We start from the raw sequence: 243,793 nt of genomic DNA on the forward strand, positions 1-243,793 counted from the left end.
GTATATATCCTGATTTGGGTGGTGGTTTCACAGGTATATACATATGCAAAATTTTCAAACCAAAGATGTACTTTACTGTACATGTTTTACCACTGTTATAAAAAATATCTTCCCAGCTAGTAGTTTAAAACGTGACTGACAGTACTTCAATTTAACAAAATTTATTACCATTTGAGTACTTCATGTGTGGTTGGGAGTTGGCACACACCAAACCAAGTGTTATGGACTGAATAGTGAGTCTTCTGCCCCACCCCCATTCATATGTTGAAGCCCTAACCCCTAACATGACTGTATTTGGAGACAGGGCCTTTAATGAAGTAATTAAGGTTAAGTGAGGTCATAAAGATGGAACCCTAATCCAACATGATTGATGTCCTTTTAAGAAGAGAAAGAGGCATCAAGAACATGGACCCATAAGAAGAGACCATGTGAACGCAGAGCCATTAGGTGGCCATCTGCAAGCCCAGAGAGGCCTCAGGAGAAATCAAACCTGCCAATACCTTGATCTTGGCCTTCCCGCCTCCAGAACTGCGAAAATATAAATTTCTGTTGGATAAGCCACTCAGTCTGGGTGTATTTCGTACGGTCGCCTTAGCAAACTAATACGCCCAATAAAGAAGTCTTCAGCCAACACTCCAGGAGCTTGACACAGGTCCTCAGGAGTTTATTGGACCCGGGTATTGCTATCTTGCTGCGAAAAATATAAAAGCTAGTCAGTGCTAACAGGTCAAAGACAGGGGGGAATGTGCTTGCAGCAAAAGGCACTTCTGCTGCCAATGGAATGGGGAGGGTGTTTCCTGTGGTCATAATGTGGGTCCCACAGAGGCAGCCTGCTTGAGCGGAAGGAGGCGAAGTTTAAAATTAGATGTGCTTAACACCACTATACACTCACCAAAACGGCTTGAGCTGACTGGATGAAGCCGGGTGCTGACAAGGAGGTGGAAGCACCACCATCTTGTAACCTGCTGTAGGGAGTGTACGCTGGTAAAACTACTTGGAAACAATCTTCGGCAGTATTGCTGTCCTAACCATTCACCTGTTCTCTGACTCAGCAATTCCGTTCCTACAGAAATGAGTGCATATGTGCACCAAAATAAACGTACAAGAATGTTCACAGTGAAACAACCTAAATGTCCTTCAACAGAAGGGTGGATAAATAAACTCAGGACAGTCACACAATGGATTCCAAAACAGCAATAAGAAGGAATGAACTACTGATAAATACAATATGGATGAATCTCTGAAATAGTATTGAACAAACAAAATAAACTGACAAACAAAATAGATCCAGAGACATGGAAGCATGCAACAGACTAACGATTCTCAGAGGGAAGGGGGGGGGGACAGGAAGGGAATAACCAAAGAATTTATATGTATATATGCAAAACCCATGGGCACAGATAGTAGTGCATGGAAGGCCTGGATAGGAGGAGGGACTGGGGAGGAGGTGGTCAATGGGGGGGGGGGGAACATCTGAAATACTTTGAACAATAAAGACAAATTTTTAAAAAATAATATTGAACAAAGTCTGACACAAAGGTTAAATACTCTATGATTCCATCTCTATAAAGTTAGAAACCGGGAAAACTGCTGTATGGTGCTAGAGGTCAGAGTAGTGGTTACCCCTCAGGGGGCTTGCTGGTTCATAGTGGCTGGGAAGGGACCTGCGGGAGCATGGGGGTGGAGGTCAGGGAGGGGCAGGAAATGTTCTATACCTGGATCCACATGCTAGCTGTCTGGGTGTTCAGATATGTGAGAATCCAATAACTGTACACTTGAGATTTCTGCTCTTCACTATGCTCAAGTTATATTATAATTTTGAAAAATCAAAAATTAGGTGGGAGTGTGGAATTTTTATTATTACTCTGGACTGTATTAGGTGATTAATAGACTGGCTTGAACATTTCACCACTTAAGAGTACCTAAAACATCTAAGAGACTTGCCCAAGAATTTTTTATTCTAATAGGGAAGGCAAGACTGTTTAGTGTTAGGAAGACTTCGTGTGAGAAGAACTGGGGATGGGTGCTATTTGCTGAGCTATTTCCAGGGCTGAGCCTAGTCCGTCAATAAGCCTGCTACACACAGAGGGCGGTTTCTTTATTTTGAGATCCCTGAATGAGACAGCGTTTTGGAGTTTGCCAAAGTTATTGCTTAGGTTTCTGTTTACTAGTCAATTGTCCAGATTAATTCTTGTGTGATAACATGGGAACTCTTTTGGCTAATATAACACTTTGCTAGATAATGCTTAGATTAGCTAATTCTCAACTATTAGCCTATTTCCATGAAGTTGCAGGAATAATTATATATATATATATATATATATATATATATATATATATATATATGAATTCCTTCCAAGATTCTCCTTTAGCTTTTGTTTTGAGGGGTTAAAGGTGGTAAAATGACCACATGTATGTTTATCCTTTTCCTCTCAAGACCCCACTTAAATGCATAAAAAGGCAAAGCTAGGGTATAAACCCACACAGAGAAAGATCCACCAACTAGAGATTTCAACACATTTCTTTGGAACTGACTGGACTGTGAAACCCCAGGCACGCAGCTCTAACACACCATGGGGTGGAGAAAGCTCTGGAAATAGGAGCTTCATTGTAACCAGAAAATTGGATCCCAGCCCTCTGCTCCATGCAACACACACACATCCCCAGGAGCCAGCAGTCCTCCTAGGGTGGTGTGGGGCGGGGCGAGGGGGGGGGTTGGTGGAAGGAGACTGGCATCTGGGGATTCCCAGTGAAGCTAATGGATGGCTCTCTGCCTGACCGCCCCAGAGAGAAGCCTCTGGTCAGCTGTGGACAATGTCAGGGTCCTGCCCAGAGCCTCACTGGGCCAACAGCAGCACTAGCTTTGCCCTTTCATGTGAAGAGCCGGACACCCACAAATTTATCCGCCTACCCGCCCCCCCCCCCCCCACACACACACACAGTCCCTTTCACCCCCAGGCCCTTAGCCAATAACTGACAGGCAGGGAGCATGAAACACCCACTGACTCAGGTGGGGACAACCCTGAGGCCCACTTACAGCCCAGAGCTCCCACTCAGGACTTTGAGATCACACCAGGTTTGACGGCTTCCCACACGCCCTGGCAGCACCTTCTTACTAAAGCAGAGCCCTACTCTCCAACCCCCTTCCCAGCATCTGCTCAGCGAGCCAACCAGACCTCTAGGAACCGTGCCAACGGATGCAGACCTCCGGGCGGTTGGCCTCAGTGTCACAGCCCTACATGCCAACGGACAGCCAACGGAGACCAGGCGTTTGCTGAAAACCTCCAGCGTGGGAGAGAGCGACCCACCAAGCCACGCGACGGGACAAGCCCACTGTAACCCCCCAGGTGCAAGAAAGCACGGGGGGCGGTAAGAAAGGGGAAAGTTACAACAGAAAGAAGCAAAAATCAGACTCACCGCGCAGATAACATAATGAACGAAGCTTTAATCCTCCTCCTTCATCAGCACAGCCTCTCCACTTCCAGGGGAGCCTCTCGTTCCACATGAGAAACTGCAGACAGATGGCTCATTACCTCCCACCACCTTGCGCTTCTGGGTGAAGCCTGCCCCCCATCCCGCTCTCTCTGCCTCCGTCCACTAAGGGCAATTTTGAAAACAGCCTTTGCATCGCCAGCTAATGTGTTGTGTCTCACCTGCTCAGACAGAATAAGGCATGAAATCCTGAGCCCCTCAGCCTTCACGCCCCCCCAGGAGGGCCTGAAAGACCTCGCAGGACTTAAATGTAATACGCACTTCTAAACGGGCTTAGCACTCCGTCTTCCAGGCTAGACAGCATCTTCCAGAGCGCTAACCATTTATGCCAAGTCCAAAGCACACTTTATAAATTTATTTTACACCAGCTGTGCATCTTTTTTCCACGTTACAGCAAATTAATATACTTTGGCAGACTAAAAAAGTCAAGTGCTCATTCGAAAGCTGACTGAATGGTTCCCTTTCTTAACAATTTTTAAAAGGATTATATGCTGACAATGATTTTGGTTCCAATTTTCTAGCATATTCCTTTCCTCCCACCCCTTAGATACGCACACATGTGCATACACAAATATAATTTCCGCGTGATAGGACACAGAGAAACATATTTGTCACAGAATGTTTGGAAAAATAACACACATACACACACTGCTGTGATTCCACCATCCAACTGTGTCCACCTCGTTTTGAGAAGAACGTTTTAAATTTACATATTTCCTGGTAATTCTATTCCTGGCTTATATTTATTAAGAAGTAAAACAGGAGCTGTGATCAAGGCTTTGCTTTTCAGAGATGTGAGTGATTCCTTGATACATGTTGGCGAAATACATGCATCACAGGTAATGAGATGTGCAGCCCTGGCTGCTTTGCTCAGTGGGTAGAGCGTCAGCCCTCTGATTGAAGGGTCCTGGGTTTGATTCTGGTCGAAGGCACATACCTCAGTTGCAGGCTCCATCCCCGGCCCTGGTCAGGGCATATGCAGGAGGCAACCAATCAATGTGTCTCTCTCACATCAATGTTTTTTTTCTCTCTCTCTCTCTTGCCCTCCCTCCCTTCCACTTTCTCTAAAAATCAGTGGAAAAATATCCTCCGGTGAGGATTAAAAACAACATAAAAAGAGGTGGTGCAAAGATAAAATACAGTATTCCAGGTCCTCTGTATTTTATAGCCAAATGCACAGAGTTCTGCCCCCAAGTTCAATTTTGGGGAAAGCACAGCAAATAGCAGGGCTGCTGGCAGCTGAGACAGAAAAGCACTCAGCCTTCTCAGCTCCTACAGCTGCGGAAAGCCCCAGGGGCCAAGGCTAAATGTTTGGCCACTTCAGTTATTCTCTCATAACCTTTTTTTATGCTGAGATGTTGGTTTTGTTTCCCCCTTCTTTCTTACATGCAATTCTTTTCCTTTCATGGTGAATGGGTGGGTGGGGTTGAGGTTGGGTTGATGGGAGTGGGGGGTGGGGCGGGGGGGGGGTGGGGGGACTTTAAAGCATAAATCTTAAAGCCCTTAAATTTAATTACAAAATGTTAGCTCAATTATCCCCAAAGGTTTACTGAAGAATAGGCAGAATTTCTGTTAAAGATTGAGAAATAAGATACATAGAAAGCAACAGATTTCATTATCTCCATTAATTGAATAAATATGTATTCACATATACTATATATACATACATGTGCATGTGCATACTAGGTCCATGCTATTATCCTTCCTGGTGCTAAAGGAGATTTTTAAAAAATATGTAGGTGGGGTGTAGAGAGATATGGAATAAAGTGGGCAGCATTGCTGTAGTCCAAAGTGAACTGTGGTTGCTTGCTAACAAGTGGTGCAGACTGCTGTGAGCATTTACCCCAGGAGTCCGCAAACTCAGGTCTGTGAGACAAATCTGCCCACCACCTGGTTTTATGCTGCCTGGTAGTTTGGAGAGGCTTTTACTTTTATAGATAGACTAGAGGCCTGATGCACAGAATTTGTGCAAGGGGCTTGGCCCTCTCAGTCCTGGCTGCCTCTGCCGGCCCTCAAAGCCTCAGGCAGTCATTCTGCTTTTCAGTCTAATTAGCATATTAGCTCTTTATTATACAGGATGGTTGGGGGGAAAGATCAAGAGAGGAATCAAAATTTGTGACATGAGAAAGTCTTATGAAATTCAAATTTCAGCATCCATAAATAAAGTTTTGTTGAAATGCAGCCACCCTCACTGGTTTACGTAATGTCTATGGCTATTTCTGCACTACAAGGGCAGAGCTCAGAGTTGTGATACGGACCTAGTTTGCTGACCCCTGGTTAGAGGAGGGAGACGTCACCTCTGCCCAAGCTCACGGTAAAGACGTGACACATCTATCTTACTTCTCTATAACCCTTTATAGCTCATTTGACCCTCTCAGCAGCTCTATGTGGGAAGAGAGAAAAAGAGCAGGTTTCATCATTCCCCCTTTTACAGCTGGGGAAACTGAGGCTCTGCCCAATCCAGATGCTTGCTCAAGGCTGGCAGCTAAGCAACGGCAGCCCCCAATTACAACAGTCCTGAGCCTGCACCTCCTGGTGTAGAGACTAGAAAGATGTCAGTGCAACAGAAACACACACAGACAAACGTCCCCCATGGGACAGGGGCACCACCAACAAGCCAGTCCAGCTGGGCAGGTGGGGTGGGGGCTGCTACGGGGCCCAGGACAAAGGAGACTGAGGCCGGGAGCTGTCTGGCCTGTTCCTATTTCTGGGCCTGAGGCAAGTCACACTTATGCTTCCTGTAGTCACTTGAGAGGATGCTGAGAGCCTCAAAGTCCTGTCTGCAATATCTGCTCCTGATAAGATTTTGAAGACTAAATGGGATCATGATGAGAAGCAAATGAGTTAGCTGTGTATGTTTACCTTAGACAACCAGCAAGGCATAAAGGATGCACTCGTACCTGAACATAAGATTAGTTAGACTTTCATACTAATACTATGAAGACATTCCATCTGTGGAACAAATTCTAGCTCCTTTAGCACAAAATTCCCCTGTGTGTTAGGCTCAGGCAAAAAGATTCTTGTACGCTCAAGTTATTTGGGATGAACATTGTTAATTGGGTGTAAAAACTATTTTCACATTTGGGGAGAAATGCATTAGGTTAACATGGAGAATTAAGTAACTGAATTGAACATCTAGAACTCGCAGGGTTTTGGGGGTGGCGTCTTGGGAAAGAGGCAAGAAGGGAAAAGAACAGGAAAGAACTGTGAAGAGAGATTAGCCAGGCTGGTGACTAATCAGCCCAGCCATGAGGTAAGGGCCCTGCAAGCGGGCACAGTTCACACAGCCCCAGCAAAGCTGAAACCGAGGGTCTTTACGACTAATTATATTTAGTTTTAAATTCTAGCTCTCATCTGACTGGTGCAGAAACCAGGCACTAATACATAATGATTTGTCCAGGACTTGTGGGCCATTAACCAAAGAGTGGACGTCATCCACCTGGTGGTCCCTAACTCCTACACCTTGCTGACCGCCCTGCCTGGGGAATTCTGTTGCTTTCTATGCTGGATTTAGAAGATGCCTTCTTTCGGGTACCTCTGAGCCCTGAGTCTCAGGAGCTGTTTGCATTTGAATGGGAGGACCCAGACTTGAAAGGTAAGGACAGTACTGCTCAACACTTCTCGGAGCCCCCCTACCCTTCAGCTGCATAATGACAAGCCACCCCAGTCTGTTGATGAGCATCGCCAGTCTTAGCAAAGAACCCTCTGACAAAAATACTTATACTCTCTGGTTGGACAGAGATGACATCTCCCAAAAGAAAGCCTAAATATCCTAGCCCTCTGTGATGATTTTGGATTTGAATTATCTCCAGGACAAAGAAACTTGCTCCCAGACAGGAGGGAAGCCGTAGCTAGGGTGGCAATGCCACCATCTGCCAACAGCTAAGGGGATTCCCAGGAAATGGCTGGCTTTTGTAAGATCTGGGTTCCAAACTTTGGCTTGGTTGCAAAACCATTATGCGAGGGACAGATTGAGAGCCTTTGATTTGGCCTGGGTATGCCAAAAGGCCTTCCAGACTATTAAGGAAAAGTTATTGACGGCCCCTACCCTAGCCCTCCCAGATTTGAGAAAGCTGCTTGACTTGCTTGTACATGAAAGCCAAGCAATAGGACTGGGGGACATGACCCAGAATCTAGAGAACATTTCGAGGCCAGTGACCTACTTCTGAAAACAGCTGGACACTGTGTTTCAGCAATGGCCAGTTTGTCTAAGGGCCGGGCCACGGCAGCTACAGGTGACCTTCCACCTGTCTCATCCTGGGACAGCCCATCACAGTGCCTGCATGTTGCCCTGACTAGAACAAAATACCAGGACACTCTTTTAGGCAATCCTGATGTCATTCTCAGGACTATCTCTACTCTAAATCCAGCCACCCTGCTTCCCTCTGAGCCAGAGGGACCTGAAACATGACTGTATTCAAATAACTGAACACGTCAATCCTAGCTGCCCAGCCCTGACCGGCTGATCCCGAAAGAATCCTGATCTCGAGATGTTTGAGGAGGGAAGCAGCTTCATGGACATGGGAAACCAGAAAGAGGGGGCAGTGGGTCTCCTGAAGGCAGTTTTGGAACCTAATGAGGTTGCCATCAGACACGGCCAGGTCGCCAGGAGGCCGACGGCTCAATCTCCCAGGGAAATAATAAAGGAGATCAAGCTGCGGCCAAACTGATGGCTCAAACTAAACTCCCCGTGCCCGTGGCAGCAGCCCTTTCCTGACATGGACTTAAACCTAGACCAGCCTGAATGTTCCTCAGAGAACTCAGGACAAGCAAAAGAATAGGGCTTTTCTACTCACCAGAATGGTGGATGGATTAGCAATGAACAGGAAATCATCCTGATCCCAAACACCTGATGGAGGAAACAGCTCCAGAGCACCCATGACAGACAGGATGCCACACGCCAATGGATTCAGAAATATGTTACTGGGCCAGATATGCAGAGAACTGCTCAAGAGATAATTCAAAAATTCATTAAGTGTGCCAGAAGTAACCTTAAGACAGGACCTCGCCCAGGGGCCAGGGGATTCCAGAGCTCAGGATTAGGCTCTGGGGAAAGACAGCAGGCAAACGGACTTTACTCTGATGCCCTAAACAACTGTAATTATCAGTATCTGCTAGTCTTCGCAGACGCTTTCACAGGATGGGTGGGAGCATTCCCCTGCAGGTCAGAGAAGACCTCGGCAGCAATAAGATTCTTATTAAAAGAAATCATTCCTAGGTTTGGACTGTCCTCTATTCAAAGTGACAATGGAAGTGCCTGTATGGTCACCGTGACCCAGAAAGTTTCTCAACGTTCAGGGATACAAAAGAAATTTCACGCTTCCTGGAGGCCACAATGTACTGGAAAATCAGAGAACATGCACCACACTTTAAACCTTTGCTAAACTTTGCCAAGAGACCGACCTAAAATGGTGTTGGCTATTGCCCTGCTTAGGATTGGAGTAGCCCCCAAGAGCAGGATTCAACTGAGTCCTTATGAAATATTATATGGAATGCCCTTCCTGTCTTAGAGAAAATCTTAGAAATGTCCATGACCCAACGACTAAAGAATTAGACACTCTACGGTAATCCTTGGGCTTAACTTTAACTACTGTTCATAAATTTTCTTCTGACAGGATGAAGTACCCCACAGATGTCCCATTACAACATTTCAACCCCAGAGATTGAGTATCTAAAATCCTGGAAAAATAAACGTCCTAATGACCAACTTGAACCTATGTGGGTGAGCCCTTATCAGATTTTACTAACCACTCATTCTTCTGGGAAACTGGGAGTCAAGCCCTGGCTTCACCACTCTCAAGGTAAGCAGGCTCCAGACTTAGACCTACCACCCAAGCGACCGTATCATCAGAAACTGCCCTCAACCACCTGAGGATTCCTGCGAGCCCATTGCAGACTGTAGGAAACTCTTCAGAAGGAAAACATCTGAAAACCCAAGCTAGACTTCACCAAAATGAAGAAAATCCTCTGGTTGAGATCCAAGATAATTGTTTGTTTTTTTAATCTCTAACTTTCTTGTTTCAGTTTCCACCTGTTACAGGTGATGCCACTCTGCCATGGGCTGCCACCTACGCAGAAATACTAGTATATAACCAGTCTAACGCTGGGTCTGTGGACTATTGCCTGGGTCTAGTGTGGAAGGGATGCCTTGGATCAGACACACATTCAACATCTCAGGCTGGCAACAATGGATGCAGCAAGTCACCAAAGATAAGTTGGGGTTCTTCTCCCCAACTCCACATTCAGGAGACCATATGCCCCTAATCCAACAAGAATATTGTACATATATCCCTGCTTATGAGGCCAATATTATTGATCTGTTAATCCATATGACTGCAACCATAGACCAGGTTGGTAACATTTCCTATGTGGATGCATTCACTCACTGGCTCGCTTCTCTTCCTTCCCAGCCACTGGGGAATGTCCATATTAGTTTTGCTTCTTTGTGGCTTCTTTGGGATACTAACTGGGTGTTGCTATGTTTACAAGTGCTGCCTGAGGGCAGCTAAAACTAGCAACCTGATGATCATTCAAACCTCAGACCCTTGGCCTGGACCCAGTAAATTTTCAATTACATGTAAAATAGTTTCATTCATCTAGCCCCCAAACTGTGTCCCTTCTCAGCAGGAAGCAGCTAGAGCAGGCATCACCACTTCTCTCTCAAGATTGAGGAATGAGCAAAAGAAAGGAAGGAATTAAAACTAAAACTGAGGGACCTTATGATTTTGGTTAGATTTAGTTTTAAATGTTAGCTCTAGAAACCATCTCTCTCTCTCTCTCTCTCCCTCCCCCCCCCCCCCCCCCCCGTCCCTCAGAGACCTAGCCTTGCCCCAGATAATCAGCCACCCCCAAGGCAGCAGAAGACAGTAACCCCGACCTGACTAATGGTCACACAGTTTAGACCTCTGGCAGGTAAAAGGTCACATCTCGACCTAAGTTATGTTTTAGCTCCCGAGCCCTAAGGTGAAAGGACCCTCTGACTACTTTCCCATGAGACCAACAGAGGGACACTGGGAAAAACCCTCGGAGCTGTCCTCAAGACCTGAAGAAATGATTTATTACCCTTCCCTCACCTCTGACCAGTGAGCTCCCAGCTCACCCCCAAACCCCTAACCCGTGGTATTTTGTGACTTTGCCCTATATCATCTCTAAGCTACACACCATCAGGAAGTCGGTTTGTTTAGAGTACAAGCTCCAGGTCTCCATATTGGCCAATTTAGTACTAAACTAATTTTTTCCCTCTAAACTGCGAACTCCCTCCTGTGCATTTCTTTGGGCCAGTGTGTGCAGGCAGGCAGACCCGAGGGAAAACACTGGGGTTCCGGGAACAAAGCCACCAGATTTAAGAACTGATCCATTCATCTTACCCTACTTTCCATTTTCCACACTGATAATTTCTTCTGTTGGAAAGAAAATATTTACTCAGAAAGAACGTTCCCTTTAGGATTATTGTGACATTGTACACCCACACCACCAAATATCCAAATGTGCTAACATTTTGAAACAAATGGGGGGGGGGGGGGCGTCCCTTCTGACATGAAATTATTTCACACTCTAAGGAAATGAGTGCTCTTCTGGTGGAGGTAATACAATAGAACAGTGTTTTTAAACTGCGTGTCAGGACTCGTTCATTAGTGCTGAAATCAGTTGAGTGGATCGACAACCACATCTATAATAATAAAAGCGTGATATGCTAATTAGACCGGACCACCTTTCAGACAAAGCTGGGCTTCGAGGGAAGCCCGGGTCCCGGGTGCCAGAGGGAAGCCGGTGCCGGCAGGCGGGGAACAGAACACCTACTCTTGCACGAATTTTGTGCATTAGGCCTCGAGTAGAATAGAAAATATCAGAGTGTATTACATATAGAAGGACATGTATTTTTATAACTTTTGTTTCAGTGATTTGTGCATGCATGTATGTGCACGTGTGTTTGTTTGCATACACTTATCCATATTGCTAGGACATGGTGTAAATTGCATTCTCACTAGAGATCATGAAGTCTAACCATGTCCAAAACAGACTAAACCACTTCTTTAAAATAAGGTGTCCCTGTTAATTAATACAGAATTGATCTCCAGTTACAAAATTCACCAAAAGTCAGAAACAGAAATGATTACAGTGTTCAGAATGATGGCTAATCATTTTCTTTATGAAATAAACCATTGCTGTGTTTTTCACATTAACTAGTCCACCTGGAGTAGATGAGGAGGAGGCAGTAGAGGAAACACAGTGGGCAGGGATGGCTTTTACCACCACCACACTTTAACAACCTTCCATGATCGCTTTGCATATATAAAAATAAGATATTTCTATTCCCCCAAAAATTATATTTCATAAAAAAGTTGCCTTATATGTTAATCTATATAAAGTCTCCCATATTATGAGGCATTCTCTCAATTACTTTTGCTGAACGCCAAAAAGCAAAAACCCTATTATCTCCAAGATACATGAAATTAAAATCAAGCAATTCATTGACATTGGATGTGATAGCAACTAATTTTTTTTTTGCAACTAATTTTAAAGAAAGAAACCATGTCAAAACATATTACCTGATAAGACTGAAGATTTCATGAAAAGGGGATGTCTGTTTCAAAGGTTACCTGAGAACTATTTGGAGAAGATAGCCTGAAACAAACTCAATCAGTACTAGACAGGGATGCTTATGGAGGTCACATGATTGAAATAGGATAGAGGGAGGGAGGGAGGGAGGGAGGGAGGGAGGGAGGGAGGGAGGGAGGGAGGGGAAAGGAAGGGGAAAGGGAAAGGGAAAGGGAAAGGGAAAGGGAAAGGGAAAGGGAAAGGGAAAGGAAAGGAAAGGGGGAAGGAAGGAAGGAAGGAAGGAAGGAAGGAAGGAAGGAAGGAAGGAAGGAAGGAAGGAAGGAAGATAGGTCAAGATTTCAATACCAGCTTAAGTAAACATTCTTTGCCAATTGCTTGCATTGTACGTACTTATACAAGTCACACAGAACTACTGGATTGTGGAGATCATGAATAAACACCTATAAGAAGAAAAAAACACACCAAATGTTTTTATGTTATGTGAATGGGCACACAGGGCTTGGAATAAAGTTTGTAGTAGCAGCATCATACAGAAATTCAAGAAGAAAAATATTTCAAACGTTAGACAGAAACAAATATGCCAAAAGTAGCCTAATAATGAAAAGACTCTTAAGTCAAAGAAGTGTGTGAAATATTTGAATAAATGATTTCATAAAATGTGACAGTAGAAGGATGCCATATTTCTAAATTAATTTTATATAATGTGACTTTCAAAATATGCAAGTAAATTAATAAATGTAAGTAGACATTTTGCTCTTTACCTCCTGAAAATGTATATATTCTAGTTGATACAAAACCTTTTAAAACACCTTCTCCTGGGAAAATTGGGGACCACTTTATAATCGAGGGTACTTTATACATATGCATAGGCCCTTGGCTCTTGATATTCTGTCTAGAAGGCCCTCCCCCCCAGTTACCCGCATGGCTCACTCCTTCAGATCTTTCAGCTCTGCCCCAGGCCTTCCCTCATCACCCCATGTAAAGTAGCATCACCTCCTACATTCTCACATTCTATTGCCTTCCCTGCTTTATTCTTCAGAGCACTTACCACAGCTGACATATTATACATATATTGGCTTATTTATTTTTAAATTTCCTCCCACGAAGAGGTTGGCAATAGTAGGGACTTACCCTCCCTCACATGCCCCCTGCACCTTGCTGCATCCCTTGCACCTAAAAGGGTATCTGGCCCAGAGAAGGTGTTGAGTGAACATTTGTTGGAAGAATGAATAAATGATCTCATCATTAGAGCCTCAAAATCATCACTCATCATAGTTGAAGTTCCAAAAACTCGTCTGGAATCATGACACAGCCCCTAACTCAAGGGTCTAAAGTGCACACAATTGTTTTGTTTTGGCAAAACTACAACATATATAAGCGGGTAAAATAAATATGAAAAAATAAAATCATTTAATCCTATCATAGACTTGTGTAGGCCACGGGATGCAATTAATTTACTGTCCACAGTGTAAATAAGAAATCCTGAAATTTTAGATCTTAGACACTATACCTACCTTACTAAAAAAATGAATTTATTTATGTATTTATGTGACAAATATTTATTGACAGATATGTTGTTAGGTGAGGCATTATATTTGATTTTTTTCTTTTGAAAAACAGACTTTATACTTCACTGTAAAGCTATAACCTGCTGTTATAAATAGGGAAAGCTCATCTTTTTGCTTTTTTTCATTATTTTACCATAAGCTTGATTTATTTAGGTCAGCAACTCCTGAGAGAGAATAGTCACAGGGAATGCTCCACAGCTAGAGTCTTTTATTCGGCTAATTTTAAAGGTAAATATTTTTTTTGTGTTAGATTTAAGGGAAGGAGGAGCCACAAATGTACTGAACAATATTTAATGCTCACTATCACAGAAATTACATAAGAAGGAGACAAACTCTAATTACGCAGGGTCCCACTACAAACCCATGCTCTCCAAGTGCAGGAGATCCTCATTGTTGGCTGATAATCTTTTATACACCCTTAACTGACTCACTGCTGCATTTACACAGTCTTTGTGATTCTCCTCATCCACCCACCTTTCTTTTGACATTATACTTAGAATACTATGGCCAAATTCCTTCAGCTCCACCTCAAAATTTCCATGCTTCTGTCTCACGAGTCTTACCTTTGCCTTTATCCACTGTGCTTCTTCCACCTCCTTGAAGATTCCATTTCATCAGTTGAGCTTCTCCCTTACATTTTCAATCTCTCTTCCCTGCAACAGATTCTTCTCCTCTACTTTTAATGTAGACTCAAGTCTTCCTATACTACAAACGTTACTTTCCCTCCATATGCCATTGCTCTGACGCATCAAACTCTCCTTCCCCCATCCCATTGAACTAATTTAAAAAGAAGTCTGTCTTCACTGTTGGCCATGTCCATCACCTCTCATAACCTGGCTGCCACTTCCACCTACCTCAGAGATCATTAGGGAAAGCCAGGCATCAGAGCCAATGGTTTTTCTCTTGTTGCAACCTCACCCCCGCTCTATGAGCAATGAATGATGGTACTGCTACGGATGGGAGTGGGGTTCTTGGTGTACCGCTGGAATAAGAATCTCCAGAGGACCCCACAGAAGGACGAGGTGTTGTAGACGGCTTTATTCCTGTGGAATTATGTCCCTGCATTTCCAAGGTCCCATTTCCCCTAGTTCTGCCAAGAAAGAAGTGTAGCTGGGCCTTCAATGGGGCTGGAATAAAAGCTAGTGTCCAGAGTTTCCGTTCCAGTCTGGAGCAGTGTCCAGTCCAGCATCAGGCTAGCAGAGTTTGTGTTCCCCACTGCAGTCCACCAATCCCTTGCGTGTCGGTCCGCAAGGCCACACGGCTATGGAGGAAACATCGGAAAATGCAAGGAAGCAGGAACAAAAGGGCCCCATGAGCCAAGAGTCAAGTGGAACAAGAGTTCGAACTCCTTTGTTTAGGGGATTACATATTCCCAAATTTTCATGCACTTGCAGTGGCTCCACCTACTCTCGCCGATGAGCTCTGTTCCCAGATGTGACCAACAGGCACCTTGCCTAGCCACCCCAACCTCACTGTGCTTGCATATATCTTCCCTTTGTTGGACCCCTTCCTCTGGTGATCTTTGGGGAACGGGCCAGTGGTTCCCTGAGGAGTGCAAACTTGCAGCTTCCTGGTGAAGCTGCCCAAATGACATGCCCATAATGCCTGGCCTCCCTTTTGCTCCTATCAGTAGCTCCCCTCACCTTTCTTAGCTTCCACGGCAACATACTACTCCCACCATTTTTCCTAACTGCCCCATGTTTAATATTGTTCTCCTCTTCTTCTTCTCTTCCCCTCCAACATATAGACATCCCCCAAGGACCCCAACTTTACCCTTTGCTTCTTCTCCATTTTCTTTTCTGGCCATTCCTGAGACATCAAAATTGCTCTTAAGTGATGACTTACTAACCTCTCTTTGTAACTCTAGCCTCTCTCCAAAGACCAACACCTGTATTCTAGTCCCTTCATTTGGACAAACCTGTCATGCCCAAAATGAAATTTCTTTTTCCCCTCTCTTTCTCACCCTCCTTTGAACCTTCGGACGGTGACCCAATCATGCTCTCAGCTGAGCCTGACAATGACCTCTGACTTCCCTGCTAAGTGCTCAGAGTATTCTTGCACCCCGTCTCTTGAGTCTGTCTGTCTCTTCCTCTTTACTCCCACTGCCTCATTTCCTCTTATCCCTAGTTGACTGGAGTCTATCTGGTCTCGCCACTGTCAGTCTCTTCCCATTTCATTACACCCAACACAATGCTATAAGATCATCACTCTAAAGCACAGATCTGATCCTGTCAACCCCCCGCATCCTCCTCCTCCTCCTCCTCCTCCTCCTCCTCCTCCTCCTCCTCCTCCTCCTCCTCTTCCTCCTCCTCCTCCTCCTCAGAAACCTGCCATGGCTCCCTGGTACTTACTGAATAAAATCTGCATGCAAGTTGTTCCACAATCTTGAAAGAACCTCACTTCCTCACCTCATTACCTCTCTCATTACATCTCTTGATATTTCCTGGGCTCAGCCAAAGCACACCATTCTTTGTTCTCTGTGCAGGCACACACCTTCCACCACTAGGCCTGTGCTACAGGTTCCTCCCCAAGTATGCCCTCCTTCCCTGCCACCCCAAATGCCACTTGCATAAATCCAGCTCAGCTTCTATCTCTTCCATGTAACCTTCCCTGATTCTTCCACTTGAAGTCATTGGCGTATCTTGTGAACTCCCACAGCACTCCAGAAATATGGCTTTCTAAGCATTTTCCAACATTTCCATAGATAGTTATATGCAACATGCCCTGTCTCCCCTTCCAGACCATGAACTTCCTCTGAGCAGGATCTAAGTTTCCTCATTCTTCAAATCTCCAGCTCTCCCAACATTTCCCAAACGCTTTCCAAAGGCATGCAGTGCCTGAGATGTAGTAGGCAATTCACAAACATTGCAAGTTCATGATGGTAACCCAAAGGGTTAACTATGGATTTCTAGGCTTGAAATTATCTCAAGTTTAGCAACAATCATTTTTCCCTTATAGAATACAAGCCCCATCTCCCCCATAGTTTATTCCTTTTGGCCCCACAGGTCAATTTTCTAATGTCTTTTATTTCCAAGTCTTCTGAAGCACAAACTTCTTTAAGAGGTGCAATAATGAAAAAGAAACGCATTAAAGTTGCTTTAGGTGAAGAGAACACATCCATCTCAAACAAATGGCTGGCTGCGGGCTACAGCAAAAGGTACAACTGTGCACTAGACTGAATTACAGGATGCAGGCTGCCGCAATAACCTTACTAGTCCAACCTTTAGGAAAGGCAGGCATTGCATTTTACAATCATCACATTTGCATTAGAAAGGAAACCACTAATTCCTGAGTCATCGGTTATGCTGTTGTATAATTCTTCTTTTTCTATACAGTTTATTTACCTTGGCAAGTTCTAATATTCTTAAGCTTTCTTGTCAGACATTTATATAGCTGGATTTTACATGCAAATATAAACACAAGAACCTAAAAAAAAAAAAAAGCCAACCTCTTAGAATGCCTTTAAATTCCTTAAGTACTTTTCTCAGAAAGAAATTGGCAGAACAAGAAAGTAAAGAACTAAGATTCAACATTCATTTTTATAAATCTACCCTTAAATCCTGGATGAGCTCCAACAACCTCACATTAAAATTTTAGAAGGTTTGACTTGAAGGACACAGGGAAGTTTAATGTTCACAGTTTCAAGAGCACCTGGTCTATCCATCATCATTAATAAAGAGAAGATAACTGGGAAGAAAAAAACACATGTGGATAGACCTCGTTTTATTATCTTCAAGGTAACAATGATATCATGTAACGTTTGCTAAAATGAAACAAATTTTTTTTTAAAAGAAAAAGAAAGAAACCTCTGATACCAAAGTGTTGGGTATTTATCTGTGTGGCTGTGACTGCTACCAAGAGGACCCGGACAGCCAGTCTGGACTCTGACAGCAATGCGGTGGAATTTCAGATGGTATAGTTCAGATGTGTGCTACACAGGTTAATCTAGTCACACTGCATTTCAATAAGGAAGTATCAATCTAGTAAATGAAAGGTGCATTCGTTCCCCAAATACCACAGGAGACACACAGGCGCTGGGAAGTCAAACTGCAGTGGACACACATATGCATATGCTCTCTGCCTTCCTACCGCCCAACCCCACGCAAGCCTATCTTTATTACGCAGAGACAATCAAACAGCGATAGGATCTAGGTTCAATTCTTGGTCCTGGTTCCCACTGGGTGACTTATTGCTGGCCTGCCGTTTGCCAAATTCCCTATTCACAGGCTACACGGATGGGAAAGCAGGGTCACCCACCCGGGACCCCATCACCTTGGGTCTTGGGGGATTTCAGTTCCCCAATGATATGTGGCACCACCTAGCCTTTGTGAAAGTTGGGAGAGTGTATGTCTCAAGCAATAGAAATAAAGTACCCCTTTTCCTGAGGAAACTGCCCTGCCTAGGTGACGATGACCGACGGCGTACCAAACATTGCTCAGTACGATCCTTTCCTTCTTTTTAACACCTCCACCCTGACCGAATCTCTCTACAAACCTCCAGAGTTCATGCTACAAGAACCAACAGAAAGACCACCCATTCTTCAGACATTAGGTTTCCAGCGTTTCAATGTGGAATGGGAAGGTCTAGCTGACATTGAAAGTTGTGAGGATTGAGAGAGGACTGTGGCCATTCAAGACCCTTCTCCTCCAGCTCAGACACAAGATAAACAATAGAAACTGCAGAGTCAGGGCGGCTGAGACCCTTATGGAGAGAAGTGTCACAGGATGGAGGCTCCCTTCAACACCTGCCAGCCCACAAGGGGTAACCATTACCCATTTCCCGGCCAGGCGCCCGACGCCACATGCACACTTTCCACATCCCCGCGCCCAGAGGCCATAGCAAAGGGAAGTGGGAATCCCTACACCCGGCCACCCACACGCAGGAGCGGAACCGAGACCGGGCTCAGAGTTGCAGGGTCAGAATAGCAGACGCTGTCCCACAGCCGGCGGCGGCGACGGCAGCAAGTCAGGGCTCCCGCAGCTCGCTAGGCTCGGAGCGCAGTTTGGGGAGCTTGGATGCAACCACACGAGTACGCACACTCTCACACGGGATTTTACAAACCCGCCCCTGCCCTGCGGGCTGCCTCCGCACTCGCACGCCAAGTGCATCCTGCCCGCTGCATCCTTGCCACCGCACACTCTCGCTCCCGGAGAGTCAGCGGGAGAGGAGGGATCCTAGCAGGGATGCCTGAAACGCCATCCCCCAACACCTTCGGTCCCCCCTCCCCAGCCCCTTTGGCGGTACCTTACACACACACACACACACACACACACACACACACACACACACACACACACTCCGGCCATTGCCCGCTGCCCCCAAAGCCCCGCGACTCCAGGACCCCGGGCGTTCCTACCTCCAACTCCCCCTTCCCCCGCCCGGCTGGCTCGGTGGCTAAAGAAACTGCCCCCTGGATGCCGCCGGCTGTCCCCGCTCGCGGACACTATTGTTCCACGCAGCCCCTCTTGCACCCGTGGGCGCTCTCGGAGAGGACTCCGGCTCCGTCGGGGGCGGCATCACGGCCGGGCACCCTCATTCACCCACCCCTCCCCGGCGGTGGTACCTGGCCTGACAGCTGGGTCCGCGGGCCCGCGGGAGCAGGCGGCGCTACTGACAGCGCGGGTGCCAAGCCTGGGAATAAAGCTCCGCTCCAGGCGCTCCTACCTCCAGCGCCACCATCTTCTCCCGCCGCCACCGCCGCCGCCGCCGCCGCCCGCGCCCAGCTCCGGCTCCGGCTCCGCAGCCGCCGCTCCGGCCCCTCCGGTGCCGCGGCCCCACCCCCTTCTCCCCACCCTCCCGCCCGCGTGACGCGCGCCCGGGCGAGCCGGCCCGCCTGCTCCGGAGGGCGCGCGGGGGGAGCGCGCGCACACGCCCGGCGCTAGTAGCGCCCCTGCCTCCCACGCCCACCCGCGTGCGCGCGGCGCGAGCCCGAGGCCGCGGGGCGGTGTCCTCCCCGGCGCGCCGGCCCGCAGAGCCCCAGCCCCGGTGCGGGTGGGCGTGCGCCCGGGGCGCTGGGGCCTCTCGCCGCCCCTCGCACCCCGCCTGGCGCCTGAGCTCTCCTCCCTCCTCCAGCTCCGGGCCGGGAGCACGCGGCGGGAAAGGCGGCCGCGCCCCCGAGGGGATGGGTGGACGGGGACCTCCACCCTCCTCGGCCGCAGCCTAAGGGGGTCCCCGGTTTCTGAAGCGGCAGCTGTGGCCAACCTCTGAGCGCAGGGACAGACCCCGCTGCGGGACCACGAAGCAGGGCGGCCGCGTCGGCTCCGGCGGTGTGTTCTCAGCCCGTAGTTACTTGGAGCTTTCCCGCTCCCGGGCTCCTTAAATGCTGCCGGCACCTCCCGGCCCGGCGGCCCCGGAGCGCCCTCCGAAAGGGGGTTGGCGTGGTCTCTGGAACGCGCTGCAGTCGGGCGTCTCCGCCGCCAGGGGGCGAGCCTCTTGGGTTTGGGCCGCAGCAGCGCTGGTAGCGTTTTCAGCCTTCGAGGGGAACTGCCCAGTCTTGCAGGCAAAGCAGAGCTCTGCCTCTGGATGCTGATGCCGGGAAAAGCTCGACTTGATTTTTCTGCCCACTTCTCAGTTCAGGTTGATCGGAACTTAACGTGCAAGTGAGCCTGGCTTAGGGCATCAGCCCTCCATGTGGATGAGAGGGAGGGAGGGGACCTTTGCCGCAGGGACCAGGTGGCAGGTGCCGTGCCTTAATGAAAAGCAGTGCGCTGGACAGGCCACGGGGGACCTGGGTTCTGGCGCCAGCCTCACCTGTAATTGGCGGGGTAATAGGAGCCAAATCACTCCCCCCCGCCCCCCTCGTCGGGACACAGGTTTCTCAGTAATAATAAGTTACTAGTATATTTACACAAAGCCTGATACTTTGCAAAGCCCTCTTCATGCACAGATTATTCTTACTTAGTAAAACGAAGATGAGCCTTGATATCCACATCCCTTTGGAAATGGATCTTTACCAGACCATCTTTCCATATATATTTTTAAATATATTTTTATTGATTTCAGAAAGGAAGGGAAAGGAAGAGAGAGAAACATCAATGATGAGAGAGAATCGCTGATTGGCTGCCTCCTCTACGCCCCCTGCTGGGGACCGAGTTGCAACCTGAGCATGTGCCGTTGACTGGAATCGAACCTGAGACCCTTCAATCCACAGGCCAGTGCTCTATCCACTGAGCCAAACCAACCAGGGCGCATCTTTCCATATTACTTTAAGCACAATGACTCCAGAAAAATTGAGGGCGTAGCCTGAAGCATTCTCAAAGTCATGTTTTAGCTTTAAAATTCATATGAATTTTGCATTCTACTCCATAATAAATCTTATTTGTTTTTTGCTCTAATAAGGAGAAAAAAAAAACACACACAGCTTCCCCTTGTCCCAAAAGATCTTTTAGTAAAGTTGAACTATTCTATTTTAGGCAGATGTATCATGCTTGTCCTGTGACATTACATATTCATTTTTTTCAGTAAATATTTACTAGGCATGTACTCCAGAGACAGTCCTTGTTCTCCCAGAGCCCACAGTGCCCTGGAGGAAACAGGTATTAACCTATCAGACTAATAATTAAGTGCAGCTATGATAAATTCTCAATTGCAAAGGGGCTAAGGGTTCCCAGGGAAACCTAATCTGGACTCCAGGGTTAGGTAAGGCTTTCCAAGGAAGTGCCATTTCAGGTTGCCCAGGAGAGGCAGCAGCGAGTTGCGCCCAGGGAGAGAGAAGGAAATGTGCAGAAGCCCACCAGGTGGGGCTGAAGTCAGAGCGAGTGTGCAATGGGCGGAAGAGGTAGGCAGCAGCCGCCAGAACTGCAGGACCTTGTGGGCCATAAATAGGGATTTTTAATTCTTACTAGTATCAGCCTTGGAAGGTTACTGAAGGCCATAGGAGCTGGGAGCTGGTGGGTGGTCCTGATCACATTTCAGTTTCTGAAAGGTCGGTGAGGTAGCTACATAAAAAACTCAGGAAGGGCAGGGTCTAGACTGGAGAGACTGAGCCCAGGACACATCCCTGCCTGTGCTAGTTGGTGAGTGTTTGGCGTTTTCAGTTCCTACATTACCTGCTCCTTTGCCTTTTTTTTCTTTTGTTTTAGTTCTTGCCTCTGCTTCCGTACGTACTAGTTTGGAGGGCTTTCCGAGTGCTTCTCTGTAATAACCCCTATTCTGTGACTTTTAATCTGCTGTGTCTTTTAACCTCGTTAGAATTTCAGGTTCCATAAGGGAATATAGGTTCTGAGAGAGAGGCGCTTTTCTGTGTATGCACTTGGAGTTATTTATCTCAGAGACCTTTCTGCTTATTTTCTACTTTTGCACTGTGTTTCCAGCGAGGCAACATTCCTCGATGCACGAATGAAAGTTACATTATTGCTTTAATAATACCTTCCCCTCAAATCTTGCAGCATAGGATTTTGTGCCAATTAAAGAAAGTATGTGAAATTACTCTGCAAAGTATTAAGTGCCATATAAAGAAAAGTAATAATTGTTATAATAGCAGCTTAGAGACATCCAAAATGAATTCGTTACTAAATATTCATATCTGGGAAATTCCCTCCTTCCTCCTCCCCCCACCCTCCCACAAACCCCCAGATATGCCTATGCCTCATGAACTACATGAATTGTTGTCTTAAAAGCTTATGTTGCTCTTAGTGCCTTGGCTGGCAGGAAACTCAGAGCCAAATTTGCAGATCATTGTAGGGAGTGGGTGGATCCCTATGGCAGTCATTTCTATATCTCAGCTCTTCCTTTGACCTTGTTCTTCTATCTATAATTTTCCTCTACCTGCTTTATTGGTATTTTATTTTATTGCAGGTATTCTTATAGCCACTTCAAATATTTGTATCCACTTGCTTATTTTTAACCAGGGTCAAACTACTTTCTGGTGTTTCAGAAGCAGTCTATAAAATACGGGCAACCTGCCAGCCATTGTAGCAGGCAACAATACTACAGGCACGGTGCCAAGTGACTTGGCTTTAAATTACAGCCTGGTTCAGCACTGCGTGTGCATCAGAGGTCTCTGTGCACTCCAGTGTAGAGCCTCCTATGAACAGGCAGACCCAAGTCTGTCCCCCACGGGCCCAGAGGGAATTTCCTTCAGTGTGATCGCTGGGGTCCCACATCCCTTCAGCCTGCCCTGTCCCTCCAAGTTTATCTCACTGGTACAAGCACTATTTGTCACTTGGTAAGATAGCAGGGGATCCATGAACTTTTATTCATTTAGGTTTATTTTTGCCCGTAAAGAACCGAAGATTCCAGGATTCACTAAATTCATTCAAACGTCACGAGAACGTGACCCTATCTTTCAGCCTTTCACGTGATTCTGGACAGCCCAAACTGGACTTGTCTCTTCTGACAGCAGTAAATACTTTTCCTTGATTTCAAATCCCTCAGAGATGACCTTCTTTCCCTCTTGGTCCTTGCATTTAAACGTATGAGCAGAGGCTGTATGTAGGTCGAAGCCTCAACAACCTTCCAGTAATGAGGTTTTTCTTGAGGATTTCGGTTCTGCCAACATTTGGTGATCCAGCAACCGTTCTAATCTATAGAATAGACATTTTTTAAAAAATATATTCTCATTGATTTTTTACAGAGAGGAAGGGAGAGAGACAGAGAGTTAGAAATATCGATGAGAGAGAAACATCGATTAGCTGCCTCCTGCACATCTCCTACTGGGGATGTGCCCGCAACCCAGGTACATGCCCTTGACCGGAATCGAACCTGGGACCCTTCAGTCCGCAGGCTGACGCTCTATCCACTGAGCCAAACCGGTTTTGGCAGAATAGACATTTTTATCACAGGATTTAAAATGTCTCAACAAAATAAACAATTATGAAATGTTCCTATCCTAAACTTCAATACATTTATTTTTTTATGCTGATTCTTATTTTACCAGCTTTTTCTCTAGACATAAATTCTGTCCTGGCTTCAGATAGGTCTTTTCTTTTCATTTCTATTCTCCAAACAGATCAGGCTCCCTCTCTCTCTTTTTGTTGAGTCACATTCCCTGTGCCCTTTACTGATTCCAACCAGAACGTTGTACTGTGCTATGTTTATCTGTCACACTGGGAGGCATTCTGGTGCCACATATAGTAAATCTACCTCTAAAAGGAAATTTCCGAATGGAGAGTGTCACGGGAAAATATTGTCTTTTTTGAACAGTTATATGCCCATCCCTGAAGCAACCGTGAAGCCCAGTGGTATGGCTCCCACTCCTGGCACTGGGTCAGGCCTCCCCGACCACATAACCAATCGAGGATAGGTCAAGACCTAGGAGCCACAAAGAGTGGTTCCAGCCTGGCTGGTATGGCTCAGTGGTTGAGCATTGACCCATGAACCAGGAGGTCATGGTTTGATTCCCAGTCAGGGTACATCCGATCAATGATCATCTCTCATCATTGATGTTTCTATCTCTCTCTCCTTTTCCCTTCCTCTCTGAAATCAATAAAAATATACTTTTTTAAAAAAAGAGTTGTTTCACTACCCTGTTCATCTCAGGCTCATAATAGTGAAAAATGAGAAACTTGTACCTAAATGTACAGTAATAAAGAAATTGGCATATAGATTGCTGTATCTTTACAGTGGTATATTATGCAGCCATTAAAGATATCACATCCACAGATTTTATTAACGTGAAAAAAAATTAAGTTCTTACCTTAACTGAAAATAACCTGGATACCAAATTATATATAGGCAGTTGATCAAAACTGTTACAAAATGCGCAGAAAAAAAATACATCAAAATGTTAGTAGTATTCCACTCAAGTAGTAGGGTTATTTCCTCTGTCTGTGTCTTAGTAGTTTGTTTATATATTCATTCATTTTTGCAAGGTACATATAGATAACCTTACCAACTTGAAAAAATAAAATTATTTAAAATATGGCTGTACATTTAACATGACCACCATTGCATTTTCAAAGTACTTTTCCCAGATTTGGTTTGTCCTTCCAGGCTATTTCAGGAAAACATTTTCATACCGTGTTGCTCTCATTGATGTACCTATTGTCTGAGCATTTGTTTGTAGCATAGCAGCCTTACAGCCTCTAAGCAACGTCAGGCTATAACTAGACAGAATTGATAAAATTGTTTGTCCATTCTGTTTAACGTGTGCTTATATACTTGGTTGTTTCCCAATTTATTTCAGTAGTAAAAGAACTGAAAATTATGGTCATCTGGTAAGAACACCATAAAAGCTGATATATTTAATTCACCCTACAAACTAGAAGCAGTTTTACCAGAAGAAACAATCACTATATAAAACATAACATTACAACCAGGAGTATATGTCCTTGAAAAGAAGAAGCTATGAAATTAAGTGCTCAGCAACTTCAGAAATTTTTCCCTCCATATGTGTTTCGTACAGATTTAGATATTTTTGCCATCTTATTTAATAGATAAATGGTAGCAAACACCAATGGCTAAGGAAGATGTATAGGATAAAAATCTAAAATAGAGAAAATTCTAATAACCAATTTTTTTCTTTATCAGTTCATAAACCAAGAAATAGACTGCCGTTACTCATTTCTGTCAGGAGGCTCCTCAGCGCTGTTTCTAGAATAGCACTGAACTATGGGAAAATCACTGCTCTACTCCTGTTTACTGAGAGGTGTTTTGTTTCAGGTATGTTAGTATCAGCTCCCCAACTAGTTCATGAGCCCTTTAAGGCTAGTGACCAAATGTTAACTATGTTACCTTTGTGCTCCCTCCTCCAAACACCTCGTATATAGTAGAGTATCCAGGAAGCACGCGTTAAATATTTGTTGGCTGGTTTATATATAAATTAACCATCCTTCCAATTACCCCAGTTAAGTTGTTCTAGAAGATTATCAAAGCGATTTGCCTTTCAAATAACTTTTGGTCTTGTTATTATTTTATTAGCATTAAATAGCCTTTGGGAAAAAGTTATAGATGACTCAAAAATAAGGAGCCCAGGTAAGGCTTTAATGCTATATAATAAAAGCTTAATATGCTAAGTGTCCGGTCATCTGGTCATCCATTCAACCAATCAAAGCGTAATATGCTAATGATATGCTAAGGCCACTCAACCACTCCCTATGATATGCAGTGACCACCAGGGGGCAGAAGTCAACCAGTCATTATGACGTGCACTGACCACCAGGGGACAGATGCTCTGACCAGTAGGTTAGCTTGCTGCTGGGGTCCAGCTGATCAGGACTGAGCGAGACAGGCCGGACACGCTCTGGAGACCTCCCACGTCTCTCCCGGGCCCTGATCGTGCTCCGGTGGGTCCCTCAGCCTGGCCTGCACCCTCTCGCAATCCGGGACCCCTCGGGTGATGTCGGAGAGCCAGTTTTGGCCTGATCCCACAGGCCAGGCCAAGGGACCCCACTGGTGCACGAATTCGTGCACCGGGCCTCTAGTAGTAAATAAAATCAGTGTAAGCAATTTTACCAGACCTTCATCCTCTCTGCCAGTCAAAGTGTCTCTCTTCTCTTTTCCCTTCTCTTCCCTTTTCTCCCCTCCCCTCCCCTTCTTGCCTCCTTTCCCCCTCCCCTCCCCTTCCTTACCCTTCCCTCCCTTCCTCTTACTCTCTCCCTTTCTCTTCTCTTCTCTTCTCTCTCTCTCTCTCTCTCTCTCTCTCTCTCTCTCTCTCTCACACACACACACACACACACACACACACACACACACACAGAGAAGTGAGATTTTGTAAAATTCAATTTTGCCTAAGTTGGGAGATTTCCCCATATATGCTTATTCAGTATTGTTATTCAGGATGACCAATAACTATATAACTAAATCATGGCCAAATTGAAGATTTACAATAGATCGCACTATCAAAAGGCCACTAAATTTTTAGATCTTCATTCCACAATCTACATTAAGCTCCTAATGTATGCTAGACACTGTGGTAGGCATTTGAAAGACTGAGCCAAATATCACAAATTCTCTATCTTCAAGGTCTTTTCTGCTTTAAGAAAGGCAGACAGATCCACAAACAAGTATTTTTAGTGAAGTGCATTAGCTGTAATAAAAGGTGTACAATTGGTGTTTTTGTTGTTACTGTTGTTGTTTGTTTGGCTAAGTACAATGTGTTCAGAGAATTAAGTCAGTTCTCTACTCTAGGAGTCAGGTCTATAGTTAAATGAGCAAATGAGCAGACATTTTCCTTAAGTTTTGTTTCCTGATTATAAAAAAAGAAAAATTATGAACACCTAGATTCAATAATTTTCTTTTAACGAAAAGGCTTGTGAATTTCTCCGAGATGAGAAATATGTGTATTTTTAAGCACTATGGGCAGACAAAGGTGTCTGCTCCCAGAAAAATAATAGAGGTCATCTCTTCAATGAACAAGCCTTCTGAACGCTGAAGAGAGAGGCCTTAGGGTCTTTGGCTTTTTCTGTTAAACAGAAAACTGACTTTTAGGAACATTAGTCGGCATAAACTTAAAAAGAAAAATTGTCTATTTTTATTTTATTCCTCAGAGAAATTTATCCTCCTTCGGCCTTCTGCCTCCGACTCATGTCTTTTTTAAATTAAATCTGACCCTGGAGATGCTGTTAAGTTAGGTCAGTTTTGCTGTGGACTGACTTTTGAAAGCACATTTTAATTTCAGCATCCATGCAGCCGCGCACTACTGAATTGAATAGGCTGTGGTTATGGGAACGACAGGAACTGAGACGGAACCAAGAAATATGTTACTAGAGAAACCTTTTGAGAGCTGACAGATTTTAAGTCACTCTTAATAAGGTCTGATAGGTTCAGGAATAACATGTTCTAGGATCCAGGAAAGCAGCTTTTCGCCCATCCTTACCATTGGGGAATTATCTTCATCCTCACGTGGCTGCAAGCTGAACAAGTAAACCGAATTGAAATGGGTCTCGGTGAGCTGTGCTGCATAAATCTGAATCTTGGGCATCAATAACATTATCTTGCTAAGTGCTTAGGAAGGGCTGTGCTGCTAGCATCTGGGATGCATTTTAATTCCGTTTGCATAAAACAAAGAATAATCCTTTAGGCTCTTCTAAAAAAGAAAAGATGGTTGAGAGATTTCAGCTTAGCTTCTGTTGATCAATGGTGAATCCTAATATAATAGAAAGTTAAGTATTTCCCAAAGGCCTCCATGGACCACTAGTTCTGAGGGAAGACGGTGGCTATTATGTGGGGGGAAATGTTCCAGGATCAAGTGAGCCTGGAGAACCCTGCAGCAAACTGATTGTAAAAAAAGAAAAAGGTTGTTGTTGTTTTGTTTTGTTTTGTTTTTATGTGTTGCAGGGTTTCTACGAATCTTTAATTATGAATTTCCAGGAGGACAATAGAGATGGAAGATCTAAAATGTTGAGTGTTCCCTTCGCAAGACATCTTTTGAGGGACAGGCAAGGCTGTGTTATGACTTTCATGTGCCCTTCCCTTCTTTCATAAGCAAATGTTAAGAATTCTGTTTTATAATTGTATTGGTAGAAAGCTGAATATATTAATATTATATAACAAAACATCTTATCTGACCTAAGAGGGAAGGTGGGGGAGGGTGGGTGGGTGGCAGGTAATCAACCAAAGGCCTTGTATGCATATATGCATAACCCATGGACACAGACAATAGGATGGGGGGGGGCAGGAAGGGGTCAATGGAGGAAATAAGGGGACATATGTAATACTTTCAACAATAAAAAATTATTTTAGAAGAATATTATATAACAAAACATTTTATCTTACCTTAAACATGTTTTTGCTTATAACTTTAACAGAAATTATAATACCTTTGTGAGCCCCTAAAAGCATTGTGGACTCTAGGTATTGTGCCTACTGTGTGTAATAGTTAAGTGACACCTGGGGACAGGTTGTACATAGGAGTGAGCCTCTGCACAAAACATAGACAGGGGGCTCTGGAGACACAATATGGCATCCCATCAGAGGCGCTGAGATGGCGTTGCAAGGTCATTCCGTTCCTTCAAGCTACTGTAACTGAAGAAATGAAAGGGGAGACACACACACACACACACACACACACACACACACACACACACACACTATGGCATGAGAGCCGACTGTGGCAAACCTCCATGTCACTACTTCTATGTGAACTCGATCCATTGAGAAATGTTCCCTTAAACTAAAATACTCTTATCTATTTTTACACGTTCAGTATAAATCTATACAGAGTTAGATAAACTAGCTGGAAAAAATAGATTCTTAGTTACTCACTTCTATTTATGAATCTAGCTACCCATTCACACTCAGGGCATCTTTGAGAGGAAAAGTTCCTTAGTTCAGCTGGATGTCACCAACCTTGATTATATACATGACTTTCAATGTGTGGCTTTATTATTTTGTCATGGTGACCTCAGTGGCCAGAGAGGATGAAAAATGAGCAGCATGAATACTTTCTTGATAACTGAAGTGGGGTAAGGAGCTGTGGGGAAGGCTCACAGTGACTTGGGCATGACACCAAATTTGACTTCACCAAAGACTGGCGATTCATCCAGAAAGATAAATTAGTAAAGGGAATTTTCTCTATAGCCTGGAGATGTTCAGCTGCAGAACCATGTGTTTTGTTTTTCTACTAGAAGTATCTTTACTCAAAAATAAATTGCCACTTTCTGGCTCAGGAGCAAAGGTACACGGATCCTAGAAATACACCGCACTTTAGTACATTATAAAAGCGGCATTTAAAGTTAGTGCAGAAAAGATGGATTATTTAATAAGTGACACCAGGCCACTGACTAGCCATTTGTGACCAAAATAAATTGGATCTCCATCTCACCCCTTACATCCAAGTAAATTCCAGATGCTTCAAAAACAAAAATCTAATAGAATGAAATCTTAGGAATGCTTAAAAGAAACATAAGTGGATATTGTTTATAATCTTGGAGGGAGAAGGCTTTTCTAAGCATGACACAAACTGATTCAGATAACTACATTAAATTTGAAGGATTTCTATACCAAATAATTGAAAACAAAGGGTCAAAAGAAACCCTGAGAAAATCATGCCTATCTATAATAATAAAAGCGTAATATGCTAATTAGACCGGGTGTCCTTACGGACAAAGCTGGGGTTGCAAAGGAAGCCTGGTCCCTGGTGCCAGAGGGAAGCTGGTGCCAGCAGCCGGGGGAAAGAAGACCTACTCTTGCATGATTTCATGCATCAGGCCTCTCGTATATTATACAAATATAAACTAATATATTCTCCTTACAGCAAGTTGGGTAAATATAAAAAAAAGTTGAAAGAACAGAATTACCCATAGCTCCTCCACTCAAAGACACTACTGTTAGCATGTACTTAAAAAATTATTTTTTCTCTACTTTATTTTTTACAAATATGATATCATATTCTAAAATAATTTTGTGTTTGGCTTTCCTCACTTAGCAAATCTTATCACATCATTTAAAAAATTCCTTTGCAAACACTATTTTAATGGCTATAAAATATTTCATAATTTTTCTAATAATTTTCTTTATCGCTCAACATTTAAGTTGTTTCTAAATTTTCATCAGTGAACATCTCTATGCATAAAGCCCTTTCTTTTTTCTTTTTCTTCAGGATCTTCCCATTAGTGTAATTCTTGGAAGTGGATTACTGTATTCCAGGGTGTCAAGGCTCTTTATACAAACAACTAAATTGCTTATTGTTATTTACACTCCCATCAGAATTAAGAAAAAGTTCATGTCTTATTATGCTCCTGCAAACATTTGATATTATTATTAAAAACAAAACCAAAAACCTTTGCTACTTTGATAGGCATAGCTGAAGTCTTTTCATTTGCATTTCTTTGTTGCTAAAACTGAATATTTTTCTGCTATGTCTGTTAACCACCTTTTGTTCTTTCGTAAGTGTGTGTGTGTGTGTCCTTTCTATTATGTCCTTTACCCATCCGTCAACTGCGTCTTAGTCTTTTTCTTACCAAGTTGCAATAATTCTTCATATGTCAAGGGTGTTCATAAATATTTTTAAATTCTAAAATAATCATAAACTTACAGAATATTTGCAAGTTCAGTATAAAGAACAACATCCTTTTTAAAAAAAAAACAAACCTGTGGCATTCCTGCAAATGTTGCCTCCAGTTCATAGTTTAACTTTTCATTAGGATTTAGTTTTAATTTTAGGCTTAAAATTTGAGTGTACTGGGAATTTTTATCTGAATTATTTAATCTTTTCTACGATAGATAGCTTTCCCTGCTTGAGAAATTAAATATTTACTTCTATTTTTGTCAAGATCTTTTTAAATGGTTTGATCTACTTTACTTTTATCCTTTAGTTCACCCAAAATATGAGGTGAATATCTGAATTGATTTTCCCCAAAATACTTAGAGTGTCTTCCAAACAATTTATTAAATAATCTTTCCTTTTGTTATTGGCTTGCAATGTTCTATTGATCACATGTTAAATTCTTGCATAAAGTAGAGTCTGTTTTGTGCATGTGTCTACCTAGTCCTGTCTGTACTATATGTCTTAATTTATTATAGCTTTGGGTAAGTCTATTCCCCTTTAATATAGTCATTTATTTTCCCAAACTTTATAATTATTTTTTAGATAAAAAATTGTGTCTTTATTTGGCATTGAATTATACATATAAAATATGATAGACTAACACATTTGCAAAATGTGGCCTCTCTATCAAAGAACATACCTCTCCTTTTATGTTTTAGCAGTTTGGGGTTTTTTAAATATAGCCCTTTACATTTCCTAGGATGTTAGAATACATTGCAAATAGAATCTTTCCATTGCATTTTATTGTTTTGTAACTGCTGCTGTATTAAGAACAAGCAAGAATGTTGTCCAATAACAGAGAGCCAGTTGCATATCTATTTTATGTCTGTCTATTACCTTACTGAGCTTTAAGTAATTCCAGAAATTTCATTTTATAATCATAGTTTTTCTCATGCAGAATATCATTCATAAGTAATGGTAATTGTTTCCTCTTTTCCAAAATTTAGATCTCATTTCTGTGTACTGTCTGCATTGCCACAATTGTAATTCAATGTTAAATAATAATGGTGGACGTTATATACTGATTTTGTCTCTAATTTTAATGAATTTGTTTCTGTGGAGGATTGTGTGGCTATAGATTATTTATACATATAAATTTTGGCTTACATAGAGCTTTGGGTCTCTTTAATGCAGTGATAAAAGGGTGACCATTGGTCCTAGGTTTTGTTATTTATTTCATGGCTACTATATTTTTAGTCTGAATATTTTAGGTTGTTTTTTTTTTTTAATTGATTTTAGAATAGGGATCAAACCTGCAACCTGGGTTTGTGCCCTGACTGGGAATCGAACCAGCCACCTTTTGGTGTATGTGATAACGCTCCAACCACTGAGCCACCGGGCCAAGGCAGTCTGAATATTTTTAAGGCAGTAAAACCAGGTGCCTGCTTTAGTCATGAAACAAATATACCAAAAAATAAAATAAAAGTTTTTTTGATCCTTTAAAATATACAGAGAGAACACCTAGTTTTAAGCTATGTTAATTTTGGGTGAATTATTCAAGGTCAAACTTGTATAATGAACCTCCAGGTAACTGAATATGTTAACTTATTTAAAATAACAGTATTGTTATTTTAAAGTTGGTATCTGTTGGCTTAGACTTCCATAATTACTAACTTTGTTCCAGAATAATTCATCTATAGTACTTCAATAATTAGGGAGTAGGGTCAGTTGTTTTTATTTACTTATTCATTTATTTAATTTTAATTTTTTGTTGTTGTTGTTAATCCTCATCCAAGGATATTTTCCATTGATTTTTAGAGAGAGTGGAAGGGACGGGGAGAGACACACAGAGAGAAACATCGATGTGAGAGAGGCACATTGATTGCTTGCCTCTGGGGTTGAGCCTGCAACTGAGGTACGTACTCTTGACTGGAATCAAACTTGGGACCCTTCAATCCGCAGGCAGGTTGATGCTCTATCCACTGAGCCAAACTGGGTAGGGTAGGGTCAGTTGCCTTTAAAGTCACTTTTGGTCTGAGCTCGAATCATAGTCATAGTGTTTACACATCAAAGAATGCTCTTTTTTCTTTTATCTATTAAATTCAATTCATCCACAAATGGTAGACATTAAAAACGAGTTAAAAGGCAACCATATTTTATCCTGTTGGAAAAATGTAGTAATCTGTGAAGGGACCATTTCTTTTGAATGTGACTCTTGAAGTAATCAACAGGGTGGATTCTTCAGTGGGCCTGTGATATGTGAGTGCAGCTGGCCTAGAACCAATTCCTATCTATGGAATCATAAGTCAGGGCATGAAAATAAATGGTATAGTCCAGTGGTCGGCAAACTCATTAGTCAACAGAGCCAAATATCAACAGTACAACGATTGAAATTTCTTCTGAGAGCCAATTTTTTAAAACTTAAACTATATAGGTAGGTATGTTGTTATTAACTTCATTAGGGTGCTCCTAAGGCTTAGGAAGAGCCACACTCAAGGGGCCAAAGAGCCACATGTGGCTCTCGAGACGCAGTTTGCCGACCACTGGATAGTCTAATGTTGTCCCTAGAGACTTCTTCACATGGTAGTAAAGAGTGTAACAAAGATTTGGGGTGAAATAGTTATACATAAAGCCATCTGTGTCCTAGGAGATTCATCATATACCACCTGGAAAAGTCAGATTTACAGTTTTTTAAAAATATATTTTTATTGATTTCAGAAAGGGAGGGAGAGGGAGAGAGACCTAGAAACATCAATGATGAGAAACATTGATGGGCTGCCTCCTGCACACCCTGCACTGGGGTTTGAGACCGCAACCCAGGCATATGCCCAGACCGGGAATCGAACCTTGACCTCCTGGTTCATAGGTGGATGCTCAACCACTGAACCATGCTGGCCAGCTATCACCGTGTTTTAAATATGAGGAGCTCAGCATGTGGTTTACATGCAGCCAGCTTTACACATTTACTCTGACTGTATACTCTTGCAGTCATTTGAAATTATGACATTGCTCAAGGTTAGACCAACACACAAGCCAGATATGTGGTTTTGCTATATTAACTTCGATTTTTTTCCTTCTGATCCTTTGTTCTGCTTTGATATATATATTCTATCTACTCTGATATAGACTTAAGCAACTCAACAAATCCCAAAGCATATTTGTTCCTATTTAGTTATATTTTCAATTTCTGATGTGTTTCCTGGGTCTAGCCATCATTCTCCCTGATACCTAATTTGGATACACAATAGCTATCTGAGTATCTTATTTAGAGAAATAACGCTGCGTTTTCAGGTGGCATAACATATGAACCTTTAATTGGCTAATAGCAACCTCTGCTGGACTGTGAGTCTTCCCTCTCTCCCACACCCCAAAATTAGAGTATTCAAAAAATTATTTAAACACCCATTCATTTAAGAACATAAACATCATAAAGAAGGTAAAATAGAAAATTAAAGTCAGAATTCCACCTACTCACCAGCATTTTTTAAATTATAGGTGTACATGTAAATATGAAATTGTATCACAGGGTGGCTTTGATTTACATTTTCTAATGACTAATCATGTTAAGCTTCTTTTCTTGTGCTTATTGGACATTTATAGTCTTTCATGAAGAAACGTTCAAATCCTTTGCCCATTACTTACTAGATCATTTGTTTTTTATTGTTGAGTTGTAAGGGCTTTTTAAAAATATATTCTGGAGACTAATCTCTTATCAGATATATTATTTGTAAATATTCTTTCCTGTTCTGTGGTTTTCCTTTTCACTTTCTTGATAGTATCATTTGAAGTACAAAAGTTTTAAATATTTTTTAAAATATACTTTATTGATTTTTTACAGAGAGGAAAGGAGAGGGAATAGAGCGTTAGAAACATCAATGAGCGAGAAACATCGATCAGCTGCCTCCTGCACACTCCCTACTGGGGATGTGCCCGCAACCAAGGTACATGCCCTTGACCAGAATCGAACCTGGGACTCTTCAGTCCGCAGGCTGACGCTCTATCCACTGAGCCAAACCGGTTAGGGCTAAAGTACAAAAGTTTTTAATTTAGAAGTCCAACCTACCTACTTTTTCATTATTTGTGCTTTTGATGTCACATCTTTAAAAAAAAAGTCCCAATAAAAGGCCACAAAGAATTACACATATGTTTTCTTCTGAAAATTTTGTGGTTTAGGCCTTTAATCTTTTTTAAGTTAATTTTTGTGATTGGTGTGAGGTAGGGATCCAAATTAATTCTTTTGCATGCAATGTCAATGTTCAGCTGTCCCAAAATTATTTGTTGACAAGACTGTTTCCCCACCCCCCACTGAAGGTCGTGGCACCTTTGTCATGTAACAATTGACCATACTTGTACTTTTCCTCCTGGACTTTCAATTCTATTCCATGGATCTCTATATCAATCCTTAGGTCAGCACCACACTGTCTTTATTTGGAGTCAATTTTTAAAATTGGGAACTGTGATTCCTCCTACTTTGATCTTTTTCATAATTGTGTTAACTATTTTTGAGCCCTTACAATTCCATGTAAATTTTATAATCCACTTGTCAACTTCTAAAAAGAAAGTCAGATGGGATTCTGTTAGGGAGTATGCTGAATCTGTAGATCAGTTTGAAGAGTATTGACATCTTAGGTGTTTTGACCCATGAACATAGGACGACTTTCCATTTAGTTAGATTTTCTTTATTTCAACACTGTTTTATAATTTTCAGAGCATATGTTTATACTTATTTAAATTCATTCCTATGTATTTTATTCTTTTCGGTGCTACTGTAAATGGAATTGTTTTCCTAACTTTACTTTTATATTTTTCATTGCAAGTATAAAAATACAATTGATTTGTATCCTGCAATGTTACTGAACTCGGTTTTTTCCTTTCAACAGTTTTGTTTTTTAAAGTGAGTCCTTAGGATTTTCTACACACAAAAGCTTCTCATCTGTGAAGAGTGATAGTTTTTAAAAATATATATATTTTATTGATTTTTTACAGAGAGGAAGGGAAAGGGATAGAGAGCTAGAAACATCGATGAGAGAGAAACATCGATCAGCCGCCTCCTGCACACCCCCTACTGGGGATGTGCCTGCAACCAAGGTACATGCCCTTGACCGGAATCGAACCTGGGACCCTTCAGTCCACAGGCCGACGTTCTATCCACTGAGCCAAATGGGGTAGGGCAAGAGTGATAGTTTTATTCTTCTTTTCGAATTTGGATGTCTTTCCCTTTTCTTGTCTATTTGCCCTGGCTTGAAATTTTAGTACAATGTTGAAAAGAAGTGGCAAGAGGGGACAGCATGTCTTGTTCCTGATCTTAGGGAGAAAGATTTCAATCTTTCATCATTAAGTATGAAGTTAGCTGTACATTTTTCATAGATGCCCTTCATCAGCTTAAGAAAGTTTCCCTCTAGCCCCAGTTTGCTGATTGTTAGTGGTTTTTTTTTTAAAAAAAAAAAAACTGAAAAGGATTTGGGGTCTTGTCAAACAATTTTTCTGCATCTATTGAGATGATTGTGTACTTTCCTCCCATTCATTATATTCACATGATGTATTACATTGATTTTTGTATGTTGAGCCAACCTTTCATTCCTAGGACAAATCCTACTTGGTCATGGTATATAATCCTATTTATGTACTGCTAGATTTGAATTACTTACATTTTATAGGGTATTTTTTGTATCTATATTCATAAGGGACATTGGTCTGATTTTCTTTTCATGAGATGTTGAGTGTTTAGTTTTGGTACTAGTACCATTGGCGTTTTAGAATGAATTAGGAAGTATTCTCTCCTCTTCTATTTTTGGAAATATTTTATGAAAGATTCTTTATTAAACATTTGGTAGAACTCACCAGTACTCTGATGGTTGGCTTTTCTTTGTGGGAAAATTTTTTATTACTCATTCAATCTGCTGTCTTTTGATTATGGTTTGCATGGTTCATAGAACAACGGGACAGAATATCAGCAAGGAAATAGAAAATCCATTTAGATTTTCTATTTCTTGAGTCAGATTCAGGAGTTTGTGTGTGTCCTTTAAAGAATTTGTCCATTTCATCTAGGTTATCTAATTTGTTTTTCATAGTATTTCTTACATCCTTTATATTTCTATAAGGTTGGTAATGGTGTCCCTTCTTTCATTCCTGAGATTCTATTCATTTTTTCATGGCCAGTCAGATTAAAGATTTTTCATTATTTTTTATCTTTCCAAAGTAACAACTTTTCATTCATTTTTGCTATTGTTTTCTTTTCTCTATTTCCACTGTAATTTTATTGTTTCTTCTGCTTGCTTTGGTTTCAATTTATTCTTTTTTCTAGCTTAGTAAGATGGAAAGTTAGGCTGTTGATTTGACATCTTCCTTCTGTGTGTGTGTGTGTGTGTGTGTGTTTTTCAGTAATAGTTTATTGATTTTTAGAGAGAGGAGGAGGAGGAGAGAAAAACAACTCTGTGAGAGCGTAACACCCATCGGCTGCCTCTTGCACACCACCACGAGGGGGTAACCTGTGACCTGGGCATGTGCGCTGACTGAGAATCTAACCAGCAACCTTTCAGTATGCAAGATGATGCCCAACTAACAGCCACACCGGCCAGGGTAACATCTTCCTTCTTTTTAAATAGGCATTTACAGATAAAAATTCCCCTTTGGGTGCTGTTTTTGATGCATCCTGTAAGTTTTAGTAAGGTGTGTGTGTGTGTGTGTTCCATTGTGTCAAAGAGTTTATATTTTCCCTCATAATTTTGTCTTTAACCCACTAGTTATTTATGAGTGTGTCAATTTCCACATATTTGAGTTTCCAAATGTCTTCCTGTACTGATTTCTAAAACATTCCATGAAGGTCAGAGAACATATTTTTCATGATTTTAACTTTTAAAATGTATTAAGATTTGTTTCATGGCATACCATATGACCTGCTCTGGAGAATGTTCCATGTGGTCTTGAGAAGAATGTGTATTTTGATGTTGTTGGGTAAAGTATTCTACAGATGTTTGTTAGGTATGGGTGGTTTGAAGTGTGACTAAATTTTCCTATTTCCTTGCTGATATTCTGTCCCGTTGTTCTATCTATAATGAATGGTGGGGTTTTAAGGTCTCTAACTACTAATGTTAAATTGTGTATTTCCTTTCAGTTCTGTCAGCTTTGCTTCACATATTTTGGTGATATGTTTAAAACTGATATATCATCTTGAGTGATTAAACCTTTTATCCCTAAAAAAATATCGTCGTCTCTAGTGACAAATTCTGTCTTGAGGTGTATTTTGACTGATACTGGCTTAGCCACTGCTGCTGTCTTTTGATTATGGTTTGCATGGTACATCTTCCTCTGTCCTTTTATTTTCAACCTATTTATATCTGTCTTTGGATCTAAAGTGTCTCTTGTAACAGCATATAGTTGGACCCTTTTTTTTTTTTTTTTACAAAAAAGGTATATTTTATAGCTAAATATAATCCAGAAACATGTGTACTTTTAAAAATCACCTTTAAGAAAATGAAGGGTTTTTATGGTTTCACAACTTACATTTAAGTCTTTTACCCATTTTGAGTTTATTCTTGTGTATGGTGTAAGTTGGTGGTCTAGTTTCATTTTTTTTACATGTATCTGCCCAATTTTCCCAGCACCATTTATTGAAGAGACTCTCTTGACTCCATTGTATGCTCTTGCCTCCTTTGTCAAATATGAATTGAGCATCATGGCTTGGGTCTATTTCTGGGTTCTATGTTCTGTTCCCTTGATCTATATGCCTGTTCTTATGACAGTACCAGGCTGTTTTGATTACGGTGGCTTTGTAGTATAACTTGAAATCTGGTATTGTGATTCCTCCAACTTTGTTTTTCTTTCTCAAAATTGCTGCAGCTATTCCAGGCCTTTTTTGATTCCATATAAATTTTTGGAGTATTTGTTCTAGCTCTGTGAAATATGCCATTGGTATTTTAACCTGCAGATTGCCTTGGGTACTATGGACATTTTAATGTTGATTCTACCAATCCATGAACATGGTATAGTCTTCCACTTGTTTTTATCTTCTTCAATCTCTTTTTTCAATGTCCTGTAGTTTTCCGAGTATATGTCTCTTGCCTCTTTGGTTAACTTCATGCCTAAGTATCTTAATTTTTTTTGTTGCAATGGTAAATGGGATTGTTTCTCTTTCTGAGAATTCATTATTGGTGTATAAAAAAACCATCGATTTTTGGGTGTTGATTTTGTATCTTGCTACATTGCCAAATTCATCTATTAAATCTAGTTTTTTGGTGGAGTCTTTAGGGTTTTCTATGTACATTATCATGTCATCTGTGAATAATGAGAGTTTTACTTCCTCCTTTCCAATTTGGATGCCTTAGAATCTATTACCCTTTGAGACAGCATGAAGGGATCTGGATAGTATCATGCGAAGTGAAGTAAGTCAGTCAGAGAAAGACAAGTATCATATGATTGCACTCATATGTGGAATCTAAGAAACAAAATAAACTGATAAACAGAGTGGATGGATCCAGAGACTCGAAGCATGGAACAGAGTGCGGAATCTCAGAGGGAAGGTAGGGGAGGGTGAGTGGGTGGGAGATAATCAACCAAAGACCTTGTATGCATATATGCATAACCTATGGACAGACAATAGGATGCTGAAGGCCTGTGGTGGGGGGGAGGGGAACGCAGGGGCGGGCTGGAGGGGGTCAATGGGGGAAAGGAGAAAAAATAAAAATTAAGGGATTTTCCTGCCCCCACACATGCATATCCTTTCCCATTATCAACATCCCCTAACAGAGTGGTACAGTTGTTACAGTTGTTGAACCTAAACTAACACATCATAATCACCCAAAGTCTATAGTGAGTTCGCTCTTGGTAGTGTTCATTCTGCAGGTTTTGACAAATGTATAGTGATATGTATTCACCATTATATTATCATACAGAATAGCTTCAATGCTCTAAAAATCTTCTGTGCTCTGCCTATTCATCCCTCTATCCTTCCTAACCCCCGATCTTTTTACTGTCTCTTTGCCATTTCTAGAAGGACATATAGTTGAAAGGCTATACTATGTGGCCTTTTCATATTGGCTTCTTTCACTTAGCAATGTACATTTAAGCTTCCTCCATGCGTTTTTATGGCTTGATAGCTCATTTCTAGTACAAATATTCCATTGTCTGCATATACCACAGTTTACTTATCTATTCACCTACTGAAGGAAATTTTGATTGCTTCCAAGTTTTGGCAGTTATGGTACAGAACTGCTATAAAAATCTATGTGCAGGTTTTTGTGTTTACATTAAGTTTTTGAATCCTTTTGGCAAATACCAAGAAGCTTAATTGGTAGGTTGCATGCTTTTTTTTTTTTTTTTTTTTTTTTTAGTACAACTGTACAATTATTCAACACAGCTTTCCAGAATTTCTACTTCATTCCTTTTAAAATATCTCTGGATATCCTCTATTTTGTGATACATAGTTCTCATTTTCATTCAGTTTTTCAAACATGGTCCTTAGCTCTTTGTACATATTTAAAATCACTGTTTTAAAGTCTATTCTATCCCATTTGTCTATCTATTCTTATAACAAACCAACTTGATTACTACACTTTTATTGAAAACCACCTTTCAAGATTGTTTTGGTTATTTTAAATCCTTTTCACTTCCATATAAATTTTATAGTTTATCAATTTCACTGAAATCGTGATTATGTTGACTATATATCAATTTGGGAGAAATAAAACAAGCACCCATGGCTTAGTTCAAGAAGAGAACCCTGACAGCATCCCAGAAGCTCTGTCTTGTGCCCATCCTTAATCATGGTGTCATTTCTCAACTAGATGCAGCCACTGTCCGGATCTTTACAATAATCATGTTCTTGCTTTCTTCATAGATTTTACCATTTTTAAAACTTTACATGAACGACATCATATATAGGTATATATGTGTTTATTTTCCTCAAAGAATTTTTTTCACTGTATTTAGAATTCTATAATGGCAGTTACACAATTCTAGCACACTGAATGTATCATTCTCACTGTCTTCTAATTTTAAATGTTGCTTACAAGAAGTCAGCTATTGGTTTAATGTCCTTTATCTCCAGTTACTTTTAAGACTTTTTCTATTGGTATTATGCAATTTCAGTAGAAACTTTGATTATATCTAGTATTTTTTCCAACATTTTTAGTTGTATTCAGTAGGTGTGTTGGTCATGACATATTGGAAATGGGAATTTAAAAATTTAAAATTAGAATTTTACTTTACATAGTCCTCTATAAATTGCTTTAAAAACTAATTTGCACCCTAGTCAGTTTTGCTCATTGGATAGAGCATCGGCCTGCAGACCAAAAGGTCCCAGGTTCAATTCCGGTCAAGGGCATTGGATTGCAGGCTCCTCCCCAGCATAGGCCCTGGTTGGGGCTCCTGCAGGAGGCAACCAATCAATGTGTTTCTCTCACATTGATGTTTCTCTCTGTCTTTCCCTCTCTCTAAAAACTCAATGGAAAAATATCCACAGGTGAGGATTAAAAAATAAATAAAAATTAATTTGCTTTTTACATGTACTTATATATATTGTTTTTATGACTTCATAGTATATCATTGTAGGAAAATTCCAATTTACCAAATCTCTTATTTTGATTTTTATTCCTATAAATGCTACACAAACTGCTTTAAAGTTTTTCTTTACATGGAATAACGTAAGACACATATGAGGTCAATGCCACAAGTTAGGTGTCCCCACTCACAAACAAAAGAGAACTGGTGATGAACTTTTCTTCAGGGGACCTTCCTAGATGGTAGGATTACAAAATTTCCTTGAAAATAAAACAAATGGGGTGACTGATGCTGCACTAATCCCATTTATTTACCCCCTTCAGATGTTCTCAACAGCGTGTCTAGGGAGATCACTGGCAATTTAAGAAATATGAGACTGTAAAAATATGATGGATGGCCATTTCAGCCCAGTTAGCTCCCCTATACTGAAAGCAGACTGTAATTACTGTGAGAGGTATATAAGAAATTGAATACAAAATTTTTTATATCATCAGAGGATTCTAATCAAAGTGTAAATTCAAAAATATTATTTGTCTGTTGTTCGTATAATTAAGGTAAAAAATTCTTCCTGCCAGCTAGGAATCTATGAAATGATACTACAGACATTATTGCTTCTATTTTCAACTTCTAGTTTGACACAAGACACATATAATGATACTGTACTTTTCATAAAAAGACAGCATACTGTAACTTCAAATGAAGTTGGTGCCCAACCTAGCCATTTTTAGAGTGGGAGAATATAGGTGCCATGCCATTAAAAAGAAAAAAAAAGAAAAAAAAAAAGGCATCAAAAGAAAAACCTGAGCTTCCAACATGAGGAAAGTGGCACTAACTGTAGACAACTGCTAACTGGCCAGTGCATCATCCTGCCTCTGTTATTACTGTTTATCTTTCATTTTAGGAAACATCCCATTTCCTAGAGAAGCTTTGACTAATATTAATTGTAGTCAAGTGTCTTATATAATCTGGTTACTATCAAGACTGTCTTTAGTAAGGTAGTTCCCTTTCCTCGAGTATCAAAGCAAAAACATAGTGGTTTTAAACATTGTTTGTGGTACTCTGAGATGATGCAAAATACATTCTATATCCTGTTTCCTACCAAAAACAGATGCAGATAATAGTAGTGCATTATTTGTAACATAATCGTAAATAATCATGGGACAAAGTTATAAAAGGTCTTTCCCACAAAACATCCTTTTAAAACATTTAAAATCTGAATAAATGTCAACTTTATCAAATACTTTTCAGTCTCTTCATGTAGTCTACCACCTAAGTAACTCTGAATGCTGTGTATATAGGGTGTCCCAATAAAGTATACACAAAGTTTGAACAATTATAAAGGCATTGTTTATTAAACTATATTTCATTTTCAAAATTGAGCTATCAGCTGTAATAAAGTGTGTAGACATTTTTTGGGGAACACCCTGTGTATAGAAGTGAGACTACAGATTAAAAATACATGGGGTAGAACACTAAAATAACTAACTCATTCCCTGCTAGTAACTTCATTTGAAATATTGAAAAAGCATATCTACACTAATAAAAGAGAAACATGGTAATTGGCGTATGACCGCTACCCTTCCTGTTGGCTAATCAGGGCAATATGCAAATTAACTGTCAGCCAAGATGGCAGCCGGCAGCCAGGCAGCTTGAAGCGAACAGTAGGCTTGCTTGCTTCAGTGACGGAGGAAACCAACGTTCCCCGCCGGCTGCTGCAGGCCTCTGAGCCGGCAGTTTGAAACATTGTAACAAATATAGAAGCTAAACAAAACCTCAGCCGGCTGGGATCTCAGAGCTGGAGTAGATACAGAGTTTCGAGAACCGAAACAAACCAGATACCTGCTTTCAGGAGCGGAGGCCTAAGAGCTGGAGCCTCAGAGCTAAAGCTGGCCCAGAATAAAAAATAAAAAAGAGAAAAAGGAGCAGTTGGGAGCTTCAGTCCCAGCCTGAAAATAGCCCTCAGCCCCTCACCCAGACTGGCCAGGCACCCCAGTGGGGAACCCCACCCTGAAGGGTGTGTGACCAGCTGCAAACAGCCATCATCCCCTCATCCAGGCTGGCCAGGCACCCCAGTGGGGACCCCCACCCTGCTCCAGGACACCCTTCAGGGCAAACCAGCCGGCCCCCACCCATGCACCAGGCCTCTACCCTATATAGTAAACGGGTAATATGCCTCCCAGCACCGGAATCAGCGGAGCTGAGAGGCCTCCCAGCACCGGGATCAGCGTGACAGGGGGCAGCGCCCAAACCCCCTGATCGCCCTGCGGCTCTGTGTGTGACAGGGGGCGGGGCCACAACCTCCCTATTGGCCTTGCTCTGTTCGTGACAGGTGAAGGCACCCCAACCCCCTGATCAGCCCTGCTCTGTGGGTGATAGAGGGCAGCACCCCAACACCTCCCCCCAACCCACGGGCCCTGCTCTGTGTGTGATGGGGTAGAGCCATAACCTCCCCATCGGCCCTGCCCTGAGTGTGACAGTGGCAGCGCCCCAACCCCCTGATCTGCCCTGCTCTGTGTGTGACAGGGGGCGGTGTGCCAACTCCCCTATCCACCCTGCTCTGTGAGTGACAGGGGGGAGCTCCCCAACCCCCTGATGGGCCCTGCTCTGTGCATGACAGGGGGCAGCGCCCCAACCCCGATTGGCCCTGCTCTGTGCGTGACAGGGGGTGGCGCCACAACCTCCCCATCGACTCTGCCTTGAGTGTGACAGGGGGCAGTGCCCCAACCCCCCAATCGGCCCTACCCTGAGTGTGACTGAGGGTGGCATCGCAACCTCCCAATCCACCCTGCTCTGTGCATGACAGGGGGCGGCGCCCCAACTCCCCAATCGGCCCTGCTCTGAGCCCAATCAGGGGCTGCACCTAGGGATTGGGCCTGCCCTCTGCCACCCGGGAGCAGGCCTAAGCCAGCAGGTCGTTATCTCCCAAGGGGTCCCAGACTGCGAGAGGGCACAGGCCAGGCTGAGGGACCCCCCCTCCCCCCCGAGCGCACAAATTTTTGTGCACCGGGCCTCTAATTATAACGACTTGCATAAGTCAATTAGTCACTGTTAATGCACTCTAAAAACGGTGACAAATTTTCTAACTTGCCTTTGACATTTCTGTTATATCGTAGACACAAATGACATTTTTTATTCTTTCTGCAAATGTTGGTAATGAACTCGCTGGTCACTTAGACAACAGCTCAGAGCCCTCCCCACTCCACCATCACAGCAGTTCCACAGGACAGGCTGGTGGACGGGAGTGGAGTTTAAACCACCACTGCAAGTAACAATAAAATCACACAACACTCATTTCAGGAGATGAGAAGTTTACTTAGAAACTGCAAACATTTAGCAAAGATAAGACATAAACACTATTTTCCATATTCTACAGAAATACAGTAATGTATAGCTTGGTACATGGTGATCACATGATAAAAACAAATCTAATAGAAAAAAAAGGTTCATTCTACTTTTCTGCCATTTATCACAACTTAATAAGTATACTAGTAAGTACTAGAAGACAGCTGCATAGGAAGATCAGAATCCTAGGGCTGTTTGTTAATACACATTATTGTATTGTAAGAATAATATAAAAATAAAATAGGTACAGATATACAATTAACATGCAATTTAAGCCAATATTTTGAAGAAACAGGACAGAATTTAGTGAACACATTGAAAAATGTGTTATTGATAACGTGTTGTTATAAGTAGCATATCATGGTATTTTACATGGCATGGAATTTCTTCCTCCTTATGTAATGCTTGGCAAACTGAAACAGGGCAAGTCTACTTCTAGAACAAATATAAAATGATGAAGGAAAATGAGTGGATAATTGTATTAGATACTTTTCTAAATATACTAAATAAAGTACCAAAATTTCATGCCTACCTTACCATCTCCCCATTTAAAATAAAGTCATACTTTGTACCCTATGAGTCTGCCCTGTCCAATATAGTAGCCCTTAGCCACATGCGGCTATTGGAGCACTTGAAATGTAGCTAGTCAGAACTGAGATGCACTATGAGTACAAATGCTGAATTCAAAAAAAAAAAAGGTAAAATATCTCAGTAATTTTGTATATTGATTACATACTTACATGATAACGTGCTTAATATATTGGACTAAATAAAAATATTAATTTCACCTTTTAAAAAATTAAAAATTACATATGTGGCTCACGTTTATTTCTATTGGACAGAGCTGATGTAGGCAATATCTAATTATGACATTAGCCTTAGAACTTAGCATACTTTAAACACTGTGGAGTACCGACTCCCAGAACACATAAGCACCCTCTGCACACACATTACTGCAGAATTTATTTTTATCCTTCTGCAAGGTATACAGTTCAAGTGTAAGAATAATTCATAAAACAACCTTAAAAGTGTCAATTATTATATGGTGAGAACTGAAGGAAATTCCATGACTTTTTTAGAGGGTGGAGAAGGGCAGATTTTCTTAAACATAAGTGCAATCAGAATGAAGACAATTAGTATCTTCGGGAAAATTAGCCAAACATTTATTTAATGCCCAGGATCTGACCTTGCACCACAGATCCTATATGTAACTTGTCTATTTAACCATAACCTGTAACAGAATCTTAACACAATATTGACTGCACCTTATACTCCATTTTTGGAAAAAATATTCAAGCAATGTAAAATTAATATGCATGGTGAATGCTAATAGCAGAATATAGTATCTGAGAACTATCCCCTTAAAGTCTCTCAGTGTTTAAGCAACTGCCTAGTGTTCGAGAGACTTGCATTTAAAAAAATTTAGAAGCTAACAAAAAAAAATCATTGACCTTTCATCATTTTCTTCTTTCATTTTTTAGTTTTTATAATTGAATATATAAATATTTGGCATACTTATAATACCTCAACTTTTATTCTGTCCAACTTAAAAACAAGTTAATCTAGTGCACATTCCATTACTCCCCTAGGAACAACACACACCAAAACACAACACTGCCTGTGCTCACCCCAGTCAGAAGCCAGCCTCACAGTCATGCAGCAGGAACCTCTTCGGGAGCCGATACCCAATTACAACTATGCTACACACTCTGCTCCTCACAGCTCAGGCTGGAATGTTTGTTTAAATCTGTTTCTAATTTCCACTGGAATTACAGAGCATTCCAAAAATGCTCTGAAAGCCACAATGAGCAGATTCTGAAGCTACTCTATCATTCATAAAAATGTCTCCCTTATTTTAAAGATGTTCTGAGAAAAGCAGCAAGCAATTATTTAATATCTTACCATTACCACTTTTAAGATATTGGAAAGCAACCAAGATTTAGGGAGAAATAAGCAGAATCTAAACCTGGTAATACTGGATATACCAACATAGACGCTGCCTGCAGAAGACTACAGCAGTTCTCTCTAGAGTTCAGCAGCCCACGAAGACAACTGCATTTATTCTTGTGCTTTGCACAAACAACTACTTAAACTTTTCACATCCCCTAACTTCAGACCAATGTACATGAACAATAGTTTCATTACGTTACTAACGCCAACTTAAATAAGCCTGAAAATTCATGTCCAATGATGTAATTTTTCAGTTTCAAACATATATTACTCTACAAATATACTCAGTGAAAGATGACAACAGTCTCCTTTCTGAAAGCTGTTCTTTTGATAGATCAATAAATGACTATTTATCGAGCACCTATGATGACTGCACTGTTTACTCTCATTCTTTAACCAATAAGAAAAAAAGACCTGCTCCAAATGCCAGATGACATTTGTGAGGGAGGATAATGTATGAGCACTTTTTATAGAATGCTGTATGAGTCAACATCTGGACGTGAAAAATTGTTCATCCCTATGACATTAAGAAACCTCAAATTTATTATTGATTACTTTATAAAGACAAAAACAGCCATCTGAAGTATGGTGCATAGTACTTTGAGGAAAATGACTGCTATACATAAAATTAAGGCTGATTCCCTAATGATATGGAAGAAAAGCCAGAAAATCATGGTTTGTGAGCAACCAAAGACTTAATAGCATGTACACTAATATCTGATTAATTCTGGCAAATGGGTACTTGTGTGAGGGTCCCAACTTTGCTTGAGAGGGTTGGTCTAATAAAAAAAAAGTCTTTAAACAGGAGCACTGTAAGCAAATATGAAAACAAAAATCCTTAGATAAAATTCTTTGTAAAACCACGATATAAATTCAAGTTCCAAATCTCATTTAAATGTACATACATATATATGTATACACACATACACATATGCTTTCAAAGTACCTAAGTTTCATTTGCAATCTTTGCCTTGCATGTTTGAACCTGATTATGTATCTTATGCACTTTATTTCTCCTAAAACTAAAAATATGGACAATGGTGAGAAGACAGAGATAAGCTAGTTTCAATTTTCTGGCCTTTAACAATTCTGACCTGTTGTATTCCTACAAGGTACAGAGTACTATGCAATGTACTGAACATGTACAGGGTCAGCACAAAAACACTCTTTTAGGGAACCTGAAGTTTTAAGAAGCAAAATAGTTGTCAGTTAGTTTGAAAACAGTAATCGTTTCCTTCAATAGGATTTTCAAAAACTGAAAAGGTCCACTGAAACACCCCTACCTCTGTCAAACATGAAAAATAATTGTTTCCAGAGAAGACACGTGAGAACATTCATAATAGAGCCATAGGGACTGAAGCAGCATGATGAACAATGAGGCAGTCACGAAGCATCTATGTGCTACTGCACTGGTAGTGGTTCATAAAAAATACTATGTACACTAAAATTTCAAGAAGTAGTAATATATCTAGTATATTTTTGCCTTTTCTTTTTTGCCACTGAATATAAAATTTTGTCCTAAATTTACTAAATCTTCTACACCCTGAGGAATAATAATAGACTAATTAAAAAAAATGCCAGGGTTAGTTTTGTGGACCATATTATTGCCCCAAAGCACAAACTATATATATATATATATATATATATATATATATATATATATATATATATATATATATATCGAATATTCTTGGAAGCACAAGGTTTCATGAGCAGACGAAGCTGCTGCTTTCTCTCTCTCTCTCTCTCTCTCTTTTTTTTTTCCTAGCAAAGAGTTTGGTTTTACAGTGTTAACATGGCCTGGAAAGTTGGGAGCCAAAGGCTTCCCTGACCACAGATCCCAACAGACACAATGGTTTTCTGTCTCAACTATGAACATGACAGATACTACTGGAATATGTTATTCAACAGTCCTCTGAAAAGCACTTTGGAATCCTTAGCTATCTATTTTTATAAAACTACAATTAAAAATTATTTGCTATTTTGAAATACGGAATTCCCATCCCTCCCCTTTCCATACCCAAAGTACATAAAATGCCACAATTGAAATTTCATCTCAGTATTTGCTTCTTTTCCTCTGATATCTGAAAGGATAAAGTTCCCATTTATTTTCCTTTCAACTATCTTAACATAGGCCTGGATTTGGGGGGTAATTCTTTTTTTTTTTTTTTTAATATATTTTATTGATTTTTTACAGAGAGGAAGGGAAAGAGATAGAGAGTCAGAAACATCGATGAGAGAGAAACATCGATCAGCCGCCTCCTGCACATCTCCCACTGGGGATATGCCCGCAACCCAGGCACACGCCCTTGACCAGAATCGAACCTGGGACCCTTCAGTCTGCAGGCCGACGCTCTATCCACTGAGCCAAACCGGTTTCGGCATGGGGGGTAATTCTTAAAAGTTCTTAAAGTGAGACCAAAGATTCATTTAGGACAATCATACTGCATTTCTTTCAGCGGAGGGAGCCAGTTTCCCTTTGAACACAGGCTGTGTGGGTTCCAGGCTGATGTTTCATTATGCACATACCATACTTTAAATGTGATGCCTTCAACCCCCCCAGAAGAATGATTCTTCTTGGTAGGGTGCTTAAACATGGTAACTAATGAAATGCAAACGAAATCATAACATCTGCTCATATCAGTATCTCATTAGATAAAATACTCCATGGGAACCATGCCTAGCAATTGGAATGAGTCACAATCAACAGTTTGATAAAACTTCTGTTCTCTGTTTTCTACCTAAACATTAGACTTAAATATAATCTTGCTCCCCACAAAAGTAAGAAAGGCACTCAGATTAACACAGTATGTATAGTTATTTTTTAAAAGACACTGTGTGACATTAAGTAGAATTCTCAGGGCTGATTTTTCCTGCTTACTGCCTTCATCACACTGAATTTGCCTAAGATCCCTGGGCCTCAATGCACTTCATTAAACAGGAGCCCGGGACAGAGTTCACCCAAGCACGGGAAGCAGCGGCACGTCTGTAAAGTGACAGCATTTGCAATGGTTCTATTTGAGAAATTTATTCAGAAGACAAAATGGTCAGTTGTTACAATGCTGTTCAAATTTTCTAGCATAATTTAAATACTTAAGTTTTAAAATTCAATTTTCTAGTAACAAAATAACTGTAAGCTTACAAAAGCTTTATAGGAAAAAAAGATTATATGTTATTTCCTTTGTTAACTGAATCTTTAGCATCTTTTGTAATTCAGGGAACTGAAGTTGAGACAGATTATTGTACAAGTGGTAGTTGCATTCCCAAATTGTACTTAGCGCCTGTGTCAGATACCATCTGTGTTATATAAAATTACTAGACTGATAACTTGTTCTCAACAATATTTAAAGTTCTCTTTACACACACACACACACACACACACACACACACACACACACACACACACTCAGTGTGTGTGTCTCAACAAGCATGAGCTGATATGACCTGAATATATCTACTAAATGACACAGGTCTACCCCCATATATGCTTTCTTACAAAATGCCACATACAAATCCAAGAACTTGTGTTTCCACATCTTGTTACATAAGCCCTTATCTGAAAATTTAAGTGGCTTTTAGTGACATTCTGTATACATTTAGTCCTATTAATCATGAAGCCTTTAACTTAAAATTAGAACCGTACCATAAGAATAAGAAATATGACTGAAAGTCTGTGTCCATAGTTTCCAAAAAGGTAATAAAATGCTAAAACCTAGAAAAGAAAAAGGGAATACGAAGTATCAAATCCTTAAATTTAAAAAATGACTTACAGAGGTTTAAGAAATATCTAAAAGGTCCACAGTTCAAGTTTGGGAGGGGGAAAGGAGAAGTACAAAATGACTATCCATTCACTGGTACAGATCAACAAGTCTTTAAAATTAGAGAATTTCTTCAGATGCCCCTCAGTGGCTCTGGCTGTACTGGTAAGATTTTTCTGCAACATCATAACAGAAAATAGTGTTCTTAATGCAAGCAGGCTTCATTAGTCCTATGATTTTTTAATATGTATTAAACTACAATTAATTGGTAATTACAGAACTATACTTCTTGGATGTATAAACAAAGCAGCTGTATAAAATTAACTTATTCAACATGCAATAGCTCCACTGAACAATCATGAAGCTAGAATATATCATCCATTCACAGCCCATTGCTTTAATTCATTAATTTCTCAATCATAACTCACCCTATCACTCATGATCAATCTTTCCCCTCTTCAAACAGTTAATCACTCATTAATTGAATACATATTTATCAAACCTTCACAATGTGCAAGTAGAATTTGAAAACACCATATTATCAAAATAGGTATATTAAAAAAAAGGTGGGTTAGTGGTGGTGATGAAGATCTTGACAATCTTATTGCTTTTTGCATGTCAGTAGTATACATGATCCACAGGATGTACTACGGCCTACTATTCTTCCAGTAAAAGTTTGATGAAGTGTATGTCAACCTAAACCATCTTTTAACAATGACATATTTATACAAAGTGAAGAATAACAAATCCCAAAAAATAGACACATCCTTTCCACTGAATGAGCTCATTCAGTCAAAAAGATATTATGCTACAGCTAGTGAGTTTAGGTGTCGACCATTTAGGAAAAAAAATACAACCATATAGGACAATACCAGGTTTTTCTGTGAATGAACACTTAAAAATAAAATTTTTAGAAACAGCACACAAAAGTCATACAAACAGTACCCTCTGAATGTTTGTATTTTCACTCCTACTTAAAACTTTATTAGGAAGACGAGAGACCAAGATATTAAAGGACTGCATGGCTTCAGAAAGGGGTGGGTTAAGAGACTTAGATGAAGACAGTTAACAAGATGAGCAAGATACTCTGTGAAAGGTATAAAAAATGTGGCCCAGCCAGTGTGGCTCAGTGGTTGAATGTCAACCTTAGAACCAGGAGGTCATGGTTCAGTTGCCGGTCAGGGCACATGCCCAGGTTGCATTGCTAGATTATCAGTAGGGGGTATGCAGGAGGCAGCCAATGATTCTCTCTCATCATTGATGTTTCTATCTCTCTCTTCCTCTCCCTTTCCTCTCTGAAATCAATAAAAATATATATTTTTTAAATGTGGAGCACTATAAAATTTAGCTGATGTTTCACAGGGTTTTTGTCTATATTCACGTCCTGAATACTCTAACATCAAAGCATTAAGAAGCCCTAATAGTTGGGATACTTAAAATGATGCTTAGAAAAAAGATAATACTGAGTGAAGCCAGAATTTGGCAACATGTATCAGTGGAATGGGCTGAATCTCCCATGTCATCTCTGTGTAATTTCCCCCTCAATCCCTGTAGATGCTGAAGATCACAAGTTAATGGTTTTATCCTTGAGGTATTTGATTCAAAATATGCCTTGTACACAAAGGGCCATGGAATTATGTTCATAATGACAATTATTTTTTCACTAAAATACTGTAAAAGCTACAAAAGGATAATTTTGCCCTAAGAGGTAAGAGCACCTTCTGTCTACAGCAACCAGGCTGGACAATTTTTCTAGTGTTCTTAAGTCTCAACATTTTGCCACTCAACAAAATCATGATGCACAAGTACAGGACTTATTCTTTTCCCTTACAGTAATATGTCTCATTGAATTCCAGAGTTTCCATAACAGTGAGATAGGAGGTCTTCCTTTCCCTACATCGTCTCTTTGCACCATGGGTGACCTAGCAAGTAAAAAAGGATAACAGACAAAGCATGGTGGCCACAATTGTTTCTGCCACTATGACTCACATTCTTTACATACACAGGGCAAGACAACCTCCATCACTAGAGGAACTTTTAGAGGAGCAGTTCATATTCATATTTCATGTGTGCATGTGTTTAATGGAGTATGGAATTCATTGGAAATAGGGAAGAATATCTTCAGAATATGTCACTGAAATAACACAGATAAGGAAAAACAGACAAAGGTGAAAGTGACAAAAAATAAGGAACAAATTAGGACAACGAAGAGAAAGGTATGTGGAAATAAGGAACACAGACCACTTATGAATGGGAAATATAATAATATAATAATAAAAAATATAATAATGGAAAATAGACATTACCTGGTACTCCCCAAACTTCCCCCTCGGCCCAACCAACCTGAAAAAAACAGCCCTTGTTATTGAAAAGATAAAATATAGCTATAAGGTGGATACTTTGGTACCTCATCCCTGATAAGTTTAGTATCAAAGTTTTTTAATTATTTTATTTTTTAAAATAAAGATTAAAGAATTAACCTTCAAAATCAGTCTGTCTCCCTGGCTTTTGCCAGTAAACTTTTAATAGTCATTTCATAAAAATTTTGTAGTTTATCCAGTGTATCCTCAATAACTTAAACTTTTAAAAAGGAAGATTTTTATGGATACATTTCTATGCATATTTCTCCCATTTTTTTTATGGTGAATTGGAAGGAAAATAAGCAGTAATAACTAAAAATGGCATTCCAGGTATTTTTTAAAAAATTGATTTTTATAAGCATTGATCTAAATGTTTTTGGTTTATACCAAATTTGAGGTTAAAAACAATCTATCAAAACTAGTAATAAAAATAATTTTCCAGTACTGCAATTACATAAACTCTTAAAATTATTATTATTTTTTAAAATAACCATTTTAAAAATGGATTACATTGGAAGCATGTTTTTCATATAAGTTCCAACACTCTGACTTTGGTTATCTTGGTCTATAACTTGTAGAACATGTTAGAGAAAGAAATGGTTTGTATTTTCACATAACCATCCATCTGGCCATTTGATTCTCAAAACAACAATTAGATTGAGTAATTTTGCATTTGTATTGTTTTTAAGCTTAACTACAACATACATTTTTAATTTAAAAAAAATTAGTCTATCCCGCAATTGCACCGAGGTGGGTGGAGGTGTTGAACCAGCTAGGAGGACCAAATGAGAAGCCTAGAAACAGGCTTCTTTTAGAAATAAACAAGTACAGAAACAGAAAGGATGAGAAGTTTCAAAGAAGAAAATTAAGACTCACTGTTTAGCAGGAAAGAAGTACACAATTATATTGTCCCCAAAGGAATGCCAGTTCTTAACAAAATAAATAAAATGAAAGGTCTTTTTTGGACTTTTAACCTAAAGATGAAGAATATATGGTTAGCTAATAATAGCAGACAGTTCATGCAGCTATGTAAATAAGAAAGGAAAGCAATATTGCACTAAAAGGGGAACCTTGCAGGAATAGTCCACCTTTTTCATTGACTCAACGTACCCAGCCATTTCCTATATGCATTGGCAAACCTGGCCTGCTCTACATTCCGGCAAGTGGACAATACTTGATCGATGAACCTGTGTTCCATTTCCAGGCCTGCGGAATTGGGAGCTGGGGTCCGCTTCAGGCGTTTTGTTTCCTGGGAATAGCCTTGCTTGCTTGAGTCACTCAATCCATCCACTTCCATTGCCTGAGCCGTGCGAGGGCCTGTTGGGATGTGGTGCAAGTCACTTGAAGTCCCTACAGGGCTATCTGCAGTTGACAACTGGGTCACACTGTGAGGAAAACTACCACTTAAGTGATGCTGAAGGTAGAAAACATGCCGCCTGTGAAAAGGGAGGGAGTGGGAGGGAATAGAGAAAAAAAGATCACATCGCAAGGTCAAGCTTTTCAAGGAAAACAAAAAACTAAGTTGATAATTTCAAAACATACAGTACTCAGTTCACTGCTCCATTCATAACCCAGACTTATTTGACAAAAGGAGGAATAATAGTTATGATGAAGTCTCTGGGTATTTTACTAGCCTTACAAATCCAGATTACCGGTTTGTGAGAAAGGTTTTTAAATAGCATTAACTGAGATGATGACAATCACTTCAAGTTCTATTCTTTGTAAACTGTAATACAAAACCAAAATTAGGTCTTAGCCCAATCTCTGCAATAAATTAAAATACAAACCTTGTTGATATTCCAAAAGACAAGTGATTCTGAAACAAAGGGATTAAATAGCTCCTCTAGAGGCAATACTTTCTTTAATAAGAACAATCTATTGCAGTTGGTCTTATGTAGAAACCATGTAAGCTTCCCCTAAATACATCACTCAATCTCATTAAAAATCCACATGCATTAGGGATGTGCTGGGCTCTGAGTGAAGTATGTTATAAGACACAGTTGCTATTCTTCCTCTAGGGAGAGCAGGTCTCCTGCCCTTAGAATCATGTGGATTTATTTGTTGAAAATGAAGATCCATGTGCCTAATCTCCAAAAATCTGACACAGTGGAATGCACATCTACTCTACACAATATGGTAAACTATATAGGTTCCAGGTCGTTGTATCTCATCATCACATCAGCAACTCTAAGCCCTTAAAAAGATAATACTATCCATTTTCCCAGCATATCCTGGAGTAAACAGGGAACACATACCCACCATACAGAGGACACAACTTAAAGGACAGATAAACTTCCTTGGGGCAATGAATCTGTAGTAGAACACTAGCTTGTAGATAGATAGGCCGTCCCAATTATCTCTTCTCCCCACTCCCACCCCAAACTAACTCCAATTAATCTTTACATGAACAAAGACAGTTTCTGCTCCATTAATCTAGCTCTCTCTCAAACACAAATAGATTTTTAAAATTCTCTGAGCCTTGTTATTAATATGCCTAAATATAAAACAGCAACAAAAAAATCTGTGACATCAGTCAAGATCTGTCTTCTCTCTTGAACATGTGAAATAAGAGTGTCTTGTTTTTAAGAGAAAAGAAAATTCTATATTTATGTAAGTGCCAAAGAGGGGAGATTATCTTCCATCTTCTAACTATATTTAGACTGGAATAAGGAGACAAATCTCAATTAACTTTAAAAATATAAAAACATTTAAAATTCCTATCTCCTACCTAGCACAGGCAAGTCTTTTGTCTACAAACAGAATCCTATGACCTGAAGTAGAATTTGCATTTGTAAAGATGAAGATGCCTCCAATTAGATGATCCAAAATAAATCATGGATTCCCATACCTGGACTTCATTCCAACATAAAGTTACTTTACTGTCAAATGTGCTCAGAAGTCAAATTATGAAGTTCCCAATGCTCTCTCAGAACTTTCTAAAATCATGTTACATACCCCAGTATAGTTTACTTAAACACACACGCACCACAAAAGACAGAGTGTCAAAAAGATTATACTTAACTAGAGGCCCGGTGCACTACATTCGTTCACTGGGGTGGGGTCCCTCAGCCCGGCCTGCGCCCTCTGGCAGCCCGGAACCCCTCGCTCCTTACCGCCCGCCTGCTTGCCGCTCCTTACTGCTTGGCTTGCTGCTCCTTAGCACTGCCACGGAGGTGGGAGAGGCTCCAGCCACCGCCACTGTGCTTGCCAGCCGTGACCCCGGCTTTTAGCTGAGCGGCGCTCCCCTGTGGGAGAGCACTGACCACCAGGGGGCAGCCCCTGCATTGAGTGTCTGCTCTCTGGTGGTCAGTGTGCATCATAGTGACCAGTCATTCTGGTCGTTCCACCATAATGGTTGCTTAGGCTTTTATTATACAGATCAGTGATGGTGAACCTTTTGAGCTCAGCGTGTCAGCATTTTGAAAAACCCTAACTTAACTCTGGTGCCGTGTCACATATAGAAATTTTTTGATATTTGCAACCATAGTAAAACAAAGACTTATATTTTTGATATTTATTTTATATATTTAAATGCCATTTAACGAAGAAAAATCAACCAAAAAAATGAGTTCGCATGTCACCTCTGACACGCGTCATAGGTTCGCCATCACTGATATAGATAATGGTCTGAAGCATAAAGTTTAGCTAGTCTCCGTGACTAATGAATGGTCTAACTATATATCCTATTTCCCTGTTAGGATTTTTTCCTTTATATTAAAAAAAAAAAAAAGGCAGTGCTGCATCCCAAATATGCTAAATATCAGTATCTCCAAGGAAGGTGTGCAGAAACTTTTGTTTTTAGTTTGGAAGTAACATTATTCTGTTGTACAGTCAAGGGTGAATACCACCATGCTAAGCTGTAGGCAAACATCTACACAAGGAAAACGATTATTGATGATGATCGTGAGGAGGATATTGTTACACAAACTCCTCCAATCACTGAGGCAAAGCTCCACAAGCAGATCACATGTTCACCCACGCAGGCAGGCATCAGATGCAAGACCTCTGTAGGTCTCATAAGGACACACACAGCTTCATGAAAAAAATGAATTTTCCCTTCTCTTACCTATGACACCAAAGGGTTTCATGTCCTGGGTAGGAATCAATAAGATCAGTGGTGAATTCAACTTCTTCCTCTAGAAGATGGGGAATATTTATCCTTGGTTCCTCTGTGGAAGCTGCTGCTGCTTCGTCTTGTGGAAGAAGTAGGGCTGACTCACTTCTCAAAGGATTTTGCTCCAACACAGAACTGTCTTTCACAGTTTGGCTAGTCAAAGACTTCAGCAAAAACTGGCGGTAGTGAAATCCACTGTGGTCTGAAACGTGCATGGATGCCCAGTGTTTAGTAGAAGATAGTTCATCAAGAAGAATCTTGTAAGAAGAAGAAAGAAAGGTGAGACGAGAAACTTCCCAAGTTTTTATTTCTCCATTAATGCCTTGCTTTGATTGTCCTTTTTGTGTGTGTTTTTGACAATGCCATTTCTACCAATATTTTGTATACAGTGTATACACAGTGCTGTTGCTGAGTGGAAGCTCAGTAAATGCTATTTTCGACATTCCCTTATAAAGTAATTGGAGATTTTACACACACATATATGCTATTGAAAGAAAATATAAATTCAGGGGTTACTTGGATGTAAACTTTCTTTGATATTCAATGAACCTCTACTATATCTAACTTATCACAACAGACTCAATGTAATTATTTGTTCTTCACTATAAATGCCATGAGGGCAAAGACCATGTCTGTTTTGCTCACTACTTAATTCTAAAGGCTTGGTACAAAAACATGACTCATGAGTAACAGTAAATTTCAAGAGTTCATGACTATTACTTACTATTCATCTCAACTCACTTAACATCAGTGATAGTTTTTTAAAGGTAGATGAGATGAAATTCAGCAGTGAATTGTTTAAATCTTTGTGCTATCAATCCTGCAAACTAAACAATTTTAAATGGAATGGAAAAAAAAAGAAAATCAGCATTTATGAAAAATTTAATTATTTGGCAGTAACTTGAACAGCAAATGAGTACATTGATCTATCATGTTCCATCAGAGGATTTTTCAGACCAGCTAAGGAAAAGACATACTTGTCAACAGTGAACAATATAGACAACACAATGTCAAAAAGCTCTTTTACCTGTTTTTTAAAGGTTCCAATCAAATGCCTTCTCCTGTACCAAGATCCCTCTCCACTTCTCACAGTCTCTTTTCTTCCCTAGAAGAAATCTTTTCCTCTTCTGAACCTCCATACTTCTTTTGGGTTTCACCATATACATTATAGAATTTTCTGTGCAACTTTTTTATCCCATCAAACTCTATAAGTTCTTTAAGATCCTTATCTGTCCCTAAATCCACTGGCCTCAGAGTGGACATGTAAGTATTCTATGACTGACTGAATAAACAATTTAATGAATGAAGTGACTAGTACTGAGGGATAAGCTTATTCCCTGCTAGGATGGTTAAGTTATATCAGTGAAATGTTTTAAATCCTAAAAGAGTTTATTCATAGCCACATAAATTTATTATAGAGGCTACCGAGTCATGAAGAAATAAAAAACAAGACTGTTTATTAGATTTAAAAGGTGAGCAAAATAGAACCAGATAAACTTCTAGCTGAAAAAAACAAAACTAATCTTAAGGTTATTACATTATTGAAGAATTAGGCAGCAGGACATGTAGGCTATAGTACAAAAGATTTTAAATACCAAAGTATTTTCCACAGTGGGTACACCATTTCACATTTCTACCAACAAAGTATAAGGGTTTCAATTTCTCTACATCTTCATCAACACTTGTTATTGTCTGTCTTTTAAATTTTATCCATCCTAGTTGGTGTGAAATGGTATCAAACTGTGGTTTTGATTTGCATTTCCTTAATGGCTCAGGATATTGAACATCTTTTCATGTCTTTATTGGACATCTATTTATCATTCTTGGAGTAATGACTGACCTCTGCTCAACTGTCTTCCCTCCCCTCCCACCCTAGAAATGAGACTATTTTAAAATTTACCTAACTATATGTTCACTTAAACACACAAACATCACAGGGAACATGAAATAGAAAATTAAAATGTCTCATAACTCCACTCTATAGCATTGATAAACATTTTTTATTCTCTAACCATTTTTGAATAGAAAGCTAACAAATGCTTATTATAGAAAATACAAGAAAATATATCCATAACAGTACTTTGTGTGTGTGTGTGTGTATGTAATATATATATATATCTGTTGAACACTTACAATATGCCAGGCACTGTTCTAAACACTTTAAAATCACATTCAATGCTAATAATATATTAAGAAATTATATTAGGGTCCTAACTGGTTTGGCTCAGTGGATACAGCGTAGGCTTGCAGACTGAAGGGTCTCAGGTTCGATTCCAGTCAAGGGCATGTACCTTGGTTGTGGGCACATCCACAGTAGGGAGTGTGCAGGAGGCAGCTGATTGATGTTTCTCTCTCATCGATGTTTTTAACTCTCTATCCCTCTCCCTTCCTCTCTGTAAAAAATCAATAAAATATATTTTTAAAAAAAGAAATTATATTACGTCCATCTCATATTTAGTTTTATATCCTTAAACTATAATGAACATTTTTCTTATCTTCCAAAATACAATTTTACTAACAACAAAATATTATAACATGTGATAGATTGGACTGTAACTAAACCCTCATTATTGGTGGGTTTGACTAGTTTTTCACAATAATAAACAGTACTTTCATCTATCAAATATCCATACCTAATATAATCAATGTTTGTTGAGTGCTTAGTACAAGCACTTGCGATAGCCACTTTATGTGGATTCTCCCATTTAATTTATATCACTTGATGTAGTAGGAATTTTCATCTTTCCCATTTTATAGATGAGGAAATGGAAGATTAGAGAGGCTAAGACACTCCCTCAAGGGCACACAGCAAATTGATGGCAGTATTCAAATGAGGTCTGCATGACCACTGAGTGGAACCTTTTGCTGCTACACCATGCTGCATCTCCCATTATTTCTTTAGCATGAATTCCTAGAGGCAGAACTGCAGGATTAGACATAACATACTTTCTTTCAGGGAATAAGAGGGTACAGTCTGGTAAATACTGTCATGTTGACCTTCAGTAAGATTATAGCAATTTCTTCAATACTTGTTCCCATAACCTCATCAACTCGAAGATATCAACACTTTAAGAAATCACTTTGCATTTTCTAGTTAAAATGAAAAAAAGGCCAGTTCATTTTATATGTATTTTTAAGCTGCTCTAGGCTACTGGTACTTTTATGATTACTTTCTCTGACAGAAAAAGGATGATCTCCTTGGTCAATGGCTTATAAGAGCAGAAAGGGGATTTTGCAATGTCAGCACTCTTTACTGAGAGCAAGAGACACCACAACGGCAGTGGTGACAGGAAAAGCAGTCTCCCCACGGGCAAGGGGCTGACAGCATGTGAGCCTAGGATTATGAGCCTAGCGGTGGACTCAAGCAGCTGAGTCAACACACCGTCTTCAACACCAGATTGTCTCAAGTAACCAAGAATTTCACCTTGGCCCCAAGTTCCTGATTTTGTGAGAATGTCACCACAAAAGGATCATATCTAGGCAGGAAAGCTTCCGAAGACTTCACAGCTCACCTGGACTTGGCCTTCCTCTTTTTCCTTGACTGTCCTCAACCCCCACACATTACCAAGCTGAGGAGCGAAAGTGACTGGCTCTAAGCACGCAATAGCCCCCTCGACCCACCAGATAACTTGCAATCATTCCTCCAGACTCCCATGAGCCCAGCCTGGATGAGGAGTAATTTCTGTGCTCCCACTGAACCTGCAGCTTCCCCTGGTTCCTGCAAATGTAACATTGCTTTGTAACTGTTGGTATCTGCTTCCTCAACTAGATGTTCAAGTTGTTGAGAGCAAGCTCTGTCTTTATACCACAGTGTATGGACAGTGTCTGGGAATGACTGGGTTTCAGTACTATTTCATGAGCAATTGCGGTGAGTTGACCTAGCAATCTGGTAGCCAGTTTCACCTACATTTCCTTTCTGTGGGGAACAGAGAAAAGAACTAAATTTTAGTGAGCCTCTACTATTAGGTGCCCAGTACTTTACACACATTATCTTAAGTAATTTTCATAATAATCCACCAAGGCAGAAAGTAAAGCTCCCATTTTAAGATGAAAACATTAAAGCCTTACTTTCCACAGACAGCTAGTAGGGCCAGACTCTAAGCCCAGATCAATGTAATTCTGTCTTAGCTCTTTCCTCTCCATTAGGCATCTCCCCTCCTGAAGCATAGAGCCATATCACCTAGAGAGCAAAGGCTACTTCTCTAAAATCGTTGGCCTAAAATCTGCCAGAAGTGAAAACTCTCTTGTTTCTCTTGGAGGAATCTCTATCTTGGAAACAGAGAGGAGAGGGAACCTACGAAAGATGTATAAAGAAGGCAGCGGTGAGTAAAAATTAGAGAACAGTGTCTCTATTAATCTGAAAGCATTTTGACGTCTTTAAATTGTCTCAAGACTGGGAAGCTTTTAGACAAGTACCCTCAATGCTGATGACACTGATATCATAAAAAGGGAAGAAGAAATTAGCATAACTATAGTATGCAAGGAGCAGAAGGATACCTGGTTCTCCCTCTGATGAATAATAAGTAATGCTGTGGCTAAGTCTAAGCCATTAAAATTCTCTGGTAACTTCCATCTCTTTATTTCTAAACTGAAAGGATTAGGCTGTGACAGTTTCCAACCTGGCTTTCCATCCAAATAACCCCTGAGCTTGTGAAACATACTGATCTCTAAATCCTACCCTCATTCCAATTTAGTAGGCCTGGGGTGGTACCTAGGAATCCTCAAGATTTTTATAGACTCAGCCAAGTTGAGGAATACCTGAGTGAAAGCTTGTTTCCTTCCCAAGAGACACTGAACAGGCAGCCAGCTGACTCAGAAAGTCACATAATCAGAGGCTATCAAGAAAAAAACAATTTCAGTTCTCCAATGCTCCGCAATCCCTTCCGGTTTCAGGGCATAATGAGTTATGCTCAGTCTTCCTTACTGCTTAAACCTGCCTTTGTTCTGCCAATGCACTAGCCTTAACAGTGCCCAAATAAATATGCTGGTGAGGAACACAACTTTGTTTTAATTGCCAGGACCCCCTGGAGGTATCAGCTGCTGTGATCCTCTCTAGGCTGATGGGCTGCCTTTAGATCCTCTTCTTTCCTCCTTTAAAGTCCCTGAGGAGGAACTGCGACCAGGAGATTTAAAGGGCAGGCATGGAGAGTGCTAGGGAGATGGAAGGGCTACTCCTCTAAAATCGTTGGCCTAAAATCTGCCAGAAGTGAAAACTCCCTACCTTGACATCTAGCTTGGCCAGGTGTTGTAAAACCCAGATGCGATGGGACCAGGCATTATAGTTGCTTGGGTATCTCCCTGCCGCTTCACCACAGACCTCCATCTCTTCTCGTATTAGTCGCTGGGTCCTTTCTGCAGGAATTGTTCCCAAGTTTCCTTTGGTCACAAAGGAAGGCAAGGAGGTTTCCTGAAGTAGCTGCTGTAGCACCCATCGTCTGGTAGAGTAGCATGTGGGAAAGAGAATGAAGAAAGAACATAAACCAGAGAGAAAAACAAAATTTTCTTGTTCTTAATTTAATTTCCATTCACAGATAATTAAAATAATACTTGTCTATAATCCCAATGTGTGTGTGTGTGTTTTGGGGGGATGCGGGGGAACTGTTTTTGTTTTAAAGACATAGTTAACTTTAGCAGCATTTAAAAGGAGCAAAGACAAGAGGAAGAAAAATCTTTCTAAAATGTTACAATTTGTCAAAAAGAAAATGCCATCAGTTACAAAATGACAACTCTAAACTCCATTTGAAGATATGTGAAGTCAACTGGTGAGTGAGTGTGTGTGTGTTGTAGTGGTAGTTGGTGGGAGAGCAGATATAATTAATGGCTGGTAAATGCTAGAAGAGGAATCATGGTTCTGTATTTAATTACATACGAATGCCTCACCCTATGTGTATTTGTTTGCAAACTTGAAACTGCATTATGACAGCTTTCATTAAGCAAAATTTCCATATTATAGTATAGAATCTAGAGGAAATAAATACATTATAATTAGTGAGACCATCAAGGTTTTAAAAGGTCTTTATCTATAGATTTCCCCTTGTCTATTTTTAAGATTTTCATTTGCATACATTTAAATGAAGTTCAATAACGTGTCTCAACCACTTAATGTCTTTAGGTTTTAACAAATATTTTCTCATAAAGCATTATTTTAGATTTAAAAATTTCTAACATTAAAGTATAAGAAACTGAGTAGGAAAACTAATTTTTTCATTTTCAAATAACAGTTTTAATACTTAACAAAACCTTGCTTTATAAAATATTAGCCAAGCCAACAGATTAACTGATGCATATTTAATGATTCCATTCCCCTGCCACCATCCCTTTCCAGACCTCTACACACACAATCATATACCTCTGAAGTCTGCTATCACAATTTCCACTAAGAAAGAAAATACAACTGATTAGATGGTTTAGAGGTAGCTCATTGGCAATGCTAGCCAAAGGCAAAATTATAGCTAAGATATTTTCATCTAACTGTAAGATCATAAAAAAAATGCTCAGAATTTTAGCAAAGTTTTAAACAGCTTAATAAACTGAGAACAGACTTCTTCAGAGAATTTTTCCACTGACCCAACCAGCAAGCTCACACCTATCCTTTTAGTCATTACAGTGGTTACATGGAGTTCAAAAGAAAGATGTTTCCAGACAGCCAGGATAGTAAAAAGAGTTCTTATGTGCACTTTGGCTATATGCCTCAGGCCTTTAACCTAAAAATATTCTTTGCATTTATGGTCTTAGCAACCTTTGCTTACCCATATACCATTCATTTCAGCTGCACTTATTTTCCTTATTTGCTTATTTTTAATAACCACAACCATCACCACCACCATTTTTACCAAGAACACAACTGAATTAATTATAAAAACGTAAGCTTTCTATTTGAATATCTAAATGTAATTTCCATGACTCCATAAGAATCTACACAAATAAAAGAGAAAAATGGTAATTGGCGTACGACGATACCCTTTTCATTGGCTAATCAGGGCTATATGCAAATTAACTGCCAACTAAGATTGGCAGTTAACTGCCAACAAGATGGCAGTTAATTTGCATATGTAGGCACAATGCAGGGAGGTGAAAGGGAAAGCAGGAAGAAGCCCCCTGCCACTGACAGTGATCGGAAACCCAGGGGGGAGCTAAGAACTGGGGGAAGGGCAAAGGCCCCCCAGCCATGATAGGAGAATCAGGTGCCTTTTCCGCCCTGGCCAGTGATAGCAGGAAGTAGGGGTGGAGCCAGCGATGGGAGCTGGGCACGGTCGAAGCTGGCAGTCCCGGGAGCTAGGGGTCCCTTGCCTGGGCCTAAAGCGGAGCCCACGATCGCGGGGCCACTGCAGCTGCGGGTCCCCGCTGCCCGGGCCGGATGCCTAGGCCAGAGGCGTTAGGCCTGGGCAGGGGCGGAGCCTGCAACCGCGGGGAGCTGGGGGTCCCCTGCCCAGGCCTGACACCTCTGCCGGAGGCCTCAGGCCTGGTCAAGGGGCCGATCCGGTGACTGGTGATCGGAGGGTGATGAGGGTCAACTCCTCTGGCCGAGGAATCAGGCCTGGGCGGGGGGCGGAGCCGGGGATTGGGGGATATGATGGTCCCCTTGCCCAGGCCTGAAGCCTGGGTCAGAGGCGTCAGGCTTGGGCGGGGGGTGGAGCAAGCGATCAGAGGGAGATGGGGGCCCCATTCCCAGGCATAATTCCTGGGCCAGAGGCCTCAGGCCTGGGCGGGGGCCAGAGCCAGTGATCGGGGGGAGATGGGGGTCCCCTGTCCAAGCCTGACACCTCTGGCGGAGGCATCAGGCCTGGGCAAGGGGCCGATCATGCGATCGGAAGGTGATGAGGGTCTACGCCTCTGGCCGAGGCATCAGGCCTGGGCAAGGGGCAGAGCCAGCAATCGGAGGGGTCTGGGGGTCCCCTGCCCAGGCCTGATGCCTGGGCCAGAGGCATCAGGCCTGGGCTGGGGGCAGAACCAGTGATGGGGGGAAATGAGGGTCCCCTGCCCAGGCCTGACGCCTGTCAGAGGCGTCAGGCCTGGGCAAGGGGCCGATCCTGCGATTGGAGGGTGATGGGGGTCAACACCTGAGGGCTCCCAGTATGTGAGAGGGGGCAGGCTGGGCTGAGGGACACTCCCCCCCCCCCCACCCAGTGCACGAATTTCGTGCACTGGGCCCCTAGTGTTAATAATAATGGTTAAAATTTATTGAGTATTTAATGTGTGCCAGGCACTGTGGTAGTATTTACATGTACTACTCATATAAACTCAGCTATTAACTCTGAGATAGGTGTAATTATTATTCCCATTTTACAAAAGAGAAAACTGAGGCTTGAAGAGGTTAAGTAATTTCTAAAAATCACACAGGTAGCAAGTGCTGGCATCAAGATTTAAACATAACTTGACTTTAAAATTCATCCTCTGAACCAGTATGTGACCTGGTTTCAAACTCTGTTTTCTCCAGCCATTCTGAATCGTACGTAGGAATCCTAAGGTGTAAATTAACCACACCTGTGAATCCATGTTTCTGGACTCTTTGGAAACTTAGTTAAGGCCAGTTTTCCCAGATGTAAATCCTTAATTGGATTTAAAGTGCCAGAGAGGATCAGCTCTTTTCTGTAAAAGAAAAATAAAAAGAACCATTACTTTATCTTTCTATCCAAACATATTGTATGGGTATTAATATAACCTCATTGAGAAGTGAATTCCAAGAATTGTTGAAAAAAGAAAGAAAACAAAACTCATACATGTCACATACAGTAATCAAGAATGTATTCTCATAATCTTAAAATAACAAATAAAAGCTTTAAATCAGTGGTGGACCTTTTAGTTGTCTATTTGGAAAAAGGCCAAGAGGTTTGCAAACCTTACAAGGCCTAACATCAGTATCTGTAGGGCAGCTCCAAAATGAGGCAAGGATTGTCTAGCTTCCTAAGTAGGACTTAATATGGCCTGGTTCATTAACAAAAAAATACACATACAACTAACACAGTATGATTGAGATGTAATCTCAATTACTATTTTTATTTTTGAATTTTCCCTCTACCTTTCCTCATATGCATCTACCTTTTAATCCTATCTAATAATAGACAAACATGGTAATTAACCATACCTCCGCTATGCTTCCCATTGACTAATCAGCAGGATATGCAAATTAACTGCCAACAAAGATGGCAGCCGGCAGCCACGCAGTTGAAGCGAACAGGAGGCTTGCTTGCTCCAGTGATGGAGGAAGCCAAGGTTCCCCACCTGCCGCGGCCCAGCTCTGAGCTCCGGATGCAACAATGTTGCAATTATAGAAGCTAAACAAACCCCAGGTACCTGCTTTCAGCTGGCAGCGGGCTCAGAGCTTAGAGCGCCAGTGATGGCAACAGAGTTCCAATTATAGAAGCTAAACAAACCCAGATACCTGCTTTCAGCCAGCCATGGCCTCAGAGCTGGAGCCGGCTCTCAGCTCTAGTAATAGCTATAGAAGATAAATAAATCCCAGAATAAAAAAAAGAAAAAGAAAAGAGGCTGGGAGCTTCAATCGCCTGCCAGCCTGAAAACAGCCCTCAGCCCCTCACCCAGACTGGCCAGGCACACCAGTGGGGACCCCCACCCTGAAGGGGGTGTGACCAGCTGCAAACAGCCATCATCCCCTCACCCAATTTATAACTAAATTGAAAAATTAAATGTAAGGCATTTGCTTATTATTTCATGCACATATTGGTATTAGCCTAAAACAATCTTTTTTGGACTTTTTAATAAATTGAGGAAATGGAGTACTGCCTTAATTGAGGTGGCTTTATTTTCAGGCATACGGAATAAGCTGTGCTTCTCTATCTATCCTACAAGCATTGGGTGGTAAGCTAACATGGGAAGAAGGAATAAAGTGAGGGTCATCAAATAAATGTGAGGGGAACTAACTAGAAAAGCAAAAGACACCTGTGCTGTTTTGGGAGAAGAGAGCACGGGTGATAAGGAACAGTGCCATGCTACATGGGAAACCGTATTGTGGGATGAAATTATGTTGAGGATTTTTTTTTTTAATATATTTTATTGATTTTCTACAGAAAGGAAGGGAGAGAGACAGAGAGCTAGAAACATCGATGAGAGAGAAACATCGATCAGCTGCCTCCTGCACATCTCCCACTGGGGATATGCCCGCAAACCAGGCACATGCCCCCGACCAGAATTGAACCCGGGACCCCCCAGTCCGCAGGCCGACGCTCCATCCACTGAGCCAAACCGGCCTCAGCAGATTTTTTTTTTTAACAAGGTGGGAGAAGGGAGTAAACTAAGAAATTTTAAGAAACAATACAAGGTAGAATTATAAAAGGAATGAAGTTTTTCACACAGATTTTTCAAGCAATAAAAATTACTCCTTTAAAATTTTTGCTGCATATTTTACTTTCTGATTAAAGAGAATATGGAAAAATCTCATCACTTTCCCTTGAAAACTCTAATTTTTTTGTGATCACTAACTGTTACAAAGACTAGCTAGTACTGAAGCTAAAAATAATACCTATGGAGCATCCAGGGGTTACTAAGGTGAGTGGTGTGCTTTATTCCTCTATATGTTAGTGCATTTTTATACCTCTGCAAAGTTTATCTTAAATTTTTTTATATTTTTCTCTCTATTGCAAACTATTAGTTATTGCTTCTCTCTGCTGTCATTCTAGTCAAAATTTGTAGGAGACCAGGGGACTTGTCTATGACTAAACCTCCACTGGTTTAACACAGTAATTGGCACATGGTAGATACTGAATAAACAAATGCTACCTTTCCCTCAATCTTCAGTTAGTCTGTCTGAAATAACAGTAAATGGTATTAATAAAAGTCATCCCTATAAAAACTACCATTTATTGAACTTCTCCTGAGTCAGGCACTATGTTAAGTGATTTGCATATATTATCAAATTTAATTCTTACAATATCCTGTAAGTATTATGTTGAACCACGTGAAATGCCAATATTCAATTGTTTTTTGAAATAAACCTTTTATTTTAGAATTCTTTTAAAAATTGACAACATTTGTAAGCATAGTAAGGAGAATTCCTGCATGCCATTTACCCAGTGTCCTCTATTATTAACATGTTATGGTACATTTGTAATAACTGATGAACCATTATTAACAGGTAACTATTGGAACCATGCTTTTTTTGGAATTCCTTAGCTTTTACCAAATGCCCTTTCTCAATTCCAGGGTCCTATCCAGGATAGCATATTACATTCGACTATTACGTCTCCTTAGGTTCCTCTTGATCCCTCAAGTATACTCAGGTATACCTCATTTTTAATGGCCTTGACAGAGTACTGATCAGGTATTTTGTATGTTTTCTCATGGTAAGACTAGGATTATGAGTTTTGAAGAGGAAGAGGCCACAGAGGTAAAGTGCCATTTTCATCACATCATATCAGGGGCACATAATCGCACGGCTTGTCATTGTTGATGTTGACCTGGATTACTTGGCTGAGGTAGTGTATACCAGGTTTTCTCCACTGTAATTTTTGGAAGTCACACTTGAGTAGGGCATTATACTCCCCTCCTTGACCCCTCAAATTATTCAGACAAATTATTCAGAAATCTTCTATATAGCGAATTTGTCTATTGTGTCCTATTTATTTATTTATTCAATCATTTATTGGTGTCAGTATAAACTTACAGATATCCATTTTATACTCCGGGGTATAAGCCAATATTATTTTATTATTCAACTTATTCCGGCTTTGGCTCATATTATTTTTGAGCACTTCCTGACTACTTCCTAACTTCCTGGCCCTGTAAAATATTCCAGGCTCATCTTGTTTGTTCCCTGCTCTGGTTTTAAAATCAGCCATTTTCCCAAGAAGCCCAGTTCTTTCTATTAGAGACTGGTATTAGAAACCAGGATCTGAATGCTTGGATTTCATCATCTTTGATCTACAAAAACAACAATTTCATATGGTGCAATCTAATATTAACTCAATTTTACAGATGGGGAAACTGAATTAGGGAGAGATTCAATAACATGATCAAGGTCTCCAAGCTCAAAGTGTCAGAACCAAAAATTAGATCCATAAAGTTACCAATTTAAATCAATAGGCCATGAGTAAAGGACCCGAATCACTGGAGCTTGTTGTCAGCTACTCTAGTTGCTCAAAGATGTTCTGCTTACTCTATTTGCAGACTGTTGGAAAAATAGGACAGTGTTATGAAGTCAACCTCTTTCATCAAGTAATTCACCAATTTCCAAAGCAAATTCAAAGAAAACAAAACAGGAGAAAAAAAGAGAAGCATCTGTCACTTTTTTCTGTAACCAGATGGATTTTTTAACCTACATGCATCACTCACTCTAACCTCAGGATATCGGTTCAAAAACTTACTCTTGCCTGTATTTTTTTTCCTAAGACTGAAACACCTATAAATTTAAGTACCAATGAGCTATACCAGTTTTTAGCAGTTTATAAAATGCAGTAAAAAATCTCTCAATTCTTCCCAGAGTTCCTGCAGAAGAAATACACCAACAATTAAACATAAAATGTTAAGTCTTTGGTTTGCAAAAGATCGTACAGGGTTAGATCAGTTTACTTCCAAAGCTGGTTGTTTTTTCTTCACTATGTATTCATGATTCCACGTCTTCATAAGTCAATCAATCTTACTAATACAAATTAAAATTTACTAGAACAGCCCTAACTGGTTTGGGGATAGAACATCAGCCTTCGAACTGAAGGATCCCGAATTCCATTCTGGTCAAGGGCATGTACCTTGGTTGTGGGCTCGATCCCTAGTCGGGGGCATGCAGAAGGCAGCTGATCGGTGTTTGTCTCTCATTGATGTTTCTAACTCTCTATCCCTCTCCCTTCCTCTCTGTAAAATCAATAAAATATATATATTTTTAAAATTTACTAGAACACATATCTATAATGTTTTTTTAAAAAATCAAAATTTCCTTTCTACTCATCTGGCAAAAATCTTTCCCAATAATCTTTCTAGAATAAGTTCAAGATTAACTGCTATTAACATCATTGAAATTATTTTATAGAACAATTTCATTTCATAAGACCAAACCACATATAATAAAAAAAAGTCCATTTCAAAAGAATCATAAAAATAATCACCTAATTCAAATCTTTTATTCACAGATATGGAAACTAAATCTCTTGAGAAGTTAATAGGTTTTGTCCAAAGTTGTCTGCTAGTTAAATGATGAAATAGGACTTAAGATTCATATATCTTAAGACTAGGTTCTTTCTCCTCCACTGAATTATATATATGTGTGTATGTACATGTATGTACATACATTATGCTAGTAGGAATTTTTTTTGTTTAAGGATTTTCAATTTCTCTCTAATGAGGAATATGAGAACATGAATAAAAATGGTATTCCCACTTCTCTATTGCCTTCTTTTCTTTTTCACTGCATTTACTTATTTTCAGTGCCCTAACTACCTTATTCAGTACCTCCAAAATATTATAATTTCAATACATAATCAATATAAAAATTAGTAATAAGATATTTTACTTTAGGGGCACTAAGTCTTCAGAATCTGCTGTAGTTTACACTTACAGCACCTTTCAACTGAGTCCCATTTCAAGGGCTCAATAGCCACATTTGGCTAGTGGCTACTATATTGGGCTGTGCAACTCTAGAAAACTGTACTGTAGCAGGGACAATTCAGAGATGACGGGGGGCTTTTTCACTTGCTGTTCCGTCCACTTGGAATGCTCCTACCCCAGAATCCACAAAGACCGATCCCTGATTTCATGCAGTCTTTGCTCTAATGTCTCCTATTTTGCACTGCAATACCACTCTTTCTTTTCTCTTTCTGGCCTTCCCTATTCTTTTCCCAGCTTCTCCCCATAGGATTTGCCAACACATGATCTATTATATATTTTACTTGTGAATGTCCTTATTGCTTTTCTTATTATTATTAGAATAAAAATTTCACAAGGACAGGGATTTTTGTTTGTTTTATTCTTGGTTTTATTCCCAGTGCCTAGAACCTAGCACACGGTAATTATCAATCAATATTTGATGAATGAAAAAAAAAGTTGTCAAGAATTGTGTGGATTAAATAAGATAATGTATAAAGTTGTAGTATGGTCCTTAGAATATAGTAGCCACTCATAAATATTAGTCTATTCCCTACTGCTGTGGTGCTTTCCATAAAAGAAAATGAGAATTATAAAATTACATATATTTTGAAGCTATATAACTCACTCTTTATATCTGATCATTAATTATTCAAAAGACACTTTAAAAAAGACATATCGTAAAAGTTACCTAAAATTTAAAAAATCAGTTAAATACAAAATTTAGCAGGTATTAAAAAATACTAACTCAGAATATAACCTTGCTTAAAATTCACAGAAAATTAAATGAAGACGCTGGCCAGTTTGGCTCAGTGGATAGAGCATCGGCCTGCAGACCAAAGGGTCCCAGATTCAATTCTGGTCAAGGGCACATGCCGTGGTTGCAGGCTCCTCTCTAGCCCAGGCCTCATGCAGGAGGCAACCAATCAATGTGTTTTGCTCACATCGACGTTTCTCTCTGTCTTTCCCTCTCTCTTCCACTCTCCCTAAAAATAAAAAATCAATGGAAGAATATCCTCGGGTGAGGATTAACAAAAAAATAAAAATAAATAAAGAAAAGAAAATTAAATGAAGTATTATTTAAGTAACCTTTAAAGATAAAAAGTTATAATCCATGGCTTTTCTCTATAGAAAAATTAAAATGTATTCACAATGTTCATTGAGACATCACTTTTATTTATCTACTAGAGGCCCGATGCACAAAATTCGTGCAAGGGGCTTGGATCCTGCTGCCATGGCAGCTCCCTCAGGCCCCACCCACCATGGCGGCCGCCTCTGCCTCAGCCCTTGCAGCCCCGGCTTCACACAGACGGTCGTCTGGAAGGACGTCTGGTCTAATTAGCATATCATGCTTTTATTATATAGGATAATTTGTATCCTGCCTTCCTCTTAAGAGACTTGTGTTAGTCTAAGGAATCACCAGTTTTTAAAAACCATATATATTGAAAAACATGAACCTGGTCTGAATTGTAATAGTTCGATCAAGTATTTGTGTTTAAAGCTACAATAATAGAATTAAAGAGATCAATAAAATATGACCTCTCTCTAAAACACTGAGTGCCAGAGTCTGCAGGTGACTTGCCCACAGAGGTCCCAATGTTAGTGACTAAACTGAGATTACAAGTTTGTGGCCTTGAATGCTCACCCCACACACTGTAATGCTTCTCAAATATACTAACCAGGGTCTTACTCATCAACCAACTATGCTGATTGCCCCTACCTCTATTAAAAAGAAAGGAAAATAAAAGCAGGTATCAAATGGTATACTGTAATTCAACATGATGATTTTTATTTCAGGAAAGAAGTTTACAGAGAACAGACATAAATATGCAAAAAGGGGCAAAGTGTATGTTAAAATTTTCATGGGCTTATTATAAAGAACGAGTAGAAGATGCCACGGACAAATGGTTTATATTTCATTTTTCAAAAAGCTAACAACTCTGGGGCTTGTATGTCTTCAGAAATTTGGACAACTTCCTTTTATCACTGATAAGAATGACATACCTCACGTTCCATGCCGTGGTGAAGTCTGGGTTTAGAAGCAGCAGGGTGCGTGTGACATCTATCAGTTCTAAAATAAAGAGAAGTCATATTAAAAACAAATAGTCCTATCCTTTAAAGCTCGGCTTCTCTTTAAGGTCTTTATTTTATTTTATATAGAAATATATGCTCACATTATACTGACATATAGATCTCATGTCACAGTAATTTTTTAATGATAGCTATACCTTGTTCTAAGCCAGTGATGGAGAACCTTTTGAGCTCGGCGTGTCAGCATTTTGAAAAACCCTAACTTAACTCTGGTGCCATGTCACATATAGAAATTTTTTGATATTTGCAACCATAGTAAAACAAAGACTTATATTTTTGATATTTATTTTATATATTTAAATGCCATTTAACAAAGAAAAATCAACCAAAAAAATGAGTTCACGTGTCACCTCTGACATGTGTGTCATAGGTTCACCATCACTGTCTAAGCCAGCCGTGGGCAAACTACGGCCCGCGGGGCGGATCTGGCCCGTTCGGCTGTTCTATCCGGCCCACGGAGCCGAAAGAGCGGAGTGTTCTCTTGCTCTCCCCTCCGCTCCTTCACCAGCAGCAGTGTTAACATGGCAACGTCAGGAAACGCGGCCGCAGCTCCTTCTTCTGAGTCCCGTTTAAGAACCCATTGTGGCCCTCGAGTGAAAAAGTTTGCCCACCCCTGGTCTAAGCTGTCAGGGATAAGGAGATTATCCTCAAGATTTTCTTCTACTTATGATAAGTATAACTCTTTCTTAAAAGCTGACATTGAAATAACTTTATAATATGCCTATAAAGAATAATCAAATCAACCTCTTCATTCTTTTAGTAGTTTTTGGTACTAATTTAATATTTACTAAAGAAAAGAAACACTTCTATACCACTATTCATTTAATTCCACAAATATTTCAAGAATTGACTGCAAATTTTCAAAAGAAAAAAATAATCACTCATAATCAACTGATTTAACACAATTCATTCATATTCCCCTTTGAAGACTATCCTTTGTTACACACATTTTTACATAATTATAGCAATGATATACAGTTTTGTTATATATTTTTCATTCAACATTATTACATATGCATTCTCCTACATTGCTACAGTATGCATTTTTAACAGCTGTGAAACAATCCCATAGTTTAATATGCTATCATTTATCTTATTCTTTAGGGTGTTTCCTGTTTGCTTTTATTGTTATAGATAATATTATAAAAATATTTTAATACTCATTTTTTGTCTGGTAGATTATTTTCTGTGGATATTCTTCTAGGAGTAGAACTACTGTCAAACAATACAAATACCAGCAAGGCTCCTACTAAACATTTCCAAATTGTCTTCCAAATGTACTGTATCTATTTATATAACATGAATGTACTTAAGTCCCTGTAACTCCAATCTATATAATTATACTAAAAAAATGAATGTGGTAAATAAAAAATTATACTTTGATTCTGTTTTAATTTATATATTTAATGTCCAATCACTAATATGAACTTTTTTTCATTGTTTACTATTTTCATCTTATGAACAGCCTATTCATATTTACTAGATTTTTGTCTATCATGGTCTTGACATAATTCCTATATTTTCAAATAAGCTCCATAAGCCTATATTTAATAAAATGAAATCAGTAATATTTAGATATACTGTCTTCATTTTACTAAAACTGAAAAGAGAATTTTAGGATTAAGTTGATCAAGCTAGGGCATAATACTAAATTAATGAAACATATACCAAGCTCATATTAAATGCTAAGTAAATAAAATAAGAAAACTGGCCCTAACCAGTTTGCCTCAGGGGATAGAGCGTTGGCCTGCGGACTGAAGGGTCCCAGGTTCGAATACTGTCAAGGGCATGTACCTTGGTTGCGGGCACATCCCCAGTAGGGGGTGTGCAGGAGGCAGCTGATCATGTTTCTCTCTCATCAATATTTCTCTCTATCCCTCTCCCTTCCTCTCTGTGAAAAATCAATAAAATATATTTTTTTTAAAAAAATAAGAAAACTGGTATAATTATTTAGCATTATTGTGTACCAGGCAAAAGTACTTTATTTACATTATTTCAAATTCTCACAATCACGATCCAAGATATTCTTATTTCACTTTACAGACAGGAAAAGTGATATTTAGAGAAGTTAAGCATTTTGCCTATAGTGTCTCAATTAATGTGTGGCAAGATCAGCATATGACAGCTTTAAATAACTCAATTATACTGCAATTGAAATATCTGTCTATAATAAATAATTGGGACATTCTCAGTGTTTAAGAAAAAGAAATTTTTTAAATCTAAAAACAAGCACACATATATGCATCCCTACAGTCATTTTAAAATACTCTAGCAAAAAACAATCATTCCATTCTCAACCACCTCAATAAGAGATTAACATTTATTGTGAGCTTATGATTTCATTACTAATGAATATATTATAACACTTTATAAATGAGAAACAAAAGGTAGGATAAGAACACATTTATTTTCTACCATTATCTTTATTACAAGCATTACATGTATAAACACAATCCTATATCAAAAAAGGCTTATATGCAAATCGACCGAATGGCAGAACAACTGGTCGCTATGATGCACACTGACCACCAGGGGGCAGACGCTCAACACAGGAGCGTCTCATGGCTGGCAAGTGCAGCAGCAGTGGCAGGAGCCTCACCTACCTCTGCTGCAGGCAGGCAGTAAGGAGTGAGGGGTCCTGGACTTCGAGAGGGATGTCTGACTGCTGGCTTAGGCCCGGTCCCCAGGGGAATCCCTGGGGGAATCTCCAGGGATCGGGCCTAAGCTGGCAGGCGGACATCCCCCAAGGGGTCCCGGACTGCAAGAGGGCACAAATGTCCCGGCCCTTTCCCCCCCCTCCCCCCCCCCCAGTGCATAAATGTCGTGCACAGGGCCTTTAGTATAACTATAAAGAATAATTTAACCTCTTCCTTCTTTTACTTTTAGTAGTTTTTGGCATTAACATTTATCAGGGAAAATAAATATAAATTTCTACACCATTATTTATTTAATTCCACAAATATTTTAATTATTGACTATGTACAAAGATTAAACTGGGCCCTTAGAACTGAAAGAATGGATATAATGATAAATATGACCTCATCTTGCTCTCCAGAAGATTACCCTTTAGTTGGAGAGAAATGTAAACAATTATGTAAGGTAAAATGAAATAAATGTGAACTAAAAATATATGCTACATTTTAAGGATCACCAAAACTGCTGCAATTAATTCTTACTGGAGTACCCAGGGAAGGCTATCAATGAATCAGATGAATAAGGCAGTAAATGGCATTTCAGACCATGGGGAAAAAATGTTTGGCTCAGTGGATAGAGCGTCGGCCTGCAGACTGAAGGGTCCTGGGTTCGATTCTGGTCAAGGGCACATGGAAGGTTGAGGGTTCAATCCCCAATGTGGGGTGTGCAGAAGGCAGTCGATCAATGATTCTCTCTCATCAATGATGTTTCTCTCCCTCTCTCTTCCTCTCTGAAATCAATAAAAATATATATATTTTTTAAATGTGAGCGAAGTTTGTAAAGAGGCATGAAACTCCACATATAGTATACTCTCAAATGGTTATGGTACCATAGCATGACTAGAGAGGGCACGGGGTATTGAAGAAATGTACCAAGAATCTAGAACCTGGTCCCAGTCTCCTTGTCAGCCTGGCCTTCCACTGCTTGCTCTTCAAGTGCTACACTCCTCCTGGACCAAACCCCACCATTCACTAAACACCTCCTACCTGCCTACCTTCTCCTCTCTGGATATAACTCAGAGTTACCTGCTTGCTATTCTCTCTGCCAGAAATGCCCTCCTATCTCTGAAAAAAATATATTTTTTTTTCTTTACTGATTTCAGAGAGGAAGGAAGAGGGAGAGAGAGATAGAAACATCAATGATGAGAGAGAATCATTGATTGGCTGCCTCCTGCATGCCCCCGACTGGGGACCGAGCCTGCAACCTGGGCATGTGCCCTTGGCTGGAATCAAACCCAGGACCCTTCAGTCCACAGGCCAACGTTCTATCCACTGAGCCAAACTGGCTAGGGCTGAAAAAAATATTTTTTAAAGCATCTTTCTTCCTCAAGACTTTCCTAACCTACCTGGCTGGAAGCAATCTTTCATCTCTATGTTCTGTGTGCATCTTACTTTGTTATTGATCTTGATAAATATTATCCTCTTAATGAGACTGTAAGTTCTTTGGAGGCAGGTCCTCTCTAATACATCTTCAAATTACTCATTTACTCAACATAAATAAGAAAAATATGGTCTCTGCCTGGGTTAAAATCTCAGTTTTTCCACTTACTGTCTAGATAACACCTTTGAACATCAGTTTCCTTATCTGTGAAATGGTGATAACATCAACCTCAGTGTTGTGAGCAATTAGATTCATTCCCTATCGCCACAGCTGTTTGACAGTAGATACTCGATAAATGTTTGTTCATCTAAATACCATTGCTCCTTATCAAAAAATGAAAAATTTTTGCCCTAGCTGGTTTGGCTCAGCGGATAAAGCATAGGCCTGCAGACCAAAGGGCCCAGGTTTGATTCCAGTCAAGGGCACGTACCTTGGTTGCAAACTCCTTCCCAGCCCAGACCCTGGTCAGGGCTCATGCAGGAGGAAACCAATCAATGTGTTTCTCTCACATTGATGTTTCTCTCTCTGTCTTTCCCTCTCTCTTCCACTCTCCCTAAAAATCAATGGAAAAACATCCTCAGGTGAGGATTAACAAAACAAAAAAAAAAAAGAAAATTTTTAACACGAATTTATCAAAGATGTAATCATGAGGCAGATGTTCCTATAGTGAAACTGTCTAAATTTCTAAACTTGTAAAATAAACAACAAAAAACACACCTGGTTGTTAAGTAACTATATAAAAACATTTGTATATGATGGGAAGGTCTCTAGTATTTCTTTTGAAGTCTATAATTTTTCAATCCATAATACTATCCACATAAACTGTTATTTTGTTTCTTGGACTTTCCTTTCTGTATTAAAAAGAAAAGAAAAAAAGTGTGACTCAGGGTTGTGACTGTTTGTAATTCTTAATGCAACTCTCCTACCCAACCCATAAATGAAGACAAGTTCATCCTCCCTGAGAGACTCTGTACAGCAGTACAAGACAAACACACAGAAAAAGACCTAAGTCCCCACTTTTCATTCTGCGGTGGTGTGAAGAGAGAGGAAGACTAATCAAAGTAACACTTCCTTTACTACAGGGTCTTCCCCTAGCAGGGCAACAGCAGCTGTTGGGTTCAGAGCCCAGCCAGCTCTACTACTTACTGGGAAGTTCTGGACATGTCACTTTATCTTTCTGTGCTACTGTCCTCCTCATGTAAAATAAAGCTAATAATAGTACTATTCACGGGGATATTAAATGATTCAAACCCACAAAGCGTCAGGACAGTACCTGACAGTAAGCACCCAATGGTAATTCCTGTTACAAAGCTTGTATTTCCTAGCCCAGTTCCATAAACCATACTGGGGTGGGGCCCCCAGAGGAGGAAAGGAATCTCCTGAGCTATCTGAGCAGTGACTGCTGAGCAGAGGGGATGCTTCTCAACTTCTAAGAATCTCTGGTTTTAAAGCATATCAACAGCCTCCATCAACCATCAGTGTAATAGTCAGTCCCAGGCCCTCTCCCCTCCTCTTTGACAAATCACTAACTCTTCCTGATTCAGGACTCAAGTTCAGACAGGCCTTCCTTCAGAAAGTATTCAATGTGACCCAAGAGGCGGGGATGAAGTAGAATATCAGAAATGGGAAAGGGCCATTAAAGAAAACATGAACTAGGTGGGAAATACAAAACATTTAAGGAATCATTCCTGAATTAAATGTGCTTTTCTGCTCCTCTTCCCCGCTGGCTCTGGCTACATGAGAGAAAGGAGACTAGTGTCTGCATGCCAGGCACTGTACGGAGTGCTTTACATATACCACGTCCTGTGACCCTGACAACACCCTCTGAGACCCACTAGTGTGAAAATAGGAAGAGGTTAAGTAAAGTGACTTTAGTGTATTGATGAACTGATTCTAAATCCAGGTCTCTTTTCCTGCAAAACAGATGCTATTTCCACCCCAGCACACTGTCTACAATTACTCGGCCCTCTTCGAGTGAGACCTGAACCAAAGATCTAAAGATACACCAAGGATCTCTAGATAAAGATAAATGTATCTTTATTTGTCTGTAATTATTTCACTCTCTCTACATTTCATCAACTATATACTATTCTCCTTTGCAGTTTTACTAAGATGTGAGCTACTGAAATCCCTACCATTTCTTGATATTAAACAGATCTCTCTCCAAATAACAGAATATATACCAGCAAATAACTGTTCGTTACACACACATCAGTATGTAACTAACTCATCTTCCCATCACAAGGAGAAAATGAATCGGGATACATTATATACAGGAAGGTAGCTAAATCCAGCTATAACAAGGAGGGGATGCTGCAGAACAGTCAGAGAAAAATCAATAAGCTTTCTTTGCTGCCCACGGCCAGCAGTTATGTGGCAATGATCACTGGGTTTGATAACTGTCTCTGACAGATAGGTTTTCATGCATTTAGAAATAAATCCAAGGTCAGCTTGGATTGGTTAATTGCTTTTTCCAAAATACATTTAGGTTAATATAAGAGGCTTGAGATAAAGCTATATGGTAAACACCAAAAGGTCACTTATTATAGAACATAATCACTGAACCGATAGCCAGACTAAACTAAAGTCTTTTGCTTATCAAACTCTTGTTATTTTTTTAATAAATGTCTGTTGAACACATAAGGTGATGGATAAAGAAGGACAAGCCATAATCCCTTTTTCTAACAAACTAACAATCAAGCTGGGGAAAATGTTATTTAAATAATCAACTATAAAAAAACTATGGTAAGTGTTACTGTGCAAGCATTCTGAATAAAGGACTTCCACAGGTGTGCAGAGAAGTAAGTACTGTCTCCTGGAGCAGTCAAAAAGGTTTTATGGGTTTGTGGGTGTGGGTGTGTTTATGCTGGTAACCACAACAATAGTGACACCATAAGACATAAAACAAAAGCCTAACATGCTAAGTGCCCAGTCGTCTGTTCAACCAATCAAAGCGTAATATACTACTGATATGCTAAGGCCACTCAACCTATGATGTGCACTGACCACCAAGGGGCAGATGCTCTGACCGGTAGGTTAGCTTGCTGCTGGGGTCTGGCCAATTGGGACTGAGCGAGAGGGGCTGGACACGCCCTGGAGCCCTCCCACAGTCCCTCCCCAGCTGGACAACCTCCCACATCCCTCCCCGGCCCCAATCCTGCACCAGTGGGGTCCCTCGGACCGGCCTGCGCTCTCTCGCAATTTGGGACCCCTCAGGGGATGTCAGAGAGCTGGTTTCAGCCTGATCCCACAGGCCAGGCCGAGGGACCCCACTGGTGTACGAATTCATACATCAGGCCTCTAACAAGACATAAACCTGGCCTCAGAAAAAAACACAGAAATAAGGCAGTAGTACACAGCAAAGTCCAAGAATGGAACAGTGTATGTTGTGGCTGAAATGTATATCAAAGGACTGCAAAACTCAAATGCTTTCAAGGTTCAAATGATTGTCAAAATGTATGAAAGCAAACCTAGTAAGTAGCAACTGACACTCTCCCTCAGTGTCTGAAGAACATGAGGAGGTTGTAGTAAAGCTTGGAACAAGCTTCCCTAGTCAAGAAAAGCAGAGGCTGTGAGCCCCAGCCAATTGGCACCATGGAGAAATTTATGCACTGAAGGCTTCTGATTTTTTAAGTGAAGATAGAAATGCAGATTTCCATGCTAATTTTAAAAGTTCATCCTGATTTTAAGTGTTTACCTAATCCTATCTAATAAAAGAGAAAAATGGTAATTGGCGTACGACGATACCCTTTTCATTGGCTAATCAGGGCTATATGCAAATTAACTGCCAACTATGATTGGCAGTTAACTGCCAACAAGATGGCGGTTAATTTGCATATGTAGGCACAATGCAGGGAGGCGAAAGGGAAAGCAGGAAAAAGCCCCCTGCCACTGACAGTGATCGGAAACCCAGGGGGGAGCTAAGAGCTAGGGGGCAGGGCAAAGGCGGCCCTGGGGCCGCCTTTGCCCTGCCCCCCAGCCATGATCGGAGAATCAGGTGCCTTTTCCGCCCTGGCCAGTGATAGCAGGAAGTAGGGGTGGAGCCAGCAATGGGAGCTGGGCATGGTCGAAGCTGGCAGTCCCAGGAGCTAGGGGTCCCTTGCCTGGGCCTAAAGCGGAGCCCACGATCGCGGGGCCGCTGCAGCCGCGGGTCCCTGCTGCCCGGGCCGGACGCCTAGGCCAGAGGCATCCTGCAGGGGCAGGGGCAGAACCTGCAACCGCGGGGAGCTGGGGGTCCCCTGCCCAGGCCTGACACCTCTGCCGGAGGCCTGAGGCCTGGTCAAGGGGCCGATCCGGTGACTGGTGATCGGAGGGTGATGAGGGTCAACTCCTCTGGCCGAAGCATCAGGCCTGGGCGGGGGGCGGAGCCGGGGATTGGGGGGATATGATGGTCCCCTCGCCCAGGCCTAAAGCCTGGGTCAGAGGCGTCAGGCTTGGGCGGGGGGTGGAGCAAGCGATCAGAGGGAGATGGGGGTCCCCTGCCCAGGCATGATTCCTGGGCCAGAGGCCTCAGGCCTGGGCGGGGGCCAGAGCCAGTGATCAGGGGGAGATGGGGGTCCCCTGTCCAAGCCTGACACCTCTGGCGGAGGCGTCAGGCCTGGGCAAGGGGCCGATCAGGCGACTGGAGGGTGATGGGGGTCAACGCCTGAGGGCTCCCAGTTGTGAGAGGGGGCAGGCTGGGCTGAGGGACACTCCCCTCCCCCCCCACACACACCCAGTGCACGAATTTCGTGCACCGGGCCCCTAGTTAAAAATAATGTTTAAAAGCCCTAGCCAGTTTGGCTCAGTGGATAGAGCATCAGCCTACGGACTGAAGGGTCCCAGGTTCGATTATGGTCGAGGGCACATGCCCAGGTTGCGGGCTTGATCCCCAGTAGGGGATATGCAGGAGGCAGCCAATCAATGATTCTCTCTCATCACTGATGTTTCTATCTCTGTCCCTCTCCCTTCCTCTATGAAATCAATAAAAATATGTATTAAAAATAATTTAAAAGCATTATACAAAACAAAATATATCTGTGGGCTGGCTTTAGTTCAAGGGCTGAGAATCTACAACCTGATACTGAATTTGAAGTAGAAGAAAAGCTATAAGAAACAGTCTGACGTTTGCTCAAAAAATTTAAAAAGAAACTGCCATTTGACCCAGTGATCCCACATGTAGGAATATGCCCTAAGAAGCCAGAAACACCAATCACAAAGAATATATGCACCCCTATGTTCACAGCAGCGTTATTTACAATAGCTAAGATTTGGAAACAGCCCAAGTGCCCATTGATAGATGAACAGATTAAAAAACTATGGTACATTTACACAATGGAATACTATGCAGCTGTGAAAAAAGAAGGATCTCTTACCCTCTGAGACAGCATAGAGAGAAAGACATGTATCACGTAATCTCACTTATATGTGGAATCTAATGAACAAAACAAACTGATGAGCAAAAATAGATCCAGTGACACGGAAGCGTGCAATAGGCTGATGTACTTCGGAGCGGGGGGGGGGGGGGGGGGGATTAACCAATGAACTTATATGCATATATGCACAGCTCATGGACAGACAATAATGCGGGGAAGGCTTGGAGAGGGGACGGGAGCACAGTGGAGGGGGCCAATGGGAGGGAAAAAGGGTGGTATCTGTAATACTTTCAACAATAAAGATATATAGAGAGGGAGAGGGAGAGAGAGATAGAAACATCATTTTTTTAAAAGGAAAGGTTGGTAATGTAGGCTGGGGACAGATTGTGAAGGCCCTTAAATACCAAGCCAACTCTATTGACAATGTAGACAGCATGAACATGAAATGAGATGTGTTGTTTGTGACACTGGCTAATGGTATGGACATGGATTACAAAATAGCAATTGAAAATGGGGTAGACCAGCTATGAGGTAATAACACTTGTCCAGATGAGGAATAAGAATTGAAGAGCTGATGATGGCTTTTAAAAAAATAGCACAATAATGGAACAGAAATGGTGAGAAAGAGGGGAGAGCAAAAGATGATGGAATGGCACACATGGAGATAGTCAAAGTGTGGGGCAGAGCTCTGCTCAGTTAAGACTCCAATGCTGTGGACTTCTCTTTTGCTTGTTTTTGTCATGGATTTCTTAAAAATCAGAATTACAGTATCATTTCCCTCCCAAACCAAATATGGCTATAATTACATCAGATTTTTTAAAAAATATATCAGTCTCCAAGCAATTAAACAGAGATGCTGTGATGGTTATTTTAGCTAAACCATGGTTAAACTTGCCAGGCTATGGGTAAATTAAACGTTATTTCTGAGTATGTCTATGAGGGTGTTTCCAAACAAGATTAGCATTGGTAGATACAGTAGATTGCCCTCCATAATTAGGGTAAGCATCATCCAATCTGTTGAAGGCCCACCTAGGACATGAAAAGAAAGGAGGAATTCATCCCTGTTTTTTGCTTCCTGTCTGTCTGCTTGAGTTAGGACTTCTCATCTTTTCCTGCCTCTGGACTGACTGAAATACTGGCTCGCTGGTTCTCAGGCCTTCAGACTCACACTAAGTCATATCGCTGGCTTTCTTGGGTTCCCATCTTGCAGAAAGTAGATGGTGGGACTTCTTAGCCTCCATAAAAACATGCAAGCCAATTTGTCATAATAAATCTCCTTGTATAAATGTAATTTTCAGCTGGTTGTTTCTCTGGAGAACCCTAATACAGATAGATGCTTTCCAAAGATCTAAGGAATTCAGCACTTTAATGAGAGCATGAATTCGGTTTGATTAAAAAGAAAAAAAAATGTATCCCAAGAATAAAGGTAACCTTCATTTATAGAACACATTTTTAGGGGATGTCTACCTAGGGTTTTGGCATGATCAATCACACAAACACTGACATTTCTGAAATTGTTCAGAAATTGTCCAGTTTCTTCACTTGTTCTTATTTGTATATTTTCTTTAAAAAGTTTTCACAGCATTTTCATGAAATAACTTTTTCCAAACACTTTTTGCTTTTACTTAACAAGATTTACCTCTGTATTCTAATTGCTTCGGTTCATAAGTTTGGTAAAAGACTCGTATGTTAGTCAGGATTTTCACATACCTTTTCCTGCCAAATCAGAAATTCGCTTCCATATTTTTACTGATAATGATACACAACCTGAGTTGTACGTACGACACGAAAACAGTGAAACTGAGGACTGCTTCCATAAGGATGCAGGTTAGATGGAATCAAGCTCTATAAACATGTGAAGCGGCATCAGCACTCAGAGCTTGGATGCCAGCTATTCTTGTGAGTGCATTTAACCACATCATCTTTTGCCCGGCTCCTCCTGGGCCTATCAGACTAAAACTACATGATGAGGAGATTGAGCAAAGCCAGCTGTGCAGTGTCCATAAATGCAAGAAACAGAGACAGGAAAAGACCTGGAAGGGCTACAAAGAGAAGGCAGGTTGGGCTAGCACACATGAACAGGCAAAAATCAATGATCTGAAACAAAAATAGACTTTGACATTTTAAAATGTACATTGTCTTTTCTACAAGAGTATCATTCTACCACCCTACCCCAAGTTAGTTATGTATTGATTCAATTATACATTTCTGTGTGCCAGAAAACACATATAGCTGTTTGGCAAAAAATAACTTAATGGATTCATAGGGTGTTACTTTGTGCCTTAATGATATTAAAACCTACTATAGAGTGATGAAATGAAGAAGGAAAGAGGATCTAACAATTCAAAAATCCTTACCTTTAAGCTTATGCTTAAACTTATACCTTTAAGTTGATGCCACAAACATAAACTATATCATAAACTTAGGCATAGCCTTTTAACTAAGTTTATATATAAACAAAAATATATACTATATAATAAAAGTCTAATATGCTAAGTCCAGTCATCTGTTCAACCAATTAAAGCGTAATATGCTAATGATATGCTAAGGATGCTCAACTGCCTGCTATGATGTGCACTGACCACCAGGGGGCAGATGCTCCGACCAGTAGTTTAGCTTGCTGCTGGGGTTTGGCCGATCCAGAATGAGCAAGAAGGGCCAGACACGCCCTGGAGCCCTACTGCAGTCCCTCCCTGGCCCTGATTGTGCACGGGAGGGGTCCCTCAGCCTGGCCTGCACCCTCTAGAAATTTGGGACCCCTCTGGGGATGTCGGAGAGGACCCCTCTGGGGATGTCGGAGAGCCGGTTTTGGCCCGATCCTGCAGGCCAAATTTGTGCACCAGGCCTCTAATATACATTTATATATATATATATATATATATATATATATACACACACACACATATATATATATCTCAGAGGACTAAATAAGTGAAACACAAAATAGAAACTATTTCACACATTAAATAACCTTCAAATCAAACTCCTTTTCTACTGGTCTAAACAGAGATAAGTGCTATTAATCTCTTATGACTGTACTAGTGGCCTGGTGCATGAAATTCATGCACATTAAAAGGGAATTAATTAGAGGAAATATTTTAATATTGCTACTTGCCCTTTCTCTGTAATAGAAGTGTCAGAGATGAAAGAAAATTAGTAAAATGTATATGAAAATCTTCCTTCTGTCAGAGTCTGGGGCATGCCGCGGGACCCAGAGTCAAGTCCCCACCCACCTGCGTGCACCTTGAAATTACACAAGACCCAAACCTGGCCAGCCCCACACCCGTCAAGCCCTGCCGGGCGGGGGCACAGCCTCGGGTCCCCTGGCCCGGCGCCATGCAGGGGGTGCAGCCTCAGGTCCCCCGTCAAGCCCCACCGGGTGGTGGGGGGGGCACAGCCTCAGGTCCCCCATCAAGCCCCACCAGGTGGGGGGGGGGGTGCAGCCTCAGGTCCTCCAGCCTGGTGCCATGACGGGGGGCGCGGCCTGAGGTACCCCGGTCCAGTGCCAGGGCAGGGTGCATGGCCTGAGGTCCCCCATCAAGCCCCACCAGGAGGGGGGGTGCAGCCTCAGGTCCCCCACCCCGGCCAGGCACCCGCAGCCTCAGGTCCCTGCTGATCACTTGTTATGGCTCATTACGGGAACCCTGCCTCCGCTGTGGGCGCAAACATCTTGTGTTATGGGGACCCTGCTGCTGCTGTGGGTGCAGCCATCCTGTGATGGCGTGACGGAGTGAGGGTGGATTTGCACATTACCTCTTTATTATATAGGATGGTAAGGACAATGCTGAAAGGAATATAAGAAAATTGCTATGTAATATCTTTGATAGCACTCCACAGATTGTTTTTCACTCACTATAAGCTTCTTGAGTAAAGAGAACATATATTATTCATCTTTTTGTCTCCTATACTACTTAGAACAGCTTCTGCTATGAGTAGGCCCTTGGTAATGGCTACCAAGCTGATAATGAAAATTCCCTATGAAACAAAGTTCTTATTCAAACTTAGCCACCAAGCATATTGAGTACTTTTAAAGGTACTGATATAATGTGGGGAGGGGCAGGAGCTTTACAAAAACAATCTTGGTTTAGTACTCTCCAAAAAAGTGAGCCCTTAGGTCTTACTTTTACTGAAAAGTAAACAGAATTTGTGTACATGGAGGCTTAATATCACCTATAGTGGGAAACTAAGAAAATAAACCAGGTGGAATGAGTAGGGATTGTCTGATGCAGCAAAGAGGAGCAGAAGAAGTGAATGCTGGGATGGTTTTCTTTTGATCATATCAGCATAGGAAAAGGACACAGAGGGCTTGAGCTCAACTGGGTTTCACAGTGTAACAAATCACAATACAACTACCACCATGATGACTCCATTATCTCATTTGGATTGCTACTAAAATGAGTTCTATTGTTTATACTAGAGGCCCAGTGCACAAAATTCGTGTACGGAGGGGTTTGTGGGGGGAGTGGTCCCTCAGCACATCCTGCACCCTCTCCAATCCAGGAGCCCTCAGGGGGTGTCCTACTGATGGCTTACGCCCGCAGTCTGGCCTCCCTCTGTGGGAGGCAACTGAGCTGATCAGGGGAAGGCACCGCCCCCATCACCCCGCTGCTGCTGCCACTGCCGGCCGCCAAGGTGTTTTCATCAACACGGACTCCAGTCCCTTCACCACAAAAAAAAATGACAACTTTCTTTAGGCATTTTCAAGATGTCTCTTTCATAGGATATGACATTTCTGTCTTTCTTTTTTTTTTTTTTTTATCCTCACCTGAGGATATTTTTCCACTGATTTTTAGAGAGCATGGAAGAGAGAGGGAAAAACAGAAATATCAATGTGAGAGGGACACTTTGATTGACTGCCTCCTGCATGAGCCCTGACTTTGCCCCTGGCCAGGAAGGAGCCTGCAACCTAGGTACATGCCCTTGACCAGAATCGAACCCGGACCCTGCAGTCCGCAGGCCGAGGCTCTATCCACTGAGCCAAACCAGCTAGGACAGGATATGACATTTCTTAGCCCCTCCAGCAGCGGACCATCATTTTTTCCTCCAGAAGTGAGGTGGAAAAACCCTAGATCACCTTCTTAGATTCTTATTACGCAATTTACCAAGAACACTGCGAGTGGCGTACCGGGAGCTTAGTGAATGAGCGGTCAGAAAAGGTGTTTCCTCTGCAGCTCACACACAGAGGCGGGACTGCCGGTGCACCCAGGCTGGCAGGCCCTTTTCCCTGTGGGCCTCATCGCAGGGCTGCTGGCAAGCCTGTTCTCTGCTTTCTGCAGGCCTGTCTGCTCGCCGCCACCGCCGCCGTGGCCCATAGGCAAGTCCTGCTCCCTGTCCTCTGCGGGCCTGCCTGCTCGCCCGGCTGCCATAGCCCGCAGGCAGGCCCTGCTCCCTGGTCTGCGGGCCTGCACCATCTGTGGCTTGCCTCACCAGGCAGCAGTCCCTTCCCGCCCACCCACGCACACAACCTCCTCCCAAGCCGTTGTGACTGTTATGGAGTCCTGGCTAATTTGCATATTACCTCTTTTTATTTATTTATACACACACACACACACACACACACACACACACACACACACACAGAGAATAGCACTAAAGGATTAGAAACCAGAGAATCTGAGCTGGTAGCAACTGCAGTCCTCTTCTTTTTGGTCACAGAATACCTTCTTCAAATACAATTTAATAAATGACCCCTCTATATTAAAAAAGATAAATCAGAATTGCTCAATTTACTACTCGGTTTTCAGTAGGTGGCTTGGCACCCTGCTTGAGGCACCTCCCATAGAATCACTATGGATGTAAAATATGAAAACTACTGATGAGTTCAAACTCCTCACTTTTCCGAGGTTACACACCTGCCCGGGCAATGAATGAAAGAGGAAGAACTAGAATCCAGCAATGCCAGCACCCAGAAAGGGTTCTTCCCACTATATTCCATGCTGCTTCCAAAAAACAAAGGAAGATGACAGAGTTCATACTTACCATCTTTGTTCAGCCATTGCTTTCTTGTTCTGTACAAAATGAGCTTGTTGTGGACATACGGTAAAAGGAACTTGACACACCAGCTCTCCACACCAAGTTTGTTTTCAACCAGGACTATGGGGCTCCGGTTATACCTAGCTTCAGGACATGGGATCAGGCCAATTTCATCTCTTAATATGTAAGACATAAAAAACAATTAAAAATAAGAATACTACCTTTTCAATCCTGCAGAGCATTTTTAAAAATCCACTAATTCCTATTTCTTAAAAGTATTATTTAGCTCACCTACTGGATTGGTAGAATTTTTTAAAACCACCAGATTTTTAATATTGGCAACAGTACAGGAAAATTAGTATGCTATAATCCCTGTTGATTGGAATACAAATCAGTCTAATCTTTGAATGGAAATCTGAAAATCTTTCAAAATTTTAAATACACATACTCTTTGACCCATGATTCCACTGCTCAGAAATTATACTGTACCAAATTTTTGAACGGGATGTTGACTGCAACAACACTGGAAATAATCTAAATGTGTATGACTATAAGACTAGTAAAATATATATGGTTTATCCATGTAGTAAGAGGTGTAAAAAAATGAGGTAGATATGCATATGTTGGTATGAAAAAGGTGCCAAGATCTATGAAAAAGCAAAATGACAAATATAGTGTATACCATAAAGCCTTCTGTGTAATTTTTTAAAAGAGCTATATATGCATTAAAATTTTTCTTGGAAAGATACCAAGAAACTTTTGGGGTGATAAAGGATTTTATTTTTGTACAGTTTAAATTTTCTAATCACTTGCATATATTATTTCTATCTTTTTAAAAATGTGAACAAATTACTTATGCTTGCCTGCTAATAAATGTATGTGGAATGGAAACAAATTATCAGTAAAACTTATTTTGTCATTGAGATTGTGGACCATATTTTATGTTCTTTATAATCCTTTAAACTTAAAAAAGAAACACACACACTAGTAAATGTTAAAACACAAAATACATCTCAGAATTTGATCATTTTCATCAAAGGCATCAAAGTGGATTCCTCAATCCACTTCAACTCAAGTTGAAAATCTCTGTTACAGGCCAAGATTTAGTAAACAATATGTAAGGCAGTTGATTTACACAGTAAATGAACCAGCAAACATAATGTTTCTGCAAAGCCTGCACACATGCTTTTCAAGTAAGGAAATTACCTTCTTGCCTACATGAAACATTCCTTCTCAAAGAGTATGTCCTTCCCTTAATTAATGAATAGCTAATAAAATTTTTTTAATAAAAGCAGCTAACAAATAATAACATTTTTAGACTATCTAAATAGATTTTTAAGATGTTCTTTAAAAACAAAACTGGTTTTCAGAGCTTGTGTATGACATTATCTATTCTGTCCCTGGGGTTCTCCTGCCAAGAAGACAGCAGTTTCATAGATGAAAGAGGAGGAAACATGTCTAATTATAGGTTATAAGAAAAGCCCTCCTTTTTTGTTAGGCCATCAATACAAATTGGTGGGAGGCCGTGGAACACAAAATCCTTCCTAGAAACTCTAAACAGAATAGTTCAAAGGTGACCTGGTTTCTACTGATCACTTCATTAGTGACACAGGGATATATATTAATAAAAAAGGGTACTCTAAGGGTTGCAAGTCTCTAACCATTCTTTCAAGCTAACTTAACTTGTAAATATATTTTAAGACCTAAGGCTTTTGTCCTGACAACTAGCTTAGTTGATTCAGAGGTGTTCAATACGCCATGTCAATACTATCTAAACATTTTATGAGTACTACTCTAATGTACTGGCTACTGTGCTAGATTCTGAAAATGCAAAAATGAACAAGGTGGTCCCAGATTTCACAGAGCTGATGGTTTTGCTGGGGAGTTGTTTCAGTATCCTATACTAATAAAAGAGAAAAATGGTAATTGGTGTACAACCGATACCTTTTTCATTGGCTAATCAGTGAGATATGCAAATTAACTGTCAGCCAAGATGGCGGCTGGCAGCCAGGCAGCTGAGAATAGGAGGCTTGGTTGCCCCAGCGATGGAGAAAGTCAAGGATCCCCCCAGCTGCGGGGCTCTGAGCTCCTGAAGCAACAACTCCAAAAGATACAATGTTTTAATTATAGAAGCTAAAAGATGGCGGTTAATTTGCATACTCAGGCTCCAAGCAGAGCGAAGCCAAACAGCCCTGAAGCAGCAGGGCAGAGAGGCCTCAGGGCCTGGGAGGCGAGAGGCCTCCCAGCTCCGGTGATCAGCGGAGTCGAGGTGGTCCCGCGATCAGCGGACCGGAGAGGCGTCCCAGCCCCGTGATCAGCAGAGCCTAGAGGCCTCCTGGCCCCGGTGATCAGCGGAGCCGAGAGGCCTCCCAGCCCCGGTGATCAGTGGATCCGAGAGGCCTCCCAGCCCCAGTGATCAGCGGATCCGAGAGGCCTCCCAGCCCAGGTGATCAGCGGAGCCGAGAGGCCTCCCAGCCCCGGTGATCAGTGGATCCGAGAGGCCTCCCGGCCCCAGTGATCAGCGGAGCCGAGAGGCCTCCCAGCCCCGGTGATCAGCGGAGTCGGAGGCCCCGCGATCAGCGGAGCCGAGAGGCCACCCGGCCCCGGTGATCAGCGGATCCGAGAGGCCTCCCGGCCCTAGTGATCAGCGGAGCCGAGAGGCCTCCCAGCCCCGGTGATCAGCGGAGTCCAGAGGCCTCCCGGCCCCGGTGATCAGCTGAGCCGAGAGGCCTCCCGGCCCCAGTGATCAGCGGAGTCGAGAGGCCTCCCGGCCCCGGTGATCAGCGGAGTCAAGAGGCCTCCCGGCCCCGGTGATCAGCGGAGCCGAGAGGCCTCCCGGCCCCAGTGATCAGCAGATCCGAGAGGCCTCCCAGCCCCAGTGATAAGCGGAGTCGGAGGCCCCGCGATCAGCGGAGCCGAGAGGCCTCCCGGCCCCAGTGATAAGCGGAGCCGAGAGGCCTCCCGGCCCCGGTGATCAGCGGAGCCGAGAGGCCTCCCGGCCCCGGTGATCAGCGGAGCCGAGAGGCCTCCCAGCCCCGGTGATCAGCGGAGTCCAGAGGCCTCCCGGCCCCGGTGATCAGCGGAGTCCAGAGGCCTCCTGGCCCGGAGATCAGCCGAGAGGCCTCCGGGCCAGGGATCAGGGGAGCCGAGAGGCGTCCTGGCCCTGGGATCAGCGGAGCAGCGAGGCTTCCCAGCACCAGGATCAGTGTGACAGGGTGCGGAGCCCCAACCCTCTGATCGGCCCTGCTCTGTGTGTGACAGGAGTGGCGCTGCAACCTCCCTATGGACCCTGCCTTGAGTGTGACAGGGGGTGGTGCCCCAACCCCCCAATCGGCCCTACCCTGAGCATGACTGAGGGTGGCATCGCAACCTCCCAATCCGCCCTGCTCTGTGCATGACAGGAGGCGGGGCCCCAACTCCCCAATGGGCCCTGCTCTGAGCCCAACCAGGGGTTACACCTAGGATTAGGCCTGCCCTCTGCCACCCGGGAGCAGGCCTAAGCCAGCAGGTCCTTATCTCCTGATGGGTCCCAGACTGTGAGAGGGCACAGGCCAGGCTGAGGGACCTCCTCTCCCAACCCCGAGTGCACAAATTTTTGTGCACCGGGCCTCTAGTTTACACTAATAAAAGAGAAAGATGCAAATAGACCATACTCTCATGACACCCCACCAGCCAATCCTGAGTATGCAACTTAACCCAACAAAGATGGCGGGTTAATTTGCATATGCAGGCGCCAAGCGGCCGGGTGCGGGGCGGGACTGCCCCAGCCGCTCTGGGCCTCTGGGCAGCGTGGGAAGGCAAAAAGGCAGCTCCAGGCCAGAGCAAAGGCGGTGCCAGCAGCCAGGGGAAGAAAGGCCCATTCTTACAAGAATCTTTGTGCAGCGAGCCTCTAGTATATAATAAAATGTTACCACTTTGTCATTCTAGTAATATAAATAAAATTCTGTAGGAATAATTAACCAATGCTGAGAGATCATCTGAGGGAGGTCAATGTCCAGTACATTGTTTTTGCATTTGTATTTGGTGATAGGACAACTAGCCACATCTAGATCTATACCCGATTAATATATGTTAGAATCTCTGATATTTTCTGGTGTTCAGGTTTTACTATATAAAGTAGATCATTTAATAACTAGAATAATAGTAAAACACAAAAACAACCTCAGTTCAATTATTTCGAAAAGTTTGTTCTGAGGTCTAATAATCATAACACACACTGCCAAGAACTGCAAAAGTCAACAATATGAATGTTGGAGTAACAAAAATAAAAGAATCCTAGCTTCTGGGTACAGCCTGGTGGTTTGTTTTGTTGTTTTGTTTTGGTTTTGGTTTTTTTTGGGGGGTGGGGGGGGAGAGATGGGTTTTTATTACTTAAAATTCACAATATAAAAAAACAAAACCCTGCCTTGCTCACTATTTATACCCCAAATAAAATGCCCAACTACATGTACCTAAATAACAGAACAGAGCCATCTGCACACATACAAAAAAACTGCACATTGTTTTAGTTGGCTACTGCACTTCCAAGCAATAATTAAAAAACTAAGAATACCTTGGATACAGTAGGTGCAGTAACTGCTACTGAAAGGTTGATTATCCTTGCACTTTGGTGATAATATTCAAAATAAATAAAGTTCAAAGAGCATCACTTCTTGATTCTGCAAGAAAACCTAACCACTGATTTCCTTCTAAGGCAGTGGGCTCAACTCCTAGCTCTGTCAATGTGAGATATAGAGCATGTCACTTGGTCTCTGTAGATCTCATTTTCCTAACTTTTAAAATGTGGAATTACATTATATGTCTACGTAAAGGCAATGTCTGCTAGGTCACCTCTTATCCAACTTTCAAATTTTAAGACCTGGCAGCTTTTCTCAAGTAAGAATGAGAACTGTCATATCAGGAAATGTAAAGCACTAGAAAATAAAAAAAAAAATCCAAATTAAAAGAGAGGCAGTAATATATAGCGACAAAAGCACTTGATCTTCTGAGGTCCAGATCTCCGTTCTACCACTGACAGTCAATGTGAACTGGGTAAGTCACTTGGCCATCAGTATCCTCATCTGAAATACAGAAATAATACTTTCCCTGCCTATTATGAAGAGCAAATAATACATTGTAAAGAAATGTGGTTGCCCTAGCTGGTTTGGCTCAGGGGATAGACTGTTGGCCTGCAGACTGAAGGGTTCTGAGTTCAGTTCTGACCAAGGCCACATACCCGGGGTTGTGGTCTTGATTCCCAGTAGGGGGCGTGCAAGAGGCAGTAGATCAATGATTCTCTCTCATCATTGCTGTTTCTATCTCTCTTCCTCTCCCTTCCTCTCTGAAATCAATAAAAATACATATTTTTTAAAATGTGGTAACCTGTAAAGTGTTCAATCCTCACATCTACGTTTCTCGTCTCTCTCCTTCCTTTCCACTCTCTCTAAAAATCAATGGAAAAATATCCTCAGGTGAGGATTAAAAAAAAAAAAAAGAGAGCCTGAGATCAAACTGGAAAGTTCCTTGCTTAACAGATACTGATAAAGTGAGGAAAAGAATGTTAAGCTTTTACCGAGTTATTTGACCCTAAAATACAGTGCTTTGCTGCTTCCTAAAAATATAACAGGTACTTTAGACAGATAGGTAGGTCAGTAAGCTTCCAAATAACAGTGTGCGTGACTTCAGACTTCTATGTCTAGTCCCTTAGGTCATAGTCCACTTTTTTTCCCCCCAGACAATTTGGGATTCCAGAGTCATTTTAAAATTGGAAGGGACCTCATTTGTCTAGTCTCTCATTTTATCAGATGAGGAAACTGAGGTCCAATAAGGTCAAGAGGATTTACCCAAGGTCATTTTGGCCAGTGGCTAAATTAAAAATTGGGACTTCCTTTTCAGAGGGAAGGCAGGAGAGGGAGGGTGGGTGGGTAGGTAGGTGGGAAGAAAACTTGTAATGCATACATAAATAATGCATCAACACACACAATAGGATGGTGAAGGCCTGGGGCAGGGGTGGGGGTCAGGCTAGAAGGGGTCAATGGGGAAAAAAGGAGGACATATATAATACTTTCAACAATAAAGATTAAAAAAAATTAGGACTTCCTAATATTTAGCTCCAAATCCTTGTAGCCACAGGAAAGTGAAAGCAAGCAAGATTTATATTAATTCCTTCTAGATTTCCGGTATTTGAATTCTAATTTTCTACTCAAGAAAAGTTGGAAAACAGGGAAAAAACCAGCTAAAAGTCATCTGCCAGCCCTCTACCACTGTTATATTTGGGCATGTGACCTTTTTTTCTAAATATTTTATAAAGTGGGATTATATTGAACATACTCCTATAATCCTTTTTAAAAATTTAATTCACAGTAATAACTTTCCTACTAATTAATATATATTTAATGGTTGCACTGAATGTGCTATAAATATAAAATACATCTCCAGTTATTTCCTTATGAAATGTCTTAGAAATTTTTGAGTTTTTCACTGCCAGCAAATTTCATTCCTTTATATTTATAGGTTTCTAAAAATTGAGATTCCTGGTATTTAACAAGGATATCTGCATTACCAAGGTAATAGGATTTTTAGAGTTGTTAATATTTAGGATGATAATCAAGTTCTAATCTTTTTAAAGAGATACCACAATGCTCACTTTTTAGGTCCCACCACATTTACTTAAAAAGATTGGTATGTCTCTCTGAGTGCTTCACTTCACAATGGGGATCCAGTGCCTTCCAGATGAAGTTCAATGTTCACATAACACTAATATTGACTTTAAGCCTCATGTTTAGGCAGTGTCTCTTATCTATACTTTTCAGAAATATCATCCATCAACTGGAGTAGGCCCATTTATTTTTCACAAAATATTGACCAGCTTCCCTTCAAGAGGGAAGGATGGTCCCCAAATACTAAAACCAAACCCTGCAATGTGGAGTGATAAACAGAAAACAGCCCAAGGATTCAGGACAAATCTTTTAAATCTAACATTTCATTTTTGTTTCTCTTCAAACTGGAATTTTTTTAAGAATGACCAAAGGGAAAGTTAGCAAATCTTCTAAAGGAACTGACTTGGTGTATCACTGAAATTATATTACTGACATTATGCAGAAAACATCTACAGAAATTACAACTGTTTATTGAATGTGTATTGTATGCAATATTTTATATCAGGTTTTTCATACACTATTTCATTTATTCTGCACAATAATTTTATAAAGTAGGAATTTTAACCCATTTTAAAAATGAGGGAAGAATCTTGTCTAAGTCTACCCAACTATTAAATGATAAGCCAAGATTCAAACCCAGGGCTGCCAGACTCCAAACCCAAACATTTTATAACTAACTATACAATTATTTAAATAAACAGATAAAAATCATGTGTAACGAAGGACTTGTATGCATGCATAATAAGCATAACCAATGGATATAAGACACTGGGGGGTAGGGGAAGCCGGGGGATTGTTATGGGCGGGGAAAAAAAGGAGACATATGTAATACTCTTTGTAATACTTTAAGCAATAAAACAATAAAAAAAAAATCATGTGTAAGAAGACAAGAGACTCTCTGGTTTCTGATTCTTCAGTTCAATTTGCAGACAGACAATCTAAAACTGCCTTCATTACTACTCCCTTCATTGGGCCCTACCCACTACCTAGGAAGGGTGTATTTTCTCTGAGCCAACTTTTATCCATCCCTCATAGCTCAATTTAATTATTTTCTCAGAAAGAGCTATTTTGACCATTTAACCTAAATTAGGCCTCTATCCATGCTTCTTATCCTTTGGGGCTCTTTTCATAATCACTGTGTTGATTTGTTTAAAGTTCCATTCGGGCAGGGACCATGTGCGGTGGTGTGTTCATCAATCTACACCCTGCTCCTAGTCCTGCAGACCCAGGATTAGCATTGCAAATAGAAGTGCTCTTTTGCTGAATGCATGCATGGTATGAAAGAAATTAAACCACAGTCAGGATTTCCTACATAATCTGGTTCTACTTTATCTTTTCAATTACATTTGCTATCTGGGGTTAGTTTACTGTTCCCTGCGGAGGTCTTTGGCTCCCTATCTGAGATAAATCTTACCTAGTTTTCAAAGTTCAGCTCAAAACCCACCTACCCTAAGAGCCTTGGCCAAGACATTCCATACCCAGCCTCCCTTCTAAGACCCACATAACATTAGCTCACCAGACTGCTAGTCCAGCCTTTATCATAAACCACTTTGCAGGGTTAATTTACTGTTCTTGCAGGAAGGTCTTAGGTCACCATCTACACCTGTACTGTGTAATACAGTAGTCACTAGGAATATGTGACCATTATGTATAAATCAATTAAGATTCAATAAAATTTAAAATTCAGTTCCTCATTTGCATTAGCCACATTTTAAGCACTCAAGCTACATGTGGCTCATAGCTATCATATGAGACAGAACAGGTATAGAACATTTCTATCATCAGATATTTCTGTGATTGTCTTGAGTATAACTGTGTTTTATATTCCTTCCTATTCTACACTGTGAAGATGGTACCTACAGCACCTCGTAAACAGTGAGAGTTCAATAAATATTTAAAAGTAATAAAAAATAACCTGCTGGAGACCTCTGACATGACCCCAATTCCATTGTAAACAGTAGCCTTCTGCTTTAGCATAGGCTCTATACATTAATTTACTGTCAGTCCCTGGGTCAAGCCTTCAGTTGTTTTTCCAATAGTAGTCTCTAAGAGTCAACCACAAAAACAACATTCCTATGGTATTTTTCAGTTCATGAAGTGTTCCATATTCACCATTCATATATTTTTTAAGGAGCACAGGGATTCAGGTTAAGCCTAATATTTACCCAGTGGCAACTAAGTGTTACCAGATATTGTGTAAGGTAATTTTCCTGTGTTCTCATCAGCCTCACTAGATCAAGAGGAAACTGAGGCTCGGAGAAGGTAACCTATCCATACCTACCACTAACAAAATCCACATATCAACCACTGTATCTTTCACTGTATCTTTGACTCCTCCTGGCTAGAGATGTCTACAAAGTCAATGGAGTTGATGTTGACTAATAAAATTGCAATCTATCTTGTGTTTGGAGAAAAAGAAAAACAAAAAGTAAAGAATGAAAACCTTTCTTTTTTAATACTGAAAACTGTAATTAGGTACTAACTTTCAAGGTAAACAATGCTCCCCCCCCTCCTTTAACTAGAAATACAGCCTATTGGGGGGGAGGGGCTAGATTGGGGAAAGAAGTATAGACAATTTTGAAAAGTCCAAATTATAAGACATTTTATTAAAGGATGTATAGTAATATCATTGAAGATATTATTATTGCAGGAAATATGTACTAAAATATAGCTGAAGACTATTGAACAATGGGTTAAGCTACTTAATTTTTCAGCCCTATATTATATATCATTATTTCAAATGCCCATCTTATTTCATACTTTTAAATCTTGAATGACCCAAATGCTTAAGTGTAAATTATGCATTCATTGAGTACATTCATGAGATTTCACCATAAGAATATGATTAAAGAAGATATTAAAATCCTTTATAAGTTTCAATAAATGTGATCCAGGAGAATTGGGATGTGTTCCAAACAGCACTGTGTCAACCTGCCAATGAACACTCAATCTGTTTCTTCAAGCATAAAATACCGATGCTTTTCTAATCTACCTCAACGGCAAGAAACTAAGATGATTACTGTACTTATTAGATTAGACTTCTTGCTAACCTGTTATAATCTCTTCAAGAAAAATAACACCAATGAGGAGGAAACAGGCCCTTCGTTTGTCTGTTGTTTTTTTTTTTGATGATGTCTCTCATTTGCCCTAAAGCTCTATTTCTGAAAAGGGGACAGAAAGACTGATATACAAGGCATCAAAGCATTCTTCACAAGGCCCAGTCCCCACTATGGTTACTGCCAAGAAATCATTCCAAACGCTCATTCTCAAAGTGTCGGCAGTCACCAGGGGGAAGGAAGTGGGCACTGCCAGGGGCGGCCGGTGCGTTTGGAGGCCAGCGGTGCTTTGTTTTTAATGAGGCACAGATGCAGGTCTCCAACTGTGTGCCACCAGAGAGCGAGGCATCCGAGGGCTTCTCAACTCTTTTATAAGCATCGCCGGAAGGAAGAGAAGGCTTCACGTGGATGTAGGTTTGGCACCTCTAAGAGAGAGGCTTAAGGGCTTAGACCACTTAAAAAAAGTAACTCGTGTGTTCTAAAGAGTAACATATTACACAGAAGAGATAAAGATAACACAAAACTGGATTCTATGTTTCTTTTGTGGGTGAGGGATGGGAGAACTCCACTCCTGCTTCTCCCTCTTTTGTACAATGTATCTCTCTCTCTCTCTCTCTCTCTCTCTCTCTCTCTCTCTCTCGCTCTCTCTCTCTCTCTCTCTCTCTCTCTCTCTCTCTCTCTCTCTCCACAGCTTCCTTTTCGCTTGCTACATACAAGCACAAGCGTTAGAAAGAAGATCGTTTCTCCTACCTCCCCAGTGAAACGGAGAGGAAGCAGGGAAGACACAGCGTGGCAGTGCTCTGTGTGCTACTTAAACAGGCTGCAGGGTCTGGATTAAAAAATAATAATAATAAACTGGTTCAGGTGCTTGCTCCCTGTTACGATGGTTCAGCTAATGCTAAAAGGTGTCGAGGTTTCATCTACTTTCCGTTCGACTCCTCCTGTGCCGACGGACGCTAAACTCTCGAGTATGCTCGGTTCACCTTCAAAACAGAATGTTTCGTCGGAGTCCCTGTGCAACCTTGGGAAGCAGCCTCCAACTCCCCCTGGTTAGAAAGCTGAGAGGGGTCCGGGCCCGCTGAGGACCAGCTGATCGGTGACCCCTCCGACCAGCGGCCGGGATGAGCCTCAGCGGAGTTGTGTGTACGCAGCACAGAGACTCGCATCGCGTGTGCGCCCGGGTCCCCTTCCCGATCAGACGGGGGAGGCGGACGCCCGGAGGACGTCTTTCCAGGTTCCCGAACTCCTGGGAAAGGACGGGGGCCGGGGGAGCCGCAGAGCGAAACAAACTCGCTCCCCGTGCTTTTCCGAGGTCACTGCGAGGGACGCTCCCGGCAGCGGTCCCGGGGGCGGAGAGCGGGCCCCGCGGCGGCCGGCGGCGATCCGGCCGCGAACTGGCTCCCTCCCCTGCAGCGAGCGGCGCGCCAGGCCCCGCCGCCCGCGAGTCGCCGCCCGAGGTCGGCTCCGGGCTCGGCCCCGCCCCCCTCCGTCCCCGACGACCCCTGGAGACGGCGGCCACGCCGGCGCGCGACTCACATGTGCGGGTTCCTCCGGAAGGCGTTGGTGATGTCCTTCACCACCCGCTGCACCAGCACCGCCACCTCCTCGCTCGTCTCGGCCATGTTGGCGGCCGGGCGGCTCGGGCGCGCCTCCGGGACAGCGCAGCGCGGCCGGCGGGGTTCCGCGGGGAGCGCGCGTGTGCGCCGGTTTGGCGGAGCTCCCGCCTCCGCCCCTGCCGCCGCCGCGGCCGCCGAGAACTTCCGGGTCGTCCGCCGGTGGCCGGGGCGTGGCGCCCGCGGGGACCGGAGCGGCCTGGTGGGTCGGGCCCTGACGTCCTCTCCCGGTCCCTAACAGTTGGTCAGCGTCCCGGAAGATGCTGCAGACTCAGTGGCAGGTCTCGGTCTTACACATTTTATTTTCATTTCTATCCAGTCGGGGCTGCGAGTAAGTGGTCCTCAGGTCATCCCCCGTCCCCGCAACTTCCATTCTGCAGGAGTCGCCAGGTCCCGGGAGTCCCCGAGGGAAGTTTCCTTGCGACTGCAAGTCCTTGTGAGCAGTCAGTACCTTTTGTTTTGTTTTTTGAATATATTTTTTTAAAATATATTTTATTGATTTTTTACAGAGAGGGATAGAGAGTTAGAAACATCGATGAGAGAAACATCGATCGGCTGCCTCCTACACACTCTCTACTGGGTACGTGCCCGCAACCAAGGTACATGCCCTTGACCGAAATCGAACCGCGGACCCTTCAGTCCGCAGGCCAACGCTCCAGCCACTGAGCCAAACCGGTTAGGGCATGTTTTCTAAATATATTTTATTGATTTTTTTACAGAGAGGAAGGGAGAGGGATAGAGAGTTAGAAGCATCGATCAGCTGCCTCCTGCACACTCCCCACTGGGGATGTGCCCGCAACCAAGGTGCATGCCCTTGACCAGCCAGGTTCCCTTGAGTCCGCAGGCCGAGGCTCTGTCCACTGAGCCAAACGGGTCAGGGCACAGTCAGTACCTGTGAGAACTTACTTGCTTTATTTTTCCAGCTGTCGGGAGGAGGCCTTCAGAGGCGCTGCTGGCAGAAGGAGCCCCGATTGGACCTTGTTGGGGGCTTCCTTTCCCTGCGTGCCAATTTCGGCCTCGGAGCAGCCGTCCTCAACCATTAATTTTTAAACAAACGTAACGAATGCATTCAAGGAAGGAATAGGAAAGAAAAGGAAACGTTCTTTGCCAGCTGGATATAGGAAGTAGGAGTTCAGTACTGAAATATTTTTTTTAGGTTTTCTACGGAGTGTGTGGTGGGCCCTACCTACCTGCCACAAATTCAGGCAACTTTGGATAGAGAAGGTGTGGGAAGAAAAAGTTAGGTTGTTGCCGAGGGTACTGGGTAATTAAGCCCAGGATGGTTGGTTCTGTATTGAACATCTTGGTTTTTTTTCTTGTCATTACTCCCTGAATAGTACAATGTAACAACTATTCATATAGGATTTACATTGTATGAGGCAATAGAAGTAACCTAGAGATGACTTCAAGTCTATGGGAGATGTGCAGTAGACTCAAATACGACTCCACTTTTTCATGAGACTTGAGCACCTGTGGATTTTGGTGTCCGTGGGGATCATGGAATCAATCCCGCCCCTACCAAGAGACAACCAGACTTCATTTTCCGGAAGGTTTGGAGTCCTCTGAACACTGCGTCAGTTTCGGAGTGAGAAAGTCAAGGCCCTGATAGAGTTTGCTTTTGTAACTATTTACCTTGCTGCAAATCATTTTTGTGGGGAAAAGAGGATTTCTAGTTAATTTGGATTTTGAAATGCCACAAGTCAAACATTATACATCAGATTTTCCTTCATCCTTCTGTAATAGAAAAAAATCTGCCTTCAGTTCAGTTATTTTTACTTAATCCTTGAAATCTGTATTTTTTTAAACTTTTTTAAAAAGAAAGGCAAGCTTATTGTCTGTTTAATGTAAAGATATGTGGAGCATTTGAAGTAGGGTTGATTATCAAAGAATAATTTTGGGTGCAAAATTGTAACCCGTTGAATGAGAAATGTAAGTTAACTATATCCAATAGTCAACACTCCCTGTAGGTATATTTATAAAGGATAGAACTGCTGTTTAGACATTGGCCATATGTTTTTAATAGAAACGAGCTAGAAGATTCACAAAATTGTAAAAAAGCAAGATGGGACAGGTTTTAGTTTGTAAATCAAACAAATCTTAACCTCTTGACGCTTCTCAGAGGAGGCAGTGCAGTGAGTGAATGTGTGTTTAGATTCCCAAGGCCAAGGACAACTTCAAATATCTTAGTTACTCTAAGAATGTGATACCAGTTCTCAAATGTTTGAGTTAACTGACGTCTTCTTTCTCTTCACTTAATCAAAGCCTTGCATCTTTTCCTAATAAAAGTGAAAAAATAAATCCTGACTTCTGGGGGACAGAGCTCAAAGCAGCACACTCAGAAATATACTTTTTTTTTTCAAAGACTTTATTTTTTATCTTAAAAGTTGATGAATTTTGTATCTCACCCTAATATATTTGACAGGGATAAAACCCAAACTTTGTCCCTAAATCCTGAAGTAAGATTGATATTCCAGAAAGATAACTCCTCCTTACAGTTCTGTGTATCCCTCCCCACATAACACATACAGGAGCACACACCCTCTTTATGCTCATTTGAAAGGCAAAATCCTTAGAATTGTGTCTCACGTCTTCTTCTAAGAGTTAACAAATTGTTTTACTCACTTATTAAGGATCTACTGTATTTATAACTCAAGGTTTTTAGAATTGGAGCGTATTAGAACTGATCCAAACCCATACTTTTGCAGAAAAAGAAAACTGAGGTTGAAAGAAGTTAAGAATTGAAATTCATAATACTTTAGTAATATATAAGATATGATATGATATTTGATAAATTTAGCAAGATTTTCTTGACGGACTTAAACATGTATGTTCAGGAATCTGCAAAGTACATTTACTGATAATAATGAAAAATTACAAATAGCTTGAATGCCCAACAACAGAGATTGATTAAATTATAATAAATCTATTTGATGAGAAATTGTTTAGTCATAAAAGCACATTCTAGCTAGAAGAATATATTACCAAACTCTTAGGGGGAGGTATATTTATAGGATAATTTTACTTTCTAAGTAATTCAAAGAACAAAATATAATTTTTGTAACTTAAGAAAAGTTTAACATATACTTTTAAAAGTCTATGTTAATAAAGATGTGGATATATTTATCTGTTAATTAGCCAATTGTCTCTTATTTTATTTATTTATTTATTTATTTATTTATTTATTTATTTATTTATGTGATTTTAGGGAGAGGAAGGGGGAGAGAGAGAAACATCAATGTGAGAAAGAAACATCCATGTGAAAGAGAAATATCAATCATTTGCTTCCCACATGTGCCCTGATTGGGGATCAAACCCACAACCTGGATATGTGCCCTGATGGGAATCAAACCTACCACCCTTTGGTGTATGGTACAATGCTCTAACCAACTGAGCCATACTGGCCAAAGCACCAATTACTTCATACATATTAATTTTTTTAGAGATGTATTCATTTTAACTTGACCATGCCTCTAATTATTGTTCACATGGCTGTGAATGTGTTTTGACAATCCTTCCACATCTCCCCCTAATCATACTTTTCATATTTTAGAAGACTATTTGATGATAGGGGAAAGGTAGATATGAAATGACAAAAACAAATACCAAAACAGCATATAATATAACCCTCATATATACAAAATGAATTGTACACAATCTATAATAATAAAAGTGTAGCCCTAACCAGTTTGGCTCAGCGGATAGAGCGTTGGCCTGCGGACTCAAGGGTCCCAGGTTTGATTCTGATCAAGGGCATGTACCTTGGTTGTGGGCACATCCCCAGTGAGGAGTGTACAGGAGGCGCTGATCGATGTTTCTCTCTCATTGATGTTTCTAACTATCCCTCTCCCTTACTCTCTGTAAAAAATCAGTAAAATATATATTTTTAAAAAGTGTAATATGCTATTAGACTGGACAGCCGAACGACCTTCCAGACGTCATTTCGGACGTCCTTCTGGACAAAGCCGTGGCAGCGGGGGCCGAGGCAGAGGTGGTTAGGGACGATCAGGCAGGCAGGCTAGCAGTTAGGGGTGATCAGGCAGGCATGCCAGCAGTTAAGGGGGATCAGGCAGACAGGCAGCGTAGTTAGGGGAGATCAGGCAGGCAGGCAAGTGGTTAGGGGTGATCAGGCAGGCAGGCAGAGGGGTTAGGGGAGATCAGGCAGGTAGGCAGAATGGTTAGGGGTGACCAGGCAGGCAGATAGGTAAGCGGTCCCAGATTGCAAGAGGGATGTCTGATTGCCAGTTTAGGCCTGGTCCTGATTAGGCTTAAACTGGCAGTTGGACATCTCCCGAGGGGTCTCAGATTGCGAGAGGGTGCAGGCTGGGCTGAAGGACACCCCCCATGCATGAATTTCGTGCACTGGGCCTCTAGTATAAATATAAACTAAAATGTTAACAATGGTTATCTCTGTATGATGAAATTAAATACTGGAGACAATTAAGACCTATAAATATGCATTCTTTATATTCTTCTGGATGTTCCAGACTTTCTACAATAAAACCTATGTATGGTGGGAAGGAAGACACCAAAGTGGTTTTAATGACAGGCTTCATCCTTTTGTGAAGAGCTGGAGGTGACTTTATAATCTGTTTGCATCTTCACTCTATATTATTCTCCTTATATCACTATATTGTGTTGTTTATTTACTCCAGTTATTTGAATTGAATATCATAGTAATATAGGTGGGACAAAAGTAGGTCTACAGTTGTGAGTATGCGAAACAGTTTATTCTTGTATTATTATTAACTATTGTATTATTTTCTTTTTTAAAAAATACAGTTTTGTTGATTTCAGAGAGGAAAGGAGAGGGAGAGAGACAGAAACATCAGTGATGAGAGAGAATCTTGGATTGGCTGCTTCCTGCCACTCTGGGGATTGACCCGCTACCCGGGCATGTGCCCTGACTGGTTCATAGGTCAAAGTTCAACCACTGAGCCATGCCAGCTGGGCTATTGTATTATTTTCATATGAACAACAGTAAACCTATGTTTGCCCCACCCTGTATTATGTAAGAGAGACTTTAAGTAATGCTAAACATGTGCTTACTGTATACTGACTATTATTGCAAAAACACCAAGCTTATTTCCCCATTAAAAAAACTAAGTGCTCAATTCTCAATGCTTCATTATTATATTCATGTTGTGACTAACTATATACTTATAGTATGCCAAGCCTTAAACTGATAACTTTCCTAAAATTTAAAATCAAAGAACTTACTAACAAAGAAATAGAAGGGAAATATAATACTAGTCAAGAAGCCACAATATCAATGTTTTTTTTTTAATGAAATCTTAAGAAAAGTCAATAGGAGCAATGTCACATTTAAAGTTTTTATTAAAGACCATTTTAGGAAAAGGAATAGAAATTAATATATGATTTTCAAATGATGACATTAAATTCATGAGAGTTTCGGTATGTGTTTGTTTTCCCAAATACAAAACTTTATATATAATCAAGAATTATTTTTTAAAAAGTCACAAAATCACCCTGAAGGCAAATGTTATCTTTATTATTATTCTTAGTTGATGTCTCTAGCACTTTATTATTCTAAATGTTGAGATAAAAATAGGAAAATACATGTGAAGGCATCTTTAAACTATGAAGCACTATTCAATTATTACTGATTTCTGTGAATAAGGAAAGCATGATGAGTACAATATTAAAACAATAGTAACTAAGACTAAATTAAATCCTTTCAATTTGAAACTCTTTTCTAGTATTTCTAAAGAAAATTATTGTACTGCAATTACAATTAATCTCCTAGTTAAAATGAACTTTTTTTTTTTAACCCAACAAAGTTGGTAAATGTTATCAAGATGCTAATCATAAAGATAACATTAAATGACCATTTAATGGTGATATTAGAATCCATGGGAATACTGTAGTGAAAATACTAGGTTTTTTGTTACATAATAGGTATTTTTTTATTGCTGAAAAAATTGTTTTTTATTTTTCTAATTGTTATTAGAAACTAATAACAATTGTTATTAGTTCCAAAATGTCATTCTTTTCCTTTGCCCTCTTCTTCCTTCCTACTGCAGAGGCCAGCCCAGGAGACCCATGGTGTAGTCTTCAGAGAACAGGAGAAAATGCCTGGAAAAACAAAGTGCCAACCCAGGACCTTGCATATGGAAACAGCTAGAGAGATGGGTATGTCTCTGTGATGCAATGAATGTTCCTCATATACTACTGAAGATGTCAAATTGTTGTAGGGATTTTCTTAGTAATATGGCTTTTAATGGATGACTAAATGAAAGAACTATCCAAGTAGTAGTACATTCTTAGTAGTTTTTTTATTCTATGATTTGCATATTCTTCAGTATAAATATGGCAATGATGAAAACCATACACTTCTTTTTAGATTATATAGGTTTCAAGTGTACAATTCTGTAATACATATTCTGTAAATTGCATGGTGTACCACCACCCAAAGTCAAATCATCTTCTGTTACCATATATTTGCCCCCCTTTACCCTTTACCATAGACTTAGGTTAAAAAATCATAACTGAAAAAATTTGAAAGGTATTTAAAGCTTAATTTGACATCTTCAATAACTTCCTAAGAGTAAGGCAGGGCTACATTTCCCCTTATCCATCTCACTTCTTAACTTAATTTTCCGACTCAAAAATTTTATCATAAAAATATACCTATTTCTTCATTTTTTTTCCTGTTTCCATGTTTTAAGCCACCTCTGCCACTCATCAAAATTAACAACAGGCCAAAATCACCCATAGGAAGTGATTAATTTTCTTTGTTAATTGTTAAATTATGCTCAAACCTGCATTACAGTATTTATAGAGCCTGATAGTTTGAATTGTAGGAAGGAATACCAAAGAGTAACTCTCCAAGCAGTGTCTTTCTACTTTAAACACTTTAATTTCTATGGTAAGTCTTTCACATCACCATCAGTGTGCAAAAAAAAAAGTGTAAAAGATGGTGTATTTAGTTTATAGGAGGAGAAGGCTAAATACCTCCTCTGAGTGGGTGAGAGTCCAAGTAATTGTACTTATTTATTCCACATATTTTAATCAGTGTTATTATATATAAGACATGTGTTAACTGCTGAGTATACTATTGAGAGAAAACAGATATTATTCTTGCCTTCTTATGGGACCTACAGGTTGATGGAAGAAAAATACAATATTCAAATAAACATCAATATACTAAAAAAAAAAATTGTAATTCATGACACAAAAGGAAAAAGCAAGATATCAGGACAGATAATAACAGTGTGGGGTAAGGGCATATCGTCAGACAGTGTGCTCAGGGAAGCCTGTGTCTGGTGGTGATATTTAAGCAGAGACCTGAACGGTTAGCAGGAGCCACCTCTGTGAAAAGCAGGGGAGAAGCCTCGCCAGCAGTGGAAACAGCATGTGTGAAGGCCTCAAGGAGAACAGCGCTTGCATAGCATATTTCAGGAATTGAAAGAAGGCCAAACTAATAATTATTTTATACTTTGTACATGTGTACATAAATGAGCACACACCTCTGATTTTGGAATATTTTCATTACCCCTACTGAATCTGGTTCTGATGCTACATTTGTCACCTCAGATCCTGTTTCTCTTCTTCTTTCCTTTTAGCATGTTGCAAATTGCTGAAAATTGGACATGATCTATGGGATAATAGAAACTGAGGTTAACTAGGCCTTTAGTGAAAGGTTTTATGTCAATCTGGTTAGGATTATGTTTGCTATAGCTGAAGGTGTCACAGGATTCAGTTTCCTCAGGTGTATTTTTTCTCTCCTGTTTTCATAAATTGTCCTAAGAATTCCTTCTCAAATAGAACTGTATCTTGTTACTTTCTTAGTTGTAATTCACTATTATTATAAAACTAGAGCCCTGTTGATGTAGTAGTAAGGTGTTGTTGGAGAGGAATTGTTTTATAATTTTATAATGAACTCTGAGTCTTTTGTGGGCATGAGTATTTGGGATGTGACCTTCAGGAATGCTTTTTGGCTTTTCCCCTCTTAGGTGAGATAAGGAGGATAGATTAGGTGGCTGGAGTTGTCTTATTCCCCTTCCCTTGATCATCGAAGATTCTGGTAACATCATTTCATCTGGAACATTGGCCCTTATTACAGAAAATGGATTTAGTGTATATCAAAATGGTTACTTAACCCACCCTATGACTAAAGTGGGAGGGTATATTTTTGGGGTCATCACTGTGAGAACCTGATGGGGTTCCTTGAGGTAAATTCCATAAAAGTGTTTGGGTTTCCCTAAGATTGGGCCTCAAGGACTTTCTCAATCATAAACTAGTCCACACTCAGCCTCGAGGAATTTGTCAAGATGATCACCTCAGTGTTCAAAGCAGTTGAAGGCTCCAGCATTTTTTGCTCCAGATAAGCTGATCTTATCTGTGATTCTCGGTATTTGCCTGTCTCTCAGATTTCTGGGTGAGAGGTTGCTCTGTGCTCTTCATTCTCAGATGAGCCTAAGAAAAGTGTTTTATTTTAGTTTGTTTATCTTTTGTCTTGTAACGATGGGACTGAAGACTTTCAAGCTCTTTCCATGTTGTCACTAAAACCAGAAGTCTTCCAAACTTTTTAATAAAGGGCTAAATAGGACATATTTTAGATTTTGTGGGTTGCATGATCCCTGTTCCAATTACTCAGCTCTACTATTATAGCGTAAAATAAAGCAGATATAGGCAATTCTACCTAATAAAAGAGAAACATGCAAATTAGCTGTCCCTCTGCTACGCTCAAGCCACGCCCAAAAGCCACACCCAAAAGCCAATCCGAGTGACTATGCAAATTATCTGACAAAGATGGTGGTTAATTTGCATACACAGGTGTCAAGCGCCCCAGGAGGCCACAGCGGCCACGCCCACAGGCTCCCGGAGCTTTTGCTGGTTCTGGAGGTGCGCCACCCGCGCCTAGCCACGCCTGCAGACTCCCAGGACCTTGCCAGCAGAGAGCAGGAGGTTTGGAGGACTTGGCAGAGCAGGAGACCACTGGACATAGAGCAGAGCGAGAGAGAGAGAGGGTGGCTTGGAGGGCGGCTCCCTCTGTCACCCCAGCTTCCTCATCACAGCTGCGGAAACTGACAGCAGGGAGGAGGAAGTCCTACCCCCACAGAATCAGCCAGAATCAGCCATTGGTCAGACAGCTCTCAGCAGCCTGATAGCCAGGACCCTCAATCACCTGCATCTCAGACCATGACAGTAGAGAGGTGGGACTATGTCTAAAGAACAACTGTTGATACAACGTAGCTCTGCAGCCAAAAGATGCTGGCATTATCGACAGAAAGTGTCTGCAGAGCAGCGTGTGTTGTTATGCCCAGATTTCAAGACCCCCCAAAGATCCACCAGGGAGCACCAAATCTGATGCAAAAGCATAGAGTCTTTTATTCAAGCCCGGGACTTGGTTCCCCCCCCCCCGCCTCCATTACTGGAGGTAAGAGAGAGCCCCGAGTCCCAAGGGAACAAAGAATTTATAGGGCTTTGGGTCAGGGGTGGGGGCACACTCTGACCACTGATTTGGCCGATTCCGGTTGGTTGAGTGAGGGCCGGGGGCTAGTGACACAAGGGCAGGGTGCAGCTAGGGTCTGGTTACACAAAGACAGGGGGGTGGCTAGCATACTCTTGGCCTTGGGCTAGTTTCCCCCGCTTTCCCATTGGCCGAGATAAGGGCAGGCTGAGTAACTGATATATTCTGCGGCTTTTTCTTGGAAGAGGGGTTAAGGACACAGCTATCAGTCCTGTTCTGTCCTTTCATTCCCCTCTTGTCTTGGAACTTCCGGCTCAATCATGAGACGGACTGAACTATCAACTGAACTACTTTTATACACTTCTTGACAAATTGGACTAGTCTGTTAATAATGCAAGGGCCGAAAGTCAACAGCATCAGGAGGGTTACAAGGGGTCCGCCGAGGTTCGCTGTCTTCTTGAAGGTGATCTGCAGCGGGTGTGTCTAGTCAGAGGTCACCTTCCACTCAGGCTCCCTGCTGTCCTGGGCACAGAAGGAGCTGGGTTTGTGACCTGGCAGAGACGAACTATAACAAATGGTCCAGTGGAAGGGAAAGAAAACATTTCAGTTTTAATAACCTCCATTGAAATAGAGTTTTTCTTCTTAAAAATTCCTCTATTGCTATCAAAAAGCCAAATCAAGATTAATTTATCTACTGTATTCAATTTGGCCTGATGTTTGCATAAACACAACAAGAATGGTAACTGACTACCTTTGCTGGAATCTCATGATTGAATCTTAATGTGCCCCGTAGGGCCAGGAAGCCAAGCCATCCAGCTGCCATCAGGCCTGCCTGCAGTATCCGCTGAGTTAGGTGAATCCCTCACCTGTAGCAACTCCTCCTGAGACCATGCTCTAGGCTTTAAGGCCCATCTCAGTAGCCCTCCTACTCACTGCGGCCCAGAGTGAGTGGGGGTTCCGCAGGGATGCAGAGGCATCCTTATTGCTCCCCTTCTACTCTTACCAACCGCCAGTGATGGCAGGGCTTGGGCCTGATGCTCCAGCGCCAGCCATCTTCAGGGCTCCCAAGCAAGATACCAGGCTTTTCCTATGGCACTTTTATTGGCTTCAAGTCTTCAGAGCTCAGACAGGTTTCTTTAAAACATGATACTCAAGTCAAAGTTTCCAGTCAATAAAACCACTATTGAAAACCGGTCTTATTGATTTCATTCAAAGAAATGTATTGCCATGACTTATTAAGCATTGCCAGATTTAAGAAGAATTATATAAGGAGAAAAACATACTGATCTGCTCTAAGATCTTCTGATTTTTCTTGCCAGTCCCTTTTCATGGACTTTTCAGAGTTATAACAAAACAGTAATTGTTGGATTTCTTTTATCAGTCCCCCCTAAGTACTTTGGCATAGCTATTTACCCTCTGTTTAGGGAGGCAGAATGTAAATTATTTACTCTCTCTGGCTTACTGGCCTGTACTATTTGATTAATTTCTTTTTAACATTTCTCTTATTTTTCTTATTACATACATAATCTCTCTAAATTTTATACTTTCAAAGTAGCTTTTAAACCTTCTTTCTATGTCCTTTAAAAATGCATAACTATGCCTTAGACCTTCTATTCCAAACAGGCCTTTTCTAGTTTTCTTTTACAGTTGAGGTAAGTACCCCCCCTGACATGGGCATGGGCATGCATGCCTGCAAGAGCGTATACAGGCTGCCAACTGTTAACTGTCTCTTAATAGAGACCAAAACCTGATGGGTATTTTTCTTTACCTAGTTGGGCACCTGCCCTCTTGGCAGCTAGATACCCTTTACTTTTGGGGTGCACCCCATATAGCCCCCTTCCAGGACAGTTAACATATGGCCATAACAATGGCCTTCAGTATGGGAAATGGAACACTTGCCAGTTACTCCCAAAGACTATCAAGGACTGTAGACCAATACAGGTCTACAGCAACTGCTGACAGCTACATTCAAACCTGCAAGAGAATCAAATGTTAATATAACATATTAATACAATAAAATATAATATTGGCATCATGGCCGCTTCAGGCAGCCAAATCCTCCGCTACTAAACATGAGATATGGCAGGGCTATACAAACATTTTAGGGAGGTGACTAAAGTCCATTCTTTGACCTTTCTATATAAGGTAAAATTGTCTTTGTCTTTCTGAAGCCATGTCTATGAAGATGCAGGCATCATCTGAGTCTATTATACAATTTTCTGCAGGTATAGTCCTTTTCAAGTTGGGGTGAGTCCTGGGGTCATGAACTTCTTTACCCATACCGAGTCCCCAGGCTGGAAAGGATGTACAGAGTCCGAGGTGGCACTGGTAGGGCATCTCGAACAAGCATATGGGTGGCTTGTAATTTCTGTAAGAGATCACGTCCAAGTAAGGGGTACAGGCATTCTGGCATGACTAGAAACGAATGAGTTACCGTGTTCTTTCTGAGGTCCACAGTCCTCTTTGATGTCCAAGGAAAAAGGCAGTTTGTCTGGTGGCACTTAGAACTGGCGTCTTCGTAGATGTTACTGGTCCCATTGGCTCTGTCAAGACTGAATGGGCTGCTCCAGAATACACCAGGAAACTAACCGGGGTTTTTATTTATCTTACAAATATTTATACCTAAGTAGATATATAAATATCAAATAAACATCCACATTTACACCTTTTCAGTGAACAAGTACTTTTACAGTCTGGGGAATTTTGGCAGATAACAGGAACACTGCCCAAGTCCCCTGATGGGGGCCTGACAAGAACAGATGTGGGGGCCTTTGGTTGGGGGGTATAAAGTCTCTATTCTTCCTCTCTCGGCACTGTTAAGGACAGGATCATTGGAGAGGTCTCTTCACCTAGGCAAGGCTGTGCTGAGCCATCTGGGGCAAAAGTGGTTTAAAGTTCACAGTCTGGCCCCCGATCTTCATTTTGACCATTGGCTCATGGGGGCACAGTTGGAAAAAGCCCAGTCTGTCCTAGTCAGAGTCAGCTGTTGCCAGTCCGAGGAGGTCTGCCTCAGGCGGCTCTGGCCAATAGCGGCCTCAGGCCAGCTTCTTCTTCTGGCCTGCTACTAAACTTTACTCTGTCCCTTCTTATACATGCAGAACTGGACCCAAGGCAGCAAGGTTTGAGCAATTTTTAAATTCCTTAACATATATTTTATCATTCGTGTTGTAGGGAGGGACCGGGTTGGCTCCTCCTGAATAAAAGAACTAATCAAAGTAAGGCTTATTTTCTAACTTCATTTGTCCTTGGGTATGTACAGCAAATGACACTAATCAGATTGACATAAATGATTTAACCTTTGTTTAGGGAGGCAAATGCAAAGCATTTACTCCCAAGTGTCATAGGTTTAGGGAAGATAGGATTTCTGCTCAGTTCCCCTATTTTATTTGTCCCAGCTTACTGGTCTATCATGCATTCTATTTTCTTAAAATGTATTCTGGCACAGGAGAAAGTTGCTTTGCTGTATACAGGTAGCTTAATTCGTATACAACTGGGCTTGGACCTTTGCCTAGCAAACTGCAATCTATGAGTTCAATATGCAGCCTCTAGTCCTCCTAACCCAATGAAGTTCCGGCCAGTCTCTGAGTCAGACTCCTCCACTCTTGGAGAATTTCAAAGTCCTGATGGCTCCCAGGTCCAGGGAGAGTGCCCTTTTGTTAACCCTTAGGGCCCTGCTTTCTTGCCTTTCTACCAGTTTCCTTCGTGGCAGAGCAGCAACCAGGCCTCTTTCAAGGGAGTGCACTAGAAGGGGATATCAGCCCCTCCTGTGAGCCAGCTGCTCAGCCTAGGGTCTCCCAGGGGCTCGGCCAGAGTGTCCCCCAGCAAATCCCGGAAGCCGCTGCCCTTTTGCAGTGGTATGGACTCAAGCAGGGGGTTCACTGGATGTAGCTGGCAGCGAAGCACCCGCTGGCTTCTGCCTGCAGCTGCTCGTGCCCGCAAGCCCTGTCCTGCAGCACTCCCGCAGCACATGCTGCACTGTCAGCTCCAGCACATCGGCATTCTCCAGCTTAGCCTGCACCTGTGCCGGCAGGGGCGCCAGGTGGGGGAGGGAGGTGAGGCCAGGCTATGCCCTGACCCCCGTCTGCTCGCTCAGCATCCCCTGGGCACCGGCCCGCCAGCCTCACCTCGGTGCCTGCCAGCAGCTGCCACAGGTCCTGTAGGCTCTCGTTGATCCGTGCGCCGCTTCTTCTCCACCAGGGGCTTCCGGCCTTGCGGGCAGCTCAAGCATTCAGCCCCCCCCTTCTTTGCCCTGGCTCTCAGGGGCTGAGTCTGTCTAACAAAACAGTTCTAAATCACCAGGGTGGCTGCAGACTCTAGTTTTGTTCCTCCTCCGCTTTTCTAGCGGGAGTGTAGTTTTTTTTTTTTATTCTTAGAAACCTTAATCATTTAATGATTACCAAAAGTGAACATTCAGCAATTTTAGATTAATATTTATGAACATATTTTAGATCTACTTTTACTCTTAAGATATATCTAGACCTTTTGTGATAAAACTAAGAACAGGTATCGGTTTAATTTAGCATTGGAAGGGTTAAAAAGAATAACCCAGGGCAGAGAAAGACTACTGTGTTTACAGTTACTTTTTGTGACCTTGAAGTTTATTGATAAGACCTGTTAGGTCTGCAGCCAATAACTTAACTGCCAACACCCCCGCCCCCCTTGTCTCAGCCCAGGCCCATTGCTTTTCCTCACAGAGTCGGCCTGGAAATATAACGGGTGCATAGGGAGGTTTCTTGCAGACAGAAAGCCTGGAGACCATCTGAAATACAGTTACAGATGCTTTCAGAATCCGGATGAGGGAGGAAGGGAAAGACCAGGTTGTGCCCTTTATGAGGATTCTAATAAACAATTGAAAACAGCAAGTTAAACAAAATACAGTCACAGGCAGTAAATATCTCTGCCCTGCAGAGCTGTGTCCACCAAAGAGATAAAATAACCATGAATAACAAGTTCTTCGAAATTTGCTACTTTGTTAATTTGCTAAGCAAATAGTTAACTTGAAAAGACTTCTTTCTTGCTTTTTTTATAAGCAATCTTAGAACTAAGCAATCTTGGAACCTAGCCAGCCTTTGTTAAACTTCTTTGGGTTGCAACCTTATACCTTTAAATTAATCCTAGATTTTTAAAATTTTAACCTGATGCAGCAAAATTATACCTCAGAGTAAAGCAATTAAAAGTTCTCTACTGTCTTCCCCTTAAAGCAGGGTTTTTCCTTATGTGTACAGTCAGACAGCATAAAGTAGCTTTCGTTTTACACAGACCAGTTCCAGTCCCCCTTCTCTGTAGTAAATTGGCTAGTCCCACACAAACAAACTTTGTTCTGACCCCATGATGATCGGTGACGAGAGACAGACAAGGGAGGGGGTGACCTGTTTTCACAGATCCTTACTCAGATGCCCGCCTGACCAAAGTTGTGGAGCCACACAAAGGAGAGGAGAGGGCAGGCCCCCTCCCTCCACACTCACACACTTTCACCAGACATTCATTCAGTAAAGGCATTTAGCTACCACAACACACAGTTTTTCCCAATTTAATCCGAATCTTAAACTTTTAGCTGACAAGTCAAATATTCAGCATTTCTCAATCAGTAACATTTTTAAGAATAAACTTCAAAAATGCAAGACGTAAGTTTTTTATCATTTGAATTCAGTAAGCTTCAAGGTCCCAAGTTCCCAGTGGTTCTGGAAAACCACACCTGAGGCTGGCAAGCAGGTTTGGCCCAGCCCTTGACTTTAAAATGACCATAATGCTTAAAGGAGTAGTTTGAGTCTGTCCCATAATGTCCGTCCAGTAAGTCCACAGGAAACAGGAAAAAAAACAACACACAAACACAGACAAATACAGTCTTCCAACTCTTTGGAAGCAAAACCAAAACAACCTTCCGACTCCGCGGAAGCAAAACTACAGATTAGATGATGGCCATGCGCCAACTGGCGGTAGCGACCCGCCTCGTCTCAGATTGAGGGGTTTCTCGGCCCCTCCAGATGGAGGATCGGGGCATCCCCCGACTCCTCCCACCCGTGGCCCCCCAGTGCGTCCACCTAAGCTGTTATGGGCACTACAGATTTCAGAAGTGAGCTCACACAGGACAGAACACACAGAACAGAATAGACAACACACACACTTACCGCAGTCAGTCAGACTCTCCAGATCGGGGTCCCTCGTGAGTCTTGGGGGTCCTGCATGAGCCCCCAAATGTTATGCCCAGATTTCAAGACCCCCCAAAGATCCACCAGGGAGCACCAAATCCGATGCAAAAGCATAGAGTCTTTTATTCAAGCCCGGGACTTGGTCTCCCCCCCACCCCGCCTCCATTACTGGATGCAAGAGAGAGCCCCGAGTCCCAAGGGAACAAAGAATTTATAGGGCTTGGGGTCGGGGGGTTGGGGCACACTCTGACCACTGATTTGGCCGATTCCGGTTGGTTGAGTGAGGGCCGGGGGCTAGTGACGCAAGGGCAGGGTGCAGCTAGGGTCTGGTTACACAAAGACAGGGGGGTGGCTAGCATACTCTTGGCCTTGGGCTAGTTTCCCCCGCTTTCCCATTGGCCGAGATAAGGGCAGGCTGAGTAACTGATACATTCTGTGGCTTTTTCTTGGAAGAGGGGTTAAGGACACAGCTATCAGCCCTGTTCTCTCCTTTCAGCGTCTGATCTTGAAAGAAGGGGGGCCTGGGACAGGATGTATCTGAACACCAGCTACTGGAAAAACATCGCTCTGATGCCAAAAAACACTGCTGTTATCGACAGAAAATGTCTAAAGACCAAGGTGCCTTTGAAGTTGAAAGAAGGCGGTGGCGACGACAGAATATGTCAAGAGAACAGTCATCAACAAGTACTACCAATACCGGTAGGAACTGCCTTCTCAGCGAAAATGGAGTACATGAGGATGCAATCCTTGAACATAGTTGTGGTGTAATGACTGCTCAATGTGAATTTTGCCTATCACTAAATTTATCAGATGAAAAACCATCCGATGGGAAATTTACTCGATGTTGTAGCAAAGGGAAAGTCTGTCCAAATGATATACATTTTCCAGATTACCAGGCATATTTAAAAAGATTAATGACAAACGAAGAATCTGACAGTAAAAATTTCATGGAAAATATTCGTTCCATAAATAGTTCTTTTGCTTTTGCTTCCATGGGTGCAAATATTGCATCACCATCAGGATATGGGCCATACTGTTTTAGAATACAGACAAGTTTATCACTGTACTGGAACTTTATATCCTTCGGATGATGTTTCTCGGAAGTTTGCTGAACTCTATATTTTGGATACAGCTGAAGCTACAAGTAAAAGATTAGCAATGCCAGAAAACCAGGGCTGCTCAGAAAGACTCATGATCAACATCAACAACCTCATGCATGAAATAAATGAATTAACAAAATCGTACAAGATGCTACATGAAGTAGTAAAGGAAGCCCAATCTGAAGCAGCAGCAAAAGATATTGCTCCCACAGAGGTAACAATGGCAATTAAATACGATCGCAACAGTGACCCGGGTAGATATAATTCTCACCATGTAACCGAGGTTGCTGCATATTCAGAAACGAAGATGGAGAACCTCCTTTTGAAAGGGACTTGCACATTCATTGTAAACCAGATCCCAATAATCCAAATGCCACTAAAATGAAACAAATCAATATCCTGTTTCCTACATTAGATGCAATGACATATCCTATTCTTTTTCCACATGGTGAACAAGGCTGGGGAACAGATATTGCATTAAGACTCAGAGACAACAGTGTAATTGACAATAATACTAGACAAAATGTAAGGACACGAGTCACACAAATGCAGTATTATGGATTTCATCTCTCTGTGTGGGACACATTCAATCCTATTTTAAATGCAGGAAAATTAACTCAACAGTTTATTGTGGATTCGTATTCAAAAATGGAGGCCAATAGGATAAATTTCATCAAAGCAAACCAATCTAAGTTGAGAGTTGAAAAATATAGTGGTTTGATGGATTATCTCAAATCTAGATCTGAAAATGACAATGTGCTGATTGGTAAAATGATAATACTTTCATCATCTTCTGAGGGTAGTCCCAGAAATACACAGCTGTGATATCAGGATGCTATGGCAATTGTAACGAAGTATGGCAAGCCCGATTTATTCATAACCATGACATACAACCCCAAATGGGCAGATATTACAAACAATTTACAACGCTGGCAAAAAGTTGAAAACAGACCTGACTTGGTAGCCAGAGTTTTTAATGTTAAGCTGAATGCTCTTTTAAATGATATCTGTAAATTCCATTTATTTGGCAAAGTAATAGCTAAAATTCATGTCATTGAATTTCAGAAATGTGGACTGCCTCACGCTCACATATTAATGATATTAGATAATGAGTCCAAATTACGTTCCTCTAATTAATTCCCTTTCAATGTGCATGAATTTCGTGCACTGGGCTACTAGTCTATATATATAAAATGCTAATATGCTAAATGTCCCTCCACCTGTCTGACCAGTTGCTATGATGCGCACTGACCACCAGGGGGCAGATGCTTAACACAGTACAAGCATAGAGAAATCATACTCAAGGTTAAAATCATTCTGAAAAAGATTGTTAGTAGTTATGAGTAGTTAAAGGAAAGGAAAGAAGATTGAAGCTTTCATCAAGAATTAACTCCTTTTTTTAGTTACTGGGTTGTTAAATATGAGTTTATTCATGTAAATTTTGGCTCTGGTTTCTAGGTCTTATTATTTTTCTTTCATAGTTTTCATATAACTTTGAATTATGCCAGAATTTCAGCAATAGGTCATAATTCCAAAATCCATGTCACATCTCAAAGAAACAAGAAGAGGAGTTGAAAACAGAAGAAAGGAGGAACCAAAGAAGGGGAAACAAGAAGAAATGAAGTAGGACATGGAAGAGGAAAGGATAACCGGACACTTCTCATTAATTTTGACATAGCAGGTGGACTCCCAACTTTTTTATATAAAATATTCAAAATTGAATCCTAGGTGTATACATAGTAGATAACAGGAGGACCCTACTCCCAGAGAACTAAAAAGATATATACTATGCAATCTGTGATTAAGACAAAAATACTTAGTTTTAAATTTAAGTAGCCAGGATGGTGTGGTTCAGTGGTTGAGAGTCAACCTATGAACCAGAAGGTCAGGGTTTGATTCCCGGTCAGGGCACATGCCTGGGTTGCGGGCTCAATCCCCAGTAGGGGGCATGCAGGAGGCAACCAAAGATTTTCTCTCACCATTGATTTTCTATTTTTTCTCTCCCTTCCTCTCTGAATTTAATATATTTAAATTTTTTTTATATTTTTATTGATTTTTTACAGAGAGGAAGGGAGAGAGATAGAGAGTTAGAAACATCGATGAGAGAGAAACATCGATCAGCCGCCTCCTGCACACCTCCCACTTGGGATGTGCCCGCAACCAAGGTACATGCCTTTGACCGGAATCGAACCTGGGACCTTTCGGTCTGCAGGCCGATGCTCTATCCACTGAGCCAAACCGGTACGGCAATATATTTAAAATTTTAAATACAACCTTTTAATATATTTAAACTTTATTAAAAAATAATACAAATTAATTTTCTCATGTAATTAAAAATTTTGGCTCTCAGCTTATATGAATGACATTTAGTAGAGTGAAGAAATGGGAGAATATGCTGGTGTTGACTTTGGAAGGTCCTGAGCAGGGGGTTTTATGGGAATTGAGCAGATTGATTGTTAAAACTGGAAGGGAAAAAAGATGAAGAGGATTGCCCCTGTGGTTATTTTAGGTTTGCTGTCCTACTCTGGTCTACTGGGCAACCTCTTTAAGGATCTGATCATGCTAATTCAGAAACATATTAGACTAGGCTCAGGTGATGAGATTCCCACTTCTTGAATTTGCCTGGTTTGCCTGTACTTATCCTACAGAAAAGTCCTGTTTGAGCCACCAGGGTTGTAATTTTCTTACCCCAAGGCTATTATTGTGAAAAGATATTAATATAAATAGAAGGCATTGCTTAAGCCCTACTTGGTTGGTTTGATGAAGTTTGAGGAAAATAGGAATAAGTCAAGTGTGTTGAGGATCAGTCATTTCACATTTATAAAGCATAAAGCTTATTAAAGGTTTTGAAGTGAAAAGATAGTTTATGAATACAAAACCATTGTTATCACTGGTAACATGTACAGATATCTTGCCAGTGTTTTTCTGCTTCAGACTATTAAGCTTCATATTAGAATATGATAAAAAGATAGTCATTAAAAAGACCTTGTGAACAGGCGAAGCTTGAAAAACAGTGACTAAGGAAATTTTACCCCCAAAACACTCACATGTTAGGGCGCTTTTTCCAAATGATAAGAACAAAGTTAGGATGTAATAATAGTGGTAGTAGTTGAAATTTAATTGAGGGCTGAACATTTATTAGGCAATATTCCACCCACTTTCAATGTAGTTATTATCTTATGTAATTGTTACAAAACTCCCCTGCAATAAATACTGTTTTATTCCTATTTTATCAGTAAGGATTAAACAAACCAAAAATTCCACAGAATGTACTGGTGTATACAAAGAGAATGATAAGCAAAGAATTTGAGAATGTAAGATTTAATCTCCTATATCCCAACATGAGGATGTTGAAAGGATTTAGTAGATACACAAGACAATAAAGCTTATCTACATATATAAAATCCAAGCAACTCGACCAATGGAACAACTGGAACAACCAGAACGACCGGTTGCTATGACATGCACTGTGGAGGCCAGCTGGCCCGATCAGGTCCCCAATCGGCCCCCAAACCTCCTGTGGCTCCTTCCCCGGACCGGGCCGGCCCCCGATTGGCCCCCCCCCCCCCCCCCCGCACCCTGATCGGGAGTAGGGTCAGCGGACTGATCTCCTGGTGCCGCCCCCCCCACGCCCCCCCCCCACCGGCCCTAGCCCCAACCACCCACCCCTTCGGGGGGTGGGGTCAGCCAACCTCCCGCATCCCCTCCCCCCACACGGGCCTGGCCCAATGGCCTCCATCAGGGCAGCCGGCCGGACCTCACCCATGCATGAATTTATGCACTGGGCCTCTAGTAAAGTTATAAAGAAGAAAAAAGAATAGTATAACAAAAAAGCGTATTTGTAACCTCAAATAGACTGTCATCTTAGCTTAAGGAACTCTAAAATAACAAGCTACCTTTTGCTTGTTTTGTTAACTTACTGCCAGTGAGTGTGTTGAAATGCTTTGAAATTTCTGCAGCACCTGTGCAGCAGAGAAAGAGGTCTGAGCTTCAGGAAGCTCTGTCTCTCCCTCAGATTGGCGGCATAAACCTGACATCTTGGTTGCATGTTTATTATGTTGCTACCACTTTAAGCATGAGTAAAAGAACCATACAAGCAGATGGTAGCAATGGTGGTCATATTTGGAGCAATGGCTATATGCTTTGATTTGTAAAGCACTGAGCTTAACACAGATCTTATTTACCCTTTAAAATTAACTTCTATTTTCCTCCCATTACTTCGAGAAGAACTCAAATAGCAGTCAGTAATCTACTAGCACTTAGCTGGATTGGTTTCAAATTGCATGGCTTAACTGTGGCTGTCTGTAAAATATGGTCTTAGGTACCACAGGGGTCCACAAGGAGCGATCACAGGCCACAGAAAAGCATTTAATAGCTATGTGTAATCAAATTTATGAAAACTCATCCAGAAAGGCACCTCACTATTTATAGGAGTGCTGTAACAAATCTTTTGCAAACTAGAGAACCTATTTGTAATGTGAAATCTCTTAATTTGTCTCCTTTTAAATTTGAATTTTTGTGTATATGTGGTCTTCATAAAGTAAGACACTTATGAAATTTCTGAAAGCCCAGGTAAATATAACACAATCAAACATAATTTTCACTCACTCATTCAACACTGTGAAATGATGCCATGTACTAAAAGCACTGTTCCAGGTAAGAGGGAGGGCCCTGATTTAGTCCGTTAATGCCCTTAAAGTGTTCAGCTGAGGCTGGGGAAGAGAATTCTGATGTGTTAAATATTTTTTACTTGGAAAGTGAAAAAATGAAATAAGCACTTCCCTTCTATAATACAGCTATTCATTGATTTCTTGAAAGCAATGCCATAGATAATTATTTTGAAATCTCCTTGCATATAACTCACAATACAATAATGTGATGAATTTGGGTTGTCACAAAATATCATGTTTTAAATGATAAGAACTTGGTAAGTCTTAGGAAGCTGAGTGAACCAGAGCCCTAAACTGTACTAAGAATCTGAAGAGACCTCAGATTCTCGCGTTCATGCCGCCCCCTTTTCAGTCCCAAACCTTCCTTAGTGTTTTTGTTTGTTTTGTTTTTTTCCAAAGGAAGAAACTCGTGTTCAGAAAGTATTGAAAGCAGTTGAAATTGGAACCAGCCAGGTCATTTCATCTCAGACTTTTTAGCTGAATGATTCCATTCCTCCTCTTTCTCGGTTAGAAAAATCTATATAGAAATGACATATTTTAGGGTTTGAGGGGTGTTCTCTTGCTCCCTTTTAGTCAAACTTGTAAGCAGAAAGTATGGTGGCAACAGATGATGAATGGTAAAAAGAATTTATGCAAGGATGGCGGGAACAGACCCCTCTCCGGGGTCAGGTCCCATCAGCCCTTGACTGACCTAGGGTCCCCCTAAAACTCCGCCCCGCCACTCGGAGATTAGGCTGCTGGGCAGGCGAAACTACAAGTCCCAAGATGCAGAGCCTTCTTTTTCTATGAAGCCCGGACGCCCCCTCGTTCCATTCTGGGAAATGTAGTTTCCTTTAACTCGGCAGCAACACTGTCTAGGAAACCTGGGTTATTACGTTTGAGGGTGCCCTCCCTCCATTGACCCCGCCCCAGGTTGCTTAGGAGTGGAGAGACGCCGAATCTTGGAGTAGTTGGCTGGGGGCCCAAACCAGCGCAGAGGGTAATCTGAGGTCTGCGCCGCGAGGGCGGTCATGGAGAACTTCGGCAGCTCCCGCCAGGACTTGTGCAGCACTAGGGGGTACCAGTTTGAGATCGGACCCCCCGACGTGCTGGAGCGCAAGGGCTCCCTGACCCTCCGCTCCCGTCACAAAAAATACTCGAATCCGGTGTTGGTGTATTCCTGGTGAGCGAGCTCTCCCAAGCTCCCCTTTCTCTGGGTCTGGGAGAGGGAGAAGCGCGGAAGAGATGGGGAAAGGAAGGAGAGTAATAGAGCGAGGACAAGAGTGGAGAGGATAGAATAAACAGAAGAGGATGAGAACAGAGGAAGGGAACAACAGAGAAAGAAGGGGAGAGAATGAAGAGGTGGGAAAGAAAAGGATGAGACAGAACTGGGAGAGGAGAGAAAGGAAAAGCAAGGGAAACATCTTCAAAGGAGAAATGGGGAGGGTAGGAATGCAAATTGGGAACTGAGGAGAAGATAGGAGAGCAGCGCTCTGGAGGAGTGGCTCCCCAGCACACACCAAGACCTGCTGCAGCCGGTGCCCTGCCACCAGAGGTCATAGATCACCCTGGTGCAGGATGGACCGGAGGGTGTTTGCAGAGGCGTGGAACTCTGGTCTCTGAGACAAGTACTTGATCACAAAAGCAGGGCATTAGGAGGAGGCCAGGGACAGGAGAGAGATGTTTGTTCAGAACATGGCTTCTAGGACTGTCATTTGGCAGTAAGGCACACTGAATAACTTGAAAGACATCCCTAAATATCACCCAGGGCCTAGCCTAGGTGATAGGCTCCTATTAGGCTCCTAGGATTCTTCAGACCAGGGACTGCAAACTGGTATTTCCCACTAAAGGCCAACAGTTTGTTTGGCATGCCCTGTGTTTTCATTTTTAAATAATTGCCCACATTTAAAACCAGGAGGTTATACATAAAAATGCAGGATTATGTCTTTTCTTGGAAAGTTGAAAGAATTTTATTCTTCCTGGCAACAATGGATGTACCACTACCGAAGATAAGAGTTCTCTGTTAATTGCACTCATAAAAGTTCTTGCCTGGTCCTAGAAGGCATTTGCTTTACTTCCTTTGCCTTAGCCCTTGGGCTTTGAATTCACTTAGAGATTATCTGGTTTTATTAATTATTGCAGTAACCAATAACATATAACATATAACATGTAACAAAACCATAACATATAACTGGGAGAAAAATGGGGACTTTTAGGGCAATTAGGATTCTGTATTTGGAATTCTCTGGGGGAGAGCAAAAAGAGAAAGTGAAGTCATCTTCTTTATACTTTTGCCATTTAAAGATGATTTGGACTTAGCCCTAAAGCTAAGTCTTCCTTGATCCCATTCATTCATGCAATGTATGTGAGCCCTGTAGCTTCTGTCTTGCAAATTTTTCACACCTATTCCTTACTTTTCCAAAGCCTTATTTTTTCGTCTCATCTCCAAAATCTGCCTGTTTTGAATTCAGTATGAAAGTTTATATAGATTTGAAATCCAAAGCTACAGTGGGAAACAAAATCCTCTTTTAGCCTCATACAGGGCTTACCTCATGGCCCTCAAGCAAAAACACTTAGCTCTTCCATGATTCTGTTACTCCATAAAGATTTAAGTTATGATATAAATCACTACTAGAAATTATTGTTACAGAGAAAGATCTTTTCAAGTGGATAGTGCTTTGCTCTTTTCTCCATTGCTCTGAGGAGTTGCCTTGTGAACATCATAGACATCAATAGCGAAACTACAGAAGAACAGAAATGAGAAGGAGGTGAGGAATTTGGTGCAGAGAAGGGTAGTATAACACTGAAAGTCATTCTGGCCACTTCTGGAAAGGTAGAGAGATTTCTCATGCTGTTGATTTTAGAAAGACAGTTTGGGAGCAGGAAGAAATAAATTCAGTCCAATTAACAGCTACATATTGGAGATGCAGAGATGAATCAGGAGATTCAATGAGATAATTTGTATAAAGCATTTAGCACCATGCCTGGCACATAGTAAGCAGTCAATAATATGTGGTATCTAGTAATACTATTTATTTAGGATAACAGTGGTTAAAAGTGTGGGTTCTAGGTTGAACACTAACTTAGCAGCTTGTGATATGGCAAGTGATACTCTGGGCCTCTGTTTCTGCAACTGTGAAATGGGCATGATAGGATTCTAGTAAGATTAAACACAGTGTTGTATGTGAAGCTCCTTTTTAACATATAGCCTGCCACATAGTAAGCACAGTAACTGGTATATACATACATAGGATATTTCATTGACCTAAAGGAAGTTCATAGGCCAGTAAAAGAAAATGTCTATCTTATTTGTGCAAAATAGAGATGAGTATAAGAGGCAAAGGGAACAGGAAGGGAAAGTTAGTGTGTGTGTGCTGGCGGGGGGGGGGGGGGGGGGGGGAGGGGGCGGGGGAGGCAAGGGCATGATTTCCTGAGCAGGGTTTAGAAAGAAGAATAGGAGCTTCATAGGTAAATAAAAGAAAACAGGTAAATGCAGTGGATTAGCAAGCAGCAGCATAGGGAAATAGAAGTAGTTCTCTATAGTTGGCAAATACAGTTGATCCTCATTATTTGTAGGTTTTGTATTTGCAAATTTGTCTACTTGCTAAAATTTATTTGTAACCTCAAATCAATGGTCGAGGTGCTTTCATGGTCACTTATGGGCATGTGCAGAGAGGCAAACATTTTGAGTTACTGTCTACACACATTCCCAGTTGAGGTCAGACAAAGTGACATTCTGCCTTCTTCTTTTAGCACTCATATGGGAGCAGGTGTTCTTTTTGCAGTCTATTTAGTGCCACTTTGTTTTTGGGGTTTTTTTTGCATCTTTGTGCTTTTTGAAGGTGATTTCTTGTTAAAACGGTCCTGAAGTATAGTGCTCATGTGCTATCTAGTGTTCCTAAGTTCAAGAAGTGTGTGATGTGGAGAAAATTATGTGTTACATAAGCGTCATTCAGGCATGAGTTATAGTGCTGTCGGCTGTAAGTTCGATGTTAATGAATCAACAATATATATTTAATAAGGTGTCTTTAAATAGAAACACACATCATACCAGGTAATATTTTGATTGGTTTATGAAAATGGCTCACAGGAAACAAACCCCATATTTCTGAGCGGGATATACTGCGGGTGCTCTTTTTTTCTTCCATATCCAACCAGTTACCAAGATCTGTCCTAAAAACAAAACAAAACAAAACAAGAAAAAACTGCATAAAGTTCAAATTGTATAAACTTCCAGACAAATGATGTCATTGACCATTTTGTTTTTTTGCATTCTGGTCATATTTGTTTGGTTTCTACTGACTTATTTTAGTACATATTAAAGTTTTTATTGATTTTTATGCTTTTTTAAAGGTTAGCACTTACTCCTTATAAGACACCATTTGAGTGGCCTTTCAACTGAGTATTTGATTAAATGACTATATCCATGGGTTTGCAAAATACAATTGGTGTTTGGAAGAAATTTTGACTTACCTAGTTTAAACTTTTGGGTGATTCCCATTTTCTGTTTATGTGGCATGTAATACAAGTCTGCTTGACTTCACTACACATATTTAAAATGGTTGTGTATAATGGATGTGATAAAGTGATATACCCGGAATGGTTGTTAGAGGTATTACTGGGATGAGACATTGTCTAGGAGCCATCTCTTCCTTGCAGCTGGAGTGATAGATAGAGAGCCATATCACCTGCATCTCACCTTGATGCTTCTGAGTGAGAGAAGACTTTTCTAGAGATTACTCTTCTCTAGTCATTTCTGTAGTATTTTTGGAGCTATATCATCAGATTATTTTTTCAGAAATTCTGAATTGAGGAAAAATTTTGTCTTGGGATATCTTCCCACTCACAGGAATAATGCAATACGAAGAACCAGAACAACTATACTTGTCTTTAATAAATTCTCTGGCGTGAGGCTAGTTATTTATTTACTTATTTATTTTTACTCTTCCCTTCCTTGGCCAAATCAACATTCAGTAATAAGTGATGATCATTTAAAGCAAAAAAAAAAAAATCATTTGAGTTCCCTTGGAGATAGTTCATGTTCTGGCCTCCATGGTGACAGAGTTTTAAGAGTTCAGGTTAATTTTATGCATTTGTTATTTCAATTACTTTTCTCCCCTGCCTAAAATAAAGAGCCAAACACCACCTTGTAATAGGAAGAAAACAGAAAAAGGAAAAAGAGGAAGAAAAATAAAATTTGGTGATAATTGTGGGATAGGGATAGCATGAATCCATAATAAAACCAGAGTTGATTTTCACAGCCATAATCCTGATGCAGCAAGATAACATCAAAACATTTTTGGGCATCTCCGCATAAGTGAGCTTAAAGAGGTATAATGCATTAGACTTCTGATTAGAATGGTAAAGCATTTAAAATGGGAGCTAAGCTGTGCTTTCCCTCATTTAGTGCATGACTTAGCAGGGACTAACAGGTAATAAGGAGATTTTGAGTTAATATAGGGACAAATTTTAAGATCACTCTATCTGTCCCATGTTTTGGAGCTTCTGGGTCTTTTTGTTGATAGAAACCTAAGAAATTCAAGCCTTTTATTTCTCAACAATGCCCAACTTTCAAGAAAAATATCTCCCTCAGCACTCAAAAATTCCATCTTGTTAGAAGTTAACAGCAACGCTTTTTTTCCCTTCATACTCTTGGCACAACAGTCTTAAATGTTCCCAAGGCAAAAGGTAGATGCCTCTGATTTATTAGAGCAAATGTTATCTTAAAGAGTTAAGCAAAGAAAAGTACAAAGATTAATATTTCAAAAAACAATCAACACTAATCAACACTAATAAAAGAGAAAAATGGTAATTGGCGTACGAGCTACCCTTTTCATTGGCTAATCAGGGCTATATGCAAATTAACTGCCAACTAAAATTGGCAGTTAACTGCCAACAAGATGGCGGTTAATTTGCATATGTAGGCACAATGCAGGGAGGTGAAAGGGAAAGCAGGAAGAAGCCCCCTGCCACTGACAGTGATTGGAAACCCAGGGGGGAGCTAAGAGCTGGGGGGCAGGGCAAAGGCGGCCCTTTGCCCTGCCCCCCAGCCATGATCGGAGAATCAGGTGCCTTTTCCGCCCTGGCCAGTGAGAGCAGGAAGTAGGGGTGGAGCCAGCGATGGGAGCTGGGCACGGTCGAAGCTGGCAGTCCCAGGAGCTAGGGGTCCCTTGCCTGGGCCTAAAGCGGAGCCCATGATCGCGGGGCCGCTACCACTGCGGGTCCCCGCTGCCCGGGCCGGACGCCTCAGCCAGAGGCGTCAGGCCTGGGCAAGGGGCCGATCCTGCGATTGGAGGGTGATGGGGGTCAACGCCTGAGGGCTCCCAGTATGTGAGAGGGGGCAGGCTGGGCTGAGGGACACTCCCCCCCCACACACACCCAGTGCACGAATTTTGTGCACCGGGCCCCTAGTCTTACTATAAGTGAGCAAAAAAAGGCAGTACATATTGGATTCTTTTGTTAAAAGATGTGTCTATATGGCATTGAAAAGAGACTGAAAGGATATTCACCATGTAACAAAATATTTACAGCTGAATGGTGGATTTATGGATTATTTATCCTTTTTTTTTCTCTTTGCCACTCTACATTTTCCATAAGGAACTTGTATTATTTTCATAAAAACAAATTAAAATTACTTCAAATTTTTTTATATCATTGTTTATGTATCTTCCCCTGGAGCAACATTTCCTAAATGATCAGAATTTAAACACAATACTTCATCTCTTTCAGAGTCTGAGTCATTTTTCATAGTTTATTATGAGTCTTTTTAAAATACCTTTTTAATTGCTAGTTTAAGTTGGATGAAAAGGATGATGCTATTCACATTCATTTGGTTCAACCGCCCTTTCATTCTGTGCTCTATAATGGTAGATCCTATGCTACGGTTATTTTTAATCTAGTCCTACGTTCTTATTCCTCAACATACGCACATACCCACAAAGGCTTTTGAATGCAGTCGTTTTTGTGTGTGTGTGTGTGTCACCTTATTTTCTATATTTCCAAGATAAAGTCCAGGAGACTGCATCCTTTTGTCCTGACTACATTTTCTTTTCTTTTTTTAAATTTTTATTGATTTTCTACAGAGAGGAAGGGAGAGGGATAGTTAGAAACATCGATGAGAGAGAAACATCGATCAGCCGCCTCCTGCATGCCCCCCACTGGGGATGCGCCTGCAACCAAGGTACACGCCCTTGACTGGAATCGAACCCGGGACCCTTGAGTCCGCAGGCCGACGCTCTATCCACTGAGCCAAACCGGTTTTGGCGTCCTGACTTCATGTTCAATGCTACTCTCGTTTATGAAGTGCCAATCAAATTCTTTTCCTAAACACTTGTGGTTATAGAATTGCTGTGCCTTGACCTTTGTGTGAGGTTTTGCTCAACTTACCTGTCAATGGCCAAAATAAAACAGGTTTACTTGCAAGGCAAAGTATTACAGGACAGGTATTTTCCTACATGGTACATGGATTAAGAAATATCATTGCTGTATATGAGTACCTCTGCCTGAGCCAACCACCTACTCTTGGGACCATTTCCTACTAGGGCCCTAGGAGCCACCAGAACCCCTCATTATTCTGCTGTATTCTTTCTTTCATAGACAGTCACAAGTACTTTTTCGCCAAGTCTTTTTTTCTCTCTCTTACCTCACTGATGATCCCTTCTAGTTCAGGGTGTGGGGAGTGAGGGAGAGGGTAGGAAGAATGTGGGGCTCAGTGATAAGGAGAGGTTCAGTCTATGAACACCGGGACTAAGCTCAGGATTTTTAATAGCAGTGGAACTGGTATTAGGTAAATTTCTCTGAGTTGGCTTGGGAAGCCACCTCACTGGCACCATTTTCTGTGTGCACTCGTCAGTCTTCTGGTTGCAAGTGACAAATACTAAACTTGTACTAGCCTTAAAAAGCAAGAGAATGAATTAGCTCATGGTTTTCATAGAATGGTTGATTACCAGATGAGAAGGGCAGGGGTGCAGTTCAATCTTAGGAACAAGTGGAATAAGGGATGCAAATGCAGCCAGGTCTCACTTCATGTTTTCTCTCTCCTCCTCTGTGTGTTTGCTTCATCTTATTCATTGAAAATTATGGGAAACATGATTGTTCCAGTTCTGGAATTTATACCTACAAGGAAAGATTGATGTTAAGGTATTTTCAGATTAGAATCTACAAATCCCAGGTCAGATATCCATTCCTGGGCCAAGTATCTGTTTGGGCTCACCTGACTGGGCAAAATTTGGTGGAAATATGATAGCTCTGTATTGGGGTGAGGTAGACCAACCCGGAAGAAAAGAAGGCTGGGCTAGCAATCCTATAGATGTCTACTATATCCCATCTTATTCTATAGATATCTACTGTATCTCATCCTATACTTGTAGATGTCTACTATATCCCATCCTGTCCTATAGATATCTACTGTATCCCATCCTATCCTATAGAGATCTACTAAATAACTAAATAGTTACTACAGTGGAGAATGAATTCCAGATTCCAAAGACCCAATTTTATAGCAACAGTTTAGGATACAATCAATTAATATATTGGGGACTTTCTGCATTTGCTGTTATTTTGACTTTAAACTATGTTCTGCCCACCCCCTGCCAAACCAGTACCAACTCAATGCAGTTTAAAAAATTTGGCCTTAGACTTAATGAGCAAAAAACCGAATCTTGTATAGAGATTAGATGAACAGATCTTTATGGTGTTTTGAAAAAGTTCTGAATAAATTTGAATATTGTGTTACTGTTGTTTTTTTTTTTATTCTTTATTGTTGAAAGTATTATATAGGTCCTCGTTTTTCCCCTATTAACCTCTTCCAGCCACTCCAGTCCTCTCCCCCAGGCCCTCATCACCCATTGTCTGTATCCACAGGTTAGGCATATATGCATACAAGTTCATTGGCTGATCTTTTCCCCCCCACTCCCTCCCCTGCCTTCCCTCTGAGGTTCAACAGTCTGTTCATACTTCTATGTCTCTGGGTCTATTTTTGATCATCAGATAATTTGGTTCATTAGATTGCACATATGAATGAAGTCATGTGATAGTTATCTTTCTCTGACTGGCTTATTTCGCTCAGCATAATACTCTCCAGGTCAATCCGTGCTGTTGCAAATGGGAAGAATTCTTTCTTTTTTATTGCCACATAACATTCCATCGTGTAACTGTACCACAGTTATTTTTATTCACTCATCTGCTGATGGGCACTTAGGTTGTTTCCAAATCTTAGCTATTGTAAATTGTGCTGCTATGAACATAGGAGTGCATATATTCTGTCTGATGATTGTTTTGGGTTTCTTAGGATATATTCCTAGAAGTGGGATCACTAGGTCAAATGAGACTTCTATTTTTAATTTTTGAGGAAACTCCATACTGTTTTCCACAGTGGCTGCATCATTCTGCATTCCCACCAGCAGTGTACTAGGGTTCCCTTTTCTCCACAACCTCACCAACACTTGTCATTTGTTTATTTGTTGATGATAACCATTCTGACAGGTGTGAGGTGATATCTCATTGTCGTTTTGATTTGCATCTCTCTGATGACTAGTGACTTTGAGCATTTTTTCATATGTCTCTTGGCTTTCTGTATGTCCACTTTGGAGAAGTGTCAACTTAGGTCCTTTTGCCCATTTTTTAATTGGATTGTTTGTCTTCCTTTTGTTGAGTTGTATGAATTCCCTATATATTTTGGAGATTAACTTCTTATCAGATGTATCATTGGCAAATATGTTCTCCCATGTAGTGGACTCTCTTGTTATTTTGTTGATGGTTTTTTGTGTTTTTTTTTGCAGTGCAGAAGCTTTTTATTTTAATGTAGTCTCATTTTTGTGTTACTGTTTTTGATAGACACCAATCTCTCATAACTGTTTTCTTTATTTTATTTGAAATACAAATTCACTTTCATTGTTATTAGTCACATCATGTGTTTTTATTTTGTCTGAGTTTTCAAGTATTAACAAAAATAATAAATTGGTAGAAAAATTATGTTTCTTTGTTAAGATGCTATATCCCCAATCCGATTATTATAATGTCATTTTATTTATTGCAAAGAATTTAGTCTCCTTTTATAGAAAGTGGTAGAAAGAGCATTTTGAAATTAAAATATATGTATGACTTGTCACAAGTTTTTAAACACTTGAAAAAAAAACCGCTGAGATGCTAAGCTAGGAGCCAGAAACATTACGTGAATTTTTGCCAAAAAAAATTATTTTAAAAAAATGTTCTCTAAGGAGCTCTTTTTTTAATTTAAAATATTTTAATTAAATTTATTGAGGTGACATTGGTTAATAAAATTATACGGGTTTCAAGTGTACAGTTCTATAATATATCATCTGTATATTGCATTGTGTGCCTGTAGTCAAATCTTCCTTCACCATATATTTGGCCCTTTTTACCTTTTACTACCCTCACCTTCCCCTCTGGTAACAACCATATTGTTGTCTCTGTCTATGAGTTCTTGTTTGTTTTTCTTGTTTGTTCATTTGTTTGAAGAGCTCTTTTTTTTAATTTATTTTTTATGTTAATCCTCACCCAAGGATATTATATTTTCCCACTGATTTTTAGGGAGAGTGGATGAGAGAGGAAAAGACAGAGAGAAACATTGATGTGAGAGAAACACATTGGTTGGTTGCCTCCTGCACAAGCGTCGACCAGGGCCCCTGCTGGGGGGGAGCCTGCAACCAAGGTAGTGCCCTTCACTGGAATCGAACCCGGGACCCTTTGGTCTGCAGGCCAATGTTCTATCCACCAAGCCAAACTGGCTAGGGCAAGAGCTCTTTGCTCTTTTTTAAAAAACAAACACACTTTTATTGCTATTATGTAAGAGGGAGAGAAAGGAAGGGAGAGAGAGAGAAGAAGGGGGGGAGAGAGAGAGAGAGAGAGAGAGAGAGAGAGAGAGAGAGAGAGGAGAGAAACATTGATTGGTTGCCTCTTGTATGCATTCTGACTGGGGATCAAATATGCTGGACATATGATATGTTATGGATTGTGTATATGAAACATGAATAATTTTGTTAATCATTGTCACCCTAATAAATTCAACAGGAATAAAATAAAAATAAAAACCCTGAATCTCTTTAGCCTTACTTTTTTACCATCCAGAGTATCTTTGGCCAGTCAGTATAAGAAGTATTCTAGGATTTGAAGATAATTGAGATCCAGTTGTCTGAAGATAGGGTGAGAATGTCCTGATCCTGATCGGAGCAGGACAGTCCTGGTTTTCATCACTACCAGTGTACTTAGTACCTCATTTCCCTCTTCAAGTGTCCCAGGTGGGATAATCAATTATTGTGTCACCTTACTTAATACATGTCCCTTCAGCTGTTTTCACAGTCATGTGTTTGGCAGTTAATCAGACTGACAACGTTTATTTAATGTTTACACTATTAAGATCGGCAAAGGCTCCAATGGCAATATTCCTTTTGTTCCCTCCCAATATTCTCCATGGGGCCTCCTATTCTTGAAGATTTTTTGTGAAGACAATTCATAATAATAATGGGTCATATTTACATGCCACTCAATGTATGTTGAGTGACGAAAATTACTCCATCAAGTGGTTTTTAATTTGAGTGCAGTTTAGGCTTCAAATTCTGTGGTTTCATGGTTATAGATGTACAAATCGCATACAGCACAAGACACATTGAAAAACAAAGTCTCTCTTCATAACTTGGAAATGTCACAGTATCTCCCAAGGACTTAAAATTTCACTTATGACTCTGCAAGGGAATCTAAAAGACTTCATTTGTCAGTTGGTACATTCATACACCAAATAGCACTACCTTAGCATGTAAATCATTTGTCCATGAACTCTTTAAAGAGGATTGTCAAACATTTCTTTGCAGTCTTTGATTTTATTGGTTTTGTGCTTCTGATGTGCCAGAAAATATAGCTGACTCTTGAGGGCAATTTTCTTTTAAAGTTTTAGGTAGCAGATGATTATAAAACCTAATTTGGGTTAGATTTACATCAGAAAGTACAGTGGCTGAAAGAGTACTTGTGAACTACATTAATAATTCTAAAATTTAAAATTAATGTATTCTGCCATCTGGAGTCTTAACTAAACATTTTTAACATCTTTGAAATCTGCAAAGAAAATATGTCTCTTGTCAAGTAACCAGAAGCTGGTATTCAGATCAAATTTTCATTGTCCTCATGTCAGATATTGCTCAGCTTCAAACCTCCTTTGCAATCAATGTTATGCATATGTATGTTGACAGTTTTCCCATCAGCAAGTAGATTTATAATTCCTCCTGAGACACGTTTTTGCTGCAAAGAACTAGCATCTCTATATGCATAATCACTCCCTCTTTATGTGTGCTTTTACAGAGTGAGCTGGGATACTCTTTATTTTTATGGACACATTTGAAAGCCACTGCGCTCAGCATTTGTATTAAGATTACAGTAACAAAATGTAAGAACATTCAATCAATCATTTAAGATTTAATAATCATTTACAATGTGTTAGACTATGTTAGGCACTGAGATCACAAAGATGAATATAAAATAAACCCTGTGTCTAAGAAGCTCTTAATGTAATGAGAAGGAAGATTCATTAATGAATAATTATAAAGCAATGTGAAAGGCATAGCAGTGATAAAGATATTAATTTCTTTGAAAACCCTCCCCACATCACCCCCACCACATAGACAGGGGAGCATGGAAACCCTAGAGTGTAATTTGGTTCCCTCTCCTTAGAGGAGTATCCTGTGACCTAATCCCACCCTGTCTGCCCTCCACTGACTGTTGGGGCAGCCTTAGGGAAGCTGCAGGCCCTCTCTGAGTATTCTCTGGACTTGAATTTGTTCAGCCCTGAAACTTACTCGAGGATTTGAATGTGTTTATTCAAAGGGGGCTTATAGATCCAATTTGATGTGACATCATCCAGCTCTTATGGTAGGAAACTCAAGCTCCCAAAGGACCCCAGAAACACAACTAGAAGGTTCTCTTGACAAGGCATGACTTGGGACTATGTTAGACCCTAGTGGTCGGCAAACTGTGGCTCGTGAGCCACATGCAGCTCTTTGGCCCCTTGAGTGTGGCTCTTCCACAAAATACCACATGCAGGCGGGCATGTACAGTGCGATTGAAACTTCATGGCCCATGCGCAGAAGTCGGTATTTTGTGGAAGAGCCACACTCAAGGGGCCAAAGAGCCGCATGTGGCTCCCGAGCCACAGTTTGCCAACCATTAAGAGATAGGAAGAACAGGATCTTGAGGGTGCAGGTGATTGTAAAGCGGGTGGTGGAAAGTTGTATATCAACTGAATCAGTTGGGTATTTGTTCAGAATGGGACCTGCTCAAGCTGTCTTTGCCCTTCTAGATTCTATTGAATTTGACTCTCTTCACATCAGTCTAAAGTGGCATTTTTGACAACAGGGTCATGGTTCCAAGCTCTTTTTTATACAGTTGGCAGCTCTGATTCTGTCCTGTCAGCCTTTTCCCCATTCCTAATTCTACTCATATTCATACTCTCTCTCCCACAGTAGACTAGAGAAAGTAAGTTTCATCTCTTGTAATTAAGGATGCCTTTCATAAAGATTTCTCATATAAAGATGTAGTCAAAGCATTGAGCTCCTGGCTTGATAGAACAAGGTCCTCAGCAGAAGCAAGGCTGCTTGTTAAGGAAAATTCTGGCTCTTCGGGCAGGAAGCCATTCTCCTTTCAGCAAAAATATCAGCCTGTACCTGAACGCCCGGTCAAAGACACGGTTCTTCATTCAGTCAGCAGCATGGAATATCTGTATTCAGGGTGCTTTGGCCTTGAACTGACTGCGGACCAGCTGCTGTCAAATATACATCAGGGCAAATTAATATCTGCAGAAGCCAGGCTATAGACTAGAACAGTGCTGGTCAACAATGACCTTTTTACTAATCCACGGTGATGTATAGGCTGTAAAGTTATATAACAAGGTTTTTGTATAAAATGCATTCCATTTAAAGGACTCATAATTTTTATCTATCTTTGGTGATAAAGGTCTTTTTATTAAGGGTGATAGATGGTTATTTTATTTTTAATGTTCTTGTCAAGACAAAAGGTGGGCAATTTTATGTTGGTTCTACAAATTTTGAGGGAAAGTTTTGCTGCTCCATGAGACACTCAGGTTTGGAAACCACTGACCTGAGCCTGGTATACAACTATTTGCTAGAGCTTTCTTAACTTCAGCACTTTTGACATTTATGCCAGCTACTTCTTTGGGCAGGGGTTGTACTGTGCATTGTAGGATGTTTAGCAGCACTACTAGATGCCATTAACAACCCTCCCCACCCAGGTGCAACAATAAAAAATGTCTCCAAGTATTGGCAAATGTCTCAGGGTAGGTTGGAGTAGGGTAGGCAGGGGCTGTGGTCAAAAACTTTTAAAGTTACTGTTCCAGAGACATTGTACATTTTATTATATTCATTTTTTCCTCATAAATTTTTTATTGCATTAAATGACAAGTCTTGGAAAATTGCATGGTGGCCATAAATAAATGCAGGTAGCAAGGAGAACAAAGGCTATATAAAGGTTATATTTATTATACCTTGATTATTTTTTGTCTCACAAAGATGCTGTAAGGCTTAATTAGTATTGACAAAGTATTTAAAAATGCCCAACTAAAACTTTTGTAAATAGATACAATATTATTACACATAATAATATTTTGCCTTTATATGTCATTATTGTTCACTTGAGATTCTCAATGCATTGATTCATTTGTTTCCTCAGTATATGATTTTCAGTTCATCTTAGGGAAATTGATAACACAAGTTAGTGTTCACCTGACATAATATAAAGTCAGGGAATTAATTTAATCTCACATTTCCTTTATAATACCCTGATCATTATTACTGTATCCTTATATAGAATACATATATATTTAGTATATAGTACATATATTGTATTTAAAATATAAAAATTAAAAATATAGTATATTTAATAAAACTTTTGATATTTTCTATTCTATATTACTATATGTTATATATTTTATAATTTTTAAACACATATATTTCTCTTTGCTAGTCTGTCAGCCTCGTAGAAATAGGAGGAGGTCTAAGCCTTCAGTTGTGTGTCTCTTGGAGGCTACAGGCTGTGGGCACATTATTCACGGGCAGCCTACAGGCATTAGGGAATGCTAGTTGCATTAGCTTAGTCCTCTAAGGAAACACTTTCATTATAGATTTATCTTTTCATTGCTGGGCTTTTGGCTGTTACTGAGATTGCAATAAGAAAAGAAACATATCTGCATTTTTGTAATAATCCAGTTATAATACAACTTAAAACATATGGTGGGATAATCAGAACTGCATTCTGACTTTCATGAACACTGTCTTTGCCTTCATGGGTCCCTTCCTTTATAAAAAAATGTTAAAAATTATAGTTTATGACTGCTTTGGTATAAAGATGGATATAATTCCAGCTGGGTTACCTTCTTCTTTTTCTTATTTAAAAAGAATTGAAACACTCTGGGGGCCCCTGAAAAGCATGACATGCTCTGGCACTGTGCCTAAGGTACCCAATAAAAAGATGGGCCCTGGGAGTAACACACTGAAGTGTTAGTTGGTGCTTTCCCCCTTAATTCCTATGCTCTTAAGGAGGTATTCTAGTTTTATTGCTTCAGGTAAGAATGACCCAGCAGGCAACACAGCAAAATTCTTGAATTTGGGGTTCAAAAGCTTAGACCTTAGGATGACAATCTAGATTTGGAAGAATAGATGAAAAGGTGGGCTATCTGTCCCAGAGTAGATGAAGAATTTATGGACTGAAGACAGAGGAGGCAGAGATGTTGAGAACGTGTGAATTTGTTCAGGATCCCAAATTTGAATTAAGACTTTGGAAGTCCTAGAGCAGGTGGACTTATCACTGCCTCGGCCTCTATCTCCAGGGTAATGTCTGCACAGCTGTCTGAAGGACAGGGCTCCTATGTGTCCGCCATGGTCAGGATGGGTAGGTACATGAAGCATTTACCTGCTTAGTGGGAGAGTATCTGAGTTTCTAGAAACCCTGGATGGTGGGGGACACTAGAAAGTTATTGGTAGGCTAGTGAGTGGCACCCTTGTGTCTCAGTGCCAGACTATACAAACATCTGTGTGGCAGGACCAGGAAGGCATAGCAGAGATCTGCATGGATCCATAACAGAAAACCACAGGGGAATGTTTCCACAAATGCTACCAAGAAGAGACAATGACAACAAAGATGGATTCTTGGCATGGGGGAACCACATGGACCATTTAGAGCTGAAAGGACTCCTGAACTGACCAAGACTAATGTTTTCCAACTGGAAAGTGAGAGCTTTGTTAAATTATGGAAATTAAGTTTAATTATGGAAAAATTACATTGTGATTCTTATATACCAGAATCTTTCAAGCCTGATTCATATTCACTGTACATAGATATTTATAGAGCGTTACAGTATTTGAAGGACCTTCTGTATTTTTTCATTTTAATTCTAATAAAAATCTAAAAAGGTACTGGTATTTGTTTCTGTTCTCATTTTACATATGAAGCAAGAGGGTTAAATAACTTGCCTAAGGTCACACAGCTAGGACCTGGATTAGCAAAGACTCAAACGCATGGCCTTATTACCTCTACCACCCCTGGTTCTTGATGTTGTTCAATATACCCACTAAGGACTTTCATGAGAGCTTTCTGTCAGTCTCAAAAAATGCTGGTATTGTACCAATATGCTTTTAGTGTTTTTAAATTAATGCTCAGTTGTGAGGTAGGCAAGAGAGCTGGAACTCTGCCACTTCAATCTGGGCTTCCTTGCTGTAATCTTCTCTGCACAACTCTGCTCCTAGTTCTCAGAGGTGGAGAGGTAAGGTGTAATTTGAATGCAGTACAAAGGCCAAGATGAGGGCTGGTTCCTAAAGGACCTCCTAACTTGGACACTGAGTGCCCCATCGAGGTGAGTGGATGCTGTTCTGTTTCCACAGTCCTGTGACCACACTCAGCATGTTGTAGACTTTTCCTAATTGTATGTTGTTCTTGCCACATTATGAGCAAGTGAAGGCAGGGACTACATCAGGCTTGGTTTCCATTGCATCCCCTGTACCTAGCAAATGCCTGGCATGTAGTAGGTACTTAAAAATACATGCTTAATGAAGGGACAATTGAAGGGACAGATAGGTAGAGAAATTTTTGGATACCTCAGTGTCCATTACACAATTCTAGCCCTGTATCCCTTAATTGCAAGTTCACTTCTGAGGGGTGCTTGGGTTCAGCTTCCTTTGTCTTACCCAAGAAAGCTTTATAAAAATAGCTACTTCTCTTGCAGGCTACTTCACCTCTTCTTTCTTCTCTATCCCCAAATTTCTTCCTTATTATTATTTCTAACCAGTCTTTTAGACAAGATGTTTGGAATATTTTTTCTTGTTCCATTTACATGTTTTAAGAACTGTTTTTTTCTATCTTATGTTTGTCAGTTTCTTTTAAACCCTCTTTAGAAACAGGAGCACATGTTATAAATTCATATGAGCAAATACTTTCTGTTCTCTCTCATTTTGAAAAAAAATTATAATTAAAATTCATGGTGGGAAAAATTTCTACAGTGGCAAGTTGCCTTTCTAAGATATTACCATGTCTTATTTTAGAATTTACTTTTGGTAACTAATCTACATTATTAAATAAGATTCACTTCATTGGAGTCACTGAATAATTGCTGCTTGCTAAGTATTGTTTTGTGATATTAGTTTTACCACATATGCCAAGTTGTTTTTAAGAAGTAGCCTCAGTATTAGTCAAAAAGAGATGGAAAATATATGTCATAAATCTAGTAAATTTGTAATTAAAATAATTTCACAAATATAGTCCATTTTTATTGGGTAACTTTTTTAAAGGTTAAATGCAGTACATGATAAATAAGCTTTATCTCTTAACAGATTCTTACTTTTTTCTTAAGGCACCTCAACAGAGAAGCTTACCCCAAAGATTATGATATCGAGGGTCCTGAGAAAATTAAAAAACTGTGTGATTCAACATATCGGAGGCTTGGAACTGATGAACCCCAAGTGAGTAGTTGCTGCTAATTTCTTTAAGCCTGGAATCTTCCCCCTTGTGAAGAATGAAAAATAAAGGGAGGAGCCCTTTGCTGGTGCCATCCTCTTAGCTACATTAGTTACTTAGGCACGTGATTTAATCACTGTGTGCTTCAGTGACCTTACCTTAAACACGTGTATACTTTAAAAGGTTATTGGAAAAATAAAATGAGATAAAACAAGTAAAATGCTTACCTCAGCCTGGCACAGACCAAGTGCTCCAGGAATGATTACTGTTGTTATACTTTTGCTGCACCTGCGGCATCTTGCTACGTGTCTGCTTTGACCTTCACAATAACCATGTGAAGTAGGTATTATCTTGATTGTAGATGGGTAGGATCTCCTAGAGCAGTGATGGCGAACCTATGACACGCGTGTCAGAGGTGACACGCGAACTCATTTTTTTTTGGTTGATTTTTCTTTGTTAAATGGCATTTAAATATATAAAATAAATATCAAAAATATAAGTCTTTGTTTTACTATGGTTGTAAATATCAAAAAATGTCTATATGTGACATGGCACCAGAGTTAAGTTAGGGTTTTTCAAAATGCTGACACGCCGAGCTCAAAAGGTTCGCCATCACTGCCCTAGAGGTAAAGCAACTTTCTCAAAGTCACACAGTTAGGGAGTGGAAGACTTAGATTTCAGTTCTATTTGTACTTATGGTGGCGGAGTTGTGAGTAATTAAAACATGCTACTATCCTTATAATATTTGTACACCTGTTACAAAAAGAATATTCATTTCATTGCATCAGTAATTTGTGTTTGAACTGCTTTTGTGGGTTATTGCTTGGCTATTTAGATGTCTACCCAATCAGTATGAGGCAGGAACTCAACTTCACAAAGACCTCTAAATTGTGTCCTACAATGCTAAGAGCTTTGGGCAAGTTGAAGAATTAATTCAGCCTTAACAGGATGGTCTTGGAGCCTGAAGAGCTGATAATTTGGCATGGGCAGATGTGAATGTGTTGAAAAAACTAGGTTTATATCACATTCTGCCCTCAAAGGCTGGCCTAGTTTGAAATAGGGCAGGTCCAGGAAGGAAGATCCACACTTATACATTAGAAATGGTTCTAGAAGATTCTCAGTTCTCCAGGATGATGGAAATAAATGAGCTTTGCAGGGCCCAGACTGTTACCTCCCTTCCTTGTATAGTTCAATTGATGGAGTAATAAGGATAGTCTGGAAAATAGGACTTATTATAAAGATACAATTGCTGGATATGGAACCAAGAAATTTAAAAGAACCAAGACAGCAAGACAGTCTCTTTCATTCTCTCTCTCATTCTCTCTCTCTCTCTCTCTCTCTCTCTCTCTCACACACACACACACACACACACACACACACACACACACACACACACAAGCACACAGAGTCTCTCTTGGCATCTCTGTTTCTCTCTGCTCAGTTGTGCTCTTTCCTCACAGCTCAGTTCTCAGGGGAATTCTGATGTTTTCATCAGTTTCCACCTCACCCTCTTGCCTTTGCACCAGGCTGTCTCTTTGGTCATTAGCTCACACATGGATAGAGCTCTTTAGTCTAGTACCTAACTCTATCAGTAGTCACTCTCTCCCACTCTCCCAAATCCAGTTTAACCTTGCTTTCTTGAGCACAGGGCTATAGTCAGGACAAGAGTGAGTGGAAAAGGCAGGCATTACCTGGCATGCACTTAGACGGTTTTTTGTTTTGTTTTGTTTTGTTTTTACCTTGAAAAACATTTATTTTTTATTTCTAAGTGAAAATGTTTTTGGTCTCTGGATTGTTGGAGGAAGCAAGATGAAGTGAAGTATGAGGTATAAGAACCACAACATTCATTCCTTATATTCCATGCATTATAGTAGTTAACCCTCAGGTTTAATATATGATACATAAATAAGATATTAACCTTCTCTCTGACGTTTGTTCATGGTCATTGAAAACTTGTCCTTCTTTTACCAGATTTGCTGTATGTATTAGATAGGAAGAAAAATAGACCAAGGAGTCACTATTTCTGATGAAACTGCATTCTCATGTCTTAATAGTAGGTTACATTTTTCTCTATAGATTATTTTTAAATATTTAAAGCACTTGCTCATTCATCTTGTTCCTTGCTATTCTCAAAGTTATAAAGTTGACAAGAAAGATATTATTTCAGTTCTCAACCTAGATTCACTTATTTCAAATGGCTCACCCAAGGTCCCAGGTGTATAAAAAGAAGAAGGGGATACAGTCTCCATACCTTCATGTGTCAGGTGGGAAGCTAGATGTGGCAGGAGGATGGGTGAGTTTCTCTTCCTCTTGTCACAGATTTTGATGGAGGTCTAAATACTAGAACACTCTAGATATTTGGCAAGAGCCATATGTCCTAAAGCAAGATGTTGGACTACCTAAGCAGGAGCTGTAAAAGATTATAAGCTAGGTGAGGCCAGTATGAACGGTTATGTCTTTGAAGACTAGAGCCCAAGAGTTGAAAGAGGATTTATTTAGTTGTGGGTTGTATGTCTCTCCTTCCACAGTTGAGAGGTATTTCAAGGGAACCACTCAGAGAGATTAATAGGTGTGTCCTGTAATTTAGAGGACATAGAGTCCAGGTATATGACATATGCCTGAGAATCTAAAGCTGAGAGGCCATGCTTGGTCTGGCAGAGCAGAGGATGGGAGTGTTTGGGGAGAAGCAGTCCTTGAAGTGGGATGTTGGTCAAGGATATATGAGTGTGTGAATTTACCTGTGGACTCATTGGAGAGAATTGGCCAGAGCACACTTGAAAAGGCTGCTTAGAGTAGGAGCAGGGGGTGAAGAGACCGAGCACAATAGACCCATCAGATACTCAAGGCTTGGAAAGGGGAGTTACAATCAACCGGGAGGAGCTTTGCCTGCTTCCAGCAAGCTACAGTTGGAGGCCCTTGTAAGACAGCCCCTGGAAACAATTACAGTTGTGCCGCCTGAGAGGAGTCAATTTTGAATGTCCTATAAGCCCAGGACCACCAGCACAGGTCAAGAAAGTAAGGGCCATTTAACACTGTGCCTCATCTCTTCCCATCGGCCAGACCTAGGAGGGGCCTGGGAGTTGGGGGAAATAGAAGAGAGAAGCCTGGAAAGGAAACAGCAGTGGAACAAGGCCCCACCCACTGCAGGCTTCCAGGCCTAAAGCAGCCCTGAGCTGGGAAGGTGGGAACCTTAAATCTAATCAGTTAGAAGTGATTACTTCACTGGACTGGAAAATTTCATAGCTACAATGAGATCCTTCTTGAGATTGAGGGGCCCAAAAAAGCTATGGGACTTGCTTAAAATTTCCAACAAGCCAAAGGAAAGAGCTAGCTATCCATGTGGGATTTAAGGGGCAGCTTGATTAAAATCAAATTGCTTAATGATCACATTCTATTGATGGAATAGAATCAATTCAATAAGATGGTTACATGAACAGTGCCTCATTTCATCTTTGGAAAAACTCCCCAGGCAGGTACCACACGTGGCCCACATTGTGTAGATGGGGACACTGAGGCCACGTGAAGCTTTATCACTTATTCAAAGTCTAACAGCTGGCAAGTATATTAAAAATTAAAATCCATTTATTTCCCTACTGGTTCCAAAGTCTAAGATCGTAAATACTTTCCAAAATTCCCTTTTAAAATGCCATGTTGCTCCACTCTTAGTCCTTTTAAACATCTGACAGTACGTACTCCTTGCAGAAAATGAGCCTGGTTACTTTTTTGCTCTCGCTTGGGTATTGTATACACCTTACTGCATATGTTAGGGCTTTGATTTCTTACATCTTAACTACCACCTCTGTCCTGTTTCCCAAATTATGTCTACATATGTGCTGGCCAGCCCTATTCCCATCTGCTTTTCCTCCTGAATGCCTTCGTAGCATTTTTTTTTTTTTTTGGTCAGCATTGTTGCTGAGTGGTTGCTTCTTATGTGTACCAACATTTCTGTTTAGCTGACTGAAGGTTTCCTTGCCCTTAACTGCTACTACTGGGCCGAATGTGCACGTTGGCTTTTTGTAAAGATATTTAAGATGAGACTTTCTTTGTCTATATTATGGCCGAGACTCCAAAAGGTCAAGAACAAAACCACAGTCTCATGTACCCAAGTGAAATATTAGGCCACTGAGGTGAAACCCTCAAAGAAGATGGTGTTCTTAGGCCACCACACATATGCAGAGTATAAGAGGATTGAAATTCAGGAAACCAAAAGAGGAGCTGTGAGTAGAGAACAGGTTTGGGAAAAGGTGTACTGTAAGTCTTATCTGGAAACATACCCCTCTGGTTTCAGTTGTGCGTAATGGATTTCCTACCCCAAGACCCTCAGGCTTCAGGAGGCTGTGTGGGACCCTGGGAGATGCAGATTCACAGGGGAGCAGTAATTCAAGCCACGGAGTTTCTCTGGTTGTCTTATTATTCTAAGTGACTATAGTATAGTCACTATACGAAATAGCATTTTAAACTACTGTAATTTTTTTTTTTTGTATTTTATTTGGATTTTGTTCAGGTGCTACGGGGCTATAACAGAGTGAGCCCCATGCAAACTAAACTAAACAGGGGTACTTTTATCATTGTTTGTTCATTTGTAAAGTCTCACCCAAGGATCCTCACAACACTACCAAAGGCCCTGTCATAATCACAGTCAGACTGCTTCTGAGGAAGTGGTGCATGTCCTGTAAACTCAGAAGGATTTATTTAAGATATATTTTTATTGATTTCAGAAAGGAAGGCAGAGGGAGAGAGAGATGGAAATATCAATGATGAGAGAAAATCATTCATCAGCTGTCTCCTGCATGCCCCCTACTGGGGATGGAGCCCACAACTCGGGCATGTGCACTGGGAATGGATCCATGATCTCTTGGTTCGTGGGTCGAAGCTCAGCTATTGAGCCACACTGGCCGGGCTCAGAAGGATTTTAAGTACAAGCACATCTGATGCTGTCAAAGAAAAGCAAATAATTGTATTAAACAAATTTTCTTATACAGTTAATGAATTAATGCCAAGGCTTTTTTGGAACTGACAGGACCACATTGATGAGCACATTAGGTTAATATTAGTAAAGGGTGTCCCAAAATTCACACAAGAAGTAATTTTGATAGAAAACACAGGTTTATAATTAAAAATAGTACTTTTTTTTATTGATTCATAAAGTGTACAGTATAGGGTTATGTATGGAATAGCATACAGGCTAAATGGCCTTCACGGCTTTGCTGGCGCATACGCACTCTTTTGTTGAAATTTTCCATGACCGTTTTGCATGACCCTCAGCAACACTCTCACGAACTGCTTCGATGTTTTGTGTTGAACAACTTGTTGAAGGACGGCCAGAGTGTTTAAAATCACTAATTGATCCAGAATCCCTAAATTTTTTAATTAATCTCTTCACAGTTGATGAAGTTAAATCACTATTCTGACCATATTTTGCACGAAAATTTCGAACTGTAGCTGCCAAACCTTCATTATTTTTAAAATATTGCTCAACAATGAAAACACGTTGTTCTTTCATGTAGCGTTCCATTTTTAATAACCCTGAACTGTCAGCTGTCATGCTATCTTTTTTTTCCATTGGCAACACTTTATGGCACAAATGACATAAAATTCAAATCTTGCATGAATTTTGGGACACCCTTTATTAGCAGTATTGCAGTCATTTTAGACTTCAAAATAGCAAATAAAGAATAGTACAGAAGTATGCTAATATTCATTTTATGAATAAAGAATAGCCAAGTGGGCCTCAAATTTGGCATTTAAAAATTAATTACCCTAAAAAGAATATAAGGAGATATAATTACACTGGATCTGAGAAATTCAATTATCTTTTATTTAATAGGCTCAGGTGTGTTTTTCTTTGTTTGACACAGTAGAATGGTGTTTTGACCACATAGTCTTAGAGATGCTTGTATTCAGATCTAAGTACCTGAAAGAGGCATATAGATGAAATTCTTGTAAATGGAATAATTTTAAATGTCACTGTGAAAGAACAACTTAAATCAGGAGAAAGGAAGTTGTTTGGGGGTAGTGGATTGTTGAGTCCTGTCATGCTTCCTGTCTCCATTATCTCTGAGCTTGGAGTTGATGCCATTGGTTCCAGCCTTTTTAACCTGGAAGTACTTTGGATTGTCTTCTCCAGTATTTATTGGCACAATTAAATCTATCTTTCCTGTTTCAGGAATTCTGTATCAATTTTGGCCCGCTGAGTGTACCTTCCTTGTTGTCTGCTGCAGCTATGGGTTTATTCTAGCAAATATCTTCTCTGCCATTCCTAGGGGTTTGGGACAGGAATGAAAGTAGGTGTCCACCATTTTATCCCATCACTCCCCTTCATAACTCTTCTTCTGTATCAAAAATCAGGCCCAAATTTAACTTTAGAGAAACTTGGATTTAATTTTTCATGTACATTAATTTGCTTAAGCAAGAACAAATGGAGCTAAAAATGTGCAAACACACACACACACACACACACACACACACACACCCCTACTGTTTATCTGTCTATTTATCCTACTTTATGGAGTTAGTTTTTTCTCAATCCCTGGATAAAATCTGTGCAGTTTCTATCATTTTTATGGTCAATTTTTATGTCTATTGGCCACATTTCAATAACTAAAATATATAATCAAAATTATGAATTTCATTTAAATTTACATCTTTTCCCTGCCATCATTTAGAGTCTGCGGCAGGCCAGAGGTCTGCAGAGGGAAATATGTGGGCAGGGCAGGGTTAACTGTTTTTTTGTTTCTTCATTTCTCTGCTACTCCTTCCTTCTCTCAGACAACTAGACAGCTAAAAAGCCCTCATGGGGTAACTTTACTAATATTAATCACTTAACTGAGACCACTGTTGTGACAAGACTGTTTTGTTATCTGAGAGTGATCAGAATAAAATATGGCACTTGTCCAAGATTTATTTCTTCTCAGAACAGAGAATGAACCATCCCAAACAGGCTAGCATAAACAGGCAGTGGGAAAAAAAAACCAATGAAATTTTTTTTTCTGATTGTACCCCATGAGTCCCAGTTATTCAAAATAGTAATGGGGTGGGGTCCTCTCTCCTCCTCTGGGATCCTTTAAGAAGTAGTCTGTGTACGGCACTACTGAATTCACCTAAATATGAAAACAGCCAGCATTTCTAAGGGCAAACCTGCTGCTGAGAAATAAGAACAGCCTTTTGGATGCTTTTTAAAGATAAAAACTTGACAAAGTCTCATTGGTTACTTGTTGATGACAATGACATTTTTGGTAGTGGTGCAGAAAAGGTACAGTTGGTAGGGGAGTGCTGTTTAACAGGGTAAAATAAGACTTCCTCATTTGTGATTAAAGATCTAAGATAATGAATGCCAACTCCTTCATTACAAAGTGAGGTGCTGAATCATTCATGTAGAATAGGCAAAGCATTTGGGCTGCAACTGATTTTTAGCCCCCTGGCCTCTCATCCACCTTGAAGATTAAAAAAAAAAAAGATTGAAAAAAGGCCGAGAGTGTTTGGAATTTGGAGGAGTCATTTGAAGATAGTGTGCATGCTGAGTCTCACACCTGTTGTCCCCAAGGGGTAGGGGTAGTAAGTGTGTCCCATTCATTTCAAAGCTTTTGAGTAAGGCTTCAAGGATACTAGACAGGGGACTTGATCAGTGTTTCCTGACGTTGGAAGACTGGGTGGACTGAAATCTGATTCATTCTCGATGCAGCCTGTGGCATCAGAGGGGAAAACTGATTTGGGAAGTACCTGCACTTCCTTCTGTATGGGTCAGAGGGGTATGCTTTCTGGGGATCCTGTAAGAAGCCTAAATGTCAATCATCTGAAACAATTGTTGCAAGAGAGATGCTGCCAGGGAGTAAGTCATCCTCAGCAGGAAGAAGCTGGTTACTCTCGAATGTGGAATTGGAGTGTAAGTCCTAAGTGACCTGCGTGTTTCCCACATCAGCCTCTCCGGTTATATGTCTACTGGGTTTTCTTAAATGCAGCACATATGGGAAGAGTTTATCTTGGAAGACTACAAGTGAGGACTAAAAATAAATTGTTACTCAGGAAAATAACAAATAAGCATGATATTATGAAGTGAACTTCCTGCACACACATTAGACATTTTTTATATTACCATTTGACTCAAGTGAGACTTTACTATGCAAATTAAATGGAAATGTTAGTGATTATCCTGTGGGTTTGTGCTGTGTTAATTTAGCTGTTTCACATACCAAATTGCCAATCTCCAGTTTGTGACATATATATATATATATAGATATATATCTCCCAAAAGACTTTTAAACATATGGAAGTGCTTTTATAAATTACCCACCCTTATGTCAGGTTATGAACATTTCTAGACCAAAGTGATCTTTCACATTAAGATGGTATAGGATTAGGTTTGCCTACATGCAACACAAACCACAAACCAACAGTGGCTGTTCACATACAGTTTTATTTTTTCATGTAAAAAGTCTGGAGGATAGCAGGCCAGGACCGGTATGGAATTTTGACAGATTAGCAGAGACCCACTTCTTCCAGCTTTCTGCTCTTCCAGCATTTGGGTAGGGCCCAAGACAGCTGCTAGAAACCTGTCATTGTGTCTGCTTTCCATGTAGCAGAAAGGGAAAACAAAACAAAACAAAACAAAACAAAACAAAACAAAAAACAGAAGAGGAACCTTTCCCGGAGGTTGTATAAATTACTTTCACTTATTCATAAGGGAGACTAGAAAAACATAGTCTGAAACACCAAGGTCCCAGCTATAATTTTGGGTTCTATTACTGATGAAGATGGGAAGCCTAATACTGGAGGATAACATTTGCCTATGATATAGGACAGAGGGTGAGCGTGGGCTCTAGAGTCAGATGGCTTCTCTTTGCTTCTTGGCTCCACTGCTTGTTAGGTTGTAACTTTGATCAAGAGTCTAAAACTTCCCATGTCTTTATTTCCTCAGATGTAATGTGAGAGTAGGAGAGTTTTCATGAGCACGAAATGTGAAGACATTTTGAGTGGTGTCTGGCCATGTGCTATGGTTATTACCATTATCCTCATGGTTTACTCTAACTCACTAAGCTATAGTCAGTATAGCCTCTGGAGTTCACTACTGTAGCTCCAGAACTTAGTAGGATGCCTGGCACATCATAGACATGGATGGATGAATGAATGATCCAGACTGCATGAGTTTTGAATTGTGAAATTTCTACTTTTTCAGTGGTTTACATGGGCATTACTTAATCCCTTTCAACCTTAGTTTTCCCTTAAGATGAAGATAAACTATACCAAGTGTTCTTCCTTTCTCCCTCCAGATTCATTCTCTACCCTTCTAACCCTGCTCTGTGCCAAGGAGGCTGACCTTTATGGATTGCATCAATGAGCTCCCTTGCCCTCTGGCTTCCTGTTGGGATTCACCTGTAGAAGGCACTGACAGGTGTTCAGAGGTGGGAGGAGAGTTAGTTTGCTCATTTATTCCTATGGCTTCCTCCCTGCGGAGCCATGGTTTGTCGGTGGCTGTGTGCTATAGACAGAATTTTTGGGTCCCCCAAAAGTAAATGTTGAAACCCTAGCCCCAGTGTGATGGTATTAGGAGGTGGGTCATTGTGAGCCCTCGTAAATGGGATTGGTGCCATGTGAGGACAGGGTGAAAAGATGGCCTTCACTAGGCACTGGATCTGTCAGCGCCTTGACCTTGGACTTCAAAGCTTCCATAACTGTGAGGAATAAATTTCTGTTGTTTATAAGCCATCCAATCTATGGTATTTATAACAGCAGCCTAAGGTGGACTAAGACACTGTGTGTCTGTTCTGAAAGCCACAGCTATCAAGTGGCCCTTTCTTTACAACTAGGTCTTTCTGGGTTCCAGTGATTGCCCCACCCTATGGCTCCCCACTATTGTGTCCTCATGGCACTTCAACATTGTTTGGGGGTTTTCTGAATGCTGGTCACACTTTTAAAAATACTTATTTTATTAAACTCTCCTCAGTTCCCCATTTTATTCTACTTTTTGTTCATTTTGTTCTGTGACCATGATTGATACACGATATTAGTAGGGTGGCTTTGAGCATTTAATGAAATAATAATGCATACAAAGTGCTTAATGTGGTGTCTGACACAGAATAAGCACTCAATAAACTTAAGCTCCACTAATGTGACTATCTTCTGCTTTCTTTTACTTCTCATTATTTCAATATACTTGTTTCATAAAATTTTCAAAGATGTTGATTGCTTTGTTGACATGATCATTGCCAAGAATGATCAGAGCGTAACTAAGGCAAATTTTTGGGTCAAATTTAAACCTTACAACAAAATGATGGCTAGTCATCCTCCCCTGCCGCCAAAGATATGTCTTCTTTTTTGTTAAAGCATAAGCTATAAAGCATAAACTATACTGTGTCCTATACCATTGACTTGTTAACTTGGGGATCTAAGAAAAGGAGTAGTTGAGCTGAGGGTATAGGAATGAGAACTTGGAAAGTGGGCTAGGAGGCTGTGGTCTTAGAGAACAGGGTGAGAGAAGCTAAGGATCTGTAGAGCCATGGAATAGACTAGGGAAGTAGGACCAGAGACTGTAGTTAAAATTGCTTTGAGTTGTGGTGATTCCTAGTTGTTGCAAAGCCTTATTATATTAACCCACAGTGGACCAAAGGCATATGACTAGAGCTATGATAGCAGTTGAAGTCTTCAAATTTCTAATCAGTGGTTTCTCTTTTTTTATAAACAAAATCTAATGGGATTAATGTGATCTGGGGCTTCATTGAATGTGTTGGGGAACCTAGTTTTTAGGATCAGGAACAATAATGGGTTCTGGTGGTGGTGGTGAGTTCTGGTTCTCTGCTGTGAACTTCTACATTTGTGATATTCTAGAGTTTTGTATGAAACTATTCAATCCTCACTGTCTGTTTTTGTTCCCAAGATCCCCTAGATGTTACCCATGTTGCATCTGCAATTGGTTTGTGTACATCTTACAGTCTGCAGATTTTTCTCATAGTAATAATTGCTTTCTAATTCATTGAATTATCATCTGTGATAGAAAATGGATGATGATGATGATGATGATGATGGTGGTGGTGGTGGCAATGATGATGGTGATGATGAGGATTATATCTGAAGTCCTATTCAATTTATAAAGTGATTGCTATAAATAATTCCTTCTTAGGGAAATAAAATATATTAAACTTGAGAAGGAAATGGAAAGCAAATATAATTAATATTTAGTTGAATGCAGAACTTTTCATTTCATAGAAAAAACTAATTTGATTTTTATTTTCCAACGATGTAAAGTAAGAAATTGCCATTTTTAAATGTTTATGATGAAATAGCTGCTATGAGATATCACTTATTTTTTAATGTCAACTGAGTCAACAATTAAAATCAGAGTCTACTTCAACAAAAATATATTTTTGGTAACTGATTATTTTTACAATTAATTCATTTTTCTTACATTTGGCTTCTATTTTTTTTTTCCAGATTTGGATCTCAGAAACACATGAACAAACGGCACGAGTTTTTTTAAACACAGAATTGGCTCAAATAAAAAGCCGTGCTTTATTGAATGAGGAGACATGGTGCTCTGGGGTTGTTGAAAGGTATTCTTACTATTTTTCTCTGCTTACGGAATAGGGGATGCAGGAAAGGAGCTATGTAAGTGCCAAAGCGGTCTGGTGGCACTGGCTGCACACTACAGGAACACCTGACGCACAAGCGCACACCTCATGCCTCCATGCTGCCTGCCGGTGCCGTTCCTGCTGTTTGGAATTCCCTTTCCTCAGTTTGCCAGTCAGCTCTACTCATTCTGGGTCCAGCTAACATGTAATTTTTACATGTTTTTTTCTGGTCAAGGATCTGAGTGGGTTTGAACCCCAGCTCCACAACCCTCAGTTTGTTCACTATAAAATGGGAATCATAAAAGTATCTACTTCATAGAGTTTTTCTGAAGTTTAGATGAAATAAAGTATGAAATGTGCATAGAAATATTGCCTGAGTTGCATTAAGAATTAGCTAAACTGTTATTAAACAGAATTAATTGCTTTTATCTCCTTGCCCTTTGAGCATTTTGTTTGTGTTTTGTAAACCAGTTGGACTTACATTCTAATTATTTAGATGTAGGTATGTGTCCCTGAGATAGACAGTCTTTTGAGGGTAGGAACTGTCTTTTAGTCATATCTGTAGTCCTGCAACCTGGCACAGTACCTTTCCATGGAAGTGTGTGATATAGACTTTCTCTTATATTGTAATTATTGGACAATGCAGTCGAAGTAATGACGGAATACTGACATTTTCATTTACACATTGGGACATTTTATTTTGCAAAGTGCATAAAGTTATAAACATGAGTATCCTTAAAAATAATTATCATAAAAATTTAGCCCCAAGTTAGTTTTCTATGGCTTTGATAGTTCATAAATGCCAGTCTGACATGCTTCTAAAATTGTTATCTTGTTTCCAGGGACACTGGATTGCCTGTGACAGGCTTCGGAGCTCTCTTTACTAGACACCCACCAGATCGGCGCAAGATGTAAGTAGTCCTTAAACTGCTGCAGATTGCACAAAATGTTTCTTAGCGATTCAGGAGGTTTGTTTGCAGGGGTGAAGGTGTGAGGGGTGAACCAAAGTCAACAAAAGGCCCTTTATGTGGCAGCTTTCAGACTTCTTTCCTTTAACAAAAGGTTATTTTTCATCAATGTGCGTAATGTTAATAAGTAATAGTCAACCCATCTTATTTATGGTTTCCATATTTGCAAATTCTCTTACTAAAACATTATTTATAACTCCCAAATCAATAATTAGGGTGTTGTTGCAGTCATTCATGAACATATAGAGTGTGGTGAAAATTTTGAGCCACCTTATGCATACATTCCCAGTTTAAGTTGAGCAAGGTGAGGCTCTGCCTCTTGTTTCAGCTCTAGTACTGTATGCAAGTGTCCTTTTCAAGGTCTACTTAGTGAGTGTTTTGTTTTGTTTTTTAATTGATGAATTTGCTGTTTGAAATGGCTCCCAAGTACTGTATGGTGCTAAAGTGCTATCTGATATATCTAAGCACAAGAGGCTGTGATGTGGAAAAAATAAGTGTGCTAAATTAAGCTTCCTTCAGGCATGAGTTATAATGCTGTTGCCTGTGAGTCCAATGTTAATGAATCAACAATATATATTAAATAAGGTATCTTTAAACAGAAACACACATAAAACCAGTTATATATTGGTTAGTTGATGAAAATATTATAACCAGAGACTCCTAAGACTCTAACTCCTTATTTCTCCAAGGAGCAATGGTTCAGCATTTGCTAATACAGTGTTTGTAGTGACTTTATAGAACATTACTGTGAATAATGAGAATTTACTATAGAGCAAGAGACTAGCAACTTTGCCAATAAAATAAATAAAATTTGTCTTGGGGGCGGCATGACTTGTTACTACAGAAAAGAGATTCCTTTTCCACTCATCTGTTTAAAGAATACAAACTTTTATAATTTCTGTAATGATATAGATATAAATGATGTGGAAATACAGATACTTCCAAGCATGACAAAATTCTAAGTATTGAATTGTGCGTTATGAAGATATGAGTGTGTGTCATCGTCACCAGCGATTTAAATGTGCTTGCTTCCTTTGAAAACTGTCTGGTATTAGAACTAAGATAATTTACTGAGTCTGCCTGAGGTGGGGAGAGTTGGGGAGTCTCACCTCCTTTCACAGTCACCTATAGAAATTCTGGGCAGGTATTCTAACGCTGTGGGCTCTAACTCCAATTGCTCTGGCACAGCTGGCCTGGCCTGCATCCCTCACAGCCTGTAGCGCCTCTACGTGGGCTGGAAGGTCCACAAGGAGTATCTACAGTTTGATCCATGCGGAGAATGGGCTTTGGGCTTCCATCAAGGCAATGGGCTAAAAGCATCCTGCTGGCTCCCTTCTCTACATTGAAGTCTGGAATTTCCAGCAAAGACATGGGAAGGTATAATGAATCCAGAGGCAGACTTTGACAACTGGATCAAAACTCTGAGAAACTCACAAGAAAATAAAGGGCTAGAGCAGGAGAAGGCTAGGGGATGGGAGGAGCAGAGAAGGAGAAGACAAAAGATGAAGTCTCTAACTGGAGTCTTGGTCCAGTACAGGGTGGGAGCTGTGATCTCATTGGGCCAGGCTTAGACAGGATCTGAAAGAGTCTTATCTGTTGTGTTTGCAAACTTGGGTAATATGCTCAAAGTTGGGTTTTTGCATGGACTTTGATTGCTGTTTTTAGTCCATGGCAGAAAATGAGACAGCCAAGGTTCTACATAATAAAGAATTTGATGTCAACATCCTCCTTCCCTAAAGCTCTGATATCAGCATTGAGATCTATATTGCCAGCCACAGATAGCCAGTGGGACCCTGGGTTGTCTTCCCCAACTCAAGTTAGAGAAAGCAGTCTCAGATACAGAAGAAGAACTGGGATGTGCATCTTAAGGAGAAAGAAATGGCAGGGAAAATAAGTGTAGTTAAGCCAGCAAACTGCAGTAGAGGCACTCAACCCATATTTCCCCAACTCACAGTGAAGACACCAATTTAGCCTCTCTTTTCTTGTTTTTAAATATATTATTATTGATTTCAGAGAGGAAGGGAAAGGGAGAGAGAGAGAAATATCAATGATGAGAGAGAATCATTGAATGGCTGCCTCTTGCATGCCCTACATCAGAGATCAAGCCTGCAACCCAGACATGTACCCCGACCGGTAATTGAACCATGACCTCCTGGTTCATAGGTCAATGTTCAAACACTGAGCAACACCGGCTGGGCTAGCCTCCGTTATCAATGGACTACTTACTTAGTTATCAAAAGTGGAGGCAACTGATAGTTTTAGGAGTAACACAGATGAAGTCTCAATTGAAAAGCTCATAACACATCTAAAGAACAAAATCATCATGAAGAATGAGCTATAGGCAACCAACATGAGAGGAAACAGATCTGATGGAGCAAATGGAACAGGAATTTAAAACCAATGGAACAAAAAGCTAAAGCTTTATTATTTAGGGAAATGAAACAGCAGGAAATGTAGACAAAATAATAAAAATCAAGTTGACATTAATATCCCAACAGCAATGCTGGATATAAGAGCGTAACATTTAAGTATTGAAGGAAAAGAATTTTGATCCCACAATTATTTCAGTGTGAGGGTCAAATAAAAATGCGGGTATAAAAGGGCTGGTTTCAGACTTGCTATCCTGCCATGAACCACTGCAGAACTGGACAAATACATCAAGTGTCGGACAGCAACCTGTGAGGCTCTGTGCTCCTTGAGATGGGAGGTGAGCATCACATTCTCCTCTGACTCACCGAGAAAAACTTTTCTGGCTGTGGTATAGGCAGGTGAACCCAAGTGTAGAGCAGTGTTCTTGTTGAGCCTGGAGATGGGAATAGGAATTTAGAGCTTCTGATAGGACTGGAATTTGTAGGACAGGATATTGGAGAGAAGGAAACCTGCATGGGGTTCACCTCAGATGATTGGTCAGAGCCTGGACTCTGGGTGCACTCTCAAATTAGTAGCCCTAGCGTTAAAAAATCAGCTAGAGCTGTCTTTGGTATACTCTGAAATTTCACAATGATGCTGTCTCCTGTGTATTGTGTAGTAGGCTCTGGGCATACATTACCTGCCTTCAAATCCTGGGCCTTCCACTTAAAGATCTTGGGCACATTTTGTATATCAGTTTCTTTATCTGTAAAATGGGAGTAATAATTATAAAGGCACCCATTTTATAGGGTTATTGTGATGATTAAATAAGTTAATGTATGTAAAACAATTAGAAGGGTAACTGATGCATGCATGATAAGTGCTGTGCAAGTCAGCTGGGCCAGATACTTGATGAACACTTTCAGTCTAGAAACTCCTACCTATCAATTCAGGGCAATGTCCTTGATTTATTTCATTGATGATTTATACCTTCCATTTTCTCTGTTCTCTCTTTTTGGAAAGTCTTTATTTAGATATTGGATTGCTTGCCCTGTTCCTTTAATTGTCTTATCTTTTCTATTTTATTTTTGTCTTTACTATCTACTTTGTTCTCTGTTTCTTCAACCCTACTATTGAATTCAATTTTTGTTTTCTGAATACTTCTGTTTTTATAGGATCAACTATTTGATTTTATGACCACAATATCTTCTTTTACCTATCTGGAGGTGTTATACTGATAGTTTATTTTTCTTTATTTTTTCCTCCACGCATATAGTCTCTTATTTTGTCCAAGAATGCTCTCTTGTTTCTGTTTGTATTATTTGTTTGTAGTTATATATCTTCCATGCTAGGGGTTTCCATAAAGTGTTCGGAAATTAATCCTTAGTTTTCTCTTCAGGAGATGAGGCTTTTTGGGCCTGTGAGTAAGGCTTATTGACTTGGAATTTCACTGGAGGGATCTAGGTGGGTCTTTTTCTTCTTCTTCTTCTTCTTTTTTTTTTTTTTATAGAAGCCCTTGTGTCAGTATTTTAGTCTTTCTGTGGGGGCTGGTCAGATTCCCCAGAGGAAGCTCTCACCCATCTGAAAGGTGAAAGGCTGGGGCCTGTGTTCCTGCAGTCAGTAGGGCAATTGGCTGGGACATCAATATTCATACTTCATTGTGTATGGTCACTGAACCGTGTTGTTGATCAAGGACTTTCTCTTTTATTTTTTCCAGTGAATAAATTTCTAGTGTTCTGCTGGCAATAACCCAGCAGTGTGGAGTGCAGTTGGGGCCTGGAGTTCTAACTGCTTCTCAGACAGCTCTCCCCCAGGCCTCCCTTGCTGCTTCAGGACTCAGCTTTCTGCTAAGTCAGAACCACTTGTCCATTTTCTCTTGAGCTTCCAAAATTTGTTACTTTTTTTTTTAAATTAAATCTTTATTGTTCAGTTTATTACATTTGTTCCTCTTTTTCCCTCCCATAACTCCCCTCCTCCCAGTTCCCGCCCCACCCTCCGCCCTCACTCCCCACCCACTGTCCTCATCCATAGGTGCACGATTTTTGTCCAGTCTCTTCCCGCATCCCCCACACCCCTTCCCCCCCCCCAAGAATAGTCAGTCCATTCCCTTTCTATGTCCCTGATTCTATTATAATCACCAGTTCATTCTGTTCATCAGATTATTTATTCACTTGATTCTTAGATTCACTTGTTGATAGATGCATATTTGTTGTTCATAATTTGTATCTTTACCTTTTTCTTCCTCTTCCTCTTCTTAAAGGATACCTTTCAGCATTTCATATAATACTGGTTTGGTGGTGATGAACTCCTTTAGCTTTTCCTTATCTGTGAAGCTCTTTATCTGACCTTCAGTTCTGAATGATAGCTTTGCTGGATAAAGTAATCTTGGTTGTAGGTTCTTGGTATTCATCACTTTGAATATTTCTTGCCACTCCCTTCTGGCCTGCAAAGTTTCTGTTGAGAAATCAGCTGACAGTCGTATGGGTATTTCCTTGTAGGTAACTGAGTTTCTTTCTCTTTCTGCTTTTAAGATTCTCTCTTTGTCTTTTGCTCTTGGCATTTTAATTATGATGTGTCTTGGTGTGGTCCTCTTTGGATACCTTTTGTTTGGGGTTCTCTGCGCTTCCTGGACTTGTAAGTCTATTTCTTTCACCAGGTAGGGGAAGTTTTCTGTTTATTTCTTCAAATAGGTTTTCAATATCTTGGCCTCTCTCATCTTCTGGCACCCCTATAATTCTGATGTTGGTACGCTTGAAGCTGTCCCAGAGGCTCCTTACACTATCTTCGTATTTTTGGATTCTTTTTCATTTTGCTTTTCCGGTTGGGTATTTTTTGCTTCTTCGCATTTCAAATCTTTGACTTGATTCTTGTGCTCCTCTGGTCTGCTGTTGGGAGTCTGTATAATATTCTTTATTTCAGTCAGTGTATGCTTAATTTCTAGTTGGTTCTTTATCACAACATCGAGGGTCTCATTAGATTTCTTGAGGATCTCACTATATTTATCGGCGGTCTCACCAGTCTTTTTGAGGGCCTTACTAAATTTATCGGCGGCTTCTAGACAGTTCTTGAGAGACCTTAAAAATGTGGTTTTGAACTCTATATCCAGCATTTTGCTTTCCTCCATCTCTGTCATTTGTGTCCTGTTTCCTTGTCTCCGCATTTTTTTATGCTTTCTTGGTGCACCCTCTAGTGGTCTTTGTGCACAGTCTTGTTGTAGTTAAGCCTTGATTGTTGTAGGTAACACTGGGGAGGATTTGACCTCCAGGCCAACTGGCTGTGAGAATCAGCTGTGTCTGCAGTGGGAGAACTTCTGTCCTCTAGGGAGGTGCTAATCTAGCCTTTGCCTGAGGCTATCCAGCAAATGCCTCTGTGCAAGGCTTGGGCGGGGGCGGGGCGGGGGGTCCCAGGGAATCAACAGGGCGGGCAGAGCGAGCAGTTATGGCTGATCTCAGTCCCATTCCCAGAGGCTCTGCCTCTCAGTGTCCCAGCAACCTCTTCAAGTACCTCGGAGAGAAAGCTGCCCTCGAGTTCCGACTGATGCCAGATAGTCCTGCTTCTCCCATTTGAGTCTGGGTCCCCAGAGACTTGCCCGAAACTGGAGCCCAGAGCCTGAGACTCCCTCCCTGAGACAACCTCGCCCTCAGCCACCAGCCCGCTCCGCACGCACCTCCGCACCTTTGTATTTTACTTCCGCACCACACCTCCTCTGAGTCTCGGTATGCTTTTCTCTTTCCTTCTAGTTGTAGAATTTCCCCTCAGCCAGCCTTCCTGTGGTTCTGGGTGATGTCTGTTTCATCTTTTAGTTGTATTTTTGAAGTGGTTGTGCGAGGCAGCAATCTCCGGTGTTTACCTATGCCGCCACCTTGGTTTTTCCTAAGATCCAATATCCAAAATTTGTTACTTTTGTCTCTTTTTTTGTTTTCCCTGTTCTTGTGGATTTATTATATTTAAAAGTCTCTTTAATGTGGTTTTAGTAGATCTTTTTGAGGAAGCAAGATGCAAGGTATACATTCATTGTTTTTTCTTATTTTTTAATTTTTTTTTCTTTATTGATAAGGTATCACATATGTGTCCTTATCCCTTCATAAAGTCCCCCCCCTGCACCTCCCGCTCATGCCCTCATCCCCCTTGGTGTCTGTGCCCATTTGTTATGCTCATATGCATGTATACAAGTCCTTTGGTTGATCTCTCCCCCTTACCCCCACCCTCCCCTACCTTCCCTCTGAGGTTTGACGGTCTGATTGATGCTTCTCTGTCTCTGGATCTGTTTTTGTTCATCAGTTTATGTTGTTCATTATATTCCATATATGAGTGAGATCATGTGATATTTATCTTTCTCTGCCTGACTTATTTCGCTTAGCATAATGCTCTCCAGTTTCATCTGTGCTGTGGCAAATGGTAGGAGTTCCTTCCTTTTTACAGCAGTGTAGTATTCCATTGTGTAGATGTACCACAGTTTTCTAATCCACTCATCTGCTTATGGGCACTTAGGCTGTTTCCAAATATTAGCTATTGTAAATTGTGCTGCTATGAACATAGGGGTGCATATATCCTTTCTGATTGGTGTTTCTAGTTTCTTGGGATATACTCCGAGAAGTGGGATCACTGGGTCAAATGGGAGTTCCCTTTTAGTTTTTTGGGAAACGCCATACTGTTCTCCACAGTGGCTTCACAGGTCTGCATTCCCACCAGCTGTGCATGAGGGTTCCTTTTTCTTTGCATCCTCACCAGCACTTGTCCTTTGTTGATTTGTTGATGATAGCCATTCTGACAGGTGTGAGATGGTACCTCACTGTCGTTTTGGTTTGCATCCCTCGGATGATTAGTGACTTTGAGCATGTTTTCATATGTACATTCATTCTTAACCCTGAAGTCATCAAGTCTCATCTGAAATGTCACCGCCTCCAGAGGAGCTTCCCTTCCTACCGCTACCCTCAGCCCCCATGCTAGGTCCTTTGTGGGTATGTACAGCCCTGTGTGCTTCTTTTATCAGAACGCTATCCACCTTGGTTGCAATTGATTACATTCTTGTTTGTCCTTCTTGCTCTAAAGTCAGTGCTCTGAAGGGCAAGACTATCTCAGCTCTATCCCTAGTGTCTAACAGAGAGCCTGACCTACAACACAAGCACAGTAATTATTTCTTGGCTGAATAAATGATTTCTGATGATGAACATTAAATTATAATGGGAAAGGGTGTGGTTAATTCCTATCTTACTTGATTTAGGGCATCAAGGCCTGTAGAACCAAAAGTTGATCTCAATTCTATGCTAGTAAATACATTAGAAGACAAGGTCTCTTTGAAAATCATCTTTTATTGGTTTGAATTGCTAGAATTACTTGTTTTATTTGATTAATGAGAACTAACAAAGAAATACAATATATGAGCACCTTTAACTGCTCTCTGCTAATTTCATACGCAATTATTTCTTTCAGTTAATGTACATTAATTTTAGGGCATTCCATACAATAGAATGCTGTGGTATTTTAGAATATGCTCTCTTGAATATTAAATATTCTTTTGCTTCTTGCCAACTGTACAGCTGTGGAAGTTAAATGTCAACTTTAAAAGGCAATGAATAAGAATGAGTTTGCTCAATGGACCAAAATAATGTGCTTCAACTTATAAAAGAAAAGCTGTAATCATAATGTAAATTTAAACCTCAGGTTACCTCTTAACAACAACAAAAAATCAGAAAACAAGTATAAGGAGACATCAGTCAGATGCCTTTATATTAATTTTTAATATAACATCTATTATGCTGTGATGGCATTTGACAGTTTGTTTCTTTTCTCACAACTTAACCACGAGCCTACCTACTTAATTTAAAACCAATGTGAAGATTACACAACACCTTTCCTCCTTAAACTGGAAGCAAACATCTCAGTGAAGCATACTGAAAATCAGAATAACTAGAATGTTGGACACCACTGGACTTGTCACTTTTGACCTTAAATAGAGAAAAGGGCTCTGTGAATAAATTCCTTTCACATAAGTCACAGACAGAGAAAAAAATTAAATTATAGTATAGGAGTAGTTGAGACTAAAAGTGGTATCAATGACTTAAACTTTAAAAATGAGATTTATATAGTTTGAGGCTAATTGAGCTCATCTAGAACCAGAACTATTGTTCCTCTTGAGAGTTGGTTGCATTTCCATCAATGAGTTTCCAAGGAATTGGCATTGGCCAGTGATGGAAGGGGTGACAGGCAAGGAGGCTCAATAGCCTCTTAGATATCAATAGTGCTCTCTCTCTCTCTCTCTCTCTCTCTCTCCTCACACAGGGGATTGAACCCACAAACCGGGCATGAGCCCGGACCAGGAATTGAACCTCAACCTCCTGATTCACAGGTCAAAGCTCAACTACTGAGCCACGCTGGCCGGGCCAACAGTGCTCGTATAGTCTCAAACTGGTACAGTTACATGTTAGGGGATCTCCAACGTACCTTGCTTTTACTACATGTATAGAGACATGAAAGGTGTAGAAAAGTAACGAGAGGCACATTTTCTTTAAGACACATAGGAAAAGGGGATAGGAACATGAATATAAGTAGGAAGCTAACTTACAAGTCATTTTTGCCCTCCTATCTAGCTCTCAGAAATCCTCAAGGAACTTTCACTTCATTTGGAAGTACTCTTTGTGAGACATGGAAAAATAACTCACTAATTATCAGAAGGCCCCTGGATATATGATTATCTAATATAAAATCATTTTACAATTTGTCCATAGGACAAGACTATTGTAGCCAATTCCTTCTAAGTAAGGTTTTCTGTGTATAATAACTGGACTGCAGCTGTGACCATTAACAAACAGCCAGGAACCAAAACAATGGGACAAAAACAATGACAACAAAAACCACATCAAGTAGGTCCAAGTATAAATATAATTTTAAGCTCTTATTTCTCAGAAGCTCTTATTTAAATATGCATGTATAACTGTGTGTGGTCCTGAGATAATGGTTTACAGGAGAAGTTAGTTGTTTTACAGGGAAAATCCAGTTGTGGCGTAGAGTATTTTCTAAGTGAGAAGCAGGTCCATGGGAGCCTGGGTCAGTTTGAGGGCAGCCCAGGAGTACTGACCACCTACTGGAGGATGGAAGGATATAAAAGGTAGACCTCTTATAAGGTCAGCCCAAACCAATGCGTCTTGTTATTTTTATTCAATTTCATTGCCTCCTGATGGTAGTGACATTTTAGGATAAATGTGTCATTTATCCTAAAATGTGTCATTTCCAGAATTCATCCAAACACTTATTGCGATCCGCATGCCTGGAGAAGAAAGAGATTCACAGTGTTTTGGATCACTGTTTAGTGTTTTTGGACACGGTGTGGTTTTCCAGAAAGGGCATGGTATGGGAAAACAGGAGACACAACTTCTACTTCTGGACCTGCACTCAACTTGCTGTGTGACCTTGTGCTGGCTAATAACCCTCTCTGGCTTCCGTGGTTTCCATCTGGAAAATGAGGGGATTGAACCAAATGATCTGTAAAATCCTTTCCTGCTCTAAACTTTTATGATTCTAAGGAGAAAGGCATCTGAAGTCACATAAGTGGACAAGTTAAATGAGGTCAAAAAGTAGTTCAGGCAGTTAAGTTTTCATTGTTGGCATAGAGCACTTATCCATATGTGTGTGGAATGATTAGTTCACACTAGTAGTAGCAAGCTTAGGCCACAGTTTTAAACCTTCAATTTATTTCTCTCACGGGTGCATTTAGCATCTGTAAAACCTTTGGCACTCTCTTCAGAGGAACAGGACTGCATGTGAATAATAAGAGGGTTTTTTTTCTTCTTCTTTTCTCAAAGTACAGTGCAAGGCATTTAGTTTTTTTCTGTTCAGTCATTTGTGTGGTGGGTAATCTCTTGGTAAAATACCACCCAGGTGTTGAACATTTTTCCAGAAGAAAAGAAAAGTTAAAAAAAATTGCCCTGTCATGACAGTGATGAGGGTAACAACAAAGGAAATGTGAAGAGGAGAGTGGTGTGGTGAAAAGACAGTAGAATGGGAGCTAGACAGACTGGAATTCAGTTCTTGATTCCCCATCTTACTCATTGTAGGACCTTTTGTTTTTGTGTGTCCAGCTTTCTCTTTTTGGACAGCATCCTCTTCCCGAATCAGTTAGGTCATATAATGGATGGGCTGGTTTTTCTCCCCCACAACCCGAAGTGTTGGCCACATGACCCAGGCTGGGCCAATCAGAAAACACTCTAGGATAATAAGTGGAGTTTAGGGCAAGATGCTCTCTCATGCTTCAGGTGGCAGATTTCAGAGGGCATCTTGCTGCTGTGGGAAGCATCCACCTATGAATGAAGCTAAGCAGAGGTGTGGAAAAAGAATTCTGATGACATTTTTTTTGTATGTGCTGATATATTCCTTTTTTGTGTGTGTGTGTGTGTTTTCTTAATTAAGTTTAAGTTGGGTTTCTGTAACTTAAAACTTTAAGACTAATACTAATATTAGCAAATGCCTACATGGTGCTTATTATGTGCCAGACATTATTCTAAGGGTTTTACATATGCTAACTCATTTACTCTGACAAAAACTCTGTGACTTGGTTCCATCATTATCTACTGTCTATGGAGGGAGAATCAAAGGCACAGAGAAATCAAACAACATGTGCAAACTCACATAGCTAGTAAGTGATAACAAGCCAGGATTTGAACTGAGCATCTAATGCCAAATTTCAAGGTCTTAGCCATTTTTTCTATGCTGCTCTCTGAATGATAGACCAACCAGGAGAACTTTGAACATCACTTTCCTCTGTAAACATGGAGATGATAATTGCTACATTTAGGCAGGCCAGGCCTTGAGTGCCAAGCTCATAAAGGAAGCACTGGGAAAAGGTTCTTTATCTCTTTTGAAATTTTTGGAATCAATTTTTCCATTTTTTCAAACAAACCGGGTTAATGGTTTCTAATATATACCTTGGTTTTGGCTTGACACTTTCCCTGAGGAATCTTGCCTGAGGTCATATCACCAACTGGGGCTCCCAGGAATAGGTGGCTTAGCTAGTGCTGAGTAACTGATTGCTTTTCTAGTTGGCCAAATGTGCTGAAATGACTTCGGAGTCAGCCTACCTGCTATTTCTCTTTGCATTACTCCTTCCTTAGCTGGTGTACATTGAAGCCGAATGACTAAGTGGAACACTTATCCATTCATTAATATTTGGGGCTGTGACTTAGATTCTGACTTGAGTTGTGCGCCTTGGCACAGGAGTGTTTTAATGGTGGGTAACAATAACCTATTCCATTTCTGTCCTTGTAGGGTAATTCAAGTAATTTGATAAGAAAATTTTTGTGAAAGCACATGATATAGTACCTGTTAGATCTAAAGTTAGGGCATCATAATATGCTAATTCAGAACATTCTTACAAGCCTTTATTGTATCTAACTTCCTTAGAATAGCTATTCAAGTTGCACCCACAAAGTTGAAGGTCAGGTTTCTTTGTGTATTCAGGTGTGCTCACTAAGGTCCTCCAGATAAAATATGAAGATAGGCATATTTGACTTACTTATTGTGGTTGCTAATCTCCTGAGGTGGCCTCCAACAATTTCTCCCACTCTGTACAAACATGCCACAGCTCCTATCAAGGGGCAAAGGTTATCTGCCTGCCTTCTGAATCTGGGTTGGTCTTGTGACTGGCTTTGATCAATAAAATGTGGCAGAAGTGATGTTCTGGGACATCTGAATGTAGACACACTTAAGGAGACTGGTAGATACTACTTTCTGATTCTTGGACTGTAGTTGACATGCTGTGAGAAGCCAAAGACACATGAAGAGGGCATATGGAGGAGAACCAAGGCACTGTATTTGCCAGCTCCAACTGAGCTCCCAGACAACAGGCAAAACTGGTTGCCAACCATGGCCTTGAGCTATCTTAGATATTCCAGTCTAGTCAAATACCTGCATGCCTATAGCTGTGATGTCCCATGGAGCAGAAAAACCACCCAGCTGAACCCAGTCATCCCACAGAATAATCAAAGATAATAAAATGATTGTTATTTTAAGCCACTAACTTTTAAAGCACAGAAATAATTGAAACAACCTTCATGCCTCTAACTACCATGATTATAAGGCTACTTCTACCATTATTTGACCTATAAATAGGCTAGCATATATAATAAAAGGCCAATATGCAAATTGACCGAATGGTGGAACGACCAGTCGCTATGACGTGCACTGACCACTAGCAGACACTCAACGCAGGAGCTGCCCCCTGGTGATCAGTGTGCTCCCCATAGGAGCGCTGCTCATCCAGAAGCCCTGAGCCAGGCTCATGACTGGTGAGCACAGCAGTGGTGGTGGGAGCCTCTCCCACCTCCGCGACAGCGCTAAGGATATCCAACTGTTGGCTTAGGCTCGCTCCGGTCCCCATGGGGAGTAGGCCTATGCTGTCAGTTGGACATCCCCTGAGGGCTCCCAGACTGTGAGAGGACACAGGCCTGGCTGAGGACCCCCCCACCCCAGTGCACAAATTTTGTGCACCGGGCCTCCAGTTTATAATATTTATAATGACCTATTTGTCATTGCTAATCTATCAGGGATGCAAGCAGTTCAAACTTTTGGGACTAATGAGATAACAAAACAAGTGAGTGGTAAATATTTTCAAAATGTCATGGCTGTGGAATTTATATTTAATTTCCACATTCCTTTTATCCCATGTGTGTTAATGATAAGTCAATATTGCTGGCATTTCTCTTTATGTGAAAATTTATGTGGTTGTCATAAAATACCATTATTTATAATTACTTTGGTGGTGGTGTGGAGGGAGAGAAGGGTTCAGATTTTAGACATATTGAAAGGGATAGAAATTTACTTGATGACTGATTAATTATGAGGGTAAAGAAGACTCAAGGTTGATTCCCAAGCTTCTTGCTCAGGTAACTGGGGGTCACTGGGGCTATTTGTTGAGGAAGTTAAGATGGGAGGAAGAGCATGTCAAAAAATGGGTTGATATTTGAGACTGGAACAGGAGAGAGGTCACTGACTCAGACCAATTGCTAATTTAAGTATTCTAGCTAGTTCCTCTGCCTCCCCTGCAATCCATTCTCCACTATGCAGCTTGAATAACCCAATTAAAATGCAAAGAGAACCATGTCCTTCCACTATTTGATTATTATCCTTACAGTAATGTTTTTCCTTCTAGTGTTGATGACCACATACTATGTGTCTGAGTTAAGGCCTTTATGTGCCTTATTTAATTTAGTTCTCATTCTTTGAGAATGGATGCTGCAACTACAGTGGAGCCTTGACTTATGAGTATCCCGACTAACGAGTTTTTCGAGATACGAGCCGTCTCTCAGCCAATTTTTTTGCTTTGAGTTTGAGCTAAAATTCGGGTTATGAGCCAGCTTCAGATACCCCACCGCTAGTTGGCGCAGCGAACATCACAGTGAACGCCACAACATCAGCCCAGCATCACATGTCTCACTCGTTCACTTTTGATTTGACATATGAGGAATTTGAGTTACGAGCTCCAACACGGAACGAATTAAACTTGTAAGTCAAGGCCCCACTGTACCTCCATTGAAAAGGGCTCAGAGAGGTAAAGTCACTTTCTAAAAGCTCCAGAGCTGGGTTTCAAACTCCTGTCTTGTCTGTCTGACTGCAGTGTCTGTGTCCTTAACCACTATAGAACATTGCCCTTCATGCTTAAATGTATATAATGCTCCATATCCTTCAAAATACTTCCACATGCATTATCCATTATTCCTTTCCTCCATTTGGTAGGTATTTTCTCAATTGTATAGAGGAGGAAATCAAAGCAGAGAGAATTAAGGAATCCAAATTCCTCATTAATTAATTAATCCACCCATTTGTTCTATAAATATGTATGGAGCAGATACTAATAGGGAATTAAGATGCAGAAGGTTTAAGTGACTTGCTCAAGGCCGCATGACTGCTTAGTGGTAAACAAAGACTAGAATCTTTGGGTTCACAGTTCTGTGTTCTTGATGGGAGGGGAGAACTGCTTCCAAACTGCTAAGGTACTTAGCAAGGGCTTAGCTTGGATCAGGAGTAAAAGCAGCTTCAGTTTGTCCTCCATTATATCTTCCTTCTCTATCTCCTGGACACTAGCTCCTTAGATTTCTAAAACACAGGTGTGGCATTCAGCATCTGTGGCACACTGATCAGATTTGGTGTATGTGGCTTCATTCAGTAGGTAGAAGGAGGAGGAAATAGCAGGGATATTCATTTCAGCACAATATATTTTATTTTTAAATGATGAATGCTGTTAAGAATGAGACAGGCCCTAACCAGTTTGGCTCAGTGGATAGAGCATCGGCCTGTGGACTGCAAGGTCCCAGGTTTGATTCCGGTCAAGGGCATGTACCTTGGTTGCAGGCACATCCCCAGTAGGGGGTGTGCAGGAAGCAGCTGATCGATGTTTCTCTCATTGATGTTTCTGACTCTCTATCCCTCTCCCTTCCTCTCTGTAAAAAAATCAATAAAATATATTACAAAAAAAAAAAAAAAGAATGAGACAGAATTTCCCAGAGTGGATGTAAGCTCCCCCTTTCCTCCTACCACACACAGTCAGGTAGACCCCTTGGACCCCTGTGGCTAAATAAGTAATCTGGCTAAACAATGGCCCTCATCTTAAATAATAAATGCAGGGTCTGCTGTTGCCAGTGATGGGATTAATTCCAAATTAATTCTCTGCTTCTTTGAGTCACGTACTCAGATTCAGACTCTGAAGTGGGACCTTCTTGTTTGCAGAGTAGAGGTCATATTTCCTTGTTTTGGCTGCTGGGAAGCTGGGAGAGGAATTACCTTCTTCTCCTCCAGACAAAACAGAAAGGAAGCAATTGATCTTCAAAGTTCTTCCAGGTTTGAGAACTGTGATTCTGTGGGTTTTAGTGCATTGTCTTGTCATAGATTTACACAAGTTACCACTGGTGTTAGTGCGCGTGTAGGTATTTTAACAAGTACCATGGCTTTAATGATAACTTGAGTATCAGACTCCTCTTCCTTTCTCATCTTACAAAACATCTCTAGTTATTCTCTGCCTTACATCCATTAAAGATTAATGGGGGTGCATGTGGCAAATTGTGGGTAGTGCCGAGTGAAAGTAGTTGTCCAACTTCCAAGTGTCCTCACAGCATGGATTATCCTGGTGAGTTTATCAGAATCTTGTCTTCAGTTTTATATTTCCTTCCCTTTTATTCATGCTTCAGAATTTGACTGACTCATGAAGATTGATGTGCTCCTGAAACTCACAAAGAAATCCAGAATTCTAATAGTTAATTTATAATGAGAAAGAAAATGTTCAAGCACACCAGTCATGTCAGCCTAATAAAAGCATTCTCCTGTGGTTTAAATAAAAACATATAGGAAGCTAAACTATAATCAGAATGTTGTTCAGAGTGTTTGGCATCAGGGCAAGGGGAGTTAATTATATGATTATGATAATCAATGATCCCAGACTCTGGTTGCCTGGTTATAATAGCCAGGATACTTTCAGTTGTAGGTGACAGACATACAATTAAAATTATCTTGGGCCAAAAGAAGAGTTTGTTTAAAAATTACCGAATACCGTTCTGGGAAATTCCATGGACGAGTTGGTTTTCAAAGACTACCTGAATCAGGACTAGAAATCCTCCAGGGTTCTCTCCCTGTTGTCTTCATTCCCTCCTTCTGCAGGTAAGGATGTTACATCCCATGGTTCTCATCCCAGGAGAGTGACTGGCCCTTTTCCATTGGTATCTCTGAAGAAGTCCCACTTGAGAGCCCGGCTGCCTGTGGGCTGGAGGCTGATGTTTGGACCTATACGCTATAGGTAGGGATGGAGTAGTAAGCAGCACCATGAGGCACAGGCTTGCTCCTGGTGGCTCCAGGCAATGAATGGAAGTCATTGTTGGCTGCCATTTGCTGGTTGGAACACTGATGTTGATGTAATCCATCTCTGCTCCCAGAACCAGAGCAGTCTGTTTATGAGCCAGGACATCTCTTCCCCAGGAAGATGCCTCCCTCACTTTTCTGACCTTGGGCTTTCCTGAGTTTCTCTGAAGGCCATTTCTCTTCTGATGGACTTGTTATTTTCTTATATTCTCTATTCAGCTATAGCTTTAAGCTGATATCTAAGAGGAAAATTTATGTTGATTTTTAAAATATTTTTATTCTCAAAAGACCATCTTATTTCAAACTTGATGAAACATATCACTTAAAGATTGTTGCTCTGTTCTGCAGATTTGAAAGGGGGGGGAGGGTGCTAATCATAAAGAGTTTATAAGTAACTGACTGAAAGTCATTCAGTATTTAAATTGTTGGAGCATCGTCCTGTACCAAAAGGTTGTGGGTTCAATTCCCAGTCAGGCCAGTCAGGGCACATACTTAGGCTTGGGGCCCAATCCCCAGGTGGGGCATGAATGAAAGGCAACCAATCAATGTTTCTCTCTCTCATCTATGTTGCGCTCTCTCTCTCTCCCCCCCTATACCTCTTTCTCTAAAATCAATAAAAGATATCCTTGGATGAGGATTAAAAAATAAATAACTGAATATTTTAATTTCCACTATTTACTTTGTTCTCATTGTAAATCTATATCTCTTTATATCTAATTTTATTGCTTATTATTCATTCAATGTTTTTCAATGCCTACCTTGTATCAGGCTCTGTGCTGGGAGATGATAATAAGATAGGGAGAAGGGCCTGAGCATGGATGGAATGGGTTTCTGCCTACTTTAAGTGAGCAGAGAGATGCCCAATGCTGCCTTGCAAGTTGGCCTGCCCAAAGCAAACTGTGATATTTAACTGATAATCATATCATTGGAGTCATAACTTTGGAAAAGAAAAGATAGGCAAATAAGTTCATTGTCATCTATTAATACTTAAACATCTTAAGATTATGGAATATTTTCTTTATATTTCCATGTTAAGATTATTAAATATTTATATATAAATACTATTCAAACTCCCATTTATCTACTCATTACCTGATTATAAATGTAAGTTAACATCTTTACAAAATTTGCTTTATATTTTTTAGAGAAAAATTTATAATAACTTACATAGCCATCAATATATTCACTCTATTGTTGGACATTACCTTCCAGATTTTCACCATTACACATGAGGTTGCATTGACTCTCCTTATACATTTCTCCTCGAGTATATATGCAAGGATTTCTCTATACTCAGAAACAGAATTTCTGGGTATTAAGATATATGCACCTTCAATTTAGCAAGGCACTGCCACCAGTAGTGTATAAATATACACATTATTTCATATCCTTAAAAATATTCTTAATTTTTACCAATCTTATGGGTATGAAATGGTACCTCATTGTTGTTTTACTTTGCATTTCACTAATCACTGAATTGATCTTAAAATATTTACTAGCCTTCTGGTTTCTTTTAATGTGAATTGACTGTTTATAGGCTTTGTCCATTTTTCTATGGGATTTTGTCTTTCATGATTTCATTAATAATGTTTATTCTGGGTATTAATCTTGTTTTGATTAATTTTATGATTTTTCTACTCTATGGCTTCTCTTCTAACTGTTTAAGCTGTCTTTTGATCAATAGAAGTTTTAAATTATAGTTTAATCAAAACATATATAATGTCAGACTGTAAATATTTTAGAAATTACATATATGTGTATATATACATATGTAACATACTAGAGGCCCAGTGCATGAAATTCGTGCATGGGGGTGGGGGGGGTCCCTCAGCCCAGCCTGCACCGTCTCTAATCTGGGACCCCTCAGGGGATGTCCGACTGCAATCCGGGACGGCTGACTCTTAACCACTCGCCTGCCTACCTGCCTGATTGCCCCTAACCACCTCTGCCTGCCGGCCTGATCACCCCTAGCTGCTTCCCTGCCAGCCTGGTTGCCCCCTAACTGCCCCCGCCCCCTCCGGCCTGGTCGCCCCTAACTGCCTCTGCCTGCCGGCCTGATCATCCCCTAACTGCTTCCCTGCCGTCCTGGTTGCCCCTAACCGCCTCTGCCTTGGCCCCCGCCACCTTGGCTTTGGAAGGATGTCTGGACTAATTAGCATATTACCCTTTTATTAGTATAGATATTGATTGAGTCATAAACAAGGGAGTTATTTTATGTCCTTCAATAAATTTTGTATTTTTTCATAAATATCTTATAAGTCTTGTTACATATATTGCTATAGGAATTTTAGAAATTTTATTGCAATTATAAATGGGATTTTTCCACTTAGTCATGCTTTCTAATTTCTTATTGCTGATCTATGAGTATACTATTTTTGTGTATTGATCTTATATCAAACAACCGTCCTGAAACTTGCCTGATGTTATGATTCAAAGATTCTCTTAGATTTTTAGATGTAGACAGTTTTATTATCTGTGGACAATGAAAATTTTGTTTCTTCCATTCCAATTATTATACTAATGATTCTTTTTCTTGTTTTACTACCTTTGCTAGAATGTCTAGTGCATTGCTGAATAGAAAAGCTGATAGAGGACTTCTCTGACCAGGAATGTTTCTGGGGAGGAGTTTCATCAGCTTAGTTTTTATTCTTATTTACTGTTTTCTTCTCATAGTAATGTTGCCTTTTTTTTTTTTTTTTTTTTTTTTACATTTTAAGTATGTTTAATTTTCCTGGCCTAGAAACAATCAGGTAAATTCGGGGGGGGGGGGGGGGGGCGAATAAGAAGTTTGGACCATTTCCTCAATATTTTAGTTCAAGAGTGCCCTCTTCTGTTAGAACAGTGAAGTGAACTTTATTTCATTAATGACTTTTTTTAATTATTATTCTTTTTTTTGGAGGAGCAGTGGTTTTAGGACCCTTAATTTCTGGGCTTGATTTCTTATTTTTCTTTATTTTGCCAGTTGTCCCCACCCCCGCTTCCTTGGAATCATTGCACACCAAGGCTGCCATTGTGGTCTTGCATACTTTCCAAGCCTCTTTCTTAAAAGCCAATGTTCAAATCCTCTAGTCTCAGACTTGGTCTCAGTTTTTTCCCATCAGAGAAGGATGCTCTATTTCTGGGTCCATGTTCTCTGTGTCCCATCCCCACTGGAGAGTTGCCACTCTTTCCTCTCTTCCATGTAATCTCTGCCCGATTTTGCTCCAGCTTGGGCTCGGATCTAACTCTACCAATTCTGGATTGTTCTCCTCACTACATTAAACTGAAGTTTGTAGACTTTTCTGGCCTCTGTTATGCTGCATGCATGGAAAATTGTGTGATTTTATTTGCATTGCTGTTGATATGTATAGTTTTGGAGGATGTATGTAGAAATTTAGATTTAAGGAACTGAAGGATCTAGGAATGTTTTACAGTCCTCCTCTAAGCCTGTGGAATTATCATTTTATCTTTGTGATTCTGTCATTTTTTGCTTTACATATTTTATGTGTTGTTGAGTATGTCCTATATTCTTGGTGACTTATTCCTTTAATCAGTAGGTAATGATTAGCAAATCTTTATAATTAATAGTTTTGGGTTAATATTTGTATGATATATCTTTTATATTCTTTTGCTTTCAAACTTTACTTGAAAATAATTCTAGTTATAAAATAGAATCAGACTGCATAACACAATTTGTAGTTCAATTTAAGTCTGAGAAAGTACTTTCCCTGATGGGCTTTACCCCTTTACTTTCATTGTGATTGCAAAGACATTTAATTTTATGATTTTAATTTGTCTGGCAAGCAGAAATTGATTTTTCCTTTCTGGTATTCACAGTTCCTGCTTTGTATTAGATTGGCCTCTTTGGGGGGAAAAAAGTCCTATTTGCTGGTTTGAAAGTTACACTTCTAATTTTTGTTCTTTTAGTTTCCAGTACCCAAACTTTAGTGTGCATCAAAATCACCTAGAGGGCCGTGAAAACACAGATTGCTGGGCCCACCCTCAGAATTTCTGATTCCGTAGATCTCGAGTGGGACTGAAGTAGTCACACACTGCTTAACAACAAGGACACACTCTGAGAAATGCATCATTAGGCGATTTCATTGTTGTGCAAAGATGGTGGAGTGTATTTACTTAAACCTGGATGGTGTAGCCCACTGCACACCGAGGCTGTACGATATAGCCTATTGCTCCTAAGCTACAAACATAGAATGCAGGCCTGTTCTTGTACAAAATAACATGAGGTTAAATCGAGCACAAAAGAAAATGATGCAGTCATGAGGTGTATGAGTCTGCTGACCGACTTAACATGGCATATTGCTTTACAGAAAACTTTTTATTCTAGCAGAAAGAATATACTTTAAAATAGCGATAAAAAGTATAGCTTATAAATACACAAACCAGTAACGTGGTCATTTATTATCATTCTCAAATATTATGTGCTCTACATAATTGTATGTGCTATACTCCTATACACCAGCAGTTCAGTAGGTTTGTTCACACCAGCATCACCACACACATGAGTAATGTGTTGCACTACAATGTTATGATGACTACAACACCACAAGGCAATAGGAGTTTTTTAGCTCCATTTTAATCTTATGAAACCCCTGTCGTATATTTGGTCCATCATTGACTGAAACACCATTATGCGGCACATGACAGTATTTGCATTTCTTTAACAAGCTACTGCTCTGGAAACCACTTCTTGTCAGGAATTGGTGATTATCACCAGGTAGAATCTGGGACACTTCAGTTTGCAGGCTGATGCTCTAGCCACTGAGCCAACCCGGCTAGGGCTGGAATTCTTTATTTGTTGGATTATGTTACTTTCCCACCAGCTCGGCCATGCATTGAAATGTTTCAGTTTTTCTGTACCCAATATTTTTAGATGTGCAATTACCAGTGGAGTTTCTTTGACCATCTCATTTCATAATATTCTCAGGACAGAGAATTAGGACTTTAATTTCTCATTGGAAAATAATTTCCTCCCAAACCCCACCCTCAGTTTCAAACAGGAAGAAACTTTCTGGCAAGTTTCCCTGGACTGGTTACTGTAGTTTTTTGGTCTCTATTATATGGAGACTCCTGGCTGTAAGAGTTTAGCAATTTGCCTTCTGTGAAATCCCCAAGACCACGTCTTCTGCTCTTTGACATGCAGTTCAAACTGCAGTCCTGTCCTTGGGACATCAGCTTATGGCTTCCCATTCTAATGAGTGTGTTCTTCATTTCCAACATTTCAAGTGTTCCCTTTTGAGCCTGGCTGTGCTTCTACACTGTGGGGAGCGAAGGTGTATTTCATCTGCATTTCTGTGTGTTTAATGGGGGGAGGTTGGAGAAGCTATGTTATCTCCGTCCTCGTGGTTGTCTGCTATTACCTTTTCAGTTGTCATCCAGCAGAGAACATGGGGCATAGGATCAAAAAGAGTTGAGGGGCAGAAAATGGGTGGTAAAGTGAGTCCCAAAAGTCCAGAATGCACCCAAGCTCAGGTAATAATTTAAAGTCATTGGCATTGGTAGCATATCATTAGCACAGGAGAGTAGTGGGTGGTGCTCAGTTGGAAGTAATGGAGGAAGGGCCTCCTGCTGGTGATAGGCAACACTGAAAACAAGGCTGAGACAGTGTGGGTTTTAAAATTTTTATGGGGGCCAGTTCTTCTTGAAATGGTTTTATTTTATGTGACGTATACACCACTAAAACATTTAAATATGTTTGTTTTTTAAGTCATTCTTTTCTCAGATACTGACTTTCCCTCTTAGGTGTGCATTGACGACATATGCTGAAAACTACACTCCACCATATAATTATCAGCTACTTGTGAGTATAAGAGGGCTGTGAAGCCACATTCTAATACTTGTTTATGTACATAAAATGGTTCTGCACATCTAGTGTAAATAGTCAAGCTTGGGAAGAGAGGACAATTGCTGAGATTTATGATGTTTTATATTTCTTTAGAGATATTTTCTATTTGAGGGAGTCAATAGAATGTTTTATTGTTATGATTTATTTTTAGATGTTTATAGATTTCAGGGAGAAAATATTGTAGTGTCCAAAACATATTAGTTACTTTCTTCTTCATCTTGTTTTATTATCTCTGTCCCTGAATTTAATTTATCTGGAATAAGAACCTGCCTTTCTATTCATTTGTATTGCATTGACACATAAAAGTAAGTGGCTTAATTTAGCTCTGGGAAATGTGTATGTTGATAATATATGTCCAGTTTATTACTTTAATATATTTGTACTTAAAAAATTATACAACAGAAACAGAACAAGGCTGCATCTTATTAGGCTTGTCTATTAACCAGTGTAATAGATAAGGTACTTGATTATTGAAAAAGAGAAGAAAATTTTTATCTTTATTTTAAGATAGTATGATTACCTTCTTAGGAAAACCAAGATATTAAACTGAGAATTAAATAAGACCATTTAGTAAGTGAGTAAATACAAATTAGCATATGAAAAACAGTATCTTTCCTTCACATCAGCACTAACTGGTTAGTAAACTATAAAAGAAAAAGCATACAAATTACTATAGCAACACAAATTTAAAATACTTTCATCAGGAAAAGCTTAGATTAGTAAAGATCAATAAGGATGTGGTAGATTGTCTCTAAGATGGCTGGCCTTCTGTTGGTGCTGGCCACTTTCCCAGCAAGATGTGAATGTCTCTTTGCCTTTTGAATCTGGACTATCGGGCTTTTGATTTGATCAATAGAACATGGCAAAAGTGACCCTGTGCCAGATGTAGGCCTAGCTTATAAAAAGACTGCTTTCAAATCTCTTGGAGCCCTGAGCTACCTCAAGAGAAATCCAGGCTCCTGGGCTAGAGGGCGAGGCCATGAGGAGAAACACTACTGAGCTTGGCTGAGGAATGAAGAAGCCATCTCGGACATTCAGCCGACCTGAGCCTGGACTCCCACTCCAGCTGCCATCCGACTGCAACCCATGAAAGATTCCAGCCATTAATTTTTAAAAATATTCACTCAGAGGTAAATAGAGCTCTCAAATAAAAGGGAATAACTACCATTTTAGAGGACTGGAAAACTAAATTAATTAAAATTAAATTTATACATTTAATACGCAGTGGGGTGAAGATGGGGTGAGATTTTTTTTAAAATCCTCACCTGAGGATATATTTATTAATGCATTTTAGAGAGAGGGGGAGGAGGAGGAACTGATCAACTGCCTCGAGTATGCACCCAACCAGGGATCAGACTCACAACCTAGATATATGCCCTGACTGGGAATCAAACCCACTACCTTTTTGGTGTATGGAATGATGCTCTGACCAACTGAGCCAACCTGCCAGGACAAGATGGGTTATTTTATCTGTTGCCAGGCAAATTGTAAATTATTTTAATCTTTCTGGAAAGGAATTTGGCAGTATGTATCAAGATACTATTTGATCTAATAATTTTCCTTCTAAGAAATTTCCCCAAAGGAAAATAATTTAAAATGCAGAGATACTAGTCACTGGATTATTTATAATGGCTAAACTTGGAAAATGCTTAATGTTTTAGTATTAGAAATAGTACTAATTGAATGTGCTATAGTCATATAATGAGGTTATTGTATCCTTTATAACATGAAAGATAGCTCTTAGTGTCTTGATAAATCTTCATTTAAGGCAGTGGTTCTCAACCTTCCTAATGCCGCGACCCTTTAATACAGTTCCTCATGTTGTGGTGACCCCCCACCATAAAATTATTTTCGTTGCTACTTCATAACTGTAATTTTGCTACTGTTATGAATCGTAATGTAAATATCTGATATGCAGGATGTATTTTCATTGTTACAAATTGAACATAATTAAAGCATAGTGATTAATCACAAAAACAATATGTAATTATATATGTGTTTTCCGATGTCTTAGGCGACCCCTGTGAAAGGCTCGTTTGACCCCCAAAGGGGTCGCGACCCACAGGTTGAGAACCGATGATTTAAGGTTAAGAAAAACATTAGTATGCAAAATTGAACATATATTTTATCTAAACTATGTAAAACATAGAAGAAAAAAATGAAAAAACTGTCAAAATGCTACTAAACTTGGTCATTTTCTTCATCTCTACACTTTTTATCCTGATTTTTATAATCAGAAAACACACAAAGAAACAAATACGTTACTTAAAAATGCAATTCAGGCCTGTTTCCTTATATACATGGAATTTGGTTCCATCTCTAAACAAAATGAAGTTGAAGACATAATTACAAACTCACAAAGCCTCAAGGACGAATTTTCCATAGGCAGAAATTTAAGGGTGTATTTATTCTCTGAGTGCATAAGCCTTTAGCCATTGTGTTACATACTTATGGTTTTAATTTTTTCAGCATTATTTCTAATATTTCTCCATTGCTTATTTCCACATTAATAGCACAACATGCCATGGCAGTTGTTTGGCTTTAGTTAGAGTTTTGTTCATTCACTTCCAAGCCAAAGTAATTGATTTTGAGACATGTTTTTAGCACTGCTTTTTAGCACCCCTATTTAATGAATTACATTCTTATAGAATATAAAAATATTTTAAATTATAAGTGGGTGGCTAAATAACAGCAGAATAGTAACTGAGGTTATCTTGCATATAAATAAGTATCTATATATATAAAAGCCTAAGTGACTGGCCTACCGACCGGCCGGTAGGTATGACATGCACTGACCACCAGGAGTCAGATGCTTAACACAGGAGTGGAAACCACAGGCATGGAAACATGGTACAGACTGATGAATCTCAGAGGGAAGAGGGGAGGGGGAGGGTGGGAAGAGATTAAGCAAAGATCTTATATGCATACTAGAGGCCCGGTGCATGGATTCATGCACCTGTGGGGTCCCTCGACCTGGCCTCTCCAACATCCTCCGAGGAGTCCCGGATTGTGAGTGGGCACAGGCCAAGCCAAGGGACCCCACCAGTGCATGAACCCGTGCACCGAGCCTCTAGTATACTTCATAAAATACTAATATTTTTTTTCATGCTAGGCATTTTACCATATGGCCTTAGCATAAATAGTTCACCATTCACTCAGGCTACCACTTTTGCAATTATAGAATCTTAAAATATCTGGATTCATACTACTTCAAATTTTGTGCATGAATTGAAACTTTTATCAATTTTTATATGATGGGCTCTTACATTTGCTTAAATGCATATTTGCATAAAGTGGGACAGCATTGTGGGAAACTTAAAGAAAATGCAACTTATCATACCAGAACTCTAGACATAAGGAAATACAGAATATGTGAAAGTTAAGGAATTATTTCCAAGGAGAGAAATGAATAAGAATTGCAAGCTACACCTTCAGAACTCTACTTCTTGCACTGGGTACTTTTTATGGCTCACCCAATTTCAGTGAAAGATACTGTCTTTTAAAAGCTTCCCCTTCCTTTTCCCAAAGAATCAAGAGAGGAAAAGATTCAGAGAAGGTAGGTTGGAGGACTGGTCCATGGCTGGCTGTGTTGTAGGTTACGTGAGCCTTTAGGACAGGGGACAAGTCTTTGGCCCCACCCTTCCTTCCTGCTGTCTGGTAGTTTGATTTCCAGCACCCATATTTAGAAGTTAGCCAACCCTGTTATTGCTAATATTCTTGAAATTATTGCCAATAAATGAATAAGTGTTATTACACAAAACTAAAGCATATTATACTCATTTTTTTCCTGGGAAGTACTTTTTGTCCTCTATACTCTATTTTAAGCAAAATTTTCTGCATATTAGGTACCAAAGGTTTCTGCCTCGAGATGTTTTTTGGATGTTATATTATCACCATCATTTCCTGGTTAGCTAGGAGTTTCCATCATTTAATATAGTTAGCTTTTCAAAAGCACTTTTCTGCACTTTTTCAGTGTGGTAAAATACACATAATATAAAATGTACTATTTTAACCCTTTTTCAGTATAGTTACATTGATGTTATATTTATTTTTAAAAATTCTAAAAGAAATGAAAACATTACTAGTATTGTCAGACTCCGAAAGTCATGTGGGCCCTAGGCATTGGGCCTTTCCTGTGCTTCATGCATGGCTTGTGGGCCCAGCCAGGACCTTCTGGAAGTTTAACACCTGCCTAACCGGGACTTGTTCAATTTGATTGGCTGGTGGTGTATTGATTGAGAAATACTCTGAGTATCATCCCAAACAAAAATGCATCTTAGATAGGAGTTGGAAGTGGGCAGCATCATTAGGAGCCCTTTATTGTTCAATTCAGCTCATTCACATGAAAGAAACTCCCCTAAGCTTGGAGTTGCCTTTACTTTTCTGCCTCCTTAAGAAGGGCTTTGCCAAACTTCTGCCCTGAAGTTTAACTAGGTAATGTTCCGGCCCTGTGATGTGTCTTCACAGGACTTCCACAACTTCACCCAGTTATTTGGAACACAATACGATTTGCCTTATTGATTACCCTCAGTAATGTGGGTGGGCCTTGTCCATTCAGTTGATGGTAGCCTTAAGAGCGAAAACCTGAGGTTTCTTGGAGAAGGAATCCTGCCTCAACAGTTGTAATATAGAAATTCTGCCTAAGTTTCTAGTCTTACATTCATGTGAGCCAGTTCCTCAAAATCTCTCTCTCTCTCTCTCTCTCTCTCTCTCTCTCTCTCTCTCTCTCATCTTCACTGGTATAGACAGAAAGGTATTCATGAGCTCTCTGGCTCTCAAATTCTACTATTTGATTTGATTCTCTTTTATTGATCCTGTCTCTTTCATTAATCCTGTCCCATCCTAATAGCCATTTATTTATGACCAAGTAATCTTTTTGATTAAGGATTTTGGCAGACATTGAAATCAAGTCTGCTTTAAAATTAGAAATAAATATTATAACTTCTGCTCATCTCGTGTATCACCAACAATTGAGAAATGATGCATATCTATTTTCAGAAAACTCAGTTCTTGATTATTTTGGTATTGTGTCCTTTTAGTAAAAAGAACCCTATTTTTTCTGTAATTATATTGGCTTCTGAAGTTAAGTAACCATGGTCTCCTTTCTGGTTAAGTCATAAAGTTCAGTTCTACTCCAGGGAACTTAAGATAGTGGGAGACTTCATTTTCTTCTTTTTTATCTTTAATTTCTACAGTGAACATATTTGACTTTTGTAATGGAGACAAAAAAATTTATTTATTTATTTATTTTTTCAATGTTTCTTTTTTTTTTCTTTTTTTTTAATTAAATCTTTATTGTTCAGATTATTACATTTGTTCCTCTTTTTTCTTCCCCCCATAACTCCCCTCCTCCCAGTTCCCGCCCCACCGTCTGCCCTCACTCCCCACCCACTGTCCTCATCCATAGGTGCACGATTTTTGTCCAGTCTCTTCCCACATCTCCCACACCCCTTTCCTCCCCAAGAATAGTCAGTCCATTCCCTTTCTATGTCCCTGATTCTATTATAATCACCAGTTCATTCTGTTCATCAGATTATTTATTCACTTGATTCTTAGATTCACTTGTTGATAGATGCATATTTGTTGTTCATAATTTGTATCTTTACCTTTTTCTTCCTCTTCCTCTTCTTAAAGGATACCTTTCAGCATTTCATATAATACTGGTTTGGTGGTGATGAACTCCTTTAGCTTTTCCTTATCTGTGAAGCTCTTTATCTGACCTTCAATTCTGAATGATAGCTTTGCTGGATAAAGTAATCTTGGTTGTAGGTTCTTGGTATTCATCACTTTGAATATTTCTTGCCACTCCCTTCTGGCCTGCAAAGTTTCTGTTGAGAAATCAGCTGACAGTCGTATGGGTATTCCCTTGTAGGTAACTGAGTTTCTTTCTCTTGCTGTTTTTAAGATTCTCTCTTTATCTTTTGCTCTTGGCATTTTAATTATGATGTGTCTTGGTGTGGTCCTCTTTGGATTCCTTTTGTTTGGGGTTCTCCGCGCTTCTTGGACCTGTAAGTCCATTTCTTTCACCAGGTGGGGGAAGTTTTCTGTCATTATTTCTTAAAATAGGTTTTCAATATCTTGCTCTCTCTCATCTTCTGGCACCCCTATAATTCTGATGTTGGTACGCTTGAAGCTGTCCCAGAGGCTCCTTACACTATCCTCGCATTTTTGGATTCTTTTTTCATTTTGCTTTTCCGGTTGGATGTTTTTTGCTTCCTCGCATTTCAAATCATTGACTTGATTCTTGCGCTCCTCTGGTCTGCTGTCGGGCGTCTGTATAATATTCGTTATTTCAGTCCGTGTATGCTTAATTTCTAGTTGGTTCCCCAATATAAGATCGAGGGTCTTTTAGTTTTCGTGTAGATCTCATTAAGTTTATCGGCAGCTTCTAAACAGTTCTTGAGAGACCTTAAAAGTGTGGTTCTGAACTCTATATCTTCCATTGACAATTTTGTCCTGTTTCTTTGTCTCCGCATTTTGTTATGCTTCCTTGGTGCACCCCCTAGTGGTCTTTGTTCGCAGTCTTATAGTTAAATCTTGATTGTTGTAGCTAATTCCAGGGAGGGTTTGACCTCCAGGCCAAGTGGCTATGAGAATCAGCTGTGTCAGCAGTGAGAGAACTTCTGTCCTCTAGGGAGGTGCTAATCTAGCCTTTGCCTGAGGCTATCCGGCAGATGCCTCTGTGCAGGGCTTGGGTAGGGCGGGTCGCACAGGATCAACAGGGTGGGCCGGAGAGAGCAGTTATGGCGGCTCTCAGTCCTGTCCCCAGGGGCTCTGCCTCTCTGAGTCCCAGCACCCGCTGCAAAGCTCGGAGAGAAAGCTGCATTCGCTCTGACCAAAGCCAGACAGTCCCGCTTCTCCCGTTTGAGTCTGGGTCCCTAAAGACTCGCCTGTATCTGGTGCTCAGAGTCTGCGACTCCCTCCCGATTGAAAACAACAACCGTGCCCTCCGCCGCCAGCCCGCTCCGCGCACTCCGCACCTCAGAATTTGACTTCAGCACTGCGCCTCCTCTGAGTGTCCGTGTGCGTTTCTCTTTCCTCCTAGTTGTAGGACTTCCACTCAGCCAGCGTTCCTGTGGTTCTGGGTGATGTCCCTTCCATTTTTTGGTTTCACTTTTGAAGTAGTTGTTCAAAGCAGCAAACTCCGGCGTTAACCTATGCCGCCATCTTGGTTCTCTCGAGACAAAAAAATTTAAATTGAGAACTCTAAGACTCAAATTTTTACCTAAGTGCACCATTACACATATAAAACCGTTGCAGGTGTCCTCACATAATATAGACTGAGAAATAAGAAGAATGATATTTATTTTTATGTGATTAAAATGATATGGCCAATAAAAATTTATTCATTAGAAGGAAAAAAATTAGTCAATAGCTAAGGTTCAGTAGTATATTGCTTAGTTTTTTATGCTTGCCATTACTAGAGAGTGTGTAATATTGTCAGCTTATTTTGTGAAATGTTTGTTCATGTAGATCCCCATATTTTTCTTTGAGATGAAAACTTACTGTATTGACTAGACTCATTAATGACATCAATGTTTACATTTAAACTCACAGCCTAGACTTCCTTGCACTCCCTATGACTATTTTCCTTCTGTTGAATACCTGCATTTGTTACAAGCACTTTTTTTTGGTAAAATTATATCAAATAAAAAAGGATAATGAATGTTTCTTAAATATGTAACAAAATATATATAATTATTTATATATTTAATATTGCTATATTTGACAATTACTCTTATGTTTGTAACTAAATCATCAGGAGAGAAAAAAATGCCCAATAGAAATGACATCACTTTATAAGTAGTGAAGGAGATGAATGAAGGGATCTGTCTGAGATTCCTATGCCCTATGATCCCAGGGTTGATAAAGTAGATTTAGCTGTAAGGGAATTTTTCTTTTCCTCCCACATTACTCTGCATGTGTGCTTAGAAGACAACCTTATTACGGGAAGACGGGTCTTTAGTCAAATGCATATAAGTGCTAAAGAATTTTATACACGATGTATACTGAAAATAATGAAACGAAATATCACTGCAATCTACTATTATGTCTACTTTCATTCCAGCCAATGTGACATTCACATTAATAAGTTTGCTGCCTAAAATGCCTTTTCAAGAGTAACTGGAGAACTCTAAACGAGCATACTTATAGGCTTGCTAGGGTAGAATGGTCTTTGTTGCATGAATGCCAGGTGGCTAATAGCTGTCTGTAATGGTGGACGCAAGGTTAGTTCACAGTGACTGATTTGGCCAGGAAACATAACCCATTATGCATTTTTATGGATGATCTGGATGGAGGAATTGAGCTATGCTTTTAAATTATCTTATAATAGTAAATTAGACAGAGTTACTGATATTCCAGAAGGCAGGCCTAAAATGGAAAATGACCTTGAAAATAAAACTATCAAAAAATAAAAGGTCCTAAAGAAAAAGCAATGAAATTAAATAAGAATAACCAGAGAAAAGTCCCCTGGAAATTGGGAAAAGCTGGGTGAATATTGGGTATCTTTTGACTAAAAAATAGCAATATAATTTTATTCTGGAAAAAAAGAAGGTTTGGGAAATAATGGTGCCTTGTGTAAGAATATAACACTCAAGGAGTGATGGGGATGGGGTGAGGAGGGATTGGGTATCTAACAGTACAATAGATACCTATAACTTAAAGATACATGGATACATTTTACTGATATAAATGGTAAAACCATATTCTATTTGTCCTTCAAAATGAAGGAAGGTCAATTGGGGGCCCTATTGACCAAGAGGACCCTCCTGTAACATCCTAACCCGCCTTTCTATGACATGTTAAAAAGAAGAAAGAAAAAAAAAAGAGAAGAAAAGGAAGAAGAACATGTTCTTAACCTTAAGGCAGTAATTTTCTTGTTGCACCTTAGTGGTTTCTGATTCTGCAGGGCCTGTTGCCCTCAGTGCCCAGTGTTCCTTTATCTGACGCTCCTTTTTTTTTTTTTTTTGCATCTTTTATCAGAGCGTTTCATTCAACTTTCTTTCTTTTTAAAAATATATTTTTTATTGACTTCAGAGAGGAAGGGAAAGGGAGAGATAGAAACATCAGTGATGAGAGAGAATCATCTGCTTCCTGCACACCCCCTACTGGGGATCAAGCCCACAACCCAGGCATGTGTCCTGACCAGGAATCAAACCAGTGACCTCCTGGTTCATGGATCAATGCTCAACCACTGAATCATGCAGGCCAGGCCATTCAACGGTAGACCCTCCCTAAAACAGTACCCTTAGAGTTGATGAGAGATTGATCCTTACTGTTGGTTATGTTTTGTCAGGTTTTGCTCTCTCTGAAGCTTCTTTAGAAGTGGGCATTTGTTGGCTACTACTGCATTCTTCAATCTCCCTCTCCCTTCAGAATCTATGACATTGCAACACACTCCATATCTCTCCTTCTGTGTCCTTCAAAGTATTCCCAAGATTTGGATCCCAGAACCATGCTTATCTCATTTTCTACAATCTCAGAGAATTCATCTACTCCATGGCTCCCTGACCATCACTTTTTGGGGGAAACATTTTTATCCAATTTCAAATTTACAGGAAAGTTGCAAAAATAGCACAAGGAGCTCCCATATAATCTTGACTCAGAGTCACCAATTGTTTACCATTAGGCTGGAGACACTGTGGTACTTTACCTCTAAATAATTCATGCTTTTCCTAAGAACAGGATTTTATAGCTATGGTAAAGTGTTCAACCTCAGGAAAGTTGATGCAGTTTAATTATGTCATCCACAGTCTATATTCAAATATAATTCATGATCCCAATAATGTTCTTTATAGCTATTTTTCCCAGTCAGTGATCACTGCTGTGCATAGGGCACAGACCTCCCTCCAGGCCATCTGTTCCACAGCACTGCCTTCCAAATAAAGATTTTGTGCTGATGTCATCTCTAATTAAAAATGTCTAAAATCTGACTCATCTCCTCCTCCTGAAACAAGCTCTCCCCATCTCCATGTCTGTCTTATTCTTTTTAATAGTGTTACCTCTCCCATAGGTTTGAGGCTATGGAACATCTCTGATTCTTTACCCACTTAGCCAGGGAAGTCCTCTACCTTTCTCCTCTGAAATGTCTCCTCCAGTTTGGCTCTGCACAGCTGAGCTACCTGTTCCCAGGTACCCTCGTCTCCCTGGAGGGCTCAGGAAAGCTTGCAGTGACGGTTCTATCATAAATGAACTTTGTCAGAACTCAGGGTCTCTGAAGCACCAGAATAATGGACCAGCCAACAGATTCTGTGGTACTTCAAAAATCTGTCTCTGTACACAGTTGCTAAACACTTCTTCCCACTCCCACTAAATTGATGTTGAGTAAACATTTCATTATTAGGTTAGGATGCTGAAAATAGAGCAACTTACATATGCATAGGAAAGAATGTGCCTGATCACTGGCCTTGTTCCCAAGCCCACCACCAGAGGGAAAACACACACTCTTCAAGCCATTTAAAGATTAGCCTGATTGTAGTCCTACAAGAAGTGTTTAATCTCCCTTGAAAAACTCTTAGAGATCCTTTCCCATCCCCTCTTTGTAGTAAAGAGCTACCAGAGCAGAGCTGAGACTGCTACCTGTAAAAAAACCAAAAACCTGCTTGTAAGGTTGGCCTTTGGTTGGCATCTAGAAACTTGGCTTTCCAGGTAAGATTCTCTAATAAGAATGGCTCACTGTGCCTAAAATGTGCAAAAAATATGGTTTATGCTGAACACCTGCTTTCCTTCTGCAAGTCTGGAATTTTGGTATCAAGGCAGAGGGTGCCTATGTGACCAGCCTCCCACAAAAATTTTGTCCGCTGAGTTTCTAACGAGCTTCCCCAGTAGAGAGCATTTCACAACTCATTGCTGGGGTATTAAGTGCATCCTGTGTGACTCACTGGGAAAGGACTCTTGGAAGTTTGCACCTGGTTTCGTCTGGACTTCAGTTTGCATGCCTTTTCCCTTTGCTCATTTTGCTTTGTGTCCATTTGCTGTAATAAATCATAGCCCCTAGTACCACTATATGTTGAATCTTGTGAGTCCTCCTAGCAAGTCATTGAATCTAAGGGTAGCCTTGGGAACCTCAACACTCCCTATTTTTCTCCCTGTGGCAGATTGTTATTGTCCCAAAATGGCTGCAACATACCTGCCACCTCACATGCCCTTGCAGTGTGATTTTAATGAAGAGGCAGAATCTGTATTACTTCCCCTGCAATTGGGTGAACTGTGACTGTGGTGTGAGTGGAGCTTGTGACTTCTGAGGTCAGGTGATAAAAAGCTCCTGGTTCTCTTTGTGCCGCCCTCAATCTCAGACCCAGTTATCATGCCATGAAGAAGCCCCAGTATGTACCTGAGGGAGCCTGTGAGGTTGTTCCAGGCAACGGCCCTAGCTGGGGTCCCAGCAGACAGCCAACATCAACTACCAATGGGAATGAGAGAGGTTTCCAGTGTAGGTCCTAAGTTACCCCCAGCATTCAAGACTTTTAGCTGAGACCCCAGACACTGTGGAGCAGAGATGCTGTCTTTGATGTACCTTTTCCAAATTCCTGACCCAAAGAATCTAAAAATGGCCATTGTTTCTCATGCTACGTGTAGGTTGACTTGTTACACAGCAGTAATAACTGCAACTCTCCTGAAGGGAGTGCCCAGGTATATGGAGAGAGGGATACAATTTAGTATCCTGATGCGGGGGGGAAGAATAGGGTATTTTTGAGTGGCATTTTTTGTGCCTGTTCTGGTCTCTGGGATGATATACCTAGTCCACCTGGTTGCTCTTTTCTTTGCTGGCGTTAGTCGCTCTGATCTGTGGACTTTGTTAACTGTCATTCTTTTCTATTTCTCTTGCTTTCTCTTTGGACTTCGTTGTAACCCTCATAGCATGTTTGGGATTACTCAGCCTTATTCCCACTCCCACAGATATTGTTGGCCCCACAGAAACCTTCTCTGACTCCCATTCATTCCCAGATCCAATTCTGAAACTGAGAGCTGAACCTCCTCTGCAGACTTGCAGTTACTTCAGGGTCTTGTTTATGCCCTAAGACACCAAAAGTGGCTCAGGATTGATGACTCTCAGCGTCTCCGTCTGCCTGACAATGCTGCTCTACCAGCTTGGGTATGTGCCCCAGGCAAATGAAAGGGCAGCCTGATATGTGTTTTGTTTCAAGAGTTCTCATGAGAGGTGGAAGCCAGGAGAAGACACCACATACCTTTCTGCCATTATTCTCATTTATTTAATACTAGAGGCCTGGTGCATGCACCAGTGGGGTCCCTCAGCCTGGCCTGTGGGGCTGAAACCAGCTCTCTGACATACCCCAAGGGGTACCGGATTGCGAGAGGGTGGTTCTTGGGTGACACACCCTGGAATCTGACTCCCTCCTCTGTGGTTCTGGGTGCGTCTCTCGAAAACCACCGCTGCCAAGTGACTGTAGCTCAGCAGCTCCTGCGTTGAGCATCTTGTGGTCAGTGCGCAGCATAGCTATTGACTGGTTGATTAAGCTTTTATGTATATAGACTGGAGGCCCGATGAATGAAATTAGCAGAAGAGTAGGCCTTCTTTCCCCTGGCTGCCGGCTCCGGCTTCCCTCTGGCACCCAGGACCCAGACTTCCCTCGCAGCCCTGGCTTCATCCAGAAGGTCATCCAAAAGGACATCCGGTCTAATTAGCATATTATGCTTTTATTATTATAGATACTTCTCTGTGTCCAAGCCAAAGAGACTCTACCTGATTAAAGTCTAGGTAGGGATGGGTACATTAGGAAACTGTTTCTGCTATCCTTTTCCCTTATTTTCTTCCTACAATTCTCCAGACTCTTCCTTATATTCCTGCTCTTTTTTCCAGCTCTTGTTGAAGCCTTATAGGCAAAGCATATTTTTCTTCACATTTGAAAAACTCTATGAGCTGATTCTTCCAGGTTTGGTCATTGATATTCTGAAGTCCATAAGTCTATGAGTTGGATTGCAAGGTGTGTGTGTGTGTGTGTGTGTGTGTGTGTGTGTGTGTCTGGGTGCCCATGATCCAGTGAAGTTGACATAGAAAATTAGACATCACGGACATTCAGAAAGCCAAGAGACATATGAAAACATGCTCAAAGTCACTAATCATCCGAGAGATGCAAATCAAAACAACAATGAGGTACCATCTCACACCTGTCAGACTGGCTATCATCAACAAATCAACAAACGACAAGTGCTGGAGAGGATGTGGAGAAAAAGGAACACTTGTGCACTGCTGGTGGGAATGCAGACTGGTGCAGCCACTATCGAAGACAGTATGGAGTTTCCTTAAAAAACTGAAAATGGAAATCCCATTTGACCCTGTGATCCCACTTCTAGGAATATATCCCAAGAAACCGGAAACACCAATCAGAAAGGATATATGCACCCCTATGTTCATAGCAGCACAATTCACCATAGCTAAGATCTGGAAACAGCCTAAGTGCCCATCAGTAGATGAATGGATTAGAAAACTGTGGTACATCTACACGATGGAATACTATGCTGCTGTAAAAAGGAAGGAACTCTTACCATTTGCAACGTCATGGATGGAACTGGAGAGCATTATGCTAAGTGAAATAAGCCAGTCAATAAAGGAAAAATACCACATGATCTCACTCATTCATGGACAATAGAGACCATTATAAACTTTTGAACAATAATAGATACAGAGGCAGAGCTGCCTCAAACAGATTGTCAAACTGCAGCAGGAAGGCCGGGGAGGGTTGGGGGGCAGGAGGTAGGGGGGTAAGAGATCAACTAAAGGACTTGTATGCATGTATATAAGCATAACCAATGGACATAAGACACTGGGTGATAGGGGATGCTAGGGGACTGTCTAGGGCGGGGGGATAAAATGGACACATATGTAATACCCTTTGTAATACTTTAAGCAATAAAAAAAAACACTTCCTAATTAATTGTGTAGTAGCAAAAGTCACTAGATAAGATTAATAAATAAGATAAATGATAAGATTAAAAAAAAAAAGAAAATTAGACATCACGTCTATTAATAGTCACTCCTTATTCTTCTCCATCTCCTGAAAAACTACCTTTTTCCTCTGTGGACTTGCCTATTTTGTACATTTTATATAATAAATCATACACTGTGTGGTATTTTGGTTTAGCTTTTGTCACTTGGCATAATGTTTTCTATGTTATAGCATCTATCAATACTTTATTCCTTTTATTGACAAACAATATTTCTTTGTGTGAATAGACCACATTTTGTTTATTCACCCACCAGTTGATATTGTAAATAGTTGAGATCCAATTCTAATTGCATTTCCTGAATCCAGTCCTTTCCACCTTCAATCTTTAGTACCTTCTGTTGCCAGAATCCTTTTCCTAAAACATCACATTTAATCTTGTCATTCACATTATCAAAATGAATCATCCTCTTTGCATAAAAGGTGCTAAAGGAACACATTGACCTTTCATTTGATGCTCTCTTCAGGTAGATGGCAGCTGGGGTAGGAATAGCAGATCCTGCCTCCCTCTGAGAAGGCAGTTTTCGCCAGTGATGCTTAAAATCTATTTTAAAGGGCCTCTACCTGATCAAAGGCAAACAAACAAGCCCCAAAGAAATAGACCCCAACAACAAAAAGCAAAAGCCCAAATTATGTAGAAAAGAACATGGATTAGATGTAGGTTTAGGATTTTATTGTTTATATTTCTTTTCATCTCTTATTGCTAAGAATTTCATGAGGATCCTGGAGGGATAATGGATCTTACAGTTAGTTGGTTAGTTTGAAGTCCTGGCTGAGTCACTTAATATTGGCATTCTTTAAATTCTCCTCTTCTGAGATTTTAAGCAAATTATCTTTTCTCATATGTAAAATGAGAGCAGTAGTTTGTACTTCAGAGCCCTGTTATGAATTGAAAGATATAAACACTCAACTACTATGCCCATGGCACTCAGAAAATAAATAGGCACTATAATGATTATTATGGTTGAACATCTGTTTAAAGTTTTCAATTATTTCCAATAAAGCCAATCTAAGATTTGAACTATGTTTAGCTGTTCTTTCATTTTTTATAGATTTTGGTGATTTAATTTCAATATTGTTCTAGTACTTTAAAATTTGTACCAATTAAAGGGAGAAATTATGTAATCAGTTCAAGGGCTTTATGTTCCTTATCTATCATTACCGTTGATGGTAATCTAAAAGAATCATTATTTCCTTTGGGAAATGGTCAATGATAGTGTCTTATTTTCTTACTAGAGGCCTGGTGCATGAATTTGTGCACGGGTGGGGTCCAGCTGGCCCGCCCTGATGGAGGCCCATTGGGCTGGGCCAGTGTGGGGGAGGGGCCGCAGGCAGTTGGCCGGCCAGTCCTGCCCCTGATCGGGGTGTTGAAGGCCGATCAGGAGCCGGGCCAGATAAGAATGGGGCCAGTTGGGGCCTGGATCAGGCTGGTAGGCTGCCACAGTGTGTGTCATAGCCACCAGTTGTTCCGGTTGTTCTGGTCATTCTGCCGTTCTGGTCGCTGGGCTTTTATATATAGAGATAATAGAAGTTTTTATGATGTGCTCTAAGGGTAAATGCCTTAAACACTATACTGGATTATGCTGAGGTAAATTTCTCATAGGAATGAATCTTTGAAGTTGGCATTTACTGGCAAGTGTGACTGGATAGCAGTTATTAAAGATATAGCCCAAGATATTATTCTTTGGAATAATTATAACACATTAATTTTAAAAAGGTGTTGAGTGGTAGATAAATTGTAATTGTTTGGGTCTTACATAGATAATCATAAAATTTTATCTGTAAATTTATGGGTCAGAACAATTTTAAATGTGTAATAATTTATTTTTAGTTTCATAAAACAACCATGAATAATTTCTTCTATCAGAATTATAAGTAGTTATAAATGCAATAGCCTTTTTTTCTCATTGAGGTATTTGTACTTTGAGAAGTTAAATTAATCAATTGTTTGAAAATTCACCTTTGTTCATAGTAAGACTAACATACTAAAGATCAGCTTTTAGACATCACTCCTTTTTACATATTTCAGTTATTCAGTATCACTTTTCTTTCCTTCCTCCTCTTATAGGATTATCCTTGTCAAGATGATTATTCAATAGTCCACAGAAAATGCCGTTCTCAGTTCACGGATCTAAATGGCTCCAAAAGATTTGGCATCAACACTTGGCATGACGAGAGTGGGATTTATGCTAATTCATATGCCAAACAAGAACTCTACCCATTAACCGGTGGTCCTATTCTCCCATTTTCATAATAATTTATGAAATCAGATTCTCTAACTAATGAAAGAATAATTGATTTAGCAGTTGATGATTTTTTTATCCTAATAAATGCAATGGAAATAATACTTTAGTAGTTTTCTTCACAATCAAATCTTATATTCTAGACCAGTGTGTATAATCTTCTTTTCATAAGCTACTGTATTTTTTAGTTTAATATGCATACCATTGAGGGTATACAACACAATTCTAGATAGTTGGTGGAATTTTATTTCATTTATGGACTGTATTTATTTGAATTTTATTAGAAAAAATGCATAAAAATAGGACAATCATGCTTATGATTAGGGTGTGGCTATTTTTAAAAAAGTGAGCTAATAAATTCCACTTTTAAGTGAATGAAAATAAAGGTGACATTCAGATTTGACATGAAACTCCAATGGTGGAAATTTGGCTAACATTGGCACTAAAATGATGTTGTGTGTGTGTGTGTGTGTGTGTGTGTGTGTGTGTGTGTGTGAGGAATATCTATGGACTTTGATTTCTTATGATGGCCAGCTGCACTGTGGATGGTTTATTCAGCACAGTATTTTTCCTTATTCAAGATAACACCTTTTTAGTGTATGGAATAGCAGAGATGCAGACAGAATCTTAGTGAAACTTTAGGGTTTAGAAAGACCAATCATCTAGTGTTATATTTAGAAGAAATTCTAGAAGTTGTTTTGATTCACCTTCCAATTTTATAGGTGAGCAAACAGAGACCAAGAGACATTTAAGTAATTTGCCGAGGATTACATAAATAAATTCTAGTTGATCTTTGAGGTGCATTTGGACTCTAATTTCTTCTGTGGGTTGGTTTATTTGGTCAGCCGAGGCTAAATTTATTCTCATTGTATTTTAAAAATAAATCCATGAAATAAGATTTCATAATAAGTGCAATTTAGCACTGCCTCCAACTTTTGATTAGCAAATATGAGAAAACCTGTAAGCCTTGTGAGTGGAGAAATGATAATTAATAAAGAAAATGCACTGCTGGCTGGTGTTTCTAAGTGGTTAGAGCCTCAGACCCCCTGCACCAAGGGGTCTCGGGTTTGATTCCCAGTCAAGGGCATATACATGGATTGTAGATTCCATCCCCAGCCCTGGTTGGGGTGCATGCGGGAAGCAACCAATTGCTGTGTCTCTCCCACATCAATGTCTCTCTCTCTCTCTCTCTCTCTCTCTCTCTCTCTCTCTCTCTCTTCCTCCCCCCACCCCCCTCCCCCGCTTTTCTCCTCTCCCTCCCTCCCTCTCTCTCTTCCACTCTTTCTAAAAAGCAATGGAAAAAATATCCTCTGTTGGAGGATTAACAAAAATGCAGCTATGCCAGGTCAGTATTTACCAGCAAAGTTTTACTAGAATTTCTTGCTACTTTAAACTGTGTCTGTATATGGGGCGTCCCAACAAAATGTACACATGCACTTTGAATAATTATAAAGGCAGTGTTTATTAAAATACATTTCATTTTCAAAATCGAGCTATCAGCTGTTAAAGTGTGTATACATTTTTTGAGACACGCTGTGTACATAAGTGTGTATATTATGTGTGTGTGAATATATATATGTACTGCTGACATCACCCTAATCTCTCCTTGACATGGCATTTTCTCTGTGTGCATATGTGTCCAAATTTTCCTTCTTATAGGGACAACAGTCATATTGCAGTAGGGTTCCAGCCTAGTTTAGTATTATCTCATTTGAACTAATTGTATCTGCAATGACCCTATTTCTGAATAAGGTCATATTGTAAGGTACCGGGGGTTAGAATTGCAACATATGAGATTGGGGGGTGAGAGGGATTCAGTTCAAACCAGAACACTTCTCAAGAGAGTAGTCCTCATTCTTTCAAAGTGTGTAAACTTTCCTGCACAAGGGAATGAAGGCTACAGTCTACAAGCTGTTTTCTCTCTCATGATCAAACCAAAATACTGTCGTTAACTACAACTTTTCAGCCAAGAATATGCAATGGGGAAAGGATAGTCTCTTTAAAAAATGTGCTGGGAAGACTGGACAGCCCCCATTCAAAAAAATGAAACTGGAACCCTATCTTACCCATACCCGACAATCAACTAAAATGGATTAAAGCCTTGAGTGTAAGACCTGACGTCATAAAACCCCTAGAAGAAAACATCGGGAGCAAGCTCCTTTACATTGATAGTAATGATGATTTTTTGCTTTGACACCAAAATCAAGGGCAACAAAGGCAAAACTAAACAAGTGGGCTACATAAATGTTCCGTACATCAAAGGAAACCATCAACAAAATAAAAAAGGCAACCTGCAAAATGGGTGAAAATATTTGCAAATGATATATCTTGTAGAGTTAATATTTAAAATATATGAAGGGTGTATAAAACTCAATAGAAAAAAATTTTGTTTAAAAAATGGGCGGAGGAACTACAGAGATGTTTTCCCAAAGACTATATGCCAGTGACCAACAGGTACATGAAAAGATATTCAACATAATTCATCATCAGGAAAATGCAAATCAAAACCACAATGAGAGATCACACATGTTAGAATGGCTATCATCAAAAAAAGACAATAGATAAGTATTGATGGGAATGTGGAGAAAAGGGAACCTTTGTGCTGTATTGGTGGGAATGTAAATTGGTGCAGTCACTATGGGCAATAATATGGAAGCTCTTCCAAAACTTAAAAATAGAACCATCATATGATCCAGCAATTCCTCTTCTGGGTATTCATCCAAAGGAAATGAAATTGCTATCTTGAAAAGATATATGCTCCCCCTCCCCATGTTCATTGCAGCATTATTTACAATAGCCAAGACATGGAAACAACCTAAGTGTTCAACAACAGATGAATGAATAAAGAAAATGTGATATACATATACATATATATACATATATATGTATATACATATACACAGAATGGAATATTATTCAGCTATAAAAAGAAAAACAAGGAAATCCTGCCATTTGCAAAAACATGAATGGCCCTTGAGGGCATTATGCTAAGTAAAATAAATCAGACAGAGAAAGATAAATACTGTACAATCCTACTAGTATGTAAAAATAAAAAACAAACAAGCAAATAAACAAACAGAACTCATAGATTCAGAAAACAGACTGGTGGTTGTCAGAAGGGGTGTGGATGAAATGAAAGAATGTAGCCAAAAGGTATAAAATTCCAGTTATAAAACAAGTAAGTGCTTAGGAAGTAATGTACAGCATGGTGAGTATAGTTAACAACACAGTATTATATATTTGAAAGTTGCTAAAAGTGTAAATCTTAAAGTTATCATAACAAGGAAAAAATTATGTGTGGTGATGAATGTTAATTAAAATTAGTGAGGCAATCATTTATCAATATAAACATATACCAGATCATGTTGTACAACTAAAACTAGTATAATTTTATATGACAGTTATATCTCACTAAAAAAGAAAAAGACTTTTTACTATAAATAAAAAAGTCCCCTCTAAAAAAAACTATTACCATCCAACTGGTGTCGCCCAATGGTTGAGCATCAACCCATGAACCAGGAGGTCACGGTCCGATTCCTGGTCAAGGCACAGGCCTGGGTTGTGGGCCAGATCCCGAGTGGGGCGCATGCAGGAGGCAGCTGATTAATGATTCTCATCATTGATGTTTCTGTCTCTCCCTCTCCCTTCCTCTCTGTAATCAATAAGAACATATAAAACAATTACCTAGCTGTTGTGATACTTTTATAGCATACATTTTTTAAAACCAGAACTCAGATACTAACAAGCTAAATAAATGTTTGTAAAAATCCTACCACTTCTGATGAAATTGATAGAAAAGGATAAAAAAAATATTTATTACTAGGAAAACTGGTCTTTTGGAGTTAGTGGTGGTCTCTATGATACAGTTTCTATTGTTTTATATAAGACCCAGAAATGAGGATACAGCATCAAAATACTGGTTTTCTTTTTCTGGATCAGGCAAACATTTCTATGGAATAAATTATACTCTGGTTAATGCTTAAAATCTGACTCCCTCTACTGGAAGGTATAAGGAAGGAGCTCCCCTTCTTTTAACCTGAAGTCCAAGAAGCATATACAGGATAGAAGTTCACAACTCATGTTTCCCCATATTTATGCATATATAGAAATTGCCTCATTGACCAACGTGTGGTTGTAATGAGGAAAAACTTGTAAATCTCACTATTTGTAAATCAACCACCAACTGTCCCCTGCTCCCTGTTAATGGAGGGGAGCATGCCTCATCTCCCCTGTTGCTGCTGGGGGTGGGGTTCTTGGGGGTACTGCTGTAACAAGCACCCCAGAGGTCCCCAGGGGAGGATGAGGTGTAGTAGAAAGGCTTAGTTCCGTGGTATAATTCCCCTGGGTTTCCAGTCCCATTTTCCTTAGTCCAGTCATAGAAGAAGTGTAACTGGGGCTAAAATCAGAGTCAGTGTCCAGAGTTCCTTTCCATGTTGGAGCCAGGTCCAGTACAGCGTAAGGCTAGCTCAGCTTGTGTTTCCGCTGCAGTCCATCAGTCCATTGCATGTGGGGTCCACATGGCTGTGGGCCATACCGGCAAATACTAGAGACCCAAGAGAGCACACTTCCCGAACAACAGGAGTCCCAGGAGTCAAAGAGAGCACAAAGCTGCTTTGTTCGGGGGTGGGGGGTGGGGGGTGGGGGGGCATGTATTCCAAATACTCATGCGCTTGCATGGCCACGCCCATTCTGGCCAACCATCTCTATCCCCAGGTGTAATGGGCAGGCAAGTATCTTCCCTATGTCATCTCAGCTTTACTGGGCATGCGTCTATCTTCCCTATGTGGTTCCCTCCTCCAGTGTTTTGCAGGGAACATGCCTATGTCTTCCCTTTGTTCCTTTTCTGTTATTAATAACTAAATAATTACAACGCTATCATCCCCACTTCGAACAGAGCTAATGTTTAATTCAGCTCCTCAAGCAAATAAGAATATGGCTGTGCATTACTGTTCCCCTCCTTGAGACATGGTCTGCTGGTCTGCATTTGGGATTTCAGAGCTGGAAGGAACCCAGAGACCCTCCCATCTAACTTGTTATTTTCCGGGTGGGAAAGTACAGGTGCTGAAAGAGGAAGCCGTTTCTTAAAATCATGCAGTTATGAGAACTTCGAAGTGCATATGACAAATTATGTATGATGCACTTCTCTAACATTTTACAGTGATTAATGCATCAAATCAAGTTAATAAATATTTTCCATGTTGCCTACTGTGCGCCAGACACCAAGAGATGTACACAGATGTGCATGATATGATCTTTGCTCCTCAAAGAGCTTATGGTTAATTAAATTTTATGATTGATGATCCAGGTTAGACACAGCTAGCTGCCTGGGTTACAACTCCAAATGGTCAATTAAATGCCCTTTTCACATTAAGAAGCAATAATTCTTGACAGATGATTGATCTTTTCTTTGCACAGCCAGTTAATATCATTGATTAGGTGTTGGCTCCTCTACAGCAAGCTTTGGGGCATGACTGGTTTCTGAACTAGAAATTGTCCTTGACGGGTGGGCGATATATGTGTTGGGGTGGGCTTACAAAAGGTTGTTTTTGTTATAAGTGTAGAAAATGGCTTCTGACTATCCTGGTAAATGATCTAAAGTTGCTTTTGAATGGAAATGTCAGCATCTCCGAGTGTAATTGGGAAGCACATCTGCTTATCCAGTTCTATTCATTGGTCCAACAGACTCAGCCCTAAACCAATGTTGCAATGCTAAGATGCCCGTGCAAGTCGTTTGTAGTAAATTCAGTATATTATTTTTATCTGCCCAGTCTAACTTCCATGTCAGCGGTAATAGCCCCATTCCTACGCATCTGTTTGCGTTTATAAAGCCTCACCTAAGAGTGCACGGGTGAACAGGCAAAGGATGGAGTGCTGAAGCCATTCTTTTTTTGTTTGGACCACTCCACTGCTCACTTATCCTGTCTCCCCAAGAAACAAAGTTATTAATTATGTAGAAACAATACGTTGTGGTGATAGCCAGAGCTTTAACCCCCGATCTGCTGTTTGCCAGCCGTGTCACCTTAGGAAAGTTACTTAACCTCTTTGTGCTTACATTCCAAATGAGGTTGCTGTAGTGATTAATGATTTAATATACATGAAGCCATTAGAAGAGATCCTGGTACATAGTGAGCATGTATATGCATCAGCTTATATTATTATTACTTGGTTTGTATGTGCAAGAAAAACTAACATGGTGTTTATAAATTCTTAAAAGTTAACTTACAAAAGGAGACCCACCTACATAATGCCATTTCCTACTGGTTCTGGATACAGATATAGGGTAAGTTATTCTCTGAGGAGACAGCCTTTTCAGTAACCACAGGCACTGGGGAGAGAAAGCTCAGTTATCACCTAATAAACTAAATGCCAATCTCCTGCTGTTCCCATATCTTCTGCTTAGAACAGTGGTTCTCAACCTTGGCTGCACATTAGAATCACCTGGGAATCTTTTTAAAATCCTGATAATGTGCAGCCAAGGTTGAGAACCACTGGCTTAGAAGATATAAAAGTATTATCAAAATGATTTTGTTAACTTCATTGGTTGAATGTGTGGGGAGAAACTCCTAGAGTCAAAAGTCAAATAATCTGAATTTGACACAACACATCTCTCTTCCTTCTGAAACATTTTTAGGAAACATAGGCTGTTCTATTTCAAAGTCATTGGTGGCTCTTGGGTACTAGGTTTTAGCATCAAAGGAAAGATACAACTGCAATAAAGGGACTCTGTGTTTTTAATATTCACCATGTAACATCAGGTGCTTCCCTCAGCCCCGCTCTGACTAGAACTTTTCTACGCATTTAGCTTTTAAAATCAAATGAGACTTAATCAGCTGTCTCCTGTTTCATATCACTGACATCTTATTCTGTACAGCCCAGAAATCAAGCTGAGCTTGAAATAAGATCCTGTTTTCTAGGCTGTTTCTGAAAGATAAAAAGACTAGTTGGATTTTAGCATCTTCAAAGACCATACAACAGACTGAGTTTTAGAGGTTTAATCATTTGTGTTACTCTAGTGTCTATTCAGGTACTGACAAAATCACACCTTTTATGAACTGTTTTCTCTTAGTGGCTGTGATCTTACCAGGATAAAGCATGGTTCCACCATAAGTGTCATATCAACATTAATTGGGGATCTTACCCCATGTCACTGTTGCTATAAACCTATTTGGCATTAATGAGTAGACAACATATATTTATTTCATGGCCATTCTGCTCTAAGTCAGCAATGAATAAACTCATTACAATTAAGAGCTGTGGACTTCCTGCATTGCAGTGTGAGCTCTGTTGACTTGCTTCACAGAGAAACCGATGGAAATTATTATCTTTTAAAATATTAAAACCTCTAGAAATGGTCCTATGGGCAAACAGCAAATGAAAATACATCTATTTAAGAACATATACAAACATTTGGGAATACTGCTCTCCCCTACTGTCCCAGCTCAGTAAGACAGACACTTCATGTCAGACTGCTGCAGCCAGGGAGCCAGGGGTCCCTCTCCCCCAGCTTTTGTCCCCTCCCCCAGATCCAGAGCCCTGGCTCAGAGATTTTACCTGTGGGAGAAGCAGGCCATAAAACAGATAGCTCTTAATCTTTTTCTAAGGGAACTGACTTCATTTGTAAATGACTTTAGAGAAGTTCAAGCCAAAGGGCATTCTCCTGAAGTGGGGCTATTTGTGAAATGCATTTGGGAGGCAAATTTGTGGATTTAATGACAGCCTAAATTATAGGTTGATGACTTTGCAGGAGAGGGCTAGAATAAGACTGTTGGGAGGAGTCTATTCGGGGTGACAACAGATATCAGAGTAATGTTAGAAACCATTCCTTTAGCCCAGCCTGGTGTGGCTCAGTTGTTGTGCATCTGTCCATGAACCAGGAGGTCACACCTTGATTCCCAGTCAGGGCACATGCCTGGGTTGCAGACTTGATCAGCAGTAGGGGACACACAGGAGGCAGCTGATCAATGATTCTCTATCATCATTGATGTTTCTATCTCTCTCTCTCCCTCTCCATTCCTCTCTGAAATAAAAACATATTAAAAAAAGAAAAGAAAGAACCCATTCTTTTAAAGGTGCCACAATTTGCTTGGATTCATTTGTAGAGCTATTTATGACCCAGATTATTGTTTAAAACAGTAGAGCAATTAGCTGACATTTAGTGGAGCTTAATGGCTAGCAGCTAGCAGTGGTCAGCAAAAGAAAGAAAGAAAGCCCTACTGAGGTTATACCCAAAGGCATGCCTCCCTGTGGAGAGCAAGAGGGCCTTCACACTGTGGGATAAGAGGAAAATAGACTTCAGTAAAATAACCCAGCAAGTCAATAAAAACCATAAAAAGCAAATAACAATAATAGTTCTGCAGAGTGAGTTAGAATTGCTACAATGTACTATCTAGAATATCTAGTTTCCAACAAAAAATTATGAGACTTGCAAAGGAACAGGACAGTATGACCCATATTCACAGAAGAAAAAAAAGAAAAAACAGGCAACACAAACACATGCTGTCTGTGAGAGTGACCAGATGTCAGATTTAACAGAAAAATAAAGTAGCCATTAAATATATGTTAACAGAACTAAAAGAAAGATGATTAAAGAAGTAAAGGAAGGTATGATGACAATGTTGAATCAGATAAAGATTATCAATATATAGAAATTATTAAAAAAACCAGATGGAAATTCTAAAGTTGAGAAGTTCATTACCTGAAATAAACTTGGTACAGGTGCTAAGTAGATTTGAATTGGCAGAAGAAAGAATTTGTCAGCTTGATGACAGATAAAATAGAGATTAAGCAAGCCAAAGAATAGAGAGAAACCATTTTATGAAGCCAGTATTACTCTGATATCAAAACCATACAGACATCACAATAAAACTACAGACCAATTTCTTATGAATATAGGTGCAAAGAAATTATCAACAAAATACTAGCAAACAGAATCAAGCAATCTTATCTAATAAAAGAGAAATATGTAAATTGACCTTCACTTTGTGATGCCCACAGCCAATCAGGAGCGAGTTTGCAAATTAACCCAACAAAGATGGGGATGGCCCCGCCCCCTGGCCTCTCCAGGCCTCTGGGCAGTGCGCCTCCTCAGGGCCTCCCTGCTGCACTCCACACCTGTCAACCGTCCTTGCAGCCTCCCTGTGGCCCAGCCCCCAGCCTCAGAGGCAACCCTTTGGTGTCTGAGGTCGTAGCTCCCGGTGTCAGGCATCTCCCTTTACTCCACACCTGCCCCGCTCCTCTGGGAAACAAAATCCTAGCATTGGAGCAGCCCTGAGGGCACAGACATATGCGGGAGCTCGCTCGGTGCACAGTTAGCACACCCCGGGAGCCCCGGGCCAGCCAAGGGGTGATGGTGGCGGCCGTGGCGGCAGCGGCAGGCAGCTCAGCTTTGTTTTGAATAGATGAAAGAGGCCACCTACACAGTAACCCAAATTATCAGATCTCCCTCCTCCCTATCTCGCCAAATCAAGAGGGGAGGGGTGATGGGCATGGAGGGAGGGTGGGCGGGCAGGAGGCGGAGGGTGGAGGAGGAAGAGGATGAGGAAGGGGGCCAGTTGCATCCCACTTTCACAATGGGAAAGTGAAACGCACTAGCGCACCCAACCTCTCCAGTTCTCCCTGCCTCTGCCGCCGCTGCACATGCTACCGGAGTGAGCCCACGGCATGCAGGCAGCCAGGGGAAGGAAGGCCTGTTCTTGCACAAATATTCATGCATTGGGTTTCTAATATATATATGTATATTTGAATATATATATATATATATATATATATATATATATATATGTATATATATGTGTGTGTGTATATATATATATATACTATCTAATAATAGCCAAACATGGTAATTGACCGTACCTTCGCTATGCCTCCCATTGGCTAATCAGTGTGATATGCAAATTAACCACCAACAAAGATGGCGGTTAATTTGCATATACTGGCTGGGAGCAAAGCAAGCCAGGCGGCCAAAAACAAGCTGGGCGGCGGAGGGGGGTGGGGGCAAAACAAGCCGGACATCCCCCGAGGGGTCCCAGACTGCGAGAGGGCACAGGCCAGGCTGAGGGACCCCCCCCCCCAATCCCAGTGCACAAATTGTTGTGCACCAGGGCCTCTAATATATATATATATTTATATAAAATTCTACATCATGACCAAATAAGAATTATCCCAGTAGTGCAAAGTTGGTTCATCATCTGAAAACCAATTAATGTAATAGATCATATTAACAGAATTAAAAAACAAAATTATGCAATTATCTCAACTGATGTAGAAAAGCATTTGACAAAATCCAACACCCTTTCATGATAAAACAAAACAAAAAATGAACAAATGAGGACTATAAGGGATCTTCCTCATCCTGAAAAAGGGCATTTTACAAAAATCTTACAGATAATATCATAACGATGAAAGAGTAAATACATTCTTTTAAAGATCAGAAAGAGGACAAGGATATCTACTCTCACCACTTCTATTGAACTTGTCCAGGAGAGGAAGGTGATTTAGATTGGAAAGGAAAAAGTAAAACTATATTTGCAGATAACATGATATTATATATAGAAAATCCTAAAGAACTCGCTAAAAACTATTAAACTAATAAACAAATTTGCAGGATACAAATCAATTGTACTTTTATATACCTTGCAATGAATAATTAAAAAAGGAAATTTGGAAAGCAATTCCATTATTTTAGGGACCACGTTCTTCTCAGGGTTCCAAAGCATTTGCACATTCTGCTTAAAAGTCATAATGTCCTTCTAAATCCAATAGTAGTTAAGAGTTATCTCTGCTGCATTTAAAGAAAGGAAACATAGGAAATTCATGACTTAACCGAGCATATATTCTAAAATATTATTTTATTTTAAAAACGTATATTATCCTCCACTAAAAACTAAACTCCATGATTTATTCAGTCAACAAATGTTTATTGAATCCTTGCAGTGTCCCAAGCACTGTTCTAGGGGTAATTTTTTTCAGGTAATGAAACACAAAATTTTATGTGCTCATGGAATTTACATTCTGTTAAGGGGAGACAGACAATCCTATATAATAAAAGGCTAATATGCAAATAGACCGAACGGCAGAACAACCGAACAACTGAACAACCAGTCGCTATGATGTGTGCTGACCACCAGGGGACATGCATGAGACATGGTGGGCATTGGCAGTAGGCAGCAGAGTGCGGAACATGGTGGGCATCGGCCACAGCAGGATGATGGAGCAGGTGAGTGGGGGCACCAGACCAAGGCAGGGCACAGTTTGCTGTCATCAGGGCGAGCCTCTGGTGGTTACTGAAAATTCTTTGCTCCTGCTTGCCATGGTTCCACCCAGCAGTTGCACCTGCTGCCAGCACCTGGCGCCGGCCCCAATCACTAGGCACTGTCAGTGGGTGCAAGTGGCGGCTACCAGTCCCAATCACCCCCCAGGGCTTCTCTATCTCCCCCTGCTCCTGAGGGGTGATTGGGGCAGCAGTCGCTGCTTGCACCCACTGACGGGGCTGGTCCCACTTGCACCTGCTGCTGGCGCTGGCCCCCATCACTCCGCACTGTCAGCAGGTGTGAGCGGGGCCAGTGCTGTCAGTGTATGGGAACAGCGGCAGTGGGAGTGGGGCTGTGGACAGACAGGGGGCCTGGGGCTGCAGCAGAAGGGGCCGGGCAGGGGCGTGGAGGATGGGCCAAGACCCGTCCCTGTGCCCACCACAGCCTTGCAGCTCACAGTCCCTTTCAAGGTATATGAATTCATGCACTGGGCCCCTAGTAATCAATAAGCTTAGTAAATAAGTTAATCATGGGGTATGTTTGAAGGTGGCCAATCCTATGGAGAAAATAGATCATGAAAGCAATGGTTTAATCAAACTTAATTTAAACTTTAATGTGTTTTCACAGAAAACCCTGGTGCCCAGTAGAACACCTGGCTCAGGGAGGAACAATGAATATTTGTTGAATAAAAGAATAAATGTAGTTTGAACAGTATGTTTGGCATCTAAAGCTTTGCAGTTTATACTTTTGGACTGGTTTTCTTTATTTTTTTCTTAAATCACTGTGTCCATAGGAAGAATTTTACCAGTCCTCCTTTCCTATCCTGCTTTTCTCTAAGAGGTGGCATGGTATATAGTGGCTAAGCACAAAAATCTCTGGAGCCAGACTTCATAGATTCAAATCCTAGCTTTACCACTAATTTCTGAAGTCTTTAATTATATTTATAACAGTTCTCATGAATTGCATTCATTTTATTAACTAAAACTTGAGGCTTTGTGTTTTGAAGACTATCCTGTTACAGATAATTTTGATCTGTTTGTTAGCTTCATCCTGGCCATTCCCTTGAGTTCCTATGTTCCGTCAACATTTATTTTGTGTCAGTTGTTTGCAAGAAACTATTCTGAGTCCCATGAGTATTGCATAATGATGTGTCCATCATAAGTGGACATTAATTATCTTTTTCTGCTATTAATAGGAAATTTGATATATCTGGATTCTATGCAAGATGTGAACCTCTTGTTATCTGGGACTGTCTCATTCACATCTAACATCTTCAGAACCTTAGGCAGTGTCTGGTACATATAGACATGTAGCAAATGTTTAATGACTGAAAAAGTTATCTTTTAATAGCAATCAGTTCTATATGCAAAAGGCACACATTTGCCACTTGTTGGACATTCTGTTTAGAATATCTTTGGTCTCTCTGAGGTTGGTTCACCTGGGTCTGGTCTCCCTAGCAAACCAACAGAATCTGCCTGGGTGGAGGACCAGGTGACCTATAACTTGGCAGAAGTATGCTTCTCTGCCTTGGACATCAGCCAGCCTGGGACCAAGTTCAGTAAGTAACTTCTCCCTCCTTGGATATGCTATTGTAACTCTCCCTTGTGAGCTGATTTTTCATTTCTGTGTTTTGGTTACATTTTCTTATTTCTTTTTATGGGGGGTCCTGTTTCAAAAGTAAAACAATAGCAGGGTTTGTTAAGATGTCTGTCAAATAGTAATTTATTGGCTATCCTATATAATAAAAGGCGAAAGATTTATGCGATCTGAAGAGAAACCAGAGTATCGGCTATCCTATATAATAAAAGCCTAGGTGGCATCACACCCTTGTGTGATGCCCTCACATGACGCCCTTGCGTGATGTCATCACAAGATGGCTGCCACAATATGGCCATCACAAGATGGCCAGCAGGGGAGGGCAGTTGTGGGCAATCAGGCTAGCAGGGGAGGGCAGTTGGGGGTGATTGGGCAAACAGGGGACCAGTTAGGCATCAATCAGGCAGGCAGAAGCAGTTAGGGGCAATCAGGCAGGCAGGCAGGCAAGCAGTTAGGAGTCAGCAGTCCCGGATTGTGAGAGGGATGTTCAACTGCTCGGATATCCCCCAAGGGGTCTTAGATTGGAGAGGGTGAAGGCCGGGCTGAGGGACACCCCCTTCCCCACCATGCATGAATTTCATGCACCGGGCCTCTAGTCTATCCTATCTAATAAAAGAGAAACATGGTAATTGGCGTACGACCGATACCCTTTTCATTGGCTAATCAGCGAGATATGCAAATTAACTGTCAGCCAAGATGGCGGCCAGCAGCCAGGCAGCTTGAAACTAACATGAGGCTTGGTTGCCTCAGTGATGGAGGACGCCAACGTTCCCCGCCTGCGGCTGCAGGCCTCTGAGCGGGCAGCCTCTGAGCGGGCAGTTTAAGAAACATTGTAACAAATACGCCCAACTTCAGCCAGCAGATTGGCAACATTGTAAGCAAAGGCCAGAAACCTACTTTCAGCCAGAGGCCTAAGAGCTGGAGCCAAGCCTCAAGCTAAAGCTGGCCCAGAATTAAAAAAAAAAAAAGGAAAAAAGGAGCGTTTGGGAGTTCAGTCACCCCCAGCCTGAAAACAGCCCTCAGCCCCTCACCCAGGCTGGCCAGGCACCCCAGTGGGGACCCCCACCCTAATCCAGGACACCCTTTAGGGCAAACCAGCCGGCCCCACCCGTGCACCAGGCCTCAATCCTATATAGTAAAAGGGTAATATGCCTCCCAGCACCGGGATCAGCGGAGCCGTGAGGCCTCCCGGCACTGGAATCAGCGTGACAGGGGGCAGCACCCAAACCCCCTGATCGCCCTGCGGCTCTGTGTGTGACAGGGGGCGGGGCCACAACCTCCCTATCCACCCTGCTCTGTGCCTGATAGGGGGGAGCTCCCCCCCCCCCCCCACGGGCCCTGCTCTGTGTGTGACGGGGTAGAGCCATAACCTCCCCATCAGCCCTGCCCTGAGTGTGAGAGTGGCGGCGCCCCAACCCCCTGATCCGCCCTGCTCTGTGGGTGATAGAGGGCAGCACCCCAACCCCCTGATGGGCCCTGCTCTGGGCGTGACAGGGTACAGAGCCCCAACCCCCCTGATGGGCCCTGCTCTGTGTGTGACAGGGGGTTGCTCCACAACCTCCCCTTCGACCCTGCCTTGAGTGTGACAGGGGGCGGCGCCCCAACTCCCCAATTGGCCCTGCTCTGAGCCCGACCAGGGGCCGCACCTAGGGATTGGGCCTGCCCTCTGCCACCCGGGAGCAGGCCTAAGCCAGCAGGTCGTTATCTCCCGAGGGGTCCTAGACTGCGAGAGGGCACAGGCCAGGCTGAGGGACCCCCCCTCCCCCCCCGAGTGCACAAATTTTTGTGCACCGGGCCTCTAGTATATATATAAAAGCATAAGTGACCATCCGACCATTCTACCGTTCACCTGGTAGATTATGACGCACAATGACTACCAGGGGGCAGACGCTCCAACCAGTACAGGGGGAGCCTGATTCCTTGTGGAATTGACCATGGATTAGGTTGCTCCTGGGGCACTGTTGGCCCCGAATCTGCTTCACCCGCACCCCTGACCCATCGGGCGATGTTGGAGACCCAGTGCATGGATTCATGCACCAGTGGAGTGCCTCAGCCTGGCCTGTGCCCTCTCACAATCTGGGACCCCTTGGGGTATGTCAGAGAGCTGGTTTTGGCCTGATCCCCGCAGGCCAGGCCGAGGGACCCCACCGGTGCGTGAATCCGTGTACCGGGCCTCTAGTGATATAATATCAGGAAATAGCAAGCTCTTTGGCTGTTTATTTCCTTGTTATGGATGGAAAGAGTAAATCTAGAGATGACTCAGTTGGTATGAATACCAAGTCTCTGAGATAATAGAATCTTTTAAACATAATCCAATTCAGCTATTTAAGCTTTTCTCTTAAATATTATATCTACCTAACGTACTTTTTAAATACAGAAAATTATATCCCTTCCTCCCAATATCATAAAGTGTATTTTAAAATTTTCTCTTGAAATATTTGTTCCTATATCTCCTTTTTCTGCATTAGGAAAGATGACATGGAGAAATAAACTATATTTCTGGCTTTTCTCCTATGTAAGCAGGAAAACTGATTTTATTGGTTCCACATAATCACACAAATATCACAACATGATTGGCTCAGTTGTGATGGGTAGATTTTTTAAAAAACTCAATCTTCAAAAAACAGGTTGATTATAAAAAAGGAATATAACCATCTCTTCAGATTTTCATTGGTTCGTTGAGTCAGAATTCTTTAAAATAGAATCTGTTTAGGGTGAATAGTTTTGAACACAGCATTAAAACTGATTGTTGTACAGAAAACCTACCAAATCTTCAAAATAAAACTCGAAAAGTGACAATCAGAGTTCAGGAGTATGAGAAAAGTCTATTCCATGGATAAAAGTAGTCAGACACCTTGCTAAAAACATACATTTTTAAAGATTGAAAATCTCAGTTTAATCATGATTTATCTATTTTTCTAAAGGAATTGTTAGAATGAACTTATCAAAACGCAGGACATTTTTGAATTCAGGTCCCTTGTTCCTCACTTTAACTTATGTTTTTCTTTAGAGATGGGTTAGGTGCATTATATAAATTTTTAAATATGTGCAATAAACATTATTTTCTGGACCATTTTGTGGGAGGCTGCCATGTTGGAGATAAAAGGGTCAATTTATGAGTTACAAGGCCTGGATTTTAGTCCCAACTCTGTCACTAGTTGTATGGCCTTAGATGAGTCATTTAACCTCTCAGGTTTTAATTTCCTCACCCAAAAATTAGAGGTCAGACTATATAATTTTCCAAGGACCCCCTTGACATTCTAAAATAGCTACATTGCTTTGAAATTTATCCACATCTTCAATTGATATCCAGCATCAAGGTTAGTAACTGTTTTAAAGTCTCACTGAGTTCAAAATGAAACAGAAAAAAAACTTTAGAAGTACAAGCCCACTGGCAAACTTTTTTCCAATCCTGCACCACTGCATTTAAAATAGTTTTACATTTGCAGTGGAAAATAGGATATAGAACGCATTTAGGTGGATCCTTTCAAAACATTTATTGCTGGTGATAGTTTCTCCAGATGGAAAGTAAGTGTGTAAAAGTAATACTGGCTAACACCGACATGTATCATTCTCTTAGTCAACGTCAGGGACTTTGCTAAGTGCTTTATATGTCTCAACACGTATCATTCTTTCCTTTGCAGTGGGCCGTCCATGCATCCTGACCTCAGTGAAAAGCACCATGTCCACCAATTACACAAGACAGAAACTTGGGAATTACATTGACACTTTTCTTTCCCTCATTTCCACTCCCCACCCATGCAACTCATTACCATGTCCTGTCCATTTAATTGAATCTCTCTTAAAATGGATGCATGAATCAGGGTCCCAGATCGAGGGGCATACTTGGAGGATTTAAAATAGGAGACTTTAATGAAGGGGCCATTTATAAGGTGTCGATGAAGAAGCATCCAAGCTTTTAGAGAAGTTTTATGAGTTTATTTGAGTCAAACTGACACCAATTGCTGGGAAGCCAAATCTCAATAAATTGAGAAAATGCTCTGGAGAACAGCAGTTTTGTAGCTTATTTTATACATTAGACTAAAAGGAAGAAATGTAAGTGGGGTTATATGAAATCCATTGGTGGTAGATTAGGGGAGGGGGCAGGAGAAAGCAAAGCAGTCGGACATCCCTCTCACAATCCAGGACTGCTGGCTCCCAACTGCTCGCCTGCCTGCCTGCCTGATTGCCCCTAATGGCTTCTGCCTGCCAGCCTGATCGCCCCCTAACCACTCCCCCTGCCAGCCTGATCGATGCCTAACTGCTCCCCCACCAGCCCGGTCACCCCTAACTGCCCTCCCTTGCTGGCCTGATCACCCCCACTGCCCTCCCCTACAGGCCTGGTTGTCCCCAATTGCCCTCCTCTGCAGGCCTAATCACCCCCAACTGCCCTCCCTTTCAGGCCTGTTCCTTCCCAACTGCCCTCCCTTTCAGGCCTGGTCCTTCCCAACTGCCCTTCCCTGCTGGCCTGATGGCCCACAACTGCCCTCCCTTGCCGGCCATCTTGTGTCCACATGGGGGCGGCCATCTTGGTGTGTTGGAGTGATGGTCAATTTGCATATTGTGTTTTTATTATATAGGATAAATTAATGAAATCTTTGCATATTTGCATGAACCAAGAGTTCCATAGAGAAATTGATATAGCAAAGGGAACAAGTTAGAGATGGGAGTGGGAGGAGTTCATGCAGCTTCAGGGCAGGCCTTTGGAGAAGAAATCTCACCCCTCCCTTCCATTCCCACCTTTGATACCCCAGTTTGCATCAACCAAATGTCACCCCAGAGAGTCAAGGGATGGAAACCAGCTAAGAGAATCTTCTATTTGGGAGCTCGCCATAAGATGACATCTTTATTACAGTCAATTTCTGTAATAGTTGCTGCAACCACAAACCAAAAATATTTACATGTGGCTGTTGAAAGCTTTGTTAGATTTAATAAGTGAGATACCATACCTGCCCTGTAAAAACTCCCAATGAAAGAATGAGACTTAGATATTATTGGTACCAGGAAACTAAAAGGGCTCTGAGATGGGAATGAGCTGGGAATGTTCACGTGACACAGAGAAGGCTGCCGCATCATGAAAAGAGGAGGAAGATTAATTCTGAAGGTTAAGCAGAGGGCAGGATATGTAGGGCCTTTTAGGCTGAGATTAAAAAGTTTGGATTTTTTCTAAATGCAACCAGCAATTTTTGGAGAGTTTTAAACAAGAAAGTAATATGATCTGATTGACGCTTCGGGCAGATCTCTCTGGGTGCTATTGGAGGACATGAGCAGAGGGACACAGTCAGGAGGCTGTTGCAAATGTCCAGGTGAAGGTGCATAGTGCCTTAGACTCGGACTTTGGCAGAAAAAGTGAAGAGAAGTGATTGGATAAGGGATGTACTTTTGGGGCAGTGCTGTCAGGACTTCCTGGTGGCTCACGTGGGGAGGAGAAAAGGAGAAGTTAAATGTGACTTCTGGTTCTGACTGGAAGCACTGGGTGGATGGTGGTGCCATTTATGGAGATGGGGACAAGTAAAGTAGGAGAAGTATATTTAGTGGGGAAAAAATGAAAATTCTATCTTGGCTATCTTAGGTTCCAAAGGTCTGGGACCATCTAAATGGAAATGTTGTTATGGCTCTAACCAAGCCTCTGACTCCAATCCTGGCTTCAATTCCCTCCCCTCTCCTAACTCTTCCATTCTCTTCTAGAAGCCACTGGTCTGTTAACTTTTCTAAAGCCTGGCTGGAATCACACAAGGTCATGCTTTAAAATATTCACCATGACCTAATTGCCCTCAGAATCATGTACAGATATCTCAGATAAACAGTGATACCTAGTACTGTGAGCAAAATAGTACAGGCCAAAGTAATTATAAATGAAAGGGTCATATGGCTCCCAATGGATAGAATGAATGATACACATCTCCAAATTCTCATGAATCTTTACTGAGGAGCCATGAGAGCAAAAACCACTCAGAAGTTCAAAAAAATTTGGAGGGACTGATGAGTTTTATTTTTTAAATTTATCTTTATTGTTGAAAGTATTAAAGATGTCTCCTTTTTTCCCCATTGACCCCTTCTAGCCGACCCCCACTTTCCCCCCTCCAGGCCTTCGGCACACTATTGTCGGTCTTCATGGGTTATGCATATAAATTCTTTATATGCATATAAAATTTATATGCATATAAATTTTATATGCATATAAAATCTCTTCCCACCCACCCACCCACCACTGCCTTCCCTCTGAGTTTCCACAGAAAGGTTAAAAGCCTAGGGAATGATTTATGGAAAAATCCAATGGAAACCTCCTTTCATAAAGTTAAAGAAGGACATTAATAGGATCAAAGGAAAGCAGAATGCATGTAGGATTTTAATAATAATAATAATAATAATAACAACAACAACCATGAATAGCAGCTTACTAGTAAATGCTAGCACCAACATTCTTCCTGTTGTTGGTCATTACTCATACTTTAGTGAGAGTTCTTACGTTGCCTTTTGAAGGAGTTTGCAAAACAAACTTTTCAGTGGGCCTTGTTTCCACGGGAAAACACATCTGATAAATGAGCATGAAGAATTAGCACTTGGAGGTTTTGTGATGAACATGGTGGCTAGGTCCTATCCAGAATAGAGAAAAAGCCTCTTCATTGGAATTTGCATACTTAATTGTGCTGGGGGAAAAGATGTCCCAAGTATAATAACTCTAAATTGTAATTAGTAAGTTTTGCCGTCAATTAAAAAATATTTTCCAAATCAGTGTTATGGAGGGTACTTACCTAGGCTCTACAAATGCTTTGTTAAATAAAATGATTTTTTAAATCAGTTGCATCATACATGTCTAAAACAATGGTATTTTTGAGTCTATGGCTAAAGTGACATAAAATAAATTGTATGTATTGATCAGCAAATTGAAATCCATTAGGAGTCATTGTTCAACACAGTTTGAGCTGTATAGTAAACACTAGATCTTCTTTTGACCTAAGATTCAGGATCCCAGTGCAAGGCCTGAGATTCAGAATTCCAACGCAAGGCATTTAAAACTTCCCCTTTGAATAGCTCTTCTATCCACTGGTGCTATTTTTGAGGCCTTAAAATGTCACACATACACACACACACCCCACCACCATATGTTAATTTAGTTCAGAACAGATGTGTGTGACATCTGTGCACATATGTCCCCTGAAGAATTCGTGGGAAGCAGATCCCTTACAATGAACATACTTGGATCCTATTTCTGAATCTGAGAAATTATACTTCCTCCCTATCTCTAACACTATCTGTGTTTTATGTGGCAGACAGGCACTTAATTAAGTTGCCTTTTTTCCCCCCCTTCCAGATTTTTCCTCTGGCACATTTTAGTTTTCCAGCTGGGGTCAGGGTTGGGACTTCTCACTTCTGGACCTGGAAGTCAGTCAGCCTACCAGGCCCAGCCCCAGAGCTATGGCCTCCTTACAAAGCCAGCTTTGTAACAGGGCTCCTTGACTATGGAGAAACCCACCAGAGCACAAAGTTTCTCTCGTCAACTCATGGGAGCTGTGACAAATGTTTTGAGCATTTTCACCAGGCATTCTGACTTCCCTATGAGGTTTCTATGACTCCACAGTTAATATTTCCAATACTGACATTGGAGCACTTCGGAAAGAGCGCCAAGAAATTATGTCTGTGTTACATAACTCCCCCTCCCCCCTGCTTATTTTAGAAGTGATTAGGAATGCCAGTTATTTTTGAGAATGCACTAAAATGTCTCATGCTACAAGCAGGGCACACACTCCTGGAGGCCCCACACAATCAAAGTTCTTACTTATTGATGGTGATGGTCTAGAGGTGAGTAATGCTCACCACACCAGAGTTCACAATCAAGGTGTTCCTGACATCTGTCAGATAACCATGGAAAGGTAGGTGTAGGAGACCAGAGTCTGCAACCTTAACTATGCCTCTTTGGCATAAAGAGTATTTGGAGAAACAGCAACCACAGGAAGAGTTACAAAAACAAAGTAGACGTGATACCAGACAAAGTGGGGGTCCTCTTCACCCCTGGGTGTGGCTGGGGATGGAGTAGTTTGTTGTTTTTTTATTGATTTTTTACAGAGAGGAAGGGAGAGGGATAGAGTTAGAAACATCAATGAGAGAGAAACATTGATCAGCTGCTTCCTGCACACCCCCTCCTGGGGATGTGCCCGCAACCAAGGTACATGCCCTTGACTGGAATCGAACCTGGGACCCTTCAGTCCGCAGGCCAACGCTTTATCCACTGAGCCAAACCAGTCAGGGCAAGGGGATGGAGTTTTTTGCAATAGCCTGAGAAAAGGGATTTTCTGAGACTCAAATGGGAGAATGAGTGATTTTTTTTATTTGCGCGGAATTAAATCCCTGCGTTTCCAAAGCCATTTCCCTTAGTCCAGTCATGGAAGAAGTGTAGCTGGGCTTTCAGTAGAGCTAGAGTCAAAGCCAGTGTCCAGAGTTTCCCTTCCATGTTGGGGCTGGGCCCAGTACAGTATCCGGCTAGTTGCAGTTCATTAGTCCATTGTGTGTGTGGGTCCGCATGGCCGTGGGCCACACGGGAGAATGCCAGGAAGCCAAGCATGAGCCATGAGCCAAGCATGCCAAGAGGAACCAAGAGCATAAGAGAGTGAGCTTCTTTGTTTAGGGAATTATATATCCCAAATCTCCGCGCACTGGACGTAGCCACACCCATTCTGACAACCATCTCTGTCCCCAGGTGTGATTGACAGGCAAGCATCTTCCCTATGTGGTTCCCTCTCCCAGTGTTTTATAGGGAGCATGCCTACAATGTCTGGCCTTCCCTTTGGTCCTTTCCTATGATTAATAACTAGTTAATTACAACAGTATCAGAAGCTGACCTTTTGTAAGGGAAATTTACATTTGTAAGGAAAATCACTGTTTCCCTTTCTGTACCAGGAATAGAAAGATGACTGTAAATCCTAACAGACTCATTAATGGAGAAGGCACTTAAATCTGCATAACAAAAGTGACCCCAGTTTACTGTACTTCTCCTGGTCCCTTTCCCTTAACTTCTCTCCCCCATATGATTCTTCCTTTATTTAGCTGAAAAGGATATTTAGGCTGAAGTTCTAGCCACCTCTGAGCTCCGAGTTTCATATATATATGATATACATGTTAATAAACTTCTGTTTGTTTCTCTCTTATTAATCTGTGTTTCATAACAGAGGCCCCAGCCAAGAAACTGGAAGGGTAGGAAGAAAAGATTGGTTTCCTCTCCTGTATAGGGATGTGACAAACCTGAGCCCAGTGCCACCTCCAAACTGGCTTTCCTTTTCTTTGCAAGTTTACAATGCATGGATATTCTTCTCTTGCTCCCACCTGGGAAATCAATCAGGTTTTTAAAAAATCTTCAAAAGTGATTCTGACAAAACCCCAGTCCATAATCCTCTACATCTCTCCTAAGCCTCCCCTACTACATCTACGATGGCTCAGTATGATTTATTGCAGCACCAGGTAATCTTGAAACCCTGTACAAATCACTGGGTTACAGTTCAACTGCATTAGTTTTTAAAGTAGTTCAGTGCTCATTTAGACATAATTCAGATTTTATAGTAACTTTCATAAGTTATTATAACTAAGATTAGATATTAGGAATATTTAAGAATGAGCTCACCCACGGAGAGGCATGTACTAAGTGCATTGATTGCACTGTCTTATCCTCATGAAACCTCTCTGTGGTAGGTGCTATTTATGCCTGTTTTACAGAAGAAAACAGATTCAGAGAAGGTAACTTGCCTATCTGATAAGTGGTAAAACTAGATCCTGCACCTAAGAACATCTAAAACCAAAATATGTGGTTTTTAAGTACCACGCTACATTTTTCCTCACTGCCCTTATCTGTTTTGTTTTTACTTTCTAGTCAAAATCTGAGCTAATTTTCTCCATTTCCCTGGCCTTTGGAAAATTACTAACCTTTCTCTTGGATCCCAACTTCATTCCTTTCTTTGGGTTTCAGGCAGTTGTTGAGAAAATATAATTAAAAACAAAATCTCTGAACCCAGAAAACCTCTCCATGAAGGTAGAAGAGAAAGAAAACAATTGAATATTGAATGAGCATTAAGCCAGAATGTGATGTGCATCACAGGCAACCCGCTGAAGGGATTGCGAAGATGGAGAGAAGCCTCACTCTTGCATATAGGCTGAGTGGAGGACAATTGCAGTCCATCAGTCCATTTTGCAAGATGGGTTTAGCAATTTGCATTCAGGTGACAAGTTAGACCCAGAGCCTCCCAGGGCACTGGAGGATGGGCCTTATTTTTGTTATTGATTATATTCCAAAGAGATGACTACCAGGTCCTGGAGGAAATATTTCTAAGTTGTGAGACCGGCTAGGGGTTTATTTAGCCATTAAAAAGATTTACATACGTTTGAGAAGGATAGAGAAAGAAATTCTGAAAGAAAAGGGACTGGGGAAATGAAAGTTTCTTATTTTCCACAGGGAGAATTAAGCCTCTTGTTTTTTAATTTGCATTTGCTTCTAACACTAAGTCCTAACTCTTTGTCCTGACCCATCCTTCACCAACACCCAGCTCTGAGGCCTGTGCCTCTTTACTGCTCCTGCTCTGGACGATTTCCTACAAAGGTCTCGCTACACCTCTCCGATGCAGGGGTGCTGGGGGCCCACGGACTCGAGGGTCTGCCACCCACTGAGGGTTCTGGACCGCACAGAAAGAATTCAAACTTGAGCATAGAGTTGAAAGTGAAAGAGAGTTTATGAGTGAAGCAGTGAGACAGGGTGGCTGCTCCACAGACAGAGCAGCCCCTCCATGGGATGTGCTTCCTTCATTGGCATTTGTTAGATCAGGTCGGGGCGGGGTTAGGGGAGTCCATGAGGGGAAAGAATATTCAGGATCCATCTAGGAAAGGAGTGGAGATTTCTCAGAAAAGCCCCATTCGCCATTTTGTGTCCTTCCATGGGCTTTACCATTTCTGGTCATGGTGGCACAGGGTGTGTTGCCTAGCATGTTAGTGTATTACAATGAGCCTATAATGAGCCTAGGGATTAGAGTAAAGTGAAATTAGTTACCCTGTTGGATTGAGCTAGTCTTGGCCTATTTTAACCAATAAATCCAGTAGGGATGGTCTGACAGTTCCTGTAGCTTTTACAGATTCAGCTGTTTCACCACATACCCTATCTCCCTGCCTAGACTTCACTTCTGTGGTATCTCAGTTCTTCTTAAAGCAGCTACCCCTCCTAGACACATTTCTGAGTCTATTTCCTTTCCTTAGGAGCAGGATTAGAGAAATCATTTGTTTTTCTTCAACTGAATTTCCACTTCACATAGTTTGGAGGCTGGACTGGGATGACTCCCAAATACCCAGCTGTAGAGGACCCTGCCCAAGCATTTAGTGACTCAGATTACACTTTCTGGAAGAGGTCAAACCTCCAGGAAGAATTAGGAGAAAGATAAAAGTGGCCTGTCCGTTATAGATCTATCTTCCAGAAAAAAACAAACAATTGACTGCTTGAGCTTGATATAAACCAACCCTCTTATAGTTCCTGGTGGGGTCCAGAAATTAAAATGACAAAGTTTAACAGGAGAAAAACATACAGATTTATTTAAAATAAGTTTTATGAGACATGGATGCCTTTATAAGAAAAGAAAGATCCAAAGAAATGGTTGATGGTTAAGCTTGAGTGTTTTTATAGGTTTGATGAAAAAGACAGCAGTAGAGAAATACAATAGGACGGGGGATATAAGGCAAGTGTAGTAAACTGGGGAAACGTAGCAGGGCCTTCACTCAGATTACTCTGAGTCCCTCTGTCTTGGAGATAAGCTTGCTCCTTTACTGCGAGTTTAAGGAGGGCACCTCTCCCATGAGGGTCTTACAACTGGTTTCAGGGGAGAAAAGCAAGGGAAGGTCAGACAAAGAGACTTTCCTGCTTCTACAGTTTTCTCATCCTACTTCAGCTTAAAATATTTACTATGCCAAGTTGTCATATTTTGAAGTAGCGTATTCTGAACACCATCTCTTAACCATAAGTTGCATTTTTAACATTGAAGTGCATTTCCTAAGAGTGCCTTCCCTCTAATTCTCCTTTAGACAAACCTTTCCTTGTCCTCCTAATGTCTCTTTTATTTAGAGCTGACTTTTAAAAACACCTGATTCATCCATGGATGATGTGATATGATGTTCAAGGTCAAGGACTGCCACCCCACAATATGTCACTTCGGCATAAGAATTATCTTTAGCTGAAGGGATTTGAGTTCCTCAAGTCCCTTATCTGTTTATAAAGCAGTGCCTCTAAAAATAACTCAGTTATTATAAACCCGATCCCTGGAGAAGCTCTAATGTTCTCTTGAGAGAAGAGAAGTCAACTCCACCCAAATAGGCATTGCCACAAACTACACTCTCCTATCTATTCTCCTAAGAGAGCCCATTTATCTTTACAAAAGAGCATTTGTGTTTCCATAAGTGCCTTTTCTTCCCAGCTTCTAAGAAGTTATTTGTTCTCCCAGAAGTGCCTCTCTGCTCCCCATCTCCCTTTTCCCCCATTGAGATGGTATATAACTCTCAAATTTCAGCAATTCCTTTGGGTATTTACTTCCGTGTGTGATGTCTCTGTGCTTTACAATTAAAAACTAATGCACTTATATGCCTTTTCTCTTTTTAATCTGCCTTTTGTCAGTTTAATTTACAGGTCTCAAGTCACTGAATCTAAAAGGATAGAGAAAAAGCTTTTTCTCCCAGAATTTGCTTTAAAATAATGTAGAAGTGGAGAGTGGATGAGTAGGAATTAGCTGTGGGTTGATGGCTATTGAGATTGGTAATGTCTCCTTTACCATTCTCCATGACTAAAATGTTTTAAAAATTGATTTCTGTTGTTGTCAAGAATTTGCTAATTTGGTTTCCCATCATTCTTATTAGGGAAACAAGGAAGAATTCATAGCTGAAAATTCACCCGCCATATTTTTGGAGGAGATATTTGGTTGTCGATATGGGTAGAGTAAGTGATCATCCACAAGTAAGCTACTAACTACTGTGTATTACAGGCCTATGACATGCTAGGTCCCTGTGCGGTATTTCATAAACACTACTTTGAATCTTCACAAAAAGCCTGCCTGGCAGGTATTATTATCTCCAGCTTGTAAGTGTGGAAACTGAGAATCATAATTAAGTTGGCCAACATCACCCAGCTAGTAAATAACAGATCTGGGATTCAAACCCAGCTGTGTCCTCAGCCTGTGCTCTTTCATTCATATACTTGACAAATGTTACTGAAGGCCTGCGTGCACCAGGCATTTTCCAGAGCAGCGAACTTGGAGAATGCCATCTCTGCTCCAAATCAGCAGAATCTACAGTCTCCTCCTTCTCCCCTGAGCCACTTCCAACCCAGGATTTGACTTCTGGGCAGAAAAGCAGGACCTGACATGAATTTTCTTTCTCTCGATCACAACAAATTTATTGTCAAGAAATATATTGAGAAACAATCGATAGTTTTTCTGACAATTGGATTTCCAGATATAATCTTCAATTCTTCTAGAGAATAAATATACCTGACATATTTTTTAAAAATAGATTTTTTTCCATTTTCTACTAACAATGCAGAATGTTATTAAAATTGTGCAAGACAATAGGTTTGCTTTGTGTAGAATAAATTCATTAGGATAGTTAAAGCAAATATATTTCAGATTTCTTTTTGTTGGTTAAGAGAACTGGCCAAAGTGATAGGGCAGAGAAGCTGCACATGCCCAGGGAGTGTTCTTTGTCGGGGACAGTGCCAGAGACCAACAGTTACTAAGGTGCAGCTGGCTGTATGCCCAGTACTAGCTCAGGTCAGATTTTATATCATATTGGACCTGATGGCCATTTCTCTGCCATGGGATCATTTCTGCAATCTCAGGAAAGTCTGCCTCCCTTCCCTGAACCGACAGAGTGGGACATGAGGCAGTAAGACTATAAGGGAGGGAGGGGAGAGGGAAAGAGAGAGAGTGAGAGAGAGAGAGAGAGAGAGCGGGGGAGGGGGAGAGGGAGAGAGAGAGAGAGAGAGTTAATGAACATGCACATTTTAATTTTTGGAGACACAATACACTAATTCATCAGCACATAGATTCTGGTCTATGGCAGCGCTTTCTGGTATTTAGCCCACTAGTAAGAGTTCCTGCTTTCATTTGTTCTAATTTTACCCATTTTTGTAAATGACTAAAGCGATGGGCTCCTAGCTTTATTTCTCCTCCTGAGATGTATTTAGGAGAAAGAAGTAGAGTAAAACAGAGAGCTATTTTTGAGACTAGCAAAGGGATCTTGCACCCTCCTCTTTATATTTTAAAGGGAGATTTAAAAGAAGCCTTCTTTTCTGGTTAGTTTTTGCCTATTTGCTCACAGTGGTGGGTGGTGGTGGGTGAGACAGTGAGCTCCACGGCCATATTCTCTCAAAACCATGTTATCATAGCTCAAACTTGCTCCCCAGCACTGGGTCTTATTCATCAGGATTCATTGGTTGTATGAGAATAAAATCCACTCAAACCAGCTTAAGCAATAGGAGAACTTATTAAAAGGGCAAGGAGGTGGATTAGAATACTCCAGAGCAGGAATGCAGCCACGCCAGGAGCAGATGGGAACCAGGGCCTCAGAGTCAGAGTGGATCTCTCTGTGTCTGCTTCATTCTTTGTCTGCTTATTCTCTTTAAGAGAGAGCCTAGCTCCCTCTGCTTTCTTTCACTGATAGAAGAAAAATTTGTCTTCCAACAGCTTTTACGTTTAAATATTATAGTCGTGACACTCCAGAAAAATTCCACCCCCTTGCCCCTTCTGTCTTTGTCTCCCTCTCTCCCCCTTTCTCTTTTTCTCTAGTTCTAAATTCTTAGAGAAGACTTGATGTTCCAATATGAGTCAATTGTCCACTTCCCAAACAATTAGCCAGATATATTTTGCTATAAAAGATGGATCATAGGGAAAAGTTGGTTCAGAAGGGACCTCATGATGTGAAGAAACAAACCTGGGTGCTCAGGGCACCCAGTGCTCATGCCAGCTTGGCCATGGCTGACTGTATGAAGATCTGCATTTTTCTGGACCTCCATTTCCTGGAGGGAGGTGGATTAGATCATCTCTGTGGCTACTTAGGGCTTTTACAATGTGCTTTTCTTGTTGTAGTGGAAAGTGGTATTGGTTTAATAAGGGAGAAGAGTCTTGGAAGAGAACTATAAAGCTTATTAGCAAAATTCAATCCTTCTGATTAGGGGCCACTCTTGGCACCAGAAAAGGGATGCTTTACAGGATTATTCTTATGGGTGCTTGTAGGGTTGATGGATGCTTATGTACATGGCTGAGGAGGAATGGAATTTCACATATAACATTGATATTTAGTGAAACGGTCCCGTTGCTATCACCAACTGCCTGGATGTGACATGTCTGTGCCCAAGGCTGAAACGGAGGCCGTGGAAGCAAGGGGAGAGGTTGCTCTGTGGAAAGACAGCATTTTGAAAGAAAAATTCCTTGTACTTTCTATAGTGTGCATGGAGGCCAGGCAGAGAGTAGAAGGTGAAGATGCCCTTCTGTGGCTAGAACTTAGAGCTGACTCCCTGACCGTTACCAGATGGGGACCAAGCCCGGAGCGGGTCTGTCTCAGGCCGGACTGTAGTGTGTGGGTTCTTTCCTACTTGGTGTAGGAAAGATTTCACAATACGAGTCCAGGTGAGTTTGAGAGGATGTATATTAAAGCTGGGGACAGTGAGACAAAAGATGGGCTTAGGGTAGAAGAAGCAATAGGAGAGAGCCTAGGGTTGCTCTGCTTTGGCTCTCTAGACAAGTTATAAGAGCACAACGAGCCAAGGCGGGGCTGCTTTTAGCTCACTGGGAAGTCAGAGAAAAGGGGGGCCTTGGAGACAAGTTCAGGGGGTAAGCCCAGACAAGCTGCTGCGGCCCACTGCTCCCCAGTTTGCAGATGTAGTGGGGACCCTGAGAGTTTAGGAAAGAAAAGTAAAAATGCATGACTGAGAGAAAAGAGAGGCCAGGGCATGCTCCCGAGAGAGCCCATGCTGGGTCTTTGTCTTGAAGGTTTTAAATCTTTCTTCTGCGGGTGGGAATTCTAGGGGAGATCTTAGGGGAGGGTCTTAAGAAAATATTTATTCGTTTTCCAGGTGTGTCCTTTAATGTGTTGATTCATCAAAATAAGTGCATAGGGGAGTTGGGATTATTTTTAGATCAGCTTCACTGCTTTACTTTTATCTTGGATCTGTCGGGCTCTAATTGTTTTTCTTGTTGTTCTTCTTGTTGTTGTTTGTTCCCCTTAATTCCTTCGTTCTTGGGTTTGGCTGGCACAAATGGCACTAATTGTGTCTCTGTTAGCTATCTCCCCATCCAAGTGATTTAAGCTGTTTATTCTCTGGTTAGAGAGGAGAAGTATAAACCATTTGCTCTCAAGTGTCCTTCGTGAGGGAAAAGAAGGTCTTGAGACTGGCTAGCTGGCTATAAGTGGATCAAATTGTTTGGCCTTGTTTAATTATTTTGAATCAGTTTCCCCATTCCACTTGCCAAGGAATTTTCCTGGCTTTTTACTATCCTGCCTCAATCATACACTGTACCCACCAACTCTCCATTCCTTCCTTCCTACTAGACTCACCTTTTGTCTACATCACCTCTCATCCGTCAGTCATTCTTTATTCTTTTTAGTCTTCCAGTTCGTTTTTGACTACACTTGACTCCCTACAGACTTTGTACTCCAAGTCAGTTGTTGACCACCCCCAATAATCCTCAAAATTGTTGCCCCTTGGACCTCCCACTCTGTATTTCACACCAATTAAAGATCCCTCAATCCATCCACCCCTGACACAGGTCACCTGTCTTTCCTTTTGAGCTTTGTCCTCTGGGAATTTCTCTGTGTCTCTCAAATCTCCTGTCCACCTCAGCCAAAATTCTACCGCATCCTCTAGCCAAGATTATATCCTGACACCGGTCCCTTCAATAACTGTATATACATTGCAACTTAGTTTTTTCTCTCTCCACTGGCATCTTCCAAGGCCTTTTACCAACAAACAACCTACTTCTTTTTTGCCTAGGTTTAATACCCAGAATACCAGTAGTTATCAAAAATAAACAAAGTAAACACAATGTTTTAACCCAGTCTCTTGGTTATTGTTAAATTTGGTTGAACATAATTTCAGATCAAGTTATGGAATGAAAGGGACACATTTTGAATAGAAACCCCAACTCCTACAGGCTTCAACATTAAAAGCAACAGAAAATCCTAAAGAGGAGGCAAAGGGAAGGCTTGATTTTGCAATTCAGTGATGTCATCAAGAACTTGATTTCTTTGATTTTGTCTATTTCTCCTTCCACGGTGTCAACTTCATGGAGTTGAGGCCCCAAGATGGCTAGAGCAACATCCTGACCTACAGACTTCTTGGGTCACCTCTACAGGCAAGAGAAATTTCATCCCCACATCCCCAGCCAGAGTCCTGAGGTTTGCTTTATTGGTCTGTTCACTTCTGACCAATCACTTTGGTTATGGAGTGAAATGTTATGTTGCCATAGCCTCAGTCACATGTTCTATCTACTCCTGCAGCTGGAGTGGAATTTTCTTTCCTGAAACCACATGACTATCCTAAAGTAGAATGTTTACCTTTTGCTTGTGTACTTGCAGGGTCTATAGATTGGTTTGGACCCCACTTACTGACTCATCCCTAAATCTATGTCTGGTAGGTGCTCTAACCTCTCTTAGCTCCAGCCCTCCCACTTTAGTCAGAGCACTAGATGTTAACAAAATACCATGTGGAAAACCCCGGAACTATGTGTAGAACTCTGTGGGCAGAGATGAAAGGATGCAGAAAAGTGGTAAGGGGGTAGGAACCTCTTGGCTTTATAATAGTTATGTGGTGATGTCATGTCTTTAACTCACCAAACATCTGTTGGGAGGCTCCTATTGCTAAAAGTGGAATAGCTGATTAGAGGACAAAGTGAATAGAGCATCCACTGAATTCTGACCAGAAAGGAAAAGCCAGTTGGTGAAACAGAAGGTGTGGGAAACATGGGAGGAAGTGACTGAGTCACCTCGGAATTCATAATGGCAGAGAAAGGAACAAATGGGCATGTTCAGGCACATCCATTGGTGTGTTTTTTTTTTAATTATAGAAGGGTAAAATGAGGTCAGAGTCAATTCTAAAAGGGACTATCACTTAAGAAGAAGAGTAGCTTTGAAAAAAGGAACACCTACTCTGTAATTTGGGGTTTTCCTAATGAGGACACTAAGGAGGCATAAAAGAAATAGAATGTGTTCAAGGAATAATCCAAGCCTAGATTTAGAAAGAACATAAACAGAATCTTGGAGGCAGAGCAAGTAGTCAAAGATGGGTATAAAATGATGGCTGTGGCACAAATCTGCGCAAATGAAACATCTTGAAGACTAACTGAATAAATTCACACTTGGGGGAAATGTTAAGACCATCATGTTTGCAGGACATTGTCTGCCTAGGACTGTACATGGTTGCCGTGCTGCCTCAGGTCTTCCCATTAGTCCACACCATTTTGTTCTTACATTGTACTTCCTTAATTACCTTTCCGTATGCACACAGGTCTCACCCTGTTCAACTATAATCTTCATGGGGTCAGGAACTGTTTTACGTATTTCTCTTTATCTCCCACAACATCTAGTACAGTCTCTTGCATGTAGTGCATGCTCCAAAATGGAATATTATTGATAAAGAAATAGGTTAAGTTAATGAAAATTTCAATGTTGAAGCACTTGTTATGGTAAAAACGGCGTTGCCATAAGCACAATGAGAAACTCAATTAGCTTCAGAAGTCAATGGGTTCAGTCTTGGAGGTCTAGTAAGGTTGCAAAGTACTTGGGATTAGGTACTGCATCACTAAGGCAGAAATCTAATGTGGACAAAATTACCATTTAAATCCCTTAAATTTCAGTGTTTCTTTCTAAGTGGTTTCAGTTACATTGGAACTTTCCAGCCTGAAGTTGAACGCGGATGAAGATCTTGGTTGCTGTTTGGGAGACCGGCTGCAACAAAAATTGTGCTTTTCTGGGTGTGTGAGGTGGTAATGATGGTGCTGTCTGCATTTTTCCAAAGTGGGGATTGTGAAGTATGCATATTCACAGTATATATGATTGACCACTGTAATTATGTAGTATTCAGATATTGATGCCTAATGAATTTAGGTGAGTGATTTAATCCTTCATGGCTCCATGGCTGATAACCTTTTGGGAAAATTGCCTATCATTTGGCAAATTTAAATAAACAAATGACATTGAAGATGCCTTTCACTAGGAGTTGGACTTGGACGTCAGTGTGAAGACAGAGGAATGAGTCCCACAAATGACATTGAAGATGCCTTTCACTAGGAGTTGGACTTGGACGTCAGTGTGAAGACAGAGGAGAGAATGAGTCCCCTACACTCTTTATAATATTTTCTCCTCTTCTCCATAGTGGTGTCTCCACTTTCTACACTATCCAAAATATTGGATATTGTAGAACTGCTCTTCATTCCTTTAACAGATGTGGACTATTGCATCAACCAACAGATAGGTAGACTATTTGGGATGAAAACACTACTATCAGCCTAACACTGTGTCATAATTCAGAGGTGACATTTTAAAACATCAATTAGTTTTAGAGGGAAAAGTGCAAGTCCAAGTGCAATGTTTAACTTTGCTAGACTCAAGAAGCAATTTTAATGATCCTGATGAATGTGGACACCAACAGTTGAATAAATTAGGCAGAAAATGTAAGTCTCATCATAGGAACAATCTAGCCATTCAGTGATGCTCAATAGGCAATAGTTGACTGAGAAATGAGCCATGAGGTCAGCCTATATATGAACATCATGAGTTATTCACCTCAATTGCTCAAGAAAGGTTGTCTTGTTTTGTTGATATTGCTGTTATGGAAAAAGAAAATCATGAATTTGGACATCCTCCCCCATAATATTAACCATCTGCCCAAATGTAATCTACTTATTTCCTGGCTGACATTTGACTTTTGTGGTTCTTTCTTTTCATAGTGATTATGAAAAGTCCCTAACAGTGACTGGTGCTCACTTACATAACATAAGACAGTCATTGGAAGGCTGGCCTCCAAGTTCTTCAACTACAAGTCCCCTTCCTCCATAATTACTTAAATTCTAATATTAAAGCTCCAAGAGGGTGGCAAGGAAAACCCATGTTGCTTGTGAAAACTCCTCAAGGGAAATATATTTTGAAAGTTTTTTTTAAGAGTTAACTTTCTAAGGGTAGAAGAAAGTTGTAAGCAAAAGGATGCAAGGCCAAGGTCAACTAACTCGATTGAAGGGGAAAAGGATGAAAGCCTGTTTTTCAGGATCTCTCCAGGTGCAGAGAGGAATAGTTTCTCTGCTAATGGTGAGCAGCTGTTCAAACAGAGGTGCTAACCTCAACCAAAAGCAGTTGAAAAAATAGTGTTTAAAACAAGTGACAAGATTCTATCTATAAATTTGAAGGATTACACAGCAAAGGTTGGATTAAAAAAATTGGAGACTCTCAAAGGTACTCCTTAAACTTTAGCTATTTTCCTCAAACTTTGACTTTTATCTGGTCTATTGACTAAATGGGGTTAGTTAGTCCCATTAGAGAGAGATAAGACCTGGGTTCCATGAGCTCAAGTTTGTGCTATATAGCTAATTATGGGGGAGACTCCATAATTGGAGTGATACCCACAACTAATTATCCACTTGGAAGTTTTCTCATCAGCCTAAAATCTGACGGAGCCTTAAATCATTGAACAGAAGGGAAGAGTTCATTTCTGTTGAGCCTTGTTTCCATATATAAGAAAATTAAAAATAACAGCAATGAGAAACATGGTGCCTGGTGAGGGTCCAGACAGAGATACATTCAGTTTACCCCTACTTATCAATTAATATTTTTCAGTTCCCTATCATCCTTTTTATTAATTCAAAATGCTCAGTTGGAGGCTTCTGGGGACAGAGGTGGTGTTGCATCCTCATTTGCATTTTCCCCACCCCTACCTTTCCTTCAGTAGGTGGTTCATGCTGACTTGGGAGGATCTTGTGAAGCTTTAAAAGCCCCACTGAGTTGAAGCAAATGTAAGCGGGGGAAATGGAGAGACTAGCTTCATCTCTCACTTGGTGGGTGATGACCTCTTGGAGATGGATGTGAAAGCCAGTGGTCAGGAGAGAAAGATGGAGCTGGAGCTGGAATTTCAGACTCTTCCACTGCAACCTCTGGGTGAGGTTCAGGGTTGCTCCTGAAGGCAGAAATTGGTTCTGCTCCAAGTTCTCTGGCTTTTATTCTCAAGTGTGGACCATAATTTCAAGCCAGTTGAGATGGATGCCATATTAGTGGAATTTACATTGCATCACTTTAAAAATGTTTCCCTTTTCCTTGGCCCTGAGCAGTGTGTTTCTCTCTTTTCCTTCTTCCTCCTGCAGAGAGAAAATGCTGTGTGAGGGGTTAATGATTTTATGACCATGCAGCTGGCAGCGGTAGATCACAGAGCTCAGTGCAGAAATCCAATTATTTCCTTTGAGATGAAAACCAATACTTGGGAGAAGGACCTCTGTGCTTCAGGGTTGCTTGATTTAAGATTTTGTTCTAGAAAAAATGGGTTCTCTGATGCAGCTTGGCTCCTGAGTCATAGAAGCTTGCCTTTCTCTCCTGCTTGATGCTGGCTACCTGAATACACTTGGGGTGCAGGAGCTAGGACAAAAAGAACTATTAGTTTCCATTTTTGGCTACTTTAGGGTGAAGTATGGTAGCAACCATCCCAGGTAGAAACTATAGTTTAACTCTAACCCTGCTGTTTGGCTTAACAATAGAAAAGTTATTTTGATTTTCTGAATTATATAAATCATCCCATTTGATTGAATGCCTTATTGATTGTAATGTGAACATCCCATTGATTGTGATCTTACTGGTTTTAGAAAGCAAATTCCTCTGTACCTGGGAACCAGGACAGCACAATTATCTCAAGACCTGAGAGTTCCAGATAATGTTTCCCTGTCAACTCAGTGGTCTCAAGACCCTAGGGCTCTAGATAATGTGTTTCTGTCATCTAAGTGGTCCTTCAGAACAGAAGAGGGCTGGATCTTCTGTTCTTAAAGCAAGGTGGATTATGTCTCGCCTTAGGAGGAACATCAAGTTTGTTGATGTTTTTTACACCAACCACTCAGGGGTCATTAGAGAAAGTCTCAGTCAGCTCCAGAAAAGACTAGCAGATCGGGAGGAGGCCCAGCGGGCAGAGGGCAACTGATATGAAAACCTTTTCTCCTGGTCCACTTGGTTGACCACCCTCCTGTTGTCCCTAGCGGGCCTGATAATCCTCCTGTTGCTAGGTTTCCTTTTTGGTCCCTGCATTGCCAAATGACTCCTCGATTTCATACACAGTTGAGTACACACCCAATACTCCAGAATCTAAGAGGAGGATGCTAAATCAAGGATTTGACTTCTGAAAAGACCAGTAGGGAATGTAACAAATGCCCCAGGGCTTAGGAACAATAGAAGGTTACAGTTAAATTAGGTCATCGCAGTCTCTGGCTCTGTTGCAAAGACCACAGCTCCCTCTTAACATTTTTTACAAGCAGGTCACGGTTTAGCCAGGGGTGAAGAGTCTAACCTTTCTAAGGTATGAGTCTGTAACCTGTGGCCTTTCAAAGGTACGAGCCTGTGACCTTTCGGGGGTATGAGTCTGTAACCTGTGACCCTTCAAAGGTATGAGAATGTGACCTTTCGGGGGTATGAGTCTGTGACCTGTGACCCTTCAAAGGTATGAGCCTGTGACCTTTCGGGGGTATGAGTCTGTAACCTGTGACCCTTCAAAGGTATGATCCTGTGACCTTTTGGGGGTATGAGTCTGTGACCTGTGACCCTTCAAAGGTATGAGCCTGTGACCTTTCGGGGGTATGAGTCTGTAACCTGTGACCCTTCAAAGGTATGAGCCTGTGACCTTTCGGGGGTATGAGTCTGTAACCTGTGACCCTTCAAAGGTATGATACTGTGACCTTTCGGGGGTATGAGTCTGTGACCTGTGACCCTTCAAAGGTATGAGCCTGTGACCTTTCGGGGGTATGAGTCTGTAACCTGTGACCCTTCAAAGGTATGAGCCTGTGACCTGTGTTAAGAAATGGAGTGATGAACTTTATGTGTGTTTAGCCAACCGTTTTGTGGTTTTTGTGAATAAAAGCTTACTTCTATATCTGGTCGGGGCTGCAATTCAGTCCTTGCTACGGTGGGGTGCTATAACTGCAGTTGCTGGCCAGCTAATAAAGGCTCCTAAATTCTACCCTTTGGCTCTGGTGGTCATCTCTTACGGGTTGCCCCATAACAATATGTTAAGAGGATTAGTGATCATGTACACAAACATATTTTCCCCTAATAATCCTGTAGAGTAGGTGAAAGGGAACAGCAGGTAGTAAGCCAGAAAGGAATTGGGATTCAGATTATGGAGCAACTAAAATTCATCATCTGTATCAATCAAATGCTTGGTCACAAGGGAAAGAGATGGACTTAACCAACAGTGATATGGCGTGGCCAAGCCTATTAGCAGCTCAGTGGAAGCCTATGGGAATGATGACGTTGTAGAGTAGCAAAGCTTTTCTTGTATGGCCATAGTTAAACTCTTGAACGCTGACTTGATCCTTATTCCAACATAAAGGTATATAAGGCGGGATTCTCACTTCACATGGGACGTCCTGTCCTCTGAACCTCAGCAATGCCTCTATGAAAGACCAGGACCCACTCACTCAAATGCATCCTTTCCTGGCATATACCATTTGCACTGCTTATTGGCTGGTTTGGTGGTAAACTGAAGTGAAAACAGGCTAAAACCTTGTCCAAGGCACTGTTCTTGTCAATCCTAAACATGTGGTCTAGTGACTTAAGCCAAAGAATAATGAACTAAAAGGATACAGTCAGGGTAGCTCAGGAGATGAAAGGAAATGCTGAGCAACCAGACCTCAGCAGATGGGAGTCCGGGCTTGTCTGGGGATCTGTAGGCGGCAGGAATAAATGAGCAGTCTTTTGGGGGTGCCACTATTAGGATTGATTAGTTTCAATGATTTTTTCCAAACTTGGGTCACTCCCCTGAAAATTCAAATTCCAAGAGGAAAGAATCTGACTGGTCCAGCTCAGGCCACATGTTTATAGTCCCACCCAGACTCTATCAAATGAAGGAGAACATTTTCTTCAAGGAGAAGGAAGAAGGGAAGTTTAGTAGGTGAAAACATCAGCTGTCTCCCCTCTGGTTAGGACTCCTAAAGAACAGTTACAACCTCCTGATATTGTAGTCCCACAGTCTCTCTGAGGGAAGCTGCCTTTGCAGAATACAGTGAGAAATTATTAACCAAGGTATATCCACAGTTTGTATGTCACTCCTGAGCTAAGTACATTTATTTCAGTTGGTGAACAAGTTTCAGTAGAAAGCTCATTAATAAAACTTCTACTGAATATCACAAGGTCCAAAATTGCAGGGCTGTGTTTTGAGCAAGAAGTCAGTATTTTGTAAATACACCTCCTACTGTGTGCCTAAGGAGCTTCTTCGATTCTAGGTCTTATTGTTTAAAAGGTGTATCTCCTAAACAGCCAGAAGATAGGAACTGCTTGGGGTTTCAGCAAATGTCACAGAAGGGCTGGTGTCTTGGTGCTCCGGGGCTGAGTTGAGCATAGCCATCTGAAATGGTTCTCTGGGGAATAGCAGACAAATCTCAGATGTTCTATCTGCAGCATAATGTGCAGGTTCATCCTGATTCAAAGCATTCAGCAACAGCTCTCCAACTCCCAGCCCACCTCCCTGGCAAGGTGGCTTCATTCTGGAGATCCATGCCCCTCTCCCCACTCTCTCTGCCCCCAGGAGACTTTCTATGACCCTAACAACGGGCTTCCTTGCCCAATGACTTCTTCTTGGTGTTGGCCAGTGGAGGTACCAGCAGGATAGAGGAGGGTGAGAAGAGAGGGAGATCAAGGCTTCCTCTCTGCTGGACCAGGGATTGACAGTGTCTGTGTTTCACTTGGAAGGCCACTACTCCTTCTTATAGCCCTTTTCTATAACTACAGGCATAGCTCTCTCCTTATTGTGGGAACTGTTATTTCTCCTTGTGCCTTCAGATCTAGCAGTGATAAAGGACTCCCTGCTTTAACTCTCCCGAGTGCTTCAACATGACTTATTAGTTTCTCTGAACTCTGAACTCAGCTTTGCACATTGTCTTTCATTAAACTCTCCTCAGTTACCCTGTTTGAGTATATTTTGTATCTGCTGCTAGGACTCTCCTTGTTATGGCTGTATTACTGTCCCTATTTTATAGATGAGAAAACTGTGGCCCAACAAAGAGCATGTTGAACCCTTGTTGTCCATCTATAAAACTCAGGCTCTCTCTATAACCTAGTCTATTCAGCCATCTTCATATTTAAGAGAGCTCTTGCCTTCAGCTAATGAATTACACTCTGGCCTTTTAGACATTAACTTATGTGTGGGGATGGATTTTTGGAAGAGCGACCCTTTCTTCTTCCCACCAGGCATAGGTCCCACTCTGTGCCACCCACCAAATGTGATCTGGGTCCTTGTTTTCAATTTTTGAAGAATCTTTCTTTCTTTAGTTTAGAAAGAATTGCTCTGAATACTGTCTTTTCATCCAGGAATACCACCTGAGAGTTTGATATTTGAAATCCTATTGAGCAGAACTCTTAAACTTATTTGAAAACAACCTTAATAAAATTTGACTCAAAGCAAGTCCTGAAATACCAGATCAGAGAGGAACCCAATTAGCTATTTTTCCTACTCAAAGTACATTTGAGCTAGAAATGACCTTATAGATTATCCAGGTTCTTAACCTAATTTTGAATAACATAGACCCTCTTAAAATTTGAAAAAGCTATGAACCCTTGCCCCAGAAAAATAAAAATCCCCCCCACACACACACTATTTGCAATAATTTTGGGGATTCATTGTCATTCCGAAGCTCACTCCTCATGGACCCCCAGATTAAGCCTCCCTGCTCTAGATTTACACACAAGGAAGCTAATACCCAGCCAGGTAAAATGACTGTTCTCATAGCTCATTAGTTGATAGATCAATCAGGTTGGGCTGAGTTATGCTACAGTAACAATCAACACATCTCAGTGGCTAAAACAACATATTTATTTTTTATTCAGGCTGTGTTTCTACTGTGGGTGCTCTGCTCCATGTCATTTTTACTTAGGAATGCAGGGTGACGAATGCCTTCGAGAACATCATCAGTCATGGTGACAGAAGAGGAGAGAACATCTGTCATCATGACAGAAAAAGAGAGAACAGTGCAAACTACTCACTGATTCTAATGCTTTTGCCCAAAAGGGGCACATCACTGCTGGTCATACTTCATTGGCCAAGCACATCATAAGGCCATGCCTAACCTCGGGTGGAGAGAAACATTTGGTGGTAGCACACATGACTAAGAAAGCTGGAAAAGCCAGATGTAGGACCCAGCATTTTTATTTCTGTCTAGTGCTTGCTACTCTTCCAAGGCTACCATATCATAATCTAATTCATGTGGGTGTGTCTCTAGAAGATTTGCCATCAGATTAGGAAGTCTGTTTCATACTGGGTGGGTTGGTAGTAATTTTATACAACACTCATTTTTCAAACCCAAATTTTTTTTTCCTGTTGTCTGTATTGCTCTTATGTTTTCAATCCTCATTTACTTTTTTCTGGCCCTCCATAGCTTGGGACCACGGTGTTGCCAGTGCAAACACAGAGGGGTTTCTGGGTTTGTTGTTTGTTTGTTTTTACTTTAGCAATTAGTGATAGGCGTGGCTCTGTTTTTATCTTCAGTTGTTCATTTATTCCACAATTTACTGAAAACCTGCTTTGCTTGGTGGGTTGTAGTGAGGATTAAATTAGAAAATTCACAGAGTCCAGTGCAGAGTAGATGCTCAAAACATGTTGGCTGGTGTGTGTGTGTGTGTGTGTGTGTGTGTGTTTATATTTTGAAATCAATATAGGATAATGATTAAGAGCACATATTTACTATGAGGTTTAGATAATTTTATTAATCTGTCTGTGCCTCAATTTTCTTTATTTATTAAATAGGAATAATAATAATATTACCAAATTCTTGGGCTGTAGTGAGTATTAATTATAACACATGTAAAGCATCTACCCAGGACCTGGATCATAGAAACTCATTGATGGAATTAGTTACTATTCATGTTATCGGCATAATTACTGGAAAATATGATGGCTTTGGCTGAGAAGAAGCGCTCTTTACTAAAGAAATACTTTAATTTTCAGATTCTATTTGTCTTGCTTTCTCTCTTATCATCACCCCTTCCTTACCCCTACCCTATTATGCACCACTGGGTAATTGTGTATGGAGAGGGGAATTCATTACTGCCAGTCACTGCCAGCACAGTTGACTGATGCACTCTGTTTTCTGGCTGTGATATTTACAGCAGCCAGTTAAGACTTAATTTTCTATTATTCCCTGAACTTTGCAGCCTTCATTTTTCATTTTTCTGTCTGAGATTCATTTCACTAGCACCCTGGAACCACGGCTGGAAAGACTCACCATCGGAATCAATGAACAAATAAGAAAGACATTTTTACCAGAGATAGGGCACAAGTGATGTGAGTTTAGTTTTGATTCTTAGCAAGAGTTTCATCCTCTCCTTTCCACTTCCTGTGGCCAATTGCCTAATTATATTAAAAAAAAAATGCTTTGGAGGTACCTGAACTTGGGTGTTCTTGCCTGGAAATGCTGCAGTCCAGCATCTGTCTGGATGTTATTATTATTTCCTTTTAATCTTGGCCTCTGGACTTGTTTGATATTGTAGGAATCCTTTTATTTTTTCCCCTCTCATGAGTCACTTGCTAGAATTGCCCTATGACACAAAAACTTGTCTAAAGATATCTCAAGGCTAGCAGACTTTTTCCTGCTCATTATCTGTGGATTCATTGGTCGGTCAGACAGGATTTTGATTAAAGTATTTTTCCACTCGGAGCTCACTGCTCCCTACACAACCCCATCCCCCTGAGGGCCTAACCCATGAGAGCATTGATCAGGGACGAGGTGGTTGAATACTTTCTCATCCCATTGTCTTTCATTCTGCAGCCCATCACTAAGGTGTTAGCAGGCTTACTGTCGACCTATAACTGCCTGCCCTTCTCCAACACATATACTAGTAGTCGCATCGTTGTGCTGGGACCAGCCATTTCATACAATTTGGCTATGCCTTCCGAGCCTTATTTCATCTGCGGGATGGGAACTTAACAAAAATGTTCTTCCCTGAGATTTTGGATTTGGGACTGAGAAATAGTTAAGCCAGGCTCTTTATAGGGGCTGGAGCCACAGGTGTGAAGGTGAGGGGCATTAGATGCCAGTTTCCTCCCCGGTGAAGCCAGCACACAGGGGAAAAATGGAGGCAGGGGAGTGTGGGGGCCTAGAGATGGAGGGTCCTGATGCCGCTTGTTCCTTCAGCCCAATAGTGCCTTCTTCATGTGAGGCCTAGACTGCACTGTGGAGGGTTTCCTGCGGGTTATGTTGGAGGCAGCATCTCCTTCTGTGTGTTCTGTGGGACCCTCCTCTCAAGAGACTCTTAGACAAATAACCTGGGAGATGTTCCACACTCTGTCCCCTTCAGTATTTTGGGTAGCCCTTACATACAAAAGATTAGAACAATCCCAGCATTTCCACATTTCTTTGACTGTTTTTTTTGGTGTATCCTTTAGTGGCAGACCTACATTTTAAAACATCACTTTGGAAAGTCTATGTTAAGGTTGAGACCCTGGAATATGGGTTTATTTTTAAGATGAGGGAATTTTACTGGGAGATGATCTCACGTTCTTTGAGTATGTTGAAGACTATTTCCTTAACTGCCTTCCTCTCTAACTCACAGATGGGAGATGGCGTGTAGGAGAAGGCTGTGGTGGAAGGGGCAGCCGGAGCCGGCATCCCTGTTCGTGTTCTGCCCCAGAGCAGAGCTTTACTTCCTCCTACAGAAGCAGGTCTCCGAGACGAGGGTTCAGGTGCAAGTAATTTATTTAGGAAGTGAGCCCAGGAAACAGTCATGGTGGAATGAGAAACTGAAGCAGGGAAGGGAAGACAGCTGATGTGTAATGTGTTATCAAGCCATTTTCTATAGGGGGCAACTGAGGCTTTGGGGAGCTCTGAGAGGCAGTGTGGACTCTGCACCTCCAAGTTATTCTGCTGGAGTGGCCAGGGATCCGGGCATTTATCCATCAGCTCCTGCGGTGATTGTTTAATGGCTGCTCCTTTTCATTCCCTGGCCCTGCTGATCTGTCACACACAAAAGCAGAGCAGACTCCAGGGATAAGAGAAAGTCCACAGATGGAGGAGGCATGCAGGGACTGGCGTCTAGAAGTCAGACTGGTAAGGGCCCAGGGCAGTGATTCTCAACTGGTGTGCCACTAGAATTCCTAAAACATGCAATACCTCATGATTCAGTCAAGGACACTGAGCTCTTTTCCCTTAGTGAAATGAGAAAAAAATTGACAACAGCCAACACAACAATAGCCATCCGGTGTGAATGAATCAAAATTATACCTATTTTTTGTCAGATTGGCAAAATATATATTTTTGGTGTGCTGCAGAATTTTAGTAATTAGTTTATGTGCGCCTTGCGATGGAAAGGTTTGAAAATCGCTGGCCTAGGGATCGGGTTGGGCACTGGAAGTGTATGCTGCCATCTCAAAGCTAGAGAAGCAGGAGAGAGCATTACTCTTTTAGTCTCCTGTTTTTATAGTGAAGGAAGAATTCCTGATAGTGTGGCAAGTTTCTGTTCATTGTTTCAAGATTCTAGACTTTTACCTGCAGGTTTTTTTTTCTGACTTTTTTATTCTAGGTCCCAGATTTTTTATTTGTGTGATTATTATTCCAAATCATATTATTCCTTCTGAAGGGGCCTGTGGGTACCATCCAGCTATTGCTTTTGTTTTGGGCTGGAATCTCCTCTCTAAATTACCTTTAACTTTGTCTGAAGCAAGGTGCGTCATGCTCACGTCTCTGGCTGTTGAATGGAAGATTACTAGTAGGTGGGCCACTTTGGACTCTGTCCCTAGATCAGTCCTTTCAGTTCCCTCTCAGCCCCCAGACCAATTCACTTGGACATTCCAATCTCTGCACCTATCTTTTGATCATTAACCAACTATGCTTCATTCCTATGGGTGTGTCATTGTTCATTCAACAAGTTCATGGAACACCTACAGTGTGCCACCAGGCACCACTGCAAATGATCTGGGAGTAGGTGAGAGGTGAGGACTCAGGGGACAGAGGCTCCAGAGAACAGATGTGGAATGAGAAGGACTTGAGTGCAAAGCTCATTTTGGCCTTGGGCAAGTCACTTCGCCTTTCTGAGGCTAAGATGACTCATCTATCAAATGGCACCTCTGTTATGGACTGAATTGTTAAAGTCTCAGGCTTTGGTACCTCCATGGCCATCAGAGGAGAAAGAGCTGGGAGGCTGAAAGTGGTTTGATAAGGGGTAGCTTTTGACCCAAGGTGACAGGATTGGTACATGTAGACGGCTGTGCTAGTATGATAATTATATATATGCGAGTATTTAATTATGTATAGTAGACATTAATATATGTGCATAGATATCTATGCTTAATTGACCTGAAAGAATACTCACTCATTATTCATTCCATCAATAGATATTTATTGGATGCCTACACAAAGGTACTGTTGTAGATGCTAAGTAAATAGCAAAACAAGCAAAGTCTCTACCATCATCAAATTTATATTCAAGGGGGTGATGTTCATGATTGTTAAGAATAGAAAGATTCTTAAATGGCATGTGCAGTATGATCCTATTTTAAATATAAATGTGAATATATAAATTTATATTTTATAAAAATGAGATCATGTGCATATCGTTATAAATAAAGATAAAGTGAGGGAACTAGAGCAACAGAAATTTGGAAAGATGGTTACAAAACTGTTTTTTTTTTTTATTTAATTAAATCTTTATTGTTCAGATTATTACATTTGTTCCTTTTTTTTCCCCCCATAACTCCCCTCCTCCCAGTTCCCACCCCACCCTCCGCCCTCACTCCCCACCCACTGTCCTCATCCATAGGTGCACGATTTTTGTCCAGTCTCTTCCCACATCTCCCACACCCCTTTCCCCCCCCAAGAATAGTCAGTCCATTCCCTTTCTATGTCCCTGATTCTATTATAATCAACAGTTCATTCTGTTCATCAGATTATTTATTCACTTGATTCTTAGATTCACTTGTTGATAGATGCATATTTGTTGTTCATAATTTGTATCTTTACCTTTTTCTTCCTCTTCCTCTTCTTAAAGGATACCTTTCAGCATTTCATATAATCCTGGTTTGGTGGTGATGAACTCCTTCAGCTTTTCCTTATCTGTGAAGCTCTTTATCTGACCTTCAATTCTGAATGATAGCTTTGCTGGATAAAGTAATCTTGGTTGTAGGTTCTTGGTATTCATCACTTTGAATATTTCTTGCCACTCCCTTCTGGCCTGCAAAGTTTCTGTTGAGAAATCAGCTGACAGTCGTATGGGTATTCCCTTGTAGGTAACTGAGTTTCTTTCTCTTGCTGTTTTTAAGATTCTCTCTTTATCTTTTGCTCTTGGCATTTTAATGATGATGTGTCTTGGTGTGGTCCTCTTTGGATTCCTTTTGTTTGGGGTTCTCCGTGCTTCTTGGACCTGTAAGTCCATTTCTTTCACCAGGTGGGGGAAGTTTTCTGTCATTATTTCTTCAAATAGGTTTTCAATATCTTGCTCTCTCTCATCTTCTGGCACCCCTATAATTCTGATGTTGGTACGCTTGAAGCTGTCCCAGAGGCTCCTTACACTATCCTCGCATTTTTGGATTCTTTTTTCATTTTGCTTTTCTGGTTTGATGTTTTTTGCTTCCTCGCATTTCAAATCATTGACTTGATTCTTGCGCTCCTCTGGTCTGCTGTCGGGCGTCTGTATAATATTCGTTATTTCAGTCCGTGTGTGCTTAATTTCTAGTTGGTTCCCCAATATAAGATCGAGGGTCTTATTAGTTTTCGTGTAGAGCTCATTAAGTTTATCGGCAGCTTCTAAACAGTTCTTGAGAGACCTTAAAAGTGTGGTTCTGAACTCTATTTCTTCCATTGACAATTTTGTCCTGTTTCTTTGTCTCCGCATTTTGTTATGCTTCCTTGGTGCACCCCCTAGTGGTCTTTGTTCGCAGTCTTATAGATAAATCTTGATTGTTGTAGCTAATTCCAGGGAGGGTTTGACCTCCAGGCCAAGTGGCTATGAGAATCAGCTGTGTCAGCAGTGAGAGAACTTCTGTCCTCTAGGGAGGTGCTAATCTAGCCTTTGCCTGAGGCTATCCGGCAAATGCCTCTGTGCAGGGCTTGGGCGGGGCGGGTCGAACAGGATCAACAGGGTGGGCCGGAGAGAGCAGTTATGGCGGCTCTCAGTCCTGTCCCCAGGGGCTCTGCCTCTCTGAGTCCCAGCACCCGCTGCAAAGCTCGGAGAGAAAGCTGCACTCGCTCTGACCGAAGCCAGACAGTCCCGCTTCTCCCGTTTGAGTCTGGGTCCCTAAAGACTCGCCTGGATCTGGTGCTCAGAGTCTGCGACTCCCTCCCGATTGAAAACGCCAACCGCGCCCTCTGCCGCCAGCCCGCTCTGCGCACTCTGCACCTCAGAATTTGACTTCAGCACTGCGCCTCCTCTGAGTGTCCGTGTGCGTTTCTCTTTCCTCCTAGTTGTAGGACTTCCACTCAGCCAGCGTTCCTGTGGTTCTGGGTGGTGTCCCTTCCGTTTTTTGGTTACACTTTTGAAGTAGTTGTTCAAAGCAGCAAACTCCGGCGTTAACCTATGCCGCCATCTTGGTTCTCGTGAGTTCGGTTACAAAACTGTTAACTGGGATTATATTTCAATGCTGGAATTACCTTTTCTCATTTTTCTTTTTCTGTATTTTCCAAATTTGGGGGTAATAAACTTGTGCTTTATATATAATATTCATTTTAAATTTTATTTTATTTCCTAAATTGTAGTTGACATTCAGTATTATTTCAGATGTATAGCATAGCAGTTACACATTTATATAATTTACAAAGTCATTCTCCCTGGTAAGTTTAATACCCACCTGGCACCATACATTGTTATACAATACTAGAGGCCCGGTACACAAATTCGTGCATGGGTGGAGTTTGGCTGGCCCATCCTGATTGGTAATCAGGGCAGGGCAGGGCCAGCTGAGGGGAGCAGTCGTCCCCGTCCCCTGGTCGAACTCTCTATGGAACTTCTGGTCAAGGGGACAATTTGCATATTAGCCTTTTATTATATAGGATGATTGACTACATTCCCTTTGTTGTACTTTACATCCCCAGGACTATTTTTAAAAAAATATATATTTTATTGATTTTTTACAGAGAGGAAGGGAGAGGGATAGAGAGTCAGAAACATCGATGAGAGAGAAACATCGATCGGCTGCCTCCTGCACACCCCCCACTGGAGATGTGCCCACAACCAAGGTACATGCCCTTGACTAGAATCAAACCTGGGACCCTTGAGTCCACAGGCCGACGCTCTATCCACTGAGCCAAACCAGTCAGGGCCCCATGACTATTTTTGATTACCATTTTGTACTTCTGAATCCCTTCACCTTTTTCACCCAATCCCCAATTCCCCTGCCATCTGGCAACCATCAGTCTGTTCTCTGTATCTGTGAGTCTGTTTCTCTTTTGTTAGTTTATTTTGTCCTTTAGATTCCACATATAACTGAAATCCTATGGTATTTGTCTTTCTCTCTCTGACTTGTTTCACTTAGCATAGTACCATCTAGGTCCATCCATGTTGCAAATGGTAATATTTCATTCTTTTTTATGAATGAGTAATATTCTACTGTATAGATGTACCTCCTCTTCTTTATCCAACTCTCTATTGATGGGCACTTGAATTGCTTCCAATATTGGCTATTGTCAGTAATGTTACAATGAACATAAGGGTGCATATATCTTTCAAATTAGTATTTTGGATTTCTTTGAATAAATACTCAGAAGTGAAATTTCTGGGTCATAAGGCAGTTCCATTTTTAATTTTTCGAGGAGACTCCATACTGTTCTCCATAGTGGCTGTACTGATTTGCAATCCCATCAACAAAGTCTGAGGGTTTTCTTTTCTCCACATCCTTGCCAACACCTATTGTTTGTTGATTTATTGATAGCCATTATGACATGCTGTTTAATTTGTATCTCTCTGGTGATTAGTGATGTTGATCATCTTTTCATATATATCTGTATTGGCCATCTGTATGTCCTCTTTTGATAAATGTTTATTCAGGTGCTCTGCCCATTTTTAAGGGATTGTTTATTTTGATAAATGTTTTAAAAGGTGTGTATTATATATGCAATTAAACAACTAAGTGCTAGAAGTAAGAATTTAACAGAAGTTGCAAAGAGCCCTTGCCTACTGTCCTTATTCCCATCTCCCAGACGGTTGTCACATTTCTAACCTGAAAGACTCTTTTTGTTATTATTTTTCACATTTCCACTTGAAAGCCTCTGGTCATCAGCTCTTTCCCCCACAGCAGCTACCATCCCCCTTGTTTGTGGTCCATCAGTTTTTGTATTTGAGTAAATGAAATATTTAGCTTGAAGGGAGTGCTTTTCCCAGAGAACATTGTGTCAACTTCTGAAGCCTTGAGCTTTTAAAAGGAAAAATGCCCCATAACTGCAAGTGGTTGCTGTTCCTGTTTGTTTTGTAGTTCTTAAGTGTGCAGAACATGTTCGAATAAAGCTGGCCAGAAATTAGTTCATGGGCTTTACAATCACAAATAAAACCCACGGAATTTGGCATTGCCTTGCTGATGTGTCTCCGGTTCACAGGAGGGTTTCTGATGTAAAAGCCCTGCCTGGCCTAAAAGAATGCAGGAGATGGGCCCTGACTCACCAGCTCTGGGACAGAACCTCAGCTGTTGGGTGCATTGGCAGAGTCAGATTCTAGGCTGAGGTTTAGGAAAAGTTTGCTGGTCATGGTATCACTTCTGGCAAACACAGTTTCTCCTTTTTCCACTGAGGCCCCATTTGCTGGGCATGACCGGTTTGTCTGGCAAAGCTCATCAGTGGTGCCCCAGCTTTCCAGAGCGTTCCGCATCTTGCGAATAGACTGGGCGTGGTGGTTTTAATAGGTGCAGGGTTTAGACTCTGAACTTTAGAGCATGATATTTTCACTTTTTTTGTTTGTTTGTTTATTCACTCTGGTTTCTTATCCTGGTCCTTCCTGTCTCTTCTTCTGAATTCAAATGCTGGAAATGTTTAAAACTTTGTAGTGCATGTAAATATTTTTTCATCCCTACTGGTCACTTGTGATTATGGGCCCTGTGGTCACTTTGACTAAAATTAATAAAGTTGCCTAAGTAACTTTTTTAAAAATGAAGATCCAATGGGGGTGGTTATAATTTGATTAACAATTTACATGGATGATGAACAAAAGAGAATGAGTTATTTAAAAACTGACCTGAACATACATTGATATGTTCGTGCCACTAAAAGAATTCAAAGTTAAGAAAAAACCCTCATGCCTCATTGAAACAGCCATTTATGTTACTGTTTCACTTTGTAATTTAAAAATCTTCAGTTTTCTATTGCTGTTAGGATAAGTACATTAAACTGGCCTATCAGATCTGGCCTCAGCCTCTTCTGCAGCCTCAAGCTGCACTCTAACCAGGACGTAATCAATTTCCGTCATTTCCCCCAGGGCATTAAACTCCTTCTAACTCTCACGTTGTATTTTTTCTTCCTGGACCATTTCACCCATTGCTCTCAGTCTGGGTCACTCCTGCTTCTCTGTCAGGTCTCAGCTCCCAAGTGGCTTCCTCTGGAGAATCTTCCCCAGTCCTCTTGGTCTAGGTTAAGGTCCCCCCCTCTGTGTGGTGCCGTCAGAACAGGTCATTGCCTGTCAACTTCTCTGTGTCCTCCATTAGTCTGTATAACTGCTGAGAGTAGAGACCCTGTCTTTATGCTACTATTTTATCCCTTGTACCTAGCACAGTGCCTAGTGGGCACATGGTAGGTGTTCAACAAATAGTTCTTGACTGAATGGGTCTACTGGAATAATTTTTTCCAGAGAAGGAATCAGGTTTAAAGTGGTTTTATGAGTCCTGTGCTGCCATTTACTTGGGTGCCTGGATTACCCAATCAATTCAGATTGAACAATTATTGAACACCATTCTGTGTTGGCTGCTTCCACCTACACTATTTCATTGATCTTCTCCTTACCTTTCTGTTTTACAGTGGAGGACACTCATGCTCAGCGAGCCTGAAAACTTCATCATGTCACCTGATGGCGAACAGAAAAAACCCTCGGCTTCAGAGACCTAACTCATTACTCTTGGCCCAGTATCAGGATGCTGCCTCTTTAAACTTTTGACCTTTACTATGCTTTTTTTGCTGCAACCATCTGGTAGGCTATTGGATTAGAACTCAGGAAGCCTTGAATTAACTATATAAAGGGTACGGCTTAGACAGAAATCAAACTGGAATCCTAAAGAGGAATCGGGAGGAAGCACTGGCCTGCGGATCCAGACATCTGGGCTCTCTTCTTACCTTCGTTACTAACTAGCTGTGTGACACTGGGCATGTCACTCCGTCTTTCTGGTCCTTAATTTTCTCATCTACACAATGACTGGGAGTGACTGGATAATTTTTAGAGGCCCTCCAGCTTGAAATTCTACAATCTTAACCTTGAAAGCCGGCGTGAGGCAGCACATGTGCACGATGATTAGTGCTGAAGGTATCAGCAAGTCTACCCGAAAGAGCTTACCTCTCAGGGGCTTTCCTGAAATTGCATTCTGAGGTAAGAAATAAAGAGAATAAACAATTTCATATCACCCTCTTATTTACGTTTTTGAACATACCGGGTAACAAAATAATAACCACGAGTCATGGGGGGAATTGAATGAAAAGAATGAGTCCTTAGCAATAGGCCACCTGATCATCATCTGTCATGATTGGCCTTTGAATAAACCAGAATAAATGCTGGCCGTCTTATGCCGGGGTCCAACCCCAGCGGGTCCAGGGGTTCCCAAAGGCGTAGACGGAGTCGGCGAAGAAGGAATGACACGGAGACAGCGTTCAGTTGATCAGCAGCCTAGCCAGGATCTCTAGCCAGGATCTCCAGCCAAGTTCTGTTCAGGATCTCCAGCGAAGTTCTGGTTAGGATCTCCAGCCAGGTTCTGTCCAGGTTCTCCAGTCAGGTTCTGTCTGAGATCTCCAGCCAGGTTCAGTCACCAGGTTCTAGTCGGGTTCTCTTGCCATATTTCTGTAGTCAGGTTCAGTCCAGGATCTTTTGCCATGTTCTCTCCAGCAAAGTTCTTCTGTCTCCAGGCTCCGTGTAGGTTCTGTCTTCTGAATTCTCTTCTAAGCTCTGTGTTCTAAGTTCTGTCTCCTGAGTTCTCTCTCTTGCTGTCTAGTTACATCTGTATTTATACCAGTTGATTCAATCCTATCAATCTCTATTACAAAGGTTAGGGCGTTTCTTATCTCCATTCCAGGGTGTAAAGATTATGTAGCTTAAGCATGATTGTTTGTAGTTAAATTGATTAACTACCCGCCTGGCACTTAGTTAAGGAGTTTCATCCCCTCCCTAACTTCAGGGAAAAATCCCTACCTGGGGAAACAACCTTTCTCGGAGAGGTGACCTTGGTTAAAACACAGCGCCAAGAAGGTGAGCAAACACATTAAGAACCGTATGCCATATATGCCAGGTCCCTTGAAACAGCAAGGATGGACCGGCTCCCAGCAGTCTTCTGCACACCTTCCAGTATTTACAGAACAGGCTTCTTCTAACCCACACTTTTATGAAAATTGTTTATAGCTTTGTGCCTCTTGAAACTGTCTATGTAGTTAAGCAATTAGCAATCAGACTTCACATCACATTGCAGCACAAGCCAATCTGAAATGCAGAAATGCAAATTGTAGGGAATGAAAATAGATTTTAAGTTGTTTGCATATAAGTTGATTTCCATAAACAATTAAAACTTATCACATTTGCAATGATTTTTTTAGAGGTGCCAAAGTAAATAAAGTAATTATATTACCCATGTGTGAACTTAGTAAAAGAACAGGTAAACTGTCATTCTGAATTTTAGAAGAGCCAATTTGGGCTTTAATGTAACTGAAAACAGCAGAGTAAATTAAAAATATATGTAACTTTAAAACTTTGAAGTTATCATAGAATGTATATCAGTAAGTTAAAACTCCTATTAAAAAATTAAAATTGTGGAGAGGGAAACAGAAAAGAAATTAAGATTAACAAGAGGTTTGAACTTAAGGGTTCATCTGCATTAAAACAGCAGCCACAGCAAAAATGATAGAAAGTTAAATGAAATATATTTACTTCTCCTGTTTTCTCTGATTTATGTAACTTTGAAACTACATTTAAAAATTAGGAAATTCATTTTTTTCCTGTCACCAGCTGTCAATTTAGGCAAGTCACTTTAAACCTTGGAGAGAAATTTTGCTGTGCATGGAGCTAACATTTCATAAAAACTGTTAAACCATAGCAACTTTAGGAAAATGCGAAAATGTCCTACTAGGGATGATACCACAGATTACAGCCTTATTACAAGTTAAATCAATTCTGGAAGTGGGTGTCTACTCTTCTTGGGAAAAATGATAAATTATGTATTTTGCTTTCATCCGGAATCAATTTCCTGTCTTCAAATGGGATTTCCACTAAAACACACACACACACACACACACACACACACACACACACACACACACGCCTGATCATTGACATTGTGGTATAATCATGTAAAAGCCAATCCCCACAGGTCATAGGTGGGAAAATTCCTGAGATTCTTAACCTGTGTGGCAAAAAGTAGAATATACTCCATTAAAGCCAGATTTAGAATCGAAAGATATATGTTTAGCAGGATTTTTGAAGCATTGCGACACCTCATGGAAGATGGAACTCTTTTCTTTCATAGGCATGCTGCCCATTTTTGAGAAGTTAATAACAGTATTGCTTTCTCTTTGACCAACAAATGAAGAACATCCTAGAGATTTACGGCACCTTTTTCAAAAGAGTGTATTTTACTCAGGTGAGAAATTCTATTTTTCTTGTTCATAAAATTCCTAATTTGATTTGTCTCAGTGAAAATTAAAAATGCGTATCACTGGTGGGCCATAGAGAGTGTTTATTTCATAAATTTTGAAATAAAATTTTGATATCGGTTGAAACTCAGAGAGAAGCAAGGAATGGGGTGAGCTTCCGTGTTAAATGGTGATTTTGAAACCAATTGCATTTCAGAACAACTGAAACCACAACAATGTTGATTTAGGGAGCAGAGCTCATTTTATTTTATTTTTTATAATTTATGTGTTTAATTTTAGTTTGCACAAGCATACTTTATTGAATTGAAAGTTTGAGGTAGATAAGGGTCTTTCTCATTGTTTTCATCAGACTATTGAACATTAAGAGATAAATAACCTGTGAAATAAATAACCGTAACTAAATATCCCTCATCAATTTATGCTGTTCATGAAATTAATTCTTCTGCTGCTGGATTTTGGCATAGCAGTCTGCATCCTTAAATTCATCTGCTTTTGAACTAAAAAGACTCCTGAAACTCCCTTCTCAATCTCCTGGTACCATCTGACAATTGGCTAAGCATTGTGAAACCCATACTTAGGAATTTCTCCTCCTTGAAACATCAGTAGTTACAAGTAGTTGCTAGAGTCCTCTGCATGAGGCTCTGAGATTGTCCTTTGCTGAACATAAAAAAAGTCTGTGGGCCTTCAAGTGAGCATCAGAAGAAAGCATAAAATATTTGTGGAGAAATTTAAATTATTCATGGCTTGTGTTGTTTTCATGTTGAGCTAGAAGGAGCTTGAACCAGGTATTCTAGAGTGATCTCTGTAGAATTCCAGGATACGCTACAAGAGTCAGCTGACACAGGAGAAGCAGGGGAGAAAGGTGATGAGCAATTCTATAATATAAAACCCTAATATGCAAATCCACTGAACGGCAGAATGACCAGTCGCTATGATGCACACTGACCACCAGGGGGCAGATGCTCAACACAGAAGCTTCCCCCTGGTGGTCAGTGCACTCCCACAGATGGAGCGCTGCCCAGCCAGAAGCTGGGCTCATGGCTGGTAAGCCCAGCAGCTGTGGCAGGAGCCTCTCCTGCCTCTGGGGCAGCAGTAAGGACACCTTGGGGGATGTTCGCCTTCTGGCTTAGGCCCGTTCCCCAGTGCAGGCCGGGCTGAGGAACCCCCCCACCCCAGTGCACAAATGTTGTGCACCAGGCCTCTAGTAAGATAAATATTCAGTTAGTGCAAGAGAGAATGGTGCTGAGCTGTGTAGCTCAGAGGAAAGAATAGGGGTGGAGAGCTTACAAGGAGTTGTGAATAATACATAATGATGGTGAGAGATTGCTAAGGCTATAAACAGGTCAGTGGGAGAGGCATAGCAAACTTGACTGAGGTGACTATTGAGGGATACATTTGACTTTTCATCAAATATGGATTCCTAAAAAGTCCTTTGAAAATCTAATTGTCATAAAGTAAAAATATATTTAATAGTTAGCTATTTAAAGAAAATATATGCCTCTAAGGGAAAAGGGCACTTTCATAATACTAATATCAATACCCTATATTCTTTGAAAATTAAAGGTTTTTGTTTATATTGAGTTTTCTTCAAGCAATGGATTCAGTTGGGAGAGATATACACATTATTTTAGCTTTGGGTATGGCATCAAAAAAGGACAGAATGGTATGGCCGGTGTTGCTCAGTGATTGATCATCAACTTATGAACATCATGGTTAGAATCTTGGTCAGGGCACATGCCAGGTTGTGGGCTGGATCCCCAGTGGGGGACATGCAGGTGGCAGCCGACCGATGATTCTCTGTCATCATTGATGTTTCTATCTCTCCCTCTCCTTTCCTCTCTCTAACATCAATAAAAAACTTTAAAAAAAAAAAAAAAGACAATGTTTCCAACTGAAAGAGGCTCTTGCAATTATCTCATTCAACTTCGCTCTCCAGATGAGAAAACTGAAGCTTAAATGCTTGCGTCAAGGTCAACCAGGAGTTCACTGAGAGTTAACCAAATGTTAAGTGATTTGTTTAGGGTCATTGCTGGCTGGCTGAAACAATGAGAGCTAGACCCCAGAAGTCCTGCCTCCCCTTCAGGCCTCATTCTCTACATCACACTTGAATTGGATAGATTGCTCTGCACAGAGAAGAAGACAGAGCCACAGGGCAGCTGCACACTTTTGACCTTGGGGGCCCTTTCCAGCTTCCAAATTCTGTGTTTCAATATCATCACTGCAAGGTCATTGTAAGATCGGGGACTGCTAAAAGAAGGAAAAAAGGAAAAAGAGGGGAAGGGAGGGGTAGGGAGGAAGGGGGAAGGAAAGGGGGAAGGGAGGGGAAGGAAAGGAGGAAGGGAGGGGAAGGAAAGGGGGAAGGGAGGGGAAGGAAAGGGGGAAGGGAGGGGCGGGAAAGGGGGAAGGAAAGGGGAGGGAAGGGGAGGGGAGGGGAGGGGAGGAGAGGAGAGGGAAGGAGAGGAGAGGAGAGGAGAGGAGAGGAGAGGAGAGGAGAGGAGAGGAGAGGAGAGGAGAGGAGAGGAGAGGAGAGGAGGAGAAAGAACTGTTATATTAGCTCCCAAATGTCCAGGGAGTATAGTAATACATCTTATAGAAGGAGAAAGATAATGTGAAAAGAATAAATTTATCTTCCAGAAAGCAATAAAGCTTTAAAAAATACCAACCCAGTTTCCCTTCTGTTCCCAGAATTTATCAACTATAGCACCTTAAATTGGTCTAGGTTTCACAGATACCAGAAGACCACAAGTGTGATGTTTTTGGAGATGCCATACATCTCCCAAACCAAGTCACTTTGTTCCAGCTTTTCTTCTATGTACATCATTTAACTTAGCTCCTTGTCATTTCTTCTTGGAGGTTCCACATTATTCTGTAGTTCCATAAGTGAGCTCTTTATTTTCAACTGCAGAAAATGGATTATGTGAGAATTTGAGGGAGGGGGGGGGGAGGAGAGAGAGAGAGAGAGAGAGAGTGAACACCATTCTCAAACACTCACTTTTCTATTCTCTGCAAACTACCACAGAGAAGATCCACAGATTAAGGACTCCAATTTTAATTT

The 243,793-nt window shown here is 40.9% G+C and overlaps 3 protein-coding genes and 1 long non-coding RNA gene across 18 annotated transcripts in view; 1 reads left to right on the forward strand and 3 right to left on the reverse strand.

The window, feature by feature from the left end:
* The window catches only part of APBA1 (amyloid beta precursor protein binding family A member 1), a 200,974-nt gene extending 181,581 nt beyond the window's left edge, over positions 1-19,393 (reverse strand). For 3 of the 6 annotated variants that reach the window (XM_059656862.1, XM_059656861.1, XM_059656858.1), the window contains exon 1: positions 19,183-19,386. The gene's annotated coding sequence lies outside the window, so the exon portion shown is untranslated. Of the gene's footprint in view, positions 1-3,417; positions 3,512-19,182 lie in introns of all 6 variants that reach the window. The other 3 variants (XM_059656859.1, XM_059656860.1, XM_059656857.1) reach the window with 3 other exon arrangements.
* A 24,881-nt stretch (positions 19,394-44,274) lies between these two features.
* On the reverse strand, positions 44,275-98,945 carry PTAR1 (protein prenyltransferase alpha subunit repeat containing 1). Of its 8 annotated transcripts, none has more exons than XR_009447612.1 (8): positions 98,760-98,943; positions 87,536-87,705; positions 72,042-72,108; positions 64,992-65,096; positions 61,729-61,942; positions 56,460-56,764; positions 49,666-53,829; positions 44,275-49,629 (listed from the first exon to the last, which is right to left on the reverse strand). XR_009447612.1 is itself a non-coding variant. In XM_059656865.1 (8 exons), the coding sequence occupies exons 1-8, from the start codon at positions 98,843-98,845 to the stop codon at positions 53,363-53,365; spliced, it is 1,278 nt and encodes a 425-aa protein (XP_059512848.1). In that variant the 5' UTR covers positions 98,846-98,944; the 3' UTR covers positions 44,275-53,362. The 8 variants fall into 8 exon arrangements, 6 of the variants coding, with proteins under 6 accessions (XP_059512848.1, XP_059512847.1, XP_059512849.1 ...); XM_059656865.1 differs by having other exon boundaries at positions 44,275-53,367; positions 53,504-53,829; positions 98,760-98,944; XM_059656864.1 differs by having other exon boundaries at positions 44,275-53,829.
* On the reverse strand, positions 97,273-98,713 carry LOC132211978 (uncharacterized). The gene is made up of 2 exons (XR_009447615.1): positions 97,913-98,713; positions 97,273-97,834 (listed from the first exon to the last, which is right to left on the reverse strand). It is a non-coding gene; the product is annotated as an uncharacterized LOC132211978 (long non-coding RNA).
* A 22,104-nt stretch (positions 98,946-121,049) lies between the features above and the next one.
* CFAP95 (cilia and flagella associated protein 95) lies at positions 121,050-240,708 on the forward strand. 3 transcript variants are annotated; one of them, XR_009447614.1, is made up of 7 exons: positions 121,050-121,350; positions 138,031-138,139; positions 149,559-149,677; positions 150,538-150,606; positions 172,591-172,648; positions 237,913-238,474; positions 240,612-240,708. XR_009447614.1 is itself a non-coding variant. In XM_059656871.1 (6 exons), exons 1-6 carry the CDS (start codon positions 121,199-121,201, stop codon positions 237,997-237,999), a joined length of 594 nt encoding a protein of 197 aa, XP_059512854.1. In that variant the 5' UTR covers positions 121,050-121,198; the 3' UTR covers positions 238,000-238,582. The 3 variants fall into 3 exon arrangements, 2 of the variants coding, with proteins under 2 accessions (XP_059512854.1, XP_059512853.1); XM_059656871.1 differs by lacking the exon at positions 240,612-240,708 and having other exon boundaries at positions 237,913-238,582; XM_059656870.1 differs by lacking the exons at positions 237,913-238,474; positions 240,612-240,708 and adding an exon at positions 188,729-188,994.
* Positions 240,709-243,793: the final 3,085 nt, after the last annotated feature.

Source organism: Myotis daubentonii, chromosome 11, assembly GCF_963259705.1.
Source record: "Myotis daubentonii chromosome 11, mMyoDau2.1, whole genome shotgun sequence".
NCBI lineage: Eukaryota > Metazoa > Chordata > Mammalia > Chiroptera > Vespertilionidae > Myotis > Myotis daubentonii.

What these genes read in the sequence shown, in the direction of transcription:
- PTAR1 (XM_059656864.1), bottom strand. Translation starts at nt 98,845, where the DNA reads ATGGCCGAGACGAGCGAGGAGGTGGCGGTGCTGGTGCAGCGGGTGGTG. An exon ending in CCAGAAACATGGATTCACAG is followed by an intron (nt 61,943 to 64,991) that starts GTGTGGTTAATT and finishes CTACTCTACCAG; the next exon opens with ACGATGGGTGCTACAGCAGC. An exon ending in TGGCCAAGCTAGATGTCAAG is followed by an intron (nt 56,765 to 61,728) that starts GTAGGGAGTTTT and finishes TCTTCTTACAAG; the next exon opens with ATTCTTCTTGATGAACTATC.
- CFAP95 (XM_059656870.1), top strand. Translation starts at nt 121,199, where the DNA reads ATGGAGAACTTCGGCAGCTCCCGCCAGGACTTGTGCAGCACTAGGGGG. An exon ending in CCGGTGTTGGTGTATTCCTG is followed by an intron (nt 121,351 to 138,030) that starts GTGAGCGAGCTC and finishes TTTTTTCTTAAG; the next exon opens with GCACCTCAACAGAGAAGCTT. An exon ending in TGCTCTGGGGTTGTTGAAAG is followed by an intron (nt 149,678 to 150,537) that starts GTATTCTTACTA and finishes TCTTGTTTCCAG; the next exon opens with GGACACTGGATTGCCTGTGA.